This window comes from Salminus brasiliensis, chromosome 12 (assembly GCF_030463535.1).
Source record: "Salminus brasiliensis chromosome 12, fSalBra1.hap2, whole genome shotgun sequence".
Classification (NCBI taxonomy): domain Eukaryota; kingdom Metazoa; phylum Chordata; class Actinopteri; order Characiformes; family Bryconidae; genus Salminus; species Salminus brasiliensis.
Window position 1 is genome coordinate 24296281 of NC_132889.1, and position 252466 is coordinate 24548746.

Here is a 252466-nt window from a genome sequence, read left to right on the forward strand (position 1 = left end):
CACGCCACCGTCACCATGGTTGCGGCTGAAGATGTAGAGTTGATGCAGCAGGAGGAGCAGTACGTCATCGCGTCGCCTGACGACATGGAAATCCAGACGGTGGTGGTGGTCTGAGAAGAAAATACTCTAGGTTCTGTGAACTCTGGGAAATGCAGTCTCCCATGGAGCTGCTCATTGTTGCTAGTGGGCTTGAACAAGTAGTTTTTCCTAGCTTACCTGTGGTAGCAGTTTGTTCTCCCGGTATGCCTTATTGTCTTGACAATTTCAAATAATTTGCACTTAAAAGGAGGAAAATTGGCCTGTCTTGGCTTATTGAATTGTGCAAACCTGATAATTGCACTAGGCACTAGGTTAATTTTGTAATTGCTGTGTTGAGTCTTGTCAGCTGCAGACAATGATACCAAATGAGCCTGATTTTTATTTAACTTTCCCTTCAAACTTAGCTGTTGCATAGTTCTGAGGGTGACCTATGGGTGTGTTGTTCTTTTAATGGCTGATTTTTAGGACAAGGCTCCTAGAAATTCAGACTTGCACACAATGCATTGGATTCAGATTGGTATTGGCTAATGGATTTGACCAATATTTGATGACGTACTTACTGTACTTCAGAAGAACGGATTGTTTAGGCAGTGCTGGCCTGCTTTGCTAAAATATCTGCCTTTTAATTATTTTACTGCGTTTGTAACTTTGTAAAATTAAAGGTTATATTCCTCAGTAATCGAAATCCAGTTGGCTGTAGACCTAATTTTACAAATGTTTATGTATCTATATCTGCAATGACAAGTATTCACATGAAAAATAATTGGATATTGTCCAACAATTCCCATATTGGTACATCCGTAACTGAATGGCTAGGAAATGGAAAAATACTGCCAAAAGTGTTAAAATGCATAGTTACAAGATGTGTATTTTTATTATTTATTAGATAAATGCTTTCATTGAAAGTAATTGGACTCTAATGCTGCATGGACATTAAGGTGCTCTCCTCTCAAAGGACTTCTTCCTATTCAGCCAATGAGGACAAATGTGCTACTACATGACAAGTAGGCCAACCAGAAAAGTCTGCTCACATTTTACAGATTGTTTGCAGTGTGCTGGCTCCTATGTTTCTATAAACTTTATTCTTTGTCAAGTGTTTCTCTCTGTGTGTGTTTGTAGCAGATGAGGTGCTATTGATGGATGAGTTGGATGTATGTCTTCTTCTTTTTTTTCTTTTTCTTTTTTTTATCTGTCTTTAAGATTTCTATCCAGCAAACTGTGCTAGACAGGCTGCCCAAGTTACGATTGATGCGTTTTGTAGCTCACAGCTGGGCTATCAGCAGGCGATAGATGGAGAGTTTGTAGAATCGCTCACCTGGCAGATCTGGGCCACAACACACAGCTTTGTTCACCTTGCTATCATTTTCTTCCCCCACACTCCCCCCTTCTGGCTTTCCTCCTGTCAGGTCATTACGGCACATGCTGTTGCCAAGGATACTGTGGACAGTTACACACTTTCTAAACCCTAAGGGTCCTCACGTGCCTTTATATTATAGGGCTGTTTTGGATGAAAATAAACCTACCCCTAGCATTTAATACATTAACTAAAGAAAGGCTATGAAGGAATGGCTATATCATAAAATTCTATGTTCACCTATACATGGAAGAACCAGCAGTTGTAACCTGTAACAACCAATTGTAACCTCCTGTAAGCCTCATATCCTCACTGATGTTGTATCGATAGGCCTTTATATGTTCTATTTAGCTCTGGAGGCATCTAAAACCTACTTTTTCACTTGTGTGTTGTCTGTGCGCAGAAATTTACACAAATGGTGAAACCATTGATGAAGAGATGAAGACTCATCTCTTCCAAGAGTCCTTGGGTGACGTGTAATGTAAAGTAGTGTGATCTACATACTGGCTTTTGTGTTTAGTAGTATCCAAGCTTTGGATCCTAGTCTATACAAACTGGCTTATGGTATTTTCTGAGGGAACACTGAAGCACTTTTGTAAGTCGCTCTGAGTAAGAGCGTCTGCTAAATGCCTTAAATGTAAATTCAGTGTTCAAGTAATTATTAAGCGTATTATTCAGTAAGTATGAAACAGAAAATAAATTAAATGTAGGCCACAAATGGATCCATTATAGTGTAAGGAGTTAAAAAATGCACATCTTGAGATGCAAATCACCACAATGATGTGGCTTCTTGCTCATATTTAGCAGGCTAAATGTCCTCACTGTTCAATGAAAATTGTATCTCCAAAATCTGAACTTTTCAGGAGAAGGCGAAAAAAAAATTCCTTAACTATAAAAACAACGTAAAATAAGAGTTTATTCCAAGCAGTTTACTATTGGTCTATTTTCATCTAGAATTATTTACACAGTGTACAGAGCATATTAAGGGGTTCAAACTATGGAGAAAACTAAAAACGGACAGAAATGGAGATACATGTTTTTTCATTAGGTGGCTTTGACTGATTGACTGAAATCAGGGCAGATCCAGGCATGTTTTAGTCCGGATCCAGTTCCAAGTCTTTGTCTTAACCACAGTGTAGAGAGAGCGCCATCTGCTGCCCTCAAGCCGCCATTAATGGGCATGATTTCCGGCCCGCATCAGTAAGGATGCTCTCAGAAGGTAAATAAAGGTGTTTATGGTCTGCAGTGTGGAGCAGTTTGGAACATGTGGAACATGAAAGCAGAGCAGAATATCCGAAATGTTGACATTAAGGGAAAAGGGAAAAGCTTTGTTCTTTGTTTAAAGAAAAGCACTGAAGGGCACATTTATAACCGGGTGGATGCTAACGCTAATGCTAATGCTAACGCTAACACACACTAACACTAGTCATATAAAAACCCAAAGCAAAGCACATTCACTCATTTTAAACCAGTTATTTCACATCAGTAGATGAACAACTACAAATAACAGTCCAGAGTGTGTATCAGCACACACACACACACACAGTGATTAGACTGCAGTGTTTTAAAGGAGCTGGGAGCTGATTGGTCGGGGAGTAGGGTCAGACTGGATTAATAAATATTAAACGCAATAAAATAGTAATTAAAAAAAACGTCATTACTAAAGTAAAGCAGTCAGTCCATAATGTCTCATTATAGAAACCGCTACTAAAAATAAAATTATTTTACTGAACAGGTTTATTAAGCAGCTCATCCTAAGTAAACTGTGTGCCTGTATTATTTAATACAGAACTGATTGGATCGGATCGGTAATGGCTGATACTCAGCATTAAGATACTCTGATTTAGCAAACTAACTGGATCGAGACATCCCTAAATTCTGGTGCTGTTTTTTCTGGGTTTTTTATTCATGTAAGTTCACGTAAATGCTGAAAAGTAATAATAATAAAAAAATAATACAAAAAAATAGGACTTCATGGGGTGAAACAAAAGTTTTTCCGGCTCTCTTGTTTTTTTTGTAGTAAGCTACTTTCAGTGAGACACGTGAATGTTAATTATGTTGCTCGTCTAAAGGCTCTGCTTCTCAGCAGTGAGCTTACTTAGCTATTGCACCTCTGTTCTCTCTGGCCTCTGTCAATAGACATACCTCTGGGGATTCGGAGGTGCAATTCTGCAAAATAAGCACTTCTTCCATAGACACTCCAGTGTGATTAGATGTCCAAGGTCATCTACCCCTGTGGGGTAAACAAGCTCCCCACTGCCAGAGTCTTCCTGGCAGGTAGGCCTTGAGGGAAATAAATGCCTGGCCTGCTCTGCATTTCTGTCCACTCACCTCTTTGAATGAATGGAGAGTAAGCAGAATATTAGACACAGAGCATTGCTTTCTCCCACAGAAATGCTCTGATGTGCCAATTGCTGCTGGGAAATGAGTATCTCTTTCTTATCAGCCTTGAAGGTTTTTTCATGCTGCATATCTGTATTGTTGGTCATAATATTTTTTAATATGCTGTCTGCATTTACGTTGTGTATAGCAGAACCTTTGTCATGGAAAAGCAGTGATGGTCTTGCCACTGTTTTGAGTTTGATGCAGCATGTACGGTTTGCCCTCAGCCCAAAAAGTCCAAGTACAAGTATGTAAACTGCAAAAATAGCCTAAGTTGTAGTTGTCTTCTAGTAATGCTGAAGTTAAATGTGGTGTTTCACACTGGACTGCCCTTTGGATAAGGGCAGGCAATCAGAACAGGGACTATTATTTACAAATCAGTCTGAAGTCTGTCGACTCACAGAAATACAATCAGTGGCACAGAATAACTAAAGTACAAGACGTGTTAAAGTAAATTCAGTTTCCAATTTCTAATTGTCTTTTCTGCACTGAACATCAGGGCTGCCTGGATCAACTGCATGGCCCATTTATTAGATGAGATCATATCGTCTAAATATATTATCAAAAATATGAGAATATGTGAAGATTTTATGTTGTTTAATAAAAACTAAAACCAAGAAGTAAAAAAATGCATCTTTGAAAACTGTAATTATTTTTAACAGATAATCAACAGTTAATATAGTTATAATGATATATATTGTAATTAGTTGTAATTATATATATATATATATATATATATATATATATATATATATATATAAAATTCAACCAGTATTACGTTTAATATTTCTTAAGTAGGTATATGTTTGTTACTGTTTGTTATTGCTTAGGCATGCCATGGTAATAAGCCTGAAATTCTAGACAAAAAACTGACATAACTTGTAATTAAAAACTAAAACAGTTAGTAATTACAAGCTAATTAGGAGTGATTATCGTCATACTGGTTTCTTACCATGCATAAGCATATTTGTAAGATGGCATACAATCGAAATTAAACTGCCTTAGAAGAAGGGAAAATATGTGTGACAGTTATTATTTAGTTTGGGAGTTGATCGAAATCTAGTGCCTCTCACTGTAGTAGTGGCAGTACAATGTCATTTAGGTCATAACACATCTCGTTTCATCTTGCGACTACTGACATAAACAGTGAATTATTCAATGCTAATGCCTTTGATTTCACATCCCTGTGTAACAGTGAGGGAGCTTTAGGGCCCTCCAGACGTTCTGTGATTTTTTTTTTTTAATTAATAGATTTGTTATATTTGTTTTATATCAGCAAGTAGTACAGCAATATTTCACCTAGTTTTGGTTGGAAATAGATGCCCAATGGAAAATGATCCAATTAGGATTTTTTTCTCCAGCAGTACTCAGAGTACTAAAAGAACTCAGCTACTGGTTAAACCTGATTAAAGGAGTCTGACTGATTAGCTGCAATCGTAATCAGAACATGACTGTGGAATCAGTCATGACAGTAAATTTGTTAGGAAAGACACAGGTTTTGCGAGGTTCAAAAAGTCACTTTTTTCCTGGAAGTTCTAGATACATCACTGACTGTGAACACAAGCTTTAGAGTCACCTCTCTGAACCTAGTATTTGCAAGGTGGGAATTACCATACAGCACAGTGCAAAGGTTTTAGGCGTCTTTGAAAATTTGAGGATCATTTATCTGTAAGTGTTTTTTTTATGCCATAAAACATTAATTTTATTATTATACATAATGTAGTAAAATGTATAATTTTATATCATTTAACACCTGGTTTGACAAATCAGTCATTAATGATGTCAGATTAGGGGAGCTGGTGATGGAAGCGAATCCAATTCACACCTAGTTCAGTTCAGTTACTGTATGTGTGTTTACTTGCATCTGTCCTAATGTGATCTGGAGATTTTATGAGCAAAAACACTCTATTGCTGACATAAATAGTTCTACAATAGACACACAACTCTAAATAATGTGCCTAGGTGCCTTAAATCTCTGCCCAGTACTGTATATCTGTCTTCCTCCCTTAGGTATAACCTCATTGGTTGATTTATCAAGCACCCACAAAGACAGGTGGCATATGGCACTGCTGGAATTCAAACCCTGACTCCCAGACAGAGAACAAGCTCAACAATGCAGGACAGTGCTCTGAGATGTCATCATCATAATTGTAGGGAAGCGTTTGTAGTGTGTGTAAAGCCAAATGTGTTTAAGCCATGAGCTTTGCTTGACCTTGGCCTGAGGACGGGCCTTCTTCCCTCATACGGTTTCGCAGTGTCTCTCTCTCTTTTTCTCTCTCTCTCTCTCTTCTCCCCCCTAGTGTGAATCAGTGGAGCGCTGTCCTTCACCAGAGCGCCAGCGCCTGTTTCTGGGTCAGCACCGAGCCCTCAGAGAGAGCCCAAGCCACCAGAACGAGGAAGAGCGAGAGAGTGAGCAAGAGAGAGAGAGAGAGGGGTGGGGGGGAGGTATTTATAGAAAAATAGGGCTCCACAGTACCTTTTTCCTTGCGAAAAGAACCATTAAAGGGACCCAGCTTGCGTGTCCCAGATTTCTGATCAGTGCTCTGCGTGAGGGCCAGGGCTGGACAAACTTAGCAGAGATGCAGAGCCCTGCTTGGAAAGAGCTCCGTGTTCTCCCGCACACTTTCCCTCCTCTCCGCCACTCTATCCAGGCTGGACCTGCAGGTCTGATGGAGCTTTGAGAGCTTTTGGCCCCTGCCACTTCGCACTATATGTGCTATAATGACCTGTTGAAGTGGAGGTGGAAGCGAAAGGGGTGGAGGTGGTCTGTTACGTGCATCTTCTTGAGGCCTTGGGCTCCTCACTGGCACCTTCATACAAAACCCACTTACTAACACACCTGCAACCATGATGAGAAGATTTCTGAAGAGCCAGAAAGGCCGCTTCTCTCTCCGCCAGAGCCGCTCGGGCTCGCGCAGCGCCTCCAAGGACTTCTGTGAGTTATTTCTCCTTTTCTCTGTGTTTGTGCTTGGGTTCATCTCTGCTCAGAGACGGGAGACAGCACACAGGGGCTTAAGCTGTGTGTTACTTTAGCAGTTCTGTTTCTTAGTTTTGCCAATAGTCGAATATAGTGGAAATTTGATTCACGTGGAAATTACATATTTTAAGATGTCATTCAAGCAAGTCAGTTCAGCACATTTTTGAGGAGATTTATAATCACCGGAGCACTTTGCCCTGTACTGGACTAATTTTAGTGGTTGTGGTCGACAGTACATTTCAGTTCTGTTGTAAAATTGTAACCTAGTCTTGTAACTGTGTGGTTAAATTCAGCTTATTATGAGGGACGGTAATTTCATTTCTGTCCTATGCTGTTATTTATTCCAGTATAAAAAATCTTGCCTCCTATTCCAGCACATTATCTGTAGCCCCTTTTTATTGCCCCAGATAAATGTCTCTGCTTTGCATAGTAATCATCCTTAGGAGCTTTTTTCTTTTGGCCTGTTCAGGGCTTGAAAGTATTAAATTTACATTATCATAGACTGCAGGTCATTATTCTGGCTAGCTGTACTGTGCATATCAGGCTCATGAATACACACTGGAGACATTTAAGAAACATATTTTGGGCTAAGCACAGAAAATAAGCTGTTATGTATACGGGTTAAGTTCTTCAGTTGCTGTTTGTGTGCTTTTCTGCTTAGTTTTCTAATTAAGTCACGCTGAAAACACCAGAAAAAAAAGCATTTGTACTTTACATCTGTGGTGAAAAAGCAACTGTACTTTTGTCCCTTGAGACTGTGTATTCATATGAAAATGGTCAATTACGATGATTTAGATGATGATTTAGGATGCGGGTTGCAGGATAACTCTCTGAAACGACCAGGCAGAGAGTGACTGCAGTGCTGAAATGAGGCCAAGGGCTCTTTGGAGCTTTAGAGACACAGCCAAAGAAAATGGGTCTATAAATGGTCCCTGAATTGGAATTCTGCTGTAGACTTGAAGTTCAATAAAGAACATAGACTTATGACCCCTTTCACTTGTTGAACCTGGGCAACGCCAGTGACGGGTGTATTAGAAAGTATCGCATTAATGTTTGATAGAGAAATAGCTTGTTATGATGGTACTTGATATTTGATAAGTGATGTTTGTGTTGAGTTTGGATAATGGAGTTTTTTTTTTCAATATATTACGTTTGCTTTTTTTTTCTCCTCAGACCCAAACCCTCAAGTGCTCAGGGACTTTCCCTTAAACATTGGTATGTGGAAACTAGTCCTGTACAAATAGTCATTTAGGGGCTTTAGGGCAATTCAGGGCAATTTCCTCATGAAATGCTATGCTTTTTATATTATCTGCATTGTTCAATATCTGATATGTTAAAAAAAAACTTTCATCCACTATATTTAAATCCACCCCTTCCAGTTTATTAGGTACCTTATAACATACAGTTGTGGTTGGAAGTTTAAAGTTCATCCTTGAAAAGTTTTTGAAATCAACACAAAAAAAAAATATACAAACTACTTAGATTATTAATGCTGAAGGTTTAACGTGCCTAGGCAAATCTTCATGATCATGATTGACTACAGCTAGGTGCCTCTTTGTGCCCACAAAAAAAAAGAAACTTGGACTTGAGGTTTCTCTGTGATGGAGTTATGTAATAACTAAATGTTTGGGAGAAGGAACACGCCCCAACTCCTCCTCTTCATTACTGTGCACTGTATAGCTGCTCCTCTCCCCTCTCCTTTTTGTGACGAAAATTCGCAGCCCTCCACCACCCCTCCTCCCCCGATGGTCCAATTTTATCCATCCTCTGCCCAGCAACGGGGGTCTGGCTTCAGGTCCCTTCACCTCAAAGCCCCCCCAGAACTCCAGCCCAAATTTCTCGGGCTCTCATCCTTACCTCAGTCAAGCGGTGGTCCACACTTCGCAAACCAACACTTATTGGATTTACCAACACACAATTGGAAAGTCCAAGAAGCCCGCTGTAGATCTGAAAAATTATTATCATAGTTTTACATAAGCCAGGAATGTCTCTTGGAACCATTTCTAAACAACTTCAAGTTCTAAAATAATTAGTTTAATCAACTGTACATATGTGCAAGTTATTGGGAGGTGTAGCTGCTTTGCCAAAGTCTTGAAGAAGACCCAAATGCTGAGAGGAAATTGGTTCAGGTGGTCAGGAACAACTCAAGAACCTCCAAGATACAGCCTGTCATAATTGGAAGGCATGTGAGGCATCAGTAGACAGTGACAGTGACCTCTCCAAAATCGAAAACAAAAAACTTAAACACTCACCACATTAATAAAAAAAGGTCTTCTAGAGGAACGTTTCATGGTCAGATTAGGCAAAGTTGTTTGGAGGAGTAAAGGTGAGGCATTTAACCCCAGGAATATCATACCATCTGTTAAGCATGGTGATGTTAGTGGAATTGGTACATTGCACAAAGTGGATGGTATGATGAAAAAATCTGAAAAATGTTCAGCGTAACCTCAGACCATCAGACAGTGGATCGATAAAGCAGGCTAACATTAAGCTTTTGGAAGGCGTTCCCAAAGTCTTGGCCTTCAATATGTGGACTGTGTCCAGAAACCATCAAAATGAATTGAACTCTGACAAATCTAATGGAATTCTACAAGAAGAGAGGTACAGCATGTTGAAGAGTGCTGTGTGGATGTTTAACCCTGACTGTGCTGATTCAGCTGATTTCAGAACACCTCCCAAAAAGTTGAAACTTGAGCAGCAAATTCTTTTGTATGTTTTTTTTTTTTTTTTTTTTGTATTAAAGATGATTGTTGTCACTGAAATAATTAAAAGGCCAATGTTGCCGTGATAGGTCTACGATGAGCATATGTAAACTTCTGACCACAACTGTAGATTGTCACTGTCCATTAAAAAAACATGTCCAAACATCTCCAAAATGACCTTACAGGAGAGGGAAAAAAATGCTTCACTTTCAATGGAAGTCAATGTAAAAAGTAATCTTGGGGCCTTTATTATTGGCCCATTCATCCAGAATTATTCACACAGTGTACAGAGCAGCTACAGGGTTAAAATGATGAAGAAAACTAAAATGAAAATGGAGATACATGTTTTTCATTGGACAACAGTGAGATACTCTTTGTATATGTACATCTGATTGTAGTCCACCAGATGTGTTTTTAAATGCTGTGTACACTTACTGGCCACTTTGTGGGTCGCGAACAGTAGTTCTATCTTTTTCCATGCACAATTTATGATAGTCATCCTCTTAATGAGTGGTCAGTTTCTGACCACTTGACCATTTTTTTGCTAGATATTTCTGGTGGAATGTTGTCAACCTAGAAGTGGCGTTTAGATGTTGTGCATGACACACTCATACCAGCCCCATGCTCACTACCATGTCAGTGGTGCTGCTGTGTTGGTCAGTGATGGTCCTATGGGAGCTCCTTTTCTGTTGACAGAGACCAGTAAATTGTGCTTAAATAGATGAGCTACAGCCAATAACTGTACACATTACAAAGTGCACTTTAGTTATTAGGTGTTTCTGATTAAAAAAAAAAAACCACCTTTTATCAGTGTACCTAATAAACTGATAACTCTAAGTGTCTAAACTGATTGTTTGTTTCCGTTAAAATGTCCTTTCATTCACTATACCATATATCCAGGTCAGTTGTATTGTAAGTGATGTTTCTCTTCATGGCTATGTCCAGAGCTGGCTCTTCCAACAACTAACCAGGGCTGGCCTGAAGAGTTTGGCTTCAAGCTGGGAGGAGATGGACCCAGCTACATCCTCTCTGTGGTGGAGGGAAGCAGTGCCTATATGGCAGGACTCCAACCTGGCGACCAAGTGCTTGAGATTGATGGGCAGAATGTTTCTTCCCTCAGCACCAAAGCTCTTATTGCCCTGGCCCAAACCCTCAAAACTGTACCGCCTAGCATTGGAGTGGTGTCCCGCATTGAACAGGTCTTTATTTCATTCATTATGTATTGTGTTGTGATGGCAAGATCAGGACCAGAATCAGAATGATGTTTATTCACTCTACATATGAAGAAGTATTAATAATCATAAAAAAAATCTTAATGCAGTTCAGTTTACATCTTATAGCTTTAACCACTTAACATTGCAAGGCCTATTGCACACTAAGGTGTTTTACTCAGTAACTACAGTAACTACAACTGTAGAAATTGGTGGGGTTATTCTTTGCCATAGGCTTTTTAAGGGGTTAAGAAGACTACATTTACAAGGCCAATGCACATGAATTAAACAGTTCTGTAAATGTACGTTTCAACTGTTGTCCCAGCAATGACAAATATGGACAATAGCAATGGCCAAGACACATGCAATCACATAAATCAGGAATGACAAATGCAAAAATATAAAAATATACAATACAATATTCAGTAGTTTAAAAATAGTATCTATATAGTTATGAGTTTAATAACATTACTAGAGTGTAAATAAAATACTGTAAAGACACAATCCAATAAGAATTCAGTCATTTATATAGTGTAAAAATATGTTCCCTCATTGTGATGTGTGCGATGTGGTTGTGGTAACTTTCTGACGGGCCAAATTAAAGACCCCACGGCCCAGCTTTGACCCACAGTCCACAATTTAGGCAGCCCTGGCCTAGTGCAAGAACCGAAAAAGTTTCTTTGACAGCACACATTGGATTGACCAACACTCAGTTTGGAAGTCCAAGGTGCTCAGAGTAGAACTAGAATGATTATCGTAGTTTTAAATAAATCTGGAACACCATTTCTAAACAGTTCCAAGATTATCAGTTCAATCAACTGTAGGTATGTACAAATGTAAGTTATTAGGAGGTGTAGCCAACAACCCAAGAACCTCCAAGACACTGCCTGCCATAAATGGGAGGCCTCTGACAGCGGTGACAGACAGCCCTGGCCTAGTGTAAGAACCTAAAATGACATATGAGATACTACTGTCAAGTTAGCACTAGCGCAATATGCTGCCCAGGCAGTCTAATTAACAGGAAAAACTGCCAGGGCAAATAAACTCTTAAATAAACTCATGTCATTATGCCATTTTATGCAATTCAGTTACAGAAAGTGCATTCTTCTTGATACTATCTTTTAGATTAAACTCTCTGCTTTCTTAAGTTGAACAGATACAACAGCTTCTGAAATGGTCTTCTATCCTTGGACAATGTTGCATTTGCACTTTCATTTGACCCCCACAGCTGGACATTTCCCCAGGGCCTGATGGTCGTTTTGGCTTCACCATTGTTGGAGACTCCCCCCTGCTGGTGGAGGACTGTATGGTCAACTCACCTGCGGGCCGCAGTGGTCTACGGGCGGGGGACTACGTGATGGAGGTGAATGGGATTCCGGTGAAGCAGCATGAGACGGCGGCAGCCATGATCAAAGCATCACAGGGGCGAACACTGCGCCTGGGAGTGCTAAGAATGAACCGCTGGCAGAAGCGCATCAGCAGCAGCATGAAGGAGACTTACCACAGTGGGGACATGGTCCGGCAGGATCGCAAACACAAGGCCCTGGAGTTCAACAAGAAGGTCAGCCATATGTTGAGGGAGCTATTGCCATTGGTTATTATTTTTTTAATTACAAGGCAACTCAGATAATAGTACAGCATCATATGTCTTTAATGCAATATCAGTCGTATATAGTAATCGTACATAATGAATAGGATGGGTAAAGATGGTCCCTCACTCAGAAAGCTGAAACCCTGACTACAACACTTTACTGTTTCTGCAACTGGAGACATCTGTTCTTGGCTCTTGACAGAGCTAGGAACCAGGCATCTGAAAAGTTCACTGTCTCTGAAAGCTACTTCAGAGAACGTGATTATACAAAGTTTATGAATGTAATGGCTGATGCCTGATACATTGTTTGAAATAGTTTTCAGTTTTCGTAAAATCAGTGTACGGTCAGGTCCATAAATATTTGGACAGTGACACAATTTTAGACTTTTTGGACTTTCAACTTTAATTTTAGGAGTTTAACAAAACAACAATTTGGTATGATTTTAAAGGAACCTTAAATGCTGTCTTCAGTAAAAAAAAAGTTCACAGCTTAATAATAATAACAATAATAATAATAATAATAATAATAATAATTATTATTATTATTATTATTATTATTATTATTATGTCAAGGCCACAGGAAGAACTGACAGGACAGCTCTTCATAGTTCAGATATTCAGATAGATGAGACTCAAACATGTAGCAAAAGCAATCCGGAAGCATCTTAACGAAAGGAAATGTGATGTTCTTATGAATTATGCAGGACAAAAAATCAGTGGAATGCAATTATAATTCAGTCATAATAATAATAATTGCATTCCCCCTTTTTACATTCATAAATCAATTTTGGGATATGCTTTTGCTATATGTTTTGAGTCTTATCTATCTAAATATATCTGAACCATGCAGCGCTGTCCTATCAGTTTTGCAACATTTGACTGAATCTTCAGAATTCTTCCAGTTACTGCTATCAGCAGCCACAACATCAATAAACATCAGTGATCCAGTTCTACTGGCAACCATATCAGCCCATGCCGTAACAGTGCCTCCACCATGTTTGACAGATGATGTGGTCAGGTATACTAAATGTTGGGAGATGGGTCATGTCCCAGCTCCTCCTTCTCAGTCCTAAATAAACCCTTCAATCTCTTCCCACCTCCTGGATAAACAACTTAGATCCCACCACCACCCCCTCCTTTCCGTTGCTCACCTCAGCTATGGGGGGGGCTTGGTTTCATGCGCCTATCTCAAAGCTGCCCCGAGGTTCGCCTCCCTCTTCCAGCTCCATGGGCATGGTCCATCCTAGCAAAACTTATGTTTAAGTTATGTAGTTATGAGGTATGGCTAACATACAGTGCAGCTGTTCCACACTGACCACACACTATGGTATTATGATAAATTAATACAGCCTTCAAGAGGTTATCTAACAAATATTTTAAATATATGTTAGAGAACCTCTTGAAGGCTGTATTTGTGAAGAGAATAAAGCGTGTTGATTGTCTTTGCAGATTCCATTGCATGTTCTCCTCTTTGTCTTCTTAGGTTGAGGAGATTTTAGGAGAGGAGCCAGTGGTAAAGGAGAGGCTGTTTGACCTGCTGAAGCAGTACGCTTCAGAGAGGGACGTGGAGGGGTTGGCCTCCACCCTGCCTGAGGTACTTCTCACTGAGGAGCATCAGCAGCTGATTGACAGCATCAGGTACCAGTCAGAAGGACTCATGGCTTTTTCAGCACCACATAATAAGCTCAGATTAAAAGAAGAGGAGGTCAGTGTAAACACTGGTTGGTATCTATGCCTAATTAAGTGTTTAGGCTGATAGTAAGGTGTGTTTCTCTAACAATACATGTATGAAAACTGTGGAAAGTTTCTTACTTTCTTTTTAACTTTTGCTCAAACCCACATCTGCCAAAAAAAACTGACAAACCCTCTCCAATTACCTCATAATACTGGATCTGTAATCTTAACCAGCACAAGCATATGAATGCCCAAAGAAGACAAAAATGGCATTTTTTGATAGTGAACAAAACACTTAGCTCATATATGGCGACAGAAGCCATCAACAGCCTTGTCATAATCAGGCCAGTCTATAAATATTTTAGAGCATTAGGTGCCGTGCCAAGTCCGATGGCAGCAGCTGCAGAAAGATTTGATGAGATGGAAGCTTGATACCCTTGCATCTCTCGCTGTGCTGCTAGGACTCCTGCTATTTGGATCGGCAGCTCTTTGAGGAGATGATTCTGTTTTGGAGTTTTGTTCAGGGAAGACAAAGAGGTTTGTTTTGTTGGCAGCGACGTCTACCGTCTTGTCTGATCTGGTATTCACTGTTGGAGGTACAATCGCATAAATGTAGCCGAATGCCTGCACGCTCCAGTGAAGCTGCTTTATTTCTATCTATTTTCTGTTGTGTATCGGTTCGCGATAGTAGAAAGCATTCTACAGTGTACCTAGCACACTCTAAGACCACGATATTGTTACCAAGCAATCACGTTGTTCCCATTTATTCAATCCTAGACAGTCTGTTTTCTGCGGCCCTACAGGATAATGACACTTCACTCTCTCCGCAATTACACAGAGGCTGTTTTCATCAAATTAATGGAATAGTCATGCTCAGCAAGTGAAAGTGGGCCTTCGCTAACTGTATTATTATAGGCTTGAGTGGCTCTATCTGACAACAAGGGCAGCCACTGTGCTTGCTAATTGGGAAGAAATCAATTTGCAGGGACAAAAGCCTCTCTCTGCATTTTCATTGTTTTCTCTGGTTGTAGCGGAGTAACAGTATCCCTATGGGGAAAAAATAAACCCAATAACTTTGATCACTTCTATACGCGACCTGTCAGAAAGGCACTTACAGAAGTACAGGAGGAGAAGCGTCTCTTTAAAGTGCACGGAAATGTATGTTGCATATTTCGTTTGCTTTCAGATGCCAACGAACATTGGAAAGCCCTTGGGAGTATCACATTTCTTTGTCCTCAGCACCGAATTCAGCCCACAACAAAGCCCTTTTGCACAGGCATCATTTCCCACCCTCACATTTGTGCTTTCTGCACTAATCCATAGGATATGTCTCTTCCCCTTCATGTTAATTGCTCAATCTTTCATCAGCCTTAAAGTGAATTGTTTTAACCCGGTTGAGTGTTTCTGTCTAAGGGAAAAACTTTAAAGGAGGAAATGGGTGAAGCTATGGCTGTGGGCAGAAAAGTGAAATATGGAGTTGTGGATGAAATTCTTGTCTGTGAAAGCAAACCAGCAATAATAAGCCTTCTTTAAACAAGCCCAAAATCAATTTTTCAGTGCATGCAAAAGTATTAGGGACAAGTGTGAAAATCTTGTCAATGAAATGAATGAATGTAATGCTTGTTAAAGGATGTGTGAATGTCACTGACATAACACTGTGACAGCAACATGTGTCTGTGTATCATCAGAGTATATTTACAGGAGAAGAAGAAAACAATTGTCTTTGGTATTGTCCGGGTGACGTGTTTTTGGTATCATTCAGAACAAACATTTGTCTTTTGCATTATCCAGGATGACATTTCTCTTTGTTATCATCAAGGTTAACTTTGATAGTCTTTGGTATTCTCCAGGATGAAGTTGGTCTTTGCAATCATGTAAGACAAACATTTGTCTTTGGCTTTGTCTAGGAAATCATTTGTCTTTGGAAATGTCCAAGACAGAATTTTTCTTTGGTATTGTCCAGGGCAATATTAGACTTTGGTATCACCCAGTACGACATTAGTCTTTGGTAGCGTCCAGGAAGACATTTGTTTTTGACATTATCTTGGACTAAAATGTTTTTTGATATCGTCTAGGACGACATTTGTTTTTAGTATTATCCAGGAAGACATTTGTCTTTGGCATTGTCCAGGACGACATTTGTCTTTGGTATTGTCCAGGAAGACATTTGTCTTTGGTATTGTCCAGAACAAAATTTGTCCTTGGTATTAACCTTCAACCACTTCAACCACTTACTGTGCAAGTTTGGTACGCTGGGTCAAATGTAAAATCTGTTTTCAAGCTCGGGAACGAAGCTCACCTTTGTCAAGCAAGTACGTCTACTGAGAGCATCACAAAAACGCATATCTTGTGCTGGCCTGCATGTTTAAAATCCTTCACATGAGAATGCTGCTCCTGCACGATGTAATGCCGATATTCTCTCTCTCTCTCAGTATCTCTCTCGCCCTCTCCTTCCCTTTTTCCTCCCTGACCACCCCCTCCACCGTACTCATAGTTTATTATCACATCATAAGAAATCACACATTCCCCTCCCCACTCTTTATCCAGCTCTAAGCTCTTGTTGGCAGTTTTTATTTATTTAATTTTCATGCGCTTCCAAATGTTGCTACTGGCAGCGATTGTACGTACAGTTTCCCCAGCCCGTTCGCTCACTGCCTCAGCTTACCCCTTTACTGTACTGTGTGGAGCAACTCGGAGGGGGTGTGTACTGTGTTTCCTGCACTAAGCTGTGAAGTTTCGGGGTCTGGGATTACTGGAGATACTGGAGTGATGAATTGCTGTAGGTGAGTGTTCTGTACTGTACTGAGTGCAGTGCTTCTGCAAGGTGTGTACTGTGTAAAGTGGGCAAAGTGGCGCTTTGCTGTTACGTCTGTTACGCTGTGCTATGTTTTACATATTTGGGTCAGGATTGCTGCTGATGTGTTGCTGAGGACACTTGATACTTGATCACACTGATTTGCAGAACTGTGCAGCAGTGAGTTATGCATTTTGATATTGCTTTGGTTGCTTTCTGTCTTAGAAGCAATAGAAGCTCGCCTCCCTGAGATGCCCAGTCTTTACTGTAGAGTGAGTAAAGCCATGTGATTTGTCATTATTATCATTAATATTATGAGGTACCATTCTAATACCCGGTTTTGGAATTGGGCCCATGGAAGAACATGCTGAATTGGACATTAAATATTTGAAATATTAATGAATTACTTGTAGTTCAGCATAACACACTGACAAGCTTAACGTTAGAGGTACAACTAACCAGGCATCAGACAGCAATAACGATGTGGGCAATATAGTTAAAATATTTTATTATGGTATAATGATATTTATTAATTTCACGAGACATGATATTTATATCATTGTGATATTTTGACATGCAGACAAAATGCATCAGTGGTGGCAGATTCTTAAAAACTACTATTCAGATACTCTCCCAAACTGAGTACAGTGATTTGCTGCACTCTCTGTAATAAAATGTGTGATTGGTTAGTGTTCTCCAAGCACTGATGATATCCATTATTGCTCGCTTGTATCACGGTTTCAATAAAATGTATTACTATTTTGTAAACATATTGTCATATTGCCCACCCCTACTGCAAATAAAATTTAACTTACATTTACACTATAAGTCATATTTCCTTTTTTGTAAGGTTTATCTGAAAACAAAAACTTAAGGCTTCGTATTTCTTTAATCATAATTTACAAAATTGAGCCTGGAAATGTGTCTTATTAAGTTGTTGATGTGATGTGTTTTCTTCCATTTATTAGAGCGGTGCTCTTTAACCCTGATTTCGTAGTGTTTTTCCTACACACACACACACACACACACACACACATATATATATATATATATATACTATAAGTAGCCACATGTACCCACGTTTAATTAATTAACAAACACACAGTCTCTCAGACAGAAATCCTGCTCAGCCAACATGTCATCGTGCTGTGTATATTATGTAGCCATAGAAAACACAAAACTGTCTAGATTTCATGTTTTGCTACCTCATTTTCTTATGTAGATGTGCACATGATGCTATCCCTCGACAGATTTGAAGTGTCTGTCAGGTGCTGCGAACCTACGTACGGAGTGGTTACCCACAGTCCACTTTCTGCCTAATGCTGCCACATGTACAGAAAATGGCTTACATACGTTCTGTTTTTTCTGTCTTTATTCTTTATCACTTACTTCTGACTTTTCTCCCCATTTTTTTCATTTAATTAAATCAAGATGGCTCAGTCGAGGATGGTGTGTCCTTGTGGTTCAACAGTTGTAGGGTGTGTATGCGGAAAACAAATTCAAACGCTATAAAGTGGTCAGTTTCCATTAGAACTTTCACTAAATTAACCTTGTAGCACCTCTGAACAACAGACAGTAGGATTGGGGAGATAATAGTGAATAGGACGTTGGTGCCATCTACAGGCCAGGGTATGTAAGTTTTCCGTATTATTGCCTGGAAAATCATATGTTTGATACTCACGGTTGAAAAATCCTGCTTGCACAATTAGTTAGTTCAAGAGATTTTATTGTTGTTTCAACCATATTCTGTGTATATATATATATATATATATATATTTATATATACACACACACACACAGTACGCAGAAACATAAAGCTGGATTAATATAAATACGTAGGACAATACCCCCAATAACTAACATAATAACTCATCAGTGAAATAAAAACTAGTGTAGAGTTATTTCTTTATATTTTTTCTACAAAATGACAGTGACTTATGAGAGGCCCATAGGTTTATAACAGCTAAGCTAGCAGGGAAGGTAACTAGCTAGCTGCCTCAGTGAAAGCATACCAGCTAGCAGCCTCGTCCAGCATCGCTACTTCGGTGAAAGCACATCATCTCCACACTGTGCTAGCAAACATCATTTTTTTAGATCTTCATGGCCATAAAACCATTCACAAATGTTGTACGATCAAATTCCATGATTTCATTTTAGAGAAAGACATCATGACAAGTATTTAGCTTTAGCTTGGTTAGCATTAGCAAACTGTAGCTACAGTTTCTGCTGCAAAATAAAACTACAAACATTTGCAAACGGGACAAACAGTATTGCCCTATTTCTATAAAACAGCTAAAATAAGTCAGCATCCTTATCCTTTCAGTGCCTTTCAACGTTCAGAGGTCTCTCCACTGCCCAAAGGCCTTACCGGTGTTCACACGGGTTTTGCCCTTATCTGATCGGGTGTAAAGTTCGTTGGTGGAGGGTAATGATCTTCTCAGTGATCCCACAATGATCTTCTCAGCTGTCCTAACTATCTGCTGTAGGTGTTTGTGGTCTACGCTGTCACAGTTTCCTACAAGACATTGATGCAGCTGCCCAGGGTGATCTCTACAGTCTCTCTGTAGAAGATGGCGAAAATGATGAAAGGTGGAAAGGTGGCCCTCAGTCTCTAGGAGATATAGACACTGCTGAGCTTTCTTGTCTGTTGGTCTTGGTGTTGATGGACTAAGTGAGGTTTTACGCAATGTGAAAGCCAAGGATCTTGGTGCTCTTAACTATCTCCACATCAGAGCCTTCAATGTTTAGCGAGGGTGATTACCTCATACTCTTCAACAACCATCTCTGTCCTACATTGCTTCCTGTAGGGTAGTACAGTTTGCTCAAAGAGACTTGAATGTGTCAAGTAGTACTTTTAGATGATAATTTTAAAGCAATAAAAATGTATATTTCAGAACTGGAATCTACATGGGAAGGGACATTAAAAGGCTGTACCTGCAGGCCTACCTAAAGGCTGTACCTGCAGCTAAACATAGCTTAGAATTACACAGCGTGAAGCTGTACATATTTAGGACCCCATGCAAAGCTTTTAAAAACCAATTGGATGGGCTGGAGTGGACATACTGAGCATATATGCAATTATTCTGTAGGGAAGAAAGGGTTTTTTATTTTACTAGCACTGTGACCATAGATTTATTGAGATTTATTAAGAATACTGTATCAGATGTCCATTAGAGTTTGGAGATTATTGACATTGTTAACCTTGTTGAATGTAACTGAATAAAACTGAATGTCTCGCTGCCAATAAATACATTTAGAACTTTGCCATCTTTATAGCAGCATTATGTGAGATTTTTTTTATTTATTTTTTTGCTCTTGGGCTCCCCACACAGGTGTGGAGTGTATTTCACTTTTACTTGCCCACAGTAAATGCAAAAGAGCTTTGAGCAGCCTTCATAGGACACGTGTATTTGACTGCTCAGCTGAGAGTCAAGTCAAGTGGGTTTTTATAGAGATATAGAACCGGCATCAAAAGTGAAAAAGCATGTGGACTGGTGGTGTAGAGTAATATTACATACTTTTACACTAACAGAGAAGCTGTCCTCCTGTCTGTAGAGCATCAGCATAATTTTGAAGCTATGGCCTTAAGGTTAAATCGCATCATAATGTTGTTTATTCAAATACATAATCCCAAATGCTTCACAGAGTAGCTATTTGTGAACATTGTATTGTAAAATGTTTCAGTGTGTGGATTGTTTTAGCATTTATTGTTCTTTATAGTTTTCCAGTTCAAATCTGTATTATTAAAGGAGTACAGTACTTCCTTTATTGTTGGGTGCACTTACTGTGAATGGACTTCACATTGTTAGCCACACAGTGATTGATTTGAAGTTTGAACAGCAGAAAAAGACACACCAAATGGGTAAATGCAAGGATGTAGCAGTGACTTGCAAGGGGTCCAGGTAGCAAGATTTATATGAAGGCTTTCTATAGCTCCATCTCCATGGGATGGAGTCTCCAGTTGCAGCTGTCATCGTTTGCATTTGATTTAAGTATGCGTGCATATTTAAGTACGCCGCTTTTTTTCCCAGTTCATCACTGGATCTGTTTGGAAATTATAACTGCGGCCCCTGTCCTACCAATCTCAGAGGCCATCACTAGCATCTAGGGTCTTTTCAAATGGCCACCAAATGCATAACTCTATTTTGCAGACATACTAAGTAACACAGTCAGATTTATGCCAGGTATATTCACTTAACCTGAACTCAAGAACCTTAACTCTCGGAAAAATAGTGGTAAATAGATGATAGGCTGACTCATTTGGATGCATGCTGCTTGCTTGCAAATGCACAAATACAAGTGCAGTGCTGGGAAGAGTTAAGCAATACAGCAGATATATAATATCACAATACTTGGCAATATTTTCACAATACAGACATACACTATATGGACAAAAGTATTGAGACACATTTCTTAATCATTGAATTTTAATGAATTTCAACTAGCCAGTCTGCCTTTACAAACCTTTGTGAAAGAATGGGTCATTCTAAATTGCTCACTGAATTCTTGCATGGCATTGTAATAGGGTGCCACCATTGTAACAAGTCAGTTTGTGAAATTTCTTTCTTCCTAGATATTCCATGATCAACTGTGTGTGGTATTATTGAAAAGTGGAAGTGTTTAGGAACCACAAAACCTCAGGGATGTTTTGGGAGACTAATGCCAAATTATTGCCAAATTATAAATTATATAGATTTAGAATAGGATGTCATAAAAGCCCCTGTAAATGAGCTTTTGTAGGTGTCCCAATATGTTTGTCCACATAGGGAATGTTGGAATGTACAGAAAAGAACCAGTAGGGCAGTTGGTCAGTCTTCCAGAAGTACTGATAATATTCATGATATGCTCAGAAGAACAACTTGTGGTTTCTTGCCATGTAGTTTATGATAAAAACAATAAATCTGACTAGCATTAGTTATGTTGCATCTTATTACCCAATTCTACTGATAACAGTCTGAAGTGTTGATCAAGCTACATGTTAGCCATCAGCATCAAACAGTTGCCTACTCTGCTGACAGCTGCAGCTTTTGAAGCAGTAGTTTTGAAGATCACAACATTAAGGCATCAAGTTATTTGTAGTTATTTGTATTTGAAGGCCGCACAGAATTTCTTGCTAGCCACTGCCAGCACTTTTGCCTGTTTTAACCAACACCTGCCTCTATAAATCACAAAAAAATGAGCTTGATCAGTCAGTCAAATGGTTGCTTCATTTCAAAGCTAGTAATGAAGACCAGATTTTCTGAAGCCAACCAGATATCTAGTTTTTGGGATGAGAAAGATACCTTAGTCTACAGGCGCTGCCTTAGATAAGTAGGGCCTATTTGGCTATTCTGTACTATTTCCTCAGCCCTTTTTATCTCTCTTCTTTGAGATCAAGGTTTGTTCTGTCTGAGAAGTGATGGTATAAAAAATCTATTTAAAATTCCCTAGCTTAGGACATTAGGTCACTAATTAATGAGACAGTTTTGAAGACATTTTGCAGCATTTTTTTGTTGTTATAAAAAAAAATGCGGCATCAGTGTACACTGAAAAGAGGAACTCTAAAGCAAGTAGGAGGACCAAGAAATAAACCAATTTGTGCGATATGAAGCATCTATGGCCAGACAGTAACTAGCAGAACTACTCACTACATCAAGCCTTCATTAGAGACTGCTTGTGCTTTTGTGAACGCTGTGCTTATCACAAAGCATGCACTCCGCCAGTCCTGCACGCTCACTGCAGAACAAGCAGTTCTAATGGTGGCTTTTAGTTACAGCATGAAATAATTACCAATAATGAGCAAACGTTTCCTTTTTATCTCTCAGGCTTTTGTGTTAAACCAAAGTGCTCCGTGAGATGGAGTCTCCAGTTGCAGCTGTCATTGTTTGCATTTGATTTAAGTATGCATGCATATTTAAGTACGCTGCTTTCTTTTCCCAGTTCATCACTGGATCTGTTCTGGATCCATTTGGAAATGATAACTGCGTTCAGCTCTGCGGCCTCCATCTTACCAATCTCGGAGGCCCTTCTTTCAACTGGAAAGAAGACATTTCATCCATCTCTAGCATGAGTCTTGTCAAATGACCACCGAACGCAAGACTCTCTTCTGCAGACACACTACACTAGCCAGATTTATGCCAGGTATATTCACTTAACCTTAACTCTAGAATCTTAACTCTCGGAAAAATGGTGCTAAACAGATGATAGGCTGACTCACAAAATACACTCCTGCTAATCTTTCATGTGTGAGGTATGACTTTATATAGCTATGACTGCATTATATAATCTATCCCATTGCCCCCAGGTGCCATCTGTTTGCATACTTGGTGTGTCCTTCATCCTTGTTTTGCTTACCATCTTGCCCTGTAGGCTAGCCCATACAGTTATCTTCTAAGGCGTGGCTGAAGCTGGCTGTTGCTGAACATGGTCCTTTACTGACTGGGCACTACTGTGACGACGTTTACACTCGGGATTAAACCATTAGAAATTTTTTAAGATAATCTAGAGCAGGGGTGGCAAATTCATTGTGCGGTAATACGCCACATTACAGAGTCATAGAGTCCAGTGCTAAAGCAGCAGTATGCAAAAATTGGTATTTATTGCTGCTGGGCTCCCCCTACAGTTGGGAAGTAGAATTTTCACTTTGAACACATGCATTTCTGGACATTTGAGAGATACAGCACCATCACAGAAAGAAGCATGTGGACAAATATTTTCCTGCCCACTTTTCCAAATGTACATGAATGCTACTCTCCCTATTACAGGTCAGTGGAACATCACAATGAAATTAAAGCTGTTATTTTAGATTAAAAATGCTACATAATGTTGCTTTAATGAGCAAGAGCATTTTTTATTGGACAACTCTGTACAGTTCTCCTGAAAGGAGACATGACATTTTTAGTTTGCTGATAGAGAATTAACATTATGCATCAGCTGTTCAGTACACCAGCCCATCAGGACTAATATTGAAGAACCTTGTTTTAGTATTTAGTGATTATTTTACGATGCATTTTTAGATACATTACTCTCTCATGGTTCTAGTTTGATAGTGCCATAGAATGGAATCTATAACTCGCCTATAGTTTAATTATTTACATTTAGATTTAAGGCATTTAACAGACACTCTACTTACAGAAGTGCTTCACTGTTCACTCAGAAGATATCCTTAGCTCGTTTGAATCAGGTATAGAGTCCAAAAGATACATCTAAGCTTAGATACTACTAAATACAAAAGTCAGTATGGAAACCATAATATTCAACATACACTACACAGAAAACTCTTGGAATAGGAGAGGCCTCAGTCTGCGTTTGAGTAAACAGCAAGTGACTATGCCATTTGGACACCCAGGGGAGGTTCTTTGCACCACTTTGGTACCAGGACAGAATAATGGCAATTAAAATAGCATCCTGTGAACCTCAAACACTGTAGTGTCCTCCTTTAAAAGGAAATTTGGCATAACCAAAGCAGAGCTGTAAAATGGAACAATTTCAAAACCCCAAAATGTTCCCCAACAGTCTTGACCCATCATATTTGTGCCTTCAAAATGTACATACACCCAGACCACTAGCACAAACCTTTCGACACCTAAAGCTGCACCACTGGAAAAGGCAGCGGCTACTTTGGGGGGATATAATGTTTTTGATAATTGTATCACTGAAGAGCTGCACATTACTGCCATTCAAATCTAAACATATTTTTTGTCAAATGTTAGTAAACTGTAAGACAGAATGGATTTGCTAGTAGAATTCGTAGTACGATTTTGTTTGTGGAATTCATTTGTCCCTCCACTTGGGCAAAATTGCCAATGCCACTGGCTGCAACACAACCTCAAAGCCCATGCTTCACAGTTGGCAAAGTGTTCTTTTCATGAATTGTTTGTCTAAATGTACTTTTGTGATTAAAGGGTTCTTCATCAGTCCACAGCACTCATCTGGTTTGATGATCAACTGTTTAGATCTAATAGTGTAATTCAAATGTTGAGTTCAGGCTTCCTTTCTTCTCGACTCAGGTTCTCTACTGTCAAATGGGATTGACAGAATGTTGTGACGTCATATCGTATTCATATGTAAATAACGTGCACGTTGGAATAACGTTGAGAAACGCTTCCTCTTTAAATGCTCCACAGTTGGAGCCCCAGTTTCTCCAAGCTAGAAGCAGCTCTAAAGGTCTGATAGCTGCTGATGATGGTAACTGTCAAGGGGTTTGGAGGTGTCTCACTGCTGCAGGCTTTGTCAGTGTTTCACATTTGGTGTGGTGTGAGTGTTAGCCTGTGGCAATAGGAGTGGAATTAGGCATGTTTTGTCTCATTAATAAAACATTATTGCTCATCAAGTTTTTAACTGCATGTGTCTACGCCCCGTGAAGTGGGATAGCAATAACAGTGGCATAATTTAGGTAGTTTGTTTAGAAACTTTGCAGAAATGGATCACCTTACGAAGCTCCTCTTGACTCTCTTTCCTACCTTCAGAGGATGTAAGCTAGGAAGTAGAGCAGCATGCTCCAGATACCTAGATTCATGCTTCTCATCGAGCTTTTCATTTTTAACCCCTCTTGGTACCTCACTTGAGTCTTGCATAACTGCACTGTAGTCTTTTTGTCTAGCAGAACTACTCACAGGAATGCTTATTTCATGGCTTGTCATTGTGAATGCTTATCTTTTTTATAATTACATTGATTTTTTTTCAGTTATCCCAGGCAGCTCTCCAGGGAGCAGCTTTATTGCAGGCCATGCAGGGTCTGTCTGCAGGATGGTTGTTGCTGAAGAGGTGATAATACCGTCAACAGCTTAGAATAGATGGAATTCTCTAAAATCACCACAAGTTTTGGCCTAATATTTAGGTGATTGGGCCATTCAAGTTTGTGTTTTTGTCAGGTAGTAAGTGAGGGATTTTGAGATGTTAATGGATCATCATCCTGTTGTAGAAGCCAACCTCTTTTCAGGTTTGACATTTACATCCAGGATTTGTATTTAGTAGAATTAAGGATGTTGTTTGTGTAATTCATTTGCCCCTCCACTTGGGTAAATTGCCAATGCCACTGGCTGCAACACAACCTCAAAGCCTGATAGATCCACTCCCATGCTTCACAGTTGGCAAGGTGTTCTTTTCATGAAATGCAGCTTTTGCTGATTGTGGCCCAAAAATTCCTTTTTTTTACCTCCTCAGCCCACAGCGCTTGTTTATAGAACTCATCTGGTTTGTTCAGGTGTAGTGTTATTCAAATGTTGAGGTCTTAGATGAGGTTGCAGACAAGGGGTCATATGGGGTAGACTTGACATATGGATGCAAATACTTAGCAGTCAATCACTGCCTGATGTCTTCAACCCATAACCAATTGCTGAGTTTGCGCCCTTGAGATGCTTTGCCAGCTCTTTAGTTGCTGCTTGTTGTGTCTTTCTGCCTTCAGTTTTGTATTCATTAAAAGGTGACTGGCCTGGCCATTCAAGAACATTCTTTTTCCCTAAGAAGCTCTTGGGTTGCTTTCGCTGTGTATTTTGGGTCACTATCCAACTGTATTGTGCAGTGACATCCAATCAGTTTTGAGGCATTTAACTGAATCTGAGCAGAGTGGATCATGTTGTATTTCCCATAAACAACATAATGTAAACAAAACAATGTGTAAATGTCCTGTAAAACAACTTTCTAGAAAGTGTTAAGACCAACTGTTTATTTGTAACAAACACATTTTTAACTAATGGCCATTTAAAATAAAATGAAATGAAACAAACCTTACAATTACTATTTAATAATTTAATAATTTAATTACTAAAAATAATTTAAGGCAACTTGATATTAGTAGGTACCAAAAGATTATAAAAGTATGAGTGGACTAAAATCTGACATTTTACTCTAATTAGTAAGTTACCAGAACAAGAACTTAACTTAAAAATTGAGAGTTTAATTATTCAAAAGTATTATTATTATTATGTTAGAGCACCTATTTTTTCATTGTGTATGGAGGCTGTACCTTAGCCTCGCTAGCCCGCACTGTGGGTAATTCCTGATTTTGTGGTTAATACACACGACTCAGTCATCAAAAAACATACTTTTGTGGTACTTTTGTGGAGTTTTGAGAATTGTCTGTCAGACTGCTGAAACTTGTGAAACTTTACCTTGCTTTCTTTGGAATTTCTTTCTGAATAAAAAGCATTAAGTTTGCCTGATCTGGTACTATTAGGATGCATTCTATGTCCTCTGTTAAAAGGTTTTTACAGTAAAATGGAAGTGAAGTGAATAATGGCGTTGTGGTCTTAATGCACTCATTTGGGTCAGCGATTGGAGTTCCATTGGTTCGTGCTAGCTGTCCTCTAGCTCGCTTGAAAACTTGACCAGCTGTGCTCTGCTCTGTCCCTGCAAATCTGCACAGCTCTCCCTCCGGGTGTTCTCTATTTTTAAGCAGCCTACTTCTTTTAATAAATGCTTTTAGGCTCATGACGCACTAGAAGTTTGCACAAAAATCCTGATCACAACTTATGGAAGCTGAAGTTATGGAGTTTCACTTGAGGACTATAGAATCAAGCATGGCTGTGGAGCTTCTGTAGTTGTTATGAAGGATTTGAATGAGTTTGAATGGAGTTTGGCCTGAGTTGCTGTGGAAGCTGAAGAAGTGGTGCTTGTTTCACACCACCTGACACTTGAAGGAGTCACGGAAGACATCTGCTGTGTGAAGTGAGTGAGATGTTTTGATGACTGCTCTGACCATCATTCTCTGTTGTAATGCTTTTTTTTCTTTTAGCATTTTGTGGCATCTCTCACGTGCTGACCTGCCTACGAAATTCCGGAGGGAGTTCCTGCCGCTCCTCTCTCCTCTCTCCCTCCTCTCCTGCTTTTCTCTCCTCCTTTCTCTTCTCTCTCTCCACCTCGAAGGCAGTCGCAAAACACACCTCTCTGCTGATTCTCTGTGGGTGGAAGCTGATGCGAGAGATACAGGCTGGAGACCCGTGGCAAGCCCTGAACTCCCCAAGGAACAAGATATGGACAAGCTGAACCTAAATATGGGTCAACATTGATTTGACCTCAGGTTGACTTTGAAACCTCAAGAACTTTCCAGGTGCTGCTTTGCAAGATGGTGCTGGCTAGTGTGCCTGCAGCAAGACAGACAATCTTGGACAATAGAGATTTGCTACATCTGGCTCTTTTTTGGGTATTTTTGTTCAGTAATTGATTGTTTATGGGGACCTACTCATGTAGACCGCGCACTGTTGTTCTTGTGGTCTGGAGTTGAATGGTGAGCTGAGGAGCAATGGGGAGGGACAGGAGCTTCTCCAAGCACTTTAGGTAAGAGGAATCTGCTAAAATGAATGTTCAGTGTCCTTTTTTTAGGAATTTCTGTGCACGTTTAAAGAAATGTCTCAGAGTTTTAGCTGTGGACGAATAGTCTTACTAATACTCAGTAAAATGTGTGTTTCCCAAAACACTCTTTGAGAAGTTCTAGACAGTTTATAGTTTTTAGTCTTTATTGGCATCTACAGATAGCTAGACCATCAATCAGAAGCACTGAAAACCTAGAATAAAGCAAAACTATGGACTGTCTAGGGCTTCACGAGGTCTAGAGTGCAAACCGCTGTGGTAAAACATCTACCACGTGTTCTTACAATGTAATGTTGATGAATTAGCAGTTGTAAAAGGCTCAAATGGCTAGATCTCTTGTGCTTATCCATTATATTTATCTTCTCTGTGCTACAGAATCTTGTCCCCCTTCTGTAATAGAGAAACTCTTGCCTTTATTTGATGCATTGCATCTGTTCATCTTCTTCCATGGATGTTGAAGGATCTGTTTCTATGTCTTTTATGTCTTTTATGAGTTAAGCATGCTGTTGTGACTAAGTATCTACCCTGTGCCCATTTCATAAGCAAATAGGTCTCAAAGATGATTGAGGCTCCTCTTAAATAAGTTGCTCATCTCAGTCGTCATTCACTCCTTTGAGTAGCGTGTCCTTGATAGGCAAACCCTCCCCTTCTCTTGTTAATTTTAGTCTTCTCGCGACCTCCTTCTAATTGAGGGCATTCCAGTCTAAATGAAAGTTAAACAAGAATAATCTAGGCTTGACTCCTCTCAGGAGTAACTTAGGGAGATTTAAGTGTGAACAGGCAAAAAGGCAAGTTCCGTAATTTGTTGCCAATGCTAACATGTACAAGGCTTCATTTGAAGTTGTCTTGATTATCTTTATGGCTGGATGATTTGATGATGGCTAATAATCATAACCATTGTAAACATAACCATAATGTTTCATCTTAAATGAAACTCATCTTAGATAGATCGAGAGAGAGAGAGAGAGAGAGAGAGAGAGATAGATAGATAAATTAGGAAATTAGCAGCAGTTATCACAGTAATACAATACAACAGCACAGTAATACAATACAATAATAAGGGTGATACAGTAAAAAAAATATATCCATTTGTATATTAAGCAATAGAATTTTAACAAATAAGACAAAATAGCTAGAAAACAGGATGACACTTTATTTGGAGTGGTCCTTTTTCAATTTAATTAACACAGACTCTCAGTGACATATCAACAACTTATCAGTGATGTTGCAGCACTTGAATATTCAATAGATGATTAAAATATTTCTACTGAATTCAGCTGTTCTGCAGTTTGTTTGGACAGTCTTGGGCTCAGATCTGGATTAGGTCTGGGATAAGTTTCATAATTAGGTTATGTGTGGAGGTTAGGGTTGGGTCAGGGTTAGGGCTGAGATTAAAGTTAAGGCTAAAATTAGGTTTAGGGCCAGGATGAGGGTTAGAATTAGGTTTTGGGTTGGTGTTACAGTTAGGTTTAGGGCCAGGATGAAGGTTAAGGTTAGGGTTAAGATTAGGGTAAGGCTGGGTAACATATCAACAGTAAACTTAACATAAGTGATGCATCTTCTATATAGATACTTCAGTGTATTCAGATGCTTCACTGCTGATAGTGATACCACTGATGTTAATGATAATAATTAATATATTATTGATCCTCTGTTAAGGGTTTATCATCTACAAAGGATCCCTCCTAATAAAGTGTTACTGAAAACAGTAGATTTCTGGACATAATTAAAATTTGCATTGTTGCTGAAACTTATTGAATCAAAGTAAGCACAAATTGCCCTGTATTTCAGGCTCAGAGGGCATCAGACTGCACCAGAATTTTCATGTTTAAAAACATCAAGATTTCTCCCAGGAACGATGGCATGGACCCTGCTGCAGGAGATTGGGTTTTGAACGTGTCTGCTTTTTCACTGATCATGAATTTCCATTTCTGTTTTTTCATGTCTGGCTCAGATCGTAAGGCCCAGCATGAGCACAGGTGACAGATTTTTTTTCTTCTTCTCCTGAGATGTCACTCCCCTCACTCTGCTGAGGGTGAGGGCTCTCTCAGCTCTTTGGAAGCTGTCCAAGCTAACACTCTCTGAACAGAGTGAAATTGGAATGCAGAGTGAGAAGAAGTGTGAAAACATGAATCCATGTTAGATGGTCGGTTCAGAATTAGGACCCTGCTGTTGATAGGGTTACTCCTCACTCAGTGGAGTGGAGAGCTCTCAGCCTTTTAATAAAATATGGTCTTCCTTCCTCCTCATACTTCACAGCAGGCTTTGGTAGCATTTCCTCTCAGATACAGTCAAGATCAAGTCTTTGTTACCTCAAACACATGCAAGTAAAGAGTGGAATAAGCTAATGTTTCTTCAGGGCCTTGGTGACAGAACATTTCTTGAACCACTGAGGAATTAGGGATAAAGGAATATCAGGTGATAACTTTATTACGAGCCAGATGTAGTGTTCTTATGATATATGAGAAGAACCATGGTAAACTGAGGCATGAGGTTATAAAAAAATAATTATCATGGCTGTATGCTTACTTTTCAAGTGGTAAGATTAGCAAGATTGGGGTAGCACATAAAAAAATCCATAAAATATCCAGAAGCACAAAGGACATGTAGAAAGAATGGAAGAAGGGAAAGGATCTCAGGGCTTTTTCATGTTGTGGTGGTGAAGAGTTTAGATGGACAGAGGCTAAATAGTGAAAGCAGCCTAAAGCTCTATTGATTGTGTACACAATTAATATTCTAATTAGATGGACACTAAATGGACAAAAGTATTGGGACACCTGCTCATACATTGTTTCTTCTAAAATCAAGGATCTTAAAAAACAGTTTGTCCTTCTTTTGTTGGAATAACTGTCCAGGAAAGACGTTCTACCAGATTTTGAAGCATTGTAGTGAGGATTTGATTGCATTCAGCATTAGTGAGGTCAGGATGTTGGATGTTTGATATGGTAAAAATAGTATATCACAATATTTTAAAACAACTTTACGAAATACTATATTAATCATAATATTTTTACATGCAGGGAAAATGCAACACAGATTCTTAAAAACTGCAAACTCAAACACTTTCCCAAAATGAGTACAGTGATTTGTATTCTTGTGTTCTTTGAAGCACTGACCATATTCATGATGCATTCTCTTGTATCACAATAACAACATTTATCACGATTTTGATAAAATATTATCAATCACCCCTTTTACCACCCAACCTTATCCCCAACTCCCCAACTCATCCCTAAAGAATTTAATCAATAGGACCAATAGGTTTATGTTTATCTGCTCCAGAGAGTCCTAATCACATCTCTACAGGGAATAGACAATTTGGTGCCACCTAAAGAGCTGAAAGCATTCATTAGAAGGGGTGTCCACAAACATTTGGTCATATAGTTTATGTATATGTTTGACCCTGTATGTATAAGTGTGTTTATTTTAGAACTCCCCAAAAATAAAATGTATGCCCCAAATTATTGTTCCAATGAAGATGTGTGTTGTAAACACATTCTGCACTAGAAAACCATCCGTTTAAAGAAATCGCTGAAAGACAATATTGCAATGATGTTTATGTACATGTTTAGATTAGATTAAATTATAAAAATTCAACTGGATTCGTATGCTTGCTTATTTTTAGGAAGTAGCACTGATTCCAGCAGAAAAAGTAAAGTTTTAAAGCACAGAGAAGAGTAGATTTGAAGTCTTGATTTATTATTCAGGAGCAGCCAGGGAAAATGAGGTAACACGACACTAACCTGTGGAATAGTACATGGTGAAGGAGGAAAGCTTAAGTACACAAAGTTCTCCAGTCTATGTTACGGTATTTTTCAGAAACTATGAGTTTAACCCTTAGAAGTCTAGAGTTGCCAGCTATGTGCTGCTGCCATGGGTAGATCAAGTTTCAGCATACTTCAGTATATGAAGGTAAGGTTAAGGTATCTTAAAGGTTTCATTGTTTGGCAACAATGCAGTTATGTTTGGTTTGGTGACTTATAGGTGAAGCATGGCTGTTGGCAGTTCTGTTTAATATGAATATACATTTGAAAGAATGCTTGAATACAAAACAATTTCATTAATACGCAAATGCTCAAGTCCAAATCTGTACTGATGAAAGTGTACTGATGTACAGTAACAAGGTACAGTTACTCAGGTATGTCACCCCCCTGATAATTGCATAACTACATATTTAACTATACACTCTTGATAAAAGTGGTTCTTCAAGGGTTCCTTAATAAGTATGTCCAAATATTTGTGGACACCCCTTCTATAAAATGCATTCTGCTACTTTAAATTGCACCCATTGCTGACACAGATGTGCAAATGCACACACACACACTTTGTCTAGTCTCTGAAGAGAAATGTTGCCAATAGAACAGGACTCTCTGGAGCCGATAAACATGAACCTGGCACCACACCTAATGTCAGACATGGACTAAAGTGGTACAAAGCCCCCCAGCATTGAGCTGTGGAGCAGTGGAACTGTGTTCTCTGGAATAATGGATGGTGCTCAATCCAATACTTTTAGGATAAGTTGGGGAGGTAGAGATGGGGTGCTGCGCTCATGTGGGCTGGGGTGGAGATGGGGTGCTGTCCATATAGTGTATAAAAAGCCAGGCTAACGTAAATGGTTCTTGATTTTAAAGCTTGATTTACTGCATTGATACAAGAACACCATCTTTTAGATAGGTCTTTATAGAACTATTGAAAGAAAGGGTTCTGTGTAGCACCAAAAAAGTGTAGTGTGCAGAGTGTGTAGGTTGGTGCATTTACATTACGTTAATATTCTGTTAACTGGTTCGAGTTTGCACTTCCAACATTTTTCATTTTGTTGTGACAAAAATGTAAAGGATGGTTTTCCTTTTTTCAAATTAAGACTGAACACACAGCAGTTTATAATTGTATCACATATATGATACATTTTCTGGTGTTATTTGAATTTGAATACATATTTTAAAACATATTTGAAGATGTAAGTTGAATAAAGCTCTGTTCTGATGGGAATAATTTTACACGGGGGGGTGAGGTAATGTAATCATCACCAGAATTTCTTTGATTGATTCTAGTCCCATCCGAATGCTCCATGTCATTCATTCTAGCTCCTTTTACCTTCTGTAAAACCAGCCATAAAAAGAATCCCATTTGAATCAACTTCTATGTAAATATTCTGTATTTTTATTTTGTGATTTTTTTGTATGTAAGTATGAAGACACTCAAGGAGGCATTTAGCTTCACTGTGCAAGGGACAATACCTGTCCGTTAAAGTCTGTGGCAAACCTCGATCAAATCTCAAATCTAGAACATGACCAACCATAGGATTCCTCACAGGTGCAACACTTCTAATAGCTTTAGGCAAATCATTGTGTAGTGTAGCCTACATATGTGTTAAGGACATTACACTACTCCTCCTCCTCCCCATGTAAAACTAACCCCACCCGAATAGAGCTTAAGTTGAGTAAACCTAGTGTTATTATTTAACTGCTGCAGTGAACAGTGGACAGACTGGTTCACAGTTTTATGTACATCTTCAGCTTACTCAGGAAACCTCTGAGTAAGAGCAGAGGCAGTTGGTAATTTTTTCCCTTCCAAAAACCTCTAGGTGGCACTAAAGAGAGAGGGTCTCTTGCTTTTTTTAGAATCTGGTCTATTTTTGGAAACTCATTTTCTTTCTTGGTAGTGTATGAATTGCAAGGCACCAGAACTGTGGCAGTTCATAAACATGCATCCCAATCCCACTAGCCTGGATTTATTGCTCTGTTATCACGGAGACGGCACCTGAAGCGACCAGCTGGGCCGTTTGTGGTCTAACTTGTGCTCGGCAGCCCTCAAGTGTGGCTCAGTGTTAAACTCTTTGGTGACACAGCCATTGGAAAGGTGTGAAACATGCTGGCTGTTGTGAAAGGAAATACCCTTCAGGTCACACAGGCTGAAGACATTTTGGATGAGCTGATGGAGATGAGACTAGAAAGAGCAGCACGTGGGCTTCCGCTACAGATGCCCTTTCCAGCTTCTTCATTCACTGGAGACTGCCAGCAGCTCTGCCATAAGAAACTCTGCTGTAAATACGGTAGTGAGTCAGCCTGAGGAGTTGCTGTGTGGGCCAGTCGTGAATGGGGTAAAACATCACACCCACGTGCTGCGCTGTGTGATATCATGTGTGATGTCATGTACGTGCTGCTAAATTGACCTTGTTTTTCATCCATATGAAGGCTTGTAGGCCTTTGTCATGCAGAAAAGAACAAAACAGTTGGGTAGCAGACATTTGGTCTTTGTCATCATAAACACAAAATCAAACCCAAGTCAAAACTGTGAATTTTCAGTCCTTCTGGCTTCCTCACACAAGATGTTCCATTCACTTCAGTCCACTGACTCCCCCACCACACTCACCATTCCACAGATGCCAGGATCAAACTTCAGGCGCATTTCGTTGGCCACACTGTGGAACCAGAGAAGTGACTCAAGAGGGTGGCACTTGTGGATGTGCTGGTGATTTCCAGGCCCGGCTTGCGAGTGTAATGGCTCCTCATGTCCCTGCTCGGGGGGGTATGGTGCCATGTAACTCCCAAACCCATATATTTTTTATATGTAAATAATGCCTTCCATATCCACTTATTTTCCATTCCACAGTGTGTGTGTGGGGGGGGGCATCTTTGTTTACTTTGTGCTAGAACTTCCAGTGCTATAGCAGATCCATTGATATGGATTACAAACTAAATTTAAACCACCTGAGATAGATTTATTCAAATTGTGAATTCCAACATTATAAGTGATCCCAGGATAAGTACAGTTTCAAGTACTCTGATCTGGTCGTTTCATTTGCAAACTTCCATTAAATGACTTTATCTCTTTAGCTAAAATCCACTTTGCATGGGTGTTGAATTACCGCAATAATGCTTCCTTCCTCATGTCGTCTGCCTACACCGAGCTGAAGAACATTCTAATCTTGAGGTACGGGGAGAGCCCCCCTACCGTTTAATCAGCCTGTGCCTTTTCACAGCACAGTCACTTATTCAGACATCATCTCTCTGCACTGTATGAGAGATGGATGCAGAGAAGGATGGAAGGAGCTGTTCTGGTGGAGCCCAGTGAGAAAAAAAACAAGGTCGATCCTTTCATTTTATTGAGGATGATATTACTCATAGTGTTGTTTTTTTTTATGTACACTCTGTGTGTCTAGTCAAGAGCATTCTAGGAAAACCTTTTAAAAGCAAAAATCATGTAAACCCCCCCTCCTAACTTTTAACAGGCCTTTTTTATAGATCAGTACAGAACATACAAAGTACAAGTTGTTCAGAGAAGTTCTATGCATTATCTTGCTTTAGTTATCTTACCATATGTTCACTTAGTGTGTGTACAATGTAATAGTTTTGTTACTGTCCTGACCTAATAAAGTTTTGGTGGGCAAATTTAACACAAAACAGTCTAGCTAAACATTTATTAGTGGGCTGTCTGTCAGCCAGACTTGTTCTGTGGTGAGCAGACTGTTAAGCTTCTAACTAAGCTAATTCTAACCAGCTTCTTTCTTCTGATTCAGGGGAGGGGGGGTCAATCCTCCTAAGTAGCAGTAACAGCTTACATATTTTTGATAAAAAGTCACCATACCAGCACATAAGACTGACTGTCTGCTAAATTGTGCTGATATAATCATGATATAATAAAACTAATATAGTCATAGTAGAGAAAGATAAGAAGGATAAAAGTAATGATGATGGTTAATAGTGGTAATAATAATAACAGTAGCAAGTCGTTAGGGTCCATGTAAACTTCAGTGTAGTCGGGAGGCGGATAGTGGTAGCAGGAGGGTGGGCAGCTGGTCTGACTCAGGTAGCTGGAGAGCCTGGCGGTGAGTCTGGTGGGCGGGCAACTGGTCCGACGTGGCTAGCAGGGGAGCCCAGCGGTCAGTCTTTCATCTGTGTCAAGTGGGCAGTCATTAACTCGGAAAAGGTAGCTAAAGAGTCAAGGATTAGTTCTAAATGGAATCATGGAGTATAAACATTCCATTTTTACTCTTATATACTCGACTTTGTACTTTTTTTCTACTCAAGTACATTTCTGTACTTCCATACTTCCCCATTTCATAGAGAAAGACTTTGACACAGTACCCATACTTTTACTCAAGTAGCCCACAGTTTCCCAGCACTGTTTACACCCCTCTAAACAAGCCACATCATCAAGAACAAAGACAGAATGGCTACATGTTCGCAATAATCTCCAGTGCCTCCAGATGCCTCCCATTTACCCTAAACACATTTCCATTCTTCAGTGGAGGAACTCATTATACGGAAATGATTGTATTTGCATGTTTGGAGAGCCATTTAGATGGGAAATGTCTGGTATTGTCCTTCACTTATTGCTGTTTCTTTCTTCTATTGCTGTTCTGCTCTTCCTCACTCACTTTTAGTGTGTGCGTTTATGTGTATCTAGGACACAGACGTGATGACAGGGTTGGTAGAATCAAGGCATTTGGGAAGAGTAAGAATATCACTGTATTAAACCATTGGGGAGTCTCACCGTCTCTTTCTCACACAACATATATTACCGTGAAACAGCTTGCTGTCAGTTTTCTTGTCCATCCTGGATGAATGGGGCTATTTTTACCTCCTCCTTGTTGTTGCTGAAGGAACACCTGCCATACATGAGCATCAGAACGAGCTCTTCCAGGGCGATACCCGTGTATTTCTGCAGGGATAGAGAGATTCATCACTTTTATCCTGTCTAATTATATCACACTTTCCATACAGTACCTCCACTCTGCTCCTCCTTCACCTCCTCCTCTCTGGAGGTACGTGTGAACGCGCGTGTGGTGTGTCCAGCCTCTCACCGGGTGTGTGAGTGTATTCTGTCACTCTCTTTCGCTATCCACTCTCTCTCTTCTCCGCTGCGCTTCAGCCGAAATGGCTGTGCCTCCCTCTCTCTCTGTCTTCTCCACTAGACATTGTCTCTGACTCTCACCCTTTTTTTTCCGTCATGTTCGTCAGGATCTTCATCCCCAAGAAGCACCGGCAGCGCTTCGACGAGGTGGTCTCCCAGAGCCTGATCAGCCGCCTGAGGGGTCGCAGCTTCAGTGAGCACCGCCACAACCGCCTGCGGCGCAGCCGAAGTGAGGACCACCCCGAGCGCCTGCTGGTGTCCACCCGGGCCAGCTCCGTGCCGCGCGCTGCCAACGAGGACAATGTCGGCCACCCATCCCGTGGCCTCCGCAAGACCACCTCGCTCATCACCGGACACTCCAGCGCCATCGCAAACCGCAGGTCAGTACCTCAGGGTCCATTCATTCAATGAGGGGTTGACTGAGGGGCCTTGAAAGATGTTTGAGAGTGTGTCTGTACATTTTAGCGTCTTCTATGTAGAACTGTGTAGGAAAAGAGCAAAAGAGCCAGAGAGGCTCGCCGGTGGGCCGTAGGCTGTTTAGGGGGTCTAAAAAACAAGTGCCATCTACAAAGTAGAAAACCAGAGATGCTGGACTTGCCCACCTATATTAAACCCTGTCTGTTAAACATGCCAGTCTGTGTGTCTCGGCCACAGTGACCACGAAGCAACTCACACAGCCTCCACCTCGTGGCACACAGGCCCACTTATAACACTACCACTAAGTCTGTTTAAAACTAATTAACCCCATAAACCCACAAGGAGCACCCTTGCTCCTGGTGGCTGAATCCACCCACATCCCACCGCTGCTCCTAAATCAGATGTGCTGCTGGTGAATTTGAATGTATTAAGAGGAAATCTAGGACCAAATCTGTACCTGCTTGAAAACAAGAAAGACATTTTTCTTACTTTTTTTTTATTTTTTTTACTGTATTTATGTTTTGTGTTTGTATTGTCTGTATTTTTCTATTGTAACATTAAGGATGCTTTAACAAGCGAAAAACAAATGTATTGTTCAGGTAGATCATTTTAAACAATTAGCGTTGGATGGTATATGATTTTGGAACTGTGCATCAAAACGTCCTGATATCACAAAGCAAAAATGTGACAATGTGCACTGTGACAAACTCTGGTCTCATTAATACACAGTCAATTTTACAACATTTTGATTTGCAGATTGATGCTAAATGCTTGACATTTGTTACTAAGACAAATACAAATAGTAAAGTATGAGTTTATTTCCAAAAAGTTTTAGAAAACTGTTAGAAAATCAACCCTGTAGGCTTCTTGTGAAGCTGCTTCAGAGAATGCTGAGAGTGTGTGGAGCTGCATCAAAAAACAGGATGGGGACTATTTTGATGTAACAATGTATTTGACACTATGCATGTTATTTTTATAGTTTTAATGTCTTTATTGTTATTCTGAAATGGGGAAAATTGAATAATTAAGACCTTATATGTGTAGGTTCAAACATTTGACTGGTATCTGGTGACTAAAATGTCTTTCCTTACACTCTTTAAAATAAAGATGCGGGTCAGCAGTCTAATGCACAGACACTATGGCCTAGGGGCCATGAATTCGAATCCTGAGCTGTGCCGCTTTGCCATCAGCAGCCGGTGTCAGAAAGTGCTTTGCTATTTACCCAAAAATAACCTCAGCTAGTTTAAATAGGCTGAAAATTTAGAGATACCTGTAAGTTAAGACACTACTAAACACAAGTCAATATGGAGACCATAGTACTCTACTATTTGCCCAAGTACTCTTGGAAGAGGTGGGTCTTCAGTCTGCATTTGAAGACAGTGAGCAACTCCAGGCGCCCAGGCGAAGTTCGTTCCACCACTTTGGTGCCAGAAGAGAAAAAAGTCTGGACGCTTGTCTTCCATGGATTTTAAGGGATGGCGGGTCGAGCAGAGCCGTACTTGAAGCTTGAAGGGCTCTTCGTGTGGATCGGCTTTTGACCATTGCCATCAAGTACGGATGGGCTGGTCCATTCTTGGCTTTGTAGGCCAGCGTCAAGGTTTTAAATCTGATGCGGGCAGCTACAGAAAGCTGTGCTTTCTCCCTTCATCACTTGAAAGCGATGTTGGCCAACACAGGTGTCTGCTATCTGATGCAGTGAAGCTAGTGACCTGGAGCTTTTCTCTGAGAGCGTCGGCCTGCGTGTTCAGTCCTTACCATCCTAACATCAAGAGTATTGCTAGTGCTATGGGGAGCTATGAATGGGTCGGTTAATTGGCAATACAGAATGGGGATAAAATGGGGAAAATTTGACATTAAACAAAATTTAATAAAGCAAATGTCAATAAATAAAGGTGCTTCAAATGGTTCAAACAGTTTTTTTTGTTTCCATAAAGAATCATGTTTGTAGCAGATATGTTAGTGTGAAAAGCCTTTAATTTGGCTCTTTATTAGAGAATCTTTATATCAAGTGGTTTGATTGTTTTTTGTTTCACTCACACACACACACACACACACACACACACACACACTTCTCTGTTACAAACATGGCTCTTTATGCAACCAAAAGTGGATCCACAAAGTTGTTCAATCACTCAAAGAACCATTTGAAGCACCTTTATTTCTAATTTATTTGCATTGTGCATCATTTTTATGTGTGAACTATAAGAAGAAAAAGGAAGATGAGAGCATTTTCAATGCTGTGGCACATTTTCTATTCTGTTTTCAGTGTCCTATTTCAGTAGTCACCCTAAGCTGGAAGCGCTGCTAATATAAACCTCCATATTTCATGCAATATAGTTGAGTTTGATGTCCTCTTTAAAGAACTCCATTGTGAGACACATCCTAATTCCCTCTGTGCTGTAATTGTAGTATAATATGCAGTTTTTACTGTTACCACTTTGATCTACGCGGCCAAAATGAATCATGTCAATTTGTCACGTCATAGAAGTCAGAAGCTGAATGCCTTGCAATCTGAGTGAGCCTGAGGTTTAGTCCACAACACAATCAAAAGGACTGTGTTATATATTTAAGGAAAATTTAATTTCATTTTTGAAGCACTAAAACCACCTGTTTCAGAGAATCAGAGATAGACAGGATTACCATGATCTGAGCTCCTGTTTGGTCCATTATTGTTCATTGATGTGCAACCAAGGAGGGAAATAGTAGTCCATCGTTCATTGTCTCTGTTGCTCCTTCAAGTAATATCTATATAGGCTAATTCTTTGAATAGAACAACAATGCAAGTACATTTTAATTGATGCAATCTTAAGGAATATTGAGGACTGTATGTTCCTATATTAACAGATTCTGAAGAACAGCCTCAAGCACCAGTATATACCCAGATATTCAACAAGTGTACTCTGATGAGCCAAAACATTCTGACTAATATGCTGTTGGTCCTCCATGTGCCACCAAAATGGCTTGAAACATGGACAAGACCTCTGAAGATGCGCTGTGGTATTTGGCCCCAAGATGTTTGCAGCAGATCCTGTCCTGTACATTGCAAGGTCAAATTTCAGAGGATATTCCAGCTCATCCTACAGGTTCTTGTAAAAACTTAAATCTGGGATGCCAGGGCAACATCTGATACTCTGCATGTTCCTCAAACCATTATAAACAATAGGTCTTATTTATCAATGTTTTTTCAAGTGTTTTCTTACATTTGAGCTGAAAAGTCCTTGAGTAAAAAGTCCTTGCCAGTAGACTCACTCAGATTCACAATGTGTTTTTAAACCCCAGAATTGATTAAATGTGTTTAGTGTGGCAAAGTGCATTATCCTGCTGAAAGAGGCCACTGTCTTTAGAGCTTAACATTGCTACAAAGGGGTGTACCTGGAAGAGGTATACTTTGTCATCTTCCCAAACTGCTTCACACCTTCTCAGCCATCCATGTGGTCTAAAAGAGTCTTATCTAGACCAGGTGACCTTGGAGCATTGGAAGAAAGTCACCTGGTCTAAATAAGACTCTTTTAAACCAGGTGACCTTCCTTCACTGCTCCAAGGTCACCTGGTCTAGATAAGACTCTTTTGGACTAGGTGACCCTCTTCCACTGCTCCAAGGTCCAGTTCCATGGTATTCTCAGGGTCTTGTCTTTAGCTATATGCATTATGTGTAGTGCAGGTTCTGTGATTCGTGCCACAGTAGCCTTTCTGTCAGTGATGGCCTTAATGACCTATGTGCATTGATACCCTGTTTGACGTGGTTTGTACTCATCACTGCTAAGCAATGACACCCCATAAACCTAGCATTTCCAGAGATGCTCTGAACTAGTAGTCTGGCCTTAATACATTGGTCCTTATCAAAGTCACTCAGGTCACTCACTGCTCATTTATTCAGCGTTCAACTTGTTAACTACAAGAACCGACTGTTCAGTTACTGTCTTACAAACATACCAGACCTCTACATGCACAGTTATTGTGAGAAAACCTGTGTTTTTCGCTTTATTTGTGAGTGGTCATAATATTTTGGTCCATCTGTGTATATGTATTTGCTCAGAGTTTACTTCATGCTCACCACCAAGTACAGGCTAAATCTGTTTAATTCTAGAAAGGGCGCATTGATTGCTAGTTGCCTGTGGGTACTGCAATACATCTGGTGATGCCCTAAGGAGTTACTAAGGTAACACAGATTTAGAGAGAATGGGGATTATATGGGTCCAGAGATGGATGAGTATGTCTGTGTGTGTTTCCCTCAGGATCCATGCGCATCAATATGGTCGGGGAAAAATGATAAGTTCTCAAATACACTTTGAGTTTATAACTGGAGACTCGTTTATCTCTCTGTCATTCTGTTTGCCCCTTTATAGGACAGTGCGAGTCTACAAAGGGAACCAGAGCTTTGGTTTCACTCTACGTGGTCATGCTCCCGTTTGGATCGACTCAGTCATCCCAGGTATGAATGAAACACCCTATCGTAGAAAAACAAATAGCAAATGTTACTTCTAGACAACCCAGTTGAAATGTTCAAGCTACATTGTCAGAAGATCATTTTCCTAGTTTAATGAATGTCTATGCTTATGGAAATGGATATGCTTAGATTTTCCACAAATTTACCTGCCCATGGTCTTTTCATCTTTACCATACATGCAGCTTCTATTTCCATCCAATGGTCCATTTCTAACCCTCAATAGGGTGCCACAAATTCTTATCTGTACCGTTCCATCACATGCATCTATGAACTACAGGTCATGAAATATTGATACATGTCTTAACACAATAACTGGATTTAACATTTATCTTTTTGGCTTTTAGCTGATGCTAGTATCTCGAATTGGTGAAATGTAGTGTACTTGTCTTGAGCGGGGAATCAAACCCTGATCTATAACAGGGAGGGTAATGTTACCTGCTACGCTACACCAACCACGGATCACAAATTCGATCACCGGTAATGCCACAGTGATCCATCGCCAGGAGTCCAAGAGAATATGCTTGGCTTTGCTCTCTCTTTGTAGGAAGATTGGCCTTCCATGTCCTCATCGCGTATGCCAGCCTTACACCCAATGATTTTTCCAAACGAATTTCCAATTTCGTAATAAAATTACGTAAGCCTAGCTAGAGTTGTAGCTTACCTCCTTAACGTTTTTAAAGTTCATGGTCTTGGCTCATGCAAATTGTGACGTGGACACTGTAAACAACCAATTAGGGACCAAACAGGAAGCAGCAAAGGGGCTACAGGAACATCTCATATAAATAAAAATGAATAAATATCAAATAAAAAAATGTAAAAACAAAGAGAAATAATCTTAAAATTAATCTAGTTGCAGTCTTGTTATGTATGTAATGAAAAGTTTTTAAATGTTCTTTCAGTCTTTTCACTAGCTGCCGTAACAGAATCGTCTGTTAGCATTTTTCCTAAGAGTGTGTTGAGCTATTCAAAAAAGGTTTAAAAGATGTGGTTAAATGGTTTCGTGTGTCTTGGAGAAAGCAGTTACTAGCCTTCCTGTGTAGACTTGCTATCATGTTGTGCAGTACAGGAGAAGAGGCCATACTGACTTAATGTGAGTCAGTGTACAAATCCTGGACCACTCTACTTTTGTTAAGATTTCAGGTCAGAGATTGCAGTTTTGGGCAAATTGTGTGGATGTGACTTTAAATATTCATATCACAAAACACAAGCGCATCTTTCTGATTCTGATCTGATCTCATGGAGCTACAGACACAATTAGCAGTTAAGATCACTGATGCTAGAAGATGCAATATGGTTTCACTTGAAATGAGTTGAGTGTTTTAATCAGCTTTAATGGCTTTGGAGTACAACTGGATTACAGTGCTTTGATATCAAGTCAAATCAAGAGGCTTTATTGTCATTTCAGCTACACACGGAGTACACGGTGAAACCAAACAACGTTCCTCCAGGCCCATGGTGTAACAAAACACAAGTGCAACACAGAACAAGTGCATACAGGCAGTACAACACAATGCAGACAGCGCAGACGAGACAAAGACTGCAGACTAGAAAGTGTAAACAAATAAGAAGGAGACTGAAACAGTAGTGGGAAGTAGGGTTGTGTAATACAATGTGCACACTATGTTAAAACCAGTAGAGTGCAGCACAGGTTAGTGCAGTACTCTAGCAGCTATTTTTACAATAAATAATAGGTCTATGCAAAATGCAATATGTATATGTAATATGTGCAATATATGTGCAAAGAGAGATTTTCAAACAAATCAGATTATTAACGTACACCTATCAGCCATAACAATAAAACCACCTGTCTAGTATTGTGTAAGCCCAGTCGTGTAGCCATCACAATTTGGCCCTTGTCATAGTGGCTCAGATGTCAGTCATATTTTTGATTCATTAAAGGTGCAGACCTGTTCTAGCTAGCTTGTTTGTGGTGAGCAAGCTCAATAGCAGTGATGACAGCAATTGAAAGGGGTGGGATACGCAATTAAGGGATGACTTTTTGAATGTGTATGCCTGTGTGTGTTCGAGAGAGAGAGAGAGAAAGAGAGAGAGCTCCACATGATCTTGAAGCCTGTTAACCATTTCTGGCATTCTTGTAAACGTAGTACAAACCCTGGAGCACTCACCCACGGCACGGCAGAGCTGACTCAGAGCAGCACAGGTGGTGGAATTCAGTGTTCATCAAATGTTAATCCTTCTCCATTTACACTTCCCACACTTGGCCTTCAAATAACCAGCCTTCAGAGAGGGGGGGAGAGAAGAAGAAAACAAGACAACGAGTGGGGAAAAGAGGGAAAGGGGAGCAAGAAATGCCAACAGGATATGTGTAAAGCTCCCATGCTGGGACACCAACACCTGTCTCTGTCTCACAACTTGACAGAACACAGAGCAGATAAAGGCTTATTAACCAGAGTCCTTCGTTTTACACAGCTAGAAGTAGATGCTTAGGGTAATCCTTGAAGACTGCGATTTTCCCAGTGTTTTTTCTGCAGTGTTGTACACTATGTTTACATTACAAGCTTCATGAGTCAATTCCAATAGGATTTGGCCATCTTGACAATTCACATTTATATATATGTAAATGAGCTGTATATGTGTGTGTGATGTGCACAAATCTGCCCCCTAAACAGCATGCATATGCACTTTGATATGCTTATGTCTTCGCAGTAATATTAGAAGTGAGGAGATCATTCACTGGTTGAAATACTGGTGTTCATACCGCTTAACATGGCAGCTGTTTACATATGAAATCCTTTCCTTCAACAAAATGAGGCAAACAAAAGAGCTTGCTGGTAATGCCACAACCCCCCTGTGGAGATCTGAGCAAGTGCGGTAGCCAGAACAGTGCATTATTGAGCCAAACCCTATAAATTATTCATGAGTTTCTTTTTTTTTTTTTTTTTAATCTGTTTTTGAAACTGGAATTTGACCCTCCGCTTGGACAGTGGCATTGCAAAGATGGTCGCTGAGTGCACAGACCACCAAGCACATGTGTGCAGGCACAAAGATGCATAGAATCCGAATTCATGTTGCATGCCCATGAATGGGATATGTATCCAATCAGGGACCACATATGCATGTGACTGATTTGAAAGGTTTGGATGTCCACACAACCCTGGAAAAACATTTCTGTGGCCTGGTAATGTGACACAGCCAAAAAAAATCATACCATGCAGCCATGTAAACCAAGACTGTGTGTTGGCACGAACCTGGCAATACGATATATATCACAATACAGGGGTGATGATTCAATATTTTGTGATACTGTAAGCAAGGTGACATATTGCAAATATAAAAACTACACAATATGCATAAACAATATGCAAGAAAATTTATTTTTTATGCAGTCAGAACAGTGGGATCTGAACAATGAACTGAACAACACTGCTAACTAGTGATTGGGGTTTAAACACAACTCAAAATGAACCACTGCCACCAGTCTTTACATGTAAAAATCAATACTGTGTTTTTGAAAATTGATACAGAATCACAAACCATAATATTGTGATACTTCAATAGCAATGTTTTCTTACACTCCTAGTGTATTCACTGCAGCGCCAATTGTGACCAAAAGTCATGTCTAAAATATTGTATTTACAAGTTGAACGCATATGTCGTAAATGCGATTTTTTAAATTAGCCCATGAATTCCAATATAACAGTAATGACGGCTGCTGAGAGTTGTATTTCAGTTATTCTGCATCTGTGCATGAACACTGCATTCTACCAGCATTTACGAATGAAATGGTATTCACACATGAAAGAGAAATCTTTCATGATCAGAAATCTGAGGAGCTGGCTTGCAAATGAGGGGGGCTATGGAGTAAAATCATTGATGCTGTTTTCTCGTGAACCTGCAGTTTAAGGATAAGGTTGGGTTCTGATTGCATAACATAAGAAATTGTGAGATCAGCTATCAATTCTTCATGAAAACAGATCATATAAAACTTAAATAAGGCTTGTTCTGTGGGCACTGCTTATGCAAGATGTATGTGTGTGTGTGTGTCGTTTTTCAGGTAGCCCAGCGGAGAAAGCAGGTCTCAAACCTGGAGATCGCATCCTGTTTCTCAATGGACTGGACATGAGGTGGGAGGCTGTAATTCAAATAGATTATATATGCTGTTGATGTCATATAAAAATCGAACGTTATCTAATGTAACTGCATTTTACATAAAGAAGTTCTCATCATTTAAAATGTTAGCTGTGTGAATATTTCATGACAAATGGACAAAATAATGTCATGTTCCTGAACTAGCAAATATGCCAATCAATTTAAAATACCATTTTCTTTGCATTACCAGTTTAATAAACTGTACAAAGTTAAACGAAAACCCCCTATATTTCCCTTATATTTTTGTTGTGTGACAGGGTCACTTGCTCTTTGTGATGTCATTTAAGCAACGGTACATTATTTATAGGCAAAATAAGTTAGTGCAACAGGGTGGTAAGTAAAACCGAGGGACATACACAAATTGTTCTTTTTTTTTAACAAATATTGAAAATATTCTGTTATTCTTTAAGAAGTACTGTTGTCTTAACACATACACTTATGACACATTATAGTTCCTAAAGTAGAAAAGTATGTTTATAGTTTCCCAGCAGCCATCTAGTCTCTAAGTGGTCCCATTGTACTTTCTCAGGAGTTGCTCCCATGAGAAGGTGGTGTCTATGCTGCAGGGCAGTGGGGCCATGCCCTCACTGGTGGTGGAAGACGGGCCGCCGGTCTTCACTCTGGCCGAGCCTGAGCCTCTGGAGGCATCTCCTCGGTCCCGCTCTCCCGTGCTCAGCTCCCTGCAGTGGGTGGCTGAGATCCTGCCACCCAGCATCCGCGTGCAAGGCCGTACCTTCAGTCAGCAGCTGGAACACCTTCTCACCCTGCAGGAAAGATACACCATCTGCAAAGCTTTGGAGGCCTTCTTTCAGCACAGGTAAGACGGGCAGCTCCTCAGCCCACTGGTAGCCTTTTTATGCAGGCCTCTGAACAGTGCAGACAAAGCCCTTGGGATGATATTCAGATGTCTAGAACCTATTAAATCTCTCTGTCTGGCAGCTGTGACGTAGGAGGTCCTTACTCTGTTCAAAATACCACCATCAAATGTGTCATGTATTATAAATATGTATTTCTGTATAGGGGGAGTGGGACACCAAACCCCTTAAAGAGCCAAGACTTGTTTGGATGGCCTGGCATTTGATCTGAATAAAATGGATATGCCTGTTATTTTGCAAAGACCTTTCAAACCTTTATAGGTTTTCCACAGGTATCTAAAAATAAGGCTGAGGTGATGTGGAGAAGGTGAGCCTCTTGGGTTTCTGGTTTGCAGGAATGTGGATACTCTGATCGTGGATGTGTTCCCAGTGCTGGATACTCCAGCTAAGCAGGTGATCTGGCAGTTTATTTACCAGCTGTTGACCTATGAAGAGCAAGAGCACTGCCAGAGCAAGATCTCCCGCTTCCTAGGCTATAAAGTCACACGTGAGTCACACCCTCTGTGTGTGCTTGATTATGTGTGTGCAAGTATGTTTATGATTTTTTTTCCCTAACCATTACTTGCACTATTTAGAGTTAAGCCCTTTTGAAGGCCAGACATATTTATCAGGGCTGTAAATCTTTGACTTTACAACAGAGATTAAATTGCAATTCTTTACAACAAGCCGTGAAGATGTCAGCTTAATTTGTTTAAATCAAAACAAAAGTCAAAATTAAATCAATTAAATCAGTGCAATTGATTCACCATCTTCCGATTATGTGTGTTATAAACCAGTGCCAGTGGCAGAGCCAGAGCCCCCAGCTCCAGAGCCCCACCGGCGCAGTAGCTCTATGAAGGTAACAGGCACTACCTATCGAAGCAGTGTAAGAGGACGAAGCTCAGACGACCTGGTCATCGGCACTCACCTAGGAATGGGTACCACACTTAACCTACCATGCATTTAATACTAACACTGTAATATAAGACTACTGTACACCCTAGTGTAGGTCTAGTATGTGGTGTAGGTCTAGTCAGTGTATAATGTTATTCAGAACTGTTTCAGATTATTGGATTACTGAATTTTATTTGTCTGTATGAGGGATCCGCACAGAGCCTGTGGAGGTGGCCCCTATGAGACTTGCCCCTGGAGAAAGACAATCAGGAGACGGCACCTCGCTACCAGAGACGCCAAACAACCTGACTAATGTGAGCAGAAAAATGTACTGTTCTAAAGGCAGTGAAAGCAGTATCATTTTCAAATTACAAGAAGGTCCACTTTGCCATTAGCAGTAAGAGTCAGAGAGAGCACAGTTAGCCAGGCTCTCTCCATGTAGGATGATGATGCTTTCTCCCATCTTTGTTCAAAAGCGAAGTTGGCTGGCACAGACATCTGTTGGCCGGTGTGGTGAAGCTGGGGACCCAACGCTTTCCTCTGAGCACGTCGGCTGCCCGGCAATGCCGCATCAGTGGCAGTTCAAAAAGAGTCTGTGGCTGGCTTTGTATCGGAGGAGACAGTGTTAAGTCCTTACCCTCCTACTGTCGAGGCATTACTAGTGCTAGGGGGAGCTACGAACGGGTGTATTTTCATTTTTGGTGTTTTTTACTTTTTGAATATGGCCGTTGTTTATAATTTCATGATAAATGTACCAATAGAAATGCTCCAAGATTTTTCTTCTTTCTTCTTTTCCTTTAAAATTTTAATTTTGGAGATACAAGACAGCCTCATTTGACAGAATGTGTGATATCCACTCTCTTTCTTCCCTGTAGCTGTCTGCTGTGTATGCTGAGCTGGAGAATGTGTACGCAGGAAAGAGATCCAAATCCCTAAAGAGCCGTCCTCCTCCTGCTCCCGAAACGCTGTTGGATGCCTACCCTCACTTGTCCAGTCAGTCTGTCAGAGCTCACTCCTCCTCTCCTTCTGTGCGGGCTACTTCAGGTACTCTAGAACTGCCAAGGAGAATCACAGACCTATCATAATATCACATGTATTGTTACATAAGGGACCAGTGAATATCTAATTAACATTTCTGGTGTCTAAAGATTGCTTTATCAGTTTACACTGGAGTTATGTGGCTAATGTAAGGCATTGTAAGGCATTAGGTATGGTGCCTATAGGTTCATGTTTATCTGCTCCAGAGAGTCCCATTCTATTGGCAGTACTTCTCTACAGGGACTAGAATAACTGTGTGTGTGCATTTGAACATCTGTATCATCAATGAATGCAACCTAAAGTAGTCGAATGCATTGATTAGAAGGGGTGCCCACAAACATTTGACCATATAGTGGATGTATTATATACAACAAAGTACAATATGTACAACTACAAAAAAACACAATGATTGCACAGCCTACGAGGTTCCCACTTCCAGGCAATTCCTGTATGTCAATGGGGTGAGACTGTTTTAGCTTAGTGGTTGCTATGGTGCACCAGGTGGATTCTGTGGTGGTAGAGTTAGGAGTAGAGATGCTCCATATAATCGTCGGGTAAGTGTGTTGGGTCTTATTGGTGTAGTGTGGTGTGATTGCCCAGCTGAGGAACTAAACACTTGTCCACCACTGGGAAGGCAGTATTTTACCCATTATGCTACCCCAGCCTTCAATGCAAAACTACATAGGCAAACTTTGCCCCCCTAACATAGCTATATTTGGATGTTGAATATATGTTGGATTTGTTGCCAAACTGCTCCTTTTTATGTAACAGGTGAATACTTCTGCATTCATTCTGTTCTCTCTCACCTTACAGGCAGTCGTAAGATTGTATCGTCAGTCCAGCCTCCCCCTCCTCCTCCTCCTCCACCCCCACCCCCGCAGCCCGTAGCCTGGACCGAGCCCTTGCCCAGTCCCCAGTGTCCCTGCTATCCTCCAGAGCTTCCATCCCAGGGGAGTGCAGAGTCCAACCCTTACATGAGCTTGGATAGCCCTCCGCTCTCCCCTCCATCTCCTCCAGACTACCCGCCAAGTCCCCCAGACTACCCACCCAGCCCACCCATACGTAAGAAGCGCTATACGTTTTCCCGTCCCCCCCGCAGTGCAGACACAGACCTGTTTATGGAAGCCCTCACAGAGCAGCTGGGCCAGCAGCTGTCTGTGGATGACTTTCTGTCTCCAGAGAATGACTATGAGGAGGTATGTGCCTGCTGATCTGAGATCATTTAAGTCAATCTGCATTTAAGTTTTCTGACATTACTTAAGTTACTAAAGGGACTGTAAAGAAATGCTTTAATGACCACCAAGCTCTACAAATGCAGAGCTTGTACTTAAAAAGAACAAAAGAACAATCAACAACACAAATAGACTCCTGAGAATATTTGAAATAAATGTTATAGTGCATCCTGTCTTCCAGACGGTCCTTTATTGTGTTTAATTGGGGGGGAAACAGCTCCTAAATCATACAACCTGCATAAAGTTATGGATTGTTTTGAAACTGTTTACTTAAGTTTGTCTATGTTTTGAATGGTGAGTTTGAATGGTTGGATTCAGTTTAACTCTATAGACGTTAATTAAACAAGTTATTTGTCCATGTGTTTAATAATTACACCAGGATGTGGTCCAGATGACCCTTCAGGATGAGGAAGAAGAGGAGGTGGAGGAAGAGGATGAGGAGGAAGATGAAGGTCCATATATCCCTCCTGAGTTGAGCAGTGCCAGTGAGATGCACAGCAGCAGTGAGGATGCAAGCTCTCTCACCTATTCGTCCAGTTCTGAGCACATCCCTCCTCCACCTCTCACGCCTCCTCCCCCACCCCCGGTCCAGTTTAATGATCCCCCACCTCCTGTTGGCTTCACCCCTGATCACGCGCCCCGACAGCTCACATTTCGCCGCCACCCAGGACCTCCACCTCCACCCCCTCCCAGGGCTAATCCTCCCCCTAAGCGACAGTCTATTCACAAGGTGCTCCCTACTCGGGAAGAGGTCATGGCCCACCAGATTCTCCAGGAGCACCAATCTCTACCAGCTCAGCCCACAGCCCCAAGCAGCCACACGCAACACCCTCTGCAGCAGATGCACCAGTCCCTGCCCCCACTACCATCTCCAGACCTTTCTCCATCATCAGGCCCTGGCCATTCGATGTACCACATGAATCAACAGGCTTATCAGATTCACCAGGCTCATCAAGGTCAGCAGGCTCAGCACGGTTACCAAGTTCATCAGAGCCATTCGGATCAACAGAGTCACCAAGCTCAACACAGTCATCATGCTCATCAGGCACATCAGGCTCAGCAGAGCCATCAAATGCATCAAAGCCATCAGACTCACCATTCTCATCAGACTCAGCTCTCCAGTTCCATGGACAGACTTGACAGGATCGAAAGAATGGAACGAGAACGGTCTGAAAGGCAAATCTATGAAATTCACCAACCACAAGCCATGCATCCAGGTCATCAGGCTCACCATGCTCATCATCAAGGCCATCAAGCCCACCTCTCCAGCTCCATGGATAGACTGGACAGGCTGGATAGGATGGAACGCTTAGAACGAATGGAACGGATAGAAATGTTGGAGAGGGTAGACAGACAAATGCATCAGATTGACCTGATTCAACCCACCTCTCAATCTGGTCCCCAAGCCCAACAGCTTCATCATGTTCATCAGCCTCTTCACCAGAGTCAAAAACACTACCAAAGCCACCACATCCACCAGACCCACCAAGTCTACCCACCAACCCAACCTCCTCAACCTGCTCACCAACAGCATCACATCCACCAGATCCACCACATCCATCAGACCCAGCCCGTGCAGTCTGCCCCCCAGTACCATATCATCCACCAACCCCCTCAACCTCACCAGCCTCATCAGATCCTCTCCACATTCCAGCCTCAGCCTCCACCCCAACCCCCACCCCAACAACAGCAGAAACAGCAACAACAGCAGCAGCAGCAACACCCATCTCACCAGGTCCATCCTTCCACCCAAGCCAGACAGAGCCCCCAACCCATGCACCATCAACACCACCAGCATCACCATGAAGCTCAACCTCATCAACCACTGCCACAACCTTCACCTCACCCACAGTCCCAACACCATGAAGCTTCTCCTGTGGATCCCCCTCCACCTCCACCATTGCCTCCTCCATGTATGCCCCCTCCTCTGCCCCGGTCTTCACCACAGAAATCAGACTCTAGCCACATGAGTGTGAAGAGGCTGCGTTGGGAACAGGTGGAGAACTCTGAAGGAACTATCTGGGGGCAAGTGAGTAACACAGCATACACACATAACCATCTGCCTGTAGTATCACAAGGAGAATGTGAGCTTGCTAAAGACCTAGGAGGGTCTATATTAGTTGTTCTCCAAGCTTTACACAACTTTCCTAAATCCTAATTTATAAAAAATCACAAAACTATCAATAGCCACATAAAAACCGATGCTGTCCTGTGGAAAATGCTAATAGGACATAAAACATGGAGGTAGAACAGCTGTGCTCTCGATTTTCACTGGCTGTTGACAGGATCCTTTTAAAGTTGACATCCAGTTGTTGATGCAAATTCATCACATTTGCTAAAATGCAGGTAAATCTAGGGCAATGTTTCTTGGTCTTCCTCTATACAACCCACTGCACTCCACAGTTTCATGTATACTTTAATTTAATACTCCTTGTCAAGGTCATTAGGGCTGCAGTAATCAGTTGATGAGCTAGATCACGTGTGTGATGACAAAGGAAAAATCAAAACCATTGGGTTTGCAGGAGCTGAATTATGAAACACAGCATTAAGGAATACTCAAACTATCTACTATCTAGCCGCATTCCAAAGCCTAGGCTGCGTTTCTCCACTACGTCATAGAAGGATGCTCCAAAGTGTAAGACCCTTCGCATACAGCCCAGAGCGATTTGGTTCGGAGCGATTTGGAGGACTCAAATGATGTGCCCTTCCCAGGTCTTGCTTATCCAAAGGTTCTCTGTGCACATACAATGTGAAAAATAGTAAAAAGCAGAACCACTACAATTATAGAAAACGAAGCCTCCAGAGCAGAGTTTGTTTAAAAATGTTAGTTTTTATAATTAGAATCCATTTCTGACCTTTCTTCCCTGTACCTTTCTAGCCGAATCCTGTCCTCATTAGCCGTTATAAATCCTCATCCTCTGAGCAGAGTGTGACATGCTGTCAACGTTTTTAAAGGAATAGTCCGGGCTTATTTCTTCTCCTTATGTTTATGAGTTTTGGGCTCAGTGACGTCAAAGGAGCTGTTGAAGGGAAATTATGAGCCTTTTGAGACACCTGCATCGGCAAAACACCTATAATAATAAAGGCCAAATAACAGCGAGTGCAGAACCCCTAATGAAGTCCACCAGGACCGAAGGAATTTAGGCCCATTAGGACTATGAGAGTTTACATATCCGCCAGGGCTCAGTGCTTGAGTTTATTTAAGTCCATCATGCTGAGTGTGCTAGCAGTGTTGTTTTTTTCTTTACCACAGCTGGGAGAGGATTCAGATTACGACAAGCTGAGTGACATGGTGAAATACCTGGACCTGGAGTTGCATTTTGGTACTCAAAAAAGCCCCAGTGAGTACAAAAGGGTGCATGTTTGTATGAGGTGATGAACTATGGGAACGTGTATGTTTTAGCTTACATATACGTTTTAGCTGTCTGGTGGGAAGGGGAAGAAAAGATATGCGTGTTATTGGTTAACACACAAACAATGTTTTACTAGTTCAGAAACCCCTAGTGTTGACCTCATTGTGGAAGCCACCTTGGGTACAGAGTGAGGCTTCATGCTGCTTTAAAAAGCCTTTGATTTATGTGGCTGGAGACCAGTCACAGCTTCGGTGATGCCAGCGGCAACAACATGACATACTTTTCGACTTAATCATATTTTTGTATCATCTTGTCCTATTCCTCCCAGCTAATTCTTGACAGATCAGTATTTCGCAGCGTAAATTGGTCCCACTGTAGGTTATTGGGTATTTTTTGTCTGTCTGTGTTTTAAGTTGTTACAAAAATAAAATAACTCTGGATCTGTTTTTTTTTTGCCTTACAAGTTTTTGGACTTTTTGTTTTTTAATAAATATAAAAAAGATATACATGTGCAAGCTGTGTTGGTCCTCTGTTGGACACCGCCCATCTATCCATCTGTTCATCCATGCATCCGTCCATTCACCCATTCACACTTCCCTTTGGCATGGAGAGCACTCCCTCACACTTTGTTTATGTGTGTCAGTCTCTGTTCCAGAGCCCACACCTCAGCCTGAGACATTCAAAAAGAAAGATGTGGTTGAGATTCTTTCCCATAAGAAAGCCTACAATGCCTGTGAGTAGGATAGGCAAAAACAAAGAGTCTTCTCTGTCTGTCAAGCTGTGCTCTGTGGTGTCCAGCTTGGTTTAGCTTTGCTTATATAAGGCTATTCCTCCATTTCAGTGCTGTTTCTAAGGTGCCCTTGTGAACTTGGCCTCGGCATTTACCACAAGGGGAATCCCTGATGGCCTCTTAAGGACCTTTCGGTCACTGCATTAGCTCGAGTGAACTTTAAAAGATGACTCCTTAAAGGGATTGAGAGAGATTGATCGAGAGAGTGGGGCACAAGCTAATTCAGGGTAAACTATAAAATTGACTTCATGTTGTTAAACACATTTAAACAGAATTTACTTTTGGCCACCTTATATATTTCCATACCAGCAGCATCTGTGAATTTTAGGGCATTTTCACTCTTGTCCCAAAAACATACTGGTCTGCAACCAGGACCAATTCTGGGCTTGTTTGGTGGGAGGGTTATTATTGCTGCACAGAAGAATTCCATTCGAACCGAACCTAGTTCATCCGTTTCAGCACTCTCTGTGAACCACACCCCTTCCTGGAGTCATAGCATTCCACCATAAGGGTGATAAGTCGAAGGAGTAACGTGACATCATAAGCCAATCAAGCAACCTCACACATCAAATCCATTTAAAATGAAATAAATATGTATAAATAAATGGACATAAATAAATATCAGCAAGATCTCTGCAAAATCTCTGCAATATGATGCATTTTCAAATGATGGACAAACTAAAACAATAAACGACTTTAAAATACATAGTGTGCTGCCTGCCATCAACAGCTGGAGCCTGAGAGAGCACAGTTGGCCTTGCTCTCTTCCTATGAGTGTTGGTTGCCTGGTGACATTTCATCAAAAGAGGTGGTGGCTGAGGTGCGCATGTGTTGAAGGAGGCATGTGTCAGTCCTCACCTTCCCTGTGTTGGGAGCACTACATGTGATGGGGGAGGGGGGGAGGGGGTTAATTGGCTATCTAAAATTAGGGAGGAAATTAATACAATTCAAAAATAACAAATAAATAAATACATAGTATAAAAAGAATTGATTTGCTGCATCAAATTAGGCGTTATGCAGGAAAAGGCTACACAGCTAGCAACAAAAAAGGAGAGCGATGTTATATTATATGTGCTTAACTACCTAATTAGTGCACTAATGCTAACCTAACTTCCCAGTCCAGTCCTTGTTGTATGACAAAGACCCTATACTCTATGTGAGATGCAGTCAGTGAGAGCAAGTAAAAGCAGTGTTGAAATGGAGGGTATGCCACCTTTACTTTTTAAATCACAGTTGTTAAAGTCTCGCTAGGCTACATCCGCTTTTTGTAGGCTTTGCTGACCCTCTGCTAGATTGTATCTGATGCTGTTAGCTTACGCTACCTTGTTGAATGTCTTTAGCAAGGGTTAAGGGCTGCTAGCCTTTGCCTGCTCACTGGTTTGCTGATCTTTGCCTGCCTCGCTGGTCCACTGTTTCTACAGCCATCTTGATCGCCCATCTGAAGCTGTCTCCAGGTGAGCTGCGACAGGTGCTGATGACCATGTCGACCGATCGCCTGGAGCCAGCACACATCAAACAGCTGCTTCTGTATGCACCGGATGAAGATGAGGTTAAGCAGTACGAGCAGTACAGCGATGACCCCTGCAAGCTCAGCGAGCCTGATCAGTTTGTCCTGCAGGTAACAAGGCAGACAGATTTGATCAAGGCCATAGACATGCCCCCCATATATTTCAGATATTCAGATATGCTCAAATGACCCCCAATATATTGATGTAAAATGATATATTAATAAAAATATTCCACACATTAGTTCTATGAAATAATAGGATCCATCAGTGTTCCCATCTGATGTTGATGGGACAATTATTATTGTATCACTGTACCACCATATCAGCACTTCACTTTAGCTAAGTCTTTGTAGCTAGACAACGTCTCTGACTAGAAAAGGTAATGTTAATGTCAGTACAGCTTTTTGCACTGAAACATTATGTGTTTTTGTGAAAATACATAATATTAATAATACTCTAAAGTAAAAAAATAATAATAATTAAATGAGTCCTAAATCACGTAACCATCAGTACTAATGTTAACTATTATAACCAAGTTAACTGAAACAATTAGCCACACATTCACCCAGTAACCAATAATGGTCACGGGCATATTCAACCAACATTAATGCCTTTGTGTTTAGTTTTATTCCATTTATTAAACAGGTTGAAAGTGTGATTTCGATATTGCCAGCACCTGTTACGTTTCATAACTACAAATTAAAAGCATCACATAATTGAAATCCAATAATCCTATAGAATTGTCCAGTCCATTTTCGGAGTTCTGTTTGGAATGATATCAGGCCTTTTGTCTCTGCTTTTTTTGTGGTGTTCCAATGCCAATAACAAAATAACATGTGCAATGATATTCTGTGGGAAGTGGTGCATTTTCCAAAATGTCATGATCAAGTGCATGTTCAGGTCCTGGCTACTGCTTTGGTTTTGATCCAATCTTTGTGCAGGACTCGCTTCACAGTAGAACAGTGCACCACCACTCCACAATCTGCTTAATCTTCCTGAAGGTCCTTTGAACAGATTTTCCTTACTAGCAATCCTACATGCAGTTTTCTCAGGAAGTTCCAGACCTTAACTTGACCTCCTCTGTTCCTGTTCCTGACAATTGTTAATTGAAATTACGCTATCTTCTCAAAGCCTCCTCCTGGCCCAGACACAATTCCAGTTCAAATTTAAGGCATTTTATATGCAATATTGAGCCAGGTTTGTCTTTAAGCGGATATTATTTAGGTAGTAGATTTGTTTTGATTTGATATTTTGTACCTATGTGAATTGCACATGGTTGCTTTCAGTCTGTTCTACCTGGTTCCAGTGCAATCCCTCCCCATAGGTACTGCATATGCCTCTGGTTGAAACAGTGCACAGGAAATCTATGGATTTTTGGCCAATTGGGAAATAAATTGAAAAGTAAATAATGTAGCGAATAATGTTGTCTGTGTGTGTATATGTATCTCCAGATGCTGTCGGTGCCTGAGTATAAGACCCGATTGAAGAGCCTGCATTTTAAGAGCACACTGCAGGAGAAAACTGAAGAGATGAGAGGAGGCTATGACTGTGTGTACAAGGCCTCCCTGGAGCTCAAGAACAGCAAAAAACTGGCAAAGATCCTGGAGGTGAAGCTCTATTCCTTTACTGCTACATCAGAACCTTCACCGCACACACATACATTAGAGGATGATAAGACTGATTAAACATATGCTCTTTATAGTCCAGCTGCACATTGCTGGCTGAATGCCTGTAGTCTCAGACTCAATCTCTCATCACAACTCAGCATCCGCTATCATGTTCTGTAGATTTCTGCTTTGATAAAATGCTGCCGCTTCCTCTTGGCTCTGAATCTGCTTTGTTTCTATTGGTCTTGTTTCCAGTTTGTCCTTGCCATGGGAAATTACTTGAACAATGGCCAGCCCAAGGGTAGCAAGACCACTGGCTTCAAGATCAATTTCCTCACCGAAGTAAGAATGTATTTTCTGCATAATGATCCACATCTAAAGTCCCTGTGACACTGTGTACATTCATACACACTGATCTCACCTTGTAGCTTGCCACCACCAAAACAGTGGATGGAAAATCTACTTTCCTGCATATCCTGGTCAAATCATTGTGCCAACATTTCCCTGAAGTACTGGACTTTGCCAAAGAGCTCACTACTGTCCCTCTTGCAGCCAAAGGTGAGCAGATGATAAATTCTCAGACACTCCCAGGCATAACTTTAGTCAACTACAAGGTTCTACTTTTTAAAAGCAGTTTCAATGGTTAGGCTTTTTGCTTTCATGCAAAAAAGATGCCTAAGAAGGCTTATCATTTCCCCTTTTGTGCTTGTCTGCAGTGAATCAGAGGAACATCACTTCAGATCTGAACGACCTGCATAACACCATTCAGGACATCCGTTCAGCCTGCCAAAAGATGCCAGCCACTGCTGAGGACCGTTTTGCTGTTGTCATGAGCGTATCCTTCCACCAAAACCTCCTGAGATGCTGCCTGAAGCACTGGATGTCTGGAGCATTGTCATTAGAAAAGCCTTTATCTCTTATCTTATCTTCTTAACTTTATTGAGGGTTAACACCTACATCTAATACATCCCAGGCCTTGACATTTGCGGGACAGTGTGATTATCTGCACTATTCTCCTTTTCTGAATGATCATAATATTTTGGCTCAGTGTATATTGCAGTTAATTTTGGACCATTTCTATTGATCTGTTCTTCATGAAATGCACATGCACTGCAAAGAGTGGCCAGCGCTATCAGATATTGTCCAAAAATAAAATCATATAAAATGTCTTATAAAAGTGAAGCTGTGAACTTCAGCATATGCAATAATGTTTATGGACCCAAGCGTAGGATTTTTGAATTGTAACTCTAAGGACAATGAGCAAAACAAAAAGTGCAGCAAGGTAATACTTCACTGTTCACTACAAAGCTCTATGGCTTACACAAGAAAAGGTAAACATTAGCAAACACACCGCTTACACTTTACTTCACACTACACATTGTTTTGGGAGTTAAAAGACAATAAAAGGCTCCACTAAATTAATATAAAAAATAATGTAAAAAAAATAAATAAATAAAAAATAATAATTAAAAAAATAAATAAAACTGTATATGTGCACAGTCATATCAGAATATTATGACCACCCCTGGTTTGGAGTGAACTTGGACTGGGATGTCACAGATGCCATGCGTCTGTCTGAGTTTAAGGCACTTATTAATAAGCGAGCACACCAGTCAGTTGTAGCAGAGTGCAAAATGATCGTCATGGGCAAAGGACACGATTTGACTGATGTCCAAAAGGCCATGATAATAGGGTACCGGGCAAGGGTGGTCTAATCTAAGCATCTAATTTAAGCATCTAATTTAAGCATCTAAGCATTAGATCTTGTAAACCTTTAAACTAAAAGGATATACTAAGCATATAAATCATAAAAGTCATTTTTATGTTGATTTGTCAAATTCAAAATTAAATTTAATTTTTTTTTTTTTTTCAATTTTTTGTTTGAACAACAAAACATAAACAAGAAAACCTTCGGAAAACAAGCAAAAGGTGACAGTGGACCTCAGAAGGGGGACCCATCATCCTCTGGTCAAAAATGATTTATAAAAAGTCAATAATTGACTTTCAATTCTGTTTAACTTCAGTACAAACACTGTGAAGGTGAGATAAAGACATTGTTAACATAATTAGATAAAAAGCTCTCCACTCTCCACCATTTTATTGGCATCCTGAGTCACAGTAAATCACATGTTGATCCGGTGCATACATGTCATGTTGCAGTTTTTAGCATATGAGACATCTTTATATATCACAGTAGAATTGTAGTGCAGTGATTCCCTCATCATTCCATCAAGTGTAGAGCCTTAACTACATGGCATATGTAGGGTTTCCTGGAGAACAGCCACCCTGCAGTGCAGTCTCTGGAGTCACTACAGCAGAGGTCTATGGAGGAGTTCTGTAAAGTGGCCTCCTTCTTTGGGGAGGACGGCAAGACCACCACCACTGAGGCTTTCTTTGGCATCTTCGCCGAATTCATCTCAAAGTTTGACGTAAGTTGCTCGAACGATGCCACCAAACCTCTACTTCTGCTATGATAATTCTACTCAATATGTGCTGCTAGACATAACTGGTGCTACCTGGAGCACTGAATGAGATGCATTCATTGATTGATGTTGTCATCAATCATGTCATATACAAGATAGGTCCAAATATTTGTGGACGCCTCTTCTAATAAATGCCTTCAGCTACTTTAATTTGCACCCATTCCTGACACAGATGTGCGAAAGCATACACACACAGCTTGTCTAGTCCCTGTAGAGAAGTATTGCCAATAGAATAGGACTGTCTAGAGCAGATAAACATGAATATATTGGCACCATGTCTAATGCCAGGTGTGGGCAAGAGGGGTATAAAGTCCCCCAGCATTTAGGCTGTGGAGCAGTGTAGCTGTGTTCTCTGAAATGATGGCATTCCTTCCAGTACTTTGGGGTTGAAGTCGGGTGGTGATCATCTAACATGCTGACCTCACCAATGCTCTGTAATCAGATCCGTACAGCAATGCTCTAAAATCTAGTAGAAAGCTTTCCCTGGACAGTAGAGATAACTCTTCTTATACTCTTCTTTAATACCGTAGAAACAATGAATAAGCAGGTGTCCCAATACTTTTTTCCCATGAACTGTATAGATATTTTCAGATTTACTGCTGTTGTGTGTGTGTGTGTATGTGTGTGTTTTACAGAGAGCTCTAATGGATAACCAGGTTTCAGACAATCCTCCGCGCAGCCCACGTACTCCCCGCATGGCCTCTCCTCTGGCGTGGTGAGGAGACACACACACATACATTAAGGAACACACACTCATACATACATTTACTACACGTCTACTAATACACACTGGTATTCCAGCACATGAACATGGTATATACACACAAGCACTCACAAAATAGATACATACTAGTGAATTACACTGTACATGTGCACAAGTTATACACACACACTTCTGAGCAATGGCATAAGTTACTTGTTACTGTTTTCCACTTTGTTCAGACAAATGGACAGATTTAAGGCCCAAAGCTGGAAATGGAACATGTAACTGTGCAAGTGTCGTATGTTAAATAGAGAAAGTTGAATGTGTGTAGTACCAGAATGACGTATGAACACTGGTGTTTTAATAATGTACATATGGATTTAGATATGGTACTGAATAAGCTGTGGGATGTAAAATGTGAGCAGAACTGTGAATGGAGAATGTGTGTGTATTATTTCGGGTATGGACATCTGGTCTGTTTTGCGTTAGATATTGCTGAGGGCTTTATTTAGCAGATGCTACTGATTCTAGAATGTACTTACAGTATAGAGATTATGGACATTTCCACTAAACCATAGGGTGTTCTAGAGATACAGGTTGATTTATAATTAGTCAGATCAATGTCTTAACTAATAAGGTTCCTCATATGCAGGATGTTTAGATGCAATACAGTATCAAACAAAATACTATTATAAGAGGTTGTAGTTTGTATAGATTTATTATAGCATCACAGACGTGATCATAAGAAGAGTTATTGATTTTCTTTTCTCCTATAATGAATGGATAGGCGGGTTGCTGGTTTTACGCAGAAGTGTTTCAAGTGTTTTATGCCATTTATGCAAAAACTGTATTGTTTTTTTTTCTTCATTATCACACTGAGCCTAGGATCATAATTTTGTATGATCTTGCAAATATTGTGCTTTATATGTAAGCAAGACATGTCGCTGTAAAATGTTTAAGTTTTTTTTTTAACCATCATGGAATTTCCAAGATGGAAAAAGCAGATGTAGCTTTAATTGTTTAAAAGGCTGTTTTTTCAACTTGTGAATTCAATATATGGAAGAATCTTTTCTTTATTTATATTACACTAGTTTGATTACTGATCTACTGTTGGTGTTGCCTTTTGAGCTTATCTCATAGTGAAATGTACATTAACCTGTTGAGATGTTGGATGTATTGTCTGTCATAAATGTTTACAATCAGATATAAGGGCCCAGGGGGGTTTGCAATAAAAGCAAAAATTATTTAGATCACATGGTTGCTGATATTAACAAAATGCACCTGTGATCCCTTATATTCATAACAATGTCTTAATCTTAACAGTGTCTTTGTGTTTCTCAGAGCAAAAAAGAAAGATCCTTTCTAACATGTGCTAAACTGTACACTCTCATATTGTGCTTTTGATATAGGTGCTGTTTGTTTGGTTTTATTATTTAATTTTTTTTTGTTAAGACAACTGATATCTACAGTACTGTGCTAGAGTCAGAGACCACCCTTCATTTACTTAACATCAAAACAGATGCTAAAATATTTATGTTTTTTATTACGGCTTCCATTCTTTCCTGCTGACATTTTTGCACAGTTCAATCTTAAAATTTGAAAAACGTTTTTTTTGCCTCTCACCATCCAAAGAATCTCAAACACATTGAATAATGTTGGACTCAGCACTCATTTCATTCATTAGACCCTGTATGTAAGCCCAAATTTCACTTTCACAACTACATTACTGTTATAATCATCAATTAAGCATCAATTTCATAGGCCCTAAAATCAAACCCAGTGGGACGCCACAAGATATGCTTAATCAAATGTTTGTCAAAAATGAACAGTAATTTCTGCACTTGGGTTAATAACTAAAAAAATAAACAGAGGGTTCAAGGGGTTAACTAATATTCAATCAAAACAGCTGGTAAGTTATTTTTTTTTATTAATTAAAGCTTCCAATCTCTTCAGAAGACTTGCTTTCATTTTCCTGCAGGGAGGTTATTCTGCACCTCTAAAGTTCAGTCATAGAAGTAGGAGCATCTTTGTGCCTCTCACCATTTTAATTATTTTACACATTCAATAATGTTGAAGTCTGGACTCTGTTTATTTATTTAATTAACATCCAATTAAAACACCTCTTTCGTTATTTATTACGGCTTCTTTTTGGGAGACTTTCTCACATTTCCAAACTTCAGTCTTAGAAGTTGGAGCATTTTTGCATCTCATGGTCTGAATAATTCCAAACACATTCAACAGTGTTGAAGTCTGGACTCTAGTGTGTTCAGTGCATTGTTCTGTGAATACCAGCTTCAACAGTTTGATAAGCAGATATTCTTCTTGAGATGTTCAGCCTTATGTCCTTTCAGACCCACAGTGTTGAGTTCTGTCTTCTTACAGTAAAAGAATCTGTTTAGATCTGAAGCAAAAGTGGAGTTTGATTTTCTCCTGTCTTTCAATGATAGAAGCTTTGAGGACTGATTTGTTGTCTACTAGGTCTTGCGTAGTTATTAGGAGTCCCATTTAACCTGCATTTTTTGTTGCATTTTAGTTTTTCAATTATTCTCTGTGTACGTGCCCATTCCTTATGCAAGTAAATTATCAGATCTGCTCAGAAATATTTGCTGAAAAAGAAATATCTTGAACATAATGTTTGTTTTGACTGGAAATTAAATGACAGATGGTCTGTTTCTGACTTCTGCACGGCACTATATCTTGATGTTTGTTGTTCTGTGATATTACTTGACAAGTCTGTTTCTTTCTTTCCTTTATAAAGACCACCTGTATTCTCCTTATTTCTTATATAGACCTCCCATTTCTTGCTGTTTGGAAGCAAACACTCTAATAGTGTACATCACTCCTGCCATTCTGAGAGCAGCTGTTTTGTTGCCTTGGCCCTGAGAACCTTCCTGAATGTTTTGAAGTGTGAATGATTTGGAGTAGTGGATGCTTTGTAGGTGGCAATGATTCATGACCTGTATGCAGATTTTCAGTAAGCAAACTTCTCAGCAGAGCGATAACATCAAAAGCAGCAGCTCCAATGTTGTATACATAGCCTCCCGTTTAGGAGACTCCTTGCTTCTCCTCTTGATTAAATGATTTATTTGCTTTGTGCTAACAAGGTTTCTCACACTGCTGTCACTCTGTGCTGTAGCTGTGGATAATTGCTGTTGCAACATCGCTCTGTTACCTTTTTGGTAATAAAACCTCCTTACATTTTAACCAGCGTGTGTGTGGTCTTATATAAGGAGTGGAGGAAAGATGGAGTTTGATCCCTTCATCGGCTTCTAGGCAGCTATGACGGCATTACGAGCGTCCGAAGGGTGAGACGCTTGGCTTCTAGAGCCATGTGTATGCCCTGGGAAAGAGGACCTGTTCTCCATCTCTGACCATCAACGCTGGTAAGTGTATCTCTCCGTTTGCCTTCACTTTTTGTTGTACTGATATGCGGCAGATGGTGTTGTGCAAACCCACTTTATTGCACCTGTCAAACGGGCATGGGAGATTGTTTGAACAGCAGAGAGTGACTCAGCACTGGAATACCTCCACACTGAGGCGTTCCATTTGAGAGGAATCATCATGACTGTTCTTTGGGCTGATCTTGGTTTGATCTGATCTTTTTCCTGGTGGATTAACTCCCATTTTGAAGATTTTACAAACCTTTAGTCTGAGACAGCTGTATAGGCCACATGTGGAAAACACTGTATTTAAAATAGCATGGTTTAAATTGATAATGCTAGGAGTGTCCCTATGTAGAAAAGTGTCAGCTATCAGTTAAGCTAGGCATAATGCTTATATCCCAATATTTTGCATTCATTCCCAATTAGCAGAGTACAGTCTTATGCTAAAGTTTGGATACCTCTGTTTAAAAGAGTTTCTAGCTAAGTTAAGTGAAAAAGAACTGCTACACATTGTTGATACACTTTCTTTTTATGTTCTGAATTATACATAATGGATTTAAAGATAATAAAAACATTTCATAAGCCAGTGCTTTTTCACAAGCTACAGTAATTATGCTTTATGTAGAGGTGTGTCTCTGTGGAGAATATTAATTAATTGGCACTAATTAATTTGACCTGGGATGCCCAAACCTTTGCGTAAGACTATATCTTGGATTCATTCAGAATGGAAAAACATTTTTTTTTAATCCAAAGACCAATCATTTGGACTAATCCAAACTTATTGAATGCCATGAGATATGAAAATGCATCATACACAAGTGGTGGCGAGTATATTCAAAACATTTACTGTAAAAACAACACAGCTTGCCCAGCTTTTGGCGCTTGCCCGACACATTACCTCAAATAGTTAATTAGTGAACAATGTTTCTGTTGGACAAAACCTCATAACTGACATGCGACATAGACTTTTTCCTGTATGCATGCACTTAGTGCTGTTGGGGACGGAGGTGACGTGCATAAACGTATCAATGTGTGCATTCATGCCATTTCAGGGACTGATTCGTTCACATAGCAGACACATACAGGTCACTTAAATGTATGAATGTGAACTGTCAAGATTCAAAATCCAAGATGATTAATGAGGCTTGTAATGTGAACATAGCCTTTGACACAATGTAAAGAACAATGGCCAGATTTCATCCTTCTAAAAGTCCAAAAGCAAAAGATATACAAGGTTTCCTTCATAGAGAACAAACATTCCAAATGCTCTGGGTGTCCATAGTTCTACATAGAACCATAGCTTTTATTAAAGAACTATTAAAGAACCATTTCTAGGTAGTAAATCATATCCACCTTTAGATCAGTACAGTTACAACCAGTATAACCAGTAGGCAAATGCAAGCAGGAATGTCACTGTACATCCTTAAAAATGGGTTCTTCAGGGGTTCTTTAGTACAACAGAGTTCTGGTGTGGCCCTTTGTTAGCACATATTTAATCCTTAAAACAAATGACTGTATAATCCAGTCCAGGAATAGGTGTAAGTATAGAAACAGGCTGTGCTTGTATATACTGTACTGTACTGTATGTGTGGAAGTGTGTATTGAAGCAACTGGCTGGTTGTATTGTGTTGTTCCACACAGCATGTTATTCTTTTATTACTACTAATATCTCATCTTATCAGTTCCAGATATTACCAGCTGCCATAAGCTACCCTTATTATTGTATGATTGTATGACCAAACAATGTTATAAAAGTGAAAAATTTGATCTGTAATCAGCTGTCTTGTCATGCTCTGACTAAATGACTGTGTGTGTGTGCACATACGTGTATTTGTGAATGTGTGTGTGTATGTGTGTGTGTGAGAGAGAGACAGAGAGAGACAGAAAGCATAAGATAATGGTCTGCTGTTTTTGCTGTAGCGTGAAACGTGCTTGCTTCCTGATCCTCATGGCTAGCACTAAGATGCCTAGTGTCTCCCCTACGCCCACTGAAGGGGAATCAAAGGGAACGCAGACGCTGCCTGCTGCAGATATAGCCGTGCTTGTTGTGTATTTCCTTTTGATCTTGGCAGTAGGATTATGGGTAGGTTTCTTTAAGAGATTCCTCACATCATTAATTAAGGCGATATGACTCATATGTTTCATTCCAGCAAATAAAAAGTGGATTTCGGCACTGATCTGTCACACTCTTTGAAACGCTGATCTTCCACTGGCTGTCCTGAAATGTTTATTCCTTTACAATCCTGAACACACATTCACACCCGCACCCTCCAAAAATATGCCATTTCATTTCCTGATGAAGGCTCATGAAACACATTCATTTTTTGGAACTGTTCTGCAGAGGGTGTGTGCTGTTTTTCTCTGTATGAAAATGCTGTGGTGGAGAGCGAGGAGCAACCTAACACAGGGTCAAATCTAACTGTAGACAGTAGACTGCTGAAAATGTAACAAGCATATTTGTGGATAAACAGGTTTATGTAAAACAGATTTTTGATTATTGTCATATTCATATTCCCATGACATCATTGCTTATGAATTCTAACAGCTATTGGAAAAATATTTCTCCATATGGATAAAGGATGGATTAAAGCATGAATGGCTAAGCGAGTAAAAGATAACCTGATTTCCAAAAGGCATCAAGTTTTGGGCACTCTGCAAGTTCAGTACTTTGTAACACTCCCTTTGGCAAGTATCAAAGCTTGATTTTTGTAGACACCTACAAACTCGTTTGGGGGGGATGTTCACACATTATTCCTTGCAGTTCGGTGAGATTCTTGGGCTGTCTTACATGCACTGCTCTTTTGAAAGTCTAGCCATAGATTTTCAGTGTTTAGATTGGGGGATTATGAAGGCCAAACCCTGGCAAACCCTTCAGCGTGTGCCTCTTCAGGTTAGTCCATTGTGGATTCTGAGGTATGTTAAGGATCATTAGCCTGCTGTAGAAGCAATTCTTCTTTAATTTTTTTTTTTTATAAACAGTGTGATGATTCCAGAATTTGCTGGTATTTAATTGAATGAATTCAGGCTTAATCTTGAGGTCCGGACGGAGGAAAAGTTTTCTTCTGGTGACTCTTCAATGAAGGTCATATTTGTGCAGGTGTCGCTGCACAGTGGAACAGTGCACCGTAGTCTCTGAGAGTTTTCTTGGCCTTCCGGGCCTCAGCTTGACCTCCACAACCCTTGTTAATGGCCTTTCTAACTGAAGTACCTAAAAGAAAACATTGCTACCTTCTTATAGTCTTCTCCTGCTTTGTAGGCATTCATTATTTTAATATTCAGAGGTATAGACAGCTGCTTAAGACGTTTACAGCTGCTGTTGGTTGGGACAAGGTGTGAGGAGTCTGAGGAGAGTATTTATAATGTTGTGAAATATGCTTTACCTGGCCTTAAGCAATTAAGCCATAACAAGCTAATTTAAGGTCTGAGACCTTGCTGAAAGTTATCCAGAAGCTCAAACCACCTTTACATGGTGCTTCTTTTCTTTTTTTGCTGTTAAATTTTTTACAAAACTAGAAAATAGAAAATAGAACATTAGAAAATAATCACTAAATATCCTTGAAATGTTGGTTGAATGTTTCATCTTTAACTGTATGCCTTTAAAGAGAAGTTCATCTTCTACTCGCGTAATTATTTACAGTAGAACATTTTGTTCAGGGGTGCCCAGACTTTTGCATGTCACGCTATAATTTCATGTGTTTAGGTCTGAATTGTGTTTAATTTAATTAAGCAGCCGTTGTTGACTGTTAGAACTCTCCCATCAGTCCGTTACAGTTACAACCCCACATGCTACTATCAGACGTGCTGGAAACAAAGGCTTCTTCCTTAAGTAATAATTTAAAAAAATGTTATGTTGTGCCACGCTCTGCCATATACAGATTCATACACCACTTTTTATATTTTTATCTATATCTAAGTGAAAATGTTTTTCATTGGGGGCAGTTAAATACAGTGGCAAGAAAAAGTATGTAATCCCTTTGGAATTGTATGATGTTCTGCATTCATTTGTCAGAAAATGTGATCTGATCCTCATCTCAGCTTTTGGAGGATCTACAATCAAAAAATATTGATTTACATAAAGCTGGAAAGGGTTACAAAGGCTTTTCAAAGTGATTTCAAAGGCTTTAGAAATTCACCAGTCAACAGTGAGGCAAACAATCTACAAATGGAGACAATGTGGGACTGTGGCTACTCTGCCAAGAAGTGGACTCCCAGTCAAAATGACCCCAAGGTCACAATGGAGACTTCATCAATGAGGTGAAGAAACAACCCTGAGTGACAGCCAAAGATTTGAAGGTATCATTGGTAGAGTCTAAATTAATGTGTTCAATAAAGACCTGCAGGATCATATTTCTTTTTGGGTTATTATTTGTAGGCACATTAATTTTTGTCAGTACGCTTGACTTGGATGAGGATAAGATCACATTTAATGACAAATTAATGCCGAACACCATTCAATTCCAAAGAGTTCACATACTTTTTCTTGCCACTGTAGGTTTTTAAGTATTTTTCTTATTACTTTCTTTAGCAATTTTTTTCAGTATTTCTGTTGAATGTCACTTTTCATAATGTTCTACCTTGCTGATTTCTAGTCTATGTGGAAAACCAAGAGAAGCACAGTGAATGGATATTTCCTTGCAGGCAAAAACATGACTTGGTGGCCGGTGAGTTCTTATATTTGTCATAGTCTATATTACAAATATGAGAAAACAGTATCTGAAATCATTGCTGTGCTGTGTCTGCAGGTAGGCACATCACTATTTGCCAGTAATGTGGGCAGTGGTCACTTCATTGGGCTGGCTGGATCAGGGGCTGCGTCCGGCATCGGCCCTACAGCATACGAGTGGAATGTAAGAGATATAAATAGCACAAACTTTGTGCCTTGTTCTGAATTGATGGGAAAGCAATTTCCCAATAATAAATCAGTGTTATGTTCATTTGGTTTTGAAGTTTGTGAAGAAGTGCTAAAGAAGGGCATGAGCTGTACACTGTAAAATAATGTGGGGTTAAGTTGATAAAGATTGATTGGTTGAATTTTTGCAGAACTTTGTAGCATTGAATTTTAAAATGTGTGGGATTTGATGTGTTGTGTAGAGGTTTTGTAGTGGTTTTGTGAGTTGCTTGATAATTGTTCATCAACTGAAACATTCCTGTGCTACAGTTTATATAAATTGATTATAAAACTGAGTTGTGAAAGTTGTGTGTTGGATTGTGTTGGATTGTGTTAGATAAAGTTTTATAGACTTTGGTGTTTTCTAAGTTAGTAAATACAGCACTTTTCAGAGTCACAAGGTGCTTTACAAAGAAACAGCATTATACAAATTGTTATACATTTATTATTATCATAATATGGTTGCATTACATACAGTTCTACAAATTATTTAATTAGAAATAAATAAAGCGAACCATATTCTGTGAGTGTGTAAAGTGACGATAGAGAGGAAAGTGTGTAGATGAAAATAATTCATGAATACCATTTTTACCTGTAATATTTATGTGGCTATGTAGTGGCGGATACCTCCACCACCTCCTCTTTCTCTTCACACATGAATTACCACTAAACGCAGATACACAACTCGCACAAATACAGTACAATACGAAACAATGCAGCCTTTTACGTACTGATTAACCCAACACCTACTCCAAAAGATGAGTCTTTAGCTGCCTTTTAAAAGATTCCACAGAATCGGCAGATCTTAAAAAAATATGTTCACAGTTAGGTGCAATGCCCTGGTCAATGCTTGGTCACCACGACCAATGGTTGAACGTGTAACAGACAGTAAACTGAGCTTATTTGACACATACATAGAAGCCTGATCAAGCAATGCTCTGTCAGTAAGAGTAGGAATTTTACACTGGATGCTAAACTCAACAGGAAGTCGGTGAACTGATTTCAGCAAAGCGGTAATGTGAGACCATCTGTTTGACCTATTAAGTAGTCCTGCAGCAGCCCGCAAACGATCACGAGCAGACGCACTAAGCGAGGTAAACGAGCATTACAGCAATCATAAAAGCAGGGATAAGTAGCTCTGTCTCAGCGCTTGAAATACAGACCTAGTCAACTGTTTAACATGAGTGTCGAATGACAAAGAATAATCAAATGTAGCTCCCAGATTACACAAGCTGGAGCGGACAGCAGAGAAAAAAGCCACAGACTTTGTTTAATCGTAGGAGTAACCTCCTCAGGAGTGACAATCAATGTTTACCAGAAGTTACTTGCTGTCCAATCCCTGGTAGCATAAAGACAATCTAAGCACCTCACTTTGCTTGGTATTGTGAAATGAATTCTTCAAATCCCACAAACGCTTTATTAAATACCGAAACTGTGACCCAGGGTGATCCAGCGACTCTGTCTTTTCTACTAGGATATCTGCTGCAGATTAGTGTGAAATGTTTAAAGTTTACTGATGATATCATTGTCCCTCACTCTCTCTGGTAGGGTATGCTGATGGTTCTGCTTCTAGGCTGGCTCTTCCTACCCATCTACATTGCTGCAGGGGTGAGACCGCCCACCCACACTACCAGAATGTATATTACAGTATAGAGAATAAAGGATAAAGGTGCAGGTATTTGTCACTGTACAGTGTGGACTGTACAGCGAAATGTGTCCTCCGCATTTAACCCATCTGGTAGTGAACACACACTCACACATGTGTTAGGGGCAGTGAGTACAGAGAGGGTAAAGGGCCTTGCTCAAGGGCCCAACAGTGGCAGCTTGCCGAGCCCGGGAATCGAACCCACAACCCTGTTATCGATATCCCGGAGCTCTAACCGCTGAGCCACCACTGCCAACTGATGAAGAAATTCTGACACATTTGAACATCATAGTAACAGTATTGGGAGATGTAGGTAATAAAAGCAAAAAGGTAAAGGTGCAAGTATTTGTCAGTGTGTATTTGCCACCCATCTGTGGTGGTGAACACACACACACACTAGTGAACAAGCAGCAAAGAGCACACACACCCAGAGCAGTGGGCAGCCAACTCTAGCACCCAGGGAGCAGAGAAGGTGAAGGGCCTTGCCCAAGGGCCCAACAGTGGCAGCTTGCAGAGCCCGGGTATCAACTGCTGAGCCACCACTGCCTCATACAACTAAACACATAAAACTGATTTAATGTCTTTTAAAGAATATTTGGAAATATAATTAATAAAAAAGCATTTACCCTGAAGATCATATGTCTATAGGTTTGAACGTTTTCAAACCTATATTTTTATTAATATATATATATAAATTGGTACATGACTGTATAAGTGTAAATAACAGGATCTCTATATTTCATTTACACTGACCAATGCTATTGTGCTTCTAGGTGACAACTATGCCCGAGTATCTCCAGAGAAGATTTGGAGGCAAAAGAATACAGATATTTATCGCCATCTTGTATTTATTTATTTACATCTTCACCAAAATATCTGTAAGTGTGTACATTTTAGGTGTTTCTACGCTTAACGCATCAATCCTCAATAGAAAAAAATCTGTACTTGTACGTTGTTGTGTGCTGGAAATTGTAGTCGTATTAGGAAAATATCATATCATCACGAGCAAATCATACCTTGTATTCCCAGTTCAGAAAATGACATCTGGTCTGGCCTTATCAGCATACCTTTTAAGAAAGGCCTAAGTTTTACTGGTTGAATTATTCAATTCTATTTGTATTACATCGCTGTGTGTCTTTCCAGTAAGTGTGCACCTTCTCGCTTTGGAGAATATATGAAAGACTGTACCTTTGTCTTGTGTGCAGGTGGATATGTATGCCGGCGCTGTGTTCATTCAGCAAGCTCTGGGCTGGGACATTTATCTTGCAGTAATTCTTCTGCTGGTCATTACTGCTCTCTACACTGTAGCAGGTGAGGAAGCCATTTGTGTCTCACCACAGTGGCCTCATTTCATTGACTTTTTTAAAGCAACACAGCAGTTTAGACTCAGTGACTGTATTATTTAACAGTTTGGAATGTGTGTTATCAATACAAAAAAAAACAAACAAACAAGCATTTTGTTGCAGATAAATATTTAGTTTATTTAATACATGTAATAATATGTTATGTATGTATTATATATTATATTTCTAATATATTGTAAGTGCTGTAAAATCTGGTCATTGTCTCCAAACCAAACAATCAAACAAAATATGTATAAAAATATAATTAAAACATTATAATTCATAATTTCAGCATTTCTACCCAAGGATGTTTTAGTTTTTTTCATCTTGGTGTCTAGTTTATAATGTTCAGCATGAGTTATTATTATATATCAGCTAACAAACAAAAATATTATTTCAAGTGATTCTAATCACAATGTACAAGTATGCCTATTGTTCCATTAAGGATTGCTCATGACAACGCTTTCCTTCATTGCGAATGTTGGATGTTGTCTCAGGTGGTCTTGCAGCAGTCATCTACACTGACGCGGCTCAGACTCTCATCATGCTGATGGGGGCCCTAACCCTCATGGGCTTCAGTATGTACAGCTTAGCCACCTTTACTTTTTTCACTTTATGTTCACTATATATTCATATATTCATCTGTCCAAAAGTATCCACACACCTCTTCTACCCTGTGCTAAGCTAATCTTATTGTTGACACACAGCGTGTATGATCTCCACAAGAAAGCATTGCCAGTACAACAGGACATTGTGCACTACATAAAGTTTGAGGGCCCATATCCTACATTTTTCTTCAGTTGGATTTTCCAAGTCCTTTTATGATGTGGTTTGTGTCTTATTAGCCCTTACAACAGGCTGGTAATTTTAGAATTTTATTCCTTTAGAATACATGTGAATAAGCTGTATTCTGACTGACATGCCTGTATTGGGCATTATCCAAAAAGTCCGGGATGAAGTACTCCCTATAACTAAAAAAGGGGTGGGACTGAACTGCTACAGGCTGAACCGTCACGACCAGATCACAAACTACAGCAAACGTCTCTTTTTAAGAAAATAGAGTAAAATTTAGTTTTCAATGATAAAGGCTGTGGAGCAGTGGCACTGCATTCTCCATGTAGTTCCCTTGGGTTAAGTTGAGGTGGCGTTTGTGATCTAGAACTAATCAAAATCCAACATCAGCACCGGACCTCACTAATGCACTTAAGTTTGAATGCAATCAGATTTTCATAGCTATTTTCCAGCTTCCCATTCATATCCTTTATTTCAGAAATGCTGGATGAGCAGGCGTCTGAAATCTTTTGGACATCTAGAGTGTTTTTTAATTAAGAATAATTCCGGTCCTTTAACTTACATACTCTCTTTTTTTCACCTGTGTGGAGGTTTTGTGGAGGTTGGAGGTTGGCAGGCTCTGTTTGATGGCTACAGCAATGCAATCCCCTCTGTCAGAGACCCAAATACTACCTGTGGGATCCCACGTGAAGATGCCTTTCACATATTCCGCCATCCTGTGACCTCTGACCTGCCCTGGCCAGGTGTGCTGCTGGGCATGTCCATCCCCTCCATGTGGTACTGGTGCTCTGACCAGGTGAGAGGAGAAGATGAGGGATTTTAATACTGCATTTTGATAAGGACTCAATGAAATTAGTATAATACTTTATATTGTATTTGTATGAATACTGTATTTTAAGGCATTGCTTTTAACCAATACGAGTATACCTTAAGAGTTTAATTTGATGCACCAATAATTTAGTTAAACAGTGCTGCACTTGGTAGACAAAACGAATTGCTCAGATATACAGCATTTACTAATGTTTAGAAACCTTAAAATGAAAAAGGCAAAATAGCCCTAAATACCACACTGCTTATTAAGTGATGGAGAGAATTGAGGAGTAATAAAGGAGGTGGAGGATTCTTCGAGTGATGCCATAGAAAAACTCTTTTTGGTTTCATAAAGATCCCAGGGAGATGGTGTGATGATGTCACTGCCACAGATGGTCTGCCATATAAGGGAACATTAGAGGTTTACTCATGAAGACTTCAAATTTCCATTTCTAATTTTGTGTCTAGATAACTCTAATACATACATTTATAACAAATAAATAATAAAGGGTATTCAGTTCTTAATTTAATTTGAACTACTGACCAATTTTATCATTTATTATAATTGTATAATATTATAAATATCCTTTTATTGGATATTTTAAATCTAATTAATACAAAAACTCAAACATTATTGCATTTACAGCTCAAAAACACTCTAGATGATCAATTTTCAACAATATTCATGAGTTGAGAACTGTTTCTATAGTCCTTTTATGCAAATATACCAAGAAATTAATTCAATATCTAAATTCTGTTTTACAGTTAGTGAGTTAGTGAGTAGCCTAAGATCTTTTGAGAATAACTTTTGGCTATGTGTGCCTGTAAATATGTAAATAGATTGTGATTTTTAGGCAAGTAAAAGAATGTACAGCTGTCAAAACAGCCTGCAAAATTCAGTCAAAAAGCAGTTAGCCTTTTTTTTTACTTGAAGAGAACACTTTATTAACTAAAGGCCACATCCCACTATTGTTGCTGAAAAAGACCCATGGAGTTTTTTAAAATAAATAAATTCTTATTAAAAAACATAATTTTTTAAGACCATTTTTTACTTTAGAATATTAGTGGTACTGGTACAGACACATTCCTGGCATTGTGACATCCCTGTACTAAAGTATATTTATGAGGAGAGGAATCACATTTTTTGCACAGTTACAGTTTAGTCATTGACATGTAATCACAAACACCTTTGTAATTTTTGACTTATTGTACAGTGACCGTATCTATACTGCTTTCTGATTGATTTCCTCTTTGGTTTTTCATTTGTTAAAATCGAATTCCTTTCTTCCTCATAGCTTCAGTTTTAGCCACAATACTTGATGGATTTAAGCTACTGCATGCATCTCTGATTATTCTTTGAAACTCTTTGTGTGTGTGTGTGTGTGTGTGTGCGTGCGTGCAGGTAATAGTGCAGCGCTCCTTGGCCGCTAAGAACCTGCTGCATGCCAAAGGAGGTTCGCTACTGGCCTCCTACCTCAAAGTTCTGCCCTTTTTCATGATGGTGCTGCCTGGCATGATCAGCAGAATACTATATCCAGGTACACCTGCCAACACAAGCATGCTTACATTACAAGGGATGTAAGGCATTTTAGGATATTCTTCAAAAAATGAATTTGATCTTGATTGAAAATATAGGAATTCATTCAATTGTAAAACTGTACATGGAAATCTAGTGGACTGTCAAATCCATCAAATCCATCAAAGTCTTCTGCATGACATGACAGAGTGTGTGATCTATTTATCTGTGGTGTGGGTGTGCAGATGAGGTAGGATGCGCAGATCCTGAGGTGTGTAAAGAGGTGTGTGGAAATTCTGTGGGCTGCTCAGATATTGCTTACGCCAAACTGGTCATGGAACTCCTACCTTCAGGTAAATATTGCAGCCTTTACCATTCCACTTATTACATTTTGTTAATTTTTCATGGTAACAAGAAAAAAATGACTAAATGAATGAGTTGAAGTGTGTGTGCTTGTGTGTGCAAAGGGCTTCGAGGCTTGATGATGGCTGTGATGCTGGCTGCTCTTATGTCTTCCTTGACGTCCATCTTCAACAGCTCCAGCACCCTCTTTACCATGGACCTGTGGAGACACTTCCGCCGGGCTGCCTCTGAGTGGGAGCTCATGATAGTGGGCAGGTGAGTTCTCTTGTGATAGTGGGCAAGAGTAGTTCAGTGAATAATTATATTTAAAGCCACATTATGTAGCATTTCAACCCTAAAATAACAGCTTCAATATCATTGTGGTGGAAGAAGAGTGTCTCTATCGTTGCTACTCTGTGCTCAAAACACGTTTGAGACCTGCGTGACCCTGTGCAATCTCAGCAGTCCACATACTTCTGTCACTTCAGATGTCTCTCAGCTTGTAAAATGTCTTGTGTGCCATGAGAGGGAAGCTTAACATGTGATTTGAATTAACTGCAGTGAATATTCTCCACCTTTCGGGGGAACCCATGACCAAAAAAATAAATTCTCCACAATGCTTGGAGTCACCTTTGAGGACACACTTTACACATGCATTTCTGGACAAGCTGCTAGATACAGAACCATCACTGAAAGTGAAAGAAGCATGTGGACTAAATTAGTAGAGTAATATTAGAGGATTTTACACAACTATGATTTGGGTTTCGCAGTGTGTAGTCAGCAGCTTTCCGAGCCCTGAGTCGCAAAGATTAAGACGCTGTTCTCCCTATTACAGTCAGTGGAGATTCAAAATGTTATTTAAATGTAAAATTGCTACATACTGTTGCTTTAAGTGATCTCGAACAAACCTACTGAGGTTTCTGGCAGTGTATGGCATATAGCTGTTGTCTATGAAAATAGAGAAATTATAGATATAAGATGCTGCTACTTAGGGCTGCTGAGAGGCTTCCCCCTGTAGCATTATGTGATTGTGTGTCTATGTGTGTATGTGTTTGTGTGTGTTCAGAGTGTTTGTCTTGGTGTTAGTGGTAGTGTCCGTGTTATGGATCCCTCTGGTTCAGTCCAGTCAGGGTGGCCAGCTTTTCATCTACATCCAGTCAATCAGCATCTACCTGCAGCCGCCCGTGTCTGTAGTGTTCATGGCTGGCTGCTTCTGGAGAAGGACGAATGAGAAGGTACACTGAGCAGATAATCAATCACCTGTTTTTATTGATTGTATTAGAGAATAGCTCCCGGTAGCACTTTCATTTGACAGCTCACTAGATTTTCGGCTTATCTTTAACCAATGCAAAATGCAACGGAACTTAACATGTAACGTTACAAATCTTAAACCTAATCTCAAGCCTAACAGCCCCTTAGATTAAATCTAATCTTAACCCAAATTCTAACACTGTTGATAATGAACTGAGCATTGATGAATTAGTCCATTGTCCTACAATTCCTATATCTGTGCTTCTATCATTTCTTTAAACACCTACAAAATAAAGTGTGCTGGAACGATTAGTTCTAAATACCCTTGCCAATAATGTCCTAGAAATTCCACCTCTACCTTTTTCACATGTCTACGACAAGTCTGCACAACCCTTCACCACCCTGTCACCTCCCCTTTACTCCTCTCATGTATCATTCCTGGATCCACTTATCAGAGGGGGGGCTGGCTTCATACCACAAAGCAGAAGCCACCTTAGCTTCAGCCCAAAACTCCTTTTTATACAGTGTTCCCTCCTGTCTTCTCCCAAATCATCATAAACTGAAGGCCTCGTCCGAACTAGCAAATATCATGTGTACACTAGGGCTGTCACAAATTATGTTATCGACTTATTGTACCATATATAGACTTGCCCTCAGAATTTTTCGGAGTTTACTTGACGAGGAGAACCCATTAATGTGAAGGATGTGGTATGTCAACTTTTGTCTGCATATACTTAATGATTTAAATCATATCATATCAATAAATCATAATATCATAGTAGCGCTGGGCAATATGACGATATTTTGTCGTATTGTGATAAATTTGTTATGTTACACAATATGCTTTTCTAAGCATATTAAAGATGCTGTAAGTATTGTGTATCACGATAAAAGTCTTTAAACATCATGATTTAGTATTTTTACCATATCGTCCAGCCCCATATCATAGTATCAGTGGCGTAAAATGGTCATAATAAAAATAATATCGTTGATCGCAATCATATCTGGGACATTTTATTGTCCAAAAACTGCAGTTTCCCTGACAGACCTAGTGTACATATTCATATTCATAAGGACAGGTAAGGCTGAGGGATTCAAGTGTTCTGGTTCTTGTGTCTGGTGCAGGGGGCGTTCTGGGGTTTGACGCTGGGGCTGCTGGTAGGAATCGTGCGGATGATCCTGGATTTTGTCTACCCCGCCCCACAGTGCTACGAGAGTGACAGCAGGCCTGACGTTATTAAATACGTTCACTACCTGTATTTCTCCATCATCCTGTCTCTGCTCACACTCGCTGTGGTGGTGTGTGTGAGCCTGGCCACAGAGAAACCCACAAAAGAGCAGGTCAGACACACACTAATACACAAGCAATTAGTGAAGGCAGCAAGACGCCAGTAGGTGAAGTGAGGGAGGAGGATGTGAAACATGGGAAACATTGGATACTATTATTTCTTTCTCACCCGCTGGCACATGTTGACCTAAACAAGGACGTTTTAGAAGCAGCAAATATGTTAATTACATCAGACTTATGTCTTATCGTACCTTTTGATGGGCAAATACAGAAAAGGAAGACTTTGTCCTTAATATATCCAGTACATGCAAGATTAAAAGGCCTGACTTTCCTGGGACAACAGTCCCTGCAGTTTCCTCAAAACGGTGCAAGAGGTCAACAGAGAATGGCCAGACTGGTTCAAGCTGATAAAGGCTACAGTAATTCAGATCACCACTCTGTACAACCTTGAGACAGATTGGCTACAACAGCAACAGCAAGGTTTTGATCTGGCAGCCCAAGAACTTCTGCCAAAAATTTTGCTCTTTTAATGAAGCATACTGTTTATCGGTGTTTATTCAGTTCAGATGCTAGCCAGGATACATAATGATAATAAATCATCATATTGCTCACCTTTTAATAGAGCATTGATGTTATGTAAGGGAAGGTTCTATACATTAACAGACTTCTACGCGTCTGTTAACAGTAGTGCAATTTGGCATGTGATTGTGCCTAACTTTATATTGAAGTGAGTGCTGCCTTCCACCAATGTGGAACCCTCATTGCCTTCTGGGTCTTCAGGGGACACTAATTATTTCAGGGAATTTTTGTTATTGATTTAATTTAATTATTGATTTAACTTGTTGTATTTAAACTCTGAGACTCTCTCAGAAAGGGATTAAGCCCAGTCCTTTACAAAATGTTACTTTCAGTGGAGAATCTCCATTCAGAAAACTCTGTAGTCCAGGACTAGTCTTAAAATCCCTGTGTGGGAAACCCGCCCTGAATGTATTGTATAAAAACTTAGGGGTAATATCTACCTTCCAATTTACTGACAACCTCAGGCAGTAATACCTCTTTGTTTATGTACTCAGAAACAAAATCTGTCGGTACAAGTGACCCTGTAAGTGTTGATGTTTCATATTTGAAGTGTTAACGTACGTGTCCTGTCTGTCACAGATAAGTCGGCTGACGTGGTTCACAAGGTTCGATCCTGTGCAGAGCAGTGAGGCAGATAGGGAAGCTGGAATCTTTACACTAGACAACCGAGTGCATCCTGAAAATGAGAAGAGCAGTGGGGACAGTGAGGAGCAAATCAAAGGTAGTTCCCTTTTATCCCACTGATAATGAGTATGTAGTGTTTGGATTGAATTTCCCCAATATCAGCATTGTTACACAGCTTGAAGGTGCAGTTGGTCTTGAAGCCATGCAACTGCACCTTCTGATTACACTGAAGGTGCTGGTTAAACTGCATTGCCTCAGTTTAACCAGCAGGTGGAGCCAGAGTGTCATAATAAATAAATAAATAAATAAATAAATGGCAACCTCAAAGGAGAAACTTCTTAAGTTTCAATGGAGGTCCATGTAAAAATATTTTTGATTTGATTATGACTGATTTCAGACACAGCGATTGATGAGAAGCCTCAGTCTAAGCTGAAATCCACTTTGCTCTGGCTGTGTGGGATGGATCAAGGGTCTGGAGAAAAAGCCCCTCCTCCTCCGCCAGAGGATGTGGTGTGTTCCCTGGAGGAAGACCCCTGCATGAAGCATGTTGTCAACGCAAACCTCATTGTCTGCCTGTCAGTTGCAGTGTTTCTCATCGCCTACTGGGCTTGACCAGTCTTGACGGACCTAACTGCTTTACTATCAATTGGACCAACATCATCCGTAATGACACTTTTACTTTTTGCCAGTTTTCGGACACTTAATTACTAGAAAAATTACTGCTCTACTGGGTTTGTGCAAGACATTTATGGTGATTTCACGTGGACAAACACAAGTTTTGCCATGAAGAAGCCATCCCAAGCTTGTGAAGCTGGAGCAGATAGCAGCTTTATTTATTCCCAATGACTGTACATGTTTAACAAGCTACTGCAATAATGAGATGAATTGAGTGGTGCCTTTTAGCTTGGATTTAAAATAAAGTTCATTAAATAAATATTCATACAAAACAAGGGTAAATTTCCATTTCAAATTTTATTTTCTTATTGCCAGGCACTGTATTAAGGATTTCATACATATATCAATAAAACTTGCTGTGTAAGAATAACAGCAGTGATCAGTAAAATACACCGGAATATCTTTGTTCACTCGAGAGGTTTGCAGACCAAACGAGATCACCTGCAATAAAGGTGCACACAACGTAGAAAAGTACATTTAAAACAAAAAAGGATTAAGAAAAACAAAGACCAACGTTTACGAGCCCATAAAAGTCCTTTAGGGACAGCCTGTCACAGAAACAAGTCAATAACAAATTGGAGGAATGACTGTTGATTTTCCAACTATTTCCTGAGTTTAACTGAAGCATTAAAGTACTCGTCCACATTTTGATTGGACTGTTATTTTCAGGCACAGACCTGAAATAACAGGCTCTGAAAGGGGAAAAAGGAATAAAGTCTTCATAATAAACTGCAATAACTTTAACAACAGAGCCGAAAGGTTTAAAAACTGTTTTTCTAGGAATTAAGCTTAAAAGCTGTGCAGCAGTTTCCCCTAAAACAGCAACATTTTAGCATGTTTCCTGTTTTAAACCAATGTCATTTATGAGTGACCAAAAAAGCACATTAAGATGAGAAACTTTACTGTTTACTCAACAGAAATTCCAGCAGAAATTTGGTGATTTTCCTCTAGATTTAATTTGCTTTATTGCTGTACTCTTTGGTCCATCAAATTAAACCCTGTGAAATCAGATAAAAATGACTTACAATAAAACATGAAAGTAAATAAACAAAAGTGATTGTCTAGATCTTAAATGGTGACACAGAAATACTAAAATGCAACCAATATTGCACCACAGGCATAAAAAATATTCAAAACTATATATATATACACATATAGTATACCGTCACGCACATACCTCATATCTCCATATTGAAAGTCAAAGTAAAAATATTTTATTCCAAGCCATTTTGGAGCATTTGTATTGGTCTATTATCATATAATGAAATTCTGACTTAATATATAAAACATTGCCATTGACAAAATATGTCACAAAATGGAAATACAGGGTTTTTGCATGACACTGACCATATCTAGGATTTAGCAATATACTGTTTTTCAATATGTGTGCCATTCGAACTCAACTGTTTCATATAATAGGCCACTTCCTACAATAATAGTATTTTGGTATTTTAAGAAAATCACTCCAGCATAATCTCTGAGGCACTGAAAATGAATTCTTGTACAGTTTAAATAAACATCAATTATATGGCTGCCAGGAAAATGATTAAAAAAGTCTAACACAGCCTACATGCACTGCAGAAGACGCACAAATTTGAAGTGTCCCTGCGGATGTAAAGGCCGTTTAACTTAAAGCTCAGCTTGCTTTGGTCTCTCCCCTCTCTTCCAGTCCTGTGCAGTAAAAAAACACTTTTCAAAGGCACAAGTAAAAACACACACCTGGATAAAGCTAAAAACACCAAACACAAAATGCACGGAAACATTCATCTTTTAAAGTTCTCACTTTTGACATGAGAGGAAAAATAAGCTCAGACGTTTTATCTGACAAAAGACATTTACGATTACGATATGTCGTGATGAAAATGGAAACAGTAACAGCCTCGAAGAAGCTCCATCAGTGCTCGGAAGATCTGGTTTAAATCCAGGCCCTAAAAAAAGGGCTGATTTGTCATGGCATAGTCCAGAAAAGGAGTGCTAGGCTGAGTTTCATCTTCCCTTTCACAGCATGGTGCTCTCCGAATGGTGCTCAGCATCAGGGGGTGTGGCTTCAAGCTGTTCCACAGCAATCACGGGGATAAGGACCCGCCCTGGCCCCTTAAAAGACACACCCACATCTGTGCAAACAGAATATACAGTCAAACTTCAACGGCATGAATGTAAGCCCACTACACCTAATAACCCTCGAAAGTTTGAGGACACCTAGCTTTTTAAAATGGGTTAGAAAGTTGTAATAACCCAATATATTGAAAATGAACCATGAAAGAAACAGTATAGGAAATAAATGTAAATACTTTTTTAAAAAACAATTATGACATCTGTACAGTCATCAAAAATAAAGAAACTATGTAGCAATTAGATGATATCTTCTTTTAGCTTCAGCTTTTCTTTCTTTCCTAGAATATCTTTTTAGTGTTCTTTTTGTAAATATAAATACTGAAAAATCTACGTCTAAGCTGAATCTCTAAAATTTTGAAATGCTGTTTATGACACCCAGTGAGAAACAGCAGCCAAACCTAATTCATTTTGTCCTGCATTTTCCTCCTAAATGCCACTGAATTTCCTTAATATTGAGGAAATATTGAGGAATTATGAATGTTAATACAGGTACATCCTTGCTATAAAAAGATACTACATAAAAAACAACTTCAGCACTTTTGATGTTGATTGATGTTGCCCAAAAAATAAACATGAAAAAACACAATCAAAATGTGAGATTTACTAAAGAAGGTAAAAAAAAAAAAATACTACAATGCTACAGTCAAAGCAACGAAACTCAACCTTTAGTCTCATTAGACAGATTAGATTAGGTAGTATGGCTGCCTGTCTTGGTTCAATGTTAACTTGTATGTAGCAATCCAATCCAAACATTTTAATGACCTCATAATCTAGTGATCTAGTGGCATTTAGGATAAATATATCAGGTCTGGGACATTCCTGTTTACCACAGTGTGTTTAGGTGTTCCCCTTCATCCAGATTAGGCCCCTTAATATTATATCATAATATATTATATAATAATGCCAGCACAGTGGTCTTCTAAACTAAAAAAGGAAAACAAGCTCATTTATTAAACGTATTCTTTGTTACAAGGCCACAAACTTTTGAGGGTAATAAATATGAAGACAAAACACAAAACCTGCTTCATAATTGAACTAAAATAAGCAAGTAAACATTTAGTGCACCATGAATCTGTCATTCAGATGCATTTAGACATACAGGTTTCAACCAGATCAGATATCATAATATACAACATATGATCAAATAACTGTTAAAAATAATTAAAATTCTAGCATCTTACGACAGTATGCATGGTGCAGACCCCCCACCCCCATATCCTCCTTCACTGAAAATACAATATGATGAATTTTCCTTGACTTGTACGCATACATTATTTCCATGTGAATAAAATAGGCTGCATCAACACATAGTAGTTACTTGCTTTTGGCAGTAACTGTGTTGATGTAATGCATTTTTTCAACTTAACGCTACACACAATCAAGAAAGTCAAGTAAATTCCATGCATTTTTTCAGTGTTATTTACTCTAAAAAACAAAGGCGCTACAAAGGGTTCTCTGAGCGATGCCACAGAATAACCATTTTTGGTTCCATAACAAACCAGTTTCTTTACATTCCCTTCTTTAAACTTTTAGGGTGTGTTTATACTTGTCTGCTTTGCGACATGTGAGTTTTGTTACAGTAAGCCTGAATTCTACTTTACTAACTCTGGTCAAGGGTGAGGCTCTGTGCGGACCCGCCCAGGTTTCTATGATTCTGTACTTCTGTACTTCTGCTAACGCTTAGTGTACTTGCTTAGTACAGCGGGGCTGTGTCCCAAACCACATGCTACCACACTATACACAGTGTTGCATAACTAGTCAACATTAGAATAGCATTCATTAGTGTAGGTGCCTCAACTAAAGAAGCGTGCAAGTTGGGATGCTGCCACAGTAAGGTCAGATTTTACAGCTTTAATATACATCGTTCCATGGCAATAAAATGCAATTATCAATGATCAAAAATGTGGTTTAATAATGATATCAAAATGATGTGATTTAATAAATGTAAATTTTATCCTATCAGCTATTTTTTTTTTGTGGATCATGAAGGACCCATAAACACACCTGCCTTGTGCAGACCTCTACTTGCAGCCTCAATCTACGTCATACGCCACATTTTTTCCCCTCTAATTTTGATTGGATTAACATTTGTATAACATTGTATAATTTCCTAGCTTGATTCAGACCAAGGAAACAAAACTACAAGTAGAAACCCACCCTAAAAGGTTCTTCACACACAAAATTAATGGAACCAAACCAAACGTTCTTCCATGGCATTGCTTAAAGAACATTCTGTAGTACTTTTATAGCGTTTTTATGTGTTTTACAGTGAATCCCTAAATGAATCTGTGAAAGGAGCCGACAGATATGGACTGTTGCATAAAGCAAGAGGCAGCACGCTTATATGTTTCATTCCACATGCAGGCTAGCTAGCGTTACCCCAGAAAAGCAGGGTGGGTTAGTGTGCAGAAGCGTTTACACACAGACAGGCTGGCTCGACGACTCCCAGCAACACTACACATTAATTAGCTTACAGGCCCCCATCCTTACCATAGCCTGCCATTCAACGCACAGTTCACAGGCAGCAGGTCACACATCTGCAACAGTTTAACAATGCCACATCATGCATCAGGACACCCAGTTCATTCATCATTCATTACTCAGTAATTACTTCACAGGCTGCACGCATGTGATGGTGGCGGTGGTCACAACTGATTGTAAAATGAGATTAGTCCCCCAAACAGTGAAAGAGTAAATGACCAGAGCTGGAAAGAAGAGGAGGTCATGAGTTTGAGGTGCTGAGTGCTGGATCAGAGGTGTTTGTGCGCATGCAGATGGACAGCGGCTGAGCCGCGTGGTGAAACGGCAGAGCGGTCTGGAGGGGGGGACGGCTGGCAGCTGCTGAACTTTCCATTACCATTGAAGAGCTCTGACTGTCGAGCAGCATGCACTGAGTTTTATTGAGGCAAACCTTTTCACTTAAACTATTACACTCTGCACATACCCTCATGCCACCAGGACTCAACAGATCAGATCTAATAATAATAATAATAATAATAATAATAATAATAATAATAAAGTGCAAATGATCAGTGAATACATTTGGTGTCCAAAATGTGCTTCATTAGCTTTGCACTGCAGTGACAAGATCTCAGCATTTTCTCCTTTTTTAAAAAATGATCTACATCTCTGTTTGGCATTCTGGGAAAAACGTCCGTCATTTTTCACACCTCCCTACTAATAAGTGATTCCAAACACTAATGCAAATGATCACACACTTGCCTCAAACCACGTGAAATTGTTCTAAACAAAATTCAATATTAGAAAAAAATAAGGAGGTCTAAAGGATGTATCTTTCCTTGGTTAACATACTATGGTATTAATCCTGAAACCCTTTTACAGTATAAATGAGCCTTCTACGAGTCTACAGCCACCAGAATAATGAAGGAAAGATAAAACAGAGATTAGGGCTAATGATACAGTAGACAAAGGTAAAATGAAAAGAATGTTCCATCCATTTCAGAGAATTCTCCAGTGCCTCTTTCACTACTGGCCATAGCGATCCATATGTTTCCTGCCGTTGGCCTTTACTTGGCTGCATTCAGAATGGACAGACAAAGCGTCCAAGACGAGTCAGTGGAATTTTTCCTTCAGTAATGCTCCACATAATCTCTGGAAATGCCTGCAATACTGCACTTTACTATTTTTATTATAGCAACCATGAGAAAATTCCACCCCCAGTTCTAGTTGAATTAAGTCTAAGTGGTAGTGGTCTCTAAACAGACCCCTGGGCTAGATTAGACTCAGCTTATTATTAAGACTAATTTTCTAGTTGAGACCACAAGGGGCATCAGCTACCACAATGGTGAAAAACCAAAGGCCTAAAAAGGGGTTCTTCAAGTTTCCTATCATTATATCCTAAAAGAGTTGAACAACACTGATGACACTGGTCAGGTTTACCAAAGCCAAAAGGGCCAGATCTCCTCTTCTATGAAGGAAGTTTCTTTTTGGTTTGGGCTAAAAAAAAACTAAAAAAAAACTAAGAGCAGTCAGATTCCAGCTGTGAGGCAGATTTGCATTTGAACTATCTTGGGAAATTGATTTGTTTTTCACTCATCTCTTTTTCTTATCGCTGAAAACTAGTGAAAAGTTTCACATATATTCAAGCATTTAGATTGAGATGAACCAACCAGCTTTGATTTCACTCTTAAAAATAAAGATGATACAAATGGTTCCTAGACTGAGGACATAAAAGAAGTACTTATATATGAATCAATATATGAAGCTCCTTTAAATTGGCAGCAGACCTTTACATCATGTAAAGGTTCTTTAAGCCTTTACAAAGTTCTTCACACACACAAACCTCTTTGACAAACACTGAGCCTCATTCACCAACAGTTCTTAAGAAGACATTTCTTGGGCAGTTTTCAATGTTTTCTTATTTAGGATTTGTTCAATTTAAGAGAACAATTGGATCCATCATTGTAAGAGCAGAGCTGTGAACAATTATGCTGTTTAAAAGCACTTCATAAGTTTGATGTAGACTTTTTGTTGGGATTCTTCTCAAGAACAAATTTAGGAAAACTTTCAAAAAGATACTGCTGATTTAGGCCCATGGTTTGTTTGTTTTTTGATCAAAAAATGATTCTTCCATATCAGTGTTTAAATAATCATTTGTAGAACCTTTACTTTTAAGGTGTAGCTCAACTTTTTAAAGGTGTAGCACAACTCACAGCACAACAAAATATGTAAAAATACATATTTTAATGGAAAACAAGAATTTAAGGTAGGTGTTCAGACATTACTGTTGGGCAAGTCAAGCCACAAAACCGCAAACTGCACTTTGGGCAGCTATAGACAATTCTATAGCTGTCCAAAGAGCAGCTTGCGGTTTTGTGGTTTGATTTAGCCCAACAGTAACATATTAAAACACCAACATTAAATTCTTGTTTTCAAATAAAATGTCTTTTTATATGAATGCTAGTAACAAAATACAGTGTCCTGTAATGAAATACACTTCTAAGAACTAGATTTAAAACTACTAACTTTTATTTGTAAGCTTGTTTTTGTCTCTTTGGACCTCACCCCACCACACACATTGCACTTTGGCCCACCAACACAAAACGTTTGGGCACCCTTGGTCTACAGCATGCATGGTCTGCAGTTCTACAGTTTTAGCACTGTATAAAAAGCTGCCTTTGCCAAAACAGAATGTACCAAAAGGTCTAGTTTAAATTCCTTTGGAAGCAATTAATGAAATATGAGTGGCTAATGGAATTAAGATGGATGGTCAGATGAAAAGTGAACGTTGAAATGATGATGCTAGAAGCTGTAGAACTGATAATAAAAACAGCAGAACAAGTATTCTGTTTACTACCTTCCACAATGATCCTCAACCTGTGGAAGTATGTGGAGATCAGTCAGTAATACATCAGTACTGTTTTTGCGAGCTCAAGTGTAAAGACAAAGAAGAACTTTCTCTTAGTGAAAATTTGTGACTTTCCATCCCCATATATAACGATGTGGGGAAAGATTCTGGGCAGCTGGAGTTGGTTTTCTCTGAACAATGAGATATTAATGAGCTAGATGATTTTCAATATGACGAAACTAAATCCCCTCAGCTTTTTGTCACGCTTAATAGTCTTATAATTTGCTCATATGTTCCACATTTCCGTGCCTTTTCTGCTAAAAAGGGAAAAATGTCTTACTGTCCTTTTATTTTAAAACTAGCTTCCTTCCTGAATTTGAAAAGAGCAGTGGCTCAGTAAGTAGCTTGTGGCTCTGACAACCTCTAGGTTATAGAAATGGATACTCCAGATACACTATACCAAAATATTTGTGGACACCTCATCTAAAGAATGCATTCAGCTACTTTAAGTTGCATCCATTGGTAACACAGGTGTGCAAATGCACACACACAGCTTGTCTAGTCCTTGTAGAGAAGTACTGCCAATAAAATAGGACTCTCTTGAACTTTGGCACCATGCCTAATGCCTGGCGTGAGCTAGACCTCACTAAGGCTCTTGTCGCTAATGCTCTTTCTGTGATTAAATCTATAAGAGGGATACAAGATAATTGAGTTCTGTTCCGATTGTCTGTCCTGTATTGTACCTCCACACTTACTAGTACAGTGCTAAGTGACTGGGGGGAAAGCAGGGCACTTCATCATTCATGCTAAATAAAAAAAACGAAGAATGAAGGATGCTGTTTAGCTCTTACCCGTGATGATCTTGGATGCGGATGTGCAGACCCCGTTAGCATCGTCGCCAACAGGCTGTGGGGGCGGAGGGACGCTAGGCCTGGGCCGTGGTCTGGGTATGGGCCGACGAGGAAGAGAGCCAGACTGGAAGGAGGAAAGTTGGGTGCTTTGAAGGCCGTCGTGCGGAGGAGTATCTGGGGGGGTGGGAGTGCTGGGCGGGGACGATTCTGGCTCTGCTGTGCTTTGGGGAGGGGGCTGTGGAGGAGGGTGGTTCGGGGCCTGGATGGGTATTTGGTTGTTGGAGTGGCGGCGAGGTATGATTGCTGGCTGAGGGGTGCTGGCCATTGGGCTAGGGGCTGGGGTGGAAGGGGTAAGTACAGCTTTAGGGGTCTGGGCTGGGGAGGGAGAGGGGCTGGGGGCTATTTTGGGTGGAGCAGGGGCCTGCTTTTTGGTACCTAAAAGCATAAATCATGGGGTTTAAATGCAATGGCAATCAACAGCAATAGTTAACATTATAATACACTATTATATATATCCTCACATATACACAAACAAAAACTAACTAAACTAGTAACACACAAATAATTGTATTGCCTACTAATGTCTTGAACTGAGCACCGCAGTGCAGGCTAGAAAAAGTAAGTGAACATCTGTGTTAATGACTAATGACAAAAGGTGTTCCAATTAGAGTTGAGATTACAAGTGGAAACAGGACAGATTTCTCAGTATCTATAGTTCATGATAATTATCACTACGGATTTATTAGCCAGGCTTAGTTTTGGTATTTACCTCTGCGCACCATGTGTGGACTGGGGCCCTTTGAAGCAGACATTGGGGTCTCAACAGTCAGCTGTGTAGGAGTTCCAACAGGGCCTCTTGGCCCATTCCTCAGGGATGGAGGTGTGGAGGCTGGCTCTCGAACAACACTACTGTTGGACAAAACAGACCTGTCATTAAAAACACTGCAAACTGCATCTGTCAGTGTATGAATGTAATCTTGTTGATTCTTGCTTGTCATGCTATGAAAGAAAGGTGAGGTTATGCTGAGGGATTATTTTGCTAAAAATAGGTAGAAAAATGTACAGGCAAATCTGCAAAAGATCACTGCTTCTCTGACAAGAAAACATGCCATGCGATTCTTCTGCAAAGAATACATTTCATTTTTTGTTATTTCAGATGTTTAGGAAAAAAAGTCACAGTTAGTCTCCAGACAACAGAGGGGACAGTGATTCAGAGATGACTAAGAGAGGAAACACCAGGAAGAATGGACGGAAGGCGGAAACTGCTGGCTGTGAGGAGCCACTGCGAGAGCGTGATCAGTCTGAGCAGACAGCTGACTAAGAAGCTTCCGGACTCGGACTAGTATCTGAAAGCCCTTGATGCTCCTTAACATCTAAGTTGACAAGCTTCACCTCAGACCTCTGAAGCCATGAGGTAAATCACTCTATTCTGATAGATTTTACTTACTTGTAGATGATCTAATGATGATTTAGGACAGCGGTCACCAACCCTGCTCCTGGACCTCTACGTTTCAGCAGGGTTGAGCTCCAACCCTTTTCCACCATGCCTGGTCCATATTTCTCCATTGCATTCCATTATTATTATCTCCAGGAGCAGGGTTGGTGTGTTGACAGATTTGGGATCTGTGCTCCCGGAGTTCCTGCAGAGTTTATCTCTAAGCCTTATCCACAACACTTGATCCAGCTAATGATTGTCAATGAAAGTCATTGATTACTGGCATGAGCTGTGTTAAGATTTAGATTGAAAGTGCAACCTGAAGGAAGACTGATCTCCAAGATGTGGGTTGGCGGCAACACTGTTAATGAATCTTTTACTAGTTACTTGCTGAGGATTTAATGATGATTAAGGTCCAACCCTTTTGTATCACACCATATCCAGCTAGCAATTGTCAATGGAAGTCCTTAATTCCTTGCCTGGGGTGTATTAGATCTTGAGGAGACTACAGAGATGAGCTCCAATCCTAAACCGAATCCATTTAATAGGTGTGATTTAGGTATGACCAGAAGTTCATAATTAGCTGAACCTGATTTAAGTTGGAGATGAAACCTACAGGAAGGCAGATCTCCATGTGAAGGGTTAGGCTTCACTGAGATAAACAGTTCAAATTTGATTTTGCTGTATATTTAATTTGAGCAGGACAGATTTTCTGCTTTCTAAATGGCAAAAGCCATGTGAGTTTTTTTTACCCTCATTTTTATGCAGCTTCAAATTGGATTGGATTAATGGATATGTACGACTAGTCAGATCGGATTTCATGTTTTTTGGGGATTTCTTTTTATAATTTGGGCCACAGCACATCAGAATGTGAGTGAAGAATGTTGGTGGTATAGTTTAAATGTGGAGAACTGAAGCTTAGAACACATTAAGGAACTGTGCTACTGTGTATGCTGTAGAGTTACAGAAACTGCTGTAACTGCTAAAGACTTCAGGTCAGCCTGCACTTATATCACAATCTGTTCATGCTGTAATTAATAAAAAGTCAAAAATACAGCGTGATTAACATGTTAGCTAGCTGTAGTAATGCTTAGTGATTGTACACATCAACATCTAAGGTTATCTATGTAACATCTATGTTTATCTATGTGTCTACCTGCCCCTACCTAATCAGCATATTATTAAACAGTTTTGAGAAACAAATCAGATTTGCCCTGCAGTGTGAGCAAAGCCTATTTAATTACAAGTACAGAAGATTTATTAAAAGAAAACATTGATAGAGTTGTGCTGAAAGATTGCTTAACTCAGCGTGTAATCATCTCACAGCTGAAGGTGGGGCAGAGCGAGAGATGCTCCTGATTTCTCATTGGCAGCTGCAGCATGGAGGTGGAAAAGGGGGTCTTTTTAATGACATTTTACGAACGGTCCTTACCTGCTATCTTCAGCAGATTGCTGCTGGCCTAAAGGCTGCTGGGTCTGAGCCACTATAGCTGCTGCCAGACCAGCCTCCGAGCCCCCTACCGGTGACTGTGGGGGGGCCTCCCCCGCCTCCACCGGAGGTAGAGGGGGCTGGAAGGAAGGGGAAGAGTGCTGCTTTCTATTTAGAGTGGCGCCTCTACGAGGAGCGTGCTCCGGCGGTTTGCTAGCGGGGCTATGGGGAGGGGGGGGGAGAGGGGAGAGAATGAAACACTCACACCTGACAGAGCTCCACCTATGGTGACAGAGAGCCATTAGAGCCCAGAGAAGAGAGAGAGATACCACCACACTACACTCATACACACTCATACACAGTAACTAAGCCAGGGTAGAAACAGGATAGGGCCTCACACAGAGATCATTAGTCATTTTACAGTGTGTGTTACAAGCAACTGGTTTGGGACTTGGCTTTGCTACCTTAGACTACCTTAAAGCAGCTTAAGTACATACTAAAACATAAATGCCGTCTTAAATTGTTTTATATAGTCACCAATTCATTGTTAGTCGATGCTGAATAGCAAGTCCTGAGATTAATAACTCAATAGTAAGCCTTCAGTTTAGGAGGTTAAGAACTTATTCACAAAGGACCACCTAAGCAAATCCAGATGTTACCACTGGCAAGCTCTCTTAGTCATTGTTGGATGTGTCCGCTAGTAACTAAAAACTGGGTGCACACTCTTAAACGTTCTTCAAATGGTTCTTTAAACGATTCCACAGGAGAACCACTTTTGGTTCCATAAATAACTTTAAAGTTTGTAATAGAAAAAAGAACATCTTATTGGTCTAAAGAACTATAACTTGATGGAAAGGTTCTTTACCAATGTGAACATTCTTGACGCTCACTCTATTATCATCTCCATTACAAACATGGTTCTTTATGGAACCAAAAGTGGTTCCTCTATGGCATTGCTCAAAGAACTATTTGAAGAACCTTTATGTGTTAAGAGTGTATGAGAATGCAGATGCTTGAATTTGCAACCAATTCTCCTGATCCTCCTCAAAGCCTCAGATCCATTTAGTCAGCAGTCGGAACTCAATCAACAAGCTCCTTTTAAAGTTCTACTAAAGAAGCTCTGTACGATACAAGCCCACATGACTGAGAAGACCTTTCAGCTTTTCAACCTTTGAACTCCTGTCACTTAGTCAGCAGGCACTGCCTGAGGGTGTGGTGCGATGCTAGTCACACTTTGCATACTCTTGAGAGGCCTGGCTACATCAGGAGATTCTCGAACCTGTCTTTGTCTTTATAGTTAATCAATAACATTGTTATGTTAAATTCAGCCACATCTAATCCATTGGAGACCCGAGTTACTGAAGGGGCGGCCCAGGTAAGTCATATGAGAACCTGAATGACTCATTAAGACCCATAACAACCACATAATGTCACTCATTTTACCATTTTAGACCAGGAAAGACAACACATTTTATTGATTTGATAAGCCATACACAAATCGATAAGTTCTGAAAGACAAAACAGGTTGGGAAACGGATAAAGTAACGGCGCAAGCAACTACACAGCCTCTTGCGGCACAGCTGGACTGTCTGCTTTGACTGTGACAGTCTCATTGGCCACTACATAGAGAGCAGACACAGCTGTGGTTCTGGAGTCTTGTCTGTGAAGGCGAGGATAGGATGGGTACCTGTCTTTACGGGGGCTCTCAGCCTCTAGTCCCCCCAGGCTGCCCGGGCGCCTCCTGTCGATTGTAGACGGCTCGGGCTCGGGGGTGCCTGGGTAGCTTAGCTGGTGCATGGAGGCGGTCGGCATAGCAAACATGCCGGACACATTGAAGTCCACATCTGACAAATAAGCAAACAGACGACAGACAATAAACCTTAACTCAAAGACAAAGGACTCAAATCTGCTAGATCAGGGTTCATTAATTCAGCCTTCTACACTACCTGCTTGCAACACACCTGACTCAACTAACTGGGTCATAACAGAGTCCTTACTAGAACTTTTTTGTCGCTAAAATCAGCTAAACCACGATTGTAAATGTAATTTTTTACATAACTATGTAATATATTATGCAACTATTAGAAATTAGGGCCGATCCAGGCATATTTTAAAGGAATGAGTGCTTTAGGCTCAGTCTAGGATTTTACCCATTTTTAGAGATGCATTACCAGACACTATTCAAAGCCTGCAGCAGTGAGAAGCACTTTCTGAAGGTATCAATCAATTTAGATATTTTCAAAGTGTAGAATTTGTAAGAGTGTAAAATGTGTAAAATGTAAGAGTGCAGCTGTTTTCTGACATTTTTGGCCCAGCTGTTAAAACCTTGTTGAGGACTACTGAGGAAATGCTCCATTTTACTGGCTGCTGCTCAGTTCAGGGCTAATCTCTCCATTGGTTCATATTCAGTTTACTGTAACTCTGTATAATTGACGTTTGCTGCAAATGCCACTTTACCAAAATTCCCAAATGTTTTAGTATTTGCTAGATTCTGCCCTCTTAAAGTGTCAGATTAAAATTAGAAGCTTACTTCACATTTCTAAGAGGATCAGCCTGTATGTCCTATACTGGAGGAGTACTCATATTAAGGTAAAGTACACAGTTTTACCATCTGGGAAGAACCAGTCTGCGTGCTGGATAATAGGTTCAATTATGGTCACCACATGGACAGAGGTCGCAGCTGCCATTTCAGCAAGGGATCTGGAAACATAACAGAAAATCAGGTACAACATCTGAAGTCATGCACTGTGAGTGAGTACAGTGTCTGAACCACTGGGCATGGCGACATTTCTCAAAGGTCAAATTAAATTCTAAACTAAATAGGCTCTATCCTTACCCTTCAGTCTTGGCCCAAAGCAGGTTGGGTCCCAGTACAATGGAAATGTTGCTTGGGGTCATCTTATTAACCTCACTATCCTGAGCTAGCTTGGCCAGAAACTTCACCAAATACCTTTAAAAAAAGAAAATAAGAGGTCTTACTGACAAATCAGGTTGGCTAAAAGGGGCAATAAAACCGAAGGTGACTTTGTGTACCTCAAATTAGCCTTGTTGGCCTTTGGCAAGCTGTCACATGTCACCCACAGAGCCTGGAGTCGTTTATCTGGGTCAGAAACACTGCATAAAGGTGACAGACACAGAAAGCGAAGAAAGGAAAGAGCTTTCAGTAATGAAACAAGTATGTCTGAGAGGTGCATGTGGTTTCTATATTTTTGCGAGCGTTTCTGTCTTTTTTTCTGATGAAATTTTGATACTTTATGTGTGTATAGAACATGTAGTATGTAGCCATGTATCATTTACTTTGATGCTTGAATCCACTCATCATACAGCTGGAAGGTCATCAGAGGCTCAGGCAGCTCCCTCAGGTAAGACTTCAGGGCTCCTGACCATGGGAAAACAATGAAAAACATACAGATGGAACAGAATCAGTTTGTTTCATGGCAAGACTGAACCACGCTCCAGTGCTCGCAGCAATATGGCAAGCTTCAGTTACAACCATGAAATCAGGTTAGGCTGGTTCTGAGGGAAAAAAAACATTTCTTTAGGTAAGAAATGGAAGAACAGCTGAATTCAAAAGCTTTCTATGTTGCTCTTAAAACAGTAACCTACAGACCTGAAGTGTAGGGCTTCTAAAGCTTCACAACAGCATCGAATAGGGGAGGGGGAAACCTGATTCATAGATGCTCCTTGATGCTGAAGTGGCCAATTCTGTATCCATTCACAAATATCAAAAACTGATGTGAGGTTGATGGACCACAAGGGTGTGGAAGTGCAGCATCAGACAGTATGTGACATGGATGGGTGAGAGATTCTGGCACCTTCTGCATTGAAAGCTAGTGTATGGAACTACTTTGGATGCTACAACCAGGTGTTTTTCTTTGCTGACAATTAAAGGACCATTGAGCAAGCAACCCCAAAGCATACACCCAACACCCAAATCGAAGCGTGAGGTGCCTAAAGATTTCCACCCCTAGTATTAAACTACAGCATTTAGCTGACACTTTTATCCAGAGCGACTTACAAGGTTACTCGTATTACAGAGCTGGGCCAATGTAATATTAGGAGTCTTGCCCAAGAACTCTTATTGGTGTAGCGTAGCATAGTCACCCAGACCGGGAATCGTACCATATTTAATTGTTAAATATTATTGTTAAATGTTACATTCAGCAAATCAGTTATGCTTTAGTTATGTGTACAAATGTGTTCTCTGAGAGAATGTCAATTTACTCAAAACACATAATTTTACCAGGGTGCACAAACATTTGCATTTGACTTTACTATGATTATCACACAATCCCATGTTTCTCCATTTTTACTTTTGGTTTTTACATTTTGGTTTTACATCTGGCCGTTGTTCTGTGGTTTGAAATAAAATGTTTTTCCCTTCTCCTATAAAATTGCCATTCTTATGATACAAGGTTTTTGCAGTGCATGGACGATATATTACTATATTATGTAATTACATAATTTTTATTTACACAGTTGCCCAATGAATAACATTAACATTCCAGATTCAGTATTAGCAGGTCTGTACTGCCAGGTTTCTTTTAAGGGTCAATGACAAAATCAGGCCTAAAGAATGGTCTAGCAATACCTTTTACTGAATTAATATCATAAATAATTTCTCTGCTTCTGTTTACAGACACAAATGTGGTATTGATTGAACGCTTGGAATCTGCACTATTGTCTATTCAACAAGCTATGAGTAATATTGTGAGAATAATACATCTAGTTAGACCATGCTTTTCTCATTTCCAGAAATAACTGTGACTTGTAAGTGCTTAACTGCCTGCTCAAATATCACCAGCTAGAGTGAGGTGACCTTGACACTGTAGGAAATGTTGCTATTACTCTGCAGCATGCACACACACACACACACTTTGGAGCAAAGTGCATGTATAACCTGAGGGCATCACATGCTTCTTTGGGTTCCTCTTTGAGCATAAGAAGAAACGCTGGGTTACTTAAAACGAAACATACCAGCTACAGCATGGGGGTCAGAGTAGAACTCCTCCAACTGGGAAGTGGAACAGTCCAGCGCTGCCTTCAGTTTCTTTAGTTTAGAGGCTCCTGCAGCGATACGGAACAACCCCTGCGACAAGAGAATTGGAATATGTATAAGTATATAGAAATTAGACAGTGTGTAACGAAAGAGCCGATAGACAATACATGATATATGGAAATTCGATTCATTTACACACGGAAGGAATTTTCACTGTGATAATAAAAGGTCTTGGGAGGAAATAGCTGTCTCGTTTCAGTCCTATTATTAGAGAGTGGTCTGGAAGCAAACGCAGAAAGGAGAAGTAAACGTTACATTAACATCAATACTGGTAGTCACACTTCCACAAGCCTGGAGCTAAAAGAAGGGTTTTGAGTTCCAAGAGGTCTGAACAACATTAGAAAACATCTAGATTTTGATATTTTACAACTGCAACAATTGTAATTAAGCAAGCACAGCTGATTACCAGATTACCATAGAAGCAATAGGAAATGTTTACTGTATTTTGTTTTGTGATTTATGTATTATGTTTTTGGATCATGTAAATTCCTTGATTCCTGTGAACCCTGACAAACCAGCTGACTGACCAGATGCTCACATGATCCAGTCTTTGTAGCGTTGTGTATAAATTAAGATACTGCTTCATAAACTTGAATAACTTCATGGCTATATTTTTCACTGTATTCCATTTATCTTAATTCTTGCATTTCTCATTCCTGTATCTTAATTTCACCTACATATTTATTTTCTTTAATTACATGTATATTATATCTATTTCACATTGTTTATTTACTGTTGTATATTAGGTTAAGCTGTCTTGTGATACTTTTAAATCATGTAAACCTACATGTTCAATTGAGTTAGGTTTTACAGATGGCACAAATATTTTCACGATTTTACAATATGTATCCCAGTATTATGAGGTTTGATAAGTTGTAACTTAATGAAAACCTGGGTTTAGTGTCTAATAAAAACAGTCTAAGCAAACAGAACTAACTATGCTGTCTGTGTATTGAAACATGCAAGTAATTAATTATCATGATACTGAAACTATCACCATTCTGCTCACCGCCTAGACTTCATGCACATTAAAAATTTGCATGAAAAGCAGACTGTAGTGCAAATTATAAACAGTATACCGAATGAACCGGCTTACCGCCCAGCACTAATTGGTATAAGTTTTTTAGATTATGTGGAGGTCCTTTAAACTCTCACATCTTATTAATAAAAATATTCTTCTAAAGAACCAACCAATTGGAAAGAACCAAAAGTAACCCTTCTATGCTGTGCCCATATAACTTTTTTTTGGCCCCTTCGTGTTTAAGAGTGTACCTCCTCTTTCATGCCGGTCTCCAGCAGCATCATCACACACGCCTCTATGGGCAAAGCAATCTCTCGGGTACTGCGTTTCAAATGCTCTTCCAGAGCTGTGCCAAACGCTGGCTTCTCCGTCCATGTGTCTGGACAGCAGAGGGAGAGAGAGAGAGAGCGAGAGAGAGAGAGAGAGAGAGAACAAGGTTAGGGTGTGTTTTACAGTTTGCCAGCTCAGGTTGTTTGACTTGAATTACGGCAGGAAGCGGTCAGAAATCATAAGCAGACGAGTGTAACCATAAAAGATACGCGAGGCTTCACAGCGCGAGCTGATTTATACCCAGTATCAGACACGCATAGCACACATAGCATCTGAATAGTGCCTGATCTACCAACCGTTTGCCAAGTCTTGAGTGATTGACTACACTGACTAATCCTCATGGCACTGACAACATTCTCCACTGTTTAACTCTCACTCAAAGTAATTCAAGCTGAAAAGAGCTTCAGAAACAGATGGGCGAGGAGCACTTCTGCTTTACAGCAGGAGAGAGCTGCCAAAATACCAACCGGCTCTGTTCCTAAACCATGTCAGCGTTCATTTTTGTTTTAACCATCACTGTGAACAGAACCGGTACATGCTGGATTTTTCTTATTGGAAATAACACTTTGGTGAAAGCTACATAAAAAATCATTAGGAGGGAGCTAAAATAACGACCCAAGGAGGATTAAACCAGGGTGTCACAATCCCATAATTAAACTCTGTCACACAATTTAACAAATCATAGATTAACCTTTCTGCAAGCGAGTTTTGGCTGTCTGTATTGTTCTGCCCAGAGTTCAGAGGTCTTTCAGCACATGTACAAGTGGAGTACCATAATATGACCTTTACACAATATCAGCTGCACGTCATCTACCAGACAGCATGGGTAAACAGCAGGCTATACCTGTAGACGATATTAGATCAATTTTGTTTACTTATTATTAAGTATAATCATGTACAGTGGTGAAACTTCATGACCTTGAGTATTGTGTCAATGGATATAACTAATATATACATATTTATATTTTAATATCACTGTAGAGATATAACATAATAACATAAAATGTCATTAGCAATAAAAGCTGCCTGAAGCTGAAATTCCACCCTAAAGGTGGAACAGAAATATCCAGTAAAATGCTGGCCAGTAACTTCAGCCTCACGAGAGCCGTGTTTTTTACAACGTTTTACACTTGATAGCAATACTGAGGTTATGTCACAAGACGGTTAAAAATTTAAAAGCATGGAGCATTTCCGCAAAGTGTTTAGTGACAAACGAGGGTAAGACATCATAGGAGTGTACAATACGTGCTGGGGAAAGCATATAGATTTGAAAGCACTGACTAAAGTTGACTGTTGTATAACATTTGAAGCTGAATGATCCAATCCCATGGGTGGGACTGTCCCAACCTGGGATTTGCAGTGGCTGGCCCCTGTGGTGGGACCTTACTTGTGAAAGGGTTAAAATGGACCTGCTAAGTAAACAGACAAATATTAGCTGCCAATTTTAATAATAGTAGATGTTTTCATTTCTCCCAAGGCTCTTTCACAGTAAGAGCCAAAGCCTGATTGACTCTTATTCTCTTAGTGCTTATTCTCTTAGTCCTCATTATTAATGAAAATAACAGTATTAACAGATTTACAAAACAAAAAAAACAAAATAACAGATTACCCTAGACTGAAACGAACAGTAAATTCCATACCTTGCTGTGATCTGATGATGGGCAGAAGACCTTCAATGGAAGCCAGAGATCTTCTGTGGTATTCAGCCTGGGCCTCTAACAACTGACAAGCAAGCAAAAGTTTGATTGCGTGACTTTATCAGGAACAAAAAGAACGTATAACCATCAGCAGGCGAACATTTGACAGAAGCCAATTCTGAGAATGAGTTCCAGAAACTGTGCTGTCTTTGAAGAAGTAGCTCAAATATTAAATGGGAAACACTAGGGCAAAGTGCCTGTGGATAAGCCTGTGGATCTTTACACAACAGAGGAAAAACTCACCATGACATAATAACAAGCATATTCTCCCTCCTTGGAAGAGAAATTGTACATATCAGCAGCCAGCTGATCCTAAAGAGAACAGATGGTTTTACACTTAGCAAGACATTCATTATATAAGCCCCAAGCTATGTAACATCTCAGGAGAACAATACATGCAGGTAATTTACTGTAGTTCAAGCTAAAATCACCAAAACAAAAGGCACTGTGGACTATGCATAGATCAGTCCACTAGCAGTCCACTTCTATCCTTCAAATGAGAGGGCAATATGAATATAATATATATAAATACAATCATTGTATATGATAATCACTCAATTAAATTCTCATTAAATACAATCTCTTTAAAGGATTTTCTGTGACTTTGAGAGGCAAAAATACATCAGTACACTTTAAGCAAAAGGGATTATTTGACTCCTAACCATAGTGAAACCCTTTTGGTGCTTTAATTCAACTCTTTTAGAAAAGGTTCTATATAGCTGTAAAAGATTACCCTTTGTCATCAGACTACCCTTTGTCTTGTCATGGCCCTATATAAAACCATTGCCTTTACAAATGAACCCTTTTTGGGGCTATAATCCAACCCTTTTAGAAAAGGTTATATATATATATATATATATATATATATATATATATATATATATATATATATATATATATATATATATATATATATATAACTCTACAAATGCCACCAATGTGAGGAGGTTTTAACCAGGCTAAAACTATTTAAGCATGCAAATCTTTCTTTGATCCAGTACATAGAACCACTGCTGTTACTAACAAGCCCTTAAAGAACCCTTTTTAAAGTGTATAACTACAGTTAAAAAAACCTGATATCATTAAAATTATCATTATTCAATGTTTTACATACTACAATGCACTAAAACTATTTTAATATAACTAATTATGATCTTTTCAATGATACAAGCACTTAATCTGTGTTCAGAGTAGGGATGATATACATACATCCAATCAAAAACCTACTGTAACAAATTTGCATATTCAAATGTTAAAACAACGACAAATGGCCACATCTAGAGTTCATGCTGGTGTAAAATTGACTGTGTTTCAGATCCTCAGTGTTTCTCCTACATCAACATACATTTACTAGCCTTCCCTCACATCAACTTACATTTTTCTGAGTATCTCATAGATATCATCAGCACACTATAAAAACTGCATATATGATGAAAAGACTAATTTACATTATTGACCATAGAACCTGTAAACAACAACAACCAGCGCATAGGTTTCAACAGTTGTTTGATTTCTCCTATTTTTATTATAAATAAATATTTATGCAAATTACTGCTCTTATTGTAGTTCTTTCTAGACTTTTAAAAATAATTTTGTCTGTTCCAAACTGTTCACAAACCTCAGAAATATAAAATATAATGACGCATATAGTGTATTGTGAAAAGGTCTTCATGGTTCTGGAAATTTTTGCCATGCAGGTCACCCTTAACCTGACAACATGCGTTGCTGTCTCATGCCTCACTCTTACATTCCTAAAAACCTCATCAATCAGCTTTATATGACATGACAGCATATCCACATTCCTGTATCAGGCTGCACTGACTATATACTCTATAGGTTCTCTTGCTATTGACTTCCACTAACTTACAATAACCCCTTTGTTCACTCTTCTCATATACCTGCCCTTGATTATCAGTCATCCCAAGAATGTGTTACTCCTAAAGCTTATGGCCTTTCACACACTCTACTACAAGGTCAGGGAGGGAGACCCTCCCTCAAAACTTAGATAAATTAAGAGCCCACATACCTTACATATCTCTACTTTGTTATGGGCTTCATCCATCTCCTCCTTGAGTGAGTCAGCTTTGGCAGTCATTGCCAGGTTGTTTGTGGCCGTAAGAATCGCTTTGGTGGCCTGATGATATCTGGATCAGACAGGGATTGATAAGAAATAGACACCAATACAAAAGATTAAATAATTTAATAAAATCAATGTAACCAAGTTCAAGCTATTTGTACAGTGTCTTGCCTCTGCAGACCACCAATGGACCGATGACTTGAAATGAAGTAATTGATATGTGACTGAAGAGTAGGCTTTAAATGAAAGGGGAGTAACAACAATTTTTGGTCTACGCTGGGTTTTCTGGCCTAAAATTGTGAATCACTATTCACTGGGTTGCATAAACAGCTCTTGGACCAATCAGAAACAACCTTCAATCAAACCAATCAGGCCTGAGCTTCTAGTGGAGGTGAAACAACTGCAACTTGCTGCAAGTCATCAGCGATTGCTTTGTTTTCAAGTAGACAAAGAATCAAGACGCTAAAAGAAATCATGGCACAGCAGCATCTTAGATTTCCTTAAGGAACGTTTGCATGATTCTTCTGTTTGTTTCACACAACTTGGTGTTTATTGTAAACATCACACTTTCGAGTGCATGCACACTGAGAAGAAAGCCATTAACACCTCATAAAAGTTTTAAATAAAAAACTTGAAATTGAAAATTTTGTGAAATGTGCTTTGTGCAGGAAAATGCATACTGTTGCTGATACACAGAAACATTGTATCCCCAGAATAGCAACTTTACAGGAGAAGGAACCTTCTCAACCCCTTAAAAAGGTCTGCATGTGTTATTAGAAACACCTATTACCAAAACACAGCCCCACCAGATTGTACAGAAGTCCCTTAAGTTATTGAATAATACACCTTAGTGTGTAATAATCCTGGTTCCGCCTGACCTGGCTCTCCACTACCCTCCTGCCCGCTGTCCTGCTCTGGGACCGTGCATTGATTCACCCTTACCTCACTGCATGACTCTGCTTCTGACTGTTTATCTGCATGAACTTTATCATTCTCGCTCAGGTTTTCATCTTGTATAGCTTTCTTAATTCAGTTTTGTTTTATTGTTGTTTTTATTCATGTTTTGATTTTTATTATGATCCGGGCTGAGGAGGATGGGTTCCACTTTTGAGTCTTGGTTCCTCTCAAGGAACTCCTGAGGGAGTTTTTCCTTGCCACTGTTGCCACTAGCTTGCTCAAAAGAGGCTTAGACCCGGATCTCTGTAAAGCTGCTTTGTGACAACATTTGTTGCAAACAACACGCGCTTGATAAATAAAATTAAATTGAATTGATAACTTTCAATGGATGTCAATGTACAAAAGATTTTATGCCAAGTTATATGAGAACATTTCTATAGGTTTCTATATTGTGTGACAATTTAAAGAACAACTGCCAGATTCACATTATGGCAAAATGAAAATGAGTAAAGAGTTTTGTTTGTATCTTTTCGTATGTCTAATATCACAAATATTTATATTGCCTCATATTGCAACATCTAAATGTATTCAATTCATAGCTCGAATTGTCTCAAAGCTCTCATGTAAACAAAAGAATGTTAAGATGTGCATTAAAACACTCTAAATCGCAGTGCACTGTCCTTGCACCCACCTTACTCGTGCAGAATCATAATCCAGTACGAGCTTAGCGAGCTGCTTCCTCTGCTTCAAGATATTAGGAATATCAACCTGTTGACAGAAAGAAAGAGAGATTAAAAAAGTGAACCTAATATAAAGCTCCAATCCCTGAGGTTGCATTTCAAAAAGCAAGATTTCCATGCAAACTGTCCAGAGTGAAAACTGTCCAATAGGAACATTCCCAACCCCTTCTCCTATTGAACAGGTTTGAATTTGGGATTAGGTGATGTGGCTAAATGAGAACTTCACCCCCTGCTCCTTGTTATGCAGTGTTAGTAGAGCAGTTTGAAGCTGTTGGTTGTGGTCACCTCTGCTAGTTGATTGAGTGGATCTAGGATGTCTCTCTCCAGCTGGACCTCATGTTGGCTCTGCTCATAGGCAAGTTTATTTTCAGCCTCCCCACACACCTCCATCATCTTCCTGTATTAGCACACACACATGCACACACTGCTGATTAAGCTGTGGATAAAATACCTGTGAAATGTGGAACATTTCTGTTTTTCACGCCCTTTAAATACAGGAAAGCCCACTCAGTTCAGGAATTCCTGATCCTGGTAAACTGGACCTGAAGAAAAAGGCTGACTGAAGACTGATAGTCCTATTTTAAGAGGTGAAAATGGCTGTAGCTGATAACTCAGGAAACATGTTGATATGAAAATTATACTGATACCATTAGAGATGTATTTAAAACAAATACTGTCAATGGAATGCAACCGCGTTAACTGATATTTCAAACCCATATTTGATGACAAATAATATTTATCCAGAATTCTAATCCCACGCTATAATAATATATTTCAGTTATTTATGTATCGGCATCACCAGATTAAAAATCTGAAGAACTTCCATATCTGTGCATCCCTACTGAAAAAATATTTCCAATTTTAATTCCAATTTGTTTAGTGACACAGTAATACTAATACTAAAACAGTAATAGCAACTGTACATGATCAAATATGAGTCTTTAGCTTTTCAAAATGTTCAATTTTGTCATGTAGAGCATAGAGTTTCTCAGAATTCCTAATGAAGTTATTAGTTCATATTTTCTTATTTCTACGGTTTCTTGATAGCAAGATTTTCATTCTGTGTTATAACATGTTATAATCTAATGCTAAAAGTTAGATATTTGTGCATTTCACACATTTCTGTTGTTTAATGTTATTATCAGTTCTAACAGTTAATCTAGAACCTCTAAATCCTCAGAACTGAAGCTTTTTCTTTAAATCGGAGCTTGCTAATTATCAATTTTATATTTTTATTTGCTGGACCTTTACAGATAAATCCAGTTAGTTTCTTTTCATATTTTGGTCCACAAGCTTATTCACCCTTTCAGTTTTGACAGCTTCTGTTTCCGGACTTTGCCACATTGTACAGCACATACATTGCCTGGCTACAATAACAGGTGAACTCAGAACAGTAGTGCTGATTGTGTGGGTATCCGATCATCATATCAGTAAGAACTTAATTCAAAGTGGAATCAGAGACTGTTGCCAAAGCTGCTGCTTATTCTGCTGAGACATGTACTGGTTTAATCAGGTCTAGTAATGAAAACTGAAAACATTGCTGTTGAGACGTTTACCCCTGTGATGTGAGGTTATGTTTCCTCTTCTAGAGGGAACTCAAAACAGCCAGACACTTCAGTTTCTCGCTTTCCTGCAGAGCTGAGAAAACTTTAAAAGTGCTATCCAGCAGTTCCTGAAATTCATTTTCACATATAACTCGAGTCTGAATTATAAATGCTTTGTGTAAAGCGGTGCCTTTATAATGCATTAAAACATTAATCTGTGGACTACATGTTCTCACCAAATCACTGGTAAACCCACCCTATCATAGACTCTCCCAACTGGTTCCATCCATCCAACATGGCCTGAGAGAGGCCTGACAGAGGCAGCTTTTTCTGAAAGGAACCAGAAACACACATAAAGCAGGTCACACAATGAGCAAAGTGCAGATGTATTCTCTTGAACTCTAGATTAACCGTTCAGTCATTACAAGTGATGTCTCAAATCAGGGCTGATCCAGGTATATTTAAATGGATTGGGTATTTTAAGCCCGATAATCAGCCCAGACAGTTATTTTACAGCCCTGTCTAGTCTGCAGAGTGGAACTATTTTACAGTGGAACATGAACAAATAATGTGCTTTAACTGTATTTGAGCTACATTTTCCTCCAAACGCCCAGGCGTCTGTTTATTGCCGTTTTGCCCATGCTAGTCTTAGGCACACAGCGGACTGCACTACAGCTGCTTATTTCACTTTTAAATTATGGCTGGTTAGAAATGAAATAATTGCGGGAATGCTAAGTTTAACCAGCGGTAGTACCACACACCAAGCTCTAAACAGTGCATTAAAAAAGAGAAGTAAACTAATGCAGGAGTTATAGTTGAAACAAATTACTGTGCATCATCGACACTATAAAATAGACATTTCACATCAGTAGTCGAGAAAAAAGATCTGTTTGGAGTGTGTGTATCTACATTTAAAGTGGTCCGTGAATGATACGGGATAATATCACATATCATATATAAACTTTTCTAAAAAAAATGTATGCAAGTATTAATTAGCAGCTGATCTAACCTAACTTGTGTGGCTGTATTATTTGTATAGAAACACAAAGATGGGGTCGGATTGTATTGACCGATGCTCTGCATTTAAGGTCCTCTGATCTGAGGGTAAAGAACTGGATCAGGGCATCCCTAGCTACTAATCTCCAAATGTTACATTACTAAGCATGTTCTGATCCAATCCAGCGAACTGAGTTTGGGCCGATTTCAACTGATAGGGTATCAGCTCTTTTAAACCCGATCCAATTCTGATTCTTTGTTTCTTTATTTATGCAATGGACCAATGTGTTAGAGGCAGAATAAGAGGATATTACCCACAACCTGACGCATTTTCAGAGAGTAACAAAGTAGACGCCTGTCATGTCAAGCTTTCGTAGAGTGGAACATGGAAACTGGCACCTGCAGTACTAATGATGTTTTGACGCAGTTTCAGCCACCCTTGTGTAAGTATGAGCATGCAGCCGTTACACAACCTTGTGTCTGTTTTCTGCCGTTATTTTTTGCCACCAAACTCATGTGGGAACTACATTACCACTACTTCCTTTCCACTACTTCCACTGTTGTTCAAGCCTGGTTAAAAGTGAGAGGTCAGTCAAACTGTACTGTAAGATATAAAACGCTCTTTAAAATTGTCCTTTTTACATAACCAGTCCAGAACAGTCTCCTAAAAGTCATTTTTCCTTAGTTGGCAGTATATCCTACTTTAAATTACATGGCTTTATGATCTATGAAAACGTAGAGTTCAGATCAACCAGTCATCAGCTAATACTCTGATCAGATTATTAGCAAATAACTAATATAATTAGTATCTATCTACATCTATTATGCAACCAGTATATGGGAAAGTAAGGGCCACATACAGACCCTTCGAATTTTACACCCAAATTCCCAGCCCAAATGGGCCAGCAGTCGTGTGACCGATGGTTACTCACATGTCTCTTGTCCACATCCGTGCCCACATGACCCTGCAGACAGGTGACCATCTTCTTGTGCACATTATGTGAGACCAACCGCACCGTTTCCATGCGGCGCTCGATCTGAAACGGCATATTCAGTTTAACTGTTAGACAAGGCATACAAGGCATGTATACAATACAATAACGTCTCATTGGTAGATCATTAAAACAGGCCGAGAAATTGTGTCAAAAGAGATATTTCATATTTCATCTGAATTCTATTGAGAAGTTCCTTTTGTGCTTTTGAGAACTTTACTTTTTTGTTGTTTTAGCCTTCAGTCAGATGTGGAGAGAATCAGTAATGTATGAGAATGTAATCAAATGGAAATGCAGATAATTATGTGATGTGGTTACACAAGTCGGCCAGAGTCAGAATTGTTTGATTTCTGTAGCTCATTTCAGTCGATTGCCATTTTGCAATTTTATAACGTGGACAAATTGATCCAGAACATGGACACTGCATTTACTTGTTTTATTTTTGACCTACCGTTTTATCTATACTGGATATTGTAATATGTTTTTTTTATTAAATAAATACTATTATCCTGATGAGATACTGCTTTATAATCTATGGTGTTGCTTTTGTTGTGTGGCCCTTCTCTGTGAACATAGATCTATTCCATGATCTGTTTTTTTTTGTCACATAATTCTAAACATTCCACTAAACAACAGCAAATTCACATAGAACAACCCACTTTGTAAGCAGCTTTTCTGTCCACTATGCTAGTGACATTGGCACAAATCTAATAGTGAATAGTCCACCCCAAGTGATTAGCTATTAAACTTCAGGCTTCACATGGACATTTTATGTTCTGCATTGTTCTTGACAAAAACATTGACAAAATATTGACAAAACAACAGGGTTGTTTTCCACATGAATCTTAATGAGCCTTACACGCTCACTGAGTACCTTATTGGGAGCAACATACTGCGAAATAAGCAAAATAAAAAATAAGTCCAGCAAAATAAGGCGCTGTCACTATGACCATAGGATCGCTAGTTCAAATCCCTGTCATGCTGCTAGTCAATGGCAGCCGGGGCCCCGAGAGAGGACAACTGGTCTTGCTTTCTCCATGGTGGGTAGATGGCATGTTCTCCCTACATAACTCCACTTCAACGCTGACCAGCACTGGCATACACTGGTAAACAGCCTTTCTTCCACAAGAAGCATTCCTTGAATATTCTGGCCCATGTTGTTATGATTGTGATATTACACAATTCCTGCAGATATTTTCAGCCCCACTTTCATGCTGTGAATCTCCCGCTCTACCACTGCTAAATTCACATAATTCATTCGGAGTCATTAGAAGCTAAACAGGTACATAATGTTCATGAAGGGATTCACATGGTCATGTGATTCAAATATGCTGTGGTACTGAAGCTATGATTGGTATTAATGAGCCCAAAGTGTGGCAGCAAATGATTCCAGACATAATCACACCATTACTTGAATGAGGAGATGTCCAAATGTTCCTAATAAAGTTCAGGATAATGGTAGAGTAACTTGTAAGTATGGAATATGAATTCCTTTTCAACATTCATATTTATGTTTCATAATGTGGTACAATTTTAACTTAGTATTGCTGGGTTTCATTATGACTGGTGTTGCATGTTATAGTTCATAGTTATCTACTCTGTTCTACAACTCCATATAGTGCAATACAGTAGGCAGCGTGTCTCTTCCTACTCTTCATTTGAACAATAGCCCAGAGCCTGTTCAGTTTTAGATATTTGACATACACTCTATGGACAAAAGTATTGGGGCACCTGCGTATTCATTGTTTCTTCCAAAATCAAGGATATTAAAAAAGTGTGTATCCTGCTTTTGTGGGAGTAACCATCTCTACTGTCCAGAGAAGGCTTTCTCCCAGATTTTGAACTATTGCTGTGAGCATTTAATTGCATTTAGCGACAAGAGTGTTGGTGAGGTCAGGATATTGCTTGAACACCAACTCAAAGTAAGTCCCCAACTCCTCAAATCATCCCAAAATTCATGGATGAAGTATTGTCATTCCAAAGAACACAGTTCCACTGCTTCCACTGTGGGCTTTGTAACCCTGTAGCCCATGCTGGCATTAAGCATGGTGCCAACACGTTCATGTTTATCTGCTCCAGAGAGTCTTATACTATTGGCAACACTTTCCTGCAGGGACTATACAAGCTGTGCGTGTGCATTTGCACATGTGTGTCAGTAAAAGGGTGCGACATTAGAATGGGTTTATAGAGAACAGTATCAGTTTGGGGCTGAATATGTATAGAATAAAATATTGCAATAATTTAAATCAGTGCTAGTAATATTATCTTAACGTATGTTGTTATCTAGGGTCAGGTCATGCATACAATGATGTAATATGCATTTAATAGACAGAATGTAACAGAACATCACTACTAACTCTAAACATCATTTATAAAGATAATAATGCAGATTTTCCGGTCTGGGGACTTGACAGAAAAATAGGGAGAATTCTGATTTATTAAAAATAATTTATTTAAAATATTGAGATAATTTATACTAGAATTCAGTCATTTTCATGTTTCCTAGCTAGCTAAGACTAATAACTGCTAGTTAGAGCAGTCAGGCATACTGACAACACACTTCCTTGGCAATATTTTCGTTTTCACCCAAACAACACAAAGATCCCCTGAATGTTCACAGTGTTTCACACCATGTGTTTTGAATCTAGTTATCATTATAAGGCCCAGCTGGTAATGCTATGGTAATTATAGCCTTAAGTGATACCTTAGACTCGTAGCTTCACTACAAAAAGAAACAACAAAAAAAAAATAGTAAACTTCAGACACCAAACATGTCTTGGCTCATCAATTATTTTTATAGAAAAAGGGAAAATGTGTCATTTTGATTTTTGGCCACATTTTTGCTCAAAGTCTCAAAGTTTTCTTTACGCTTATAGTGGTCCCAGATTGGCCTCAGGGCTGATGGCAAGTGTGCTGATGGAGTTGGTTTCTACAGCACACAGCTGCCAGGAGGCTTCAGTCATGGTCCTGCTCCTGCTGAATGTGTCTGAACCTGCTTTAGCAGCGAGTAGCCAGCAGAAAGGCTAGTGTGCTCATGCACATGGTTGGCGCTAAAATAACTAAATGCTTGCCAAGATTTTGCATGCACACAGAAGAAATTCCCATACAGTGCTCAGTAATGGTTATACAGTTCCAGTCAACCCGCAGTGGAACTGAAACTGGAGCAGTCAGGGCTGTTTTTTTTCTTTTTAAGTTCTGCTTTCACCAAAAACTCATGTCCCTTTATGGCTGCTTTTGAGAGACAGAAAATTAACATATTTTTATGCATGAAAGAGCTGGGGAGTGCTTTCAGTGCATGGTCTATTAAAGAGGGAGTGAAGCAGCTAAAGAAAAGAAAGACCAAAGTGTTCCAAAGTAAGCAATCTAAGCGTTTCCACAGAGAGAGGAAATGATGATGAGGCAGCATTGTCCGTGCAGGGGTCAGCCTCACAAGATCTATCACAGAGTCCACACCTGGAAACTAGCTGATCCAGGGCCATTCAACCCATCATCTCTGTTAAAACTAGATTGCCGGTTCGATTCCTGATGTTGGCCCAGCTATATTGGAGCTCACAACCAGCCTTGCTCTCACTTAGGGCTGAGGACTGGCAAGAATCTGATGCATATCACAACACAGGAGTTACGATTGCAGATACTGAGACATACTGTGCTTTTTCCAACACCCCTACTCTCTCTGGGTGGATAGAATGGCTCTCCCCTGCCCCAATGTTCAGCATGATGCCAACCATGCTTCTGTTAGATTATGTAAGCAACCTGGCAGTTTTTGATGGGAAATTCTCATCTACTGCGCAACTGGGTTGAAATAAAAAAATGTATCTTATTAAAAGATTGTTTGGCTGATGAAACCATCCAATATTATGATTGCAGGAATTACAAAAAAACAAAAACAAAAAAAAAAGCACCCAAACAAATAATTGAGTTTCCTCTATTTGAGATTATATAAAACCATATTCAGGAATTTGAGACTGTTCAAATATTTTAAAAATATATATTAACTATATTAAAATGTTTTTGCATTTCACCAGGGGTGCTATATGGAGGGGAGAATTAGGATGATTCTATAGGCCTGTGAAAGACAGGGGTCCTAAAAATGTATTAATTGACTATTTTGGCCGAATTGTCAGAGCTGTGGGGCCCAGTGTGATAAAAAAAATATATATCAGAGCCATTCTCACAGTGAATTCACTTAGATCTTTAAACAAAGTGTAATATTAGTAATATCCAGGCCATGGCTCTTTCATTAATGGCAAGTTATCCAGATCCTTTATCAAACTACTATGACCACGTCTGAATGGTGCTCGTACCCTGAAATAAAGAGTTCGCTGTAACAGTCACTTTGTCTACGAAAAAAAGCCAAATGACCCAAAAGGATTAGGCTTGTTGTTGTAGGATTGCCTGCTTTTTTGAGACAAGCACTAACATTTTTATTGGTTAACAGTGTTGTCTGTCTTACTGCTCTCCCATGAATGCCACCTTTGCCCAGTCATGAACAAAAACCTCAACTGAGGCTAGAGAGACAAGCAGTTAGTTGAAAATAAGTGAAATGTGTGTTGGTGTTGATGGTACAGACGTTTTTAAAAACAATAAATTTAAAATGTATCTTACTAGTCCATGTATGAAAACATTTGTGAATGTCAGAATCTTTGGGAAAACTGTGTAAGTGGGTTTAAGAAGAGATTTCTTCCTAAGAACGATCGGTAAATAAGGCCTATTGTAATTGATAATGGAATTTTCACTAGAACTACGGTTAACTAGCTACTCAACAAACAAGAATCCAAAGGTATTTAGAGAACAGATACTAAAGGCAGGGACTACAGGAGCAGACATAACATTAAACACTATTGCAAACACAGTAGTTAACTACCTCTTTTATGATGTGATCTAGACTGATAGTTCCCTTTCCTTTTCTTATATCTGTCTAGCTAATCATGAATGTCTAGTTAAAAGTTAAAAGGCTGCTTTGCTCAGCATTCAAATTTACTGTGGATATTCAACGTAACACATAAATCATGGTTACACTGAGTAGATTAGCTATTCAATCAAATATCAATACCCATTCCAAGCTTTGAGAAAATAAAGTGAACCAACACTTATTGACTATCCAAACACATCACGTTTGGATCATTGTAATTCAAATAGAGCCGCCAAACTGACCATTTACTGACCACTTACACCCGACTGGTAGTCCAATATTAAGAGGACACACAGTGAATCTCCGCCCCACTGCTCTACTTGAGTTGTCTTGACTGCGTCAGTTTATAGCACTATTATCGGCCAACATTTCTTCTCTGGTGCTCCAGTGGTGACTCGAAATGGAGAGTGAGCCGGCAGTTAAACTTCGACCCTTGGACACAGAATGCATGAGTGGAGTTGGAGTGCAGCGTATGGGGTTTGGCTGGAAGGCTCTCGGTGTTGGCAGGAACGGTTACTTTCCCTTTTGTTAGGGAAAAACAGGCTAGCAATGCTTCGTTCTTTTTTTACCACAGCTGACATGTTTGAACCTGAGCGCCATTGAAACCGGTTGGGTTTGGAGTGATGGATTTGATGGCTTGTTGCAATGGCAGTCTTGCGGTCTGTGTAAATAAGCCTGCGGATGACATCACTGCAGGTGGAATGAGGGGGAATGGTAGAAGCATATTAACTGTTACAGCTCTTTATCAATGTACATGACAGTCTCAACATTCTCAACAGCTCTCTATCTACCATTTGTGTAGGTTCCAATATAAACACAAAAACCTTGTTCCTCATTTTTGGCAGCTGTATTTTTCTTTGTGAACCAATAGAAATGTTTCAAAATTATTTTTGTATGGACTTTCAGTGAAAGTTAATAAGGTTTTTCCTTCTTCTGTAAAGTTGGATTTGAGGGTTGGAGTTCGGGTAGTTTCTACTGATGGTAGGAAGCCAGGGCCCCCTCTGACATGTTCCTCATAAAGAATGATAGATGACAGAATAAGGGGGAAGTGACAGGGTGGTACTGGGTTGCAAAGACTTTGTTGTAGACATGTAAACAAGGTAGAGATGAAATTTATAGGACGTCAGGTTAGGGAGGAGGGGCTTCAGGCATGTTCTTCATTCCATAATTTATCCATTTCACAACACCACTACAAATCCGACTTCAAAGCTTCATAAAAGCTCATTAAACAATCAGCAGCCTTGGGTTCCTCTAACCAGCTGCCTAGCACTAACATAACTAAAATAAAAAGTAAAATAACTGGTGCCTACCACAAGGCAGAAGAAGACTATAACAAGACAGCAAAGCATTTGCAGCTGCAGGGTGCCCAAACCTTTGCCTTGGGCCCTTTTCCTTTTACTATTACTTTAGCTTAGCATCTTTTCAAAAGTTGTATGTGACCTGAGACATGATTGCACTTGTGTTTTGCCCAAAAAAAACTGTATAGTCTAAGGTCTGTATCCTGTGGATGTCCTAAATTGTGCACCATACCATACAGGCAGCTTTCTGTACAGACTCCTGATCTATTAGATACAACAAATGTGGTATTGATGAAGGATATCAGTTCACCCCGCATGTAAAAAAGTTATGTGTGGGAATACTGATGTGTTGCAACGGTTTGCATGAGATAAATCAATAAATGAATCATAACCAGGGTGGAACAGGCCTACTTGGATATGTCACCTCGGCACAGAATAACCTTTTCATTTTTGCACTGAGAATCTGAGCAGAATGTGACTAATTTAGTCATTGGCTGCGTCCCAACTGCGTACTACACACTAAAACTTTAAGGTAAATACTATGCTGGCCGTATTAGGTGGGTTTGGCAGGCTAGTTCACAAAATATTAACTCCATTAACAACTCCATACAAGTTTCATTCAAATAGAAAGTGATGAAGCATTACTATGCCAACATACAGAATTTACCCACTGCTGCACTTGCATCCTTGTTCACTATTTTCACACATGTGAGTATGTCCGTCCTTTACGTTTTACATTGCATTGTGGGACAACAGTCCCATAAATACAACACTCAAAAACTGATCGGTTCTAAGTATACATCATGCATTGTTAAGTATACTCAACTTTGACTATTTTATCTACACTACATACTCAATTTAGCCAGCTTCAGCTTCTGGTTTAGAGAATCCCTTTTCTGTTATATCAGTCATCTGTAGGTCTTTTGAAAATAGCCAGGCCTGTGAGCATGTACATATATATCTACAGTGGAAATTGATCGACCATGCAGACTGGACCCACTAAGTACTAGATTTTTCTGACCAAGTGAACAGATCTATATTGGATATTTTACACTGCTCTGCACAACATCATGCAAAGTAATATGTAACACTGTAGAGGAACGAAGGAGTAGTAAAAAGAGTCAAACCAAGATGAGAGATTGGTGGACAAAGGTTAAATGCAGTAATATTGAGGAATGGCCAGCAGTGCAGACAGAGCAGGGTGTGGAGGCTGAGCAGATAAAGACGTGGACTATTTATTGGTACCAATGAGCAAAGCACCACAGACAGTGATTATATAATTATGGTAACCAAACATCACCAAGAGATTCAGTTGCTTACATATACTGTTTGTGTGAAACATTATAATATGACAATTTTCTAACCTCTATCCCTTAAAAAGATGTTTTTGTTACTGTTCCTTCACATTTGATATATTATATGTATTGTGCATCAATTAAAAAACAGTCTGGGATGAAACACTCCTTATACTTTCAATATGTGCCTTAATACACAGAGACACAGTTGCAGTCAAAATCATTCAATACTCCCATTGAAATTAGGTGTATTAGCAAAATTGACTTTCAGCAGTTTCAGCAATAAACCAACCAGCCAAGAACATGGCCAACTGATCCACAGACCCGAAAAGTTAAATGGGGATTAAATCATTTTGAGTGCAACTGTACATGGACTAAATATATGTATACAGTATACAGAAATATGTTGGTTTCTGTGACTAAAACAAGGAATTCAGATTGCGCAGCTTAGTGTCTATACTGTATAGTTGTAGTGGTACATTTTTTCACAACAATTTAACCATACTAAATAAAAAAAATATTTCAGGATATGGGTCCTTTAAAGAGTTAAGGCCATTTCCAACTAAAGTGGGAAGTGGACAAGACCGGGTTAGGCTGCCATGCTAATAAATCAATAAACAAAAAAGGGAAGAAACTCACCTGTAGAAGGTCATCACTAAACACTTCTGTTTTCTCCGCTCTGAGCAAAAAAGAAGAGAATTAGCAGTTAGATTTATACACAATGTGGAACACAATACCTTCTGATGGGTCATTTCTTTAAAAAAAAGAAACATTTCTGGATGGTGAAAGCTACACTGTTGTGTTTCAAGGTCTTACATCAACTTAATAACTAACTATAGTGACCAATGAACTGTGAGAATGCAAAACTAAAATAAAAGTTTATTAACAAGTCATTTTTGGATGATTTTGATTCTGTTCTGCTGTTTTTCTGTCCAACTGTAAACCTAAAGTTGGACTAAATTAACACATTAAACATTCTAGCACATCATCACTTTGTCTTAGGCAAAGTTGCAACACAAGCCACATTAAACAACCCGAAAGGAACCACTGTCTGCCACCAATATTTGTATGTAAACTATTAAAGTTTTTACTATGTTTTTAAGAACCAAAATACAGTTTTGCAAAAACATTATAGCACAATACTCTGATATTTTGATATAATCTCGACCCGATTCCATTCGTGCACATCATTCATTTCCAGCATAACCATTCTTCATGCATTTCAGAATGTACTGTTCATGAGCAGTCCTGGCTCAATATTCAAATATGACTTTCCACATATTGTTCAGAACTTCACGCGGCAGTTGTATGATATTTATTATGCAAAGCATATGTAGATGGCCTTCCAGACCACATCATTTACAACCACAGACTCCCAGATAAACCCTGCCGAAGACACACTCCTGTCAAGTAAAAAAGCATTTCCTGCTTTCGGCATTCCACACTGTTTGTTATGGCAACAGGGAGAAAAGGGGTGGACGTCTTCCACACACTTCTCATCAGAACGAAGGGATGTTAGAGAGGAAGAGGCGGAAGACGATCATAAAGCATTTCTGAGCACTGTGTGGCAGGGAAAGTGCAGTGTCAGATCAGAAATGCATAAGCGTAAGAAAAAGTCCAGAAAAAAACAACAGAGCAAGAGAGAGTGAGAGAGAGAAATAGAAAGAGAGAGAGAGAGAGAGAGACAGAGATTCTTATTTTGCACTGATAAAAATTATTTGATTAGCAGCAGATTAGCTTCATCAAGTCAGTCTATTTCTTCCTGTAAGATGATGAATGCCAGGGTGTAAACCTGGCATCTCACAAATTACAAGTTATATTTAGAAAGAACCTGAAAACTTACACATCTGTATTTTTACCTGGATTACACACTGTACCAAATCTAAAGTCAGGCCGCTGATTTACTGCCCACTGTAACTGTTTACTGCTTATTCCCATCTGTCCATCTGTAGGTTAGATCTCCCCCATTACATTACACCATCAGACTGAGAGGCTAGGACACATTGTTTAATAGCTCTAGGGTGGCACAACTGTCTAACTGCCGAGAGACAGGACAAGACAGGAGATCAGATATTTGACTCCCATCAACACCATGGTCAGGAATCGGAAGGAATCGAGATAGGAAGGTCTTCCCTCATGAGGCAAATTCTAACCTGTAGACGGAAATAAACAAACTAAGGATCTTACAAAACATTTCAGCAGCAGCTCATTTACGAATGTTTTTAATTTGCTCAATGCAAAATGTACTGCAGTGGACACTTTGCACTTTTAACAGAACTTTACAACCACCAGTACCCAATTACTCTAAACTTCTCTCAGCACCATAAATGCACATTGCACATTTATGATTTTTTCATAAAGTAACATACTTTAAATACTTCTGCATATGATCTGTATATGTACATTTACTTTTTTTACGGTGGACTTTATACACTTCTGTCTGGTATTTCTAGTGTTTAATTTCCTTATTTTTTATCTTCCCCTAGTCCCCTATTTTGAATGCTTGTCAACAGTCTGTGTTCGTGATCTGTTTACTATGTTAGATGTCATGCATGGGTATACACAAAAAACTCTCTGTGGGCCATATGGACACAGTGCACCAGAAGCAGACAATTATAGTGGTGCAGACAAAATAGTAGTGCAGAATTAAGTGCACTGTAACAATCCCAAAATGCACCACAACAAGCAATGTACAAACGATGTACACTAAACGGAAATAGAAAATCCATAAACCACAGCGTGTCTGAAATCATTCACTACCTTGTGGAATTCTGTTCCCTATAATGGTGCTCTATATAGCAATCTGGATTTTTACATGTAGGACATAGTGAATAGGGTACTGTACAAGCAGTATTACCTGACAATTTATTTTCTCTTGGGCTCCCCTTACAGTTGAATAGTGTAATTTACCTTTACACTACGGCTATGGACAGCTTTACATGAACAGCTATACATGTGCATTTGTTGACAATTGGACATTTACAAGCCAGGTCAACTGATGCAGTAGGGTAATATCACAGGATTTTACACAAATATGCCTTAGGTTACACAGCATTACTAGTAAAGTCGTGTGCACGCTCCATCAAAGTTACGAGTTACAATGACAGAGAGGCCGTTCTCCACCTTACAAGTCAGTGAAGTGTTATTTTAAGTTAAATTGCAACATCCTCTGCAATAAAACATCCAGATGGTTAGTGTTCTTCAAGCACTGATGACACCGAAAAATATACTCTGAAAAGCATATTGTGTATCATGATAACAAGACTATCACAATACGTGGCCATGTTGCCCATCTCTATAGTAACGTAACATTATGTGAACATGCTTTACACATTAGAAGGGTTCTTCATACTAACATCCGATTTTTAATGAACCATCCACTGAAACATTCTTTAGGGCACCAAAAGTGGTTCTTCCACGGTCTCACTCCAAACAGCACCTATAGAGTGTGGTTACACTGTAGTGGTTGCTGACAACAAACTTCCACTTCCTATACTCAACTCACTGCATCAAGAGCTGGAGCCATTTATATCGGACATCACTACGAGAAACACACAGACCACAGTGCAGCTCGTTATTCTGGGCTCCATAGTGTGAGAAACTGTTCATGTGTTTAAAGCCAGCACTATTTTACATCTCCCTTGCTACCAATCAATTTACAACAACAGCAGAGCTCTGGCAGACTGAGCTAGGCGATGCAGTAATGCTGAGGCAGCAATATACGCGATGCCAGTCAGCTTTCCCATTAGGTCTCTGCTTCTGCACAAGTTCCACTGCAGTCCAGATCAATGAAGGTAAAGGCATTATCTACTATACCCCTAGCAGAGTGAAATAAGACCTAGAAAGCCCTAGAGAGTATAGGTGCCCAATACAGTCCACAATAGTATACACTGAGAATATGGACAAAGGCTAGTATCACTATTATACTGCTGCATATTGGGACTATAGTATAGGTTGCAATCAATTTAAATGCAATGGTGAATCAATAGAGTTAGCTAGAAACTGGCCTGGCCTACTCAAACGAACACTTTACTTTTGTCAGATTACACAAAAGGCCTTATATATATATGGAATATATGGAATATACATAGAGCTGGGCGATATGGAAAAATGTTCTTTCACTGTATTTAAAGACATTTTTGCAATATTTCAGAATTATTTTTTAAAAATATTCCTGTCCAAATACTCTTCTATACTAAGTAATGGAAATGTGCTGCACTCCTTTGAATTAAATAAGACTAATTACACTTTTTGTAATAAAACGTGCAGATAATCAGTGCACTGATGATATCCACAATACACTCAAAAAGCATATTGTGTACCACGATAACAAAAGTCCTCATGATACGATAAAATATTGTCATACTGCCCAGCTCTAAATATTTATTTGGGGAAAATGTGGCTGTAGAGTAAGTGACATGAGCTTCGGGTCTACTGTATTAGGCAAACACACCATGCTTATATAAGAGTCCAAGATTCCTAATGCTACATTCATATACATCTGTAACCTGATTAACCTTGAAGTTTGTCAAATGCTCTAAATGAAGTGTCAATCATTCATTATCTAGTACATAAAAAGGTGCCCTAGATAGAAAACTATACTTTCCTTGGCTTAGTTGAAAAAGGAGAATTCAGTACGTGGAAGTGACTCCTCATATATACATGAAAACAATGAAAAAAATGGCATAACCAAAACCAGGTTGATCTCCTGAAATAACAGATATGCCAGCCCTGTTCCAACTCAAGATTGTTTAATCTGATTGTGATTTGGGCTTCTATACAGCTTTTTGATCAGACGTACAGTTTCCACATGGTAATGACTACACATTTTTTACCAAAAGAATGAATGGGGTGCTAAAGTTAGTGCACTTGTCTTAGGTCACGATGATACAATACATTAGCAACACCAAAACTGAGCTGTACAACAGGCCAATTTATATGTAACAGTCTTGACTGATACATGTCTTCCAAAGGTCTGGAGCAAGGCAATCTCTTCAGCTAGCTAACTGCGCACTGAGAGGACCCAGAGAGGACAGCAACACTCAGGGTAAGACTTGGCGATGGGCGGAAGGGACGACAGGGCAACTGCTCCTCTATGATGCTGTTCGAGCTTTAGCTTGCCAGGTTGATCAGACAGACGAGAGGGCAGAGCTATGTTAGATGTGAGCCTGACCCGCTTTTAGGACAAAGAGAAAAACTGGTGAAACACAGCAGGCATTTATTAGACTTTGGGATGATATTCATAGGACATACTTTGTACATTTACACTGGGCGGCCCGGATGAGCCAGATTAACTTGCTTACAAAGAAAAAAAACTCATTCAGTGGCACCTTTGAATGCAATCAGTGGCACCTTTAAGCCATTCCACATGTTAGCCGACTGTGCAAAGGACAGTGATACAGGCAGATTACTGTTCAAAAACACATGAAGTCCAGCTCTGACAGATTTTTATTTTTCAAGCCAAGAACTAATGATGCATTTACTGCAATCTGGAAGAGCAGATGCTCTGAAGGCAGTAAAGGAATACTATCAATACATGCATTTTATTCATTTTACTAATGAAGCTAATAGCCCAATAAACATTACATTTCCCTATACTGCTGACCCAGGTACATGTAGTCCAAATTTCTGCATTTTATAAATGTATATGTTTCGGCATACCTAGGTCCACGGTCCATCCTGATCTTATTTACAGATACTGTACAGTGTTCTGTGCTTACATCTAGAGCTTCCAGAAGATGATCCATGTATAGGCATCAAGGCGAAAACCATAAAAGCTGAAACTGATAGCCATGGGCAGAGCAACAAAAAATACCAACAAGATCCTGTTACACAGGCGGACAGCAGCATCGCATCTGGAGAGCAAGAGAATTTTTAGATTCCCATCAATATTAAATTAGCATTGATTTGGTGTACAGCAAATGGATGGCAGGCTATGTGTAGGCCCTACTCCCAAAAGCCCAGGCACCATATGGTCTTGTTAGAAAAGGCTGCCTACATAGGCTCCACGTGAGTATGATTAAACCCAATCAGTCCAGTCAAATACATCTAGCCTAAAGTGCTTCTTGTAATATTTTCCCATGGCAACATCAGGAGTTAAGCCAGTCCAGGCAGGCAAATCTTAAGAACATGACGACAAATGGACTCAAGAGGACGGATACTGGTTTAGCGGTCAGTATTCTGAATCTTCAATGTACCGTATTTAGTGGAGAAGTCATTTTCTTGATTTTGGTTAAAAGTAACCTTTCATGCTGATCTAGGAAAGGTTTCTCATTTCCAAATCCTAATTTCATTAGAAGAGAACCTGGAAAGCTGGTCTTCTTGGATCAGCTGCAACAGCATGATGATCAGGCCGAGTGCAATGGAGTGCTGCAGCCGCAAAAGTACGTTTCTCCTTGCCTCTTGTTTTCCTTTGAGCTCACCAGTGTCTTTTTGTTCTCCATTTCTGGAAAAGCCTCCACCATTTATTGGAAACCGCTGCTAGGAAATGCTGTGGTCATCAGTGTGTTGGAAAGGGCAGAGCCAGCAAGCCTGCTGGTGTGCCAGCTACACACTCTGCTGCTCTGAATGGATGTGTTTGGATGAGGTGCAGAACACTTCTGTCAAAGTGCCGTGGCTTTACACTTTTATCACTGCTCTCCTGGCCAGGTTAAAGGGCCAGAATTCTGCCTTGTATTGGTCTGAGGAGGATTACACCTGTCAAAGACAGTTCAAAGCTTGTCTGCACTGGAATCACTTCTTAGCTCATGTCTAGCCGACTACAGTCGAAGACACTTCAGCCCCAAGATGAACCATCCTGGATATTCAGGCTGCGTTTATGCTTGTAATGTGGTGTCTTTGGATTTTGTATTTTAGATCTGGCTCATTTAGCGAAGCTACTAACAAAAGTAGGGCTGAAGCAATTATTTGAGCAACTCGAATTATGGACAAATTCATTTTCTACATGAATGACTACATTCATTAACATTTAGATGTACTTTTGGAGATGATTGGAAACTACAGTCCCTTTTGTACCTTTATTTTTTTTTATTATTTATTCTTTATTCTCGGATGGGCTATTGCCCAAATAGGCTAACCTATGTTTGTGAAGCTGTATTTTATAGTTTTTTTTCCACGTACATCTTAAACATTTCACAGAAAGGTCGATTAAATGGGCTTAGTTCAATAAGACAAAGGTTTTAAGCTTTGATCTAGTAAAAGTGTCTGAATGAAAACCTTTTGTTAGGAATAACAGCCAATTGCTTGCTCATTTTAAGAGACCTTTCATCTTGCATAACATACTATTGATATAGTTGTTTAAAGTATGACTTTGATCTGATTACTTGATTAATCATTGAAATAATCCACAGAATACTCAATCCCAAAAATATTTGATAGTTGCAGCCCTAAACAAAAGTCACAATGCATTTCGGTTTAAAACGTCCAAAACCAGGTTGATCTCCTGAAATAACAGATATGCCAGCCCTGTTCCAACTCAAGATTGTTTAATCTGATTGTGATTTGGGCTTCTATACAGCTTTTTGATCAGACGTACAGTTTCCACATGGTAATGACTACACATTTTTTACCAAAAGAATGAATGGGGTGCTAAAGTTAGTGCACTTGTCTTAGGTCACGATGATACAATACATTAGCAACACCAAATCAACCACATAAGGTACCACCTGGCAACATTTTGCAACCACTTGACACAACATCACAAACACTTGAAAAACACTTTAATTATTTACCTTAGCCCTCTATGTAAATAAGATTTGCGATTTTTGAGCATTTATGACTCTCACATTCTTTTTTTCTTGAGCGCAACCACTTGACCCCCCCTAGCAAACCACCGGAAACACCATGTCAACCATCTGAAATACCCTAGCAACCACCCTAGTAACCACCTAGATATCGCAACAACCACAATGGGAAGCACTAAAGCTGTGCAAACGGTATGCGTGGAGGTAAGGGTGTGTACATCTAGAATGTTGTAATGGTTTCAAAGATGGGTTTTAAGGCTGCATGCCTTAATCTTCATACTCATAAAAATGAAACTATAAAAATGGAACAAATGTGGTACAACATCAGAAAGTTAACTTGAGATTAGTTAACAACTTTAGCTGTGCATTTTGCACAATGCTTACTGGTACAAGCTTTTCTTACTGAACTTCATTAGCCTTGCAGCTCTCGTTTGACATCCAACAGGCATAGTCTGGTCAACTACATTTGGTTTAAGGTACAAAATGATATTTCTTATGTGCCACCTTATGTTTCACCTTTCTAAAGCCTAAACAAAAGCTTCACACACAAGAAACACTTATTTACCTCAGCCCTCTATTCAAATGAGGGATTTGTGATTTTTGAGCATTCATGACTCCCATGTTCTTTTCTCTCGATCACAGTAAATTCCTGTGCAGCGGTTGCTCTGTAGCATCTCCAAAACTAATTGAAGCCATAACTCATACGGCTGTATCGAAACGTGGCAGTGCGCTTCAGCCTGGGAAGCTGCTACAAGAGCTGACCCTGAGGCAGCCCGGGTCTGTGTTCTGCATTACGTTCTCTGATTTACTGTATCAAAGACATGATGAGTCTACCAGCAGTCTCTCTGTAAACCACACATATATTAGTGGAGACGTTTTACAGACCAACTCCAAAACCCTCCACATTGGATGTTGGGGAGTAGTTACAGCATCAAAGAATCTCTTTTTTTGTATATATCAATACAATATAATCAATATAACACATCAAATATATCATGTCCACAGCTATCTCTTGTGGGAACCCAGAAACTTGCATTTCCTACATGGACTACTGGGCATTTTAGACATACTATACTTGAGCAGCCCCCAAAATATACTGATGGTCACAAAAGTGTTGGAGTGAAAAAAAAATATGTTTGATTTTTAAGAATAAACAGGGATAACATTGTTGAATTAATAAACCATATACCTGACCATCTGGGAGAGACTTAAGGCACCAGGATTGACCTAATCATTACTTTACTAATTTTGTAAAACAAACTATAACAAATTAACACAGATATAACTTAACCAAATTCTATTTATTTGTCACTAATATAAATATAATAACTGTGCTGTACCACTGCACAGTTTGGTCTGGGCTCAGGACTTTTATTCTGTAATTAGAAGTCTGTGAGACTAAAGAGGAGCTAGCAGCTCTTCCCTTCTCGGTTCTCCTTATATTTCAAGATGGATTGCTCGCTGAATGTTGATAGCAGGTCGAGGGCAGATGCTGGTTACATAGTTTTTGCTATGATATGTGTATCATGTCTAAGTTATGAAGCCTAGAATACCGTCGGGTTCTGTGAATGGGTCGGCCCCTTGAATCAAACTAATTATCTGATACCCGATCCAGCTAATTTTGTTAGCATCGGGACTGATATCCAATTCTAGTATCGGATCGGTGCATCTCTACTTTTCACATCCATCTCCAGGGGTTGGGGGGTGGTGGCTGGATGTTCTGCCGCCACTGCTGAAGAAATCCTAGCAGAAACACTCTCTATAGTATTTCATTTGCTGAAAATTATTTCAGTATTGGGAATGCATTCAGTTAAACACCAGCAAATTCTGAAAGAAACCCACAGAACTTCTGTATCTAAGCTGAACATGACCAATTGGACTACGTCAAGAGGTGCAAGCCGAAGAGTTTGCCATAGCCCTTACATTCCTCCAACCTAAACACTGAAAATCTGTGGTTAGACTTTAAATGAGTGGTGGCCCACAAGGTGGTGGCCCACAAGGTGGCCCAAGAATTTCACAGAACTAGATGCCTATTGCAAGAAATAATGGTTAGAAATCTGCACAAATGCTTGTTTACAAGCTGTAATCCTTGCCAAAAGTACTTATACTTGCTTAGCTATTCACAATAACAAAGAATTTGGCCCAAACTTTTACATTGCCACTGTATCATCATATTGCCCACCCCAGACAATAGCTTTGAGACCAACACCCTTGGTTTCAAACATCCCTTTTCCTTCCCTTTAACACAGGTAAGCATGTGTTTATCTGACTGCCTTCTTCAAATAGCCACAAGAGACTTCAGTCATGTTCCTTCATGATATTTATGGTAGACTGGTTCAGCAATTTCCTTAATCCACCCAAACAAGTGTCTGTCGTGGGAAATACCAACCAAAGAAACGCACCACACACACATGCACAATGACCTTGTTCACCTCACCTTCCTGTTTATAGAGCTCTGTTACATAAATGATGCCTGCTATTATTTAGTTAATCTATATGCCATAGCCACGACTAGGATGTTTCCTTGGAATGTCAAGCCTAGGACAAGTAGGTGCATGTGAACCGCTACACCAGCTTAAAAAAAAAAAAAAAAAAAACCTGATGAGACTCTACCGGCAAACCAAACCTTGGAGGAACCACATGATGTTTCTGACAAAACCCCAAGCATATTCTAGTCTGCTGTAGGTCTTGACTCATGTGCAAAAGACCAAAGCAGGCTCTTCCACATTTTTCCAAATTATTTACCATGTCCGCCAAAATGTCTTCAGAGTACTTCAGAGCACAAGAACTGGAACACAGCTTCAGCCATGAGCCAAAATGAAAGGAGATCCGTACACTAGCCTCAGGGAAGCCCCAGTGGAGCACTCGAAAGGGGCCAAAGCGAGGGGCTCCGATAGTATGGGGCCATCCACGTCAAAAGTCTTTACAGCGCCACATTGAGCAGAGATTAGTCGGCACTTGGTGGTAGAGGATACAGGAAATACACTGGTGATGTTTCCATTAATGAACATCAGGGTGTCTGAGATAAGGCCATTTTCATGGCAAATTACACAGGCTTTGTTATTATGAGTGTTTATGAAGGGTGTATTCATACTTATGATCTGCATTTGGTAGAACTTACTGATAGCAGAATCAGTATCAGGCCAGCGTCTGTATGATCAATAGAGACTAAATGATAATAACTCAATTCCATTGCATGTTGTGCTGATATCTCGGGGACAGGATAATATAGTATGACAAATGAGACACTGACACTTTCACAGGACGATTTGACATGACTACAGTACCATGTAGATCCTGCAAACATTAAAAAAAGAAACCTCAGCATCAGATCTAATAAAACAAGCATTTACTGACAGAGATTTAAATGTGTAACGGGGTTGAAAGTAACTGGGTTGAGGTTTTTTTTCTTTTTAAAGCACAAGAGGAATCTGTACTTATAACAAAACAAGAACCATAACACTTCCCCAAATGTTGGTCAGGCAATATCAGCTGTAATATCTGCCAGGTATCTGTATTAACCGAATCCGAGGATCCATGCATACTGTGAGGTTTTGTTTTTGATACACTGGGGTCACGTCATGGTGGGCCTTTGGGGTCAGCCTGCCTTCATTTCTACTGCCTGTGGGGTGTAACTTGCTTGTAACAGAAACATACAGCAGGCCTGCAATTCAATGCAACATGTCTTGGCTCCAGTAAACTAGACCACACCTCATCTTTAGGCTACAGATGGGCCCTATACATGAGCCTACATACCTTTACACTGGTTGCTGACTTTACCCACCCTCAGATGAAACTGGTTTAAGGTTAAAGTGCACACACACACACATACATACATACATAAACACACACATATATATATATACACACAGACCTCACAGATTTCTTAAGGTTACCACAGAACATGACACACAGGCGGTTTACATGAACTTCGGCAGGCAGGCAGGCAGGCAGGCAGGCAGGCACTCCCTGCAGAGACTGAGCAGTCCTTCAGTAGTGAAGGAGCTCCCAAGCACAACACTCACCTCCCAACCGTCTGGTTGGCGAGCTGCTTCATACGGTTGAACTGCTTCTTCATCTCGATGCTTTTTCACGAGCTGTCCCAACTTTGAGAAGTTTCGAGGCCCCCCCAGTAAAATCCCTCATGCCGCTGCCATTGTGGCCCACCGCGCCGTGTCGAGCTTCCTGTCCGAGCTGCTCTCTCCCTCAACGTTCATTCCCCGGACCCGTGTCCTCGAGCAGAGAGACAGGGGAGGGGGGCGGACTCCTAAACGGCTACACGAAAGCTCTCCTCTTTGGTTTCGTTTACTGCTACTCCATTCCTCTCCGGCCCCTCAGACAGTGCTGGAAGTAGGAAGTGCTGCTCCCTTCCCTGCTGCTGTGAGAGCGCTGTGTAAAGTGGGCAGGGCCACAACGACACCTTTCTCTAGCGGAACTCTCTTACACTGATTCACAGACTTCACACACTCACTTTACAGCTACACCCTGTGTTTCCTCACCTACCTTTACATGCTTTACAGTTTGCATTCCTGTAAAATCCCTGTTAGAAACAAACAGCATGGCCAGCTCAACTGAACCAGCTGCTTAACCAGGTCTTAAGTCTTTGCCAGCATATGGGGTTGCTGGTTTAGCTGGTCTACAAGCAAGATCAGCCAAGCCTGGCCAAGCTAAACAAGCAGTATGACCAATCAAGGCCATGCAGGCTGACCTGCAACAAGATGCTGGTCAAGAGCTGGCCAAGAGCCAGCATAGGGTGTGCTTTCACCCATTCTCAGAAATCTACAAAAATAAAGTGGGAAGATTAAGGGCATTGTTTCAGATTGTGCTATGTTGGCGCAAACAATATCCAGCTGAAGCTGACCAAGCTGGTTAAGCTGGTTGACCAGTTCAGCTCTTGACCAGCATAAGGCATGTTTTCGTTTGGGTTGCTGGTTTAGACTGGTCTACAAGCAAGATCAGCCTGGCCAAGCTAAACAAGCAGTATGACCAATCAAGGCCATGCAGGCTGACCTGCAACAAGATGCTGGTCAAGAGCTGGTCAAGAGCCAGCATAGGGTGTGCTTTCAACCATTCTCAGAAATCTACAAAAATAAAGTGGGAAGATTAAGGGCATTGTTTCAGATTGTGCTATGTTGGCGCAAACAATATCCAGCTGAAGCTGACCAAGCTGGTTAAGCTGGTTGACCAGTTCAGCTCTTGACCAGCATAAGGTATGTTTTCGTTCAGGTTGCTGGTTTAGACTGGTCTACAAGCAAGATCAGCCTGGCCAAGCTAAACAACCAGTATGACAGATCAAGACCAAGTTGGTTGACCAGCCGGACCAGCATGATCAGTATGACCAAACATGACCAAAATCAAATGCAACATACATTAAGCTGGTCAAGAGCTGGTTAACCAGCATAGTGTGTGTTTTTGCCTGAATGACCAGCTTTGACCATCCAAAACCAGCTTCCAGAAAAAGCTAGTCTTGAGCTGGATTTTTCAGCAGGTTTACTACAACATTCTCTGAATTCTTTGAAAGTAAAGTGGGAAGATTAAGAGTATTCAGATTGTGCTACATTGATGCAAAACATGCAAGATTTTGGCCAGCTGATGCTGGTCAAGCTGGTTAAGCTGGTTGACCATCTTAGCTTTTGACCATGACAAAAGTTTAATTTACCAAAATCTACCAGAATGACCTAGGTGGTTCATCAGCATGATCAGAATGACCATCATGACCATGCTGGTTAACCAGCACGACTTGTGTAATACTTCAATAACACTGTAATAAAGCAGGCAGTCATTATATGGAACTACATTAATTGGGTGTATCTCAAATAGCTCCATACTCCCTAGTGCACTACATAGTGTGGATTCGGATCTTATGAGATGTCAGGCAATATGAGATAGGGTGTCATATTGTTATATGCCACAGTGGTTGGGCCCTGAATGATAAGGCCCTTCTTTTATTCGTTCACTATAAGTTTTAAGTGTACTATGACAGTAAGCCTCAGCTGAAGCTATAATCAATGCACTGTCCATTTAATATTTCCTGATGTTTCTATGCTACCACCAGAAATCCCCTCTAGGCATGAAATGCTAGCTTTCACACCCTAGTAGTGCACTGGATGGTCAAAAAGGGCCCCATTTGGGATTCAACCATTCATGGAACATACTGAGTCATTGTCTGGACTTCATCATGGTCTCTGTTCTCGACCAACTGTTTACACTCTCAAACTGGAGCAGTCATCAAAACCTGCAGCTCATGTCTGATAAACTCATGAACAATAAACACATCTGGTTTATGCTTTAGGAGGCCCAACGACTGCCATTTGACCCTCTTATCAGCGTATAGCGTATCTATCACAGTTGCATGCAACAACACCCGCCAGTAAGGCTCTTTACCAAAAGCTAGATTCAGGAACGTGATTCCACATAGCAAACAAGTCATGTCCTAGTTCTGACCCAAACCATTTTCATTTTGCCCACATATTGCTGCTGGAGTGACCCCAATGACTTTGTCTGGATATTGAGTGTTGGAGCACAGCCTCAGCTGGCTGCAGTCGGGCCTGTTTTGGCCCAAAATAAAAATGCTGTACAAACATTTCACATGGTAGGTTGCATGTGGGCCACAGGCAGCCCAGAGGTCAAATGCCATGAAAAGCATTAAATGTGGCTGCTACAGCTGATCCAGTTTTGTCCCACAACCCTGCTAAAAAACAATGTGGATCAGATCTGCTAGGATTTAAAGCAAAAACACACAAAAAAACCAAAGAAACAATATCTCGTTTACAATTTTATTTTCAATCAATGTAACTCCAAAATTGCCCTCCGTAATAAACAGACCAATAGAAATGCTCGACAATGACCTGGAATAAAATCAGAAAAAGTAAAATAAATAAATAAATAAATAAATAAATATGTTATGTATGAATAAGTATGTTACTCATTGGTCACTGTCATGCAAAAAAAATCGTATCTCCAAAACTGAAACCTTAGGAGAAGGAAAAAAAAACTTTCTATGTTTTTTTTCTTTTTTTTTTTTGAATATTTTTATTGGTCTGTTTATCATGAAAATTTGTTAGAAATAAACAACTGCAGCTTTTAAATTATGTCAAAAAGTAAGAAACGAGATGGAGATAACGTGGCAGTGACGTCATACAATATGGGCATGAACCACAGTGCGAACAGTCTTAATAAAAGAGTAGTCTGCTGCCACCTGCTGGCCACTTTTTGTTCCTACAGTCTTTTGAGAGGATCTGTGGGAAATTGCTTTAGAACAGGGGTCTCCAGTCTTAGAACTTAGAGCTAAGTTTTTTTTGATTGTTGTTATTTTTTTTTAAAGACTTGTGCTTGTGTTTAAATGGTTCCCCCTGTTTTAAAGTTTTACTGGAAAGAAATTTCCAGTAGTTGCTTCCAAATAGAGGCACCTTAAATGTGATGGTCACTGGACCTTGGAGAGCATTGTGGGCTGCTTTCAAACCTCTCCAGCCACCCTGGGTTAACCATTCTTCTTCCTTTTTGTGCAGGAGCTCTCTGAATATTTACTCAGACAAAAAAACGACACATTTTTTAACCATTCTTCTTTATTAAAGGTAATGATTTCATGTAGAACCATCGCGACCATTCGATTGTTAAAATGGGTCTTTGCCTGGTCCTTCTCTGTGACGGCACATCTATTATTAGATGTTTTTTTTAAGGAGCTTTTAAAAATGGTTTAATATGATATACTATATGTCCAAATCTTTATGTGCACCCCTTCCAATAAAACCATTTATTTACTTCAGGTTTCACCTGAGCTGTGGGACAGTGGAACTGTGTGCTCTGGAATGGGGAGTTGGGGATGAAGTGGGGTGGTGATCATCCAACATCCTGACCTCACTAATGCTCTTGCTTCTGAAAGCAATCAGATTCTGACAGCAGTGCTACAAAATCTAGTAGAAAGCTATTCCAACTCTTTTTAGTACCTTTGATTTCGGAAGAAACAATGAATATGTCCCAATACTTTTGTCCATGAGATGGATATAGGTGATTGGAGTGTGCATTGTGACTGGGCTGTTAGCTACAGGTAAATTATAGGAGTTATAGGGACACGCTTGGATCTTAAACAATCACTTTCACTGACATGGATCAAGCCCAGTCTAAGACTGAACTGCAGTGCCTTCTTTAAATTACTGTTGGAAATTCCACATTAGGCTAAGGCTAAATTTGGTTCATGTAATCTAGCTCATAAGGGATTGACCACTTGGCCTATTTACCACAGGCTCAATCACAAAATACATAAGTAGAAAGGCTGACAGTATAATATTAGAAGACATTTTCACATGTGTGTTACAAATTATGTGTTACAATATTGATTTTACTGAGGTCTGCAAAACAACCAGAACAGACAAATCCACCAGCAATACAACAGTGTCATGCTTAAAGAGGCCATGCAAAACTATGACTACGACTTTTGAAATATATAAATATTAGTGCTGTCAACAGTGTGTTAACCTTTTTTTTTTTTACAAAAATTAATCATCTTACAATCATCAAGTTTGGCCCCAACTTTGTGCCACAGCAGCTTTGTGGACAAAATTGCAGATCCATGAAAACCTGCTACGTTTTGGTTTAAAAAATATATACATAAATAATTGTAAAAAAAAAAAAAGAAGTTTAGAAGTTAGAAGTTTTCAGTAGCTGCTTCCAAATGGACGCACCTTAAATGTAAAGAACCTTTAAGAGCATTGTGGGCTGCTTTCAAACATCTACAGCCATCCTTTAAAGCCTCCCCCCACCCCAAGGATGAGGTGGGTTGGTGATCATCCAACATCTCGACCTCACTAACGCTCTTATTGCTGAATACAATCGAACCCTCACAGCAATGCAATAATCTCTAATAATTAACTAATTCTCTCATATCTCTCTCTCACACACACACAACCGCTGCTCTCTTAGCTCGCTCAATCCAGTCCAATGACTGATCCATACATGTATCTCTTAAAAAGTTGTTGAAGCATTTTCTCTATTAAAGCTTCCGAGCTTCATCGTGTTCGAGGCAAAAGTTCTCAAAACTACACTGAGATATTATAAGGGGAAAAAAAACAGATCCCTCTAGCCAGTTTATTAGACATAACACACTATTAATCATAATTAATAACAGAATATAGTTATGATTAATGCAATGAAATGTTTTAATAAATTGACACCACTAGTAAAAATAAACAGCTTCAAGGAAAAATGAATGAATAAAAAAGAGTGTGCCCTAATAAGCTGTATGTAATTATGCACTGGTGGTGGTGTTTACAGATTGTCTACAGTCGTCCAGTGTTCCACAAGTACCCAAACACTGCACATCCCATGTCAGCCAGAGTGCTCAATTCTGTGCACCAATGGGGCAAGCAGTCATTCAAAGCTATTCTTCATAGTGTTATGACACTCTGAGCACTGAGGCTGAGATTAGTGGTGGCATACGCTTTCATCCAAATCTTAAAAACAACCAGATTCTTTAAATAAACAGCCAGAAAATCAAATAGACTCCGTCTAAAAGCAAGACCGTCCAATAAAAGCCTGTAGCTGTGTATCCAGTGTTTTGCTTGTTCAGGGTTAATACGTAATATGGATTGATAGAAACACAATATTAGAGTAAGATAAGTAAAGATAAGTATTATCTAGATCTAATGATAACAGAAGCCAGTATTCATATAGTACATCTTAGTATGTTAAAAGAACACACAGAAACCTCTATTATTCCATACATTCAGGTCATACACGAATGGAATAATGTTATGTCTGATCAGCGTTATGTGTATGTATGCTCAGCGTTCACAGCAGTAGTGTTGATAAGTAGTGGTCCTATGCTGCCTAGGGCGCTAAGCAGAATTTGACTTGGGAACCCGTCCTACCCACCCTCCCCTCTTCACCTAAACCACAACTAAATCCTCTACCAAAGCAATGTTAATCTCTTGCAAACAGAGCTTGATTCCCCTTACAATTGCCTGCTGTTAACCATGTTAACACAGTAGTTCTCCTGCTATGTTTACTTACTTGAATAAGTTACTGATTTAAAAAAATCTTTAGAATTTAGTTTTTCTGTATTTTTTTAGGTAAAGTCATCAATGATGTCATTCCAAGAAAGCTAAAAATGGTCCTCTATTCACACTAAAGTACAATAAATGTTAGCTGGCATAGTCCACTTGTGAACTCTAGCAGAAACCAGCGAGCACTTTCAAACAGGTAATTATTAAACATTATAAATTATGCCTTATTCATGCTTCATTATGGCATGGTGGGATTTGATGCCTTGCACGAGATTCCTAAAACTACATTCTGCTAAATCTAAACCATGATTAAACTGTAAGTTTAAAAAAAAAATCATGTACTCTTTTTTGGTAATTTGGTAAACATTTAGTTTAGTGCGTTTTGTGGCGTCCCACAAGGTTCCGATATAGGGTTTGTAAAATTGATGGTTATTGTAGCAGTATTGAGAGTAAAGAACTGAAGTATCAGCCTGTGAACAGGGTTTCTGGGTTTATTAGGAGTGACTGCTTTATGCTCTATGCTACAGGATGTTCTATGATGCTTAATTCCAGTGATAGAGAAGGCCAAAAAAAGTTTGATCATGAAGTGGGGCTGGTGGGGGGGTCTTATAGAGTACAGTGGAATTCATGCTGTTCTTTTTAAAACACTGGTGTAGGTAAAGGCAAAAAAAGGCATTTGACTTCATCAGAAAAGTCATTGGAATTTGCTATATTTAACATTTTTGCAGTGACTATGTTGGCTATTATTCTCTTAGAATGCAAGAGCATCTTGAGGCAGCAAGGCAATGATGGCAGTGAATAAAATAGCTGCCCTCTGTGTGGCATATTGGGATTTGATTCCTTTGTGCAAGACTCCTAACATACATTTGGACCAAATCATAGTGAGACTCGAGTTTAAGATCCACAAAAATTGAGTCCTCTTCAAGACCAAGCCTTAACTAATCTTTAAAGCAGCACCACGCAGCATTTTACTTCAAAACTACAGCTGCCCCCCATTTTAGGCCCTCAAAAAGAAATTAGAGAAACTCACAATCATGCTGTAAATTAAATTGTCATTAAAGCACTGGGAATCTTTTGCCAACAATGTCTGCTTGAATTTTGCAACCCATAGACATCACCAGATGCAGGGTTCCTACCCTCATGATGCTCTACCAGATCTTCACTTAAGTTCTAGTTTTGGTTTCACGCTAAGTGATGCATGCTTGATTCGACTAAGGTCTGGTGATCGCCGTTGCTATGGAAGAGTGTACTTTGAGTCATCGTCCGTCTGCACTGGGAAGCACAGTGCAATCAGATTTCATCTTTCCCATAACCTCAAAGCACCTCAAGAGGATCCCCCACAGTTTCAAACTGAAGAACCTTCAAAAGGCCCATGAGCAGTTCCATCTCTTCTCCATACTTTTCTCTTCCCATCATTCTGGTACAAGAGATATTTTACCAGAATGTTACAGACATTTTTTGTATGTTTTTTATGTTTGTTTTGACTCTAGTGTTCCTGTTTTTGAGGCTTTTCAGTGGATTACATCTTGTGGTAAAACTTGTGTATTTACTTTGGTGAAGTGCCTTATTGATTGTTGACTTTGACACAGGTACAAGTACCTGGAGGGTGTTCTTCATCCAGTGGACTGCTGTGAATGGGCTTTTATTCACCAGGGAAATAGCTCTTGTGTCATCTACCGCACTTGTTTTCCATGTTTTTAGGGCTGTTGTGTGTCTGAACTCAGTAATCCTTTATTTTAAAGAATGCACCACGTACCAAGCATTTTCCCTACAAGTTGCTATCTTTCTGCTGTTTTGTTTGGATTATCAGCTTAATGATGGCTTGTGTTAGTGACGGTAGGCAGTGACAGCTCTTTGACCTTTTTCCTGTGAACTAACAACAATATATTCCATATAATAAATGCCAAATTTCCACATAATTCCACATAATAAATGCCAAATTTAAAAGCAACTAAAGTCTTTATCTGCTTATTTGTAAGTGAAATGAGGGAATGGCACACACCTTGCTGTAACCAAGCAGCCAATTGTGTTGTTTTGTATTTTTGAGGCCCTAAAAATGGAAGGTATGGAATTTACATACAATACAATGTATAAAATTGTTGACATTCCTACACAGTTCACCTGATTTGGATCTTAATACCCTAAATAAGGCCTACAGTTTGCACTTTAAGCTCATAATATAGTTTAAAGTCCAGTATTATTGTAGACAGCTGGCGTAATGTAATGCTATGACTTTCATTGCTTTGTCATTAGCTAGATGTGCACAGTTATTGTGAACTGTAGTCTGATAGTGTGTTTCCAAGGTGAATTGCTTGCCTCTGTTTTGAAGCATGACCAAAGGGTCTAGCTCCAAACCAATCAGCATGAAGGCCAGCACAGAAGATGGTTCCTCCCTCTCTCCTCCTCCTTTCTAATGTTTTATCAGGCCTGTGTCGGCATGCTTATCCACACTGCAAACTCCATCCATCTATAGCCACCATGAACACGCCTGAGTCAAAGGCCACATCCATGACTGACCTGTGGAAGCCAGGTAGCTTTTCCATCACTGAGTCTGCAGAGGAAGAGGAGACCAGGGTGCATAGGGTGGTCAGCGTGTTCCAGCGTTTCATCCAGCCCTGGCTGGCTGAGCTGGTGGGCTCAACACTCTTCATCTTCACTGGGTGCATGTCTGTGATAGAGAATCCACTGGACACTGGCAGCCTGCAGCCAGCTCTAGCACACGGCCTGGCCCTGGGCATCGTCATTGCATTGTTTGGAGAAATCAGGTATGGGATTAGACATCAATGATGGATGCAATGAGGGCGTTTCTTTTAGACTGCGCTCTGGAAGATAAAGATAAAGAACCCCAAAAAGGGTTCCCAGGTGCAAAACCACTGAAGAGCCACACTTTCAAAGAAAAGGGGGAACTTCAAGGGTTCTTTAATAAAGGCTGTGAATGCTTAATGGCTGCATCAGGTTAAATTGTTTTTTTACTATTCTGGAAAACATGCTTTATATGGTTATTTAAAGAACCTTGGCTCTATATGGTACCAATAGGTTTCACAATTGTTACAAGTCAAAGAACCATTTTCATGTCTGTATAAAACCTGATGCACATTTGGTTCCCAAATATATAACCTGTTGGAAGAACATTTTTGTAAAGGAGATTGTGGATGAGTGTGACTTAAGTCACATCTTAAGTTTAAAGTTCTATACCAATTAAAACTAAACATTCAAGTCGAGAAAATGTGAGGAACCATGTTTTTGAGAATGTGTTCTCACAAAGTCTACTAAAGAATTTTAAGCGGTGCAGTTTCTATATGCATTGTACCTCTTTCCTGAATAACATTTGCACAATTATAGATGCTAATATATTATATTATTATATATTATTATAGCTATATTAAAAAAATCAACATCTTTAATGTAGCAAACATCACATATTTGTATTAGTATATATATTTACACAAATTTAGATCGTGTGGGGTGGGAATTTGGGAGTTGACTGACAGGCTCCCTAAAATATATTAATTGAGCATTTTATTAGAATTTGAGAACTTCCATAGTTCCATATCACATATGGAAAGCAGTACTGCTGGTGTCCATTGCCAGCAAATGTTCACATCAACCAAGGAAAGCTAATATTTTCTTTTTAAAACAAAAAATCAAAATCAGAATCAAAATTCCAAATTTTAAGTACTTGTTCTGAATAACAGCTCAATTTACGCAATGTTCCCACCTTTAGTGGAGGCCACTTCAACCCTGCTGTGTCTGTGTCCGTTTGCCTGGTTGGGGGTCTCAATGTCATCCTGCTGTTGCCTTATATAGCTGCACAGCTATGTGGAGGACTCATTGGAGCAAGTTTGGCCAAAGTAGGTAATTATTTACTTCCCTTTAAATGATTTTGTTACCAAAAATGTTTAGTTTTTCCCTGATGTTAAAAGGTTACCGTACATGACCACATTCAGCAATTTATCTTAGAGGGACTTGGCTTATCTGTGTCTTATCACATATTTGTTCGTCACTGAGCATGCACACTGCTCAACGATATCATGGTAAATAGGAAATTGAGGAGATTGGGGAGCTAAAGGCATTGGGACTTTATTATGCAACAAAAAATAAATCATATAAAAGAAAAAATATGAATGCTGTTTATTTTTTACTATTCATATTTTCAATATTTGATCTAACGGAAATTAAGTTTCCTACTGCACTGTAAGTATTGACATGCTTCTTCTGTTTTTTTTTTCTTAGGTTATCTCTCCACCTCAAACTTACTTTAATACATCTGGTGGTGCGTTTAACACAGTGAAAGATGGAGGTCAGATTGGGCCTGCCATTGTAGCTGAGGTGGTGATGACATTGTTCCTGACTATGTCTGTGTGTATGGGGGCAGTTAATGGCAAGACACGTACTCTGCTGGCCCCATTCTGTATTGGGCTGACAGTCACAGCTGACGTCCTGGCAGGGTGAGTATTAAATGAACACATACACTGAAATGCTAATGTAACTAGCCAGTTAAGTAGACTTCGAGACTTTGTCTCATCTGTCCATAAGATATTATTCCAGAACTGGCTTTTTGGGTGTTTTTTTAAATCCATCTGGCTATCTGGATTGATGGATGGATAAATGGATGAATGGATGGATGGATGGATGGATGAATAGATAGATATTAGTGCAACAATGATGTTGTAGTCTATAACCACAATAATACATTGTGACAAAAAGGATCAAGTGAAGAATAACCGCCTCATTGTAGGCCCAGCTGCTTGACTGTCTGAGGCTTTCTTATTTATTCACTCCTTCAATGAATGACTCCCTTGAGTTCCAATGAAAGAAAGCATAGCTCTCCTTGGGGTCAGGGCAAAACCCATTTCACCTTGTAGGATGTTTGTTCTAGCGTCTGTTCCTCTTGGTCACTCTGATATCCCCCCTGACCTACACAGTTGTTGACAGCCAGAGTATTTTGGTGCTTGACACAGCAGTCACATGACTCCAACCAAAAACCAAAAATGCAGTGCTGCAGTGGTGGTGCAGTAGTAGGTTATTAATGTCCTCGCTCTTGTTCAGACACTTCAAGAGGTGTAAACCTCTGACTTTATAAGAAGGAAATTTGTCACAGTTCATAATCATCTGACAAGTGAATTGTTTTTATTGCTTCTTATAATCAATTATAGCATCTTAAAACAATACAGTTAAACACTTTCATTTTTAAACACATAAACAAAGCATAACCATGGATCCATTTGCAGCCAAAGCAAATATTTAGTCCACATGCAAATGGACAGCTTTTCTATTTTCACAGTGCAGTTATGTAATTAAGCGTGACTCATCATGCAAATGACTAAATAACTCTTCAGTCTCTAATGCTGCAGAAGCCATCAGATCAGCAATGACCCCTTTAGTGCTATCACCACCACTGTGTGCACAAACATGATGCCATGTAGACCCTTTTAGCTCAGTGATAGGTGTGGGTAGTGGGAGGGGGAGACTGTGAACTGTTATAACCATAGATAATATTTACAATGACCAGGCATGCTAGAATTTGCCCACAGTCGTTACATTTTAATAGAAGTTGTGGAAAAGTAAGAATTGGATGTTTATGACAAAACCTAATGTTCTATACTAATGTAGTTTAGGAGTGTAGAACACTAACCTCAACTGTAGCATTTTTTCTGAATGTTGTTTACTAACCACACAAGCAGAGATAAGCTTAAAAAGCACACATACACTCAGCTCAGCTACTTCACAGTGTATCCATTACTGACACAGGCATTTACTTGTGCATAGACAGCTTGTTTAACCACTATAGAAAAGCAGTGTCGGTATAACAGCAGTGGAGCAGTGGAATTGACTTCTCTAGAGTGCCAGAGCTCCAGGCAATGTTTCTGAGTGGCATTTTTGATCTGTAACTAATCATTCGTTATCAGTACCTGACCTCACTAATGCCATCAAATCCATCAATGTTCTACAATATAGTGTAAGATCTTTGCGGAGAAGTAGAGGCTGTTACTGCAGCAAAAAGAAAACTAAACTCCCTATTATAACACCTTGATTTCAGAAGAAACTGGAGAGGTGCAGGTGTCCACAAACTTTTATACGTATAGTGTATTTCCATTGCATACAGTTTTCACTGTTATTTTTGTGATTCTAAAATAAGCTTTCATTTGCTGTGTGTAAATATGACATATTTAAACAATATGCCAAGAGAAAATGGTCCATATCGGCAGCTTTCCAATTCTGGTTATTACATAATCACGTGTGAATCATTTTACAAATGACTAAATAGTTGTTCCAGTCTGTTATGCTACTGATTCCATGAGCCTGACTCTTATCAGAATAGCTCTCTGAAGGTAAAGCTAAGAAAAGTGATCTCTGCAGTGGTGCGTTTCAACATCTGGACCTACAGCATCTGCACTGGCCTCAGCAGGACAAAGACCCAATGCTATCAGCGAGCAGTAGGCAAGCACAGCTGATAGGGTCAAAGCCCTCAGGGTAGAAAGCTATCAGCGGGGTGTAGGCTTGCGTGGCTGATAAGATCAAAGCCCTTTGTGCTAGGTGCTTGTGTGTTTGGATGTAGGTACAAAAGAACATCATGCTCATTTTAACCACTTGGGTGAACAACTACTACAATAGTGATGAGTCAACTGTGACATGGCTATTCTCAACGCACGAAACCGAATGACGTAGGGCTTTCCCTTTGAAAACTTTATCTGGCCTGTGGTGGCAGTATTGTTGCAGATGCATGCTTTCAATCGGAGGTGCAGCATATCATTCAGGCAGGTCAGAACAAACGCTTGGAGAACTTTGAGCCACAGTCAGACGTCTGTCAAATAAACCCGAGTACATTCTATTTCAGAAGTGTCATGTAATGCAATGCAATAGAGAACTTGATCTCTATTACACACGTTGTTCTTTATGGAAACAAAAGTGGTTCTTCTTTGTCAACAAAGAACCACTTGAAAGAAATTCCAGTATTATTACTGATTCTCATTTTGTGAGAATGATTTTATTACTACATTTGGAAATGAGAGTCGATAATAATATTGGCAAATTATACAGTGGACCTATCTGAAATTGGAAACAATGGGTTCATGGATTTTTTAAATACAAAATAAAGGTTCTTCAAGTGGCTCCTTAATAGTATCACTCAAAAACCACTTAAAAAGCCTTTATTTTGTATTAAATAAATCCATTAACGCATTGATTCAATGGTATTATCAATGCTCATTCCTGCTTCTCAGGAATCTGGTGGTAGCCAATGCTAGCATCCTCTTTCATCCATGTCCAGGTAGTGTAGCCAGTGTTCCTTAAACTCTGAACTTGCCCATTATGTTTCCAGAAACATTTAGTACCCTTGCTCTCTTTTGTATCTTTTCCTTGCTACAGAAGGCAACGATATCTTCTCTGATCCTTTTGGACAACTCTCTTGACTTGTTTCTAACATGCAATCAAATGTCACAGTCAGCAAAGCTCTAGCCAGCCCAGGTATTGGATGTGTTTTATCTCAAGCACTCTTGCTCTGTGCTATTATGAGGGATTCTTCTTTAATAATTCTGAGACTGCAGTCATCATTAAAAATGGAGTATACAAAGAACTAGAGCACAGAAGCACACTCCCACACACTCATTCATACTGGGGCTTATCCTGCAATATCTGCATTGTTTAACAACATTGCATAACAGAAATTCACCTGCATCGTGGTAGTTCCTCCAGCTCCTCCCATCTCTATCACTGGTTGAGCTGCACACGACATGCTGGTCTTTATTTGCCTGATAGAAAAAATCTTTTTGCACGCAACATTTGGGTCGGTAAACACCACTTATCATTTTTCAATACATCAAAGATTCACGTATGAATATATGTGAGGCGATTCATGAATATTTGACACATAAATGCAAATTAGTATTTTAAATTCAATGCATATTTTATACCATTCCGCCATGTAGCATAGCATAGCATAGCATACCATAGCATAGCTTTGTTTTTGACATTTTATTATTTTTTGTAATTATTTCCAAGTCTTACCTGATAGTGTTACTGTCCCCTTGTCCTCTTTTTCCGGTGTGTGGTTAGCTACCTGAAAATTGCTCTTTCGGTAGTGGGCTGGGTGTTTGTACATTTTGGGGGTGTACTGAGCTCTCAGCTGTTTTTCATTCTAAGGGACCATTTTTTTCTAAGGACAAATAATAATCAAATAATCAAATTCTCAAAAACCTCAAATAACAAGTGAACTTGTATACAACATAGTAAAATATACTTTTGTCATTTAAGGTTTAACGCACTACCTGGAATGCTGAACTTTGAAACTTCCACTCTTTATACAGCTTTGTATCAATATTGCCACCATTATGGCAGAATTATACTATTTAGGCTCAGCTATGAAGAATCCCAGTTATGAAGAATACTCTAATATTAACCACTGTATTACATTCTCCACCACCATTACCTCCCTGTCTCATCGAAACTTTGGCCTTATTCCCCTAGCAAATAATCAGCATAATAAACTGTGGATGTACTCAATCCAGTAAATCAGGCAACAACAAAAAAATCTATGACATTATACTCACTAGTTTCACATCAGCAAGCATTCTTTGACTCAAACAGAACAATTTACAAATTTCTGAATCTCAAGTTTTATGAAAGAATAGTCCCGCCAGTTTGTACAAAAGTCCCTGTAGTTACTGAGTAATACACCTTAGTGTGTAATATTCCTTCTGCATTAAGGGGTTAATGAATGCTTTAAAACGAGTTTATTAAGGATTATTAATTCAGTCATAAAACCTGAACAAATTATTGATCAATTATGAAACACATAATAGGGACCTGTTGCCTTCTAAATAATGAGCCCTATTTAGTGGTAATTGATGGTTTTTAAAGATGTTTATGATCTTATCTTTATCACTATATTTGCTTTTACAATTTATTATACTAGCATACATTTAGAGCCATTAAAGTAATGGAATAGCCATACTATTAAAATGATAAACCAGAGGCAGAAGAATAACATCTCAATAGTTACATAATTAAACAGGTTATATCATTACTGATAAGATTAGAGTCACTCATAAAAAATCCATCCCGAGCATTTAAAAGAAGCTTATAATCCAATCATTTACTCTTTAAATGTACAGACCCGCTACTGTTTAGTGTCACGCCTATGTACGCAAAGCCCAACACACCTATACAGACCACATACATCTTCATTGTTGCACTCTGTACATATACATTTGTTTATACAATAGACTTCATTCTCATCATGTCATTCTAGCTCACCATCTTTAATGAACCTGTTGTTACTGTATGAGAGATTAGGTACAATAAGAACCCACATGATCTCATTATCATTTCTTCTAAAATCAAGTAGGAGTTTGTCTTCTCTGTGCTAAAGCAATGGTCTTTACCCTTATAAAGAGCCTTTGCACTCGATTAGATTGCATTTAGCCAAAAAAGACTAAGGTCAGGTCACTGGAGTACTGGATGGAGCTCCATCATTATCCATCAGAGAACAGAGCACCACTGCTTCACAGTCCAATTCTGGGGGGCTTTATACACTGAGCCCATTCCATTGGCAATACTTTCCTATGGACATTTTATAAGCTGTATAAGCTTTATGTGTAATCACGATTCAGAGGGGGTGTCTTATCTTGGGGGTTGGAGTATGGGGGAGGTGACTGTACGATTAGTTAGATCTTTGAAAACATACCTAGAGCAGTTCAGTAGTGGTTGACCTGACAAATTCTATTTCAACATAAAGAAGTGAAGAGGGATCCAACTTTTAGCATTAGTCAGGCCAGTCAGTGATTCACTCTGAGCTTAAGGCAAGCAAGGAAGTGGCTTTTCTTACTAGCATGTGGGGGGTAGGATAGTAACTAACATCAGTTTGGTTATCATATCAGCATATAATAAGTTATAGTATTTAAAGGTTCATAATACCTTAATACGTTAATAATAATGTAGGCCTACTATTAAGTTAGTTTTAACCTTGTAATTTAGGCATTAGGTTATGCCATTATACATGTATACTGTATTCTAATCATACCTTTATAATGTACATTATACCACACCACTATTAAGTCATCGCTGTAAACCAGTTATGCATGTATTATATGGACCTGCTGTGAAATCATGGCATTGTAAGTCAGCCTTTACAAAACAGGCCTATTACAAAGTTACACCATTATACGCAAGGAATACCTTTGTAATATAGAATTACTATTATGTGATACCCTTTTAAGCCCGTTATACCTTTGTAATGTAGGCCTTTCGTGAAGTCATAAGCCATGTAATGCAACCCTGTTATGATGTTAAACAAGTAGCAGAAGTTAACCATATAGGCTGGTTACAGAACATGTTACACCATTAAAATGAGCAAATGCCTTTATATATTAAAGCACATATATATATTTTTAAAAAGAATAATTGTTTATTTAATGTATATATATGATTCATTATGTGTTATTGTATATGATTAACTGTGTGTTCACTTCTGCCCTTCAGAGGAGCGATTTCTGGAGCCTGCATGAACCCAGCTCGTGCATTTGGCCCAGCAGCAGTGGCACATTACTGGACCTATCACTGGATCTACTGGGTTGGGCCAATGGCTGGAGCACTGATCACGGGAGCTCTCATTAGGTACACACGCAGCATGCTTTTTTCTGTTTGTTTATTTCCGTGAAATCATTGCACATTAAAGTGATAGCATTAGCCTCATTTTATACATGCCACACGTCTTTAACACTGACTTCCTGGTCTTTGTCCAGATTGATGCTGGGTGATGAGAAGATCAGAATGCTTCTGAAGTGACCTTCCAGACAGTCCTTGCCCACATCTGAGTGTTTTCAACTCTTTATGTTGCCAAAGAACGAAGAACTATTCGGAAACCTGTGATCCTGAACTGTATGCCTCTGAAACGTTGCTTGAATTTCTCGGTTTTACACCAAAGCAACATAGGCCCTGTTACTTTTCTCCATGTTTATTTAAGACTCATGCACTTACTATCTCTGCACATTGCAAAACAAGGCCCACAGATCCAAATTTGTATTTATTGGTCCTTAAGACTTGATGAACGTCAAAAGGGAGAATTTACATGTTCTTCACAAATCTTCTTGACCTCCCTCACATGACAGTTAGACTTTTTTCATTTCATTTCATTGAGAAGATTTCGTTTTTCATTTAAAAAGGTTCATTTTAAATGAACTAGTGATTGCCACTCTTGATAGGTTGTTTATGTGCAGTGTAAAAACTTTATATGGTGGAAGATATGATGCAATTAGTTATACTCCAATATATAAATAATCATCAGACAGGTGTATCAATGACACCTGAGTCAGGTTTGAGTGTAAAACACCTCTTGTTCTTGCCAAAAGTGTAAAGTTTCGTTCTAACATTTAGATTTTCCTTATTAATTATTTATTAGTGTGGAATAAACAAATATAGCTGCCCTACTGAAGAAAGATGAGTAGTGTTCTTAGATAGTTTTGTTTTGTTTATGTAAATATAAAATTCCTTCCTATTCTTTATCATCTCTGGCAATATTCAAATGTGCCAATACTAGTGAATGACCTTTTTTTCTTGACTCTGTAATTTAAAATAATACTTGAAATAAATAAAAATAAAAACAAAATGGGAAAACTTTTTACTGAATATCAGATCATACCTAATCATTTTAAATGGGAAACCTCACATCTGATGTGACTTACCAGCTCGAGTGTTATTTGCTATGAATTAATTGTGTGCCATTGTGTTGACTTCATTCTTCTTTGCATCATGTACATCCAGGTGTGTTGGTACACTATATAGACAAAACTGCTGGGACACCCACTCTTTCACTGTTTAATCAAGGGTATTAAAAAAAAGTTTATCCTGCTTTTGTTGGAGTAACTGTCTCAGGGAAGGCTTTCTACTACTGTAGATTCTGGAGCACTGCTGTGAGGATTTGATTGCATTCAGTGACCAGAGCATTAGTGAGGTCAAGATGTTAGATGATCACCACCCCACCTCATCCCCAACTCCCCAACTCATCCCAAAAGTATTGGATGTTATCAATGGGTGAAACTTTAAGTAACTCAATGCATTCATTAGAAGGGGTGTCCACAAACATTTAGACATACTAAACATAAAATCATATTAAAATAATTGACTGAAATGTTAACAAAAAATTGGATAAGGTCAAAAATCCACGATTGATGGACCAATAGAAATGCTTGAAAATTACTTAGAATAAAATCTTACATTGACATCCATTGAAAATTAAGAAGGTGTTTCTCATTCTGCTGTAAAGCTGGATGTACAAGGTTGTGTGTGACAGCGATGATATAAAACATGCTTATCTCATTGTAACTATACCTCTTATTAATCATCATTTTGCACCATATGAAAGGTGAGAACTAAAAACCCGAGCTGTGCTACAGCTGCACACTGTGCACCCGATCCTCTGTGATATTTAGGGAGGTCCTCCACACCCTGAATGAACCACAAAGGCGATGACTGCTATTCTTTATGCTTATCTGAACCTGTCAAGGTTCGAATGACTAACAGAAGCCCAGCCTAGGTCTTGGGACACGGTGGCATAATTCTCACCTATAGTTTCTCAGATTCCTGCTGCAACTGGCACTGCAACACAATGGCAGAAGAAAAGATTGAGATGGACAACATGGAACCGTTAATAGACAACCCCAGAAAAGAACCTGTGAGAGGTCCTAACAGGTTTGAGCGAATTTTCCAGCCCTGTATAGCTGAGATAATCGGCACCACTTTGTTTGTGTTCATTGGCTGTGTGTCGGTCATTGAGAACGTGGAGACGGCCGGCAGGCTGCAGCCCGCACTGGTACATGGGCTGGCAGTGGCTGTCCTGATCGCATGCATGGCAGAGATGAGGTAAGAAGACCAAAATCATTGCAATGCAATGCAAGAAGGATGTATCTGAGTGTAGTCTTTTTCCACACGTTTCATTGTTTGCTAATATACAGTATCAGTGAAAAATAGTAACAGTAACAATAATACTCAGGGATGGATTCAGGGATCGACAACTAAAATTAATGACCTGAAAAGCATACTATTCAATGGCATACTGCAATTATACTATTCTAAATAAAACAAATAATATAGATTATAAAAATGTTGAATGCGCCTGCCGCAAATGTGCACATCAGTGTCACCCTTACAAAAAAAGTGCATTAAGAAACGTTACGTCAACACTTATTTGTAATTGCAAAAATGTGACATATTCCATTTAGGTGGAAGTGATGTACACACTGCATCACGTACAATAAACACTGGTTATATACACTGATCAGCCATAACATTAGCACCACTGCCAGGTGAAGTGCATAACGTTGATCATATCAGTATTGAACAATGGCATCTGTTCAGTTGATGTGTTGGAAGCCGGAAAAATGGGCAGGCAAAGAAATCCGAACCACTTTGACAAGGACTTTTTGATTAGGCCTTGAGGGGTGTTTGTGGTATGCAGTGAATAGCACTCACCAAAAGTGGTTCATGGAAGGACATCCAGTGAACCAGCGACAGGGTCATGTACGCCCACGGCTCATTGAAGCAATCCATAAAGGCCGCACTTCACAACTCACAAGGATCTGATGCCTTGCCTTAATGTTATGGCTGATTGAGATATGTGTGTGTATATATATATTACTGGGATAACTGGACAAGTGTGCATAGTTTCAGTCTGAATATCATGTGTATATATATATATATATATATATATATATATATATATATATATATATATATATATATATATATATGATAGACAATATTATTATTAAAAATATATAAAATATGAGATTTTATGAATTATGAAAATTAATAATGCATTTGAAGGAAAATACAATAGCATTAGCAAATAGCAAATAGCATTCTTAAAGTTGATCCAATGGGTTTTAAGGTAACCTCAGTGTTTTACCATACAAGTTCTTTAACATGTTTTGCTCTATATATACACAGTGGTTCCCATTTCAACCCCCCATTCACCATGGCCATCTATCTCTGCGGTGGCATTGAGCTGTTCCTGATCGTGCCTTACGTGGCCTGTCAGCTAACTGGAGGTTTGCTTGGCGCTGCTATGGCGAAAGTGAGACTTTTGTAGACTTACATGACCTCTGTGAGTTCACACCCAGTGTGTTGTGTCAATACAGCAATTAAGCAGGTCACAGCACCACCTAACACTGCTGTTAAAAGAGCAGAGTGCCTGAGACAATGTGAAGAACCCACGGTTGTAAACAGGCAGTGAATGGGCTTGTAAAGCCATAACATTTGTTGACATTAGCTCGACACCTTTTTTCACTTCTGTTTGAAGCTGATGACATCGAATGAAAACTATGCCAAAGCTCACGGGGGAGCCTTCACCATCCTGCAGTCAGAGGAGCAGCTTCTGCAGGTGCTCTTTGGAGAGATTGCCATGACGGGGATGGTCACCATGGTGGTGCTGTTGGGAGCTGTCAATTGCAAAACCAAAAGCCCACTAATTCCATTCCTGGTTGGCGGCACTGTGGTTATTTGTGTACTGGCAGGGTGAGTCGACAGAATTTTGGTTAGAGACTGTATCCATTTGTATTATGAAATAACATAAAATACATTAAATAACAACAATTCAAAAACATTTACAGAAAAAAATGATTGATTTCAATTTGTTGTCATAACCTTTTTTTAAACGTAAGCAATATAAATAAAGGTGCACATTATTGGTGTTACATTAAAAACATAATTATGTATAAGAATTATAATGATCTGATTATTAGTAATAAATACTAATTATTAGAACAATTAGTCATTCTTATTTTTTACTGTTTTTGTAAAGGTTATGTTAAGAGTATTTATTTATATTCACAGTATTTTCTTCACAGAGTGCATTAGACAAAATTCAGTATTGATGTATCAAGATATAGTATATTTTTACTAAAAGTACTTTAGTAGAATTTCTTCATTTTTCATAATGTAAACAATATACTCTATTGTACCATACACTTAGTGGAGGTTCGGACCACCTCCTTCTTCAGATCTTCATCCCTTTTATATACCCACACCTTACAGTCAATCCCCATTCTTACAAACGTCACACCCACCTCCTCCCTGTCTCCTCCCTCTTATTCAGACCACCACTCTAACAGGGAGGCCAGGCTTCACATGCACACCACAGAAAAGCTGACCCAGACTCCTTGGCAAAACATTTCAAAGTCTTCCCTCCCTTTCCACCTCAGGGTGTGGTCCACACTAGCAAAAACACATTTACAAACAATGTACACATTCATAATTCAAATATGCAGTGAAATAAATCACTGATCAGCCATAACACTACATGGAGTAATATTCAGTAATATTCAGGTCTCCCTCATGCCACAGCAAAACAGCTCTGACCTGTCTAGGCATGGACTCCACAAGACCCCTGAAAGTGTCCTGTGGTATCTGGCAGCAAGATGCTCTTTTAAGTCCTGTAAGTTGTAAGGTGGGGCCTCCTGCGATCTCATCAATGAATCTTGCGTGTCCATGACCATGTCACTGGTTCACCGCTTGTTCTTCTTAGATTCTCATGCTTGCCCATTTTTCCTGCTTTCAACATATCAACTACAAGAACTTACAGTTCACTGCCACCAAAAGAACAAGCTCATTATCAACATCAGTGTAATGTAATTCACCTGCCAGTGGTTTTAATGTTGTGGCTAATTGGTGTATGTTAGTATTTATATGTTCATGTTTTATCACATATATCACACATATTCTATCACAAAGCAGCCTACATTATTACAGCAAGGGCGATAATGTTGTAACAACTTGTGGGTTGGACAAGCTCCCTCAAAGGTGAACCACTACTGAAAGAGCTGTTGTGGGATTGTTAACCTTTTGAACCGTAGGTTTATTATTCTGTTGTTAATCCAGTTATTAAGGCAGAAACTACTATGAATTATTTGGTTAAGGTTTAGCATATTTAGTTTTGAGTCCCACAGGGTTCAATTTTAGGGTCTGTGAAATTTATGTTATTTACAAGAGTCATGCAGTTATTGTACTGTGTTCTGGTTATAGGGGTGGTGTGTCCGGCACTTGTATGAACCCTGCCAGAGCAATGGGGCCGGCTCTGATGACTGGCTACTGGGCCTACCACTGGGTCTACTGGGTTGGACCCATTGCTGGGTCGTTGATTGCAGTTGCATTAGTACGGTACGTCTTCAACAGGCCTACGCATTGTGAAGTGCTACACATACAGACAGAAAAACGTTTTCTGATATTAAATACAGTACATCTTACAGGCAGGTACATTTAACTCTTTCTCTGTCATGTGCTCTAGACTTCTGCTTGGAGATCAGAAGATGCGGATCCTGTGGAAATTTTGAACTTATTTTAAGAGTTCCCTTCAGATAACTTACACGTGCTAAAATGATTAACAAATTATCTGCAGTCCCTGCAATGGACAACCGTCATGTCTAGGGGGTATTCCTGCCTTGTGTCTAATGATTGTCTAATGACAACCTTACCAGGAAGAAGTAGATGAATAAATAAATGAATAAATGAATGAATTTTGTTAAGATTAAGAATAATCTATCTTTTAGGTATAAGTGTAATAGAATAGAATACTTTTTAATTCATGCTCAGTTGCATTTAATACATATTTAGAATGTTAGTTTAAGTCAAAAAGAGCATCTACAAATTATCTATCTAATTATCTATCTGTTTATTTAAAAAAAGTATTACTTCCTTGCACTAAGACGAACACATTGTTTTTGTACATTCATATGAATTTGTTATTTGTTATGAATTTTGTTAAAAGAACTGTAAAATAAAATGCATAGAAATTCAGATGATTGGCAAGCTTTTTTGCAGGTCTTGATGAAAATATGTTTTTTACTTTTACTATATACAAGTACTCAGTTTTGATAATACTTAGTATGAGTACAGTGTGAATCTTCCAAATAATAATCATTCTTAATAGTATGCATTCTGAAGTATTTTCTACCCTTATTCTTTTCGTAAATAATTACTAAAATATTGTTCTGCAAATGCTGGTCATCCCTCTATAAATGATGTTTTGTTAACTTTCTTAAAAATACATACTGTATAAATTGTACAAAGTTTCTAAATTATATTTTAAGACGTTTTTTATTTCTTTTCTGGAATTAACCAAAAATTAAGTTAAAAAAAAAATAACAGTGGTTTTAAATTACAAACAAATAAACACTAATCATGCTTTAGAATGTGCAGAATTGGGCCTCTGTATAGCATGTGGACTTATTTACTCTTGGAAAACCAAAAAACATGTCAACTTGTCATTTGCAATTGGTGCCAAAACTTTTGCATAAGACAGCATTTACCAGTAGTTTTGTCTGATACCTCTTCTTCTGCCAAAACACACACAATATGGAAAGCAAAAGCCTTTTTGGCTGCTTAATTAAGTCTGCAGGCTAATTCTGATGAACAAAGAACCACATATTACAATTCATCTGCTGGTCTTTGTCCACATTATGTTTCGTTAAAAGGTTTTCAAGACTGAGCGCTTTGGCAGGACTGAGTAGCCAGTGTCTGAAACGGTAAGATAAAGGAGATTATGCGGAAAGGATGAATCCTGTCAGCGGCATTTCGGCGGATTAAAAGTGGTTAGTAAAATAGCATGGGAGCTAAAGCCTTGCACTGAAAACCGAGCCAGGTGTATCCAATAAGGCTGACAATCATTTTGCGGCATGTTTATGGGTGAATTCCGCTCCTCATTACCTTATGAATTGAACGAATAAAATTCTGCCAGTGAGGTTGCACCAAAACTCAATTACCAAAACAAGGCGAGAGGAGAATGGAGGCATTTCCAGCTATAGGAGTGGAAGGCAATATCAGATTTGGCTTTTGTGTGGCTCTGGCTGATGTGTGGAACAAGAGCAGTGAATGTATAGGCCGAGTGTTGAGTATCATGCTGTTCCATATTGTGCAGCAGCACAGCAGTGGCCCACATGGGAAAGCTTGGCAGGCGGCACTTTAAACCAATTACCCGGCCTGCTGGGAGAACTCCCGCCGGCCTTCCGGGCCAGGGGCGCAGCGCTCCCCTGAGATCCCTGGCCCGTTCCCCCACTAAAACCACTGCCTCCAATGTGGGAAGTCTGACAGATGGGGCTCAGGCTGGGGTGAAGTGCCTCGGGCTGGATTTGACAATAGCGAGTGAACTTACGCTGAAAACTAAATGAAGTGATCATTCATGAAGCTGACTGATGCATACAGATTCTTACAGGGAGGTTTAGAAGTATAGGTGGGAAAGAGGATGATATTTTATCATTATTGTGATACACTATCTGTTTTATTTGAGTGTATCTTAGATGTCATCTGTACTTAGAATATTGACCAACTTTATGTTTCAGTATAAGGAGCATTTCTTCAAAAGCTTTTTCTTAAAACCCACTTACTCAGTTTTTTATTTGGTAATTTGTTCAATTTATGAGAATTTATCATTGTAACCACATGACTGTAAACAATTCTGCACTTTACAAACATCCATCGTTAATCTGACGTAGACATTTTGACCCTGTTTACACCTGACCACTTCATGTAACTAGCATCTGGATTTTATCCTGCAAAGAATTTTGCCTCATTCATTTACACTGGATAGTCAAATGTGTTTCTGGTTAGTCAGACTGAAATCTGATCACTGTGTGCTGTTATTACTGGTGTTTTGTTGTATTGGGGGGTTTTGGCTGTTAAGACGGGTGTGTTTACACTGCTATACCAAAATGGTAACTTTATGAGAGGGAATATAAGTCAATACACCTTTAACCCCTTAAATGGCCAATGACCCACCGGCAGTCCTAAAGTTTTATGACACACTATTACCAAAGAATAGCCCCACCAGTTTGCATAGAACACCCTGTAGTTACTGAATAATATGCCTTATTGTGTAATAAGCCTTGGGGTGTTAAGGGGTTAAATGTCTTAAATGAATGGTGCCTTGTATGACCAAGGACAAGAATTAATAAGGCTCAATTTTAATTTCAATTATTGCTTTCATTCTGCATATCAGCAAGTGCCACACAGAAGTCAATTTTGATGTTGCCTTATGTAATATTAGCCATTATTATACATTTCTGATTTTTGACATTGTATGAGACAGAAACTGAACAGAGACAGAAACAGGAACAGTGCAACAGTTGTCTATATGTTATTCGATAATTTCATCGCAAAAGGTCTAAAACAAACATGAAAGGGATTTTACCCACTAATCATCTGTCATTTTGGATCATTTGTGTTGGTCCAATCAGCATGAAGGATTAACACAAAGGGTAATAAATAAACAAATAAACAAAATAAATATTTTTTTTAAGTTTAAGTTTGAAACTCACAGCATTAATATGTATATGTATCAGTATGCAAAACTCAGCAAGTACAAATGTTTCTTAGATTTTGTAGATTTGAGATCAATTTATAAAATGATAAAACTGTAAAATTATAAAAACTGTAAAATTGCAAACCTATGAATAATAGATCATTTCTATAGTTAAAGTTACTACTCTATAAAATTATATATTCTCTTACAAATTGTATTTTTCACCCTTGTGTCATTTATTTATTTTTTATTTTTTATTAAATATTTAATTCAATTTTCATTTAACCTGTGTTCAGTATTTAAACAACATTTAATTATTTCATGACCATACAATATAATATGATATAATATGATATAATATAATAGAATATAATATAATGTAAATACAGTATATAAAAGGGGTTAAAAAAGCTTTCCTCTTTTCTGACTTAAACCCTAATAGAGCAGTGGTCATAAAACCAGCCTGTGTCTACACATTTATCATTATGTTGTTGTCGTCACACAACAACTATCCCTTACATCTCCATTTTCCCTTGTTTCTCTCTTTTTACATAATTTGGCAGTTGTTCTTCACAGTGTGTCAAGATTCCATTAATGAACCAATAGAAATGTTCCTAAATTACTTGGAATAAAATCTTTTTACAGTGACTTCCAGTAAAGTTGGCAATTTGGAAATACAATGTTTTTGCGTGACAGTGACAATATGTTCAGCTGATGGTTGATACCAAAGGAGAGGCCCGTCATTGAGACAGAGAGTTAACTTTGTCAAACTGGCTAATCTCCACTGCAGATAGCAATCACAAGGCAATAGAAACGAGAGCTGGTCCCTCCAGCTTCCTTGAATTCACCCTTCTACATTCATGGGCCCCAGAGCCTCCTGGGTGACAGCCGTGATGACAATGATCATTATGTCGGCCAGAGACTAGCGGCGGTGGTGCTATTGTGAGGTGCGCATTCACTCTTGGGTCATTTACACTTTCATTGGCAGCTATTTAGTCGCCATAAAAAAGCCTAAGACAGCAATTTGTGAATCCTGCTCAGCCAAGTAGAAGTGTGGAGGGAGAAGAAAAGAAGTTGTTTTAAAAGTCAATTAATTGTCCCCCTTCTGGGAGGGGCCCACTGACGGGTCCCTTAGTCTTCCATCCAGAGTCGCTCACATCTGTTTAGTCAGCTTCCCAAAACCCATGACTTCAGTCCAGCAAGCTCCAAAGAAAGGACCAATTCAGTGTTGCTCTGAGCTTTCTCTATCTTAGACACATTTGTATATCATTGGCGTTTTCTGCTAGGCCTAGCCCATTCACAAAGGAGCCTGGTTATAAAGGGATATGGGCCAGAGCAGAAAAGTCTGATTCCTTCTCTTGTTGAGGAAAGACCCATTATGCAGAAGGGTGTTTCTGACTAGATCTATCAATACAGACAAAAGAGTCCCACTAGCTGCAGCAAGGGTTTTTGGAAGTCCATTGAACAGCAGCTTAATAATACTTATGTGTTGTTTATCTGTTAGAAATACAAGTTACCACCATATCACTACATTAACTAAATGGTGTTAAAATGAGATCTCATTATATTTCTAGTCAATTACAATTAACCCTTTAAGCAGCCTACGTGTAATTACAAAAGCCGAAAGTGTAATTACAAACTTCTATTACCAAAGAATAGCCCCACCAGTTTGTACAGATGTCCCTGTAGTTACTGAGTAATACACCTTAGTGTGTAATATGCCTTTCTGCATTAGGGCATAACTGCTCTAGGACTGCTGACAAGCTGGTCTTTATTTTTCCCATTTCTCTGTGTTCAGAGACATCATGATACTGGTGCGGTCATGCAAAAACCTTGTATCAGAGGTTGAATCTGGCATTGTGTGAAAATGTCATGATGAACTGACCGGTAGAAATGCTCCAAAAGGACTGAGTATTAAATCTTTTTACATGACTTCCATTGAAAGTCAGGAAGCTTCTCATGTAAAGTTGTCATTTTGGAGATACAAGGTTTTTGTATGACAGCGATGACATATAAGGGGAAAAAGGAATAAGTATCTACATTACATTACACTACATTACTTAGGATTAGAGTGTCTCCACAAATATCTCCTTAGCCCCTTATGCTCTGTGACACCCTAAGAATTACTGATCAGTAACTAAATGCAAACTGGCTGCCTAAACTGAGTTTTTCTACCAATTTAAATGAGATATTTCAGCCGTTCCATTCATTTAAGAAAAAAATATTGTTGTTTACAGACATCACCACAAATATGCTGAGCAAAATGAAGCATCACTTTATTACCACTTATTATACAAAAGGTAAAATCATGGGACATGCAATTCCACATTAAAACTTATACAGATACAGATAACTGCTTTCATACCCTGTAGCCCTTATAATTCGGTCCTTCTCATGATTACATTAAGCCTAGTGAAGTAAAAGGCTGGTTAAAACTGTATATTTACACACAAAAAAACAACATTAAATACTATTTTACACACACACACAAACACACACACACACACGTTCATGAACCTAATTCTTTTTGAGATACTGTACAGTAGCTGTGCCTGAGAGTGTATTCTGTCATCCGCAGCAATTTAACCACTGTTGAATTAACATCTACAGTGTTTAAACAAGTCCAGCTGGGCACAAGAACGAGCACTGTGGGTTTTTAATGCAAGGCTGAAGGTGTTAATTTGTCACTTTCACCAGCCCTTTGAAAAGAGCAGTGGGTGGTAAAAGAGACAGAAAGTTGGATTTGCAAAGCTCTCACTTGGAAGCAGATTTCAATAGAGGAAGAGAAGTAATAGCTATCTATCATGTCATCCCTTTGGTCTGTGTTGAGCATGAAATGTCTCTCCTCAAACTAACTTTTTGTGACCCTGGCCGGTCACATTTTACACCAATAGGCAATAGATGGACTAACAGAAATGGTTACAAATGAAAATTAGATCTTTTTATATTCACATGAAACATGGTTTTATTGGTTAATAATAGTTTCCCTGTCCGCTGGTGCCTCAGAATACCTTTTAGCAAATAGCAAAAGTATAGCATGAACCACAAGGCATTTGGATTCCAGATTGACTCTGGAGTTAGCAGCAGCAGCAATGTGCATATATGCATATTGTGCTAAAATACACTGATCAGCCATAACTTTAAAACCACCTGCCTAATATTGTATAAGACCCCTCATGCACCCTAAACAATTCTGACACACTGAGGCATGAATTTCACAAGATCTCTAAAGGTGACCAAGACGTTAGAAGGCAAATCCTTTATGTCCTGTAAGTTGTGAGATAGGCCTCCATGGATCTCATCAATAAGCCGTGGACACCCATGACCCTGTTGCTGGTTCACCAGTTGTCCCTCCTTGGAGCACCACTCCACAAGACCTGCTGTTGCTCTGCTCAGGGATGCTCTGACTAAGACATCTAGGCATCAACTTCAAGAACTTACTGTTCAGGTCATATACTGTATATCTCACCTCTTGACAGGTGCCAGAGTACCACTTCACCAGTCGGTGGTTTTAATGTTATGGCTGACTGCTATGTCTTATGTGGCAAAACTCTGATCAGTGTAGGGGGAAATCACAGGGGATGTGCTGGGCTTCCCTGGCTGAATGATACAGCTCCACAAAGTCTTTGAATCTTGGAGCACAGCTGAGCCAAGCCTCGCCAAAGTGCTCAGCTCCGGTGAAGAGGAACTGGCCAGGTCCTGCTTTAACGTGGCACTGCAGGGGGGTGTGGATGTGGCCGTGCCACTGGCCAGAAATGACTGGCTCTCTCTCGAAGACACCGCTGCGTTGCCGGTACACCTGGGCCTCTTCCACCTCTATGACAGATGTCTGCCGCTCAGGGTGATGGGATACGTTCCGTATGGAGCCACGGACCACTGTTGGAACAGGAAAAGTGCTAATGAGTTTATGTCTATGTGGAACCCAGAGCAAAATCACGGAGGGTGCACTGGAAATAAATGGAAGTGCACACATCACAACAGCATGTGTTCTCCAGACAGGGGAAAAAGAACGCCCTGTCTATACAAAGCAGACCACAGGAGCAGGAGCAGACTTTTTTTTTACCACAACAAGCAAAGGCCAGATTCAGTCACTCTGGCTTAACCATATGTATTTCACAGAACTGACCAGAATGGAAAACGAGAAACCCATAAGAAATGAATCACAGCAAAGGGGTTTAATAGTGCAGGGAGTCCGGTGCACATGCACAGTGCATTTTCAGATTTTTAACGCATGTACAAAGAACCATTTGTCTGGTTAAATTGTTCTTCTCTACAAAAGCTTTGGAAAAAAATGTAGGTAAGCAGCCTATACTTGCCTATACTTGTCAATGTTCTTCATGGGTTCTTTAGCAAAAGCAACAGTTCTATGTAGAATCCTGACAACTCATGGCTTAAGGTTGCCATATCATGGAAAACCTCTTGATCTCTTTAAAGAAACTTTTTACCTTTGCACCAAAAACGGGTTATACCGTTGTTATGAATCAAAGAACCTTTTTCAATACTATCTAGAACCCTTTTGCTGACAGTGTAAGCAACTTCTTTATAGTCTTTTTTCTCCAAAGCTCAGCTGAGCTCACTTTCAATGTCCACACCTTTAATAGAAAATGTATTTAAGCAGCCTATAGGAATGAGATTAAGACAATAATGAGCTTACCTACTCTCTCAGCAAAAGAGGTTCTAGACAGCACTGAAAAATGGTTCTTTGATTTATAGCAATGGTGGAAAAAAATGTATTTGTCGCATACATTGGTATATATATATATATATATATATATATATATTATACATCAAATATAAAGATCGAGCAAAGATGTTGAATAGCCTACAAAGATACAAATCTACATACAGGGAAAGTATTGTACCTAAAGTATATGAGAGTGGAATAGCAAATATGTATATATGTTGCACTTGTGTTCTGTATGCACTGTGTTTATGTTGCACCATGGTCCTGAAGGAACGTTGTTTCATTTCACTGTGTACTCTGTATATAGTTAAAATGACAATACAACCCACTTCACTTCACTTCATAGAAATGTACAGCTTTTAATAAAGAACCACAAGTGTAGGTAACTTCTTTATAGTCTTCATTCCATGCCTACTACATTTTCTCCAAAACTCAACTGAGGGTTCTGAAATCGAAACTGACGGTCCAGCGCATACTTTGCACCCCTATACACCCAGACCTGCACATGACAACCTGTTTTTAACCTAGTCTTGGCTATGGGTGGTTATTCGAGGGCAAATTAGACAGATACGCCATCCCTTTCAAATGACATTACAGGACTTCCCACTGTAAAACCAACCCATCCTGAATAATCCTCATGACATAACCCACTGTTTCCCCTGCCGCCTCCTGCATGGCACATGTAGCGCTTCCTTCCTCCTAATGCCTGCTTTTAAAACCACAAATAGCTTGCTAATTAGATAATGAGTTGAGGCAGGTGCATTAGAGCAGACAGAGCAGTAATATGTACAGTTAAAGGCTACTCCAGATGGAGGATTGGGAACACAAGCATAATACAAGCCTTTCATCGTCTCTTTTCTCCGTCTTAAGAAATCTTGCTGAGGATAAGGGTCCTTTTCTGCCTCTCTCCCTCCAAAACCCACCCGTCTCCCATCCCCCAACCCATCACCACCACCACAACAACGTCACAGTGAAGCAGGCAAGAAGGCTTTTCACTCCTCGCCGGCATTTACACTTTCATTAGCCAGCCATTTTCCCTCATCAAAAAGTGTCCGATGGCGATTTGTGCGATTAGGGCGCGAGGGTCAGCCTATAAATGGAATGAGTTCAAAGGAGTCGTTGCTTCTGCTCTGTCGCTGGCCTTAAAGCCATGTGCCTCCCATTGTGTGCGCCAGAGCCCCCACATCTGCCGGGGCCCTCAGCAGAGGCAGAGCAGCAGCTTGCTGGGAACAGATCAGGCCCTCGCCCAGCACGCAGCAATTCAGTAAATAAATTAACCTCGGCGTCCAGGAGAGACACTGACTACTCTGATAAATAGGGCCAAGAATGGTCAGGTTCTACATTATTATTGGTATTATGCTTCATGATTCATGAACGGTCGGTGCTGAGTTGCCACAACCCACACATAGGCTCACACAGCTCAAAGACATGCACACAAACACAAAGCATGCAGAGGGATCTGATGTGATTGAGTAGGGGTCAACTATGTCAGAATTGAAGGTTATTTTTTGGCTAAATAACTTTAAAAGTATTTGAACAAGATTCACCAGCCATTTGGGAGCAATTCTGTTGAAGGAAAAGCAAGTGCAAATGTGACATTGACGAAAATCTGTATCAAAATAAATCAAACATGTGTCAAACATGGCAGATTAATTAAAAAATTGCCCACAAAACATGAAGAAATATCAGAATGTCAAAAATGTTCTATTTAAATTTAATTTAAATGATTACATTTATATAACATTTTGATTTCATCTGTCTAAAACACCCAAAAATTGAACGGTTTTGTGGGAATTATATAGGGAAATATGAAATCTCTTACTGTTTCATCTGCAGGCTTAGTTACCGTGTTTGATCAAAGGTTACTAAAGGCATGTGGATACAAAAAACACCCACATTACATTTTACTCTTAATAAGATTGTGCTCTGCTCTCCTATACCTGTTACAACATTCCTTGTACTTAATCCATTTTTGTTAGAACATTCCCTACAGTCAATGTGTGAGTTACAGGTCAACACTTTTCTGTATGTGTTACCAGTTTCTCTGTGGTCAACCTTCTCCGGTATGTGTTACAGGTTTCCCTGAGGTCAACACTCTCTTGTATGTGTTACAGGTTTCCCTGTAGTCTATGCTCTCCCAAATGTGTTACCCTGTAGTCAATGCTCTACCAAATGTGTTACCCTGTAGTCAATGCTCTCCAAAATGTGTTACACCATTCTTTGTAGTCAATGTTCTCCCGAATGTGTTACACCATTCCCTGTAGTCAATGCTCTCCCAAATGTGTTACACAATTCCCTGTAGTCAATGCTCTCCCTAATGTGTTACACATTCCCTGTAGTCAATGTTCTCCTGAATGTGTTACACCATTCCCTGTAGTCAATGCTCTCCTGAATGTGTTACACCATTCCCTGTAGTCAATGCTCTCCCAAATGTGTTACACCATTCCCTGTAGTCAATGCTCTCCCAAATGTGTTACACATTCCCTGTAGTCAATGCTCTCCCAAATGTGTTACACATTCCCTGTAGTCAATGCTCTCCCAAATGTGTTACACCATTCCCTGTAGTCAATGCTCTCCCAAATGTGTTACACATTCCCTGTGGTCAATGCTCTCCCGAATGTGTTACACCATTCCCTGTAGTCAATGCTCTCCCAAATGTGTTACACATTCCCTGTGGTCAATGCTCTCCCAAATGTGTTACACCATTCCCTATAGTCAATGCTCTCCCGTATATGTTACAACATTCCATGTGGTCAACACTCTGCCCTACTTGTTAGATTTTAGATGCTGTCGATTACAGGCTCTCTACAATTGGCCCAATACTGGCCTCTTTAATGATGTACGCTGTTGTCCAACCCTATTTGTGTTCATTGGGAGGACGTTAAATACGCTGTTACTAATACCACTAATGACTGCTGACATTCAGCTGCATCATTTGAAACACACTTACCAAAGTCACTGGTGCAGATGGCTTGGAGGAGCTCAGAGTCATTGCATGGTCTGCAGGCAGCTGTGAGAGCAAACAGGGAGAGAGAGCTCATATGAGACAAAAGTGGAGATGACAGCACAACATAGTATGGAGCAGTTACACAAAACGTACTTTGTTGGGCGCAGTGGTTACTGCCGAGAGAGCACGCTAATTAAGTTCATTAGAGAATAGTCTGCGTCTGCTATGGAAGAATCTAAGGAGCCTTGAGGGGAATGTCAAGCATGTGGCGTATAATCCCAAATGTCAACTTCTGTCCATCTGTGAAGAAAAAGCACTAGTCTTGACTGAGAATGGCTTAACTTCTTATTGTATAAACTTAATTGAATGGTCTCTGAGCAAGAGGTATGTGAGTGTAATTCAAATTCTTCTCTATCGGTGCTAAGACAGAGGGGTCAGGCAAACACTGCCTCCTGTCTGGGCTTTTGTCATGGGAAATATACCCTCAAATACACACAATGACTAGGAATCTCTGGAATTTACAAAGTATTTGACATCTTCATTCAATTGTGAGACCGTTGGCCTAATGTTTCGGTAAGACAGATGGTATTTTCAATCAGTAAAGTGGTAAAACAACAAAACTGTCAACTTAGTCCTTCTTCTTTGTCAAGCATCTACATTTCTGAGGTAGGTCTGACCAGGAAGAATTGGGAATCTGGCAAACACCTTAATGAATTAACACTTATATATAGTGTCTATATGTTTATGCAGATTAAGGGTTATTGTACTCTCGTATGCACCAACTATTTCCTTTTAATAGGGCCAACGCTTAGACAGCTACACCACTTGAGAGCAGACTCAAACATATCTAGATATATATTAAATGTATCAATTATTTTTATTATTTAAGATGTATAAGCTACAAATAAATTCTAAGATGTAGCAGGTTGTGAAGAATCCATTTAATAATGGTTATCATTGATGAGACGTATTTTGAAAGGGGAGGGAGATAAACAGACGGCAGGACTGTCCGTATAGTGTAGATTTAGGTTCTATCTTCTGTAGAGGTGGGCAATATGATAGAATAGGATGTTATTGTATCATAATAAATTGAGGGAGCATTTTCCACATTTTCTAAGTATAATGAGAATGTTGTCAGTGCTTCAAGAACACTGATCAACTGCATGTGTCATCACGAACAGTGTAATTAGGCAAAACTCTGTACTCAGTATGGGAAAGTATGTGGATGGTAGTTTTTTAGAAATCTGTCAGAATTGATGCATTTTGTCTGCGATCACATCTATCGTGATAAATATTGTGAAAATGTCTTTAAAGATCATGATATAATATTTTTTACCATATCGTCAAGGCCTTATCTTATATATTTTACGTCATATATATATACATATATGATGTTTTAAAGAGCCGTTAAACAGATTTTCCAAAGTTTCTGCTCAGTTAAATGATTCTAATGTAAACGAAATCATTCAGAGTGTCTGTGAAAGATAAACATTAAAAATGAACCAGATGTCAAAGCAATAAATGCCTCTAACAGCACCCTCACAGAAAACCTTTCAAATTTAATGGCTGGTTGGTGCAGAGATGTTGTCACAGCATTTCTTTAATGTGTAGGTTCACTTCTCATTTTTACATATTCCTGTGAGTCCCCTGATTCCTCTCATCAGCACTATGAAGACGTCGTTGAGCTTCTCAGCACCAAAACACTCCAAGCCTGAATTATACTTACATTTACATTTATGGCATTTAGGCGACTTACAAGGTTACTGGTATTACAGAGGAGGGTCAACATAGTGTTAGGAGTCTGGCCCAAGGACTCTTATTGGTGTAGCGCAGCATAGTCACCCTGACCGGGAATCGAACCCCAGTCTCCCACATGGTGTGGTAGCTCAGTGGCAGGTAGTGGTGTTATCTGGTGCGCCACACCAACCAGGGGTCCAGTAAAGTTTTTTTTTTTTTTTGGGGGGGGGGGGGGGACTAGTTGATATGGGCCCCAACCCCACCACAGTTACGCCTCTTGCAGTCTTTGAGACCAGCTCGTGATCCATCCCCCAGTTGTCCTCACCTCTGCTCGCGGTGCTCTTTTCCTGCAGTAGTTCGTAGCGGAAGCCCACGGCTCGCCGGCGGATGTCGCTCTGCGGGTTGGCCTGGAGGAAGACGGCCGCTCCCTGGGCCCCGTCCGTGCTGATGCAGTGCACCTGCTCGGGCCGCTCTCCGTCCTCCATCAGCAGCTGCAGCTCTCCGCCGCGTTCCACGTACACGGCTGCGCCGCGGGACGCGCGCGTGGCTTTGATGCACAGCGCGGCGGGGCGCGAGGAGGCCACGTTGGGCTTCAGCAGGAGCCGCAGCGCGAGACGCGGGAAGAGCCAGCGGACTGACCCCGCCGAGCAGCGCAGCCTGACCTGCTGGACCGGCCCGGAAAGAGGCTCCCGCACTAAGCCGCTGCCAAACACAGTACACACACGCTGAACTACACACACCAATAAACATCAGCTGAATGAGTAGACGAGCACAGGGTCGACCTGCAGAAGTCTGGTTCTTGCACAGGGAGCCTACATTACACTGATGTTCGGCTTTCAGAATGACCGCAGTGCTGATGATCTATCTTCTGTCCGTCCTCGAGAATAAACTGTTGTAGTTCTTTGTGCGATGTGTGTGTATGCCTATATAATACACATTTATACTGTGGTGAATCTAGAACACATCTCTAACATAATGCTGAATAAATCAGCTTCTGATGCCTGTTCTGGTGAATGAATGAATGAATGAATGGATACATTACAAAGAGTAAATAAAGTAAAAATAAGAGTAAAAAAAATAGATAGATAGATAGATAGATAGACAGACAAAAAATAGATATATAGATATATAGATAGATAGATAGATAGATAGATAGATAGATAGACAGACAGACGGACAGACAGATAAAAAATAGATAGATAGATAGATAGATAGACAGACAGACAGACAGACAGACAAAAAAATAGATAGATAGATAGATAGATAGATAGATAGATAGATAGACAGATAAAAAAATAGATAGATAGATAGATAGATAGATAGATAGATAGACAGACAGACGGACAGACAGATAAAAAATAGATAGATAGATAGATAGACAGACAGACGGACAGACAGATAAAAAATAGATAGATAGATAGATAGATAGATAGATAGATAGATAGACAGACAGACAGACAGACAGATAGATAGATAGATAGATAGATAGATAGATAGATAGACAGACAGACAGACAGATAGATAGATAGATAGATAGATAGATAGATAGATAGACAGACAGACAGACAGACAGACAGACAGACAAAAAAATGGATAGATGGATAGATTTATCACCGATGAACATACATGTAGATAGACAGACAGATAATCAAACGTGCGGACAGACAGACAGACAGATAAATAGATATATTAAAATAAATTAAAATGCACAGGAAGTGCTAAAAACCACTTAACACAAATATTTAAAAATCTATATTTTTTCAAAGTGTTTCTGAGATGCTTCAAAACCAATAAATAATTGTGTCCATTTTTCACTTCCAGCTCTAAACATTTTAAAGTTCAGTTTTAGCCAGAATCCCACAGTGAGTGGGAGACACTTCCCGCCCTGAATCTGTCCTAGTGTTTTATCACACCTAAATAGTTTGAATAAGGTGCATATGTTCATTCAGCCTGCCTGTCCTCATCCATACACGGTTCAAGATGATCAGATATCACTGATTTGTCCCAGGAAACTCCGCTGTTCTCATCACGGATAGAGTGATAGGCAGGTTCTTACCTTCCACTCCAGCTGCACATGTCTGCTGTACAACACGACAGCAAACACAGGGTTTGCAAAAACCGCAGTAATCCGCTTCCTCTCCGCGACATTTCAGTCCAAACAGGGCTTTCTGAGTGATCGGAAACTAAGATTAAACATTATTCTGTGCTGCACCAGTCTAGGACCACCGGGTTGTGATGCACTGCGCTGCAAGCGTCTTGAGGCTCTATCTCGGTCTCTACAGGACAGGAAGGGGGCCTTAACACTTTCTACCCCCTCTAAGGGGTAGGGGGTCGACTCCACCCTCCCTCATGCGATGTAATTTATGGGGTTAACACATGGGCTTTCAATCCTACTCCTGCATCTTCAGTCCCACCCCTGCCATTATTAAAAGCTGTGAGTACACACGCGCCAGTACTATTTTACATTATGGGGAAACGTTTTTTAATTGGACACTATTTAGCATATTTATAATGAGGTATTTATAATGAAATGAAAGAAATAGCGCTAAGTATGTGTATTTACATTCAACACACACACACACACACACACACACATTGAAACCTAGGATTTGTTGTCATTAACTGACAAAAGAAGCAAAGCCCAGCGCCACTAAGCTAAATTGTCCCATTTAACCCGAGCTCATCTTGCTTAAAAAAGGTTTTATAGGAGCAGTACCCCAAAGAAACCAAAATAAATAAATAATAGCTATTTTTGTAAATCTCCATAATTGGCTCCTCTTTCAAATAAAGATGCTTCATGGTTCATTGTGTAGTGCCATAGAAGAACCAATAGAGATTTAATAGAGCCTTTTAAGTCTAAAGAACCTTCAATTGATGTTCATGTTGTTTATGTTGTCAATTTAAAGAATCCTCCCATCTCCTCAAATACGGTTCTTTATGGAACCAGAAGAGGTTCTTCTATGGCATCACCCAGAACCATTTGAAGCATATTTATTTCTAAGAGTGTAATGCAACGTTTGACCCGAACAGTGCGTGATTTAAACACGTCTATTATCCGCTAGATTACAGAAATCCCCACCAGAAAGCTTCATCTGAACGACAAAACTCCCTTACCTCTGTTCTTCCATTCTGGCGTAAAATAACTCGATAAAACTCCACAGTACGAGGTGCGTGGACATCTACGCAGCGCATAGGTTAAATTATAGAGTTAAAATAAACCCCAAAAAGGAATTAGCAACTTAGCGTTAATTACTAAAATAAAACCGAGTAAATAAGTAGAAGTAAAAGTATGGTCTCCTGAAAATGCTCAGGTATCAATTCACATTAAAAAAAAGGTATAAAGGTGCCTCAAATGGTTGACAATGTCATAGAACAATTTGTTCTTCAATTCTTACCACCTAAACAAAAGTCTAGATATTGACATATCTTTAGAACATTTCTAGGCCCGCAGGCATTGCATAAAGGCCTGCTTGTTTTTTTTTTTTTTTGGTTTTGTTTTTGGAAGCTGAGTGGTGATAGATTGTTCTGGAACAAGGTCATGGCGACATCTGGTGGATCTTACTGGTTTTTCAGCACCTGTCTAGCAGATCTGGCAACAATCAAAGCCATCAACCCCCCTAACGGACTGTGTTCAGTGTTCACCACATGTTCAACAATGTCCTCCTCAAGTTGAAGCAGGCTTTGGAGGACTGGACCAGATGGGTCTGGGTGAGATGACGATGGACAAGAAAGGCTTAGCCCTACATTTCGTTAAACATCGCATAACGTTTCTTCATCTTCAACTTCTCCAAAACAAAACACTCACTTTTTATAGTCCAGATTCCGCAACGTTATTATCTCAACACTTCTGTATTATTTAACGTTTTTAATCACTCAAACTGTTTGTAAATTAAAGGCATCCGTTGCCTGATTTCATCACATTCCTGCTTTAGAAGACAATGAAGCTTTAAATGCAATGCTTTTTTGTATTTCAATGATTTAAAAAAATATATAATATGTATATATATACATTTGTGCAGTCGTGAAAAATACGTATAGCAATATAGCCTCTGTTCTGTAACGTATACCAGACCTGTGTCAAGTTAATTACCTCTATTTCACAAGCCTGAGTTTAAAGGTCTAATAGTTGTATACGTAAAGATTACCTTCAATATCTTTTCCCCCAACTGTACCTGGTTTCCGCGAGACTTGATAAGCTGATAAGGCTCTGGGTGGCTCTTTAATCTCTATGAACAGCGATTGAGCTAAACTGAATTTACTGAATTTCAGTGAAGGGAATATCTATCTCTCTTAAAGCGCTTTTCACCGCTGAGACGACCTGAAGGCAGTGAAGCTCCATTTCTGAGACTCTGAGTTCTGAGTTATAACTAGGGTGAATGAATCTAACGTGGGTAGTTTCTGCATGTCTGACTTTGGAATACATTGCCAAATAAAACAAACGCATTAAATCCACACCAGGACCTTCCTAAGAATGTGTCATAATCAACCCGAAATTTAAAAAAAATGCAAATATCAAACTTATAATAGAAATGGTTGACATCTCAGTACTCTTTGTTCCAGGTTGTCTCAGACGATCAGCATTCCCTATTGTGGGCCAGTTCTGTTAAAAATGTGGGACACTGAAAAAGTCACATTAATTGGTGTTTTAAAAAGGTCAGTATCATTTAAGGCTAAAAGTGCAATCATTTTTCATTTCCAATTTTTATACAACTTACAATGTTACTGATGCTGCTAAAAAAACAACAACTTATAGGTGTGGGTGTTACATTTAAAAACAGACCATAAAAGTTTTGATTCATTTCGTTGTTGTAGCGCCGAGATCTACATTTTTTACTTCTTTGTCATTTTTGAAATCTGGAAGTTGTTCTTTGCAATATAAATGCTCCAAAATATCTGAATTCAGAAAAAAATGAAATCTTTTTACATTGGCTTCAAAAATGGACATTTTTGAGATACGGGTTTTTGTGTGCCAGTGACGATTAATTAAGTTGTTTTTAAAGAAATTAAGTACTTGTTTTAATTAATTTAATTCTGCTTTCACTGCACGGCATATATGATAATATATGCATATTATTAAATGTCATGCAGAGAAAGCAGAATTAAATGCGCAGAATTATTGAAACATTCATTAACGTGAAGCGATTAAAAAAAACTTTAATACCACATTTAACACAGATGCTGCAGTTATTGAATATACCATGCCCTACATCTAAAACAATCCATTAAAAGACTAAACACCTGTAAATAACCGTTATTATGGCAGTTATACCCCTCCACACATTTTCGCCTAACTGAACCACTTCTTGAACTGTCCCGCATGTTTTCTGATACGGCGCAGTAAAACATAATTTTTCAGAGAAATAACAAATCTAGAATATGAACACATAATCATATTTCTAATAAAGAAACATATAATAAAAATATCCTGATAAGAACTATTCAACTAAAAGAAGTGTTTTTAAAAGAAATTTAAACTCAGCATTAATTCTGTCTAAGCACTGAATGAACTTTGGGCGGTCTTTGCATGGGATGCTTCCTCTTTGAAACCCGCTTTACCTTTATCTAAGATTGGAGATTTGTGAAGTCATGTGGTTTTGATCAGGTTACAGCTTGTGTTCACTTTCATTCATTTGAGGAAGACCTACAGAGCTTAGGTGTCTCACATTAAGGCAATTCATACAAAGGCTATGTGGAGGGATATGATGAGTAATTTAGAGTAAAATATTTAATGTTATATTTGTTATAAATTGAATAAATTAAGGGACGCGCGTTTATTTGTTCAATTATTCGAAGATTCGGGTAATATCTCTGGCCCTCTCTATAAGGCCCTGGTTTAAAATTCATCAGTGAAAATGTAATGCTTATTTATATATATATATATATTTATTATTTATGTATATTAGTCGCTGTCACGCAAACAAAAAAAAGTCTAAAATGGCAACTTTGTAGGACAAGAAAAAAACCTTCTTAACTCTCCATGAAAGTCAATATAAAACGAATTTATTCCAAGCCGTTTTCATTTCTATTAGTCCATTCATATTTGACTTTTTCAACTGCCAGATTCACATGATTCCAAATAGGCAAAAACGGGAGATACACGGTTTTTGCGTGATGGCATAAATATTTTTAGGATACAAATATTAGTCCAACTCAGGTCTTCCAGATCTGATCAGTTATTAAAGCTACAGAGAAGATCCTGCAGTGCAACACAGCACTTCTAACTGTCCCATCGTTGAATCCAGCAGACCATAGGCCTGCTTTCTTAAAATACAGCAAGAGCTGAACCGAATTTCACTGCCAACTAACCGACCTAAGAAAACCACGGCGCGACTGCAGCAAGGCCTTCATTAAAATTCACGACTTGGTAACATCAGCCAACAGATTTTGCCAGATGCAGTTCTCTGACATTTCTTCCCTGGATGAAAAACATCTCAATCTCTCAACACGCTATTATTAACACATCTTGGCCACAACACACAACACACACTCAGTCAGTCTGCATTTATATTCTTATTTTTAATCTGTGCTTTAATACAGACAATGTTAGACCTTCAACATGTACACACAGTACAACAGAGGACCACAGAAGGTGACAGTAGAGGAACTAGCCGTTCACTCTGAATAAAAGGTGCTGCAAGCTGAAAGTGTCTCATCATCAGCAGTCTGTGCCTGCAGTCATTACAGCCCACAGGCATTTAGAGAGGAAAAAAAAAACAAACAATTAAACAATTAATTGCTGCACATTACTCAAAACTTTGGGAAGTACAAAAATAAATTTCATTTTCATAGAAAATACAGATGAAAATGCATATGCAGACTATTCGCTTTGTTACATATATATATATATATATTTATACACATGATTGTGAGACACACTGTACAGTTAGAGACTAAGAAAAGGACAGTTAGATAATACCGGGCTAAAGCTGGTCTACAACACCAAATCATCTCATTTCCCTGAAGAAGCCTTTGTCTGTAGAGCTTTCTTTAATCGTGACAGTCACAGAGTTGCTGGTTATGTCAGTCACTATAATCTTCTCCATGTTCTTCAGACACGGGCTCCAGGACTCCCCTCCTTCCTCCTCCACATCCAGCGGCTCCGGGGACAGCCGGTCATCGTCGGCCAGCTCGCCGGATCTGTACAGGCCGTGTCTGGACAGGTGCTGCTGAACGTCGCCGCTTCTAAACGGCTGCGTTAGCTGCATTAGGCCGTAATGAGACCCCTCGCCCACCACAGAGCGGCTGAGCGAGAAGTGCTCACTTGCCCTCCTGTTAAAGGGTTTAGCGGACGCAGCGTGAACAGGGAAGCGCAACTTCGGTTTTGGCCCCCTCTTTTTGGGGACGCCAAGGAAATCCACGTGAGCCTGCGTAGGCCGAGCTTTCCTCTCGGGCTCCGGGGGGCGAAGTCGCACGCTTTCGCCCCTGTTGACTGTGCTGGGGGGGAAGATGGTGGGTACGACCGTGCGAAGACCTTCACGAGCCCGGGGAGTGACCACGGGCTCCGCCACGGGGAATGACACCCGGATCTCTCGTGACATCTCTCTTCTAAATTCATAGTTTTTGGTACTGGCTTTAGCTTTTGCCTGAAATATTAATTATAAAAATAATTAAAAAATAACAACAGCCATGCGTCCAGTAAATACGAGCAGTATTTATTTAATACTAAACCTACAACGAAAACTGGCTTTGATTAAAAAAAGCCAATAATATGAACGTCTATGTAGTTTTTTTTTTTTATTTAATTTTTTTTAAGAAAATGAACTGGAAACACCAGTTTCTGCTTTCCATAAAGCTCAAACGAACTAACTTTGGCCGTTAACTGCTTTTTAACCTAAGAAACGAGCCTACGGTAATAACGGCGGTGACTTGTGCATTCCGTTTGCCCACCTTTGACAAGTAAGTCCCCGGTTTCGGCCCCCTCTTTTTCGGCCCGTACAGCTCTCTCTCTCGCTCTCTGTAACGAAAACAACCCGTTTAAAGTTCACATTTATCACCTGGTACCATTATTTACACTCTGGATGAGCTGGTAAAGAGCCTGAACGCTAAATCTAGCGGGTGTGTCGAGGGAGCACCAACCTCTCCTCAAAAGCAGCGAACAGACGTTCATCGAGAATATTTTCCTCCGGTTCCCAGGTGCTGTATCTGCAAGGACAACGACACAAGTCAAGTAAACACGCTCACGAAGTGCTGTCATCTAGCCGTTCGTTTAAACGGCGAGAGAACTTAATGAAGTGCTCGAAATCGAGTCGATTCTGTAAAGTTTTCGAGTTTTCACCAATTAGCGCCGATGCTAATCTTCTCGCTGGCCTTAAAACTCCAGCTAACGTTTTAGCACCGAGAACCGAAGCCCGTTACGCAGCGCTCGGGCACTGACCTGCTAGCATTCGGCTGGCTCGGTAGCAGCGAACCAACGTTAGTCAGCGATAATCAGAGACATGCAAGCAGGAGACACGGTATCGGCAGCATACTTACTTCTGAGACCAGCCCTTCCACTTCACCAGATACTCCATCCGACCCTGCGGGAGAAAGCGTGACAGCTAAAACACCACCGCTCAATCAGGTTAGCACACTAGCCGCGCTAGCTAGCTAGCCTTCTGCGACTAACTTGCCAAAACCAACAGGACGCGAACAAATCACCAACTCGCACTCCAGCGGAGGCCAACGCTTAAACAGAGGACACAAGTCATACACCTACTCTTCTTATGCGTCGCTTGATGATGGATTCGGCCGCGAATACTCTCTCCCCGACAGCAGAGAGCTCCATGTTTACTTCGGTCCCACTGAGCTTTTTTTTCCTGCCACAACCTCTGTCTGAAGCGAGCCTCGGCAGCCCATAATACTCCCAATCGAAGAGACGTCATCACGTTCTAAATTGTTGCCATGGGACCGGAGTCGGTGGGACTTCGTTCTGCTAAAGCCATTGGTCGAGCCGTTGCTACGCGGACGTAGTTGCTAAGGGAGGGGAGGGAGCCGCGTAGTCTTTTCTAGGAAGTGACGAACCGTGTTTGAGAAGCGGAGCAGACAGAAGATCGATCAGCGAGGATCAGACCATCGGTCACTGCTGTGGAAAAGTGGACTGATCGCCACCGAGCTCTTCTAGAGGCGTTTTAACAAAAATGGGTAAAACAGAAAACAGGCGAAGCGAGTGCCCTGCTGTTTAATCACGGCCAGCCTGGGCGGATATAAACGTCCGAGTTATCGGTTATGCTAACTTCATTTACCACGATTTCGTTCAGATCCAGCCTGAGTGACACAAGTTCAGCAGTCTGCTCAGTAACAGCTGCACAGCGAACAGTCGAACAGTCTAATAGACCAGTACACATTCAGTCCTGACGTTACCCACAACCCAGAAACCCATAACTAGTACTGTTAGAGACTAAACGTACAGCGGATCAAACATGTCTTACACTGCCAGTATCTTAGAAAGTCATCATAAATGAAGTCTTATATTTGTGACTTCGGTTATACGAACTACACTAACTCATGTAATTCGATTTTGATTAATCGAAAGTGTTGCGATGAAGAGTCTCTTGAACCCAAGCAGGTTTCATTCAGAGATCTGTTTAATCTGATTTTCCACCTTTAGGAGGGCTTTAAAAGTCACGGGTCGTTTCTGCAACGTTTGATTCCTATCGCAAAAGCAACATTTCGAGATGGTTGGAACCAGGACCGCTTTTGACGAGAAACCGAAGTGATACGATTCTACAAAACTGCTTAATTGGAGTCGAGTCACGCTTTTATAACGTCGTCTTAAATACGAACCGATAGAGATGATTACATTTATACATTTTTTTATTATTAATAATTCTGAATAAATTATACATCAATTATTTTAAGCAGTAGCGACGAGCGAATAATAATAATAATAATAATAATAAGTGTATTATATTCTTTTCCTATTTAGTTCTTTATAATTGTAGGTTTATTTGTGTTATTATTGCAGTAATGATGCTCCGTTATCAAAAAATCCATAATCTCAGTTAAAATCGTTAGAAGCTTCGTTTATAATGTCCTAAAATGTGCGCTTAGCTGAGATAAGGCATTTTTAATGCTTTAAAATTTTACTCCAAACCGTTTCAACTTTGCTTTTATAATTTAAAAATTATATTTACAAATCATGTCCTGAAATAAATAAAGAAATCAAATGAGCAACAATAATTAACCCGAGTTTGCGGTGAAAAAAAGATGCAATTCAAGATCGGATTAAAGTGCTATTGTAAAGAGATTTACACATTACATTTTAAATAGTAGAAAAGTAAACGTCCGTATAATGTCTTGTATTTATACCCGGGAATGTCACCCGGGCTGACTGAAGATTAATATAATTAAACGACTGAATTATTTTAGTGTAGTTAAATTACCCCCTTTAAAGTAGTCTATCTCGAGACGAGTTCTGTTGAACATCAGACGATTTATATGAGGCAAATAATAAAGAAAAATGCACCACATTTTTTATGTTGTTTCACATTTTCACAGAAAAATTCAGGTAAGTAAATAAATAAATAATCTAACAAATTTGCGTCTGAATTAATAATGTAATTGATCGCGAGGCGAACGACGAGGGGAACCACGACTACATTAAATAACCATCGGGAATAAATAGAAGACACATGTTTCCATGTTTAGACAAATATATGAATATAAATTCACTAGCTACAAATTAAGTAGACTTAACACGCAAATACTACACAGAAATAACACGCGAATAATAATCCGCCTTCGTTCACACTGCCGGGGAAAACACCGGATTCTATGTAAATCAGATTATTCGTGTTAGCGACTTCTCAAACGAACGGCAAAGCGATTTAAATGGAAACGCAACCGAGTTTCTCTCAGATACTGAGAGATACTTCAAATCGACATATTCGCACTGATACGAGGCTGCTGCGGGTTTCTTTAGGCTGAGAGACAAACAAAGAGCCGCACTGGACAAAGAGGGGGAAACGACAACCTCCGTGAAACGTCTGGGAGGTCTGGGAGACGTCTCTAACTAAACTGTACAAACTGGATGATGTGGGCGTTTGATTTAAAAATAATCTGTCCCGGGTGAGTGTGTGTGTGTGTGTGTGAGAGAGAGAGAGAGAGAGAGTGTGTGTGTGTGTGTGTGTGTGTGTGTGTGTGTGTGTGTGGCTCTCCTTATTTGGCGCCGTCGTTGATTGGCCTGCGCGTGTCTGCAGTGCTGTACAATGGCGCCAGAGCAGCGCGACCCTCAGCGCTCAGCCTGTCGACCTGAGGACGGACAGCCGTGTCGCTTTTAACCTGTGAGAGGAACCGCCATCATAGATATCCTTAACAATCCCGGCAACAGAGCCGAGCCTGTTTACACAACGGGCAGAAATGCCTCAAACGGCGCCCATAATGTACGTGTACCCCCGCATGCCTGGTTCTGAGAGAGATGTGGACCATCAGCACACCTGTCAGAGATGTCTAAAGAAATGCCTACATCTAAATCTGACATATTTCTATTCCCTTTTCGATGTAATTGTGAGTAAATCTGCTATTTCCTCCTGATTCTGTACACTAGTCCACAATAACTCGACTGGAAAGCCCTTTATCGAACAGCTAAAGGAACCATTTAAGCCCCAAAACCGAGTGTTTATGCCAACAAGCTGAGGAAACCCGTAGAGAAGACGAAGACGACTTCATGAACCCAGCCAGGAGACGACAACGACCACTGTAAAAAAAATAAATAAATAAAATAAATAGTCGCCTGGCTTGGTTTTGTCATCTACAACTTCCTTCCATATCGCCTCTTGTTAAGCCGCCGACACACGCCTGAACTAAAGGTGGTGGATTTGCGTGCTAACGGGCTCCAGCAGCTCCAGGCAGGAACACATCGACCCTTAGCTAGATGTTAGGCTGTGAAAGTCGTGCCCCTGCGAGGTCTTCAGCTGCCTGATGTGCATTCCAGGTTAATTTAGTGCCCGGACTCTGGCGTCAGCCCGCCCGTGTTATTTATACAGCCTGCGCGCCGTGATCTCAATAAGTGGAGGACAGCCATTTTCTTTCTCCAGCTGCGGGAACGTTTTTCAGCCGCTTTAAATGGTCGCCCTGATTAACGTTTCGCGCCCACGGTGCTGTGCTGAAGAAGGTGTCGCGGCAGGGAAAGCACCTCGGGATGTCCCTCATAATGACATGTAAAGTGACTCAGGGACGAAGCGTTGAAACGTTCAAACGAGACGAGCGAGAGTCGCTGAAATGGAGGTGAACTTCAACAGAGAGAGAGAGGGAGAGAGAGATAGAGAGAGAGAAAGAAAAAGAGAGAGAGATAGAGAGAGAGAAAGAAAAAAAAAAAGAGAGAGAGGGAGAGATAGAGAGAGAGAAAGAAAGAGAGAGATAGAGAGAGAGAGAGAAAGAAAAAGAGAGAGAGAGAGTACCTTCTGAAACTGATCCGGTTTAAAGAGTCGGAGTCAAGTTTGTCCACTGAGGCGATTTGAAGAGGGGTTTCCAGACCATTTTGGTTCCAGCTCCCAAATTCAGCCCCAATGCGTTCAGATTTTTAATCATAATTTAATCCACCTCATATTTCTGTCAGCATTTGACTCTCACTGTCGTATCTGTTGAGCGCGAGTTCCCCAGGTTTTAGGCTTCACGGCGTTGAATTGTTCATTTACTGACCAAATCCTACAAAAATGAGTCGTTTAATATGTTTCATATACGGATAAGCCAGTAGCTCAACTTGCAACTCAGTAGCATCCATTCATTTCACTGTAATTAAAACTCGACAGTCTTCAGGGACTTTCGTTACATCGTCGTTTCATCATCTCTAATCTTGCCGTTTAATCTGGGTTTGCTAGCTTTTCGTTCAAAAATCCAAAGATCCAAAGATTCAAAGATTCAAAGCCTATCAGCCAGGCCTTTCGTCCGCCTCAGAGAACAGGGGTGGGTTAATATATGAAGACCCTAATTTACGAGGCTCCTCTGTTGTTTGTTTCCCAGGGAAAAGGTCAGTTTTAGAGTCGCTAGCCGGACAAACATCGCAGCTTATCTGCTATTTTTAGTCAATGATTTCAGGGCAAGAGCTCAGGAGTTAATTGCTAATCATTGTAAGCATTTATTTACATCGGGAGAGTGATTTGGGCGGACATGTTGGTGTTCCTGCAGAGCTCGAGGAGGCAAAACTGCGGGCAGCTCTGGAGGAGCAGAAATATGGAGCATGTTAAAGTAAAGAATTAAGCAAAACTATTGTTTAAGTCCATAAATATCACTGATTTTTCATTTGAACCTTTCGTCAGCTGCACTGAAGCTTATTGTGTAAAATATCAGATACCAGTAGCCATTGAACGAGTCGGCTCTGCTTTCCCACTCAAACGAATATTAATAGATTATTCAACCTCTACATTTCGGATATTGCTAGTTGGTGTGTGTTAATGTATTTTCTGTATTATATCATTTACATCAACGTCATTTTTTTGCTTCTTAAAAATGACTTTGAGCTTTTCTTTGTACTCTTCAGGTCTCTTCAGGGATGTGGACTATACACGTCTTGGCCCATCCAGTGTTTTTCAGTGCGGAGTAAATAAGTAAGGACATTTGAACCAGTATGAGCATTTTAATAAGTATAACCCATAGTATCAACTCTGGCCTGCTGTAAATGTTGCATTTTTTTACAAATTCCAACAACACATTTGCAAAAAGAATCACTTTTCAAAAAATGTTCACTTTGCAGAAAACTAAGCAGCAAGAAAACCTACATCTGTAAGGGAAGGATGGCATCATGTGTAGGAACATCTGTTCACCATTACACAGCAATTAAACATTAATTGCTTTAGTTTTGAATGTACAGTACATTACCACATGTGGATGACATGAAGAGTGTGGCTGCTGAAAATATCACATTACACTCTTGCTACGAATGAAGCAGTTCTCTCAAGCTGCTTCAGATTAAGTTTATAAACGTCTGCCCAGCGTTCAGCATATCGTCGCTGTCCAATAAAAACCATGTATCTCCAAAATGGTGACTTTACAGGAGAAGGCGAAAACGGTCTAAACTTTGAATGGATGTCAGAGTATAAAATAAAGAGCTCAAAGTAATTTAGAGCATTTCTGTGGGTCATGCGTTCACCCAGAATTATCTACAGGGTTTAAACAAGAGACAAACTAAAAACGGCCAAAAATGCAGATACATGGATTTCATTGGACAGCGACGATATAGAGGTTCATGTTGTAAGAATTATCATCGCTTTAGATCCATGATATCCATTACAAGTACCAGGCTAGAGGCATTACTTTCAGATGAAAGAAGGCCTTTGAATAGTAAAACAAGGGCAAAGCTGTCATGTGAAGAAAGGTGTGATTGTGCTTCTTCCAAATGTGATGCACTTAAAAGTTCAGTGGAACAAAACCTAAAAATGTCAAAGGCAAAAGTGAGGAATAGTTCACGGCAGTAGATCAAAGTTCCTACAAGGCTGAGGTTACAGCCCACAAAACAACCCATTTCATGAGGTGTGTCTTTTGTTTTGGATTATTCAGCCCAGATGGTCACAGATAAATAATGGCCTGACATGTCCAACACACCTGTTTAAAAAAAGAGAGAGAGAGAGAGAGAGAGAGAGAGAGAGAGAGAGAGAGAGAAAAGACCAACACAAGCTCTGAAACTTAATCCTTTATTTCTATGCCCTTATAAAGAGTTGTGTTAAGTTTTTTTTTTCCCAATAGCTTCAACAGTATGGAGTGTATTTGGGGCAATTTCTGAAATCAACAACAGTTATTATGATTTACATGCAGAGAGCAGTAGGCTCAGTCTACGGTCCTCTCGAACCCAGGCACATATAGGCACAAAGCTAGACTACAGTGGACTACACTGCCCTCTGAACTGACCTTTCAGCCTTTGCCTTTTGTAAAATCACTGATGGAAAAAAACGGGATTATTCATTTGTGCTTTCAGCAATCTGTTCAAATCTGTGATGTGTATAAAACCTGGGATTGTTATAGGCCAGGACCAGTACTCCCATTCAAAAATGTTTCTAGGCATACTTTCTTGCATCAGCGCCAAGACTGCATCACTAGAATATGTCTGTACAATATTGACACCATTTAGCACCCCAGCGTCCAACTTGTGTCCTTTTAAGGCAAATTTAGACTCTAATGTAGACTATATTATATTCAGCATTTTTTCATGAAACAAATGAATTGTAACTAAGTAAAACAATTTAGCAGCAGTTGTACAGTAGCCTGTGCTACAGGATTATGCATTGTCTAAAATATATTGACTGGTCATCCCTCGCTATTAACACATCATGCCAAACCAGCAAATGGTTAAAAGAAAAGGCTAGGATGACAATAAGCTTTCTAAACAATTACATATGAAGTAACATTAAAGACCCGAAAAACTTCAGGTATACTATTCATGTACATGTCATTATGACTAGGCCAAGAAACTCCAGAGATACCATGTCATGGTATATGACGTGTTCATAAGCATGGAAATCACCACAATAGCATAAGAGGGCAAATCCACCCTGTTACTGTTAATCAGCGTAAAACAAGTTCTTCATTTCTGAGGATTATGCATCGTATCTGATGAAAAAGTGCAGCTTACACATTTAATGGATAGGCAAAGATAACCAAACAACCAAGCTCTGGCAAGTTTGACTGAGGCTTCTTCGCCATTGCACAACAAAGACCTTGGAGGCTAACACAACCTGCAGACTGGTACTATAGAACATCTTTGAAAATGACAAAATGGAAACTACTGACTAAATCTGTGGCATTCATGTTAAAATATGCAAAACTCTGCAACACAACCTTCAACACCCAGAAAACCATAGGACATTAAACTGAGTTCAGACTGGTCGGCCTTAAACGACAATCGACTTGTTTGCATGATAGATGTAATATTGTAAACCATGCACTTGAAATAAAGAAGCAAGAGAGAGGAGTTGGTTAAATTTGCGTTTTTAACACGAGGAACACCTCCTCGTCTTCATCTTCAGCCATTTCAAATAAGGGTGCAAGATCTGGGTAGAAATAAGTGCTTTTCAGTGAAGCTTTAGTAAACTCTTGAGCTCAGCTCCTCTCTTCTCTCCTATTGATTTACCCCGAACGGGTGCAGTTCATGTCTTCACATCCCCAAATCTATGGTACACACTTTACAGGCCTTCCGATTTTCCAAGTGAAAATTAAAAACTACACAGCAAAGAACAAAATATTTGATTCATTTCTATACATGAAAAATTATATGTATACATATGTACAGAACTCTGCTCATAATTACATATCTACACATCCATGACATAAGCAAGTTTCAGCAGTACAGCAGCAGCAATCAAATTGAGACATACTCCTTAAACGTCACAGTTAGACAATTTGTGGTGACATCCGTAATGATGATGTTTCCGGCGAATGGCTTAAAATAGCTGACTGGTTCTTCCGATTTCTCTGAAGCCTGAGGGGTGTCCTCCTCCACTGTAACGGGGGTTTCTGCGGGAGGTTCGGCTTGTAGCCTAGTCCTCCCACAGCTCAAGTCAATAGGCTCTTCAGGAATGGCATCGGTAAAGTCGTAACTGTAGCTCCTGTTTGTGTTTTGGCCAGAACAATGAAGGTCCATAGGTTCCCTCTGAGGGGATGAGAAAACGGGATTGGGAGCACTGATACTCCTGGAGTTCAGGAACCTCTTACAATTGCTACCACCCTCGTTAGGCTCTGACAGATTCCGTTTACGATGACCAGGCTGGTCTCGGGTAGAGTCCGTCTCGCTTGATGCAGGGGAAGAGCTGGCTTTAGTGGTCAGTCGCAGAGGCTGATCATCTGATAAATCCATTTTATCCATTTTTTGTATGCCCTTGTGTTCCACGTTGATAGCAGTTTTTGCTCTCGAGAGCTCAAACCTTTTATGAGGCACTTTGTGAAGATTCGAACTGGTAGCAGAGGCACTGCTGATACCATTGTCTTTAGAAACATGATTCTCTTGGCCTGGTGTTGCTGTTATGACATTACCATTTATAGACTCCTCAGTTAGTTGTGAATTTTCCATTCCAGATGAATCCCCGTTTTTCACTTTGGACGACTGAACCCCGTTGTCCATGTACTTGCTCATGACAATGACAATTCGACCATTTTTGTTTTTATTCCTGATTATTTTCATCTTGCTGCTGATGCCATTGGGAAGCGAAGGCTCCTTTGAGCTGGTCTTCAGTGCCTGCTGCTCTTTGTTAGCAGTAGCAGGTAACTGTTTGTGCTCTACAGCAAGATCTTTCACTTTATTTAAGCAGCCAGTGTCCTTGTCACGTGCCCATTTCTGTTGCAAGGCTGGAGGGAGGTTCCACCCTTTAATAGAGGGTTCATGCCCTTTGACCTCTTTGGGTTTTGTGGTTTGCTGGTCATACATCTTGGGATCTGGCTGATAGTGATGGTGCTTTTTGCTGTTTAGCTGGTAGAAGTGTTTTTTCTTGCCATTGATGTGTGGTTCTGCTGGTATCTCCTTGCTGTTGGGCTGGTACTGGTGGTGTTTTTTGCTGTTGAGCTGGTATTGCTGAGGTTGGGAACGGTGCATTTGAAGACAATCCATTTTGAGCTGGTTCTCGTCATCCAGTGAGGTCTCCTGAAGACCAGCGAGGATGCTGGACCTCCGTGCAAATGCAGGTAGCTGAAAGATCAGGAGTAAATGTTAGCAAAAATCAAAAAAACAACAACAAAAACAGGCTAAGGATCGAACCATCGAATTTACCCATTAACTGTCTTTGAATCAGGTACAATGCTAGGCAAAGAGGTGGGCTGAGAAAGGTTATCCATCCACCCTTATCTATATATTCTGACACTCACTATTCTGAGAGGTGCATTGTAAGTGTTAGCTGTGCAACGGTAGTTATATATTATGTATCCATGACACTATCATTTATCTTCCAGCAGCTCAGGACATTAGAAAAGGCCCAGACAGAGAGGAGCCTTCGGCATACAGAATTACCCATTCATTATAAAATACAATGCACTGTTTCACAGACAGCAATACAAATCTTGGTAATAAATAAAGAACGCACCTCTGCAAACCTGCCTTACTCAGCAATAAATCTTAATGTGAATGTGCAAAAAAACAAAAATAGAACTAACAATAGCGTTTACCTGGATGAGGAGGTGTTTGGGTTTAGGTCCTCTTTTGCGATATCCCATTTGCTGCTCTTGTCTTTCTCTGAAACCAAACACATAAAATACAAAACAAATTATTATTCTTCACAACAACAAAAAGAAACTCGTTGTCTTAGAAGACCAAGTTCTAGGATCATTTTCGTAGGTAAATGTTAATTTACATTCAGGCAGATGCCAGATCCAGTAAGCTTGGTTTCTCCCATGCTGACATTACACGGAAAACAGTGAGTGTACCAAGCTCAGTCATCCACTGCGTATTACCAAGACAAATACCAAACATAAACGAGCTAGGCTCAAGGCCTAACATTCCTACAATCCTCTCTAGGCTGCATACAAAACACTTCTGCCTTATCATCATAACATGTAATGACCCAGTTATGAACCTACATTCCTTCACAACAAGCGATGCCACAACAAACTCTCTGTCTCTGTGCTTAACCATTTGCTTATAATGAACACACTTAGACAAAGGCCACTCTGATTTTGACAGAGGCGTGTCTGGTTGTGTTGCAACATTCAAATCACAATTCAGTGTGATCTGAATCACCAGCACTTTTCTATCAAATAATCCCCAAGATCTCTAGGCTACTAAAAAATGTGTCCATATCCAGGGAAATTATTATTATTGGGGAAAAAGTACATCACAGCATGTCCAATACATTTTTCTGAGGTCAGGTCAGGGTTAAAGAAGTATCGCCGATATCCACAAAATACTCAAAATATAAAACAGTCCCGGTTAAATGGATTTATTGCAGCGCAGGGTGTAAAATGTTGCCTAACATCAGTGTTCAAGAATGTGTGTTTTTTATTATTTCAACATATTACACAAGCTAAATGTCAGAAAATACAAATACCTACATATTGTTGAAGTATTGTGAGATTATTTGAATGCCATAACATCCTCCCACTATGCAAATTCATGGCAGTTGCTCATTTGCCCTTAAGTGCTCAGGCACAAATCTGAGATGTGTGCCAGAATTCTGGTAGCGTACTCGTCTCATGCAATAACCCACTATGATTTAGGGCATCAGCCGGCCTCAAATGAGTCAACATAGAGGGAATAACTGGATGGGAGGTAAGTCCTCTTGTGTAATTATGCTCTAGATCGGGACTCCTCTCCCATCTCTTCAAATTTCCAATCCAAGGATCCTCAGAGCAAAAGAGTGAATACGGCACCGGGTCAAACCTCCTCGGCCGTTAAAAAGCTGTTTGCTGTTGGGATTTAAACGTTGAAAGGGTGGTGAAATAAGTGGCCGTGCAATTCCATTTCACGTTGCAGTAGCCGACTACGTTTTTACTGCCAAGTAAAACACGTTCTCACTCTACTTCTGAAGCGTCAGAGAGGCGCTGCATCGTCCACCCATTTCGTATTGGAATACTATTAGCGGTGGACTGTTTGGTATATAAACAATGTGAGCGTGCTGGGGACGGCCAGCATCAAGAGAGGCTTTGTAGTCGTTAGGCCTTGCCAACGGGGCTGCAATCAATCTTCAGCTCCACAGCAAGAGCAAAAGCAGTGAGAGAGAGAGTGAGTGAGTGAGTGAGTGAGTGAGTGAGCTGCGCCCCTCCTCCCAGCACCATATATGGACATTAGCTCAAGTTCAGCTATTCGCCTTCAGCCTCACCTGTTTTGGAAAGCGACAAGAAGACGAGGGTCGAGGATGTTCTCCTCCGGTTCCCATGTGTTATATCTGCAAAATGAGGGAAGAAGCCGGTTAGAAATTAAATGAAGATAAGCAATAATTATAATAATAATAATATAAATAATGATAAATATATTTTTTTTTATTTCCACAACACGACCATACACACCATCCAGCACGATGATAATATCAGACATATTTAGCTCGCTTGTTCAGAAATAAGCACATAAAAACTTGCTCATGGGGGTAATTTCTAGCACGCTGTGCAAAACAAGCTTCTCGTCTGAACACTATTCCGTGCAGTCGACCAAAAAAAAAAAACACACACACTACGGCGGCGGTGGCCATTTTAACAGCACTGTACTTTCAAGTGGATCCGCCAGCTATGCAGAAATAATTAAAATCGGATAACATGGCAGAAAGCCCCCCTCCTTTCACTCGCATAAATTAGTGATGGAATCCGTGGCTCCATCTGAAACACACGCGCGCGCGCGCGCTCACAGCTCCAACCGCTCCAACACACACACACACACACACACTCACTGCATGCTGCTAGATTTTCAAAAAATGACCCGAGCTGCCTGCACTCCGTGCAGATACGAAACGACCACTTACTTTGGGGACCACCCTCTCCACTTCACCAGATACTCGATCCTGCCCTGGAAATGAGACACACTGCACCGTTAGCGTGGAGTTCAGTGAGGTGCAGGCACACAAGCACACACGCGTATGTACATACAGCTGGAACTGCACACGTCTTTTTCGCGGCCAGTGTCTTTACCTTTCGTACGCGCTTCTTCTCGATGCCCTCCACCGCGAAGACGTGCTCTCCAACGGCAGGTAGATCCATTCTCGCTCCTCCGAGGCGTTTCAGGGGCGAAACGAGGAGCCGATTTCACGCGTTTCAAAACCAAGGGGGACGATACAGATTTTTTGGGGGGCGAGTTTTGCAGCTGCCGTGGCGAAGACTCGTTCGTTTCCCCACCCTCTTCTCCCTCTCTCTCTCTCTCTCTCCCTCCCTCTGACCCTTGCTCGTATTCCGGTCCTCGTTAGCGGTAAGCAGTGAAGCTCACTCGCTGCTGCTGCCTCAGAAAAGAGTTCCTGCCATAGCCAGGCAGGCTGGTGACGTCAGCGCGGGGAGGGGAGGGGAGGGCAGGGCAGGGGGGGCTGAACTAATCCCATGAGTGCAGGAGAGAGAGGGAGAGAGAGAGAGGCGCGAGCGAAAAAACCCTCTATCGCTGCTGCAATGCAAGCTCCATCTCCAAAAACACTCACACACACACACACACACACTAACACACACACACACACCTTTATAAATACAAGCATGATTTGCAAACCAGACAAATCAACGTCTTTGTCTTTTTGCGTTATTATTTATCACATATTTATTAATATTATTATTACTATCATCCCAGAGCTCTTTCTCATCCTCCAGCCTGGTCTAGAGCAGAAATATGTGCATCAGTAATTAACAGACAAATTAACTTAACCTGAGCCCACCCACGTGGGGAAAAAGTGACTCAGGTGGTCGTCCCACACCCACAGCTTGGCCGATATCTCACACTTGCAGACCGACCAAACCCCAGCAGTCATATTTCTGCTGGTCACTTTACAGACAGTGTAATCTAATCTAATAGCCTCGGACACAATAAGCGAGTGGATGCAATGAGCAATGAGGACCTATAATGGCATGCTGTGCAACATCAGATGCAAGCTGGGCTTCATGGCAACAAGTTTTCACCTATTTTTATTATTTATTGGGTTTTTGTTTTTGTGGAAGTTGTGGCATAATACGTGCCTGTATTTGCTCTTTCATCACATGCTGTATAGAAGTGAGCGGGGTCGCCAGTTGTGTGTGCAGTGTGTATTCTGCAACCATGCTTCACCCTCTGAAACTTCAGATTTTTTTTTTTTGGCAAGGCAAACCCCCATTATTGGTACCAGAGAAATGTAGGTCAGAGAATTCCTTTGCTATACGGCTCCACTCCCTCCGGAGTCTCCCAAATCCGATTTGAACGCCGTCAGACCACACAAGGGCTGCTTACTTGACACTCGACGATCAATTAAAGTACAGTGTTGGAGAGAAACGTGTGGCTTTTTCCACGCAGAGACGAAATCTCCGGGCAAAAAAAAAGCAAGGACCGAAGCTCAGCTGCACTGAATCTCGAACCCTGGCACTGCGCTCGGTCCTGCCCGTTCACGATGCATTGCATCCGTTTTTGGAAACGATGAATTCATTTCGTGTCACGACGACAGGCAACGAAAGAAATTTAGCAGCTGAAGGGTTAACGCGGAGCTCGAGGCGGCAACAGCCAGCCTATGGCAAGGCGAGCGCGCGATAGCGCTACCCTTCCTTATATGGGCATGAAAAAGACCTGGCAAAATATCACCATTACCGGCGGTTAAAAAGAGCAGGTTTCTCGCCCAGGACGCGAAATATGGCGAATTAATCACAAGTTCGTGATGGCGGACGGCTCGCAAGCGAGACGAAGTGGCCCGCCGTCTTATTATTTCCCCCTTTTTCGCGTTTGCTTGAGAAGTGCATACGCCCTGCTGCCATTGAGGCGAGCAGGGGGGAAAAATCGGCACGAGAAAAAAAACGAATGTACGACGGTGCTTCGTTTGAGCGAGTGATGGACTGCCAGCGTTCCACATTCAGCCCCTAAATGAAGCGTGTCGTTTGTGGAGACCGTCTACTTCGTGTGGTGTGATAATAGTGAGCGAAAAATGCTTCCACCCAACTATGTATGCATTATCTACGCTGCGATAGGACCAGGAATATATTTCAGGGCTTAGAGAGAGAGAGAGAGAGAGAGAGAGAGAGAGAGAGAGAGAGAGAGAGAGACACACACACAGTGTAGCTTAATGGAAAATAACCGAAAGGCAAACAAAACCTTCCCTTTGTTTTGACCTTGATGTCTTGGCTCAAGGTTTAGTGTGCAGTGTTGAGGGGCTAAAGCTGAGGAATTAATGTGCTCAAACCCTCACATTTCATGGTGTCTTCCTGCATGACCAATCTTCCCAATTTGACACTCCAGGGTAGAGCCCCTACAACAAGCCGGGGCGGCTGCACCGCGTCCTTATTTTCTGCTCGCTCCCCAGGTCTTCTTAAAGGTTTTCTAAATTGATCATAAGCCTCCTATTATTATCTTCTGCCTTTCTCGGTCCAACCCAAGTGTAGCCAGCTCTTTCGGGAATCAGGAGATGGAATGAATCCTGGTCTGCAAACCATTACTCATTCCCATCACTGATACGGGCTCACTGAGACCTTGGGAAGCAAAACCCTGCCCATAAAATCACTGTGTATATCTCTGTCCCATTCATTTCCCAGCCAAGGACATCACTCGCTGGCAGCGCAGCGGATTAATAAGGAGCTCACTGTAAACAGTAATCAGGATTTTAATAACCATGCTGTCTTCAAGTCCCCTGATCTACCGGTTCAATAAAGCTGTCCGTGACTCAATGTCCAACCATGCTCCCTGATCCAAATCCCTTCTTTGGAGGACCTCCAACAGCACCAAGGCAGTTGTTCATGGGGCAAACCTGCGTTGACCATGATTATCTGCTCCTGGTACAAATAGGCTTTTGTGCTGGTATCAGTCCGCCACCCCTTCCGCTTCTACTTCAACCCTATCCTTAACTACTGCAAGGGAATCTGCAAGATTGTAACCCCCCCCCCCCCCCCCCCCACCTCTCCAATTGGCAGCAGACTTTGTCTGACCTCGGGTAAGGGAGCACTCAAGGAGATCTTAAACTGTAACCTTTGCACAGCGTCTCCAAGTATGGACTCTCACAGGCTCTTTCACACAAAACAGGACTCCGCTCATTGAGTGCCTGGCACCAAAGTGCCAAAGAAAGAAAGCGCGAGAGAGAAAGAGAGAGGGAGAGAGTGAGGCTTCCATTGCCCAGCCAAGCGTCACATTTATCCTACCATAAAGGGATAAAGAAGAGGATTGGTTGAGAGCTGGAGGGGTATTAGGAGAAAATGTTAAGAGGGGCCTGCAGCGATTCTAACTCGGCATGGTGGGAGGTCATTATGTCCCAGTCACCTAACAGACTGATCAAAACTGCACATGATGTGAAAGAAGCTGTGTTTTTTTTAAGAGTTACTCCATTAGCTTTGTTATCTAGCCTCTGTAATTATTCCAGATATATGGTCGTAGGAACTTGCTTGGTGGAGGCCATTTATGAACCTGAACTGATGAAAACCAAGAAAATTGACATCATTTTTTCAACAGATTCATCTTTTAAATGTCATCATCTCAGCTTTAACCCCAAGAAGCTAGAATCTTAATGCGGAGTGAGGTTTGTCATCATGCTCTGTGGTGTAATCACCCAGTATCTTGCTTTCACAATCCTCAGAAAAATGATGACAATTATAAACATCTCTTTCCCCCCCCAAAGGATTCATTTTTGCTATAACCTCCCCAGTTAAAGAGTCAATGCAGTGTGAGTCCTCCCCATGTCTTTTAACCACTGGCTGTAGTTAATGAGCTTTCACTCTGGTTGGTATAATCTGTGCAGCTTCAATCAACTACAGTATTTCGGCGCAATTAAACCAGCTTCTCTCACTGTCAATGTCATTATCAAGCTGGTGAGAGTGGCTGCTCAGAGGAGAGGACCCTCCAGTACCACCACATGCTGCTCTGCTACCCCCCTGCACTCCCCTCCCCTCCCCTTCCATCCCTCCAACCCACCCTTCCCTAGAGCAGGGGAGGGGGGTTGGGGGATAGTTGAGCAAGGGGGAGGGGGGCCTGCCACAGACAGTGCAGCTCCCCGGGGTGCAGTGGGATCCTTCAGGATTGCAGCAGAGAACCCATCAATACAATATCGAGCACTGGCTCGGGCACTTTCCCGGCCATTTCATTTTCCCTGTGTGTTGAAATAGCAGCACCGCTGCGCTCAGGACTCTGACAAAAGCAGAGCGGAGGGAACAATGGTGTTGTGCTTGCGTCGGGACACTGAGGCCTTTGAATGGTGAAACAAAAACATCGTCCACCTTTCAATGGCGCAGATTCCAAGAATTGCACAAGATCCGCATTGAAGGCATCTCTCCTGCGCGCTGTGTGCGTTTTATTTTTTTTATTTTCCTTCCGCTCTTCAACTGCTGACTCCAATGTCATGCAAATCGAGAGTGGCACAAGCCCCTCCGCAATCTCTTGTCTTTTCCCCTCCTCAATGGCATCTCTGGGGAGAGCTTATTTGCCTGTTTTAATTGCATTTTAATTCACACTTGCCCATCAGCAGAGCATGGGAGGGCCCACCCACCCTCCCTCCTTTGCCCAGACGTGACAACAGACTACCAGCTCCTTGCTGCCAAACAAGCGGATTCATAGCGCAACCTTGAGCTGCAGGCTAGCACAGTTTTGGTCCATTCAACCGAGGTTACCCTCCAATTCACAAACAATAAAGCAGGCGGTGGATGAAGCGGGCCTGGGAGGTCGGACGGGCGGGCAGGATGATACAGACGAAGGGAGCACCTCTCAATCAGTGACTAACAGGAGGGAAAGGAGGACACCGCAAATGCGGGCAGACAACTTTAATGTGTCGGTCTATCTATATGGAAATTCAGGAGCGCCGGAATCCACCCCGCTGCTTCTGGGGAATATGTGCGCTACCATTGGCTGGCAAGCACTGTGTGCTTCAAACAGAGATTTAAAAGATAATACGGGGTGTCTTATTTTAGATGAAAGTACACTGACGACTGGGGATTGGTATTAAGTTGGAAGTAAAGGAGCAGGAACAGAATGCATGCTGTTGTTTTTTTCCCCCACAAATGGAAAACAATCACTTGAAACCAGTGATCTGCTGTATTTAGAGATCAGAAGGCAATCTCCGTCTTTTCAAGCTGCGCCTCCCCACTGGATACCCACACCAATACACACATCATGGGGGCACAGGAACAACAGCGGTTCATTCATACAACGTGAAATGCGCAGGCCGTATGGACAGCAGGCATTCGTGGGCCGTTAGCTGGTACTAAATCCTGTCACTCATCTCTTGAAGTACCTGCCATGCATGCTGCGACACATTTAGGCCGCATTAGCTGACGGCATGCTTTTGGTACCGATTTGTCAGCAAGTATCAAAACTGGTTACAGAGAATTAGCCATGTGTCAGACTTAAGCATGGGGGCACAACTCCACACGTAGGACATCTACCAGGGCAGAGCTTTTACACTAGCCATTAACCCTCAAATTAGCCAAATTAGTAGAACACGAAACTGGAAATCACATTGAGATTCAGAAACCTAAGCTTTCTTTTATGTCTGTGCACAAAAAGAACCTGTCCTCAGTGACACAGTAAAAGGATATATGCCCCAGCTGGTTCTTGCCTTGGTTGTATGGTTCTAGGAAAAAACTCCTGGAAAAAATTGGCAGAGGATCTTTTTTTAATGTTGCTTTGTGGAACCAAACGCGGTTCTTTTATGGCACCGCTTCATATATTAGTAATACATTTTTGTCTGAATTTCTATGGATTGTATAGTAGCACACAATTCCTAGACATCCATTCCTTCGTACTTGCAGCCTGCCTCTCAGGCATCTGTATTCTTTCCCATAGACGCACATTCATACATAAAAAGAATAAGCAAAGCATTTCATATGAAGCACCAGATATTGACTAAAGCTCCTTGCGTCAAAGGAGAAGCTTTATGTTTGCACTGACATGATCTCTGATGAAGTGGAACGGAGCTGAATAGAGTGTTATTTTTGCAAAATGCTAAAGGAAAAAAAAAATTTAAAAATCACATTAGGTAACCTGTCATGTGTTACACTGAGCGTCTAATGTTTATGGCATAATTCCATCCCAATGTATCGCACATGCCAGCGGCTGATGGTTATTTAAGAGGAAGATTATGGATTTTTTCCTCCCATTGAACTTAATGGTAAATCAATAAGGCAGTCTATAGAACACCGGCTCTGAGAAACAGAGACCAGACACTAAAGAACGTGGAATGAAGAAAAAAAAAAAAATGTAACAACAACAACAAAAAAAGACAAATAACAGGAAAGCGTTTTCGTGTCAGACTAGTACTCTGTAGCTATCAATTGTGTCCGTACAGAAGTGAATTTCCAGGATCTAAAGCTGCTCGGGGGATCTGGGGGTCCGCAGTCTCACGTAAATCAGTGTGTGACTGATGAAGGGAGCAGACTCACAGCTCTGTCCCAGGACGAATGCCTCCAGTATCTCAGCGAGGAACGGGGTGGTGTTGTTTTGGTTGGCTCTGCACGTGTGTACGTGCGAGTGCATTTCTTTCCCATGACGAACACCTTCTGTCAGCAGTCCTTTGACATCAGGTTCCGGTAGCTAGATTTCCACTCCTGTGGGTAGACAGAGAGAACTGATAATCAAGCATAATTTATGGATTCCGAAGGATTTTCCGATTCTCAGGAAGTGGAGGCAATGAGTGGGGAAGAACGATGGCACTTTGACATGTGCACACACATTTTTTACACACACACCCTTAAACCTTGTCAGGACATGTGTATATACATATGCCCCATGTAAATAATTGCGGTCACACACAAATAAACTGAGTATCTTACAGAGTAATAAAAAAACCTTCTCAACCTTCAATGGAATTCAATGTAAAAAGCTTTTATTCCAAGTCATTTTGGAGTATTTCTATTGGCCCACCCAATTCTGAAGTAATATAAAAAAAACAACCACCAGATTAAAATTATGTTGAAAAATTAAAAACGAAATGGAGATACTAACCTTTTTGTGTGACAGCAACAATATGCAAGTAACTATATGTAATACTTATGTATGCCCAGTATGTTTTAAACATATGCAATAACCCACATGTAATGATATTATATATTTTCCATTTTGCTGCTGTCACGCAACCATTTTTCACTGTTCGACATAATGTGTTCTGGCTGTTGGTCTTCATATGTTCATACGCTTTAAATTGTCACGAGGAAAGCACCAATAGAAATACTCTTGAAATACTTAATATAAATAAAATCTTTGCACACTGATTTTTTTAAACTGAAAGTTAATTTTTTTTTTTCATTCTCCTGTAAAGGTTTGTGTGTATGTGTGTAATAGCCCACATACTAATACAAATATGCACCATACATTATACCAAATGATCTGTTCTTTCTACCAGCTACATATTATAGATGCATTTATGCAATTGCACAAAATAACACATATACTGCATGTTTCAGATGTGACACTAATCAAATGTGTGTCTGTGTGTGTATATACATATAAATTCATATACGCACACACATTGTGCGTCATGCAGTCGATCAGTTCAATTAACTGCTGCTGTGGTCTGATCTTCAGGGAGGCAGATCAGTAAGCTCCATCTATCTATATATCTTTATATATAACATATATATATGTGTGTGTGTGTGTGTGTGTGTGATAACACATATGTAATAAAAGTATGCCCCACATGTTCTTTTCACCCAGCTGTGTAATGTTGCATTCTATGTTCAGTTGAAATGCTCGCTCACTGCAAAAAGCCCTAAACCAGGAAACACTACAGATCTGCCTTTCTCGCACTGTGCTTTTACTCCTCAGCCCTTTTTTTCTCGCTCCGTGCCTCCCTGCAGATCAGACGGAGGTAGCAGCACATTGAACTGATCGACTGCATGACTCAGGTGTGACGCAAAATGCTGCAACATATCTATTGTTCTCAGCTCTCCTTCCAGACAACCCACCACCTCCCCTGTGCCTACAGCCGATTCTCTCTCAAACACCCAGAGAAAAAGGCCTAAGCACTGTGGCTGATTGATTGTAGACTACAGAGTCTCACAACAAAAGAACTATTAATAGCAGCACAAAGCGTCCGATTTCATCTACACTACATTACCTTTACATTTACTAGATGCTCTCATCTGGACTTGGATTGGACAAAAATTAAAAGATTCAGGTTCATTGGAGCATGAGGAAGAATATTGCCGCTGTTCAATGAACAACATGTATCTCCAAAATGGGGGCTTTACAGGAGAAGGCAAACATTTTCCTTACTTTGAATGGAAGTCAATATAAATAAGCGTTTATTAATAACTCATTCAGAGCATTTCTATTGGTCTATTCATCCAGAATTATTTAAACAGTGTACAGAGCAGCTACAGGGTTCAAACCATGGAGAAAGCTTAAAAAGGAGACAAAAATGGAGATACATGATTTTCATTGGACATCAGTGATCTGCATCTATTAACACTTTAGATGAAATTCTAGACGCATTATTCAAGGCAAGGAAAACAAGGCAAATTGCTCAGAATTGTGAGTTTAACACAATCCATGCAAGAGGTGTGACATACAGACATATATAATAATGAAATATAATTAAAAATACTCACTGCCTTCAAACATGGCGACCAAGACACCATAATACATATAAAGTACACATTTAGCTTGATCTTAATGTCACATTGCTGAATTTTAAGGCAATTGCTACCTTTTTTCCTGACAGTATTGGTTGGCATTGCCAATATCTAAACAGTACAGATAAAAAAAGCTTTATTCAAATTCACTGACCTATAAGTTAACCTTTCTAATCAGTACACTGTGCAACGTTGTTTGATGGTCCTTTCGTCCAGCTTTAAAAACCATCAAAGCAATTAATGAATGTCTCCAGCTGGATCCTGAAAGACTTGTAGAAAATCTGCAAACAAAAAAACTGATCAATTCCGACTGATCAAAGGATTTTTTTTTAGCTGGGAACAGGCAACTGACTTGTAGAGAGTTCTCATGTAAATATATGATTACCCCCCCCCCCTCCCAACAGCTTGCAGAGCTGTCACATGCTGCGAAAGCAATAGATCAGTCACAAGCAAACAGGTCAGCGTGTCTGTGAAAAAGCTTGACATGACATACTGACCCTGGTCACCTTGCTGTATCCTCTCAATCAGCCACCCCTGAACTTACTGAGAAACCGCGGGAGCTTCCCAGGACCCAAGCGAACGTTCATCTTCCCTGCGTTGCTTCACAGTCTGACTACTGGAGCGTCTCAGAAGCACAATCATATATGTCATTTACAGAAATGGCTCCTTATACAGCTATCCATTGAAAGGTTCTTTAGATAAACAACAGCGATTCTGATGGTATAACCTTTTCTGGCACTGCCATTTTTTAATAAATGTAGTTTTGACGAAAACTGAGACCAAAATCAGGTGTTTGCACCAGGATGTTTTTCTTGATGTTCTTTAAAGAAAATCAAACGTGAACATTGCAGCAGCCTATTTGGCTGGAAAATAGCTCTGAAGCTATTCTTCTCATCTTCCCTGTTGGCATAGTTACTGCTCTTCAGATGTGGGTGGAGTAGTCTAAACCCATACTCGAGGAAAAGAATTGTTACCTCGGTGAAATAATGACTCCAGCACAAGTAAAAGCACTTTTCCAAAAAACAACTTGAATAGAAGTCCAAAAGCAAAAGCTTAGACTACAGAACTGCACTGGAACTCCTTACTACAGCCAGCATAAAAACTAAAAACAAATAAATGCATATTTATTGTACATTTTTGATTTTCTCTTAGTTTTAAATAAAATGCTGAACCTCAGAAGAAGAGGTGTAACCAATCACAAGGTGGGAATTTCCCCACTGCGGGACTAATAAAGGACTATCTTATCTTATCTTAATACAGACGATGTTACCAGTGTAACACAATAATTTTAGCTAGATGAAGGTGAATTAGATGGCTAAATGTTAATGACTGAAACAGCACTGAGTAAAACGTGGACTACATTCTTACAGACTTGAGTAAAAGTGAAAGCATAAATCCATCATCAGTTGATTAGCGTACATGGGGCTGAGTACATGTAACTGGTTACTACACACCTCTACTGTTATTTGCCTATGTAGCGCTGTATAAGTATCTAAAAGTGCAATACTGAAGTGAATATCAGATGATTATCAGATGATTATCAACAGCGCTGGGGTCAGGTTTAGAGTTAGATTTTGAGTGAATGTTAGTGGGAAGCTCACATTATTTTAAGAGATATATAATAGATAATATTTTAATAAAACCAATGCAAGTTACAGGGTCCATATTATAGGAAACTTTTTAAAATAGAACAATTCAACACAGCGTGTTTTACTACCCAGACTATCTAGTTCCATACATGGAACGTAAGATAAAAGAATAGCCCATTTTAATTAAATTCAATTAAAATTGGTTTTATATATATATATATATATATATATATATATATATATATATATATATATATATATATATAATTATTATTTTTTGATCACAATGTAGTACAGACTGTGTCAAAAGCCATGTATCTCTAAAAACCTTGTATCTGAACCAAATGCCATTTGTATATTTGGCATTTATCTCCAAAAACCATGTATCACCAAAATTGTGACTTTATAGGAGAGGGCAACAATAAAAAATAAAAAAAAATAAATAAAAAAAAAAGAATGTCTACAGGAAACTGTCATTTCTGTACATTTTAGAGCACAATTTCCTACTTATTTTCCTACCGAATTGAGCATACTTAACTTATATTTATTTATTTCCAAAATGACCATTACCGTTGTGCATAAAACTGTGTATCTACAGTTTTGGCTATTTAAGAATGTTCCCAATATATGTAAGCTCCAAAATGTTGTTTAGGTGTTTTTCTTTTTTTGGAAAGTTGCCATTTTGGAGACACAAGGTTATTTTGTATGATGGTGATGATGTGTTTTTCAAAAATGTGTGATTTAAGAGTGAATAAACGGTGATTGAAAATATTCAGGCGTATGCTCTCCACAGAAACGTGATTCAACCAGGGGTGCCCAGACTTTTGCAGATGACCGTCAGCCAGCAGCAGTTTAGCCTCCCATTCACTTTGAAGCTACAAGCAGTGTTTCTGCTCTGCGTTTTAAAAGAAGAACAATAAAGGCAATGTTTCTAAAGCATGGTGACCAAAACACCAGTCTGTTTAATTAAGTTTAGGGCTAAAGAGGCGGCTGAGAAAGGGCGGTGGAAAATGGTGAACAGTAGCTGGTCGTTAAACCCACACAAAAATTGTAAGTGGACTTCAGGAGACAAAAAAATCCCAAAAAAACACCACCACAAGGTGTAGGAAAACGCAGGAAATGGGCCTTTTGAAGCCAAGGTGAGCATCCACAAAGCATCAAAGTCAGCTCTCGCTTGCCGCCAGAATAAGACATTACTGCAGGCCCTGAGGAAGCTTGAAAGCCTGATTTGATTTGGCTTCAGCATGACCATGGCCATGATGTTTCTCCTCATGTTCACAAGGGCCCACCATCCACTGTGGCTGATGCTATTATTTGCGGAATGTTTCAGGCATTCGCGTCATGTGTGCCGACGATGGTTTCAGCTTTCTTGTGTGTCTCTCTCGGCCTGCGCGTGCCTCTCCAAAGACGACGGGGAAGAGGAAGAACATGGTGGAGGAATGATGACAATCATGCTCTTCAGATTACAGGGCAGGTTATCATTCCTTTACACAGGCTGGCTCGTATATGTTCTCAAACCCGGTGAACTCAAACATCCTCCATTATATCGGCATCATCAGCATGCTAGTAAAACACAGCGGTGTGTTTATTTGATATGGGCGAAAGATAAGCCACATTTATGACTTTCAATGCCTTGTATTTGATAAAATGGAATATCAGACAAGCCCCCCCCCAAAAAAATGCTGCTCTTGAAAAAGCTTGGAAATTCTACCACAGGAAAAAGAGAGAAAAGGGAAAGATGTTGAGAGGCTGAGGTAAAGGCAGGAGGTGCATATTCCCGAAGCTTTAAGAGGCTCTGCACAATAACAACGCTCTTGAAATCTTGTGACCTGCATCGAATGCAAATGTGAAACTAAGTGGAAGGTATGAGGCGAACAGAGAGCCGCGGTTACGCTCTAACCTCAAATAGCTTTTTGAGTCATTGTGAAACATGACTGAAATGACAGTTAAAGGTGAGTCAGAGGTACCACGCATTTTACAACTGATGCACAGAAGAAAACGTTTTCAGTCTCTATTCAGCATGCCCTGAATCACTTCTGCTCATCTGACAATGGCACTCCCTTGTCCATAAAGGCATTATCAGAATAATCACCATAACTGTGTTAAGTGCTAAGACAGCAGAGCAGCTCTAGATTCTCAACCTACAGTGCAGAACGTTTTTCTTTCGAAAGACTAGTCATTCGGTCAATAAAACGGCAAGTCGGATTACAAGGAATTTTATCTTTAAAGCTTTCCACATAAACAACCGTTTGATCAATCGGCGCGCTGCAGTCCAGAGTGACTCAGTCATTCTCTGTCGTGTTACTCAGGTCACGTCATCATGACCGCATTTCCTTTGCAGACTAAATGGGTTGTGTCTCCACACCTACAACACTATTAAATCTGCCATTTACCAGCACTAACCCTGAACCCCTGAAAAACAACATACCTTTCTGAGCTAAAACAACACTGGGCTTCTAAAACCAAGCAGATATGTGTTTCAGTGTTCCTCATTCCACTGACAGACATTTGCTCCAACGATGAAAAGGTATATGTTTCTAGACATTCCACAAAAATGAATTTGAGGAAAAAAATAAAAGCCTGAACTTTGTGTAACTGAACTCCAACTGAAATACAACTTGGGCTGTAGGTGTAGATGGACAGTCTGGCGACAGAGTGCTGCCATTATTATAGGAAGACCTAGAGAAGAACAGTTCAACATTTTCCTTCAGAAAAACAGAAAATGTTGTGTACATATACAGTGCAGGTTTTAGGCACCTACACACATTATTGAAAAGCATTTAGCACAGTAATAAATCCCAGATCATATTACACCAGGTGCATGCAAACACATTTACAGTAAAAAGTAATACACTTTTCCCATTTTAAAGAAAGTAGCTGGGAGTTGAGATCTTGTGAGTGACTCTGGACAGCAAAGCTTGGTTCCAGATTTCTCCTGGATTGCCTCCAGCCAGTGCATGGATTTGTTTAATAACTAGAAATAATTCTAGACCCCCATGAGGAGAGCTTTGGAAATGTTTGAGTTTTAAACACATTAATATTCCTAAAACAACTACTTGTTGTATGAATGTTATTTATAATTATACTAATAGTAGTATCTTACTGAGTAAAAAAAACATTACTGCCCCAGGAGCTTTAATTAATTCTACTTTATTTTTATAGGTGCATAAAACTTGCTTATAAGGTAAAATAAGTTTAATATGGCACAAAATGTACCCTTCATAAGATTCCCCAAAGTTCAGAAGTGGACAACAAAACTGCATTTGGAAACGGCAATATACAGCTAAAGCAGCAAAACAGCATTCTTTAGCAGCTGTTATTACGTCCACCTTCTGGTTACGCCTTCTAACATAGACAAGTTTGTTTTTGTGCTCTTAGTGTACTTACTTATGCACTTACAGCTGGGTCAGAGTATTTGGACAGTGTAGCTTTGCCTCTGTACACCACCGCAATGGATTGATAATGAAGGAATCAAGATGAGATTGAAGTGTAGTTTCAGCTTTATGGGAGTAAACATATTACATTAGACATTTTGGAAATACAGCAATCCTTTTTCACAGGATTAGAAGTACTTACACAAATCAACAAATGTAAAAATATAAGGATATTTTTAATGCTTGAAAGCAAATCCTTTGTAGTCAATGACTGCCTGAAATCTAACACTCAAAGGCATCAGACAAAATGCTGAGTTTTCTTCCTTGTGATGTTTTGCCAGGCCTTGACTGCAGCCACCTTCAGTTGCTGATTGATGGTGGATATGTCTGCCATCAGGTTTGTCTTCAGTTAATAAAAACATGCTCAATTGGGTTGAGGCCAGGTGTCTGACTCAGCAATTTAGGAATCTTAAATTTGTTCCCCCCCAAGACGTTCTCTGGTTGCTTTGGATCATTATATGTCTGTGTTGTAAAGCGCCATCCCTTTAGTTTTGCAGCATTGGACTAAATCGGACTGAAGTGTAGATCTATTCACATCAGAATTCCTAGTGTTTTTTCTATCAGCAGTCACACCATCATTAAACAACACTGACCCAGTTCCACTGGCAGCCCTACCCTAATACTGCCTCCACCATGTTTGACAGATGTTTGACAAGTGTGTTTCTTCCCCATACTCTTCTCTACCCATAAGAACTGAACAGCTTTTTAGGTGTTTTCTAGCAGTTGAATCAGGCTTTGCAATTTTTAAGTGTTACCAGTGGTTTGCATCTTGAGGTAAAACTATTTTGCTATTCATGAAGGTGTCTGTTGATTGAGAGTTTGATAATAATACGCCTTCCTCCTTCAGAGTGTTCTTGACTTAAGTAGAAGCTCTGAAGAGCTTTTTGCTTCACCATGAAATCATTTTGCAGTCAACCACCTTATTTAAGAGATTTATTGAACAGCAACTACATTCAAATTCAACACCTAGAATCAGCTCCTGACCTTGATTTGTCATAAAATATTAATAGAACAAGACACACCTGGCAATGAAACCGCTTATCAGTCAACTGTGCAATTACCTTTGAACCAGTACATTCATTTTTACAATGTTAACAATGGCTGTAATTCTGGTAAAACAGTTAATACAATATTTTTGGTTAAACCGTTTGTGTTTAAGCTAAAAGTCCAAACTTTCACACTATCACACATTGCGGTAGTGTACAGAGTTAAATCACAAACATTGTGTTACTGTCCAAGTACTTATAGACCTGTCTGTACCTGGAACCATTTTACCGCTCTACTTATTTAATTGCAATGATGTGATTCGTCTTCATTTATATAATTTTCCACTTCTTTCCCACTCTAGTTACACAGGTAACTGGGGCTAGAAAGACCTGTGTTTTCCTCTCGTGTGGAGGAACACAGGTAATGAAGCTAGTACAGCTAGTACAGAAAGCTAGCCATCAAGCTAACAGATAAACAACAATCGTAAGCTACATACTGGCCTGGAATATTAAACCATTGATGTATAATTCACACATTAGGCAAATAATAATAATAATAATAATAATAATAATGAGATGGAATTTCTTTCCTCCTCTAACGTTGAGAAACACAGGTAATGAAACTAGTACAGCCAGCTAACACGTGAACAATAATTTTATGCTTGATTTTTCGTTTTGGAGGACCTAGGTTTATTTTTTGTGTCATTTTCTTGGGGGCTTGGTCCAGCCGTTTCAGCCCTCCTCACACTGTTCATTATTTCTGTTGATCTCACTGAATTGGCACATAATGGCTCAGATTAATTGGTTGCAAGTGCCTCAGATCTCATCAGAAAACTGTAGCTGCTTATGAAGCGCCAGATTAGGAATGACCGGATGTTCACCACCATTCACCAACATTACTCATGACTAGAATCAGTTTTACTGTTTCCCCAGCTGAACTCAACTACAACAACAGAAGGCTAGAAATGACTACTGCTCCCACCACAGTGGGCATTCCTATACATTTGATTAAGACAGTTAAAATGTTTTAGGTTCTTTGACTGGCTTTTACCAACCAAGAACATCAGCAGCGTCATTTCAAGGCCGAGCCGAGGCATGTGCCTACAATGTATGTAATATGTGTATTGCTGTTAAATGGAGTTCTATGGGAATATTGGGGGGGGGGTCTGCAATTGAAGTAGTTTGAACAAATTAATTAAGCCATTGATATAAAGACTGTCTGAGGTGCCCCTTTAAATTGTTGAATGTGGTCCAGTATGTATGCCAGGACCACCTGCTCGAGCCCCTCTGCCAGGCCCCAACTCTCCACTGGTACACACTCAGCCCATTCAGGTTTGGCATCACAAAATGTTAATTATATTGCCCAGCAGGCTCCTGTTCAGTAGTGCTTGATAACCGTTTTTGAAAATAAGACCTACATATACATAAACGAAAAAAATTTTATAATTTTTTCATGATTATTTTCTAACTTCCTTTTGTGCCTCAAACGTAAACAGGTTGTTGCTGTTACTGTGTCTTTAAGACTAATATATATATAAATGCTTTTTTTCTGTTTGGTCACCAGGCTGAAACCCTCCTTATTCACAGTATCTTGCCACGCCCATTTTCCTCCTGTGTTTATGGTTGTATTGTATTCAAGGTGAATTCAGTCTGAATTGGCCTACTGCTGTGGATGCTCATACATCATAAAGTAATTCCAACATTTAATGTTTTTTACAGCTATTCAGAGCAGAGCTAACTAGCTTACCAGCACAACACATGAAGATCCAAGTGTTGTGGGGCACCATATAAGTTATACCCACCGCCTTCAATAGAAAAAGCTCTGTCGGGTGCTTGTGAGGCTGTCAGGTAAGACGTTAGCCCAAGAGCTAGGCTAGGGAGAGTCTCCCAAGCACCCCTGTGGAGCTTCATAGCTCACATATAGTGTACATGGACTGCAGTAAAGAGTGAATGGGGTGTTTTGAATGTTTAACAGCGTTTACATACGCTTTTATATTATAAAGGTAAGGAAAACTCATTTTTCTGCAATATGGGCCCTTAAATCAAAGCTGTTTGAAAATGCCAGCTGTCCTTCCTTTTCAGAATGTAAGCCCCATTTTTTAGGGATGACCTTATTTGGGCACGTTAGAAGTAGTGTAGAGTTATTTAGACAGATTTCATTTAGCGGTTCACCGATACGCAACTGCCGAACGGAGCAGTGCTGTAATTACCTCCTTCAGAATGTATTTTTATAATGGCTGCTGATTATGGCTTGTGCAGTATGTTGTTGGCTGTGTGGGCTCCAGTTGTTATTCTGACACGCTTCTCTCTCTTTTTCTCTCCCTCTCTCTCTTGCGCGCACACACACGCACACACACACACACACACACACACACACACCCTTGTATTCCCATCTCTGTGGGGTATTTCCCATAAACCCATACAAGCCCTACCGCCTTTAAAGAGATTCCTCACGGGTTCTTTAGCAAAGGCGACAGTTCTAGATAGAACCATGACAAAGAGTCAAAGAACCGTTCAAATCTTTAAATGGTTCTTTGCCAGTTTAATCCCTTATGCTCCATGACTTTTAATACACCCCAAGGATTACTAACCGCTAACTACCTGCAAAATAACAGAAACTAGCAAATGAAAAAAGCCAAAAACCATTGGTTTAAGAGATTAAAGGTGTTGATGTTTTTTTTGTTTGTTTTTGTCAAGAACTGTTAAAAATTGTTCTATATAGCACTATACTGGGTTCTGCTACCTTTTAAAGCCACATAACCCTTCCTTGTAAGCAAAAAGGACCTAAAAAAAATCATATTTTATACTAAATAATAATTCAAATGATAATTCCCTTTTGGACACTGCCTAAACATCGACATCCACTTCAAATGCTTATGCTTTCATATCATACTGATGACACTCAGGCTAACATGAACTAAATACACACAGATGCACAAGCACAGGTGACTTGCGCTTGGGCCTTGTGTGACTCACCTCTTTGAATAGTACGTAAGCACCACCTCATCAGCGTCAGAACACTTTCATTCATCCCTCTCTCTCTCTCTCTCTCTCTCTCTCTCTCTCCTCCCTCCTTTCTCTCGTTCGCCCTCTCTCGCCCTGTGTGGGCTCGCGTCTCCCTCTTCTTCATCACAATACCTGGCGCTCGCGGCGAAGGAAGGATCATCAATGAATATTAATGAGCAGGCGGGGGAGGTAGAGGGGCTGCGCGGCTGTCTCAGAAATCCTCCCCAAATGAAATGGAGAAAAACAGATTATACGCATCATTTTCAGCGGCCTCGCAAAAAAAAATCTCATTTGCTCTAGTGCATTTTAATAAGGTTGGAGAGCGAAGATGGCTAAAGTCTCCTGCGTCATCGAAGTCCCTCTTGTTCAGCCAGGCTGCCGCGTGACCCAGTGTGTTTTCACGCTTTTAACCATCGTCCGCACCCTGCTGACCTTTACATTCGATAATGCAGTCTTCAAAGCAGCGGTGAGGGGGTAGGCACTTATAAGGGAACGTATAAGGGAGTCAATCAAATTTGAATTTAAAATCACAACAGAAAGCCACTAACGCTTAACCATCCCTATAGCCTGTAGCTGTGATGCTCTGATGAATGTTCTTTTGATGGGAGCTCCCACAAGGTATCATTCAATCATAATCATACCACTTCTACATGTCGTGATCCATCATTAAAGAAACAGTTCAGTGGCTTTCCACCAAGACATCTTCCCTCCAGACTTTTTTAAAAAAGGGAGATTTTGATGGGCTTTTTGTGACCTTAAATAATGGAGAACTGCTCATAGTATCAAGCTCAACAACAACCACAAGCATAAAAACAATCCTGCACCATCATATCTTGTAAATATGGCCAAGAAATGTAGCACACAATCACACTGTTTACCTATTAGCTTGATAGCTTGATGACCTTCTAGCCATATTAGCTTCACTACTTAAAATAAATAAAATTTGTGTTCACGTATTAGATTAACGGCTAACTTTCTGGCTGTACTAGCTTCATCACCTGAAATAAAAAGCGAGAAAGCAGAAGGTACTGTTCCCAAAACAAAGTGACCACTGTAGACTCTCAATTAGGGCTGGGAACTATAGCTAAAAGGCTATATCACAATATTTCAAGACATTTTCATTATAAACAATATTTAGTGTGACATCCCATCATGCAGATACAATTTAACAGTAGATGCTATCCGAATACTCACCTATACTTTTAGTACAGCGATTTCTATGAAATGTTTTCTACTACATCCAATTAAACAGGACTAATTACACTCTCTGTGACGAAACCTGCACTTTAAGTACTGACAATACAGATGATATGCCCATTAAATCATATTGTGTATCACGATAGTACACTTTATCACAAATCTGTGAATTATCATCATATTGCCCACCCCTACTCTTAGTAGTTTTTTTATATTACTTTAGAACTGGTATCAACGCCATCTTAAGTGTGATGCATTGCTTGTAATCCTAACCGGGGCTCTGAGATAATAAGGAGTACTACAGTACTGTGCATAAAATAATATTCCGTCTGATTCAAATCTATATCTATCTAACTGTATTTAACCGGGATCAGATGTGAATTTGGGTGTTGAATTTAGGAATTCAGGTAACGATTATATATCATCATTATCTTTTTTGATGGCCAATCCATGAAGGTGCAAGAGGGATCCCACCCAAATCTACATCGACACACCATAACATTCCCCACACAGATTCTTTATGATCGTGTTAGGTAATTCTACCATTGTATACATTACCTTCACCCTTACACCCCTCTTCTGACCTGCACATTCATTGTTTCTACAGAAATCAAGGGGTGTCCAGGGAAGGCTTTCCACTAAATTTAGGAGCATTGCTGTGAGGATTTGAGCGCATTCAGTCACAAGAGCGTGGGTGAGGTCAGGATGTTGAATGATCACCACCCCACCTCATCCTAAAAAGTACTGGATGGGGTGCCATCATTTCAGAGAACACAGTTCTTTGCTTTATACCCCTCCAGCCCGAGCCTGCTCCAGAGAGTCTTATTCTATTGACAATACTTCTCTACAGGGACTGGACAAGCTGTGTGTGTGTATGTGTGTGTACATCTGCACATCTGTGTCAGCAAGTGGTGCACTTTAAAGTAGCTGAATGCATTAATTAGTAGAGGTGTCCACAAACATTTGACCATATAGCGTACATAGAGAAATTCTTCGTAATTCTGTTTTGTATAATTGTATAAATTACCTTCACACAGTCTCGGATCTAAGGGCCAGTAGAGGCGATGTAGGGGTCTGCTGCCTATTCTTGCCTTTGTACTATAATGCAAAAAACAAAACAGTGGGAAAAAATGTATGTATGAATATGAATATTGATTTAGTGGTACCATCTTGTGGTACAGAAACACACAGAGCTGTTCTAAGTGGTAAGGAAACCTGAAGTTGGAAAGGTCACGGATGTCATGTCTGTGAATAATGTGGAGATGCCATTAATACACATTCTATCAGAGACTCTGTTTCCCTACAGTAAACAGTACTGACATTCACAGCTTTATACGTTCACAAACACAGATAATCAACCCACACACACAGAAAATCAGCTCGGCCTCACCCCTGATTTATGCACACACAAACACAGTAACGTGTATACACACACACACACACACACACACACACGCGAACCTGGGAACATGTGAAAAAGAGAACCAGCTGCCAGCGGCTGCATATGCAGAGCCAGCTGTCCACCACAGAGAAGAGTCTCTCATTCTTAGAAAAAGAGGGGAGAGAGAGAGAGAGAGAGAGAGTAAGAAGCGCGAAAGAGGATAAAAAAAGAGAATGTGACAGAGAAAGAGGAGTGAGAGAGAGTAAGAAGCGCGAGAGCGGAGGAAAAAAAGAAAAGAAAAAAGTGACCGAGCGTGAGAGAGAACGGAAAAAGAATGTGTGTGTGCGCATTTGCACTCCTGTGTCAGCAAGTGGTGCACGTTAGAAGGAGTGTCCACAAACATTTGCACATATAGTGTACATAGAGATGAGAGAGAACAATATATAAACACATAACGAGAGCGAGAGCGAGAGAGAGAGAGCGCGCAAGAGAGAGAGAGAGAGAGAGAGAGATATGAAACCACAGGTGTGGTGGTATCTACTGAGAAGAGGACCAAATATAGTCAGTGTGAACCAACAGTGAAACACTTCAGAGAGTGTGCCGTTTTCTCTCTCTCTCACACACACACACACACACACACACACACACACACTGATTAATGTGTCCAATCAGTGCTGAATAAATACAACTGACCTCACTGATCATCCAATCAAAATGCTCCAAACAGTGATAGATGGTCAGAATGTTTTAAAGTCAGAGTTATTACATTTTAACTGTAAAGACAGGGGTACACTGCCAATTCCTGCCCTATAGACCACCCTCCCCCATAACCCCCCAACACACACACACATACACACACACACGTGCTCTTGCTTTCACATGCAAATCATACTTTAATCTCAGCTCCCTAATAGACCACCATGGCAACAGAAACACAGCCCTAATGAGGCAGAGGCACAGGTTAATGCCAACCCACGTATCAGCCGCGCACGCACACACACACACACACACACACACACACACACACACACACATACACACAGCTATGTAAATGTAAACGCAATCATATCCATCGCACATCTAAAATGTGTTGTAGATTAATTATAGCTTACTCACTCCTCACATAAGTACCTCTATTTAGCAATAAATGCAAGACGCACGCATACACACACACACACACACACACACACACACACGCACGCATGTGCACACGCCCATTAAATGCAGATGGTGACACATGCAGTGGTTGTTAGCGACACACTAAGTGTTAATAGGCCTGTCTGTTTCACCACATTACGCACGCTGCCTCCGTACGCGCGGGCCGACTCAGACACGGCAAAGCAGACTGCCTCCAATTTAGCAGCGTATTAAAACCATTAGGCTGACGCACACTGCAGTCTGAGCTGCTCCTGTCAAGCATCAAGGGCTTCCCAACGCATCGGCTATACAATCACTGACATCAGACTCTCATAACTCTTCCTAATGTTTTTCTTTTAATCTTTCCGTCTAATTTTTACAGCTCACACCTCAAACCCAAGCCTCATTTCTGTGTTGAGGTTTAATGCTAAGACCCATTATTAGTTTAGTATCTACCGATTATTATTCAGTAAACACCATCAATTATTCAGGAACTGTAAAGAAGCTAACGTGTAAGAAGACTCGGCCTACATACAGGCCATTTGAAAGCTCCAGTGCCCTTTTACCCTGGTTGATTATATTTATTATACACTACATGTGCACATTTTTGTGGACACCACTCCTAATGAATGCAATCAGCTACTTTCAGACAAATGTGCAAGTGCACACAATTTGTCAAGTCACTGTAGAGAAGCACTGCCAAAAGAACAGGACTGTAGGACTCTCTGGAGCAGATGAACATGCACGTGTTGGCACCATGCCTAATGCCAGGTGTTGGTTAGAGGGGTATAAAGCCCCCCAGCACCGAGCTGTGGTGGTGCTCCATCCAGTACTTTTAGGGCGAGTTGGGCAGTTGGAATGAGGTAGTGTGGTGATCATCCAACTTCTTGGACAGTAGAGACAGTTCATTCAACAAAAGCAGGATAAACATTTTAAAATACCTGTGGGAGACAAAATGAACAGGTAGGTGTCCCAATACTTTTGTCCATATATTATATCCCCTATCAATGCTGTCATGCAAAAACCTTGTATCTACATTTTTGTCGTCTCTCACTTTTTGACATGTAAATATGTCTATTGTTCTTTGCATTGCGTGAAAACTTCATGATGAATGGACCAAAATGCTCCAAAATGATGAGTTTTCCTTCGTCAGTCAACTTTGCATTTCAGCAAAGGTTTTTGTATGACAGTATTTTTAGTAATAAATAAATACATTTATGTAATTATGTATTTATTTATCAAAACTTTACAACCCTAAATTCTTTGAATGCTTAAATGCTTTTTTTTTGAACATTTACAAAATATGTCATTTGGGTGCCCAAACCGTAGAGATTAGACTTAGCATTAGACTGTAGAGCCAAAAAGGGTCCACTTACTAGTAAATTAAAATTTCTCTCCTACACATTTATGTTGCCATAATGTAGATTTTGTTACACCTACAAGAACATACACTGTAAAAATCTCTTAGAACTAACATGTATTTTTCCTTCTGTGTCAAGGCTGGATAATTTAACACATGTATACATTATAGATTAAAGAGACAGAAGTATTGGGACACCAGCTCATTTGTTGTTTCTTCCAAAATCAAGAGTATTTAAACTTTCTACTAGAGTTTGGAGCATTGTTGTGGGAATTTGATTGCATTCAGTGACAAGGGCCTTACTGAGGTTGGAATGGTGGATGATCACCACCCCACCTCATCACCAACTCCATCCATCATTTTAGAGAACACAGTTTCACTGCTCCACAGCTCAAAACTTGGGGTCTTTATACCCCTCTAGCCCACACCTGGCATTAGGCATGGTGGCAATAGTTTCATGTTCATCTGCTCCAGAGTCTCCTATTCTACTGGCAGTACTTCTCTACAAGAACTAGACAAACTGCATGCGTGCAAAATAAAGCAGCTGAATGTATTCATTTGGACATACAGTGTAAATATAACACAAACCTAATGTGTATATATATATATATGTATGTATATATAACTAATTTAGCTTATTTGTTGTAATTATAATTTAGCTAATTTATGTGGTTATTACCCTTGGACTGTTGGTGTCTCAAAATGGGTGACATTTTACTGTTTCTAAATGACATGATGCCACTGAACCCACTCACTAAACATGCTGAAATATTGCCACTTTTAAACACATCTTTCAGAGGGAAGCAAAAATGTACAGATCTTAAATCTAGACGGTATGTCTAAAACATTCATTATGTGATCTCTGCATAGTGTAAGAGTGTATATCCAAGAATCTTTTTTGTTTTAACAGTGTAAAACAGGACAAAATGAATGAAAAACACAAAAGTTAAAATGTGCAAGAATAAAGAAATGTTAAATATATGAGGAAATACAGTGCTTACTGTCTACAGCCTGCCTGCATTTACAACACACACACACACCTCACACAGCTGCACAGCTACTCTACATCTCCTCAGGTTGTTGCACCCTCCGTTACGGCCCCTTATCAGCGTGTCCTTGAGAAGCGTTCGTAAAAGCGTGATGTGTTTTCCCCTCTCCAACACCTGCTCTTTAACCCAGGAGCGTGAAGACATCTTGTTTACTCAGTGCCTGGAGGAACACAGCTCAGTGGAAATAGGGGCTCCATGATGGACATGCAAATAGAAAAAAATAATAAGTGACGTCAACAGAAGTATGAGGAACTCTTTTTAAAGGACCACCTGATAGTGCAAATATTGTATACACTCTGAAAGGGCCTCTGTCCTTCACACCCCCCACCATCCCCCGTGATCCACCTATGATGTTAGTGCAGGGCTTTTCTACCAAATGCAGTTGGAGTGTAAGACCTACCCCGACCTGTCTTGAGCCCTTAGCAATACATAGGCTGTTTTAGGCACTGACTAGAGTTCTATACCACACTCAAGTAAAGGTGCTATAAAGGGTTTTTTGAAACCCTGAAACAATAGAAGAAGCACTTTTGGTTCTATACAGAACCTTTTAAAACTGTTTAAAGAAGTAAATGTTAAAGTTTCTTTACACTCACAGCTTCTTCACAAATATGGATCCTTATGGAACCAACAGTGGTTCTGCTATGGCATTGCTCAAAGAACCCTTTGTAGCACCTTTATAAAAGTATAAGTTGCAAAACAAAACCTTGCAACTTAAAGCAGCTGAATGTATTCATTAGAAGGGGTGTCCATAAACATTTGGACATAGTGTAAATAACTCAAATCTAATTTATTTAACTAATTTATTTTTTATAATTAGTTTGTTAGCCTAAAACATAATGCCACTGTTCCCGCTCACAAAACATGATGGATTTCATCATATATGTAAGGTAATTGAGAGTTTCATTACAAGTAAAAAAAATTATATATCGTTTCTACAAACCGGATTCCAAAAAGGTTGGGACACTAAACAAATTGTGAATAAAAACTGAATGCAATGATGTGGAGATGGCAAATGTCAATATTTTATTCGTAATAGAACATAGATGACACATCAAAAGTTTAATCTGAGTAAATGTAACATTTTAAAGGAGAAATATGTTGATTCAAAATTTAATGGCGTCAACAAATCCCCAAAAAGTTGGGACAAGGCCATTTTTACCACTGTGTGGCATCCCCCCTTCTTCTTACAACACTCAACAGACATCTGGGTACAGAGGAGACCAGTTTCTCAAGTTTAGAAATAGGAATGCTCTCCCATTCATGTCTAATACAGGCCTCTAACTGTTCAATCGTCTTGGGCCTTCTTTGTCGCACCTTCCTCTTTATGATGCACCTAATGTTCTCTATAGGTGAAAGATCTGGACTGCAGGCTGGCCATTTCAGTACCCCGATCCTTCTCCTACGTAGCCATGATGTTGTGATTGCTGCAGAATGTGGTCTGGCATTATCTTGTTAAAAAATGCAGGGTCTTCCCTGAAAGAGATGACGTCTAGATGGGAGCATATGTTGTTCTAGAACCTGAACATAGTCCTCTGCATTAATGGTGCCTTTCCAGACATGCAAGCTGCCCATGCCACAAGCACTCATGCAACCCCATACCATCAGTGATGCAGGCTTCTGAACGGAGCGTTGATAACAACTTGGGTTATCCTTGTCCTCTCTGGTCCGGATGACATGGCGTCCCAGTGTTCCATAAAGAACTTCAAATCGTGACTCATCTGACCACAGAACAGTCTTCCATTTTGCCACACTCCATTTTAAAAGACCCCTGGCCCAGTGCAAACGTCTGAGCTTGTGGAGCTTGCTTAGAAATGGCTTCCTCTTTGCACTGTAGAGTTTCATCTGGCAACGGCGGATGGCACGGTGGATTGTGTTCACTGACAATGATTTCTGGAAGTATTCCTGAGCCCATTCTTTTATTTTCTTGACAGTGGCATTCCTGTTTGAGGTGCAGTGACGTTTAAGGGCCCGGAGATCACGAGCATCCAGTAGAGTTTTACGGCCTTGACCCTTACGCACAGCGATTGTTCATGATTCTCTAAATCTTTTGATGATGTTATGCACGGTTGATGATGATAACTTAAAAGTCTTTGCTATTTTACGCTGGGTAACACCATTCTGGTATTGCTGCACTATCTTTCTGCACAACAATGTTGGAATTGGTGATCCTCTTACCATCTTGGCTTCAGAGAGACACTGACACTCTGAGAAGCTCTTTTTATACCCAATCATGTTGTCAATTGACCTAATTAGTGTTAATTGGTCTTCCAGCTGTTCGTTATATGTTCAATTTCCTTTTTCCTGCCACTTATTGCTACTTGTCCCAACTTTTATGGGATTTGTTGACGCCATGAAATTTTGAATCAACATATTTCTCCTTTTGAAATGTTACATTTACTCAGATTAAACTTGTGTGATGTTCTATTACGAATAAAATATTGACATTTGCCATCTCCACATTATTGCATTCAGTTGTTATTCACAATTTGTTTAGTGTCCCAACTTTTTTGGAATCCGGTTTGTATTATACATTATATATATTATATTGGTCAATTATCAAGAAAATGCAGTGTACTGAAAAAAGCCTGTGTTCAAAAGATATACAATTAAAATGTAGGGTGGGGGAGGAGTAATATGTAAATATGTAAATGAATTCTGTTCTTATTGACTACTTGACTAAAATGAGTCCAGGCGAAAGCATTCGATATGACTTCAGTGTGAACGACCAGAGCTTGAGCATCACTGTTGTGCAAAATTCTTGTTTTTCTGACATGATGTGGAACTGGCAATTGTTCTTTACATTGTGTCCCAAGTAGATGACAGCTACAGTGGCCATCTACAGTGGCATCTGTCAAGAGGTGGATATATTAGGCAGTAAGTGAACAGTGATGTGATAAAAGCAGGGAAAATGGGCAAGCGTAAAACTCTGAGCAACTCAGACAACAGACAAGCTACAATGGCTAGACGACTGGGTCTGGGCAACTCCAAAACATCAGGCGGCTCTTAGTATGCAGTGGTCTGTGGCCCATGCAAGGACAATCACTGAACTGGCAACAGGGTCATGGGCACCCAAGGCTCACTGATGCGATCCATGAAGGTCCCACCTCACAACAACGGATCTGCTGGTGAAACACCTTGGTGCCAGATAGCACAGGACACCTTCAGAGGTCTTGTAGAAAACATGCCTCTAATGGTCAGATCTGTTTTGGTGGCACGAGGCAGTTGTATCTCCTTAAACATGCCATAAATTCTTTACATGAATATACAAAAACGCTATATCCACTTTTTCTACAGCATTGCTTCGTAAAAACCTCCATGGCAGCATAGACACCACCTGGAACTCCTGCTAGCTAAATTAAGTAATGTTTGTAAACTGAATTGACCTCAGACAGATGGCACAGTCAAGGCTCACAAGACGCTTCCCGCATTTCTGCCCGATGTTCGTGCTGAAGCCAGTAATGAAGCTGAACTCTTCTTTTATCTCCATGGATATAGCGTGTAATTGAAACGCCGCATCCAGATGGCAATAGACGTTTAGACTCACCTTTGGGTTACGTTACTCCCAGCATGAGCAAAACAAGTAACCTAGTTTGGTAATGTTTCATCCATTAACTAATAATCAGTGCATCAGGGAGCAGCATTAGCGGATTGTTTGTAAAAGCGGAGATCAGTTGCGTCTACGCGGAAAAGAAAGCTTCCGAGAAAAGATTAAAGAGGGGAATAGAGAGGAAAGAAGTGAAGCTGACATGTAAGGGCAAGGAGGACAACATATGATCGAATCAATGGAGAGCTGATGGTTGGATGGATGGATCCCTGAAGGGTTCACCTGCTGACCACTGTCTCAGAACAGATCACTCCCGTGACCTCTCACACGCTGTCCTTAGAAACAAATAACCTCAGCCCTGATACCAGCCCATATAGGTAGAGTTTTGCCATTCAAGTCTAAAGATATTGGCCGAGGATCCGCTCGGACACTTGCAACAACCGCTCAACAGTGACTTAGGCCAGCTCCTTGTGGAATAGATCAACATTGTCATCTCAGAATTTCTCAACTATGTTCAAATTGTTTTTACACTATTTATTGTTGTTTTTTTTGACTGATACCATAGAAGAGCGCTTTCTGTAAAAGACATGTATGTGTAAAGAACCTGGAGTATCAGGATTATCTCTGGATGAGGCCAAGACACATAAAAATGCATGTAAACATACCCAAGACTTATCCCATTTAAGACAGGTACGAATGCCATCACTTAAACCACTTTAGGAGTTGGTCTGAGATTCATTTGAGCCATGTTATAGCAGTATGAACGCATCTGCCTCTCAAAGACAAGACACATTCAACAACCAAACCCTCTTAGTACAACCTAAACACCAGTAATAATTGCAGATCAATGAGTGAATTTGCATATTCCACCCAACACAGCAACAGGATTCCAGTCTGATTAACCGGCGACACCTTTGACTACTGAAATTAAATGCATGTGGCTAACATGCATAGTATCAATCCTGATACTAGTCACATGAAGTGACCAAGTGTAAACGGGGTCTCTGTTTCAGTTGTAAATTCTAAAGCGAAAACTATTATATAGCCCTTTATTTCACCAAATTTTGTGGAATGACCCAGGATTCTATTTAAGGGCCTATTAAAGTGGTGTAAATTACAATACTAATCAAGCGTAGGCCTCCATACAGGGTTTCAGGGGCTTCAAGGGGTTTAAAGATTTAAAGAATGTAAAGGTTCTGTAGCAGATTAAAGGTTTTTCACACTCACACTTACTCACTCATCTCTTTTAGAACCAAAAAGGGTTCTAAATGGGCTCTATGACACTGTTCCAAAAACACTTGCAGCGCCTTCATTGTTAAGAGTGTACAAGCATACAAGAATTCTCTTGGAATGGTAGCATTTTGAAGAAGGTTTCATTGCAACATCGGCAAAGGTACAAAGTCTCGCAGATACCGTAAGAATGCACCGGATCAATTTCCCAGCACTGATCGATAGAACAAAGGAGATCAATGCAGGGTAGACCACAAAGAACCTGTGGAAATCTATCCTCATTGCAATTCAGCGTCTTCCCGAATTCTTCTGTGTTCCAGCGGCATGAAGTGCTATGCCAGCTATGTGCTGAGGTGGCTGGCTGAGGAAACAAATAAGCACGGTGTGAAGTTGACAAGAATGCGGGAGAAGCAGGGAACGTGCATGAAGCAGGGAACAGCCAACGGCAACAGCTCCAGCCGAAAGTGTCGCCATGAACGCGCTCGTCTACATTTTGCCTAGATTGCAGCAACAACCTCCAAAAATACATTTGTGCCTGTGTATCTGCTGATACTGTGCGACATGAGTGTTACACTGCAAACAGTGTCTGATTTCAAATGAATGTGGTACGGGTGAAGGTATACAGGCCTATTTGCACTGCCTTGCTGGAACACAGTGTTTTCCGTATCACTGTCTTGAGTTGTCTTTATCTCCCTGTAATAAACAGGAAAAACACAGTGTGTCAAAAGAGACACGAGAGGCATGAGCACTCCAAGTGCAGAATCTCCAGAGACACGAGGTGGTGGAAAACAACGGAACAAGAGATGGGGAGGGGAGCCAGGTGCACTCATCTGTTTCAGGCTGGAATCATCTGATTGCCTTTGCTTTGGTTAACAGGCTTAAGACGATCACAAAACGTTTGGCAGGTTTCGCACAGCACTCTTTATATTTGCCTATTTTTTCCCCCTTACATAGAACCGCTGTCATTTCTCAGGTCTATCCGGCTGAGGTTTTTTTTACCAAGGCAGCATGGTTCTTTTCATCAGGCCGTCAACACGATCTCTAATGCACAATTCACCCGCAGCGGTGTTTATTTCTTTTCTTCACAAAAAAACGCAAACGAGCATCCTGGATTGGGGAAGATGCACCGATTTGGGGGTTTCGCAACACTAGCCTAAGTGTGATAAAGCCACTAATCCCACAATCGCACTGATGGAAAAGGAGGGAATTTGGATGAGAAGAAATCGACGCTGCTGACAGCAGTAAAAGCTCCTTGTCCTGCATGCATTATTCCAGAGTGCCGCGCTGCAGAACAACAAGCTGGGGGCTTTTGTCTGCCAGTTTTAGCAACAACACCAGAGCCCGACTGTAGCCTCGGGCTGCCTGTAGGACAAGAGCTTTAACAATGGCCATGTTAGCTCTCATCATCTATTTAAATGGCCTCCAGCTAGCAGAGCTTTTGCCTCACCTATGTTGGAGGCCACTGGCTGTCACAGGGAAGGCAGGAGTATCTCAAGAGTGCCCACCTGGGAGCACATCAGCTAACAGGCTCCACAGGCTGAGAACTGAGGAGGGCAGTGGAGGAGACAGGAGCAATAGTGTGTTGCATGCATAAGCATACACAGATCATCCATATACAGGTGTGCACATCATCACTGCGGTATTTAACAGAAGTGTTCTTAAGTTACACATTCTTCTGCTTTAACAAACTACTCATATGTTGGTTTATGTACTGGTCAGTGGTCAAAGAATAAAAGCAAATGATAGGAAACTGTCCCTAAGGCTAGATCAGCGGTTCTCAAACCAGACCTCCAAACCAGACCCCCAGATAGCTCACATATCCATACGTGTTGCAACTGGGGTTGACAGAAAGAACGGGAAGCTCTGGAGATCCATGTGCAGTAGTCTGAGGAGCACTGGCCTAGAGATCAGTGACACAACAGTCCAGGGAAGGATTTCTACTACTAGTACTACTAGTAGGCCCGCTTGAGATAGCAGCGAGTTGTCACGAAATCCCCATCTAGCTTCGCCCACTCGTTATCATCCCTTTTGTCCTGTTTTGTAATCAGCATGTTTGGTGAGCCTTTCTAACAAACTGGGTAACTCTGCCAGAAGTGAGATTTATCCAGCAGAAATGACTTTTGGCTTGGGTTACTGGGTGACTGAGAACCCCTGTTTTCTGAACTAGTCAGTGGGGAACCATCAGGGCCTTCTAGGCTTTCACAGAAGACTTCATGACTTCTGAGAACACAATAATACATGTCTATTGTGGTAGACATTGTTAAGCAACCACTGATTAGGACTTCAGGAGTTGGACTGAAGGCCTAAAGCTGTGATCGAGAGCTCATTAGAAGGCAATACAACAAGCATGGAGAGCCGCAGGACATCCCAAAACAACAACATTGAGTGGTCCAAGAACACTATGCAAATATCAAAAAAGGATTTAATACACATAGTGATAAGTGTTGGAGCATTATTACAAAAAAAAATGAAAACTGAATTTGACAACATACAGACCAGGTAAAAGGTTGCAATATACATCTCATCATATCTTGTAAATGGAAATACCACTGTTACCACTGTTCCAGTACAATTTACAAGTGGTACAGATGCTATTTCCCAGTTTCCAACACAGCATTACACATTAAGATTAACTACATGCAAAATCAACAAGTGAAAGAATGAACCAATCAGATCACACTAGCCCTCCTGAAAGTCCAAGATACGCCACTGACTGCCAATACAAGCAGTAGCCTAACTAGATTTCAGTGCTTGTCCACTTAAAAGGCAAAAAATGGTGGTTGGGTGGTCGTCAGAACTGGTATGTGTACCATGTCAACAACATGCATGTTTCTAATATGGACCAACGGCATTGCTTACTTCACCGAGTATCAGAAAATGCACTGGCTGATATTACACATTTTATAGACCCAGGCAACATGAAACTCACCCATGCTTAGAACTAGTATTTACAACCCTGTCAGCCGTTCAAATGGAAAGTGAGAGGTTTACAAAGACCACCCGAATACACCACTAGTCCGTAGTTCCGTCTTTTCACCTGTTCTGTTTTCTCAGCTGTCCCTAAATTTCAGCTTTGTTACTGCCGAAAAATCCCACAGACTTGTGTCCACATTTGCATCAGCGTGATTCTCAGTACTGGAGTGGACATGCTGTAGGAAGTGGATTCATGTTTGCCTACCCACACAATCCCTGAGGAAACTTACATAGTGGATACAATTGCTCTGTTTGCACCTTATCAGGGAGAGGACTCATACACCAGCCCACCTTACTTCACCCAGCTTTTGGCTGGCCTCCAGAAGCCACGGGAGAGAGAGAGCAAAGGACAGGGGGGGGGTGCTGAGAAAGAGAGAGGGGGGAAAGCGAGAGAAGAGAGAGAGAGAGAAAGAGAGAAAGAGCAGCTGAGAGAACAAGGGGAGGCTGTGACCGTACAGTGCAGTGAGGTCTTAGCCATGAGTGTTGAAGGTCAGAGGCAGCGGTCACACCCGGCCCTTTGTTGCTACAACCGAGAGAACACAAAGAGGCTTTTAGCGGTCACACTACTGACGGGGGAGAGAGAGAGAGAGCGAGAGAGACAGACAACAGCAGTGGGCAGACGGAGAGAACATGGAGGGAATGTGCCTGGCGGGATGGCGTCACCTGCAGGCAGAGATTTAGTGGGGCCAGAAACCAGTGGTAAAGCATCGCTCATGGGGTGGCAAACTTAGTTTCTGTAGGGTCACAGTTAGAGGTGGTTAGTATAATGATAAGAAGATTGTAATCACAGCACTAAAAAAAAATGATGACGTTAACTCAAAAGGAGATGTGAGAACATTTACATTTACATTACATTTATGGCATTTAGCAGACGCTCTTATCCAGAGCGACTTACAAGGTTATTCAGATCACAGAGGAGGGCCAATGTAGTGTTAGGAGTCTGGCCCAAGGACTCTTATTGGTGCAGCGCAGCATAGTCACCCAGACCGGGAATCGAACCCTGGTCTCCCACATGGTGTTGTAACTCAGTGGAAAGGGTGGGAAGTGGAAAGGAAACCAAAAGATTCTCAAATTGAGATTTGCTACCAAAGAACATGTTTGATAACATGTTTGCTAACTAAGCTAAGCTAAACCTAGCTAGCTGGTTGAGAGTGCAAACATCACAGAACAGGTTGCATTTCAGCTCCAATGCTCTCTGAGACATGCTTTTTAGGGTAAATATTTATGCTAATCACTGACAGGGGCCCTAAAAAAATTTTCAATTTATAATATTGGCAGAGTTTTGAGATCCAGTGTAATATCTTATCTTGGGGCCCAAAATCAGTTCAATTCAGCTGCACACTTACTAAATTCTTCAGGATGTTCCAGCAGGAACCTACATAAACTTCAAATAGTTTAAAATGCTGGAGCCAGATTTCTCACTAAAACTAGAAAATTTGATCATATTAACCCGGTTCTATGAGCACTAAGCCGCACTGGCTTCCATATTGATTATAAAATTCTGCTACTGACATATGAAGCCCTACGCAGGCTTGCTCCTGAGTACATGTGAGAACTCATTTCCTATTATACGCCATCATATATAATAAAGCCCCACAACTGCATGCCTCACAGACTCCCATGTCTGTGTTACCTTCTGGCTCTCTTCTTTTAGCTAGGCTGTAAAAGGGGCAGTGGTGGCTCAGTGGTTAGAGCTTTGGGCTACTGATGACAGGGCTGTGGGTTCAATACCCGGGCTTGGCATGATGCTTGAGCAAGGCCCTTCATCCTCACCGTGGTGAGTCTCAGTTCACAAGGTGAGTCTCAGTTCAGCTCAAGGTTTCTTTGAGAGAGTTTTTCCTTGCCACTGTCAGCTTGTGCACTTGAGGTTACATGCTGTACATTTGTCTTATTACAGAATTTGTGAAGCTGCTTTGTGACAATCAGTTGTAAAAAAATAATAAAAATAAATAAGAAAAGAAAAGAAAAAAAGACCCTTTAAAATAATACAGATCCAGAACTGGCATCTGAAGTGAAAGAAGCTTGAGGCGATACGAGTAGAGTAATGTGACAGGATTTTACACAAATATGAGCGTATGTAGCGTTACATAGTTCTCGGAAGTATTTTCCTGCCTGCTTCGCTAAACACGGTGTGTTGAGCCTGGAGTGGCAGAGGAGATTAAAAGGTTTCTTTAAAAGACATAATTTGCAGTCAAATGTAATACATCACTATATATTGCAATAGTCTGTTAGCACATCACAGTGCTTTTTGTACAATTGACACTTTCCTTTTGCTGGAACTCCTCAACTTAAAGGAGCCGAATCCATTCATTAGAAGGGGTGTCCACAAACATTTGGACATACAGTGTATATGAATGCAAATATGGCATACCCATGGAGCAAGGATATATGAGCGGATCACTGCAAACGGCATGACAACTGACTGGCAAACTCACACACATGCATATAAGAGCAGGGTGCTTAAAAATGCATGCACAAACAGACTGTCACACATACAGATATACACACACACACACACACACACAGCCCTGCTACCAGGCGTGCCAGGCTGTCATTTCCAGCTCAGCCAGTGTTACAAATGTCTCGCATTAGTGCAATTACCTCAGTTTCCCGCTGCAGCATTCGGCCAGCGGAGACAGACAGAGCAAGGGGGAAAAAAACAAAAAAAAACACTTAGTGACGCACACTTGTTCCCTCTCAAGATTTCTGCCCTAATCCTGTTTTCTGCAGAGCGTGACTAAATACACTCGCCACTCAGCTGCAGCTTGGGTGCATAACACTCGCGCTCTCTCACACACACACACACACACGTTTGTGATGAGCAGTCTTATCTGTAGCGCAATGAGATTCCAGTACACATTCTTATTCAGGAATGTGTGAGGAACCTTCACATTCCCCACCAGGGACAGTGTGCTGGGGTTCAAAAAAACATAAAGGGGAATATTTGTGGAAGGAGAAAAGAGGAAAACCGCAGCAGGGAGGACACAATTGTTTTGATCAGGTAGAGAGAGAGTGAGCAAGCAAGAGAGAGAGCGAGAGAGAGAGAAGGCCAGTGAAAGGCTGTTTTTTCCCCACTGAAAGGATTCCCTGTGAGCTGCTCTAATGACTGCGGAAACCCCCTGCTGTGAGCGCTGGCACGGCCGAGTGTAAGCCCCGTCACCGCATCACCACTGGCATACACACACACACACACACACGGCCACACACAAAAAACACATTCAGTAACATTATCTGACACATATACAGTACACAGTGTAAAATCCAAGCAACGGAGCTGTGCCTGATACACTCTCACCAGCACAAAACACACACACACACACACACACACACACACACACACACACACACACACACACACACACACACAGATGTGACACTACCATGCTGGAACCATCCAAATAATATGCGGTGGCCCTATGGTGGCTCCATTAGATTGGTGGATTGGAGATATTGTGCAGCACAATTTATGAGCTACAATTAGGAATTGTAACCCAAAAAATACACTTGTATTGCAGGTGTTTCTGATATAATGGCCAATGAACCCTGATTTTGAACTTCACTCATTAAACTGGGTAAAGAAAACCTAAAATACTGAGTTCTACCAGCAACCATATAAAATTATTCCAACGATGTCTTCTTTTGTGTTCATGACATTTTGCGAGATAATTATCTTAAAAGCTGGTTTCCTGGACAGGGATCATCCACAGCATTCTGAAATGAGATTCTACACTGAAAAAATCTGAAATGTTTAATTACATGAATGATGGAAATACCTATTATATTACAAACTACATCAACTTCATTAAAGATTCACTAGCTAAAGGCAATGGTACCCAGACAACTTAAAGAATCATTTGGATGTCCATTTTCCCCAGGTTTAAAGGCTTCTTGGCATTGGTGGGAAACCTTTTGCAAGTTGTTCTGTTTTGAAGATTTTGGGGTTATGAATCAAAGAATCCCTTTTGAGAACAGTGTAGTACCCATTTTGCAGATAAACGGACAGATAGGTAGAGATTGTAATGTATGAACAGGGACAGACGGACGGGCAGATAGATAAGACAATAGATGAGATGAGACAGACAGATGAGTAGACAGACAGAATAGGTGGACGGAGAGACGTGGATAGATAGATAAAACAATTGTAATAGATAGGGTAACAGACAGATTAAGAGATAAATATGACAATTGTAATGAATGGGTGGACAGACAGACAGACAAATAGATACATATATAGATAGATGGATTAGACGGACATAACTTGACAGACGGACAGATAATTACTGTAATGACAGACAGATAGATGGACATACAGACAGACAGACACAGATAGTTGGGCAGACGGACAGATAAATAGACAGAGTAGACAATTAAGACAACTGCACAGAGAGATAAAAAGAGAGAGAGAGACGGATGGAAGGAAAGATAGATAAGACAACGCATGGACAGACAGACAGTTGAATAGACAGATAGAATAGGTGGATGGACAGATATAGATAGATAAGACAATTGTAATGGATGAACATACAGACAAATAGACAGATAGATAGACAAGCAGAGAGCCCGATAGATATGGATGGACAGAAAGATGAATAGATAGATAAAGAAGACAAATATAATAGGCGGACAGATCAATAAAACTGTTATAAAACTGTAATGGGTGGACAGAGAGACAAATTGAGGAATAGACAGACGGACAAACTGATAAGACAAACTGGGGCAGTGGTGGTTCAGCGGATAGAGCGCCGGGCTATTGATAACAGGGTTGTGGGTTCAATTCCCGGGCTCTGTAAGCTGCCACTGTTGGGTCCTTGAGCAAGGCCCTTTACCCTCTCTGCTCCCCGGGTGCTGGAGTTGGCTGCCCACCGCTCTAGTGTGTAGATCACTAGTGTGAGTGTGTGTTCACTACCACAGATGGGTTAAATGCGGAGGACACATTTCGCTGTACAGTTACCTTTTTAATGGATGGAGAGACGGAGCGACAAACAGAGACAGATATTGAGATAAACATTTATGACAATTGTAATGAATGGACAGACAGACAGACAAATGGATACATATATAGACAGACAGAGAGATCATTATTGTACTGGATAAACTGATAGACAGACAGATATCTAAGATGATGGATGGATGGATGGACAGACAGATAGCTCAATAAGTAGATAAACAGACACTTTCTAAATTGAAAGGAAGTTGCAAAGTAACTGCAGCAAAAAGATGGGATGCAAATAACATCCACTAAATAAAACAGTGCTTTTTATTTTTACATAACTGCAGTAATCATTTGCACATGAATAAAATATGTAATATAAACACAACTGCTGTCCTGCACTTTGTTTAAAGATTCAGGGCGACGTTCTTGAGTGCACACACAGTACATTACTAAACTAACTATTCACTATTACAAATCTATAAAAGCACAGCCGACTTAAACAACGTTAGGAGTGAGTTTACAAATGTGTGCCTAAAGGCAGGTGAATGAAGGTAGGTGTACTTATTACGTTGGCAGCTTGGTGTTCACACACACACACACACACACACACACTCTAAAAGCAGTCTTTTCCCAGGCTAAAGAACCTTTTTACACACGCATAAATCAGTCGAGCCTAAAGCCACAGTCTCTCATCACTGCAGCTTTTATTTGGAGGTTAAATGTCTGTAGCGCCGGCACCAACCTTGAGGGGAGCATTAATAAATCATTCAGTAAACATGCTTCCCTCGGTGAGAGGCGGTTTGTCCTATTAGCAAAGGGAATTAAAAGGCCATGGAAATCTCCACCTGATGTTGCAGCTCTTTAAACGCTCTTTTAAATCTATGCACCCCATGTTTTCTATTTTAGCAACTGTTGCCAGGTTGAAGAAGCTTTCCAAAAATCTTATTCAACAAACCAGTTTTTGTCAAAATACATACCGCTAGAGCACCGATGTCAGGGGACACTTATTTTGAAAGCTCACACTGTTAGAATAGTCTACGTCTAAACTGGGTCTATGCGTATATTTGCACATGACTGATTTATAAAAACACAGAGGACTTTATTCATTTACCAGCCAGTTTTTCCCCAAAGATTCTGGCTTTCGGCAATGTTTTCTTATTGGGATTCTGTTCTAGTTGACAAGGACAATTCTCCATCATTATAAGAGCTGAGCTGCAAACAGTTCAGCATTGTAAATACATGTCAGAAATCTGACAGAGACTTAGTTTGGACTTTTCTCAAGAACAAATTAAGGATTTTTTTAGGACGATATTTGTGAATGAGGCCCAATGTTAATTGTTAATTAAGTACACACTGTAAATTCTGTGGCACGTAGATGTTGGACAGTAAAGAAGCACGTGTACTTTACTGCAGCTTTTTGTACCATATTAATGTATTTTTGACACTGTCAAGCAATAACCTTGTATTTCCAAAATGTCAAACTTACACTTAAATAATATGCCTGTATTTACATATAGCCTTCTGCTGTGGGGGACATGTGTTGCTATGGTTACATCTTCAAAACACCCACTGATCAGCCAGAGAAGAAGAGTTTACATAGAAGATAGATTTTTCATTCTGGGAATTTTTTTTAGTTTTTTTTTTTTTTTAATTTTTTATGTGTTTTAAACATGAATGGTCATGTTATCTTTATGGTGAAGATGTTTTGGATCCCCATAAAAAATAAGCTGTTATGGGTTCTTTGAGTGATGCCCTTGAAGAACAATATTTGCTTCCATAAAGAACCTTTTTGGAAAAGAGCGTGTACCTATACATTTCCCACACGTTTTCCAAAATCTAGGAGAAAACCTTCCCTGGACAGTAGACACCATTACTCCAACAAAAGCAGGATAGTCTCTCTCTCTCTCTCTCTTTTTTTTTTTTTTTAACACCCTTGATTTCAGAAGACACTATGAATGGGCGTGTGTCCCAATACTTTTGTCCATATAATGTCCCGCCACAACGCCCTTCTGAAAGCCCTCAGCCCCCACCCCTTCTCAACGTCTGGGCTCGGCACTCTGATGTAGCAGAGTTGCTGACAGGCGGTGCGGTAGCAATGCCCAATAAGCCAAACTGGCAAAAGTCACTCAACTGGCTCTACCCGGAGAAGCGCCAGGCACAGTGACATAAGGACACGCCGACTAGCAGGCGCCACAAGGTCTTTTCTCCATTTTTTTTGACCTGCATGAACCCGTAACTGCTTGTGTGTTTACTTGCTGTCGGACGTGATGTGAGACTTGGCCGGGGACTTGCAGAACGGACTCCCTGGTAACCATCGCCAAGGAAATGGCCTGCTGGTAGCTGTGAAGCAGGGCCGCTGGGAAATTGCCCAAGCTCGCAGGCTTCATTAGCTCATTCAGTCGCTGTGCTTTAGTTCAGCTTATTGAAATTCATAAGTTCTCGGAAATTGGCCCTCCATGAGCCATTCTTTTCTGTCACTGAAAGTGTCCAGTAATGTATTTTTTAATTAAACATACAGTAGCCCATGATAACCCTAAGAGGTCCGTCCTCTCTGGAAATTATTCACCAAATACAGTGCACTCAGTCCCAGGCTGAGCACAAGGAGATAAAGCACATAGATATGTCAGCTTAGCTTTAATTTGAAACGGTGTTCCTAAATTACACTGCAAACTGCTAGCTACCCTATATGGACAAAAGTATTGGGACACCTGCTAATTCATTGTCTTTTCCGAAGTCAAATGTATTGAAAAAGAGTTTATCCTGCTTTTGTTGGAGTAACTGTCTCTACTGTAAAGGGAAGACTTTCTACTAGGTTTTAAAGCATTGCTGTGAGGATCTGATTGCATTCGGTGATAAGAGTGTTGAATGATCATCACCGAAACTCATCCCAAAAGTATTGGATGGAGCACCACCATCATTCTAGAGAACACAGTTCCACTGCTAATACCCCTCTAGCCAACGCCTGGCATTAGGCACGTTGCCAAAAGTTTCACGTTTTTCTGCTTTAGACAGTCCTATTCTATTGGCAATACTTCTCTACAGGGACTAGACAAGCTGTGTGTGTGCGTGTGTGTGCATTTACCTGCCTCACACTGCTCTCTTAAACTGATCTAAATGAACTGCTTCCCACATTTTCTTTACTGCTGTCCACAAAGGTGAAAGTCCACCTCCTGTAGTGCTTGGATGTTTCTTCCCAGGTCCTCAAAGCTGTTTGCATCGATGAGCCAAGAGCCAACGTTGATTATTCCTTAACAACGGCACATGTCAATGTCTAGGATGTGTGTTAGACAGTAACTGAACAGTAGGTTCCTGTAGCCGGCATGATGGATACAGAAGCGATGGTCAGGCGTAGAGACCTAATGACTTTGACAAGAGACAAATTGTTAAACACTTGCAGAAGGAAGGGGAAAGTCAGGAGATTTCCAAACCTGGAGTTCGAAGATAACGGGACCCTTAACAACCGTGCAGATAAATAGCGGGTAGAACACCTAGATCACAAACCACACTTAACACTTTCATCTTTTTGAGAGAGAGGAGAAAATCAAGCTCCACTTTCACGTCAGATCTGAAGAAATCCACAAGGGTTTCTGTCCATCCTTCCACTGTGAGAAGATGACTCCACTCTGTGGCTCTAAAGGGACGTGGAACAGATCAAGAAGCTCTTACTGGGAAAGGGAAACAGCAGAAGAACATTAGATCAAATCAAACTGCTGAAACTGCTGCTGTTCTAAGGCTCGACTTTGAAGGTGTGAAAAACTCTCCCGGCGGATTTCTTTGAGCAACTGAAAGCGGGTCTTCAGAAAAGAATGGAAGCTGTAATAAAGGTAAAGAACGGACACACTCTTAAGTCCTGAAAGATCTTATATTACATTTAGGTGCAGAGGCTTGTGTGTAATTTTCTGTTAAATATATGTTTTCAGGATGCTGACAAATGAACAAATCATACTTAATGGCTGTTTTGGCCAGAAATTAAATAAATGATGTGTAGTCTAGGACAGGACCGTACGTAGGCCCATGTTGACACTACAGGGAAATGGGAAACACAAAGTGTAAACCGTGTCAACAGAGCAAAACAGATCTAGTGGTATTTAGTGAACTCCCCACAGTTATTCCACTGAGTCACAGTCTGATGTCTCTATATCTGCACACAGCAGACTGGCTGAATGTGTATCTGTGTCTCAGCTGGATGTGCCGGCTCCTCCGGCGAGCTCCTCCAGGCTCGGGTTTGCTGCGCTAATCTTGGGAGCTAAAGAAAGAGAGCTGAGTGTGCGCTTTCAGCCCGTAATCCAGGCCTGCGAGGCCGAGAATAATCCAGGATAAAGAGCGTCTTTCAGAGGGAGGGCCCGTCGTTCCAGCACGCCTGATCTCACACAGCTGCTCCCCAGGACAGCAGTTTGTTTGCTTCGGCTCGCTCTGACTCTGGGCCAAGAGCACGTGGCCAGCTCTGATTTAATGAAGTGACACCAAATCTCCTCATCTGGCTTCAGATCAGTCCAGAGCCATCTGGGGGAGTTTGGGTTACGGTCAGTGCTGGGCAGAGTGGCCCAAACCCATGCTCAAGTAAAAAGGTGTTGCTACTGTATTGAAGTAATGACTTTAGAAGCAGAAGAGTGAGGTTATCAGAAAACAACCTGGTTGTGGTCAAAGCAAGGAAAAGCAGGGCACAGACAAACAGAGTGGGAATTTTGCTAAATAGGTCACAGTACCTGGAAAGCCTGGTAAAGTGAGGAAAACAATTCTATGCTAGTCCTCTCCCTGTAAAACGGAAATAAAAGAAAATATTCTTACCTTACATTTTATTTCAAGCCGTTTTGGAGTATTTATATTGGTCCCTTCAGCATTTTGATAATACAGGAACATTTGGCAGATTCACATTTTGTCACAAACATTAAAAATGGAGAGCTTTTTGTGTGCCATGATGATGATGTAACACTGATTTCTACTGTTACAGTACGTAACAATCCATAGAAAACATGAAAATGACAATGTAAAGAACAGCCAGATTTAAATGAAAATGAAGGTACAAGGTTTTTGCGAGACACGATAGGCCTATATTCATACAGAGGCTTTGCTCGACAGTGTAAATATACAAATGTAAAAGCTCAAAATGGTGCATGCTCACAGACACTTGTTATTTAGCTAAAAAGATCTTGCCATTTAACACGGCAAAAAAAAACAACAAAAAAAACAAACCGCTTTCACAATTATTACTTAAAGGTTCAATGCTCAAAGGGGTGTAACTGCATTATGTTGCAATTATCATTATAGTAGTGGTATAAAATTGTCTTAAAATCACAAGAATATCCTTTATCAAAACAAATATTTAATGTGAGACGCCTGAGTGTGTGTGTTAAATGTAGGCATGTTATTTACATTACACTTACATTGTAGTACATTTTGTGATGAATCTGTGTATAAGATGAATGAATCATTTTTAATTCAGGGATAGTTAGAATGCATAAACTACCCCATGTGGATGCTGTACTTTATCCTTGCTGTGAGTCATATGCCTCTAAATGGGGCTACATTACATTACATAGGTGTAAAAAATCAAATTGAAAAATGTACTTTGATGGTCTTCAGGTTGAACCTGGTGAAATCACTGGAGAACAGCTCCAAAAACATGTTCTACTTGAATCTCAGCAGCTACATAAAAAGTCTGTGTTACAGTTTAGATTGCATTCGGTTGCTCCTGGCCCTTCTCTACTGAATAATTCAGAGCTGAGGTTCACAAACTAGTTCTCAGGCGCTCCTCAGACAGTCCACGTTTTTGCTGGATCCCAACTTGCAACACATGGTGAGAGTAAAACATGTGCAGACTAGGGGTCCCTGAGGACAGGTTCAAGAACAACTGACCTACCGAACCGCAGCAGAGCTTCAGTCAACTATCAGCATAAAAAGTGAATTCTTGCCAACACTCCTAAGTAAGAATAAGAAAAGTACCACTATCTGAAAACATTCAGAGATGTCCAATTGTAGTTGGAAGTCGTTACCATCTACTTCTGGTTATGGTCAGTTCACATTTTAGAACAGCTTCTGAAGTTGAAGATTGTAGAATGAATCATACCATTTGGTTGCTGATGGACTCACTGAGACCAAACGCTGCCCTCCATAAAATTGAAAGGAAATCGGTCATTCTTCATCCAAGCGGTTGTCTACAAAACAATGATTCAAGGGTGAGTGACACTTAAAAACATGTGCTATGTGTTGAGGCCCTTCAAGGCAAAATCATGCCACAGGATGATAATAGGTATCAATGCGCTGGAAATATCTGGTGTGGTGAGGAGATTCATCTGCACGTCACTGATGCATAATGCCAGTCATGGGCAAAATATGAGGAGATGCCAATACCACCTCTAAGGATATAAGAGACTTACAGAGACCCCCGCTGAAAACCCAGTCAGTTGTAAGGGGATTAGTAATGTTTTAGCACTGTGAGGCTGCGATGATTACCACTTAGAAGCAGCTGTCTCAAAAATGCCTTTGCCTGACTATTCAGAATGGATTCCCCTAAAACCATGAATGTGCTTAATCACCAAATGAGCACAATTTTAAATTCTGGTCTACAAAAAAAAAAAAAAAAAAAAAAAATGTTTTACATACACAAAAGTACAGATTATATTCAGCATTCCTGTATTTTTCTGACAGACTGTGAGTCAGTCTATTTACCTACCTACCTTATTTTGGCTTTGACAATTTACTCTTGGCACATAAGCTAAAAATAAAATACTTTTGTAAAAATATGAATGACTAATCCAGAACATTTTGATATTTGTAACTGAGTGATGGAAACACAATGATTTTTTTCTCTTTTCTAGAGCATTTACATTGTAATAGTCCACAATAAGTCACACCAAACCAAACCTGTATGGAATAAGCAGATGAATGATTGCTAAATGTTTACCTTTAACCATCCCCAAACCTCTCCTTGAGTTCCAGTATTTACAGTTTCCATCCAATCCCTAGTTTATCTAATCAGTCCAACCTAAAACGTTAAAAATAATAACACTGCTCTCACACAAAACCTCGTATCTGTAAAACGGAAATTTAAGGATTCTTACCTTTTAATGGAAGTCAATGCAATAAAATTTTATTCCAAGTCATTTTGGAGTATCTCTATTGTTACGAACAACCGCCAGATTCAATTTGTGTGTGTGTGTGAGGCGTGATGATATGTCATGTGTGTACAGTACATAACAATCAGTAAAAAAACATGAAAACGACTAATGTAAAGAACAGCCAGATTTGAAATTTTAACAAAAACGAAGGTACAAGGTTCATCATTCTTTGGCCTGGCACCATAATTATGTTATCGACACATCATGCAATATTTAACCATTTCCAAACGCCCAGTATTTACAGTTCCCATCCAATCCCTAGTTTATCTTATCAGTCCTTAACGAAAGTGAATTAAGCGAGAGGCTGGTGGAGCTGAACACACAGGGGCTGACCAAACCTTCAGGGTTCTTCTACCTGTACTGTTCTAACCTACATCTCAGTAACTTGACCAGCAGCACTTTCTAACTTCATTTAAAAAGTATTTCATTGCTTTTAATGTTAAAATTGAGACATTTTAGCACACTGGAATCAAATCTTGATGTCAGAACTGAAAGTAGTGCATCGACTAGAAAAAAAAAACAGGATTCATTACACCACTGACAAACAGACCATTTCCTTAAAACACACACACATTTGGTAAGCGAGCACTGTGCCATGTTGTTTGCGGTGTGTGCGGTTGAGCGCAGTGCTCGCTCGCTCGCTCTCTCTCTCTCTCTCTGTGTGTGTGTGTGTGTCTCACTCTCACAGCTCAGCTCAGCTCTCTGAAGGGAGCAACACCTTCACACACAGCTCTTATTAACGACACACAACACCCCCATCCACCACGACACGAACACTATCTACAGTAAACCCGAGCTTTATGGAGATTATAGAAATAACTCCCGAAATGCTTCTCTTTTTTTTATTAACACAAAGTGCCTATGTGTTTAACGTTTAAACGCATTATGGCTGAATTTGGCTGATTTTCGTTAGCTAGTATAAACTGGGACAAACGCGTTGCTTAAGGAAATAAATTGACCAGAGAAGCCGCGCTTTGTGATACCAGCTAGCTAATTAGCTAGCTAGCATGCTAACGTGCAGGACTGCCAACTGTTAGCTAGTTAGCTATGTGCTACTACTTTTTAGGAGGGAGCAGGGTGGGCTAGTTAGCATTAGCTAGAAAGCTAGCTAACATTTTATTAATGCATTTAAAGGTTTAATTTGATATGTGAGTCATTCACTAATGAGTGTTTTCTGGAGCCCACAACATTAAGACTTAATAGGAATACAGGCACTTTTCCGAGTCTGGAGAAACAACCGCTGAAATCCCATCTCAAATATTACCCAGCGAGCTAGCTAGCATAGCAACCTTAGCTATGTTCAAATGTACATCAGTCTTTACCGCTACAGAAATGACTATAATGTTCATTGTTTGGAGTTTACTTACCCATAAGTATAAAGTACTGTCACATTAAACGACATGAACTCGATCAAGACACCATTTAGCCTTCAGACGAGCTAAAGGCTGATAGCTTGTCAAGCCGATTTACTGCGCACGCGCAGAGCAGCGCGGTCCAATAACTGTAGCTATGTGAATAACGTTCACTGGTGATTTTCATGCCAGTTTTGCGTTTCATTAAGTCTATTAAACATATATTTTATATACTCAGCCTACTGTTATTTTTTGCTTTTATGCAATTTCGATAAACAGGATTTATAATCACACCGTTCACTCACCCCTTCTTTATAGTGTCTGATACAGTGATTTGGGCTATCAGCAATTATTTTTAATACGAGGGGCATGTTCTGATATATGATTTAGATGATCTGATATTATACCTACTGTTTTTATACTGGGAGTAATGTCTGATAAGTCATTTAGGCTACCAAAAATACCCTGTCTACTGTTTTAATACTGGGAGCAAGCTCTGATAAGTGCTTTAGGCTACCAAAATATACTGGGAGTAATGTCTGGTAAGTGCTTTAGGCTACTAAAATACCCTGTGTACTGTTTTTATACTGGGAGTAATGTCTGATAAGTCATTTAGGCTACCAAAAATATCCTGTCTACTGTTTTAATACTGGGAGTAATGTCTGGTAAGTGCTTTAGGCTACCAAAATATACTGGGAGTACTGTCTGATAAGTGATTTAGCCTACCAAAATATACTAGGAGCAAGGTCTGATCAGTGATTTAGGCTACCAAAATATACTGGGAGTAATGTCTGGTAAGTTCTTTAGGCTACCAAAATATCCTATGTACTGTTTTTATACTGGGAATACTGTCTGATAAGTGCTTTATGCTACCAAAATATACTGGGAGTAATGTCTGGTAAGTGCTTTAGGCTACCAAAATATCCTATGTACTGTTTTTATACTGGGAGTAATGTCTGATAAGTGATTTAGGCTACCAAAATATCCTATGTACTGTTTTTATACTGGGAGCACAGTCTTATGAATGATTTAGGCTACCAAAAATATCATGTATACAGTTTTAATAACATTTTTTGGTAGGCTACCAAAATATCCTACCTGTATACCTCTGCTGATACCTCTCTGATATTTAAAGAGGTCATTTAGCCTATCAGGATATTCTACTGACATGACATGTTTTTATGTGGACAGCTGTACCTATAAATGTACACTATAGTAGGGCATTTTGACAAGGTAGCACAAATCCACACCAGCTGTGACTGACTAGCTAGTTAGTGCGCTCTCCCTCACTCCTTCAGAAGGCTGCTGATCCCTGAGCAGAGTGGGTTTAAATCAGTGAGAGCTGGAGCTGCAGCTGTTGAAGGAAACCTTCCTCTGGAGGCCGTTTGGCGGCAACGAAGGGTCATTAAAAATGCGTGAGAAATGGCAAGTGTGGCGTGAGATTACAGCTAATTATGTGAGTCTCAAGGCCTGTGCTTAAGAGTTGGCCGCCTTTTAACATGTGAAGATCCGTAAGGAGAGTTATAATTTAGAATTTGAGCTCATGAAACAGTTATACACCATTTTAATGAGGATTTCTATGCATTTATTTACTTATTTTTAACTTAACATATTTAATATTTTACACATGACTTTGTACTTTACAGGTAAAACCATTATTGATGCAACAACTATTTTAATATATTGTTTCAGAACAGAAAATCTAGCATTTTTACCATTATTTCTTGCAAGATCTTCCTAAAATTATAGTTTTACATGTTTATTAACATCAAACAATATTTAATATCTGTTAACCTAATATCATAACTCTGATGTAATATATGCATGTAATGAAATGCAAATATGTCTAGCTGACTAAGGATCCACAGAAAGTGCAGAAAGGTGACGTTTGATGGTTTAGTGGAGAAACCCCCTCCCCCGGGGGAGAAAGGGGGGGGGGGTAACATTTTACCCTTGGGGGCTGTTTAACACCACTCTACCCTATAATGGGGTTACGCTTTATAAAGAACGTTAATTTGGATTCCAAAACAGGCAATTAATCCACAGGTTAATGACTTTCAGAAGCTTAGCAGAGACACAGACATGTATATGCATAATAATTCGTTTTATTTGCAAAATCATAATGATATTGTACAGGATATGGTTCAAAAGAAGGTGAAGAACCGGCGACAATCGTTCGTGGTCGTCGTTCACTGCAACAACAGTGTGGTAGGCCTCTGTCGAGAGAACATGATCGAACAGGCCTGTGGTGTAATACAGTACAGACAGTTCCAGCTATGTTGCCGTGCATCATTCTAAGTGGTCAATGTAAACATGACAGACTGTTTTACACTCTGGGTTACGGCTGTGGAAGTTGGCCTGCATTGTACTTCTCACTGTGACTCTTACACGCCGACCGGATCACAGGGTCAGGAGCAAACATGCTGTAAAACAATAAATCATACAACAGAGAAGAATGGCTGATGTCCTAAAATAAGCAAAACAATAAGGCAAAACAGAAGAACACCCCCGTCACTTACGCAGAACATTCAACAAAGGATATGATTGTGTTAAAGTCTAGAACCATTTCGATAAATCTTAGAAAAATAAATATATTATAATTTTTTCCCCCTTCGTAACTTCCTTTTTATATTGTGAGATTTGTGCCAGTTTATTTTCACTCACTAATAACATTTAGATTCACAAACTGTGTCAGATCCAGTGATTAGGTCCAGCTTTCCAGGCACATGTTCATCAGAATTTCACATGCAACGGGTGTAAGAGTAAAAAAGAGTGGACTTCACACGAAGACAGAAGAAGACTTCTGCTGTACGACATTATTAGAGAAAGCATATCCAGAAATGCTGCGAGTGGAATGGCTGTGCAGGGTAGACGTCTGCTACCCGACCCAAGCACGACCCATATTAGTCGATTTGTTTAGTCTCATTCACAATGTTACCGTCTAGAGCTGCGTTTGAAAACGTGGCTTGGGATCAGTTTCAGGTTTCAAGGTAACCAGGACCAGTTGGGCCTGATCAGTTCGGGTCTCGAACTGGAGGGTATGGGTCAGAGTCAGGTTCGATTTCATGCTCGTGCAGACCTCTGGTACATGGTTTGTGGAAGGAAACGCTCATATTTAGCTTAATTTCGGGTCAAGCTGGACTGTTAAATCTGAAATTTCCGCTCCGATTTTGAATGTGCCTGGAAAACTAGCCTATAACACAACATACGCTTCACATCCTTCCAGATGGAAATGGCTCACTTGAAAATATAGGTGCCAGTACGGTTCTTTGGAGCAATTCCATGGAAAAACCACCTATTAGCTCCCTGAAGAACCTTTCACATGGATGCTTTCACATATTGTCACTGTTGGAAAAATTACCAACAACAAAAAAAAACATGTATCTCCACAGTTTACAGTTTTGTTTTTCTCCACACACAGCAGATGGCCTTTAGGATGTGCAAGCAATTCATGACAAATGGACCAATGGAAATGCTCTAAAATTACATTTAATATTAATTTACATTCAACGTTTTTTGTTTTTTTTTAATTTTGGAGATTTTTGGTGTTCGTTTGTGGACAGTGATGATACACTGATCAGCCATAACATTAAAACCACTGATGACGTGAATAACATTGACTGATCTTGTTATAGTGGCGCCTGTCAGCGAGTGAACAGTCAGTTCTTTGAGTTGATGTGTTGACTAAACCTCAAGATCTGAGCCACTCTGACATGGGCCAAGTATCTCCAAAACATCAGGCAGGTCATGTCAGTTGTTGGAGCCACTGGTGGTATGCAAGTGGTCAGTACCTACCAAAAGTGCGCCAAGGAAGGACAACTGGTGAACTGGCGACCGGGTAATGAGCACCTAAGGCTCATGGACGCCAATGGAGGGTCCCACCTTGCAACTTCTAGAACTTAAGGGATCTGCTGCTAACATCTTGGTGCCAGATACCACAGGACACTGTGGATCTTGCGGTGCCCATGCCTTGACACGTCAGAGCGTCAAAGTTTCGGATGGAACCTGCACAATAATAGGCAGGTGGTTTGACTGTTATGGCTGATCGATCTATACAAACTGAAGGTTGTTTCCTAGAACCATACCTCCACGCCAAGAACCATTCAGGATTCTTCTTTTTTTTTTTTTTTTTTTAAAGAGTGTAGTGCAGATTAGTATCAGTACAAGAAGTTTTCTTTGTGTTTCCTTCATATCTCATGCATTGTATAAATAGCACACCTGTCAGTGTCCTGGTGGAGGTACGGAGAGACTGATAGGATGTGAATGAAAGGTTTTCTAGTTGTATTTTAAATGGGATGAAGTGGAATGACCATAAACAAAAGGGCACTTGGACGGCCAGTGAGCTCGACAGTGAAGTGTCTATAATACACCAGCTATTGTGTTTCGGTCAGCATATGAACATAAGACAAGCATCAGTCAAACATACTAAATTAGAACGTCTTCCTAGCTACACATATCATGTTGAAAGTGGTTCTCCTTCATGCCCTGAGGAGGATGAAGCTACATTTCAGTGGTTAGGAGGAGTAGCTGTGCTTGCGAAATGCTTAAACTCTATCACCCACTCACACTCACACACAAACACACTCCCCGTTAATCCCAAACCCTGATTATTGAAAAGTCTCCGCAGGACTTTGAGGACCATGTGGAAAAAGAGCAAGTGCACAGAGCTCGCACAAAGCAACGGTAATCAAAGCACTACTCCAAACCCTAATTATCTTTGTTGAGTCTAAACACAGGCAATCTCCATTCCCATAACTGTTTGCTCAGATAAAGAGGTGGGAGTGGTAGAGGGTTGGCGTTTCTGCCACTGAAGGAGACCTGGCCATGGCATGTGACTGATGATGTTTCTCATCAATCCCCCTCTCCCCAACCACCAATCCTCCTGACCTCCCAACCATTCTAGCAAGTTGTCAGGAGCTAGGAATGATATCTAAGGCAATTTATGTGGCTGGAGAAAAATGCTTTGGGGTGGAGAATCCGGGAGCTTTTCACATTTTAGCCAGCCCCCAAACCTGAAACCAAAATTACAGCTGCTGGGAACTGTAGCCTCCATAAAAGAGATTCTCATTCATTAATTTTATTTAACCCTCTATTTATTTTTTAATGAATACTTAATAAATACCCAGGGGACGCACGTAGCTCTTTTTTTTGTTTGTGTGTTATTTTAATGGGCAGCTAATTTTTCCTTTAAGAAGCTAAAATGCTAGTTCGACCCAGGGGAGGGCAACTACAGCATGCCATTTATATTGGGACTTTGGCTAACAGAAGATGCTGGGAATTTGCAAGTGTGAGTGATGTGCTTCATGTAAAAAAAAAGACTGATAATCCTTCAAGAAAAAGGCACAGAATTTGCCTCCTGATATACAAAAATAAATAAATAAATTGTAAGTTAGTAAGTAATGTAGAATATTTATGTGAATACACACAATATATTTATTTATCTGCAAATGGCAGATAATATCAAATTAAATCATCAAATTCAGCTGATTTCCTTGGACAAAAATTCAGCATTAAGACATTTAGCCAAAATCTGCATAGATCAAAATTTTAAATATATATTTTAATCAATTATAATATTATGAATAAAGTTTATACTCATTTTTGGCAACGGGACAATTCTCTGATGATGACCTCTGTACTGTTAAGTTTTCCTCTCATATTAAGTGAAAAAAATCCTGAATTGAATCATGATGCCATTTAATTGCAATCATGACATTTCAGTGACTGGTGTAGCGTAGTGGACAACACTACAATTTCAATGGCTGGGCAAGCACGTCATCCAATGCCAATAAAACTCCTAAAGCTTCAGTAGCCTACCAGCCTAACATGATAGAAATTCAAGTTGCTCTGAATGATAAGAGCGTCGGCCAAATGCTATAAATGTGAAGGAGTACAGATGGTCCTGGATGCTTTGACTAACTTCCTGCAGATTTACTATCAATCAAATGGGATCATTATGAAGTCAGATATTTACACCCACGGCAGCCAATAAATCCATATGTGAGTTCTGAGGTTGCCACTGTGAGGAATCCATGAGGAATCCATGAGGTGAAGTGTGGCCCTACATACAGGGGTTAAAGCAACAAGCCCGAAATCGGGGCAAAAATCGCGCCAGGTTTCCGAATGGCTTTACCTCCAGTCTTTCTGACCTGTGTGTAATGAGCCAGTGGAAGAACCGGGCATTACTTGCATGCACCCCCCCCCTCCACCACCTTTTACAAATGGCGAACCCTAAGAAAACATAATGATGGACTACGGCAGTGTAACAGAGCGGGAGGCGGAGAGGAGGCAGTAAATGAGGAAGGCATGGCCTGTCCCAGCTCTGAGTGATTACAGCCTCTGACTGTGACAGCGTAGGATCCATTAGCAGCTCAGCGGAGAGGCCCGTCCAGTCCTGCTGACACGCACCGCGGGGCCAGTCGAAATGGCCCGGGCTCATTAGCACCTTGGCCAGCTCCAGGTGGGGCCGTCTGGCCCCCCGTAATTGATAATTAGGGCCAATAGCGCAGCGGTGGATGCGATCTGACCGGCAGGGGGTCCACATAGGCCCCACGCTGCCACTCAAAGAGAGGGAGGAGGCAGGCAGACAGACAGAGAGACAGACAGACAGAGATGGAGGAAGGGGGTGGGGGCAAGAGAGAGAGAGAGAGAGAGAGAGAGATTGGCATTAAGGAGGTTTACACACAGATGGATAAGGAGATGTATAGGCTGTGATAAACAAAGGCAGGAGACCTGGTGTGTAAACATAAGCATTAAATAGAAATATGCTATCTGTCACATGTGCAAACACACACACCCCACCCTAACAATCTCACATACACTCTCACGCACAGCAGTGTTTTTCACTACGCTTCAGATGTTTTTGACATATGTATGCAGACACACACCAACTATTACACTCACACAAACACGAATACACACTGGTATATACACACACACACACACACACACACACACACATACATACATACATACATACATACATACATACATACATACATACATACATACATACTCACTCACACCCCCCACCCACACACAGAGTGGTGTTTTTGCTATATTTCAGCTTATTAGACATATATGCAAATAGGCACCTACAGACAGTCCAAACTGACCGAGCACTGTACACGGTCTTAGAAAATCTAAATAAAAAAATGTATTAATCATTAGTCAGAATGCAATTTCTTTATGATGGGGCCAAATGTCTTAAATATCTCCAACTACATATATTGTATTTGTTCATTTACATTTACTCTTCTATGCTTCTATTGCCCAGATATTTTTTTTAGATAGCTTCATCAGCTTAGACATTTGCACAGTGCTAAGCACACCTCTTCTATAGGGACTGTTTTTAACCTCTATCTGCAGTACAGATCTTGCAGTTGAACCACATATCTAATCAACACAGGAAAGTTCACAGAATCCTGCAGAGGCCTACTGTGCACGAGCACACACACATACACACACACACACACACCAACCAGCTGCCCTCCTGTTTGTCACATCATTCCGTTCCTGCTCTGAGCACAGGACCTAATTGTATAGCCACTAAATAAAACAGTTATCTCTCTTAGGCTTGCTGCAGCAGATAAAGGAAGGTAATATCCTCAGGAATAACAGCCAGGGTGGATCTGAAGTGGCTTGTTATTCTTCATGATCATCAGGTTCTTTTCAGCGTTCAGTAGCACGATTCACTCTTGTGGAACCCTATATCCTTGACGCAGGAAATTGATCGGATGATTAAAGCATGATCTACCATTGCTGTCACATATGGGCAGCCTGAGGATGCTTTTTCCACATGCGGTGCCCCTACGGTCTAGCCACACTAATAAAATGTGAAACTAAAAGTGCCAGAAGGAATCTTTAGAATGATGCAATCATATTTACAAAGCCTTCCAGTGGATCGGGCCTTAAAGATATACTTCAACGTCAGTTATTTGAATCCCATTCTATCGCATCTGTAGTGGGTGGTCATTTATCGCAGATGATTGCTTAGAAACGTTTCCCTGTATCTAGTAAAGACCAGCACACCCCACTAACCCAAAAGTCCTTTCTCACAATGGAAGTCAATGGGCAGTCGGTTCTGTCAATGGGTTTTCTGTTATTTTGCCAAGTGCAACTCATGCTACAGATGCTGCAGGCAGAGATTATGTTGTGTTCCTTTAAAATATATATATTTTTTTATTGGAAACAACGTCTCTTTACAGTGGAAGGTGGTTCTTCTATGGCATGATTTTGAAAACCTTGGAACCTTAGCATTAAAGAGTAAAGGAGGAAAAAACAAGCATTACAGAATAGCAGAAGAGCAAAGAGAACTGAGGTTTGGTGAGTGACAGGTGGCCACGTATCTTGATGACATTTTCCCAGTCAACAGATGTGCAGCCTTGGCAGAACTCACAGTGGGTGGGTGTGGCTGTGGGCGTGGGTATGCGCTTGTGTAAGCTTTAAAGGTAAAGTTCACCAAAGGTTTACTCAATAACTTCCACAGGTGTGTTTAATAGAAGACATAGGGCATCTGTCAGGTTTGACAACAAACAGTAAATAGATTGGGATGGCCACATTCCTCCCCGTTCCCGGTTCCCCACTAAGGGCTAAACAGTGCGGTTAACCTCACAGCTTGTTTAAAGCATATTTGACAAAGTTTCCATTGTATAGGACAAACTAGCAAGCAAAGTTGCAATTCTGGCTCAACTGGATCGCTCTGGTTAAACATCCGACCTTCACGTGGCACTGGATCCGTGATCCGATAAGAATCAAGCCATTGGTAGGTTGGAGGATGTCCAAGGAGAAGCAGAAAGTATCAATATCTATAATGGAATCCTGAATGTTGAAAGATAAACGCAAGACATTAAACTGTCACTTAGATAATATGTTGATAAGAAGCCCAGCCTAATGAGAACACATACGCCAACACTACCGCCACTACCTTCATTAAAGCTTGTAACTCTAATTTTGTGTTCACAATTTCCACGTAAATAAAAGTACTGCATGTACGATTCATTTTCAGGAGCACTCGATGTGTTGTATGATTCACTTTCAAAAAGTATCCAGACCCCTTCTAGTGAGTAATCTCCATAGAAAAGCACTGCTGATGAAAAAGGGGTGCTTTGAAGTAATCATAATCATAATAAATGAGCCTAAATTCAGCATGCCCAATAGTCTTAATATCTGCAAGGGGCAAAGGCTCTCCAACATTGGGCTGTGGAGCCCAAGTTCTCCTGAGTGATGAAGCTCAAATCAATGCCTCTGGAATGAGCTAGAGTAGTGTTTGTGATCCATTACTTAAATCATCCAACATCAGTAACTCGCCTCTCTAACACCCGTTTCTGAATGCTATCAAACGCTCATAGCATAGTGTTCCAACATCGAGTGTAAAGCCCTTGCCAGAAAGGTAGGAGGTTGTTACTGTACCAAAGGGGGACGCTCAACTCTCAATAACCAGATTTTAGAAGAATGAGCATTGGATTGACTCCCTAAACTTCATTACTATCTTAATTCTCACTACGTTCATAGGCCCCAACATAGACCCCTGTGGCATGCCACATAATCTGGTAAGCTAACGGCTATACGGCAGCTTCCAGAATAATTGTAATGATTCAGTTTAATTTAAGAGAACAAAGCCCAACAGATAAAGACATTTTGTGTTTGAAATTTTAAGGGGATAAAAATCAGACCTCTTATCCATCAGCTCTTTTTTGTGTATGTTGTTTGTGCTGTCACATGCTATTCTCGTACTAATAGTTTGATTTTCCAGGTCTGTATCGCTTCCCCAAATTGGTGCTTTGATTTTGTGTTCAAACTGACATGTACAAATGTACAAATCAGTGTACTGCAAGCCTTCCGAATTCATACTGAGCACCCAAGTGACACAACTGTGCAAAGTTTGGCTTGATCATCGGAAGCCTGCGAGTTTGAATCCCCATGATGCCAAAACCGCAGAAACATTGGTAATTATCAACACATTATCTGCAATATTTCCCCCAGATGTCGCAAAAAAACAGTGGGTCGTCAGTATCGGCTGATATTGCGCTTCGGTTAAGGTTGTTTTTTTCCTTCTCCAACAAAATTACCATTTCAGAGATCCACGGTTCTGTTACGCCAGCAATGATATGTGCCCTCATTGCTCATCTCCCAATTATGTCAACATCCTTTAGCCCCTCTCTGAGCGCTTGCCCATGCCCCGCTGCTCGCTGGATATTTGAGAAAGCCAGCCGAATGCCTAATGGTTAAGAAAAGGCCTGTAATGCATGTCATTTGCAGAGGCCGCATGTGGAGAGTCCCGCAGACTAATGTTACCTTTTAACGGCAATTTGCGGAGAGCTGCTCTCCCGGCTGTTCTCAAATGGGCTCTGGGGAACCTTTAAGACACGGGTCGTCTTCAGTCCTCTCTCTATAACCCTCTCTTTCTTTTGCTCTCCATCTACCTCTTTGGCCAAAGCTTCCCAAACGCTATCCGAATCCTCCCGTTCCTTTGACGGCTGGCCCCAGATTAACTAATTACAGGCAAACTCCCACTTGGGTTTGGATTAGAGGTCTTTTCTCCCCTGCGGAGTAGAGAGGCATTATGAGGAGGATTAAGACCTTCTGCCACAATCATGATTTTAGCACTATTACGACAGTCATAATATATCTGAGCTTTCAGCCTCCGATTTCCCTTTTATAGGCATTATCAAACAATGATTGTTGTCTGGTTAGAAATAGCGAACCATGAAGCATGCAAAAGCATCAATGAGCAAGAAAGTATTGCTCCATCTTATTTATGACGTTTGTGTATAAGTCATTACTTATAAAAACTCCTATTTATACGCACACATTAATATATATATATTTATATATTGCTTTGATAACAGCAAACACTCGACTTATATGTCATCCAGCTGAACGCGACCATTTTCATTATATTCCACTATATGATAAGATCTGGCTTAAAGAATGAATAAACCCTTTGCCCTGAATGAGAACTGGCTGATACCAATACAATGCAATACGAGCTTCTCTACTCTCCTTTTCAGAGATAGCCTAACTGAGCAAAGATTTTAAGCCCCTGTCTGATGGCAGAATCATTCATATGCAGCAGTATAACTCAAATATAACTCGCACTCAAGACACATATACACGCTTACACACATGCGTACGGTCTGAAATACAAAAAAAAAAGAAGAAAAATAGTATTAAAGAGTATCAATATATTGGATTTGTTAAAAAGAAAGAAAGGAGGAGATTGTAATCCTTGTTTGTATGCGAGGATACTACTTGTGTATTATTGATGACATTCCGTAATCCAATCCGTCTGTGCCTCCATATGGGTTCCCAGGCCCTTTCAGAATTCCTCTATTTGAACAGACAGAAATTGAATATTCCGCTGATCGCCCGAAAAGAGAGAGAGAGAAAGGTTTCCCCCATCGAACACGGATATGCTAAAGTGTCACTTCAAAATGTGTTTTTTTATTATTTATTTTATTAGGCAGTGTTCCGTATCATATTGGATTGCAAATATCTCCTAATCAGTTAATAACCACACTAAAGACTCTATATCCCAGCATTCACCCATGTACCTGGTGAATGGTACCTCTAGGGCTAGGCCTCGTGGGTAGGGTAGTCCTGGAGCCCGGCTGCAGTCAGGATTGCTTGCGGAAATTGAAGATGTCCCGGGTCTTAGAGCTGCGCTTGCTCTCGTTGGGCTGGCTCGGAGACGGTGGCGGTTGGGGGGTGGCTGTGCCTCCATAGGGGCAGCTCTGAGAGTCCGGGTGCTCGCCGGAACATTCAACGGCAGGGATGTAGCGGCTGTCCCACATGCCCGGCCCGCACAGCTTACACAGGTCATGCAGACTGCAAGGGATCCTGGGAAGCAGTCGGAATTGATAGAGGAGACTTCTTGCCTAGAAAAAAAAAAGACGGAAAGGAAAGGGGAAGGGCAGGGAGCAATGAGCACAGAGTTAACAGGGAAGTAGAAGAAGGAAACTAACAGTGACTGGATCAGAACTGTTCGGTTGCAGGGATGACTAAAGAGACTGGACGAGGAGGGGGTGTATAATAATTAAACTTCAGTTTATTTAATTAACTTGATTTAATAATGTAGAATGTTCAGCCCAGTTGTTATTAAACTGTGGTCAATATAGGATATTTACCTTCAGCAAAAATGACAGTAGGCCTATAGCAAAAAGCCCAAAACACAATTTATGTAAAAAAAAAAAAAAAAAAAAAAAAAAAAAAAAAATTTATATATATATATATATATATATATATATATATATATATATATATATATATATATATATAATAATAATAATAATAAAAATAGAATGATACAAACAAACTAAACACATTTTGGCATGAAATATCGGGCAGGCAAAGGTTTCCTGCATTTTTTACTGTGCATCGCTTTTCTTTAATTTTCTACTTATTAGTTTAATAATAACTTTTAGTTATTTTCCTTTGCCTTTCTGAACTAGAACTTTGCTCTCACTGTTGACCCTTTCAACTAGTACAATATTAAAAATAAGAAACATGGGACACTGTTTACCTAATGCAGGACAAACCTTAGACGTCCTGTGAAATGTGGGACAGGCAACAGCCCTAAATAATAGTCAGGTTTCTCTACAGGGGTTTAAAAGGTACAGAGGAACTGTTCTTAAGATGTGATACTCTGCTGTATTAAAAACGTACTTGGGTAAAAGGGTAAATATGAAGCCAGATGATACTAAATTCAACAAAATAAATCTACATTTACATTAACAGTAATTATAAACTTCAGAGTGTATGCAAGTAAGAGTAAATAGTAAATATGGACAAATAAACATTCATTTGGTGGTGTGGTGATGCAATGAATAGACTAGGGAACTAGTCTTTGCACAAAAATAAATGAGCATAGTTTTGGGCAAAATAGCATTGTTTTATTTTACAAATGATAGGTTTCAGAAAAAAACAAACAAACGTTGGACTTGGCAGAAATGAATGAAATGAATATAAGGAGTAAACATATGTTTACTCTGCTGGAAATGTAACAGATGAAAAGCTTTTAATTTCAATCAGAGATGGCAAAGCACCGACTAAAGAGCTACAAATATCCTTAGTTAACCTGAGTTAACTCATCACTACTTCCACCACTATGCTTGGCTCTAGATTAACACCAGAATGTGTGATTGCCTTGGTAACTAAAGATTGCATTGGAAAATATAATCAATAATCCTTGCAGGTGACTTGTATGGCGTGTGTACCATGAAATGCCTCTTCCTATATTAAGATAAATTATTTTTAACTTGAAGCTTGTTGAATCAAGCAGTCATTTGTAGATTTCTGAACTTTAAATTGACGGCACATTTAGATTTTCACATCACAATCTTTTTAATGATTTGTTTTTAATGATTTGAGTTCATGATGTAATAGTAATAGTGTGTACACTCATATGTGTTTCTCAGTGCTTAATATGCAAACAAATGAGAATGACGACGCCTTACAAATGTAAATATATAATTCTTTATGTAACTAGTTATGATGCTTCTGTCCTTATTACATGTAAAAAATAAATGACAGATTTTATCTAGGTGTACCCAAAGGAAGATTCTGCAAGTGAAACAAAGGAGCCACACCCAAAACTGAGTGCACATGAGAGAGAGTGTGTGTGTGTGTGTGTGTGTGTGTGTGTGTGTGTGCGCGCGCACATGTTTTTACAGTACCTTCCTCAGCACCAGTTCTCCATTCATGTGCATTGAGAGGTTGCTAAAATGCAGCAGCATCTGATCAGTGGCTAGCTGTTGCTCTGTGACGTCATCACCGTACAGCATGATGATGGCCACACACAGAAAGAGGTGAAAGTAGTCCGTCTGGCACAAGCAAACACACACACAGTCAAATAAACACAACCAGTTATTAATGCTGTAGATATTTCTGCCATTTAATCCTCTCTGTTAATACAGTGATTTCTCTATGCTGTTACTGCATTCATTTGACATGTAAAAAATGTCCAGCATTAATAGAAGAGAGAGAGAGAGCGCATACAACAATAAAGGCAGCCTTATACATAATTTATATAGTGATAGAAAATATACAAGCATGCATCCTAAGCAAAAAAGGCATTCATGTAATACTGAAAAGTGATATTAGACTTGTATCAATAGCAGAACCCTTTTTAGTTCTATATGAAATTAAACATTTCTAAGGCTCTATAAAGAAGTCAAAGTCAGCTTTATTGTCAAAACTGCAATTTGTACAGGACAGGACATACACGGTATTGAAACAAATATCAAACATTTAAATAAACATTAAACAAGAACACTAAGCAAGAAAAGGTTTGCTACTAGTTTTTAGGAATAGAAGAGTTTAAGTGTTTGTATAAATAAAGAACCATCTACAAGAATCATTGAGCCAGGCAAGGAACCCCTTATGCATTCAAAAAGTTCTTTGAGGTTTCCCAGTTCTTTAAAGATCCACTGTCTGTACTAGAGACCACTTGAAGAGCCTCTGTTTTCAATACATGCACATGCTGCTCCACTGTACAGTGTTCAATGTGTACATGCACATGCCTTCAGATTTAAACGCATTGACGGGAACACTGCAGCAGCTTTCAGAATTAGCAGCTGGAGTCCACCGCCACCAACCAGTGAGCAGCCATGAACAGAGAGGCTGCACACTAAGAAAAGCCGCTATGTAAATGAACCAGCAGAGGAGACTAACTGCTCACTGGTGTCACCTGATTATTACTACGTCAATATACACTAATGGCATTCAGCACCAGCTTGACAATTACCATGTAATCTTCATTAGAGGTTTAGCTGAGACAGCTGCTGAAGGAAGAGTGATGCACTGGAACAACAACCTGCTTGTCCGAGGGGCTTTTCTGGTCATTCATGAGTGTTTAACACTGAAAGTGTTATTCCCATTAGATTTGGTTCTACAATGCACAAGCCTGTTGGATATACTATAGTTAACCAAATACCAACACTGGGAAGTGTGTTGGGGGGGGGGGGGGGGCATTACAGTTTCTTTTCTTTCTTTCTTTCTTTTTTTTTTTTAACACTAGTTGCATGTTTATCGTTTGACACTTCACACAGTCAAGATTTTCCGGTACTTAAAAAAACATTTTACTAGAACAGAGGAAGTTAAAATAAACGCGTATGCATTTTCAGGGTGGGCTTCTCTTAAATGTACTCTTAAATGTCTAAATGTCTCTTCATTTATTTATTTATTGCAGTGACTCCATATTTCTATGGTTCACATATTCTATGATTCTAATACTGCATTGACATTATTACCAGAGACAGAGGAAAGCAAGACTAATATTCAAGTAGAGTTGGGTCATTAATAATACTATTTTCATATTTCATTTTTTTCTCTGTACACAATGGAATTAAAATGGGCCAATCAAGATGTGATTGATTTCTAGACTTTCCGGTTTAATCCAAGGGTTTTAACAAAAATATTGCAACTGTTCATGAATAAGTCTTTTTTTTTTTTTTTTACAACATCCCTACAGTAATTGGACATACAAACATACAGTAAAAGTAATTGGACATACAAACATAATTATTAATATAAGGATCATTTCCTTACATTTTCCTTGGCTGCTTAAAGTCTGGGACCTATGGACATCACCAATTTTGGAGTTTCCTCCCTTCAGATGCTTTTCCAGACCTTTACTGCAGACACTTTTAGTTGCTGCTTGGTTGTAGTGGCTTGTTGTAGCCTGGCTAGCTCAGTTGGAAGCGCTTGAGACTCAGGGTCGTGTGTTCAAGCCCCACGTTAGGCATGTTCTTTAGGTTCTTTAGGGGTTCTGAAGTAGCTGAATGCATTCATGAGAAGGGTTGTGCACAAACATTTGGACATATACTGCATCAGCAGCTGCTTCATCCATAAACACCAGTGACCCAGATCCATTAGCAGCCATACATGCTCAATGAAGGAGTCTCTAATTACAGACTTTGACAATGATACCTCACCTTCTTTTTCTTCATCAAGGAAAATAATTTTGTTGTTTTCTGTGGTTTCCCATGTCTTTTAGTGTTGCTAAGCTTGCCAGCGCATTGCTTCTTTTAAAGAATGTACCAAACTGATCTGGCCACTCTTACTCAAAGTCTCTGATAGGCTTGATTTCCTTTTCCAACAAATGCCTTCTTCTCTTGCATAGTCACCAATTTGGACCTATTATTGAGGGTTCCTACGAACAGCTACCCAAAAAGCTTCAAATTAAACCCTTCAACATAATCAACTGCTGACCTTTTGTCTCCCGAATTCGTCATGAAATGACAAGAGAAGAGGCCATATTTTCTCACCCAACTATGAAAACTGTGCCACTGTCCAAAATAGAATAAACTGTTCAAATTTGTTTGTTGCATTTGGTGTAACCCACCTATTTACAACTCCCCCTAGCACAGCTCCACTAGACACTAGGAGATTAAGGACTTGATGCATGTTGACTCTGATACACACAAAAAGCCAACATCGCTTTCAGCTTATTGTTGATGACAAAGTGGCACGGCTCAGAATTCGAACTCACAACCCCCTGGGCCATAAACTGAACTGCCGAGCTACTCAGAGCCCCCCCAGGTTGACTTTCCTTGTAAGATATGCCCTGTGCTCTGGACACATTATTATTATTATGTAAAGTAAAAAGTGGTCTTTTTACTTATTTTACATATTTCATGATCAGATTCCTTTATTCCAATACTCTAAGCGTACCCACACATGTCTATTAGATCTAACATATAAACATGACAAAGCAGCACAGCGCACTTTTGTTTTTAGGTAAACAACAGATCAACATGTCAGTATTCTGCATAAAAGGCCTCTTTGGTGACTAATCAGCTTTGCTGAGTAATCTCTGCAGCTGTACCTGGTAGTGTGCCCAGCAGGCCTCCCACATGCGCAGGGCCTCCGTGTCGGGGAACTCGCGCTTGAAACAGAGCAGAACCCAGCGGTGGCAGAACAGCAGCTGCAGCCCGTCCTCTCCCAAACGCATTAGGTGCTGGTGAAACCGAGGGAGCATGAGCCGCAAGAGCTCCCTCAGATACATCTGAAAGAGAGAGTTTTATCATCAGTGATTTAACCGTTAACCACCAGCAGTTCTCAACACTTCCCTGCACCCCTGTTTTAGGTGTACTTTTAAATTGGCCACAAATATCATGGGTACCAGTCATATAGGCATTTTCACATAACTTAACATCCTGTGAGCATTAATAAGCTTGAAGGGACACTCTGGCCAGCCTCAGAAACTCCCTCCTGATGATGTACTGGGTTTTTTTTTTCAAGGACGGGGGTGTTTAGAATATGCTTCCTAGCTCCTTCATGAGTAGGATGTTCCTAAACACCTTGAATCTTCCATAATGTGCACTGATTACATAATTAGAGAGCCCTAAAGGGTCCAAAATGGCTCTTTAACTGGGTTCTGAAAGTCTGGAAATCTAAATAATCCCTTGTAAACCAACTACTATGCTATTACCTATTCTTCCCCAGCCCACTTTTTTTTTTAGCAGGATAATGGGTGAGAACTGAGCTGGAAGACTTACAAGTTGTCTCTCCATGTCCTCATCCCTGGGAGAGCTGATGAATATGGTGTTCTCCATCAAGCCCACAAAGCACCAGAATGTGTCGCTCTCGTCCTGGATCTCAGTCAGCAGAGGAGCAACCAGGTCAGACATGCCCTGACAGTAGCCCATCTCCGGGTTAAACACTGCATAGTTCAACAAAATACGCCTGGAGGAAGAACAGCGCATGTAGAAATGACGATTATAATAAATGATAACATATTTATAACGGCTTGACGTGTTAATGAATGTTTTATTCAACCGTCACTTAAACAGCTTCCACTGAAGTATTATATTATGTGTGGGAAGAGGGAGGAATGAATAAATAGGCAGAAGAAAGAAAGAGTGAGAGAGAGAGAATGCAATGTTCTGACCTCATGATTTCCACGTTAGGGTTGTTCTCCCCTCTAAAGAACATGTTGCTCCTATCAGTCCTCACCACATCCTTATCTACTGTAAACTGCACCTTTCTCCAGAACTCACTGTGCTCCTCAGGACTCATCGACAATCTGAGAGAGATAGAAAGAGAGAGAAAGCGCAACGGCAAGAGAGATTTACACTTAAGGACTTGGCATTTACTATTTAATCCAATGGTTCTTTTTATTTTTTTTTTAAATATAATATATAATATAATATATAATTATAATATAATATATAATTTTTGTTGTTGAATGTTTCCCCTTTTTCTCTCAATTTGCCAATTAACCCACCCTCTCTTAGCTCCCCCTTGCACTATGCAATGCTCCAAACACTAGGAGGGTAAGGACTTAAACATGTCTCCTCCAATACATGCAACGTCAGCCACCGCATCAGATCGAACTGCCACAGATGCACATTGAAGACACACTCTGAGGAAAGCGCCGGGTCCCCCAGCCCTGCCACACCAGCTGACAGATGCCTGTGCTGGTCAACATCGCTTTTAGAGTGATGAGAGGAGAGAAAGCACCATCTACCCACCCAGAGAGAACACAACCAATTTGAATGACAGCCTCCCTCAGTGTATTTGTGTCCGACACCCACTTGCTAGCTCTGTCTCCTCCGATCACATAACTCTACGAAGCTGGGAGGGTGATGGCTTGGAAAGCCTTTCCTCTGAAACCTTTGAAAGTCTTTTATTGAGCCTCGGCAGCTCAATTCGCTTGGATGAGAACATTAACAGTTTTACATCAGCTAACAGAGCCCACGTTGGCTAGAGGGCCGTGAGGGGGAAGGGGGGTGATTGGGGGGGGGGGGGGGTGAGTCGTTCACACTGTCTTCGCGGCTGTGGCATTGCAAGTGGCATGGTGTTGAAACCCAATGCTTACACAGTCGCACCCTTTAGGGGCCTATTTAAAAAAAACAAAAACAAAAAAAACACAATTAAGATGGTCGGTCTTAAAATACGGATTAAGCCCTGCAGAAAATAAGACAGAGAGCTGAATTCTATATTTGATCTGAATGAGATATTTACCTCGCTGGTACTCAATCTTTGAACACCCCCAGCCAACACATTGTTCAATTCCCTCCCCAGCTAACTTGATTTAACATACTGAAGAGCTGTCTAGCCAAAGCAGCTGCTGGATGATAGTGAGACTGCACTAATACAAACCCAGATACATTTTTACTGAGCAAGTAGACAGTTACTGCCTCAGCAATAAGACAATATTTGCTTGTAAAAACACCGACTACATTAGAACTTATGTTATATTCAATGAACACAGTGATGTGCAATCATTAATTTTTGTGTTATTGTTATTTGTATTATTTGTGTAATTAATGTTTTACTGAGCAAATACACACTTATTACCCAGATCAATTTTCAGCCTAAAACTTTTACACAGTACTGTGTATATTAGGGGTGGACGATGTGACAAATATAATGTATTCGGATATTTAAAGATATGTTCACAATACCCAATATTTATATTAATATTTAATATTTTATTTTGACATAAAAACAAAAGGCAACAGTAGTGGCAGATTCTTAAAGCTATTCAACAGTTAATCAAATACCACCCTAAACTTAGTAGAGTGATTTTACTGCAAATGTGCTGCATTTCATCCAATTATACAGGACTACCTTGTACACACACACGTCAGTTTTTCGTTTTCTCCATCATCATATATATAAATTCTCTAAATTACATGGAATAAACTAAAACTCTTTTACCTTGATGTTCATTCACACTTAAAAGCATTTTTGCCATTGACCATATTTGTGTTTAAAAAACAAACAAACAAACAAAACACTGGGGACACACAGGTATTAATAGCAGTTCAAATTTTGTAGCTGGGCGAGGTTCCAAGTAGGCCCAAGTACTGAAAGGGGATTTTTTGGTCTTATAGGCGATTAAGACTATTTACTGGTGTTGCTAAATGAATGAGTGTGTATATATTACTGTACATTAACATACTGCAGTTGAAAGGTTTATAAGATATGTCCACCCTCATGCAAACACACTGCCACGATCCTACAACTTAGACTTACGTGAGACCCCCTATCCACAGCCTTCTAACTACGGTGGATATCTGTTATCTGTACTGTACATTACCCCTTGCATTGAGCTTCTTCATTTACACATGGGATCAGTTAAAACCTTTGTTCTGTAACGTTTTATTTGTTGCATACAAACAGATAAAGAGCTGTTGGAGTTGAGCTGAGCTTTAGGGCGCTTTCGAGTTACAGACCTAAGTGCTTTTTTTTAACCGAGCAGGTGGGATTTAATTAACACTGTTTGTTTTGCATGAAGCAATACGAGACCTGATGCAACTTCACACAACTGTTTCAGAGCCTGTGTTTGTGCAAACTATTCCCCCGGCAGCACCCCCACCCCTCCCTCTCGCTCTCTTTCTCTCTCGCCCTCTCGTGCTCTCTCCCCTCTCCGAGGACCTGGACTGCACAGCTGAAAAACACTGATCACCATTACACACATCAGTGTTACTGTAGATCATGTTAACCCACGCAGCAGAACCCAAAACGGTACTTGTAATCAACAATATAAAAGGCACAGCTGCATGGCGGCGGACTTTACTGGAGCCCTTTATTGATTTGAATTGAACGGCGTGACACGACAACAGTCCCGGAGGGGAAGGGAATAGAATGGAGATCGCTGACTTGAGCTAAATTCCAGAAATAGGCCAACGTTACAGAACATCACCCAACACTAAATACTAAATTGCCCCTCACCGCTCCCGAGCTCAGGACATGCAGTACATTTCACACCGTGTTCCATTCCAGATGTGCCGAGTCATAGCTGCAGGTACAGTGTTTTAGGATTTCAGCCAGGTACAATGATTCACTGAAATTTAAGGTCCGACTTTGTCAAGTAAGTCCAACTGAGAGCAATGCCTTACTGGTCTTTGGAAAATAAATAGATAGCATTTCACTTTGACGGTCCACTAAAGATGCTTTGAGCCCTATATGTTCTTTCAGACTAGTATAATCATTGAGAGAGCACAAGCCAACTAAATGCATCTGATATCTGACCAGACACGTATTTATTACTTTATAAACCAGAATTAAAGAAACATTATGTGTACCTTAAAATAACAGTTTCAAAATCGTTCTGATGCTCCACTGACTATTAATAAGGAGAACAGCATCTCTACCGTTGTTAATTTGGGCTTGGTATACTGCTAACTGCACTATGCTGATTTTTGTGAGCCGGGCAGGACAATGCTGGCAAAACGCTGTGTAACCCGAGTAATTTCTGTGTAAAATCCTGTAATAGCACTCTATTGTGTTAGTCCACAACCTTCTTTCACTTTCACAGTGATGGATCTGGGTCTCTCATCTTGTCCAGAAATGTGTGTGTAAAGTGTGTCCTTTTTAATGGATGGCTCAAAGCATGAATTACACTTCCCGACTGTAGGGAGAGCCCAGGAGAAATAGCAAGTCTTGCAAAATCACAAAAGTGACAGCTTGCTGAGCCCAGGTATTAAACCCACAACCCTGAACCCAAGCCCAGTGCTTGAACCGCTGAGAAACCACTGCCTGTTTTCCTTGTATCTGAACCATGTAACCAAGAAAAACAAACAAACAAACAAACAAAAAACCCTCATAAGCATTGAAATGGTTCCACATAAAACCAATTTCTTTAATAAAGACCTCTTAAAGAAATGCTAATTCTTGCATAATGCTGCTGTAAGAACAGGTTTAGATGACCCATACATGAATAATCCGGCAGACAATCTGCAGACACTGGAGCACATCATCAAAACACCCACAGGTATTCAAACATAGTCCATGTTTCTCTAATTAAACCAAAATGTAGTCATAAGCTGAAAAGTCATAAGCCAGTTTCTAACTGTTCTAAAATTGGCTTTATTGATCCTTGCCGTCGAAAGCTCTAATAATACAATGCATTTAACTCTGCGAACAACATCGCTTTAAGAGAGCCACCTGACTCAAAGCATAACTTAGAACAAGAACACACTTTTTTTTAGCAGCACTACACATTTAATTTAACTTCAGTAAATATTAATTAAACGAATGCTTCAGCAACACTCAGCCTAATCTCTATCTGCTGTATCTGCATGCCGAGGCAACTGTCCAATGGCTTCTACTGCAACTGTGTTCAGAGTTAATGGGTTCTGTGCTCAGGGAAATGTGTCAAAATCATTGCCCACAGTAATCAACTACACAAACACTGGAGTAGAGGTCTGCACTCCTGTGGGACGCCTGCGGGACCACCCCCCTTTCCCCTCCCGAACAATATCTTCTGGAGTGGGAATAATTTTCATGTCATGTGTGAAAGCTGACGATTAACTAAACCAGTGCTTGGGTGTAGAAACCCTGGAAATGAAAGAATAGCCTAAATAAAAAAATCATAATGTAAATCGCTTAAAATAATTAGCATACGTAGATAATAAATAAAAGGATAACAGGAAAATGGATAGGTGAACTCTAAATTATAAACAGTGGTTATGCATCACACCACCACCACAATTTGTGCATTATAGTTGCGGTGTCTTAAACCAAACACAAACACATTAAATAGTATGTAAAAAATAAAATATATATATAATAATAATAATAATAATTAAACAAAATAAGAAGTGCACTCATTAGTGTAGTATGTAAAGTATAGAAGCGTGTGGTTTGGGACGCAGGCAAAAAATAAAGCCTACTACAAATAAATGCCCTGTGGTTTAATATGTGTTGTGTTTCTTGGCAAGGAACAGCCTACTGTGAAGCTACCTTTTACTTGCTATATGCAACACTCAACCCAACAGTAGGCTCAACCTCACACCAAACTTGCACTGATTCCTAATCTTAGTCCTAACACTGACCTTAACGCTGTTGATAATGAACTGTGGTACTTTTGACAGACACTACTCCAAGCATCGGTAGATGCTACAGGAGCCATCAAAACATAAAGAGACCAATACACGCAACACCTACTGCTCAGATCGAGCACTTAAAGAGGAAATCCCCAGAGGGGAAATTTGAAATGCTCTGCATAGTTAAACTGTTAAGATGCAAAGACAGTCCGAGCAGCTCAAGGTGAAATGCTAAGCTTAAGAGAAACGTACCACAACTGTCCAAACTGCTCCCAGCAGTGGTGACAAGAAACAGATGTCTGCAGAAAGTTATTATATATTTGGATATAAATATAAAGCCTTGTATAGATGGGTATAAAGCCTTCCAGCACTAAGCTGTGGAGCAGTGGAACTGTGTTCTTTGCAATAACTGTGTTCCATCGAATACTTTTGGGATCAGTTGGGGAGTTCGAGATGAAGTGGGGTGGTGATCATCCAACATTCTGACCTCACTAATGCTTTTGCTCCTGAATGAAATCAAATCTTCACAGCAGTGATCCGAAATCTAGTAGACGTCCTCCCATGGATAGTAGAGACAGTTACTCCAACAAAAGCAGGATCACCCCCCCCCCCCAATACCCTTGATTTCAGAATAAACAATGAATAAACCGGTGTCCCAATACTTTTGTCCGCATGCACACTTTTAAATAACTACTGTTGTAGGTGTCTTAAACTGAATAGCTACAAATATGCAGTACAGTGCAATATCTGCAGCAAGCTCCATAACGCATTAAAGCCAACACACACACACACACACACACACACACACACACACACACACACACACACACACACACACACACACACACACAGCCTTTGTAATGCCTGCTGTATCGATGGGCAGACAATGCCTTAATCAGTTATGACACGCTCATTTCCTCAGGGACACATTAATTCACACCGTTCTCGTATCTGCACACATGTTTATTGATTGGTAGTGGCTTGCTGCACACCGACTCTGCTAGGTGGTCCATGGAGATTCGCGGCGGGTGTTAAGACGGCCTGTGAAATGATTCTGTAAGGCACGTCTTTAACACATGCAGCAGTAATGATTGATCAAAGCACTGTCAACTGGCTGCAAGGCTGACAATGATTATGCATTTCACCAGCGGCTTTTAACACACTAATAACAGAATCAGGCAGCAGAAAGGAATCGTTCACAGCAGAAGAACCGTAATAACAGGGACGCACCAACCTGGAATTTGAGGTAATGAGAGATCATTAACTGACTGTTGTTGTCGTCTTATAAATAATTAAATAATTAAATAAGGTTTACCCTATAATCCATATAAGGTGAGTAGTGAGCATAAGACTCAGAATCTTTTACAACTGATTTCCATTTCTTCTCCTTTACTACATGTGTCATACTAGAGATACTAGGTTTTTAAGTTACAGCAACAATGTGTGCATGTGCAGGTGTGTGTGTGTGTGTGTTCTTCTGTTCTCCATTGTGCTATCTAGTTACTAGCAATTAGTATGCCTATTCATTAACTAGTGACATGCGTCAATGTTTAAAGGGAGAAGCCCCCCCAAAAAAAAGCATTCCTTTCATGCTTATGATGACTATATGTAAACGCCTGACCACAACTGTATATTTGTCCTTGTCTGACACTGAACAATGGAAACCGCAGAAGTGCAGGTGCAACTATGTTAAAACAGAATGTAAAAACCACACGTAAATGTAATAAACTATGCAACTAAATGCGCATTCAATTTTACCAGGACATACTGCAGTTAACCTTGGATTAGTATGGGTAATTATTCAAACGTTTTTTCTTTTATTACATTTGAAATGCCTTCATGGTCTTGCTTCACTTTAGTTCATGGATCTGATTGTCAGGCATGTTTACTCGAGAGCTCTCAGATAAGTCAACAAGAATATGCTGGCTGTACCTGTCGCCCGGCTTAAAAAGCAGAAAAGCAGTCTTTTCCCATCACGGCTCAAATTTTTTGGAATTCTCTTCCTGATGAGATGAGGGCTCGTAACAATCGGTGCACATTTCAGGAAAGAGCTAGATCCTATTTGTTTGATTTGATTTTTAATGAGTTAATTCGATTTTACTCATATTTCTATTCTGTTGGTATTGTTTTTTATGAAACACTTTTATAGAACTTAAGTTCTATATAAATAAAGCCTGGAAATATGGATATTCCCACTTTCGGTTTCTACCAGATAAACACACCTAAAAAAAAAAACCCCAAAAAACCCAAAAACAAACAAACAAACAAAAAAAAAAACGCACCTTTTCTTTGTTGCCACTTTCACATTTGGCAATCTGATGACGGTTTTATAGATCAGACCATGTAAGGAAATGGGTCCGACACTGCACCTGAGGTTGTTGTTTTTGGCTGAAGCGTGCAGAAAATCATTAAGGAATGATTGGGTGTTTATGCCCTACAGAGGGCGAAGTTAAGGCTCTTGGGATTCTGAGCAATACCTGATCCTGAGTCAGTGAGACACACACAGACACACACAGACACACACACACAGACGTCTCACCTCCTCTGCTGGATCTCCTGGTACTCGCCGCGCTTCTGCAGCCTCCAAGCCTCACGCTCCTCAGAGGTGGAGTCGTAGCTGTAGTAGTGCAGCAGGAAGGGCCACACCTCGCCCCGGATGGACGGGTCAATTCCTCCAAAAAAGATAGCCTGAGAGGACAAACAGATTCTTGTGAGAGGGGTCAAAAAGTATGTTGCCAAAAAAATCGTAAAGCATGGAGACATATATAAGCAATGTCAAAAACCTTCAAAATAGCAACTTTACAGGAGAAGGAAAAGCCTTCATAACTCTCAATGGAAGTCAGTGTAATTTAGAGCATTTCTATTGGTCCATTCATCACGAAATCAGCCAGATTTGTCAGAAAGATTTATGTCAGAAAGTGAGAAATGGTGAAAATAGAGATACAACAATAAGTACTTTGGGTGGGAGTCAGTAAGCCGGACTTTCTGTGTAAGAGATCCTTTGGAGAGATTCTTTAAAAGATTCATTGAGATTGTTGAGATTCTAAAAACTAACATAAGCACTGCTTCTCTACAGAGACATGCATCTGCACATGCAAATACACAATTACTGTTTATTTGCTAATTTAACATGCTGAAATACGAAATCATAAAATCGAACATGTACAGAAGATACTGAACATTTCTTTTAAAAAAAATGTTTTTTTGGGCAAATTATGGTCTGAAAATGGCAGAAAAAATGAAATTTAGGAATGAATTCTTGACATCTTGACATACATTTTTAAAACATATGCACAGAATATAACAAATAGTATGGTTTGATTGATTTAATGAATAATACAAATTCTACTTTTACATATTTACATTACCTAACTGGTGGATGTACTATTGCACTATTACTGCAAAAGAGCCATGGACCACAAAACATGCAACCCTGCTACTGCAACCTATTTACCCTGCTAAAGGAAACCAACAAGTCACATGATCAACAGGAACCTGCAGAGACCCTTGCTGAAAGCACAGCCAAGAGAAACCCAAGTTTGTGCAGGGTAGTTCAAATAAGTACACATCCTCTATTTTTTTATCCAACTCACAATTGTGGTTTATCTGCTGAAATACAGCAGGCACAGCAGCAACAGTGTCTAAAATGTGCAGAAAATTTCAGTGTGTTTCCGGTAGGGGACTAATTTACATACATTTAGAAAATCAACAAAATGCGTCATTTGAACCGGGGGGGAAGGGGCAAACCTTTGCATATGACTATACAACTGTATTTTTATCATTATTAGAACAACTAAACAACTAAAAACAATGGCACTTATTCCTAGCTTCATTCTTCCACTGTTACAACTTTTGCAAATCCTACAAACAGCTGGCATTGCTTTGCAATGAAGGTCACAGAGCACAAGGGGCTAAAGGACATACCGTCCCGTGAAAAAAGTGTTTAGTTTGCCCCCCTGACAAACACTCAATTACTCAAAAACCTAATAATTAGGGATTTGGTGTCGTGTACATTTCCTTAATAAACACATAACCGGTCTACGACACTGCTGGGTTTTTGTTCCTTCAGTGTCCCAGTATATAACATTGTGTAGAATATGCATTATGTATGTATGCATGCATTATAATATACATTTGACATTTCATATGCCAGCCAAGTTCTCACGACATGACACTAGGGGAAATGTTCTTCATGGTAAATAAGATTGAGAGAGACAAACACCAGACAAGCTGACCTTCCGGAGTTTGTACTCCTCCTCCACCTGGCCACTGTGGTTGAGGTGACGAAGCCAGGAACTGACATCCAGCCTGCGGTACAGCCGCTCCTCAGGGTGGGTCTCTGTTGAGGGCAATGTGGGTCTGCGTATAGAGAACTGCATGCACGACTTCTCATCCGCCACCTGAGCCACAGATCAAAGTATAAAATAAGTATAAAATAAAAGAATCTCTCTTTGTACAGCACAGGTCTAACAGGCAGAAACTAC

The 252466-nt window shown here is 40.1% G+C and overlaps 10 protein-coding genes across 22 annotated transcripts in view; 5 read left to right on the forward strand and 5 right to left on the reverse strand.

Annotated features, from left to right (window-relative positions):
• Positions 1-1132, forward strand: part of e4f1 (E4F transcription factor 1) — an 8490-nt gene extending 7358 nt beyond the window's left edge. For both annotated transcript variants that reach the window (XM_072694255.1, XM_072694256.1), the window contains exon 14: positions 1-1132. This exon is cut by the window's left edge and continues 240 nt beyond it. In XM_072694255.1, coding sequence (XP_072550356.1) covers positions 1-114 — 114 coding nt within the window. In that variant the 3' untranslated portion in view covers positions 115-1132.
• A 10906-nt stretch (positions 1133-12038) lies between these two features.
• grid2ipa (glutamate receptor, ionotropic, delta 2 (Grid2) interacting protein, a) lies at positions 12039-63509 on the forward strand. Of its 4 annotated transcripts, none has more exons than XM_072693667.1 (21): positions 12039-12226; positions 13740-13894; positions 36977-37249; positions 41633-41718; positions 45749-45818; positions 46373-46660; positions 47054-47205; positions 47495-47635; positions 47799-47905; positions 48467-48635; positions 49443-49825; positions 50241-51890; positions 53115-53202; positions 53858-53947; positions 55426-55622; positions 56964-57119; positions 57375-57461; positions 57548-57677; positions 57836-57954; positions 59384-59548; positions 60238-63509. In XM_072693667.1, the coding sequence occupies exons 1-21, from the start codon at positions 12071-12073 to the stop codon at positions 60319-60321; spliced, it is 4746 nt and encodes a 1581-aa protein (XP_072549768.1). In that variant the 5' UTR covers positions 12039-12070; the 3' UTR covers positions 60322-63509. The 4 variants fall into 4 exon arrangements, with proteins under 4 accessions (XP_072549768.1, XP_072549769.1, XP_072549770.1 ...); XM_072693668.1 differs by having other exon boundaries at positions 47811-47905; XM_072693669.1 differs by lacking the exon at positions 53858-53947.
• A 32-nt stretch (positions 63510-63541) lies between these two features.
• On the forward strand, positions 63542-80572 carry slc5a11 (solute carrier family 5 member 11). Of its 2 annotated transcripts, XM_072693687.1 has the most exons (16): positions 63542-63688; positions 65609-65771; positions 68278-68349; positions 68431-68535; positions 70125-70184; positions 70995-71099; positions 71427-71532; positions 72062-72142; positions 72947-73152; positions 74569-74704; positions 74928-75035; positions 75150-75300; positions 76091-76259; positions 77401-77616; positions 78722-78863; positions 79164-80572. In XM_072693687.1, the coding sequence occupies exons 2-16, from the start codon at positions 65637-65639 to the stop codon at positions 79376-79378; spliced, it is 2007 nt and encodes a 668-aa protein (XP_072549788.1). In that variant the 5' UTR covers positions 63542-63688; positions 65609-65636; the 3' UTR covers positions 79379-80572. The 2 variants fall into 2 exon arrangements, with proteins under 2 accessions (XP_072549788.1, XP_072549789.1); XM_072693688.1 differs by lacking the exon at positions 65609-65771.
• On the reverse strand, positions 79720-125551 carry arhgap17b (Rho GTPase activating protein 17b). Of its 6 annotated transcripts, XR_011980693.1 has the most exons (22): positions 125205-125551; positions 114077-114116; positions 105873-105977; positions 104201-104274; positions 102686-102797; positions 102352-102428; positions 100713-100830; positions 98930-98998; positions 98630-98711; positions 96911-97038; positions 95557-95668; positions 93877-93958; positions 93613-93693; positions 93416-93529; positions 93188-93279; positions 92267-92423; positions 90583-90801; positions 88485-88624; positions 87716-88150; positions 86874-86893; positions 84047-84093; positions 81465-81555 (listed from the first exon to the last, which is right to left on the reverse strand). XR_011980693.1 is itself a non-coding variant. In XM_072693683.1 (21 exons), exons 1-20 carry the CDS (start codon positions 125255-125257, stop codon positions 84086-84088), a joined length of 2298 nt encoding a protein of 765 aa, XP_072549784.1. In that variant the 5' UTR covers positions 125258-125551; the 3' UTR covers positions 81465-81555; positions 84047-84085. The 6 variants fall into 6 exon arrangements, 5 of the variants coding, with proteins under 5 accessions (XP_072549783.1, XP_072549782.1, XP_072549786.1 ...); XM_072693683.1 differs by lacking the exon at positions 86874-86893; XM_072693684.1 differs by lacking the exon at positions 84047-84093 and having other exon boundaries at positions 81474-81555.
• Positions 125552-133658: 8107 nt separating this feature from the next.
• On the forward strand, positions 133659-141965 carry LOC140573853 (aquaporin-8-like). The gene is made up of 5 exons (XM_072693443.1): positions 133659-133945; positions 134905-135031; positions 135414-135628; positions 141660-141794; positions 141923-141965. Exons 1-5 carry the CDS (start codon positions 133659-133661, stop codon positions 141963-141965), a joined length of 807 nt encoding a protein of 268 aa, XP_072549544.1.
• Positions 141966-143784: 1819 nt separating this feature from the next.
• aqp8b (aquaporin 8b) lies at positions 143785-147505 on the forward strand. The gene is made up of 5 exons (XM_072693471.1): positions 143785-144038; positions 145125-145251; positions 145477-145691; positions 147198-147332; positions 147460-147505. Exons 1-5 carry the CDS (start codon positions 143785-143787, stop codon positions 147503-147505), a joined length of 777 nt encoding a protein of 258 aa, XP_072549572.1.
• Positions 147506-153931: 6426 nt separating this feature from the next.
• LOC140574264 (meteorin-like protein) lies at positions 153932-161984 on the reverse strand. The gene is made up of 4 exons (XM_072694045.1): positions 161893-161984; positions 160162-160538; positions 158103-158162; positions 153932-154344 (listed from the first exon to the last, which is right to left on the reverse strand). Exons 1-4 carry the CDS (start codon positions 161982-161984, stop codon positions 154025-154027), a joined length of 849 nt encoding a protein of 282 aa, XP_072550146.1. The 3' UTR covers positions 153932-154024.
• A 4356-nt stretch (positions 161985-166340) lies between these two features.
• Positions 166341-168650, reverse strand: cbx8a (chromobox homolog 8a (Pc class homolog, Drosophila)). The gene is made up of 5 exons (XM_072693967.1): positions 168532-168650; positions 168309-168352; positions 167913-167978; positions 167724-167790; positions 166341-167419 (listed from the first exon to the last, which is right to left on the reverse strand). The coding sequence occupies exons 1-5, from the start codon at positions 168598-168600 to the stop codon at positions 166781-166783; spliced, it is 885 nt and encodes a 294-aa protein (XP_072550068.1). The 5' UTR covers positions 168601-168650; the 3' UTR covers positions 166341-166780.
• A 5778-nt stretch (positions 168651-174428) lies between these two features.
• cbx4 (chromobox homolog 4 (Pc class homolog, Drosophila)) lies at positions 174429-180640 on the reverse strand. Its single transcript, XM_072693966.1, has 5 exons — positions 180345-180640; positions 180179-180222; positions 179546-179611; positions 177897-177963; positions 174429-177423 (listed from the first exon to the last, which is right to left on the reverse strand). The coding sequence occupies exons 1-5, from the start codon at positions 180411-180413 to the stop codon at positions 176104-176106; spliced, it is 1566 nt and encodes a 521-aa protein (XP_072550067.1). The 5' UTR covers positions 180414-180640; the 3' UTR covers positions 174429-176103.
• A 46660-nt stretch (positions 180641-227300) lies between these two features.
• tbc1d16 (TBC1 domain family, member 16) overlaps positions 227301-252466 on the reverse strand; it is a 54008-nt gene continuing 28842 nt past the window's right edge. For 2 of the 3 annotated variants that reach the window (XM_072693162.1, XM_072693163.1), the window contains 7 exons: positions 252218-252382; positions 250522-250670; positions 243095-243229; positions 242703-242889; positions 242030-242209; positions 238878-239024; positions 227301-237080 (listed from right to left, as the gene is read on the reverse strand). In XM_072693162.1, coding sequence (XP_072549263.1) covers positions 236820-237080; positions 238878-239024; positions 242030-242209; positions 242703-242889; positions 243095-243229; positions 250522-250670; positions 252218-252382 — 1224 coding nt within the window. In that variant the 3' untranslated portion in view covers positions 227301-236819. Of the gene's footprint in view, positions 237081-238877; positions 239025-240231; positions 240980-242029; positions 242210-242702; positions 242890-243094; positions 243230-250521; positions 250671-252217; positions 252383-252466 lie in introns of those variants that run through there. The other variant, XM_072693164.1, reaches the window with a different exon arrangement.

Bases quoted from the DNA above. Each gene is read 5' to 3' on its own strand.
- grid2ipa (XM_072693667.1), top strand. From the start codon at position 12,071: ATGATCAAAGCATCACAGGGGCGAACACTGCGCCTGGGAGTGCTAAGA. The intron at 47,636-47,798 runs GTACCACACTTA...TGTCTGTATGAG, and splicing joins CGGCACTCACCTAGGAATGG to GGATCCGCACAGAGCCTGTG. The intron at 57,955-59,383 runs GTATCCTTCCAC...TGGCATATGTAG, and splicing joins GTTTTGCTGTTGTCATGAGC to GGTTTCCTGGAGAACAGCCA.
- LOC140573853 (XM_072693443.1), top strand. From the start codon at position 133,659: ATGAACACGCCTGAGTCAAAGGCCACATCCATGACTGACCTGTGGAAG. The intron at 135,629-141,659 runs GTGAGTATTAAA...TCTGCCCTTCAG, and splicing joins ACAGCTGACGTCCTGGCAGG to AGGAGCGATTTCTGGAGCCT. The intron at 141,795-141,922 runs GTACACACGCAG...GTCTTTGTCCAG, and splicing joins ATCACGGGAGCTCTCATTAG to ATTGATGCTGGGTGATGAGA.
- aqp8b (XM_072693471.1), top strand. From the start codon at position 143,785: ATGGCAGAAGAAAAGATTGAGATGGACAACATGGAACCGTTAATAGAC. The intron at 145,252-145,476 runs GTGAGACTTTTG...TTCTGTTTGAAG, and splicing joins TTGGCGCTGCTATGGCGAAA to CTGATGACATCGAATGAAAA. The intron at 147,333-147,459 runs GTACGTCTTCAA...CATGTGCTCTAG, and splicing joins ATTGCAGTTGCATTAGTACG to ACTTCTGCTTGGAGATCAGA.
- cbx8a (XM_072693967.1), bottom strand. From the start codon at position 168,600: ATGGAGCTCTCTGCTGTCGGGGAGAGAGTATTCGCGGCCGAATCCATC. The intron at 167,979-168,308 runs GTAAGTATGCTG...TTGTCCTTGCAG, and splicing joins TGGAAGGGCTGGTCTCAGAA to ATACAGCACCTGGGAACCGG. The intron at 167,791-167,912 runs GTTGGTGCTCCC...TTTTCGTTACAG, and splicing joins TTCGCTGCTTTTGAGGAGAG to AGAGCGAGAGAGAGAGCTGT.
- arhgap17b (XM_072693681.1), bottom strand. From the start codon at position 125,257: ATGAAGAAGCAGTTCAACCGTATGAAGCAGCTCGCCAACCAGACGGTT. The intron at 102,429-102,685 runs GTGACCACAACC...TTCTGTCAACAG, and splicing joins CACTCAATCAACTAGCAGAG to GTTGATATTCCTAATATCTT. The intron at 88,625-90,582 runs GTAAGGACCGTT...TTTGTCCAACAG, and splicing joins CAATCTGCTGAAGATAGCAG to TAGTGTTGTTCGAGAGCCAG.
- cbx4 (XM_072693966.1), bottom strand. From the start codon at position 180,413: ATGGATCTACCTGCCGTTGGAGAGCACGTCTTCGCGGTGGAGGGCATC. The intron at 177,964-179,545 runs GTGAGGCTGAAG...GTTTGGTTTCAG, and splicing joins CTTGTCGCTTTCCAAAACAG to AGAAAGACAAGAGCAGCAAA. The intron at 177,424-177,896 runs GTAAACGCTATT...CTGATCTTTCAG, and splicing joins CCAAACACCTCCTCATCCAG to CTACCTGCATTTGCACGGAG.
- slc5a11 (XM_072693687.1), top strand. From the start codon at position 65,637: ATGGCTAGCACTAAGATGCCTAGTGTCTCCCCTACGCCCACTGAAGGG. The intron at 70,185-70,994 runs GTGAGACCGCCC...TTGTGCTTCTAG, and splicing joins CCATCTACATTGCTGCAGGG to GTGACAACTATGCCCGAGTA. The intron at 75,301-76,090 runs GTGAGTTCTCTT...GTGTGTGTTCAG, and splicing joins GAGCTCATGATAGTGGGCAG to AGTGTTTGTCTTGGTGTTAG.
- LOC140574264 (XM_072694045.1), bottom strand. From the start codon at position 161,984: ATGTCGCGGAGAGGAAGCGGATTACTGCGGTTTTTGCAAACCCTGTGT. The intron at 160,539-161,892 runs GTAAGAACCTGC...TGTGTTTGGCAG, and splicing joins ATGTGCAGCTGGAGTGGAAG to CGGCTTAGTGCGGGAGCCTC. The intron at 154,345-158,102 runs GTAAGTGTGTTT...CTGTTCCAACAG, and splicing joins CATCTGCACCAGTGACTTTG to TGGTCCGTGGCTCCATACGG.